Consider the following 239,839-nt stretch of genomic DNA (forward strand, 5'->3'; position numbering starts at 1 on the left):
TCCTGTGCTTTATCTCTAATCTGGAGTTACAGTCGCTGTGCTGACAGAGAAAGGCATTTTTTCTTCTGTGGGGAAAAATATGACTGAAAACAAAACAACTTCATTGTGATTTGGTGAAAGCCCTATCTCATCAGCTGCAAGAGAAGCTAAACTTATAAAGAACTTTTACATAAAAGGAACTTTCCTCCAGCTGTATGAAGTATTATTGTAGATAACATCTCTTGTGTTCAGCAGCTTCTAGTAAAGGCCTGACAATATTTTCTCTCTCTGCCCATTTTCACAAATTGAAACACAAAGGTAATCTATTTTACATGTTCACAGTTCTTCAGGAAAAATGAAAAGCTGAAAGCAGTGGCAAAACTCTTGACCGTTCAGGGGGCACCACATTTCAGCCATCACTCCTGTGTGAAGACAAACATACCCCACGCATGGGTCCATTGAAGACTTTAAGATAGTACATTTTGTCATGAGAGACTGTAATGCTCAGGAGGACATTTTTCTCTATTTCTTCTTTTTAAAAGTGAATTGTAACCCCCACCCCCCCCAACTAGGTTTGTAAACACGTTTGTGAAATAGTATGGAACAGATTAAAATAATTCAGTGTGTCCTATTTGGTTTCTGGGAGAGCAGTTTCCCTGCTTTTAACGCTGTAGTCACTGCCTGTGGGATCCCTGGCATGGCTGCACCTTCCTGACCACCATTTTGTGACACAGCTGCGGAGACTGGTGCTTGGCACCACCCACCAAAATGGCTGGGCCTATGCAGAATTCACCTCAGTTGTAAACCAGGAATAAACTCCTCTACGTTTCCTTTTCCTAACTAGACTATCTGTGCACAGTGTGCTGGGCTTTCATTTTTTCCCATATCTAATAGTGACATTTCCCTAAAAAAAAAAATGAATTAAAAAAAAAAACAACTTTTGACAAGAAAAGTCAATTAATCTGCAAAATAATTCAGAGTAGATTCCCCCTGAATACCCAGTGGGTTTCAAGCAGTTAATCTGTGTAATCTACAATGGGAAATCTCTTTCTGTCATCCTAGTGGCTTTTCTGTGGTGGCACTACCACAGTTTTCTTTGTTACTCTCGAGTTGCTGTAATGTGGGGCAGGAACGTACAGGAGGCTCACATCTGTCCATAATGGACACATTTTCACAGTGCGATAGCCTCACATAAAATACTCTTCTCAGAGGAGGAATCTCAGTTTCTGCTGTCTTCCAAGTATAAACTGAAAACTGTTTCTGAGGTTTTTATATCTCTCAGAAAAGGGAGGTTGATAAAAGAGACAAAAACAAGAAAAACTCAGGTTTGTTTGTAAAACCTCTCTCTGTTTTGGATTTTTGTTTTTTTGAGGATTTCCTTATCTAAAATTTTTACATTATCATCCAAACCAAAGTAGATCCTTAAATTGGTTTTGAGTGCTCCTAACACCAATATAAACAGTCTTTTGTTTTAGTTTGTTTTACATTTGGGACCTGTCCTGAGGAAAGAAAAGTATGGCTGCTATGCTTCCTGCTTTTCTTTTTCCACCAATGCCAGTAAGCTGTTCCTTCTGCCTATTCTTTAATTGTTAAATGTCATATTACTGCTGATCATTTCATTAAAGGCTTAACTAGAGAAATTAGAAAAATAACCCAAACACTTTTTCTGTTATTTAATCCTTTCTTTGCCACGTACTTTGCTCATTGTATATAGGCCAAGAAGAATGACTTTGCATAAAAATCTGCTGAAATACTAGCCCAGAACTACCCAGATGCACAATCTGGCTAAATCACGGACACATGATGCTTCCTAAAAATCTTAAAGAACATCCTTTCTGTCAATTTTTTAAGTTTTCTGGAAAGAATGTCATTAAGTCATGAACCACTTAGGAGTGAAGGTGAGAAGGAATGCCCAACAAAGCTGAATAGATGTTCTTTCTTTGTTAGTAGGCCTGGATAAAATTATACATTTAGGCTTGGAAATCTTCTGTTTTGTTTTGTTTTGAAGTTTTTAGTCTACAAGTAAAAATAATGTAATATGGTGTTCCCATCATATAGTGCTGAATTGTAGAATAGCAGGAGTAGGAAAGAAATATCTGGATCAACCTTGCTGTTGTTTCTGAATCCTGACTACTATTAGCTTCCGTATTATTAATAAAAATAAAGGAGGTGGCAAAGACTGTGGTGAAAAATATGCTAATACTATTTTAGCATCAGTTTCCCAGAATAATTATATTTATTTATTGATTCTAAGGTATCACATGGGCAGGTTTTCTTGTGGTTGAGTATGTACCAAAGAACACAGACGAAGGAGATGGCTGAATTAGCAGCCAGTGCTTCAGAAGGTCTTTGGGAGTATGTACCATTGTGGTTTTTTGCATTGGTGTTTACAGTATAAGTATGTTGGACCATGATTATCTGCATTGCTGAAAAATCACTAGCATGGTAGGCCTGCTGTGGACTGACATATTCTTACACTTGACGTATGAGTGCTACCAGCACTGTAGGACATCTTTGTGTTCTCTTAGAACTGTGAAGAGAATGAGCAACTATAGATCTGAGGATTGGCTGAATATTTGTAAAAGGTATTAACACTCCATTTTTATGAGAGATCTTAAAGGAACATGATAGACTTATATGATTCAGGGAATCTAAGATTTAGGTTTTCAAAGAAGCCAGAATTTGTTAATGCCTAACTCTTTGGGGCTCCACTGAAAATTCCAGCTCAAGAAAAGGTACAGATTCCATTTCATGGTATGTCTGCTAAGACCACATGCAAAGTTAATTGCTTGATTTAGTGATCACTGAAACATGGACATACACACAGTCCAGCACACTGGAATATTCACCAATAAAATAGGTAAATACTATTCAAAAAAATATATCAGAAAGCTCTCAGAGACTATTGCAGTGTGGTGAACTAACCACTTGCTAATTAAATTTTCCATAGCTGGTCTTTTGAAAACTATCAACAAGCATCCTTCAGCATTTGCTAGAGTTTTTGTTTGTTTTCTGTGAAGTGTGATAAGGGCATCAAGTGGGATTTTAAGAAATTATTTTAGCAAGTGGAGATTGCTAAGAATAGAAATAGCAAAGCAGTTTTCTTATATTATTCAACTCTGTTACAGAATTGTTCCTGTTATATTTTATGTTTGTTTGGATTTTTCTGCATATTAACAATTAATGACAATATATCACTCAAGTTCACCATTGTAAGTAATTTGAAATCTGTGACATTTTAGCTAGAAGTAATATTATATTAGAGAAACTCCATCACCTGTGGATTCATTGTAGACCACTGCCTACGTGGACTTGGAGGACAGTGAGCCTCAAAACTAATAATAATTAGGACTCCTGGCCGAGGTGAAAAGCTATTGCCTCATGGAACTATTTTCCAATCATCCTCTTTCCAGCTGAGCTGGACTAGTGACACTATAAACTGGCAATTAAAAGACTCAGGTTTAAAAATACCTTCAGCTTCCCAGGTCCCACAATGGCAAAGGTTAAGTGGATTATATGGAGATAATTCACTCAGCTCCAGGGGGAGGGTGCTGATTGCCTTGGCTGTTGGTTACCTCCCTCCTCACTTGTTGAAGCAATGATTGCTATGGTGGTGTCAACTTTTCCAAGGTAAGACAAGGGGGAGAGGAAAGGCCTTGAAATTTTTCCCAAGGGATACAGCAATTACTATCAGACACTAAATGATACTTGCAAATTTTACTTTGATACAGCCTTGAAGACTGAACAAGGAAGTGGTCACTACTCCTCAACTAATACCTTAATGCTGCTAAATGTTGACATTCATGCAGATCTTCCAGGAAATACTCCCTGCTTATTCAAAGGAAAAGAAATATGAATAAGATTGCTGGCCTTAATGTGAATGGCTACTATCCCGCATGCTCCAGCTGAATTAAAACCACCAGTTACACCTCTAGTTGTGTGGCAACACCTACACAGTGTTTCCAATTAACTTTGTAAGTTTTTAATCAGTGACAAATGCATTTTTGTAAATTCAATTTGCCTTTTATTGCAGCACCTATAAAATGTCTTGCAGCATTCCGGAACTTTGTGAAGGTTTTACTTGCTACTGACATAACGCAGCTGTCGGACCTACAACAAAGGCTAAGGTTTATGAGCAACTTGAATTAGGCTGTAGGTTAAGCAATTAAAGTTCAAGGAGGGGGAGGGAGAGATAACTTTCCAAAATTTGCACTTGCCAATGTGGAAAAAGCACACCAAAACCACTGCATACCAGGACAAGCAAAGCTAAAGAGGCTGAGGAAGCTATACTCCACTTTAAACTCACTATTTTGGGAGAGTTCCTTATGTGAAAAGGTCACGCAGATTTCATTAATAAATCTGCTATTTGTTTCTTTTTTAATCAAACTCAAATGCATCCTGTTAAAGGGCTGAATGATTAGATCATAAATCTGAATGTCCTTGAAGATGATGAAGAAACTGCTTATCTGTAAAGCAATCATCATACTGCCAGTTCTATCAATTACACATTTTTACAGGTGTGAGGAAAATGGTTTAATTTTAAATCATTTTCTTGAACTGCTAGCTAAAAAAATAATACAGAATTTACGGTTAAAAAAGCAACTGGTTTACTTGTGACATATGGAAACAACCCATTACATCTAATTTTCTGTCGCTAAGTTCAGGGTATTAAAACAATCAACATTCAAAATAAGCATGAATTAATATTTCATCTCAGTGAAACAACACTCAGTACATTAACTTCTGCTTCCAGTTATATGATGCAATGCTCCTAAATTCAACAACTCTGAAATTAGTGGGTTTTAATGGGGCCAGAGTATAAATTTGCCTCAATAGGTTTTAAAAGTAAAGCCAGTACAAATAAGATTGGTAACTCTGTTTTTGATATATTAATGCATGGATATCCTTACTCTGTGGGGTCGAGACCAGTACATATTGTGCTAGATTTCTTCTTCTTTGTTACTTTTTTTTTCCTTATTTCTTGATTTTTCTTAATTTCTCAAGTATTTATTGAATACTTTTGGCAGTATATTTTCCTGTTGTAAGCATAATTAGGGTATTGCTGCAATTTCTCCTTTGTGCATTGTGGGTTATAGAGCTGATCTGTCACGATGTCTGAAATCAGACTGGCTATGGATAACACCAGCAGTATGTATTGCTGTTGTAGTGCCAGAAGGAGGTTGGGAAAGTAATGTCTCTTTGGAACTTTATTAAAACAATGAATGTGGAAAATAAGTTTTTGGATTTATATACATTCTTACAAAAGGAATGAGATATGGAGCAATATTTTGAGGTGGGTAAAACACATTTTGCAATTTCTTGGCTGAATGCATGACCTTTTTTCATTTTAACCTAAATCCCATCCAGTTTGATTAAATAGAGAACTTTTGATTTCTGGAGACTTTTGATCCGTAGAAGTTAAGAGCTGCAAGAGCATCATCTATGGCACTGATGCTAGTGCCAAAATCTAGCTCAGTGGAAGTTATTTCACTGACTTAGATCAATGCACATTATCTGATGACAGTGGAAGTGTTGCATAATTTACTGCATAGAATGTCTACCTTTCAAAGATTTATGTGTTTGTTTAACTTTGTTCTGTCTGGTTAATTAATTGAAGTCACTGAGATATTCATATGCATAGACTGTTTTATTCTCAACGTATTTTTAAATTATTTGCTAGATTTTTCACTAGTTGAAAAGGCATTCTGATCAAAGTTTATCGCACTTCGCAAAGGTCTAAGGTTCCTAAATTGTTTTCCCCACTGATCCTAGTGAGCAGAGGGAGTAACAGTGTCATTAAATCAGATGCATCAAACTTTACTTCACACAGTTTTCTTTAACTGACATATTTGTTTTGTTGTAGATCCTGCAATCTCTTGCTCATAAACACAAACACTAACTTAAAATTGAGTTCAGTGAGCCAGTTTTGTACTGCATGCAGAGAAGATTAAAAGAAATAGTACCAAATCCTCTCCTGGGAAAGATCAAATGGTTACTAAAATGAAAGCATCCTAAAACTAGAGTTTAGCCTGGGGTGGGGGGAGGGGAATTGAACATTTAGCTATAATTAACACCTTCTACTTATAATCTCCAGTCTTTCAAACAGATTGTTTCTCACTATGTGTAGTTTCTCGGGAGACTGAAAACATTGTGATTTTAAAAATAAATAAAATCTGAAAAGTTACTGTCAACTTGGATAGCTGTATAGAAGGGTTCGCTCTTCAGGCTGTAATTCTGTAATCTTCAGACTTCTATAGACAGTCATAAATCCATCAAACATTAAATACATATACAAATATTTCTGTGCGATTATGTGATGGCAGCGAAAATATAACTTTACCCTACTTTCTAAAGAACATGTACAGAAGTTTTGCTTAGGCAGGGACTGTATTAGTTTATCTGAAGCTTGAGATTAGCAACTTTATCCAGGAAAAATGTCTGTAAGATTCTTGGTGCTATTTCTTCATTCCTCCATTATTTCAGCCCATGTTGCTTAAAAAATATCCCCAAGCTATTACCTGGTAGCTCTTCTTTCTTTCTGTTTGTCTTAAATAAAGCGCCAAAAGAAAGAACAATAAAAGAAGCTGAAAAGGTTTCTTATTTGGCTTTCAGAGACTACTCAGTGTTTTTGGTGTATCGCTTGCTGGAATCTGAAATACGTCTTATTTCCTCTCCCTCTCTTCCATCAGAAATGTATCCCTGCCAGGACAGTGACTGCAGATCATTCAGTCCCTCAGTCTGTTTCCACAAAATTATTCGCTGTTTCCCCTAAACAGTAAATACATTGCTACTCCGTATAAGCTGATCTAAAGAAAGATATTTCCTGGCTTTATGAACTCTGACTTGTATGTTGCTGCTACTATGCTCCTTTGGCATTTATAAATTCATATCCTGTGTAGGTTCATATCCTGCCCTTCTAATGCACTGCAGTTTTTTAACATACTGTTTAAACTTGTGGAGATAAACACAGGTAGTAGTACGTCAGTAAAAATAAATTCTGGTTTATATGTGTATTAAAGAAAATAGAATCTGTGTATTCCAAGATAACAAGCCAGTGGAATTGGCTCTGAAACCCTTTTCTAGCTGCAGACATGCCTCAAAGTAACCACTTTTCATTTTTCTTTCTCACACTGGGGTGTACAAGGAACCTGAAAACCAGAGAGCAAATGTACGCTTTTGCATTCACTACTCACAGCTGATCTACCCCTCTGCAACCTACCTGGTAATTCTGACAAAGTTTTATGCACAAACTCATGCACATAGCCACATCAGATTATGAATATTTTCTCTGTGTTAGGCTGAGAAGACCCTGAATACCAGAAGTTCTGGGGGGATATAGTGGGTATGAAGGATTAGCAGATAGCAGTTTACTCACTGATTTCAGTGGACTATGGTAGTGCATCATCAAGGATTTCAGTGTGTAAGGTGTTTAATTTAAGGTGCTGAATTTAAGATTGTAAGATTGGGTCCCTTCTTCTCTGAGATATATGAGATAATTGTTTCCAGTTTTTTGTTTTGTTTCCAAATAAAGTTGTTGTTTTTGTTTTTGTTTTTTTTTTATGATAAACTCATTTGATACAATTCCTTTTTCTGCAGATAAGGTTTGTGCTTTCTGTCTAACTTGCTCTTTCATGCCTAAGGGGTATGACATATGGGGTTTCACATATGGTAAGTAACAATAAAATAAGGATCTGACTGTACAACTTTATGTAGGGCATGTGTGACTAAAACTTGAGCAATAAAATTTCCTTTCCTGCTCAGACAGAATTGTATATGCCTGTCATATTTTATTGGTTGTTAAATGGCACATACATTTATGGATCACAACAAAAAACAGGCAATCTACAGTATCATTCTCTATTTGTTATTTTCAATGAAATCATTGGGGAAAATTTCTCTATATTTGGGCAAATTAAACTATAGGAAGTAAACAACCATGTTACTTATGCATATGTATGCATGTAAAGCATGAATAAACCATGCTTTAACTATTCAGTATTAGTGGCAAAAAATGTTTCTTTGTTTCTGATTTAGCTAAGGAGAGCGACACACCCCATGATCGGAAAGCAATGTTATAGAGCAGTACATTTTTAAGAGAAATAGTCACCATTTCTTTCTGGAAAGCAGACAAAAATAGTTTATATATTGAACAATTCAGACTGCTGTAAAGGGAATCCCATTTTAGCTACATTAGTAAATATCATGCAATTAACATCCAGTGACATGAGCTATCTGAAAGAGAAATACTCAATATTAAAGTTACTCCATTACAATAATGAGCCACTCACTTGATTAGCCATGAGAATTCTGAAATTGTTGCTTCTTTCTGCTTTGCTTTCTTTTTGCATGGTAAACAATCTTGGTAAATGATAAATAATTTTCAGAAGGAATCAGATATAGCAAAATGGAAAATGTATGTGTCAAATACACAGTGAAAATATGCCCCAAATCACCTTTCAAAGAATCCGGTGACAAAGTGCTTTTGAGTATGAATGCGTATGAATTAATGATATTGCATGCTACAAACCAAACTGCACTGCTGTTTTCAGGAATATCTTTTTGGAAAAGTGTGAACATTTAATTAATTAGACTAAGAATGATGAAGTATTGTAAAGGTGGTAAACAGAAAACACGCTCCAGTTACATTGCTAATCCGTTCTCTGCCCTTTCTTCAAAGCTAGCTAAAATGATATTTGTCTAACAAAACAAAGCCTCGTGCTTTTGCTTAGTCCATGCAGCAGTATGGCACACTGAGTAAGCCCTGTGGACACAGTAACATTGACCTTTCTCGGAGAAACTTTTGTTGGGGGGAAGATATGAATGTTTGAATTCGTTCTTTGCAGGTACAATGTACAGCCTTCAACCAGATAAATAACTGGTAAGACTATGCAGCCTGGATACTGAAGAGTGGTTCGTCATTCTAATGCCACCTGAGATAAGAAGATTTAATTTTGTCATAATTCTTGACATCAATCAGTAAGTGAAGAGTACAGGAGTCACCACAGGATGTAGACAAAAAGGGAGTGGATGTGTGGACTGGATTTTGGTGACTAAGTATAATTTATACAATACTGGATGCTTCAGACAGCTTGTGTCCACCTCCCACATGCCAGGCATTTTAACTGGATCCTTAGTGGATTATATAGGCTGAGAGTAACATGCAGTAATGTTTTGGGGCACTTTCTATAAAGCTAGATGTATGATAATATGGTGATGGGGGAACTCACAAAGACTCTGGGATCCCTCACTTCTTTTCAAGCAAGACCGCCAGCAAAACTCTGGATCTTGTCTCTGCCTGTAACATAAAGTCTTCATAGCTGCCATTTTTCTCAGTTTAACTGCTCTGCAGCCATTAGGAATCATGTAGTAAGTCAGGCTAATGATCGCAGTTAGGTTTTCGGTTTTCGGCATCTGTCTTTGAGATGAACTGCTAGGATTATAAGCAGGTAAGGTTTTGTAAAGAGAGAGAGTATCTTCAATTAGAGTGGCTGATAGGGCTGAAGGAAAAAGGTTTCATGTGTACAGCCTCCTCAGCCAGCCTGAAATGTCTTTGTTGGGGTGGATATCTTGGCTGAGCATATACATTGGCCTAGCTCTCAAATTCTTCGCTATTAGGTACTTCTGCTGTTGTGAAAAAATATGGGAGAATAAGCTTAAATCCCAGCCGATGTAAGATTTTTTTTCTGTGTTTGTAGCTACGTGTATTACTTTATATGATGTGGCAACAGTATAGGTGTTCAGATTTGGTAAAAATGGCTGCTGAAATGAGTAAAACCTACCATGTTCTCTGACATATTAAGACTCAGTGCTCAGGGTTCTTTAACAGAGATCCTCTATGCTGCTTTACTCCAGAAAAAAAATAAAAGATAAAAATTGAGCTCTGGAGGTGAGTTAGGCTGCTTTATATCCAATCATCTTTTACATATTTTTTCAACAGCTGTGAAGTCCTTTTTTTTCCTTTTTTTTTTTTTTTTTGTAGATTTGATGACTGAATGAAAATGCTAAAACATCTGTTAAGGACTGATATAATAATTCTGACACTTTTACATACTGTCTGAAATTCGGTATGCTATATTAGACAATTGCAAAGCATGGTAACTTTGAAATGAATTCCAATGTCTTTCAAAATCATAGCTTGCGTAACCATAGTTTTATATTTGAAATGTGCTTTCCCACAAAACTATTGTTTACGTTGCAAAATAAGAAACAGAGCTTGCTAAACATCTTTGAAGCATGCCTTCAGCTTCCAAAATTTGATGTCCATGGTTTGCATAGCCAGGTCTCAAATATTCCAAATACCACTCCTGTGTGGCATTTATTTTTCTGGGTGGACGAGGGTTTATTTTGAAGAATATATAAATATTTAGTCGCATGGAAGGATCACTCGTAGCCTCAGATATCTTTCCTCAGTTCCTGCTGACAGCACCCGAAGTTCTACCTGGGTGTCTGCAGGCAGAATTTGGCCGTGGGAGGATGTGGAGTGCATCAGTGTGCAGACTGCCAGGTTTGCGCAGCTTTGTCACTGGTGCTCCCTCTGCTGGTTGTGAAGGAGAAAAGTAAAGTTGCAATCAATGTCATGGATTTATGACTGTTTCATAATATTAAAACAAAATATTCACAGTTCCTATATGCAATTTAGCTAATACCCACAACGTTATTATTTTTTTCATCAGAATGAGATCTGTTTCATCTGACTTGTTCAGTGTGGCAATGTCATCATCTATTTTCTAAAACGATTATTTTTCTAAAGTACTATACTACCTCACGTGAAAAAATCCATAGTTTGAAGCAAACACTAGATCAAGTTCAGGATGTAAACTAGCTTCCATGAGGGATTCTGCCCAAAACTTTGTGAATGTATGACCACTATCCTTTTCCTAGCAGAAATTGTTCAGGGTACAGTAAGTGAAACAACGAATATCTTATTCAGGAGATGTATGTGTTGAAACCTACGTTGTGTTCATATGTGTTCCCATCCAAGGTGATTCCATACCTCCTGCTAAATCTGCCTTTACACCACATGAGTGAAAGGTCTTCTTTTCATCGTAATATGAATATGGTAAAAAGTTAAATCACTGAATTAGTTTGTTGAGAATTCTCTGAACTAAATCTATCTGCCAAGGTAAATGGATGCAATACCATATTACTTTAGCATGTAGTCTGTGTATGCAACTTACACTGACTACTGTAGGAGTTCCATGTATGTATATGAAAGCAGAATCTGATCCTGAGCTTAGTGTTTGTCACGCAGCTGGTATTTACACGTTCATATTACAGTGTAAGTTTTGATAATTCAAACATAAGGCAGGTATAACTATGTTGCCTTGTCATTATTCTCTAACCAGGAGAAGATACCTAACTACAGCCAAATGCCTTTAGATCACAAGAAAATATGTTTCCCCTCATTTTATTTTTTACAGATAAGTGACATTTCAGGAAAAGGTAACAGCAAAGATAAAACTGAAGATCTGGGTCCACTTAATGCATCTAAGTCAAATAGGTTTCTTGGTCTCACATCAGTGCATATTACAGAAACATTTCAACTCATTTAATAGTCTCTATTGAGGATGAGCATTTTGGACTGAAACAATACACAGACATACATGACTAAATTACTTTCATCCTAAGAGATATTTATGGCTCTGATCTGTCAAGGGTACAGTTGAATACAGTGGCATGATAATAGGAGTGCTGACTATACAATTGCATGTGGGTACCTAAGGAGCCAGTATTAGATTAGTGATCTGAGCTACTAACATTAAAATACAGTTTTCTGACAAATACAAAAAGACTTTCCAATGACTCATAAATCATACTAGTACTCCAGCAAAAAACACCAGCAGCAGCAGTGACAGCATTTTTGAAAAGGAATACAATGAAAGTGATAGCATAGTTCCAGCTTCTTGACTTTTCCTCTTATAAGAAAGAACAACATGAACTTAATTCAAATGCAATTTCCATGTGGGCAGTGGTCCCCAAAGGGAGCATTTTCACAATCAGAGAAGAATGCCAGACACTAAAGAAACAATAAATAAGATTAACTGATGTTAAACCTTTAGTATAATAAAAGTTACTTCACATGTTTTTTTTCATGGTAAAATATTTATCAACAACAATTCAAAACCGCCTACTCCTTCACCAGAATAAACCAAAATTATAAAAGCTTGAAGACAGTTTTCTGCTCGCTATTTAGGAGTGGAACTTAGACCAATCCTGCTGAATCTGATCATTCTTGTGTAATAGAAAAAAAAAAAAAAGAGAGAGAGAGAGAGATGACACTATGAAAGTGATCTTTCCTCTGTTGTACTCTGGACTAAGACACAGCTTTTCCGTAATGCCTGTTAGGTAGAGTTTGTATTTTTGTCAATCCATTAGTTTGTCTCACTGGGGAAGAAATTTCCACAGTTTGGCTAAGACACTGAGGGGAAAAAACTTCCCATAAATCTTCATGTCATGCAGCTTTGCACACCTGAACTCTAATTAGATGTCAATCTCTGTGTACTTTTTGTAAATGAATAAATAAAACCAACTTCACTTCCTCACCAGACTGAACAGTCCAGTTCATAGCAGGAGACCACCTTATCTCAATTCTGGATGTATCTTATCTCCTTTTACAGGGAAAGGCCACGAGAAACTGGATGAAGTTTTCTCCTTTGGACAAAATGTTCAGTGTTTTCATATTGGAGACAGGATTTTCAGGAGTGCGTAGGGAAATCACTCATTTCAATGAAAGCTGAATTCCTTGGATTCTTAACCCTTAATGATGTAAAATTGAATTTTTATACAGTTCTTGAACAGCAAGATGACTCACGAGCAGACGGATGTTTGTGATATACAGAAATGTGAGTTATGAATGGAACCCCATGCTAGCAATGGGAGGGGCAGGATATTTTGCACTCCAAGAATGATGCTTCTGAAGATGAATCCTTAAGGTTGAAAATGTTCCAGTTATGATCCCACTGAGTAATGCTTCCTGAGTGAAGTCATGGTATTACCTCAGGGAACATTTCAGCCCTGGAACTTGGTCATTTTACTGTTTTAAATTAGATGAGCCTATTTCTTTTTTTATTTCTTTTACTGTGACTGTTGTTTATGTGTTTCCAGAATGTCAGTGATCAATTATTTCTGGCATTTACTAAATGCCTGTTTGTAGTTAAACACATTTTATATTTATTCTGTGTCGAGTTATCATGGAAACATGTAGCAAAAATGAGAGAAAATGTCAGGGATATGGACTCCTCTGTAAAGAAGCCAATAGTTACATGCAATGGGAAGGGGAAGGCTGGCTCTGTTGTAACTCCTGCAGAAAGGCTAGTCTGTCTTCTTTACCTTCTGGGTCATGACGGGTCTTCCTACAAGCACAGCTCCTGCCTCGCTCAGCCATCCTGCGCAGCATCCTGTATGCTCCTGGCCACCTGTGCCAGGCAGTGCTCTTGCTGCAAGCTCCCCATCCAGGGAGAAAACAAGGGAGGCTAATTTCTCAAAATGGAAGAAAAACCTGGCTTCCCTCTAGGCAGGCACCTGGGCCAAATTTAGTAATTGCTTTTGCAATCTAGTAATTAAATGCAAGATGATTCTTTTGTATGACATACAGTTTAATGACTTCAGCTTTTTTTCCACACTGCATGGATACATTTGGTGAAGATTTTAAAACACTAACAGCTTCTGCTCAACATTAAAAATGCAAAGCGTAATATAAGGATAACAGGTGCAAAAACAGTTCTTTAATGTTCTTATGTGTTCTTCATGAGTTAGGTGGGTGCAGTATAATCAGTGCCTGTGAGCTTCCAGTGCAATATAGCAGTGTAACTTTCACTCATGGACTCTGGCAGAAGCAGTGGTATGTCAGCTAGACATTTTTCTCTAACGTTGCTTGTTCTGAGAAGGATGGATTTGCTTTGCTCTGTACTTCTCTCAGCTGGTACTGTAGTTTGGGTTTCTGTTCCTCAGAAAAGCTTTCTGCACGGAAACTAAATGCAAATGTCATGCTGATAAAAACTGTTTCTTACTGCTACCACAAAGTAGAAAGACACCATATAGCATGGAAACTTCTTCCATATTGGGCCTGTTAGTCTACTTCTACTCATAAAGTATAAATTAGCATTAGATTTTATTTATTTATTTACTTTCTTTAAACTCCATTGGTGTGCTTGTTTGTTGTATGCTTCAATGAATGTTTTCCTGATAAGCAGAGACATTAATTATGTCATGTCCTTAAGTAGTTATGGATTGCCAAAGGAGGTCCTTTCTATAATTTGTCTAGCGGATATATCCATTGGCCTGTAACAGAAATAGTGCATTTAATGTTACCTATTAAATATGTGTCTTCCCAGACCAATGTTAGCTGGAACAAATACAGACAACACTTTGTCTCATCCTCGCAGGTGTGCAGTAAAGTGTAATGCATTGCCTTGTCTAGTTTCCAATGAATGAATCACATGGTTTTCCATTGTTTCCAGTTTGTAGTAGAGTCCATTGCTTTGAATTTCCATTTCCTATTCAAATTAAATTAACAATTTCTCACTTTTATTATAGCACATCACTGAACTCTCAGAAAAAAAAATACACCTATATATATAATTTTTGTTTGGTTTTGTTTTGGGGTGATTTTTTCTTTTCTTTTCTTTTTTCTTTTTTTTAATTTTAGTTAACTGTATACCTACATGTTCTCTAAAGCTTTGTTTTTTCCTTATTTTTCTGATTTGTCAATTATACACTCAGTGCTTCCCAGGATGGCTACCTCTTTAAAGTTATCTGAAAATGTGGGGAATGTCCTAAGCGGACATTTCTGAAGGATGATTCTGAACTCACATGCCCCGTACTAAACCATAAAATTAATAGATTAAAAATAGATTTGAATATTTAGGCAGCACATAATTGTCCCAGGTCCCCTGCCTAAAGTAAAAGCAAGTGTTGGTCCTAAACAGTTTGTAAATGAAGTGAAAACATAGAAAGGAAGACAGAATTTGGAAGGTAAGCAAAGTGATTACTATGTACTGTTTAATGAGATTGCCAAGTTCATTGGTGTTTGATTTCTCAGTCTGATTATCTGAAGTATAGATTATCCTTTAGAAAAGATTTCAAAGCTGGAAACTGACATAGAAGTTTTCAGCATCAGAGAGTAGCCACCAACTCCTTGAAATTCAATGTTGTAGATGAGAAGAAGCTCACTAAGATAACAAAGCTGATGTCCATTATTCAGGAATAAAATTATAATGTCTTATAACCACTCATTGTCTGTGAATACATTAGAAGCTGGTTAAAGAAAAATAGAAAAATAAATAGCATACTGTTAAAATTGCTGGAGATTGCAGGCTGATGGAGAGTGCTTCTGTATGGCTAATACTTGCCTTAATTATTTCTTAAAATCTACAGAAATATTTTTAAATATAAATACTAATAAACGCAATAGAAACAGATTAATGTACATTTCATGATAGACAGGTTCTAAAAACAAATATGTAAACGTACATATGGTTTTCTATTCATCTTACAGCACACGTAAAAATCACTTTCTAAATTAAAATCAAAACCTCACTTAGGAATTTCACTTTCTATGAAAACTATTAAGAATACCCATGAGTCACATCCATAGCTTTCTTCTAGCGCAGAGCTATAATGTAAAGAAAGTTTCCTCCACTCTTCAGGGACTGGTTCTCTCCTGAAGCCTGGAGAAAATCACTCCGATAGCACCTGAAGGATCAGTAGAGGATAGCACTTCAATTACAGGCAAGAAGCTGGTCCAAGAAGGAGCTCTCATAATTCTCAGAGTGCTCATTACCTTTGGCTTTCTGCCTTAACAACTGGTGTATGCTATATCAGGTGTATAAATGTTCTGTGCAGTTGTTACATATTCTCCACGCTTTGACTTGGCAGTCCTCTGCTGCTCCCCCCCCTCTACCCCTCACACTCCCTTTCACCTTCTGAAATCATTAAGGCATTTACATTTAGGTAAAGCCGATCCAAACCACTTCCGAGCTACAATTCCCCTCTATGTCACCCTCCTTGCAAAGGTGTCAGTGACCACACGTGGGGCAAGGAAACAGAACCAGGATTTCTGAGCCATAATTGTCTTGGTTTTTGTAGTGCCAGTGTTTTAACAAAAGTTGTGCAGCTGGAACAAAGGCTGGTGAGGGCTCTCCACTGCACTCTTTGCATAAGCTTATAGAAATGGCCTTTGTGTCAGCTCACCACTGAAACATATTTCTATCTATAAATGGCACAAATTGGAGAATTCCAAAGGATAAATTCAGACAGCATTCTGCTTTTGCATCTGGCTTATACTAGTCAATAGTATATAATGTGACAGTATAATAGAAGTAAAGAGCGTATGGAGGGATTCTAGCACTCAGTTACCACATCTGTCTCTCTACATTATCATCATTAGAGTGTTTAGATGCAATTTATCTCCCTTTCCATGTGAAAGATTCATGTTCCTTCCTATGAGCTGGGCACCAGCCCAACCGTGATGGGTTGTGTCCGTGGGGGAACGCCTTCACTTCGACACCTGCTATTAGCCATCATCAGCCCAGCAAGCTCTATTTTGATCATTTATATGTTTGCAGTCCTTAGCCAAGCAGGGAAAGAAATGGTGAATGTTTCTCTGATGTGGAAACAGGAGAGGGAACCAGGGGAGAAAAAAATATAGGTATGTCCACTTTTCCACAGCTGACAGATTTTACAGCTGAGACATATGGAAATTCAGCAAAGCTGGGCTCTGCTGCCATTTTAATTAAATATAAATAGAGAAGAAGGATGCTGCTGGGGCTAAGGCCATTGGCTAAGGCACAAGAGATCAGGAGTGAGTCACCAGCAACTGCCACAGCCTGACACTGGGCAAATCAACCTCTTGTGTCCCAGATTTACAAAATAGCTTGAGTATTTAGACTTCACGTTCCTTTGGGCAGAGACTGGCTTTTATGACATTTTTCCCAGCATCTAGTACCCTGAGGCCCTGATCTCGATGAGGTCATCCAGTTATTATCATAACACAAACAGGCCCATCTATGCCTCTGCTCTCTGGCTTAGATCTTACCCAAAGAAGCTGCATGTAAAAAGAAACTGAGGAAAAATACTTAGCTGAGGAACAGAAAATTTTCCTTTCCAGTCAAAATTTTAAGCAAAATGTCATGGCTGTTTCTTTTATGTTATAACCACATTGCTCATCGCTAACAAAGGTGTAACAGGAAGAAGCGGAGCTAAAGCAGCTCCCTTTGTTGTCCAGCTTCTAGGCATCCATGGCCAAGGGAAAGAGCACTAAAGTGATCACAATGCCCTTATAATTGAGTTCCCTCTCATTTAAAACAACAAAAAATTGGGTGGGGTATACTACTGTAGTACATACTTTGTCATATCTGGTACCCTCTTTTGGAGGTGGTTCTTGGTACGTCCTTTGGAAGAAGGTGCAAGGATCCCTGTTTTCTCAGTCCTCCACCAGCGAGGGAACTGCAGGATGCTCTGCACTTCTGCTGGGCTCATCTTTCTGGGGTGCGTAGGTGGTGCGATGCCTGCAGCAGGCTCAGGCGTTCTCACACGAACCCTAATCCGGAATCTCCCCTACACAGGCTGCAGTGACACATCCAGTTGCAGCACACACAGATGTTGGATACAAAAGAAGCTTAATTTGATTCAGGAGATCTGGGTTCTGTTAGTGGCTCTGCTACATATTTCCTGTATTGCTCTAGGCAAGGCATTCAGGGCCTGATCCAGCCTCTACTTAATTCAGCAGCAATCTTTCCTCTGGCAGCACTGTGAGCTAGATTCAGCCTCTAGCCCATCACTATCCCAGGCTCTCCATATTCCTCAGCGGTGCAATAATACCTATGCACTCCATAGGTATCTGATACGGTTTAAACCATTTGCTTGTAAAGCGATTTGCTACTTAGGCATAGCATGAATGTGCAATTGAATTAAATTCTTGATTCAGCAAAATGTCCAAACCCCTAATAGGCTTAAATCAAATAAATACATACTGGAGAATTTCAGGCTCCATGGCATTAGGTGTTGATACGTAGTCTTAAACGCACAAGGAGGTAAATAACTTCAGGGGAACTCCTTGGGGGCCTAACATTAAGCACATGCCAAGTACCTCACTGCACACAGTGTTATTGTTAGCCCTACCCATCTGCTTAAAGTTAAGTGTCTGCTGAAGTGCATTGCTCAAGCCATCCCTAAAAACGTAACACTCATACGCTTTCTAGCACGGCATATACAAACATGGCAGCCTAGAAATTGGTAAAGATTATTTGCGTTCAATTATAGGAAATGTCACAAATTATTACTTTTTTCTTTCTAATACATCTAAAGGAACACAGCAAATCAGGGCTGTGGAGCCCATGCTAATTTCCAGGAATCTCGCTTACCCTGTAACCCTTTGCTTTTACATAGCACTGAAATCACAACACGGATGTGTATTTTGAACTAATTGTGTTGGTGGTCCCTTCATGCTTTCTGAACATCTAACAGTTAGCTAAGCAAACACACGTGACTGATTAAAAGAAGAAAGGGAACTATTTTTACAGGGACCATTAAATTTTAACTACCATCTGGCAGGGAATGATTAGAGAAGATCAAAATTAAGGCAGTCAACACAAATACTGTGTGGATACCTCAGGGAATTAATGTGGATAGAAGACGGTGGACTTGTGGCTATGTTAAGAGACAGACAGAGAAGGAAGTGGTGAACACATCCTTTATGACTGCTGCCCTAATGGCCACATACACAGCAACAGGAGCAGAGAAAGAAGAAACCAGGAGCACCTGGGAATAATCAGACGCTTGCTGTCATAAAAGAGAAAGTTACAGCATTATACAAGAGCCACACCATTTTTGTTCCCCAACAAGTCAGGAAGGAAATTTTTATTGTGGAGGTGTGTTGAAGTTGGCAGGTAGTTAATATTCAAATTAGCCTACTATCTTTACACAGGCATTTTAAACAGGGTCTGTAATAAATCTTTTAATTGAATGACCTTATGGAGCACGGACCTGTGGTTGATCTGACTGAACACTGGATGTCACTATTTATACACACTATTGGTCATTTTGGAGGCATCAAAAGCACAACCCAGCCATGAATCTGAACAAGCCAGCCATGCCTTTTTCAAGTTAGCAAGCATATGTATCTCCAATTATTGGTGTTCCTGAGACAGCAGTTTCAATGAGGCAATGCTCAGGGGCTGTACAAATACAGGTCACTTCTTCTGGCGGGTCCCCTGCCCACCCAGCCTGCGCTGCCATTAGGTGCTCCCTAGCAGGAATGCTGCGGCCCACCTCATATCTGGTGGGAAAGAGCCGAGGTTTGGGTGGAGGGATAACGGGCTAGATGCTCACTGCAGCCTCTCACAACTGATACCTTACTGGGCAGCTGTGGTACCATTTATTTGCTGTTGTGGCAGGTGCTGAGCAAGCAAAACTCGGCTCACCCCGAAGGACGGCAGATCCCTCCACAGGACAGGTGACCTCCAAGGAACATGGTAAACAAGAGCACTGGATGGGACACTGCTGGGAAGAGCACCTCCTAATTGTGGTATCAATATAGAAGGATACAAAATAAGTAACTGCAGGCTAATTAATAATTGAACGTAGCATTGACCAGCATGTGTGGCAGGTCTCATTAACAGGGAATGTCAACAACTGTGGGGAGGCCAGGCCGTTACAGTACTAAGAAGGAGTGCTTTTAGGAGCTAGGGGAAGGAAGAAAAGGTATCTCTGAGTTCAAGGGGTATAGAAAGCAAATCAGTGCTTCTAAACCAGAAGGCTAGGTTAACTGCCAAAAAGACTAGGACAGAAGACAGGTAAGAGGAGATAAAGATCAGGGTACAGCAATTTGCTCTGAAATGAGACTGGCTATTTTTGTTTCCTGAGCTTAACATAGTATTTTGGTCTTTGACTTTTTGATATCGTAGGAAAAGCACATTATGTATGCTTAAAAGCCTTTGAAATCTTGTTAACTCTACCTGATATCATAAATTTACATTAAAGAAAATATGATCAGAAATACACACTACTACTCTGAAATGTACTCATACAAAAGTTTAGTAATTTTAGACCTTGATTCTCAACAGGATTTTCCAGTGTATTCAGGTGTCTACTTGTCACTTTGCATCCTTGAAAAGGCTAGGACCTTTAAAATTTTGACTCTTCTGCACGTTCTTAAATTCAGTGTTCTTTCAGAGAGATGTAAAATTTATTTTTAAGTAGCCTTCAGTGCTTTGCTAGTTTAAAAAACAAAAACAAAAAAAAAAACCCTATTGGTTTTTTCGGTTATTTGTTTTGTTTTTTCCCCCCAGGATCCTGCCTGGACAGCAAAATGTCTAAAACTCAGTAGCTATGACTGGAAATGTCCAGTTGGAAATTATCTGTTCCAAATCTTATTTTATTGCCAGTATTTCAAATATTTTTGAGAATTCTGGGCAAAACATTCTTAGCTACAAAATTATATTTTAAATTTGAGAACAGTGATATGTTGAGGTGAAGCTCGGGAACAGATTTTGCTCTTTCCTAAGTCAATTCTGGCTTTATATACGGAGTAATTCTGCTAATACATGTAATCTGTTCAGTGGGGCAAACAGGAGTCAAGTGCAGCTATAATATATTAATATGGTATTAATGTTGTTTTTATAATATTATAGTATTTATAGATCATATACAGACCCCTCGTATATAATGTTTACTAAGCAGCATAAATTTTGCCTTACTTATATGCCACTTTGGAATTAGGTAGGGGCCAAATATGCCTTTTGCACAAACCTATTCAGAATCTGGAAAGGCAAAAGCTGCAGTGCAAAAAGGCAATGCTCTGTCATCTTCTCCTCAGACACAAAGCAGTCAAGGGCCACCTGTAAAAGCAGTGCTAAAATCCTGTAGTCTGCTGCCTCGGCTTTCATGCAGAGACCCGTTAAGACTGCTCGCGGTATGGAACAGCCAATGGCTCTCTCCTGCTAACAAGGTGCAGAGCATTCATTCTCTACATGCAAAATTCCAACCACCAAGCCAAACTGAAAGAGAATTACAGTACACATTTGTTGATTTTTTTTTTAATTATTTTATTTTTTATAATGCCCACAAGCATCTACAGATGTGATCCCATGTAATGAAGCACGTGGCCTTAAGCTGGAATTATTTGCAAACAGCAGGATTTGCTGGCAAAAGGGATGGCACTTGCTGTGTTATGAAAGCTGTCCCTCTAAAACCGTGTTTGGTTAGCACCTATGCCCTGCTGAAATCGGCATAGCTAATTCTGAGTGGGAACAGCGCCAGCACAGCAGATGGGAACGAGCGCAGGCGTGCCAGAGAGCCAGCGTGTTCATCGGGTCTGGCTGCTGGGGACAGAGCTGCAACATGGCAGGCTGTCCAGAGTTTCTGGGCTTTAGGTGCAGAGCATAAGAATATACAACCTCCTTTGTAACCATGAGCAAAATTAATTATAGTAATTTAAAAATAGCTTGCCTGAGACACGCAAAGCATGGCATTCGCCATCTGAATTGGAACAGCTATTTCCCTGGGTTCAGACTGTCACCGGGTCTGGGAGGGCAGGACCAGGCACGGGCTCAGCGCCATCCCACAGGCTTTCTGCTGAGCATGGCAGATCAATGTGCTTCAGGATGATAATTGGCGTTCTGCGTTTATACAGCACCTTTTGGGCAGTGATCCCAAAGTAATTTGCAAGTGTGTGAGAATTTAGACTCATACTTGGAAGGTACATCACTTACAATTAAGCAGATGAATCTTGCATGTATTAATGGCTATGGTTCCATCTCTCCTCCCCCTAGAGACTACAAACTGGATCTATAGTCTCTCCAGAGAGGGTGGAGGAAGACAAAATCATTCTGCCACAATCCTGGCATACATATGTGTACCCTGCATTTGCTCTTTACAAGGCACAAATAGACATAACAAGTCAGTTACACAAAAAAAAGTGATTTAATCCCCAAACAAAAATCATTAATTCCTGTTTTTCTGAGCACCAGACAGCTACCTTTTCTATTTCTCTTTGCAGCTTGTCAGTAGCCAAAATATAGTTCCCACAAAGACTTGCCCAGAACCACTTACATTATTTTGAGAAACAAAAAGTCCAAAAATTTCATAAACGTAGCTTAGGTACTAGTGTTTAAACACCATGAACCTTGCTGTTGCCATACCCCTTGCACAAAAAGACTGTGCTTTCAAAAGAGGCCACTAAAGAAGCATCCCTCCATTTGGGGGTGTCTTTGACTTCAGCAACCAAAGCTTATGGGTATTTCTTGAAACGATGGCTCTACTGTGGCCAAAGTCTTGGTTGTCTGTGCAGTTCTCTGGATGTCTGTTTTAGCAGAAAATGTGTATCGTGTGAACGGTGTTGTAATTGCATTGCCAGCTGTGTGCTCTAAACAGTGCAGCCAATGTGGTCAACCTCCGGCTGAACACTGTTTTCTGTTCGAAAAGATATTTAATGCTGTTAATAAGAATAAAGATCATTGCTGAATTTATTCTAATTTAATCCCAGTGATATTCTGTAAACTAGCAATGTCTGTGTGTGCTATCTGATTGCCTGACTGATCATTTCGGGTATTGGCTGTTCTTTGCAACACAGCACAGAGACCACCTGAACCAGCCATGGGAAACGTGAATCATCTGAGAAAAACATGTCATTCACGGGAGTTCATGTTCTGAAGTAACAAATGAAGAGGTACTCTAATTCCCCAGGTTCTGTATTTTCTGTGTGTTTATAATAAATAATTTGATTAAGCATCAATAGATTGTTTCATTACTGCTTTTTCTCAAAAATCTATTTTCAAAAAGTATTGGGGTAGGTACATAGCAATGCTTAAATACATGGAAAGTCGTCCTGAAGGTGGCGATCGTAGCACATGCGGCTATAGATGGGAACCATAAAGCGAAACTATTTGCGAATCTGTCAAGCATTTCATTTTAGAGTTATATTGCAAATGCAAATAAATTATAAATTAAATATAGCAACGGAGATTTTTTTTAGAAGATTGATAATTTTTCCTGAAATAGAAAATGGATTTCAAAAACAGAAGATTGTCTTTGACCTCATGTCATGCTGGGCTTCACAAAAGAGTGGCTATATTACTACATATTTACACTGTTGTGTAACATCCTGAAACCAACCAGCAGAACCTGAACACTGGACAACGGGGCTTTGTTATCCAGAGTGAGAGTGATTCTACTTGTCTTTCCTGGCAGGGCTGCTTTGGAGCCTTGGTCTCACTTTCCTCCAGAATCCAGTAGCTAGGATGAAGATGAGAACACCTCCTTCCCTTACTTAATTTCTACCATAGCAGAGTAGTTTCCCTCTTGACAATACTCCCATTTTGATGTATAATGGCTATTGTAGTAGTAGAACATATGCATATAATCATTCTGTTATTTAAAGCAGATCTTAGAGACCCAAAAATGATACGGCAGGGATTACCACGATTTTTGCTTCAAATCACATCAAAAGTCTCAATAGTATCTGCATACCTTCAGAGTTTTGCTAAGTACAGACATGGTCTGCTGTTTGTCTCTGTGGTTAATGCCATCAGTTTCTAGCACTTGGGTGTTAAAATAATCAATGGATAGTTGAGCAGAATGCTCTATAGCCTAAATTAGTCCTATGTGGTTAATTGCGTTCAGCTCTTTACTGAATGGAGACTAAAAGAAAATGAATCTGAGCAAAAAATAGCTTGGGTAAGTACTCTGGGGGACAAAGATCACTCAAGAAACAGATTCTCCCTTTCCCCTGTAAAAGACAACTTTACAATGATGAGAAAAAGGCTTCCATCATCTGCTTTCCTGTAAAGCATTGCATGCAATCCAGCCAAGTCAGCAATTAAAACTTCCGATTTTACTTATAGCAAGATTTGCCAACTACCAATAATCAATAAGACAAACAGGCATGAAGAGTGTACTACCAAGAGAACTTCTCCTTAAAGCAGAGACATATAACTATGGCTTCATTCCTTCTTTCCAAAGCTAAATCAGTACAAATATTGTAAAGCTTATTAATTCTGCTCTATATAGCTTCTTCCCAAAAGCAATTGCTCCAGTTATCTGGTGGTCATGATTGGGAAGTCAGCCATGAAGCAGTGAATGGGAGAGTTGCACGATATTCTGTGCTGAAACGTGTCCCAGGCAGTGGAAAACACTGACAAACCCTGACTTTGTAAATCAATAACAATCAATGCAAAGTACAGCATAAATCTGGAAATTCTGGAGAGCTAACCCTGAGGTAATAACACCACTCTACATTTTAAAGCATTTCAAAACCATTAGGACATTCTCAGGAGGCTTTTGATCCAATTTCACCCCCTTTGGGGCTCTTCCAAGAACTAAGGGTTATTGGAATATATTGGTTTTCCAGACGTATCTCCCCTTCAAAACAGAACTTTTAGAAACACTAGTATGAGTGGGTGATATGCTTGGAGGTACTAATCCTCTGCTGGGAAGTAAAATTTAGCCTGAAAGAATAGGTTTTGATCTAGGAGAACTATCTATTTAGACTTTGAACAATGGGATTTCTCCTGATTAGCTAAGATTTCTCTGTCAGCAAATACAGAACATATAGTCATCTTTTACAAGTTATTCATAATGAATGTAGAATACTGACAGAGCCTTTGGTGCAAAGCACTCTGGACAGAGCCATTTATTCAACATTGTACAGTGTTTTACTTGTTGAATTTCTAGATACATATTACTCTGCAATTGCCCAAATTCATCTGTGTCTGAAGGAAGACCAACCTGTACATAGCAGACAGAAATGCCAGTTTACAAGTACCATGGCCAGCTTCCTTACTATGTGATTCCTGCATGGCAAACTGAGCAGGCAGAAAGGCTTGCCAGACCTCTTCAGGAAGTCACCAGAAAAATTCTGTCTGTACACTACATGTGTTCTGCCAACACTCACATTGTGTGACAGTCACGGTCTGAAATGCACAGATACCAAACCACTGAGGGCTTCAAAGTGAGACTGGGCCTTCCCGTGATGTTCCTAAAAACACAGACACGGTGACCAGGAGAAGTCTTTGTGGTTTGAGTTGAAGGGGCCTAACTGGCCCTCTCTGCGAGAGACCCCTGGAAAGCCAGGAATCTCTTTCAGGAGATTTTGTGATTGCGAGACGACATTCTCAGTTGAACTTAAGAGTTTCAGGTACATGGTGAGCAATTCACGTCAGTGCCTGGTAACATTATGGAGAAGATTATTCTTGAAGTTGCTGAAGCGCATCTGAGGGACGATGCAGTCATTGGTCCCAGCCAACATGGGTTCATGTGGAGTAGGTCCTGTTGACTAACTTGATTTCCTTTTATGATAATATCACCCATCTAGTTGATCAAGGGAAATCAGCTGATGTGATCTTTTTGGATTTCAGTCAAGCTTTTGACACAGTTTCTCATAGGATCCTACTGGACAAAAGGTCCAGTATACAGCTAAACAAAAACATCATATGATGGGTGAGCAGTTGGCTGACAGGCAGGGCTCAAAGGGTTGTGGTAAATGGGGCCGCATCAGGCTGGTGGACGGTCACCAATGGGGACCCCCAAGGCTCCATTTTAGGGCCAGTCCTCTTCAATGTTTTCATAAATGATTTGGATGTAGGACTAGAAGGTGTTTTGAGCAAATTTGCTGATGACACTAAACTTGGAGGAGTTGTTGACACTGTTGAGGGTGGAAAGGCCTTGCAGAGAGACCTTGACAAATTGGAGACCTGGGTGATCACCAACCACATGAAGTTTAACAAGAGCAAGTGCTGGGTCCTGCACCTGGGATGGAGCAACCCTGGCTATATGTGCAGACTGGGCGACGAGATGCTGGAGAGCAGCCCTGCAGAGAGAGATCTGGGGATTGTGGTTGACAGCAAGTTGAATATGAGCCAGCAGTGTGCCCTGGCAGCCAGGAGGGCCAACCGTACCTTGGGGTACCTCAGGCACAGCACTGCTAGTCGGTCGAGGGAAGTGATTGTCCCGCTCTACTCTGCACTGGTGCGGCCTCACAAGTACTGTGTGCAGTTCTGGGCACCACAGTACAAAAAGGACGTGAAACTGTTGGAGAGTGTCCAGAGGAGGGCTACAAAGATGGTGAAGGGCCTAGAGGGGAAGACATATGAGGAGCGGCTGAGGTCACTGGGCCTGTTCAGCCTGGAAAAGAGGAGGCTGAGGGGAGACCTCATTGCGGCCTACAGCTTCCTCACGAGGGGGAGTGGAGGGGCAGGTGCCGATCTGTTCTCTTTAGTGACCAGTGATAGGACCCGAGGGAATGGTGTCAGGCTGCAGCAGGGGAGGTTCAGGCTGGATATCAGGAAGAGGTTCTTCACTGAGAAGGTTGTTGTGCACTGGAACAGGCTCCCCAGGGACGTAGTCACGGCACCAAGCCTGTCGGAGTTCAAGAAGCGTTTGGACTGTGCTTTTAGTCATATGGTCTGAATTTTTGGTTAGATCTGTGTGGTGCCAGGAGTTGGACTCGATGATCCTTATGGGTCCCTTCCAACTCGGGATATTCTATGAATTGGAAATTACACCATTCCTTAGGGCACTAATGAACTTCTCTGGGGACCTAGCAGCAGGTCAAACCGATAGGAAACAGAGTGAGATTAACAGAAGTCTTTCTTTATGAAGAACTGCTTGAATTAAGCTGAACATGGTCCCCAGAGATCAATAACCGTGCTTCTGACTCCTCCTAAAAGCAACAACTGAGTTGCATGTAAAATATAATATCAGCTGTTATGCCTTAAAAGCAACAATAAACAAGTGTTTAATGGTGGTTTTGATGTTGCTCAGACCAAACAGCTTGTGAATGCATTTTTGCAAAGCATTCCAGAGCAGGAATCATGACAGAAAATGCACAACACTCCTGAGACTCCAGGTTGATTTTAGGAACTGACAGGAAAATACGTGACTTGAGAACAAAAAGCACAATCTCAGTTAGGAGATGTGAGATCGCCCTGGCAAAGATGCAGAAGACAGATATAAAATGGACTTTTGGATGGGTAATAAATACAGTTATTTTGAGGTGAATAGAATTTAAATATTCACTGCTATGCCTTTGATAGTGTGGTGTTTATCAACAGTACAGCAACGTGTAATGAATTCCACCAGGGCAGCACCCACACTTGCTTTATGGTTTTTTATTTGTGGTGCTGGGAAGGTTCGTTACCACAGCGGCATGTGGGTGGATTTTTATTTTTTTCAACAAGGAAAGTTCTGACTAACTGTTAAAGGTTTTGCCATTGTCACGTATGTCTTCCTTGGTGTTTGCCCATGTACTTCTGTTCCCAAACCATGGGTACAGGTTGTGAAATAGAAAAAAAAAAAAAAAAAAGAGGCAGGCAACCTATATCTGCTTCTCCTAGCCTGAAGGCAGTGCAAGGCCACAACCTCCCACCCGCCTTGCGGCCCTATTGAGGCGCCGCGTAGAGGAGACACGGCGCAGGCGGGGCCGAGCGCTGGGGGCGGGGCCGAGCGCTGGGGGCGGGGCCACGCGGGGGAGGAGGCCGCCGCGCGCCCCCCGGCGCTGCCAATGGCGTCGGTACAAAGTGACCTTGGCGGCTCCCCCCCGCCCCTTCCGCCGCGCTGCATCCGGGCGCCCGCCGCCGGCCCCGCCGCGCCTGCGCACAGCCCGCCCCTCCCGCAGCGCCAGCCCCAGCCCGTCGGCCCTGAGGAGCGGCAGCCGCAGCCGGAGCCGGGTGAGTGGCGGCGCCGCCATCCGCCTCCATCCGTCCCCATCCGCCGCCATCCGCCCGGCCGCCGCCGCCCACCCGCCCGGCCGCCCCCTCACCCTCTCGCTCTCCCCGCAGAGACGCCGGATTGTGGCCCCCGGGGACGCCGCCCGCCGAGATGTTCGCCTGCGCCAAGCTCGCCGCCTCGCCCGCCCTGGTGAGTGCGGCGCCCCCGGCCCCGCGGGGAGGCCCTGGCCGCTCCTCACCGTGCACCGCGGGGCTGCGCCGGGGCTGGGCGGCGGCTGCGGGGCAACGGGGGACGGGAGGGGCCCTGGGGGCTGCCCTAGGACGAGCCCCGGGGGGGCGCGGGGCGCGGGGGGGAGGTCGGAGGGCGGCGGGGCCGGGGCCTGCTTCGGTTGGGGCCGGGGTCCTCGTCAAGGTGAAGGGCCCCGGTGGGCGGGCAGGGCCGCGCAGCGCCCGGCGGCTGGGCCTGGTGCGCAGCGCCCCGCTGTAGGTCAAACTCCGGGCAGTGCCAGGCCTGCGCGGGGCGGGGGTTTCTTGCCCTTGTGGAGACAAGGGGCTGACCTCCTTCCAAACGTCCTCTGTGGCCTGCGGAACATCCCCTCTCGCAAGCAGCGGGCACGGCATGGCCTGCAGGAAGAGCTTTGTGCGGGAGCAGGGATGACCTTAGGCGGATGGAAGCCCAAGGACATACGCAGGCCTCTCGTGAAGGAGGATTCATTCATTTGTGCCTTGCTAGGCTTTAATGTCTACGCTACATCCTTCCATTTAGCAACCTGGGAATTCGTTTTGAAGTCTTTTATTTTTTCATTTTAAAACACGTATCGCTGCCAGCTGATCTATTTCCCCTTTACTTGGTCGCTGTTTTGTTACGTTTCCTGTCAGTAGGAATAGGTTCATTGAATAATCTAGCTATTCACAAAATGTCATCTGAAAACGGTGCTATCAAATTGCGTGCAGCGTTTGTTTCTGTATGATCTACTGTATATCCAGCAGCGCAAAGATTTTTGTCTTTCTATTAAGACAAATGGCTTAGCAGGTGATAGTCTTAAAATCTTAAATAAGACTTTACAGGAACAACTGTAATCAAGTGTTTCTTCTTTATAACTTTTTCCCTCCTTTTCCAGATCCGTGCTGGATCAAGAATCTTGTACAGACCAATTTCGGCATCTGTGTTTTCTAGGCCAGAGGTCAGGACTGGAGAGGTACCTTATATACAAAATTCTGTATCTTCCTAAATTACCTGGTGAGCCTGAATGTTCTCAGCCTAGAGTTCACTTGTACTAACTCAAAAATCTCTGCTTTGAAACTTGCTTTAAATCAAACATCTAATAACATCTGTTGCTGTCTTGCTGTTTCCCTGTGAGAAAAGTCCTTTGCCTTTGACACTGATTGCTTTCAGGTGAATGGGTAACATTCTGAAGTCTTTAACTCTTAGTTATAGTCTCATCCCTTGCAAGAGTAACTGGGCTCTGGTTCTAATGCAACTTTTGTAACTGCAGAATAACACTGTATCAAGCTGGTCATGGAAAATGATCTGTGTCTGAAAATAATGTTTTCTCATGTTTTGTTTTCTTAGGGCAACTCAACACTTAATGGGGCCCAAAACACTGTCTCCCAACTAGCACTTAGAGAATTCCAGACTAGTGCTATCAGCAGGGACATTGACACTGCTGCCAAATTTATTGGTGCTGGTGCTGCCACAGTAGGTGTGGCTGGTTCTGGTGCTGGTATTGGAACAGTCTTCGGTAGTCTAATCATTGGCTATGCCAGGTAATCAATCTCTCTCATATAAAAGTCTTGATTTATGTGCAGATGTATCTTGATGCAGCATTTGCAGATAAGCTAATTTGTAGTAAGGATCATGGAACTGTAATAAATTCTGTTAATAATTACTAGTGTTAAACATGGCTAAATAGCGTGACACTGCAGTATATTCAACAGGATGGCTCTGATAAATTCAGAACTTGGTACAGCTTACCTGGAAAAGAGACACGGAAGAAATGAAATCATTAGACTGGGTCAGTGTTATGGTCACTGAAGTTCAGTGTTCCAGCATTCCATTCCAGAATGGAATTCAAAATGTAGCCTGGATGTCTTTCCATAAGAGTGGAGAAGTCCTAAAGAGAAACTGAATGAAACAGGCATAAAATAAGCTTTACTTCATTACTCTTTCAACCAGTTAAGGCTTGATTATATCTTATTTCTTAATGAAGAAAAGGAGGCTTATGTGCTTGAAGAAACACAAGTGTTTTCCATACAAAGCTAAAGGGTTTTTGTTTTTTTGGTTTTGGCATGAACATGTCAATAGAGGTTGTGGAATATTATTTAATGATATTATGATAAAGGGTTTTCCTGCCTCCCCAACATCACTGCCACCACTTCATGTAGGGATAACTCATTGCCTTTTTGTAACAAACTGCTACATACTTGTTTCTTTGCTCTAGATGGTTTCAGTTCTTTGATTTGTTTGTGAGCTACTTAATGTTGTACACACAAACTATTCTTTGGAATAGAGTTCTAATGTTACAGATATGAAATAAATTTATAAACCATAATGGTTCCTGCATGGAAGGAAAAGCAAATTCAAAGGCTGAGTATAGTCATAAAAGCTATGTTCTTTTGGAATATACGGTCTGCATAACCTGAATTTGGTCTTAATTGCCAGGACACTTGTCTTCAATGAAATCCTTGCTAAAAAATATAACAATTTGTGCATGGATTTACGGGATTTCCTTTATAGAATCTGTGGAAGGGAAGTATGAGCTTTTGGATCTGTCAGGTACATTAAACTGTGTATGAAAAACATCTTAAACATAAAGATAAAAAGGTTTTACACCTTCGCTTTCTTCTAGAAATCCTTCTCTGAAGCAGCAGCTGTTCTCATATGCTATCCTGGGATTCGCCCTGTCTGAAGCTATGGGTCTCTTCTGTCTGATGGTTGCTTTCTTGATCCTATTTGCCATGTGAAAGGAGATCTGCCTGTAATACTGGCATTGGAATGTAACTCTGCATATTTTATGGGACTCCCAAAATGTTGGTGTCATGGAAATTGATGCTATTTCCAAAGTCATTTCATTAAAGATAACAACTTTAACAACTGTCAACCTGTCGCTTGCATTTATTATCTTTCTCATTAGGATATCTGGAAGACAGCATCTTGTTTTTCAGACCCTGGGGATTTGTCCTGATAATGATGTATCACATAGGACCCTTAAAACAATGACTTCAAGTCAAACATTTTTAATATATGTGGGAGCAGTATGTGTTTGTAAAAATCAATGTGACCAATCTTAGGGAAATCAGAGGATACACTGACAGAGAACGAAAAGCTATATTGCTGGCCTTGTTCCTTCACCTGTTTCAAGCTTACCCAGAGCTGTTTCTGTGCACAATGTTTTTTTTTTTCCTTCAGACTAGCTAGCACACAGCATGTTTTTGCACTGCTTGATAGAAGGAGCCAAGCAATCCACAAACAGTCATAGGAAAGTTCTATTTACCTTTGTTCCCAGTTACACGATGAATTTTGATCACCCTAGAACAAATTTTCTGCTTGGTTCTGATCACTGTCCAGGTTGAACTAAACTACTGGTCAAAGGCATTTAATTGTGGCTAATAAACGTTATTCTCTTACTTAATTAGAGCATGCTTAGCATCACCTAATTAAAAGGGAGAACTTCCAGCTTCCTAATTTTGTAAAGGCAGTCTTGTGTTTTCTTCCAAACTTTTTTAATAGCAGTAGGATCAAAGCACTTTAACAAAATGTCTGCAGTATCAGCCTTTGCTTCTCACAGCATCTGTCTTCTAATAACCTAAATGCATTTAAGTTATCTACATATACAGCAACATACTATGTGCTCTTACGTACTAACTTGGTGGGGGGCTTTGAACATTAAATAATAGATCTGATCTTTCAAATATAGAGTGAACTTTGGAAGAAGGTAAGTAGGTTTACGAGCTGCCTTGTCCTGCTGTTACTTGAATCGAGGGAACTATCTAGTGTGACCTGTAAGTATACTGTCCTTCAGGAACTGGAGAAACTCGCTCATGGCTCTTAGATTGGTGTGAGATGGAGGTAAGGCCTTTGTTTTAGTCTGAGCTTAAATACCAAATGGTGTTCACGTAGCCTAACTTGAACCTAGCATAAGAGGCTACTTCTCCCGTATCTTCTTTGGAGAGAACAGTCATCTCTGCGAAAGGATTAAATGTTACTCTGAAAATACGGAAAGCAACCTTTTATTTAACTGCAGGTTTGAGTGTAAAATGTGTAGTGTCTTTCAGGATTCAGATCTAGCGTGGTATTAGTGCCCTGTGTGACGAGGTCTAGAAGTGCTTCTCTTTGGGGATTTTTGCCCTAGATGTAGGGCAAATAATGATTATGAGAATTATAGCTTAAAGCTCATCTGTGTACTGCTGTCCTTCTGGCAGTAGTTACATCTGCTTACCTGTATTTCTTTCTTCTCCCTGAATCTTAATCTTCTGTTCTTTCAGTGCTGTAGAAATCTCTGCAGGCCTCCAAGGTGGTAGTCTGCATTTGCCAGTATCTTGGACTGGTCTAGGCTGATATGAAGGCTGAATTACACTCCCAGCTCTACCTAATGCCAGATAAAAATGAAATTAGTGGATTTAAATATATATATATATATATATATATATATGCTATTTGGAGCTAACTGGAAATTCCTCTCTAGTTTCTGCTCTCCAATGAAGAATATAATGAACTAACAATTCGGTGAGTTTTTTCTCATCACTTCAGACTTGGGTAATTGTTTTAACTGTACATATAACTCTGCTAGTCTGTTCTACAGTCATTAATGAGAGTTGTGTTGAAGTTGCATTTAATTGATAGCACTCTAATTTCAATGAGAGTGCTTAATTCAGGTTTCAGATTTCTGTATCATTGGGATTTGGCCAAACAAGTAACTTCAAACTTGGTTAAACCTAGCTCTGGATCAGTTAATAATACGTACAAGTTGGTTTGCATATGAAACGGCTCTGTTGAGTTATAATTGTTTGCTTGGTGTAGGGAGTTCTGGCTAGCAGTTGTTCTGGAACCTCAGTAAGAAAGCTGAGTGACCACAATTACTGGACTTATATCCAGTCCTTTCCCTTGTGGTTCACTTTTGTCAACATGTACTGTTTTCTGTATGGTCAGCCTTGTTTGAAAGGCAGCATGTATGTCAGGTGTGAAACCTGTCCATCTTAGTAGTAGCATCTCCCCAAGCTTGACACGTTTTAAATCACTCTTCACTCACTGGTTAACATGGTCCAAAACCAAGCAAAATTGCTGTTAAGTTGTGCTAACTTTGGAAGAATTGGATGTCAGTGTTACAGATAAAGACTAATCCAGCTCTTTCAAAACATGGAGACAAACCTTCAGGCAGGGAGGGTTATCCTCCTTATAGACCATAAGAGGCTTAGCCAATGAAGAATGGGTGGGTTTTTCCACATCCTAGGGCACATGGACTCCCTTTATTCCTCCAGTTCCCTGTTCTTGAAAAACAGCTTGGTTTCACTGGTTACTGGATCACTGCAACAGCTCAGTTAGTTTGGGTGGTCTTCCAAAAAGTTGGTGTGTTCCTAAAATCTTCACAAAAGAGACAACTATAAAAAACATGTCTATGCATTAAAAAAAAAAACCAAAACTCTGCAGTGATTGGGCAGCAGTGAGCTATCTAAAAGGACTTGACCTTCTCCAGAAAAGCTTACATCAAGAAACATCTCTCATAGGTCAGAGAAACCAGATATAAAGTCCCTTGAGGCAACAGGAGGCTTCACTTTTCCTGAAACCTTTGTTGTGCTTTCAATTTGGAAAGATTCATATTCTCCAAACTAAGGATTCTTCATGGATGGAGCTAGCTGCAGCAGAGGTCTCCACTGTCTCTTAACTTCTGCTTGCTGTTCCAGTAGATCCAATATCATTCCACCTTTGAAAGTGATGTCCACAAGTATTATCCTGATGTGTGGTGAAAGAAATGTTTATATTAACCAGTTATGTTGTTATGTTTTTGCTGCAGGCAAGTGATTCATGCTTCCAGACCTGCTTCTTTCTTTGTTTTTTCCCCGCTTGTACTCTGTATATGTTTTCTGCAGCAGTTTCAGACTAAAGGCAAAGAACTTGCAGTTGAGCCTTCTGCTCAGACTCAGGATGGATACCACGTAAAGGTAGATCTGCAACCGAATACCTGTTTCAGATACAGCTCTTAGTTGCTCTGTGCAAGAAGTTTAGAACTGTGCATAGAAATAAGATTTCTGTTCCTCTCTGCAGTATCTCTCGTTTGAGCCCTTCACAGCATACTTAGTTAAGAAGAATTCTAATTAAACTGTTTTATCCCACTTTATCTTGAAGGCACTGTACAGCACTTCTGTGAAGTTCTACCAAAGCAATTGACAAGAAATGAAACATACCATGTTGTCTTTTTGCAAGTTCAGGGAAACAGGCAATGGCATTTACATGCTGTAGAATTTGCTTATGCTACTGGAACTAATACTTTATTTTTGAAGATTTTTTTTGTTGTTCATAGTATCAGGTCAAGACTTTGATCAGTCTCAGAAGAAATGATTGATAATTTAAAACTTAATCTGTGCTTCAGAGCACATACCAGCTAAACTGTGCTGATGTCTATGATTAGGATATTTTTGAATTCATCCAAAATGTTTCCGATTCCTTCTGCGTAAAAATTAGGTGAAGCTGCTTACGTTTTACGTTCTTTGTGCTTTGATGCAGTGTTTTCGGTGGAGAGGTAAGTTGGAGGTGTTCAGCAGAGCTGTGGCCTCAGGCACGAGGTAGCTCCTGCCCACGGGGCACCAGAGGGGGGATCCCAAGGACCGTAGCCATGGCGAGGTCTGAGCAGTCCCAAACAGGGATGTGACATGATTCAAGCACTGTGGCTTAGCAGAGCCCCCAGCGCTTTGCAGCCACCCTGCAGCAGCAGGGCCGGAGCTGCACCACAGCTCCTCAGCCAGCGCTTCCACACGAGCCCTCCCTGAGTGGTTTTACCCCGTGTGCAGGAGGGGGCACGGATCTCGTATGGCTTGGCTCCCAGGCCTGTGTTGTGCAAGATGTGGCCGGTGAGGCCTTAAGGCAGCCATTTAAGATCCTCGGCGAGGCAGAGGTGGGTTTTACTGCTCTCAGTACTGGGCAGCAGCGCGATGACCGCCCGGCAGGCAGCGCCTCGCCGCCGGCCCCTCCGGTCACCCATCCACGCGCGGCTCGCGCGGCGCCTGCTTAGCTACGGCGGCGCCGCGGCCACACCCAGCCGCGCGGCGCTTCCGGCCACACAGGCACCCCCCCGGCCCCGACCGCCCCGCCGGCGGCGCCCAATCGGCGGCGCGCGCCGCCCCTCGGCGCCACGTGACCCGCGCTCCTCCGCCGCCCGCGGAGATGTCGGCGGCGCTCTCGCGAGAGGCGACGGAAGCCTGTGGGGGACCCGGCCGTTAACGCGCGCTGCGGGCCCGGTGAGTTTGTAAACAGCGGCCCCGGCGCCGGCCCCGGCACCCCCCTCCCGCCCCGCAGCGGAGCGCCGGGCCCGGCCCGGGGGCAGCGCCGCCGCCGGGCGCCGTGCGGGGGCTGCCTGGGAGGCGGTAACATGGCGGCGCCGCTCCGCTCGGCGGCGGCCCCCTCCCCCACCGCGGCCTGCGGCTCCCGCCGCCCCTAGAGCCGGGCGGGGCCGGCACCGGGGCCGCGGGACCGCAGGTAGGGGCGGGGGCGGCCGCAGCGGGGCCCGGGCCGGCCTTCAGCCCCTGCCCCGGGGCTCCGCGGGAGGGAGGGCCCGGGCCGTGCCGTGCCCGGCGGCGGGGCTGCGGGCGGCCGGGGCGCCCCGCTGCGGGCGAGAGGCGTGGGCCCGCCCGGGGCTGGACGGAGCCGGATCGTGCGGCTCCCGGGGCGCCGCAATAACGGGTCCCGCGGCTGTCATGCGGCTAAGGAAGCGGCGCATCGCGGGCCTCCGAGCGGGGCTGCGGGCACCGGGATGTGGGGTGGCTGCGCGGCGTCTCGGCACGAGGGTTTTATCCCCCCGGTGTGGGGCTGGGGGTGTGTTGTCGTGCTGCTCCTGCGGTTTTGTCCACCTGCAGCCCCGTTCTTGAAGCGGGATCCGTGAGCGTGCTTCCATGTCCCAGCCGCAGGCTCTGTGACGCTTGCTTTTCGTTATGTTACCTTCTCTCGGAAATGATCTTTCTCCTCAAATAAAGGTAGCCGCCCGTTTCTTCATGCTAGAGTGAAAAATTCTAATAGAGCTAGAAATTCTGATTCATTCACTACTTTGCAAATAACTAAGACTGAATTTCCTATTTCACCTTTCAAAGTAGTATCTTTATCCTCATCTTGTTGTATTCTATTCTATTCACAGCTGTGAACGGCCTTTCCCAAGTTCTTGCTGAATGTAAAGCTACATATAGTTGCGATTTTTTTTTATTAAAAAAAAAGGCAAACGTTGCTGAACTTAAGTTTAAGTTACTGCTGTGTCTACATGAGATGGCATTAGATGCTAAATTCAACATTCATTTCAAGGATGAGGAAAACTTTTCGTTGTGGTCCAGGGCTTCTAGTAAGTGTTTTGGATGCATCTTCAACTTCCCATTGAAACATACCTCGCTGCCCATTGATGGAACTCTAGCTGTAGGCGTAATTGACGAGCTATAGTCATGTTAGGCATTCACTTAGATTCTCCAAAGTTGGAAGAATCAAAGTTGGAAACTTGTTATATTAAAAGAACCAACAATTTTGTCATGTTGTCATGAACTGCTTGTTAAAAATGTGCATCAAAAGAAATGTGAAGTAAAAATAATTTCATGTGCATGTGGGGTGAAGCTGCTTTTAAAAAAATCCATTATGAGTTTGTTTTACTACTGATGTGCCATGCTAATATTTAATCAACTAGTTGAGTCTGTGATCTTTTTCACTGTACAGTCATATTCTGTCCTGATTTGAATTCTAGAAATGTGAACATCTTTGGTATATCTTTTTCCAGAATCTTCTTGACTGTGCAACATGTAACATAAGGTGCTTTCTGGTCCTAAATTTAATCACGCATACTTCTGTGAATAATTTTTGTTATCATGCTGCTACTGTGTTTTTGTGACAGCATTGAGTGGCCTGAAATATGCTACTCTTTTGAATTCTATTAATTAAATTTTGGGTGCATCTATTGCCTAACATTCTTCTCTCATCAGCTATTCTTTTTCTCCCCAAACCATTAACTAAACTTACAAATGCGTGTTTACAGCTTCGGAAAGCTTTACTAACATTTGAAGAGTATCTGTTATTTCTAATATGAACATCTTTATGATGTCTTAAAATGATCTTGAAGTAATGTATTACCTATTTTCAGAGGAATAAACGTGATTCAGTAGTACTAACTTTTCTTTGTAATAATGAATAGCCTTCAAATTATCATGTCCTCCTGCATAACTTAACCACGTTTGTTTCAAATCAATAAGGTGCACTCTAAGAAGACATTGAATAGTTAGTGACAGAAATATGAGCCGGTATTTAATAGCTATACAATAGCTCGTATTTCTGCAAGTTGGTGCCATGCTGTTTCCAATTGTATTCTCTGTCAGTTGCAATTTAGCAGGAACTCAACCTGAGAATTTTTCTGTTAGCTTCAGTTCAGATTGGTGTTTGTCTTCAGTTAAGTTATTCCAAGCAATGCAGTGTGTTTCCATTTCTGGGTAAATGCCAATGGTCACTTACTTTGTTGCTTATAGGGGGGAAGATCAGTAAATCTCAATGAGCAACGGGAGTCCTGTAGGGGGATGATCCTAATATTTTAAGGATTTTTTTTCTTTATTGAATTCTAAATTATTGTACTCAATGTTTGTTAGGTTGATGGACACTATTAAAGCATTCACACGTAGGTAATTGAGCTGATGAAAGTAAGTCCTAATATCTCACTAAGCAAATTGCGAAAAGATCAGGGGAATATTAACTCTTTATATTTCTTCTCTGAGGCTCACTGGCTTTTGACTTGTTTATAAGAGCTGCGTTCACATAGCATGAACTTCCACTAATCAAGGCAGTTGATTAATGAAAAATATCCAAGCCAGGAAGTTGACGTTAGTTAGGCCTAGGGACCTTTCTTTCACAGCACAGTCAATGCGCCCTGTCTACCAGAATTGTACCTGCTTATGCAGAAAGCCTGATCCTTTAGCAAAACCAAAGTAACTTCATTGTTTTGTTTCTGTACACGTGACTCTCTGGCCAGTGGACATCTTGTTCTCATTTGAACTTGTTGAGTCAATCGGTCCTCACTTCTCACACGTTTTTCCTCTTACACAGTTGCTGCCTTCTTGTTTATTCTAAGTTAATTTCATACCTTCCTCAGTTTGTCTTAGATGTCAGTTACAAACACATAACTTAGCACATCAGGAAAAAGTGTTCAGCATTAGGCTTTTTTAAAGAAGAATCAGAGCTTCGTGCTGCAGGTTTTGCATTCTTACTTATTGTTCCCTAGAACTCTGAAACTGACCATGTGTTTTCTAGGAAATGGAACAACCACTCTAGTAAGCAGTGAAGTGGCTGTAGTAAAGAAGTTGTTCCTGTTTTCCTCTTTGCCAGTTTTTGGGGCTTACAGCCTCCAAATATTCTGGACTACGACCTATAGTTCTCTTGCAGAATCTACCGAGTCACTTTCTGGTGATTCTGCTTCCTTTATGAGGAGGAAAGTGTTATTCTTCACGTTTTTTTTTTCTCCTTCAGTCTCTTCATTATTCAGTTTTATTTTTTTATGAATGTTAAATTCTGTGGTGGCATTACCAAAATACAGTTGGTAAGAACACTTTTTGAAAGTGGTCTCTAATGGTGAAATATTAATTACTTTTGCTTCATCTTTCTTCTTTTGCATTACAGGAAAGTGAAAAGATAACAAAAAGCTGTTCCAGTCTCTCTGGGTAAGTGGAGTGATGACTTTTTCTTCTAAAATGGAGTTGTTGATTTTATTTACGTTATTTCTTGTAAAAGTATTACTTTCACTTATTCACTTTACATCTTGTAAGTGATGTATTCTACACATAAGCATCTGATTTCTACCGAAAGCAAAACTTGCAAGGTTGACTGCCTCCATAGGAGACTAGAAATGAAGATCAGATATGGAAGGTGATTAAAATTTGTGCTGTACAATGCTGTATTCAAGTATTGCAAGTATAAAAGGTACTGTTTGTTTTGATTTGCATTGACTAGTTTGGCTGCATGAGAAAGCCAGTGCTTTTAATTTTGGAGTGGTTAAATTTGGAAAACAAAAATAGCTATTTCTTTTTCTCATCTAAAGAGGCATCTCTGTCAAAATTCCTGCGTAGAGCCAAACAAGTCACTAAATTTAGTTCTTCAGGTAACCGTTAATGTTGCTCTTGACTGTGACAAATATATTCAGTCCGCTTGACTTTAGTTAAAAGCGAATGTGGAGATGAAAGACTTACGCACTTCAAGTAGAAATCGTAGATTGATAAAGACTTTGAAAATCTTTGACCTTGCCCTTTTATGTTACAATTTTGTTTTATAAGATGAAACTTTTAGAGTACGATCTAAAAAATCTTATGCTATTAACTTAAAGCAATTGCATGCTATGATGAGGTCTACATTAAAGCTTACAGAGGGTTAATAACTCTATACACTAAAAGTTTATGGTGCAGTAAAAAGGGGCACAATCCCAGATCAAATGTAAAGAATAAAAATAAATGTTGAATGTACATGGTTAGTCTTGAGAAAATGCAAGCATCTGTAGAAAAATACATCACTGATGGTCTAACTTAAGCCCTCTGTGATGTACAGACATAGGAGGGACTTAATGCTGACAGAGACTTAATGCTAACAGACTACCATCGTTCTGATTTGTGTCCAAAATCTAATACATTTTTTTAAGTCCCACTTGCTCATTGTGTTTTCTAACCAGAATGTATAGATGTCTGTTAGTGGTCAGCCTAGCTGCAAAACTTGGGTTTGCAACACATGTAAGCTGGCAGACTCAGGTTGTCCTCTATGGACTGTCCAGTTCAGGTGTGCGTGTGGCGGGGTGACACTCGTGAGAATGTCCGCTCTTTCTTGCTTGTGGGCCAGCAGAGGAATGCTGAAATAGAAAAATTCTAAGGGTTTTTGGTGCTTTTGTTTGTTTGTTTGTTTTGTTTTTCCTTCCAGATTTTGTTTGTTTATAGTTGTCTGTCTTCTCAGCAGATCCCATCCTTTTATATTCAGTTCAGGTTGTTTTCTTCTGTGCTGTTTGTGTCAACTCTGAAATTGCAGGAGGGCAGTTTATTGCTACAGGGTTTAGAATAAGAAATTACGGGGTAAGGCTGCATAGTCCAGGAACAAGTTAAGGCATAAAGGTCTTTTGGCGTATAGCATGCTTGATGCTGATAAAGTGTTCAGAGGCTTTAGGAGCAAGTCTGACAAGTATTTATAGGTATGTGTGAATTATTTTTCTCAGCAAATTTGGAGATGTTTTTACAGGAATTATTAATATACATGTATACATTTTAAACAGCTATTTAAATGTTTAATAGAAAAAATTTGAAATGAGGTGTCAGTTGGGTTTTCCATGCTTCTGACATGTAGGGAATTAAGAGAAAACAGAACGTTTAGCAGTAAAATATGCCAACAAGACACTGGTTAAGTGTACTATTCTCTTCTTTTACAAGTTGTCTACAGGAACATATTTTACAAGCAAGCCTCAGAGGATGCAGTAATAGTTTCCAGAAGGTGTACTTTAGATGTTTAATTGAAGTCTTATAAAAATATACAAATGATCGTTGAAGCTATTTTTGTGGCACACATAGATGAACTATGGTGTGGTGTGTCATAGAAACACCTTTACTTTTTAAATAAGCATGCTGTCTTAAATATTAGTAAAATGTTTGCAAACCTTACTGTTATTATTTCTCTCTGTATTATATGCATTTTAAACATGCATACATACTTACAAGTATATAGTTTACTGTGCTGTTTGCCTTCCAGATAATGAGTGGCAAGGCATATGATATTTTAAAGTACTTTGACTTCAATCTGGTTTTTCTTTGTACTGTAAATATGGAACAAATGAACTCCAAAAATGTTAGATTGCATTCTGATTTTAGTATCAAAATTGATTATACTGCCGAGCTTATTTGATGCTTTTCCTGTTCAGCTCTGATTCTGTTTCTCACTGAGAATTGCACTGAGAACTTACAGGTTTCTTTATGCTACTGAAAGAGTTTAGGATTGGAAGGCTTGTAGAAGAAAGCTGTACTTCAGTGGATTGTAATAATAATTATTTCACTGAAGTATTTGGTTTATCTGAAGAGATAAAGTTAAGGCTGGAGTTTCATTTTTAGATGGAATTGCTTCAAGAGCTATCTTTTTCTTCTGGGTGACAAGGTGTTTGCTTGTTACTTGGTTAACAAATGAAGATCTGTATAGTTTATCTGTGGCGTTTGGATTAGAAGTTCGTGTGGGTTGGGAGGGTAATGCTTTTTTCAAGATGCCATTTATCTGTCCTCTGTATAATAACACATTAGGTAGTGTATGAGAGAAAGAAACTAGATCCTTCCTTAGCCTTCTTTCTCCATGCTGAGCAAACTTAGCTCCCTGCTACTCCTCTTGTATGCAATAGTCCAGCCCTCTAACTATTTTGGTGGGGCCCCAGCTGGTTTCTCTACAATTTGTCATCTGCCGTGTTTTTAAGGGCTCGAAGCTGGACACAGTACTCCAGCTGTAGTATCGTGAGTGCCAAATAAAGGAGAATAATCACTTTCCCTGATCTGCTTGCAATGCTCTTGCTAATTCAGCCCAAGATGCTGTTAGCTTTCAGTGCTGCAAGTGACATGCTGCTGAATCGAGTTCAGTTTGTTGTCCTCCAGGAGTTACAGGTTCTGCCCCAAAGCTGCTTGACAGTCATTTGGCCCTCAGCCTGTAGTGTTGCATGGAATTATTTTGTTCTAGGTGCGAGCTTTGCGTTTGTCTTTGTAATAGGTAAATACAATCCTTACTGATGTGGCTAGACTAATGAATGTGAGCCCTTTGTTTTCCCATCCTGTCAGATCCGGTTTCTATTTAGATTTATAATGTCCAAGGTCTTGTTGGAATGCATGAGTGAACTTCTTTTCTCTTTTATGTGCAAAAAATTTAGTGCTTCAAGAGACTTTTTTTTCCTCAGATGTTAGCTGGAATCCCTTTACAAGGCAGTATCTCACCAAGTTCCTTGTGGTCTGCAGTCAAGTAATATTAGAAAGTTCAGGACGTTAATTTTTCTCCAACTTTTTTACACTAAGTTATCCAGGAGGACAACACTTTGTTTTCTTTTCTTTATAAACAGGATATTCAAAATTCACAAGCTTCACAAACTAAAACATGAAGCCAGGTAACTACTTCATATGCAAATGCATGCTTTGGTAATATTTGTTTAAAAGAGAAAATGGACAGACAGGAAAAATTCATCTTTATAGATTGTGACCTAAGAAAAATGCTAACAGTGTGGGTGTAGTAGATTTTTATGGCTGATACTATGCACTTGTCAAAGACGCACAACGAGCTATATTAACAGATATAATGCTCTGTAAGCATTTCTGTTAATCAAAATCTTCATCCTTTGGAATAAAAAAAATCATCTTCAACCATTTCTGATAAGGATGTAACTCTTCTGTTCATCATGTATATCTATATGTGTGTATTGCAGCCATATTTCACTATATGGTGCCCCAGGATCAAGATTTAATAAAGCTAATTCCTTTCAAGACCTAAAGGAGACTGACCCTGCTATTTTTGAACCTGCATTAAAAAAAAATAATCTGCTTTGCATAGCTGAACAATGCAAGTGCTTATGGAATGGCTTATAAGTGCCTGTGGAGTTTGAAATAATGTATGGTAATTAGGGTGGAATCCTAAAGCTTCATTGAGAAGAACCTTAGTTTTTATTCTAAAGTCTTAGTCATGAGTATTAATTTTGCATATGACATTGTTAATATTCTTTAATAGTGATAGTACCAAGTTGATAGTTTTAGCAGTTCACGAAATATTTCACCTCTTTAGAAACTTGAGACAGGTTATGGACTCTCTGCAAAGAACAGCAGAGCAATCTCCATCCCTGATTTGCTTTGGCATCCTGTCTGCAGGACATAAATGTTTCCCTGAGTTGTCAGTGCCAAAGACTCTAAAGTTACTGGCAGCCATTCATCTCTTCTTGGCTTGTGATCTCAGTCTCAGTATCCTCGTTCTGTTGAATGTATATATTTAGAAGTGATGCTGGAATCTCCCCCCCCCCCCCCACCATGTTTTGCTTCTTTGCTGTTTGGTGCCCATGGCCAAGGACACTGGGCTCTCCTTCTCCTTGAAGTAATATCCTTTGCAGTAGTTTTTACCGTACAGTCTTAGAGAAAAGGATCAGGTAATATATGCCCTGCAGATATGAATCTCTGAGGTATTACATCTTAAATGGTTTGCTTAGGCTTATTTGAGCTGTTTTGTGCCTAGTGCTAAATGGTGTATATTCTTAGTATAGTTAGGCAGCTTTCAAAAGCCTTACAACTTTTCATGACTACTCTGTTGGGGAGAGATGGATTTATTCTGCTTATGATCGTTAATCACAAAGACGTCTTTATACATCAAGCCAAGCTGAGGTCAGAACTAACACTGTTAGATCTCCATACAAATACCCATGCTTAGAGATGAACGTGTTTCCTCCAGAGTAAACCTTCAGATGGGTTAAGAGTGCTTGTCATCTCCTGGCTAATTAGATAAATTGGTGCTTTTTTTTCCCCTCCTGTTACTGTTATTTTAAGGTCAACTTAAAATGAGATAACTTTAGTGAATAATTACTCATCACTGTTGGGTTTACTGATGTGACAGTATCATAATTTTATGTGTTTGCTGTACCAGTACTTCATTATTTTTAGTCGTTGATGTCACACTATCTACATATTACTATTATGCTTGTCTAGCACAGCTTGTCCTAATCCCATGCATGTCCCTCTTTCTCCTCCCAAAGTGGACTGATGCTTGCTTGTAGAATGAGAGTGTAACTGAGAAATGCACTCTCCTTTCTCTTCTCCCGCCCTCTCTCCTTCTCCCTAACCCAGAAAACAGAGCCAGTGGATTCATTTTGCTTTGCTGGAACCCAGAAAAGGAAGGGGCTGAGGGAAAGGCTCATGCTACAGTAAGGTCCAGTAACCAGGAAAGTATTAAAAAGCAGTAGAGCCCAGTATGAACTTGAGAGATCTTGCAGCCAAATGATTCAGGAGCAGAGAGCTCAAAATTATGAGATGAGGGACAGTTATACCTCCTGGCCACAGCTTAAAACCACCTTGACCACTTATTCAAAAAAAATTAGTACAATATCATTGATACTTCATAGAATTACAAGGCTTTTTTGTACTGGTATCGTGAAAAATTCAAATAAGTCACCACGTTTGTACCAAGGCATATGGTACAGATGTGTCCTGGTCTTACCAAGGTGGAAGGGGAGAGTGGGACAGCAGATCTGCGTGACTTTTTTTCCTTGCTCTGATATGAGAACAAACAACGTATTTCTTTTCATTCTCTACCTAAAGCTTCCTTGCATAATTTAGAATATTTTACCTAAGTTAGAGCATCTGAACTGAAAAGACTTTCTTTGCTTGTAAAAACTTCTGTGATGCAACAATTTGTTGCAGGCATCCAGCTATGAAATAAATTAATTGGAAAAAATCTGTAGTTCTTAAGTATTTTAATTCTTCTTGGTGGTATCCTTGAAACTTTATTAGTTTAGTTGTTGCCCTCACTGAACTTTACGGCTAATATGAGGGCTGATTTTTTTTTTTTTTTTACTTTTGTATGGGAGTTCACACTTCAAAAATGAGGGGTACTGGAATTTTTTATTAGAAGAATATGAATGAAGTAGTTTGTCCAAAAGAATTAATAGTAGAAGCACCTTTTTCTTTCTGAAAGAGGCAATACTTAATTGGTGGATCTGTTGAGGTAAACAGTTTCTTCAAAAAACTGTTGTATTTCGTTATAACATGTCATTTATCATTACAAAATCATGGATTGTTGCATATTTAACAGGCATAGTAATTAATATCTTCTTTCAATTACAGTTCATTGCCATGAAAAGGAGGATATGATAGCTTGCCCTATGAAACAGGTTTATATGTGAAATCTGGCAGGTATGTGTATCAGTATGTGTGGTAAGTATGCAAATCAGCACAAAATATAAGAGTGTTAGTATTTATTACTTCATTCTTAAATGTTTTTAGTCTGTTAGTAATTCAGTTGTATAGCTGTGATGTTACTAAAGTACACATTTTTGTAGTTGTATTTGTAAAAGATGACATAAAGGGCATCTGCTAACTTTGCGTTACAGATTATGAAAAAAACGACAGAATCAATCACTTTCATCTGTTGGCAGTGTATGCTTGAGTACTCAGTATTATCCGCTGCTTTGTTCTTTTTGGGGGAAGGGAATTGGGTAGTGATCACAGTGTATTTTCATTTCAGTAGCAAGCTGTCTTACTGTGTTTTCAGATATGTTCTGCAATTGATCATTTTGCATACAAATACTTGCCTTTCTGACTGAGATGCACATTTTAGACTTACTATGTTTCTATTTGGTTTTGTGTACCTTGCAGAGTTTGGAGTCCAGATGCTACTTATGTCCTGGTTATTTAGATTCTTAGTGCAGCTAGAAGGCAGAAGTTCTAGAATATTAAAATCTTCTGTGGATGTGGCTGTATTGAAAACTTGTTGCGATATTTGTAAAATGTTTTCCACTCTTTTTAATACAGGTAGCACAACGACCTGTGGAATATGAGTGATGACAAACCCTTCTTATGCACTGCCCCTGGATGTGGCCAGGTAATGGTCTGACTTGAACTTATTAACATTGATCAAGTAAAAGTAAAACAGTGAAACGTATTTCAAGGGACTGAAGAAAAGGGGGTTTATGATGATCCGTAGAAAGTATCGTGTTTTCCAGTTTTGCTGAAAAGCAGGTGACAGCAAGAAGTTCTAGCATTTTAATTGTGTTTATTCAGAAAAACGTTATCCATACAAGGAAAAGATAATTAAATTACCCTTTCAGAGCTGAACACAATTTCATTTGTTAACCCTGCCTTATTTGTTTTCATGAATATATATATATATATATATATATACACACACATTTTCATATTCACTAAATGTAATTTGTATTAGGTAAGCTGCATTTTTCAGAATATTTCAATGTTAGTGGGAAGCTCATTGTGAAGTTTGCAGGCATTCTCTGCTGAAGTCTATTAAAAATGTCGATTTTCTTTCACTTCAGAGTAGTTTAATACTTTGATTAATCTTCACATCTATGGTGACTGCAAATATAAAATAACTGTAATTTATGTATGTTTTTGTTTATGGGAGATGCTAGAAGTATACATGCCACAAAATGTGTTTTGAATCCTACAGTGCTTGTAACATATTCTGTTAAATAGCATTAGTAGATATAGCACTGAGTGAGCAGAAAATAAAAAATACTATTAATGAATGCTTTAACAGATGGTTGCTTAAAAGGAAGCGGTCTTAACACTTTCAATTTAGTAACCTGAAAATGAATGAATTTACGTTTATCTGCTGCATGAGATTGACATCCCTGCTGCCTTTATAGAGAACTAATTTCTTAAGCTGGATTTTTTCCATTATATTAGTGCACTTGGATTTATTTGGATTTTGAGTTCAAAATATTTCTATTCTTATTCTGAAAACATAGTTTTTATGATGACTGACAGTGTTAATGTTATATTAATAGAACATTTTGTATTTAAAGCTGGAAAGAACTAAGATTTCTTATGTCTAATATGTTCAGAGACATGTAACAGAAGAGGACTGCCTTCTCCTAAGCAACGTTTGTCCTCATTCTATTTGAATCTCATTTTGATGTAAGCTCTGTCAGAAGTGTTTTGCCAAGTAAATCTCATATAAGAAGCATCATGGGGCTACAGCAAGCCTTGATTGAAGTGAAGGAGGAAGTTTATGTACCGGAGAATGGGCAAAGCTTCTCCAGATGCCAGATCATGCTATAGAATAGAGAGGGAGTCTGGATATGGAGAACCTGTTCCCTCCAGAGGAGTCTATCTATCTCATAGTGCGGACAGATGTATTTGAGGCCTACTATGATAAACAGCAATATTTGTGGCTTATGCCACAAATGTATCTAGACATAAAACATAGGAGCTATGGATAATTGGACATTTAGTCCTCGGCAAGGGGAGTTCTAATAAAAAAAAAAAAAGTGTCTGGCCTGTATTATACTGCCTTTCAGTAATCTTGCGTTTTTAAATCCCCTTTCAGCTCCACATGACATGTCCTTTTTCACAGAAATATTCTGGATAACTGTGCTGTGAGGTCAACTAAGCTTCCCATTTTGTTTTCTGAAAAATTATGTTTGATGGGTATCACACGGGACATATGTGGAGTGACTTGAATGATTGGGGAAAAATCAGAAACATAATTTGGGTCCCAAATGTTCATAAAGGAAAGTAAGAGAATATTTTGTAGATGTGTTCTTGTTAGGAAGCCTGTATCTGGGGAAACCTTTTTTTTTTAGATTATCTCAATTGAAACACTAACTTTACCTACAACTACAGAGACATAGTGAATTTCAGGTTAATAGAAGTAAGAATCTTCAGTACATAGTTTGTCTACCTACTGCTTCTTTCACAGAGTATACCCCAAATTTTGGAGGAAGTATGCAAAACACTGCTGGGATGCGTCTGAAAACTTGAGAGTTCTTAAATTGCTTTTTAAATTGCTAATAAGTTTAGTTCATTCACAGCCTTTCAGTTGTCTGATGTTCTAGTGTTTCCTATTCTGTCTGCCTCTTATGTTATATAGTAAGCTGTTAGGGGCAGGAGCTATACTTTATTTTGGTTTTATGCTATTAAATACAGTAAGTCTGTGTTTGTGATTACAGATAATTCTTTTTATTGTGATAATACAAACAATACAGAATTGAAATAGTGATAATCAATTACTAAACATAGTCAAGATTTGTTAGTATAGCAAATGGCTGTTTGCTAGTGGCTGATGTAGTCTGCAGCACTCTGCAACTTTATCATGGACTTTTGATGAATGCAGGTACTTATACTACCATTTCACTGATTCTGATACTGTTTGGTTACTGTGAACATTATTTGAGTTTTATAATATTTTTTGCCAGGTAATGTTGACCAAGTAACAAGCTATAACTTCCTAAGAGTTGTCTGTTAACAGAGTAAAAACTGTTTTACATGTTGTAAAAATGCCTTTCTGTAGAGTTGTGTTTACTGTGTTCACATTCAAAATTACAACTATTTCTTAAAACTTTCTGCCACAGCGTTTTACCAATGAGGATCATTTGGCTGTCCATAAACATAAACATGAGATGACACTGAAATTTGGTCCGGCTCGTAATGATAGTGTCATTGTGGCTGGTTAGTATATACTTTTATAACTAGTTTATTCACTTTTCTGGTGGAATGTGCATACATTTTATGTATTTTCTGTATTTAATGCATAGACTTGCATTAAGACACTATGCAGTATTTTCTTCAATGTAGTTGTCTGCATCATGTTTAGTAAATGTTTTCTCACATAATTTTGTTAAAATCTGAAGCCAGTTATTCTACTTAAGTAACTTTATTTAGATCTGATACATGATTAAATATTTTTCAATAATCAGTTCTTTAAGAATTAATTAAATTGTGTAGTAAGCGTTCAGTAAGAACACCCTCTAATAAAGGCTACGCCTAACAGGGTCTGTAACTAGGTTATGCCGTATTTAAGGTTTACTTTCTCATTGAGTTTACATGTCTCTTAAATTTTAAAATACCTGGAGTTTTTACATACTGTGATGACATTCATAGGATCATAGAATCATAGAATATCCCGAATTGGAAGGGACCCACAAGGATCATCGAGTCCAACTCCTGGCACCACACAGATCTACCCAAAAATTCAGACCATATGACTAAGAGCACGGTCCAAACACTTCTTAAACTCCGACAGGCTTGGTGCCGTGACTACGTCCCTGGGGAGCCTGTTCCAGTGCGCAACAACCCTCTCAGTGAAGAACCTCTTCCTGATATCCAGCCTGAACCTCCCCTGTCGCAGCCTGACACCATTCCCTCGGGTCCTATCACTGGTCACTAAAGAGAACAGATTGGCGCCTGCCCCTCCACTCATCAGTTAGGACATTAGGAGAATGAACCAGTAATTATTATGTTTGAATGAAATAGTAGGAGAAAAATAACAATTTTGGTTTTAATTATTTGAAGTATTTTTCAGTTTAAATTTCAACTACTTTTATTGTATTTCCATCTCTGAATTCATAGCGTATTCTTGGTTGTTTGTAAGTACCTTTTTTTTTTTGTCAAGGATCAGAAGTAATTGCTAATGGATCATTGCAATCTATACTTTAAAGCTCTTAAATGAAGATAGCACGTGCTAGTCATGCTATAGTCGGAGTGGCTTGTTTGTTTGTTTGTTTTCAGTGGTGGAAGAGCCTAAATGAACTTGCAGAGGTTTTCAGACATCTTCAGAACATTTTTCTTTTACATGGTTAACTTGCTAGGATGAGCAGACAAAAATGAAGTTACTCTTAAGCCAGCAGTTACATGTTTTAAAGTTCTAAATGTGATCCTCAACAATTAAACCATAAGGAAGGGACCTTGTCAGTAATTGTGAGAGAATGAAACCATGGCATAATTCCAACTTTTTGCAACCACATTCTAGTGTATAATCTGTAGTCATAAATACTACATTATGTTAGTGAAGATGCGTATAGTACCACTTAGGATATTTCAAATGCAGTTACTTTGCAGCAAATACGGTTATCTTTGACCAGATAATAATAGTGAAATAAGGGGAATTGACATAGTACCAAAAATTTCATAGAAAGACCTTTTTGAAAATGTCTTGGCAGTAATCAGCAAAATACCAGAATTCTTTTGATTCCAGCTCAGTGGTATGGCCATCATAGGAGCCAGTACAGGCTTGTGTGCAATATCACACTTCTTTTTAGTGTGTTCCACACACTTGAGAGTAATCACTGCTGTTTTCACAATATGAGAAGAAAAAAGCAAACTGTGAGCTTTAAATACACTTTTGTTTTTATTAAAGCCGTCATGTAAGCGTTATCTTTGTAACTAGAGCTTGCTAGCTCACCAAAGTGCTCTGCTATGGTAGACTAGGCACTTGAGAATAGCTCCCTCTGGTCGCTGGACATGGATGGAAGAAAAGCTTTATTAACCATCCAGCACTGTAAGGGGCTTAGTGGTTTGCAGACTTGAATTGCTTGTCTCCAGCAGGTGGAGTATGGCTTGTGGTCGGTTTTCCTGCAAGACAGAAAAGTGTGTTTTCAAGACATAACAGAATTCTGAACCACGTCATTTTTCTTTCCCCCATATCTGTATTCTTCAAAATGAGACAGTTTTCTCTGTATCTAATTGAGAGTCTAGTTGTCTATCAACATGACAAATAAATGTCAGCTTACAAAAATTAAGAATATTAATGTAAATGCCATATATTACTATGTTTTATAATGCATGTGATCTTTCACTTCTCTCTGTTGGCTGCTTTTTATTAATATCTAGATGGTTCTTGCTGGCTAAGAGACCAGATAATTCTGTCTGAAATGAGCAAATTTTGTGAAAGGCTGATGGGGGGGGAAAAAAAGAACTGCCATTCTATCACAACTGTAGGATTTGGGGTTTATGACTTTCATTACAGGTTTATGACTTTAATTCCAGGCAGGTGCACTGAAGTACTTCGATAGAGAATTTCTGTTGGTATTCTTTTCGTTGTGTAGTTCATCTTTTGAGAATGTTACTGTAACGTACATCATGAGAAAATCAAAACAAATCTGTTAAGTATTAACTTTAAGGTTTTGTTCTTTTAACCAGTCTTCAAAATATGTAGCTGATTAACATTTTACAGGAAAATGGAATGTAGGAGCACCCCAGACATTCAAAAATACTTACTTAGTTTTCTACACTTAGTTTTCTGAAGAAAGTGAAGTAATTTTGAAGTCAATTGCTGAAGATCTTCAAGTGTTAATACTCACACTGATCCACTATAAAGTCATTTAGAGTAGGTAACTAACTCTGTTGATACCATCTTTGTGTAGGCTAAATACAGGTTTCTTAAATTTATAGGTTACCTTGCTATGATTATATTATTTTTAAATGAAGTTAAAGGAAATCCTTTGTAACATAAAATTCACTTTATTCAGATTTTTTTTGACTGTTCCTTAGTTAGCTTGGGTTAGTTTTAATGAGAGTTACTGATGTGTAATTATATGAATATGTATCTTGATAGTACACTGGTGCTCTCTGCTTTTACTCTGAAAAATATTTAAAATACATACGTTCACCATAGTATTTTAAAAATGAAATTGTGGGTTTTTTGTAAACTTCATTTCAGATCAGACACCAACACCAACTCGATTCTTGAAGAACTGTGAAGAAGTTGGCTTATTCAATGAATTAGCAAGTCCTTTTGAAAATGAGTTTAAAAAGGCTTCTGAAGATGACATTAAGAAAGTATGTTCAAATACTTTTTCTTTTCAGGGCTTCTGCTGCTTTTATATCACAAGTTCCATTTAAGAAAGAGAGCAAACTTGACTTTATATGTATCCTTTTAAACTATACCAGTAATCATTGTCCAGCTGCTTAGATGTTCTATGGAGAGAATACAAATTTAAGGTTACCCTTCTGAAGATTGGCTTACCTGAACTTTAGTAGATCGAATAGACAGTGGGGCATAATGACTTTGTCTTACTTCTTTAAGTATCTAGTCTATATCTGTTTAAGTTAATTATTAGCTTGATTGAAATTTCATTAGTCCCTAAATAAGCAAAAAATATCTGAAAAGCAATGAGTTTTTGGAGAAAGAAAAATATTTGCAAAGAAAAAAGTGAGAAGAATAGTATGTGAACACTGACTATTTTGAATGTGCTTAGATTTAAAATAGCAATGTTATTCTCAGAATCAGTAATAACAATAATGAGATTGAACACTGACAAAGTTCAGCAAAAACACTAAACTTAGAGGTGTCACTAATTTGGTTATGATTATATTCACTTTGTCAGTTAAGTAAACATTTTTACCTAGAAATTACTTATAACAATCTAAACATCTACAATTTTTTTTTTTACTTCAGATTAAAATGTAAGCAAAATTTGACCTGTATCTGTTCAACAATTTCATGTTTTTGTGAGGAACTTCCCATATGTTTAAATGTGTTTTATTCTGTTTATTTTAGCACTTCCTAATTGTAGCTGGTTTAGGGCCCAAACATTTTAACAGTTCTGCAAATGAAAATTTTTATTTGATATCCCCTATAATTAATTCTACCTTTGGTTGATTACCTGGTGGATTCCCATAGACAGTGATATAAAAACAAAACAAAACCCATTTTTTTAATATTCATACGTACACATTTTGTAGAATCCGTCTCTGTTTTTTCTGTTTTGGTAAAGATTTTAGTATGCACTTACAAATAAGATGTATTGTTATCCATTCCTGACCAAAAAAAACAAAACATCTCACCTGTGCTTTGTTCCTACAGCTATGCCAAATAATGATTTTTTTTTTTACTGCGGCATTATAGCTTTTCTTAAAACTATACATATGGTAATACCAGTTCAAGTACCAATACTGTATTTTCTGTGTACTTCACCACTGTCTTAGAGGAGGTTGTAGGTATCACAGAGTATTTAAAACATTTCAACAACTTTTTGAATTAATACTCATTATCCAAGCTGACAAGAAGAAACACAGTCACACCATATATCTCTGGTTGATTAACATAAATAAGCAAACATTGCTAGGGGGTGGAGAAGTTGCCATAATAACACGCTTCCTAGGGGTTGTTTTTTTTGAGGGGGAAGAAGGGGGTGACTTCAGCTTTTTCTGTAGTGTTTCATATTCAGCTGTAGTGTGAAAAGAGGTTCCACCTTTAACAATCTTCCCTCTTTAACAGCATATTCAGTAGGAAAACTAGGGATTAAGTAGAAAAAGCATCTGGAAGAATATAAATGGAAGATGAGCTTTGGGGGAACTTTCTTCCAAAGGTATTTGGACAGTAAATTAGGCAGCAGTACAGGCCTTCAAATCTGTAGTGTTGCTTAAGTATTTTTATAACTCAATTTCTCTGTGGCGTTTCAGATGTCCTGGTGGATTTTAACAGTGTAGCAATACAAAACTTGCTTTTTTAGTAATTATTTTGCTGCTCTAAGCTTGAAATGACTAGTCCACGGTAGCTTTTCTATTTTGAAAGTGAAGTTAAATTTTTGTGCTTTGTAGCATGTGATACAATTTGTATAAGGATAACATCTTAAGTGTATCTTTTAAGCATAGCATAGTTCTTCCTCAGTTATTATTTTCCTTTGAAACTTGGAAAATATAAACTCTAAAAGGGATTTTAATTCTCAAAAAGAAGTGCTTTATCTAGCAATGGGTATTGAAAGGCAAAGTCTTACTGAAGACTGGTATTCATGCAGGTGCTGGAAAAAATAGACTTGACTGGTAATGCACCTGTATCAAGATCTTCCAAATGCACCTCTTTGTTATTATAAGACTGATTTTCTCCTTAGTTACTTATGTTTTCTTACGTATTTGAATTTCTCAGTGATTGACTAATTTTGTTTTATACTATTGATCTTAGATGCCTCTAGATCTGTCTCCTCTTGCAACACCAATTATAAGAAATAAAATTGAAGAACCTTCTGTTGTAGAAACAACTCATCAAGATAGTCCTTTACCTCATCCAGAGTCTACTACCAGTGATGAAAAGGTCAGAGAATGCTTTTTTTTTCTTCTATGAGTTCATTATCTGAATCTGATGGTCTGTAGGTTTCTTGTACGTGTTTATACCCACACTACTTTACTGGTTGTAAGTAAAAGACTTCCTGTTAACCAGATTTGTTGGATACATACTTACTTTGTTCAATTCTTTAGTTAGCTTTGGCCAGCACGATTATTTCTTTACGCCACACTGGTCGTCCAGTAAACCTAGAAAGAAAATAAAAATTAATATTCACACTATGTTAAAAAAGGCTAACAGGGCTCTTTGTTCTGTTTTATGCATCATCAGGTAGTATTCATGAAAAAACAAAGTGTAGTTTCTCTATTTTTTAACAATTTCAACAGTTTGAGACTCTTCATGTGTACTCTTGTGTTTATTCTATGTTTTCTCATAAATTGTTTTGTACAACATAAGGGGATGTCCTACAAAAAATGCACATGGATGAATGGGCTGTCTTTCACAATTAAGCATGAAATAATTTTGTTTCAAGATTGATAACCTACAAAACTGATAGGCTTCAGCAGTATGTCCAAAAGTGGTGATCATGAGCAGTTTCTTGTATAATGTTTACTTAAGTATCACAGAGGGCTGGATTCCTGGGGTATTGTCTGTCACTAGAGAACATTGTGATAAAACTAGTTTTAGAATTACTGCTCTGGTAGTACTAGAAATAAATGTTTTAATAAGTTCAATATGTGACTTGCAGTGTTTTCGTCAAATGGAGTTCTCTTAGAAAATACAAAACCAAGCAAAAACAGTGAAACATTAATTATTTCTGTTTCTACTTCAATAAAAAATATTAGGAGCAGAGAGTAGTAAGCAATATGGTTGCTCTAGTCCGTTTTTCTATGTGCATCATTAATGGGCAATCTGCATTTGAGGAACTCAGATACCTTATTCCCAAAATTAGCAGGACTTTTCAGGATCACAGGATAATTCATGTTTGAGGGGACCACAGGATGTTTCTCTTCCGACTTCCTGCTCAAAGCAGAGTTTAGCTCTGAGATCAGACCAAGAAACTCAAGGATTTGTGCATTCACTGTCTTTGGAGGTTTCAAAGTTAGACTATACAATGTCTCTGCAACGTGTTCTAATGCCAGGCTGTCCTTGTGGAGGAAATGTTTTTCTTGGTATCCAGTGTGAACCTCTTCTGTTTGAACTTGCTTCTCTTGTCCTCTCAACAGGCACCAGTTGGGAAGAGCCTTAAGTGTGTGACAAAAATTGAGGGAGTTTCAGTTTAGATTTGTCTTCAGAAAGCTGTACTGAGTTTTGTAAGTTAGCGAAGATGAGGAATCATAGCTAATCAAGGCAATCACATAGTCAAAAATAGTAAAAATGGTTTAAAAATACATGTAAAGAGCTACTTTGGTCAAGCAAATCACAGTCCAAATCTTAAATCTATATTTCATAGTTTGGAGAGGTTAGTTTGTTTTTCTCTGCAAATACATATTCTAAGCACTCAGATTTTGGCAAGAGAAAATATTTTTCAGTAGTGGTTCAGTATCTCATTAGCATCATTACAAGTTTAAATTGTATCTAAATGCTTGGCAGTGCTTATAAACTTATTCATGGTGTAATTTCAGTGTTGTCACTGTAACAGTGCTGAATTGAAAAGCTGCTGCTGCTTAATGCTGTTCTGATGTCTGATTGTAGAGACAAGCTGAGGGTGATGCTGATGAGGGTGCTGCTTGGAGTATGCTGCTGCTGAATGTGGCCTGCAGAAGTTGAGAAATGTGAGCAGAGTGTTGCTGTTTTCTCAGTTAGATTTTTATATTCTCCTTCTATAGGTGTATTGAAGGAGGGAAGGTTTGATTTATATTTTTTTTCAGGGCATAGCTGGTTTTAAAATATATGTGCCACTGTAACTATTTTATTGGCTGAATATGTTTTAGTAGCCTTAAATGATTACAGCCTGTTCATGTATGTGTAAGAAGGTTCTCATTTTCTTTGTAGTTGTCAAAGGAATTTCTTAGAGACTTTAAAATTATGCTTAATTCTTTTCTTAGTTTTCTGCTAGAGTTCTCTTAGTTCCATTGGGCTTCATGATGTTCTGCTTGGAATAGACCAAGATATCATTAGAATTTTATAAAGCCTTGTAGCTGTAAAATAATAAGCAATCGAATCCTAATTTTTTTGTTGAGTTTTCAAGCTCATCCTAGTTTCTTATTAACAATATTTTAAAAGAGAACCCTCAGAGTTTCACAAGTTGTTGTTTAGTTGTTGCCAGATAGCCAATTCCCTAAGTTAATTATTTTAAAACCAATTGTTTTCTTACGGTAGTAGTCAATTGCAGTAACAGTCCTGTCTACCTTCACTTCTGTGTAAAGAATTCCATGTGTTCATTGATTGCGTTTGGAAGTTATTACATGATATTTGCTTTTAGATGCAAAATACTTGCAAATATACATCTCTGAAAACAAATCTAAAAATGCAACTATCATCTTCTGTAAAATATTTTCTGAACTTCAGTGGTTATTAGTTTCAAGAATAAAAGGATTGGAGAGGTCCTTTCAGTAAGTCTTTAATATCTTTGAATGGGCTTAAACTTCTTTCTTGTAAAGGTAAGATCAGTTAGGGTCATGATTCTGCCAATTTATCTCTTTTTTTTTTTGTCCTTGTTCCTTAGCAGAATATAATTACAAACTACCTTATTTTAGACAAAATGTACACTTTCATAAGAACAGTTTTTTGACCAATCTTTATTGGACTGGTGTACCTGTTGGTTTTTACATGTTAATAAAATGATACTTTACAGTGGAGTACTTTAGATCCAGTACTACTTAAATCTGCAGCTTATGTTAATGCCACATTGTCGAAATAATTAGCACATGCATACATTTTCCAGAGTGTAGCATACAGCAAGTTAGTATAAGAAGAGGAAGCTGAAAATGATTTGTTTTCAACAGAGTAAACACTCGTCAGTAAATGTGTTATTCCTTTGATGTTTGGAGATCATTTCTATTCTAAACAAAATGCAAATGCTGTATTTAATAAAAACAGAAAAAAGTGTATTCATGTGAGGATTCTGTTTTCAAAATACTACAAAATGAAGTTATGTTACTATGCTAATCTTCTGACAGTCACAGAAATATGCTTACCATGGAGTACTTCATGTACAAGTTGCAAACTACTTTTCTCCAAGTGGGGGGTCAAGCCAGGGAGAGACTCAGTTCAAAGGCAAGATTTGTTAGAACACTCACTAATGAAGCTCTTGTTATTCATAGCCGATAAGTATTCACACAGCGCTGTAACTTACACATAGTTACCTGGTTGAAGCAGAAGTTGAGAGGCCAATCCCAGCTGTTTGCTCAGAAGTGGGAGGTTGTGCTGACATGCCAGTTAGTTCTAGGTAGGTTTTTGGAAAGTCCTTAAGGGAGTCTGTTCTTTCAGCAAGTCTGTAGGTAATCTTGTAGTCTTGGCTTGCACATAGCAGCCACTGTGTTCTTGGATGCTATTGGAATGATACAGCATGTTGATTGCGTGTGTGTGCACGCTGGTGACTATGTACAGATTCAGCTGGTGTTCAGAGTTTATGCATTGTTGCAAATGCAACAGGGCCCTTTTTCACTGGAACTTACCAGTTCTTGGGAGACTTTCACATGCTGCCTCTCAGCACATGCTTCTCTCTTTGGCCTTTTCTATTCTAGTAGCTATTGTCCTTTCTGCTCACACAGGCGCTTACAAAAGCTGCTCACACAAACCCATAAAGAAGGGGCTGTATTGGCATTACTGTTGTTGAGAATGTATGAATGTCTGGTTAGTTTACATTTTCGTCTTAAAGCTATTACACACGTGGCTTTGTGGCTGCTGTTAGCTAACTGGGTTTTCCACCTTTTTATGTAAAGTGGCGTTACTGTGTCATGGATATTCAATTTGTGGTATTCACATATCTACATCTATTTTTATACATATTTATGTGGTTGCCACATGTATGTAAATATTTCACGTGAAAGGAAGAACAAAAAAAAAAAGCTCTTATAACTATGTTGGCCCTGGTAGGGGCAAACATGGGTGTTCCTGTGTCAGATCCCTACAACGGGAATGGACTTTCTGGTGGCTATGCTAACCTACTCGGTTGCAGTAACAATAACAGGTAATAGTGGCAAACAGCAGAAAGGAAAAGGTGAAGCTGGAACTAATGAAGAATGGCACAATACTCATTTCTCAATTAGCTATTGCTAAAGTAGATTCAGGGCAAATATTCTCCCCGTATGCCTTTCTCTAATTTCTCAGTCATGAAGTTCAGTCTCCTTTATGTTTTTCTTGTGACTCTTCTCACAGAGTAAGACCTGTATAGCTGTTACACCAGATTTCTTATTTGCAAAGGAGTGTTTAATCCTGTCCTAAGAATATGCCTTAGTCACCTCTCTAATTTTTTTGTTTCTGCAATTCCGTGCTGTATTTCTTCTGTTGACTGTATGCTCACCCATAATCCTAGGTACTGTGTTCAAATGTTATAACGTATAATTTTGCTAGATTGATACTGAAGAAATAATTCTTTGCTTTCTCAGTGTAGTTCTCTGTTACTCTCCAAAAGCTCTATTCACTGTAAATAGAATCTTTTAGATCCTTGGGGAAAAACCTGAACAAACTAATAAACCTTAATGATAAATCTAGCCTCTGAACTTCTGAGGGGAACAAGTTTTATCAGCTGAAGTCCTGTATTTTTTAAAGCCCAGAATTTGCCAGCCTATTTACAGTTCTGTGGAGTGCTCAGAGGAGCTTGTTCATTTTCCAGTGGATATCTGCAAGATAGCTAAGATCCTACAACCTAAAGCTTTGTTGATGAATATTCAAAAATACTCAAAACTTGAGTTTAATTCAGTATAAATGGTAGTCGAGGTAGACTTGTGTTACAAGTATGATATGTTCCATTTGAAATCAAAGAATCGTCTAGGTTGGAAGAGACCTCCAAGATCACCGAGTCCAACCTCTGACCTAACACTAACAAGTCCTCCACTAAACCATATCACTAAGCTCTACATCTAAACATCTTTTAAAGACCTCCAGGGATGGTGATTCAACCACTTCCCTGAGCAGCCCATTCCAATGCCTAACAACCCTTTCGGTACAGAAGTTTTTCCTAATATCCAACCTAAACCTCCTGCCAGGATATTAGGATGACTAGGAAAATTAGGAAAATGCTGATTGGAAATAATTAGGAAAATGATTAGGAATGATTGGAAAATGATTGGAAAATGCTGTTTAACAATAGAGCAACTAAAAATGCTAGTCTCAAGATCGTAGCTCTGTACCTTTGATTGCAGTAGTTAGCGTCAAAGGACTAAATAACTTGGAAAAATCCTGTCTGAAGGTAAATCTGAAGTCTGTCAATATGAAGGGTTTCCTGAGAAGGAAAGCACTGTTTTTAGTAAGGCATTAATAGGCTTTCAGAAACAGCAAATACAGGTACTAGATTCTAATTCATATTGTACTTTACCTGATTGCTAAGCTAAGAATTATAGTCTGTTATGTCTACTGTTTAGTTGCAACTAAGGAAATTCAGTTTCTGTTCTCACATCATTTCTGCTGTATCAGGATAACCAGATATTTTGCAAAGCTATCACTCTTGGCATTAGTTACTTAATAGCACTCTAGTTAAGTATATACAAGTTAAAGGCTTAAAGAAGAGAGATATTTTTTTTCCTTTTTACTGAAAAATAAACCTATTTTAAATGTGCAACAATGGACTGAAACTGAAATGTACATAAAGACACCATAAAATGTTTTCTTTGTTCAGTTTGGGTAGCCATGATGGTGCAAATAGTGCCACGGGTTTCTTGGCATTAAAAAATCTTAATATTTTATCAAAATTGAATTGTTAGTAACAGTAGCCTTATTATAAATTAAGTCAGGGTTGGTCATAAAACTAAAATAACACAAACACTTTCATTTTGGTGGCTTAAATGATTCTTCCAAAGGGTTTTTTGATTTTTTTTTTTAATTGTATAACTGATTTTGCATGATGTTATGCATTTGTTCTATGGTTTTCCTTTCACAGTCTGAATTAACAATAATTGTATTTTACAAACTCATTGATCTTTGTTTTTTCCTCAGGAAGTGTCACTACAGCAGACTGCACAGCCTACATCAACAATAGTTCGTCCAGCATCGCTACAGGTTCCTAATGTACTGCTTACAAGTTCTGACTCAAGTGTTATTATTCAGCAGGCAATACCATCACCAACATCTAGTACTGTTATTACCCAGGCTCCATCCTCTAACAGACCAATAGTGTAAGTTACATAAATCTCAGTCAAGTTTCTTACAGCTTCTGAAACTATTTTGTCTTGTTTACTGTCTGTTACTGTTTCTAGAGTTAATGTACAACTTTGAGGTGCTTTAGTGTAATGTGGTGCTTCACGACATACAAAATATACAACTTTCACTACATGTGAAATATAATTCCATGTTCTCCACATCACTAAGTTCATATTTTTAATTGCTAAATAAATATTACATTAGAACTGTTTTAAAATAGATATATATTTATATAATATAAAAGCTTGTTTTCTTCTCAGGATAAGTTTTCTTTTATATACATCATTCCTTTTTCAGTCCAGTTCCAGGTCCTTTTCCTCTGCTGTTACATCTTCCTAATGGACAAACCATGCCTGTTGCTATTCCTGCATCTATCACAAATTCTAATGTGCATGTCCCTGCTGCAGTTCCAGTAAGTAAGCATGATGCTATATTAATTTGAAAGTTTAGCAGGTTTGCATAAGTGCGGCATAGAACTTTAAACAGCTGTTTTGGCTTCAGAGGGTAGTGCTGTCATATGCTCTGTATTATGATAACATACTCAGGTTTTCTTCATTTTTATACTTTATCTGGTCAGCTTGTTAGACCTGTCACCATGGTGCCTAGTATCCCAGGAATCCCAGGGCCTTCCTCCCCACAGCCAGTGCAGTCTGAGGCTAAATTGGTAAGTGAAAAACTCCATTATTCCTCAAGAAGACTAACTTGAGAAATTAATTAAATTCTTTTGCTTTTTAAGAATGGCTTTAGTTTTCTTTTGTTAGTCTAAAGTCTGCAAGTACAAATTTAATAAAAACAGAAAAATAGCTGCATTTATTTTATAGTCATTTCAGATTCCAGCATATGTTAGTTCTGTTGCTAACAGTCATTTTGGTCTTATTTTTTTTATTATTCTTTTAAGTGAACTAGATTTTCAACTGAACTCCTTCTTGCTTTTTGTATAAAAGGGTAGGAAACAGTTAAAGTAAAGACAAGATTAGTAGCTTTTCAGTGGTGAACGTCACCTTCAAAGAAGCAGAATATAGTTGCTCCTAAATGATGTGATGTTAAAAAAAAAAAAAAAAAAGGAAAAAGTTGTGTGTTTTTTTGTCTGTATTTTTATCTCAAATATAGATCATTTGGCAAGTTTTTTTTCTGTAATTAGCATTACTGGCATACTGAAGAAATTGTATTGTGTGGAAGTTGTTTCTGTGGGGTACTGGGTAATTTGGGAAAATCATGACTAAAACAGGCAGAGGTTTCTTAAAAAAAGTTAGTGATCACATAAGGTGGCAGTTTGAATTAACTTGAAAAAAAATCTGCTACATTAAGTAGTTGCTTTGCTGTTTATTGCTGTCTTTTTTGTTTGTTTGTTCCAACTTTTCTGAAGCAATAGGAAACTATTATTAAACAATAATTACATATTGACAAAATGCTTGCATCTATTCTCTGGAGTAATGGGATTCCAGTATAGTGGTAACACTAGTCCACATTCACCACATAGTAAAAGTATTATGAAGAGCTAGTCATCAGTGCACTGACTCTTCCTAGTTCTGTCAGGTTATCCTTCATTTTCCTCCTCGGTTGAATGTGGTAATGTTTTTATGTTTTGCTTTGTGAAGTCAAGGAGAAAGTAACGTTTTCTAAGTTGGGAAGGAAATTGGGTTCATAAGCATATTACTGAGTGGTCTGTTCTTACGGAGTTTTAAAGAGGAGAAGTAGACACTAGTATGTGGTGAATACTTTGATCTCACGTTGGAAGAATCAATCACTCAAATGCAAAGAAAAACAAAGATCATTAGACTTAAAATTTAACAGTCTCATTAGTCTTCTCGTTAGAATTTAGCTAATATATGCACTTCAGTGATTGCCTATCTTTTTTTAAACGAGACTGTAAAAAGTGTATTTGCAGTATTTCTTATTTCCCTCTTCTCCTAATAGAAAGCATGAACAGAATTCAAGAATATCAGAATTATGTATATTTCTTATGCTCATTTACTTTTATATAGTGCATATTCACAAAAATAAAAAACTTAATTTCTTATCACTACTAAAATAAAAGCAGTTTAATGAGAAACTTAATGATTATGCAGAAAAGCTTCCAAAAGAAAGACTAACTCACTATGCCATGTAATACATTGTTGGTATATATGTCATGGTTTATTAACTGTAAAGTTCCATTTAATCTTAAAAATTAAACTTCTGGTAATGCCAAATCCTTTTTATCTCCTGAAAAATATTTTTCCTTGCTACATACTAAATTCTGCAAAGGTGTGGTAATCAGTTTTATTTTCATTTGTGCTCTTGGCTATGCCAAAAGAAGACATCTTTTTTTTGCAGCTACTTGTTTACTTTTTATTTCATTAGTAGTTCACTTCTGAAGGTGAAATACAAGCTATTTTATTGAATTTAATTTAATAACCAAACAAATGATGTATTTGATGGAATAGATGTTTCATCTATTTACAGGAGACTGCAATTTTGGACTTATTGGCATGTTTTAAACAAACACGAGGCAGGAACACTTCTTACATCCTTTGGTGTACCATATCCTCTCTTCTGCTTCATTTTGGGATGAAGTTTGTCAGCCTAGTATTCTTACTGTCTTTTGAGCAGAAAACTGAATGGAGGGAGCTGTGATGTTCCCTTCTCAGTGATCAAGGCCCAGGAGTCAGGACTTTATAGATCTTTGGAATTCACTTGGATGTTGCATTTTTATTTATTAGTTATTAGTTGGAGATTTTCTGCTGTTCTTTATAGATATATATTTTTAGTCTCTCAAATTTTTTTCATATTGCATTATCAAATATTGAAATAGAGTATGTAACAAATATATATATAAAAAAACCAATGTGCTCAGATAGTTTCTTAACATCCTCAGATATTAAGGTAAGCTTTATAATATAGGGGATACAACATTTGTAAAGCTTATGTGTTGTGGTTTTTTGTTTGTTTGTTTTTTTAACTCCAGAGGGTTTTGTGATACACGCTTTTGGTCATCATTGTTTAAAACCTTCTTTTCTTTAAAGACCATTCTTTCCTAATACAGTATTCTGCATTTCCTGCTGTCACATGTATGACAATACTATTTCAAGGTATTCTTAAGACAGATCTACCTGCTTCAGAGATTGAGTAAAATTCTTGAACTGTTTAAAACAACTTTTTTTTTTTTTTTTCACTTGAAGATGCAATAACCCCATATTACTGAATTGTTACCAGATACAGAGCTGTCATAAGTAGGAGTCACAAGTCTGTATGTTTTGGATGAAATACCTGGTACAAACCAAGAAGGGAACAGATACTTCCCTTCGTTTGTACCTTGTGCCTTTCTTTATAGAAGCCATCTCTGCAGTTGATTTCTAACATATTTTAGAGTTTTATCATCAGAAAAGTAACCTGTACTTTGATTTCATTCCTCATCTCAATTATGTTTTTCTCTTACCTGTTTACAAAAGGCTACTGTTATATAGACATAAGTTTTTTTCTTTAAAGTGAAGACAAGAACTTTGACCTTTACAAAAATAAAATTAGAGATTGTAGTGCTATTATTTCCTAATAGTTATGGTGATTCATTATTTAAATGTGGGTTTGGGCAACATAGTCTCTACATTTTTATTAATGTAAAAAAATCACAATTTTCTTCCATTTTGATGAATTACTTGTGATTTGCATATACCAAATTGTATATATAACACCCTGAGGTTTTATATTTAAAACTATGAGTGAACTTCAGTAAGAACAAATTGACATCATGATTTCTGAAAGCTAAAGTGTAAAATAACTGGCAGACTAGTTTGGCAATGGGCATAGGACACCTTCCTAGAGAACGTTTTCAGGCACTGTTAACTACAGTTTTGAAAGTGTTTGGATCCTTTTCCTCCTGTTGCTTGCAGAATTCAAGTGAGATATGACTAGAGATTTCATTCAGGCACAACTGTCTTTTACTGGTATTCTTTTGTTTATATCTTTTTATCTTTTACTGACAATGATGCAGAATAGGAGTGAAAATGAGTTCCAAACTTCTTCAGAACACTTAAAATAAATTATCTGTTTCTATCACTATTCTGTATTTCTTGTGTCGAAGATACTAAGTTCTACATACTGTATTAAAATCAAACACATAGATCAGTTTTGTGGTATTTTAGAGAGTCTTAAAAGTAAATGCAATAGTTCTGTTTAACAAAAAAATGTTTTCAGATAAGGAGGGGGTGGTCAGAAATTGGACCAGATGATTTTTAAAGGTCCCTTCCAACCCAAACCATTCTATGATAAGGATGCATAATTCTAAGTATTACAGAGTTGCTTCTAATCTGTTTGTGAGAAGACCTGCTTTCCATGTATGAGCCGTGAACTATTCCTAGTTGTAACACATCCCTGTTTTTTGAATGTATGGATTGTGGATGCAAGCTTAATGTTCAGACCCTTCTGCATGGATTGCAGAAGTTTCTTAAGAAATTAAAAAATGTTTTAACTTACACTGAATGTTCCCCCTGCCTTCTCCTCTTCCCCATATAAAACCTTTTGTCACAAACTGAGAAATACCTTGCACACAGGGGGCAACCCGGAGGCTTTCTGCAGGAGGTTTCTACTGAGAACTGACAGAGGGCAGCTTGGCAAATGTTCAGAAACCTACATTAACTTGCTTGAGCCTGGCATGGGACCTTGTGTTCAGCAGAATTCTTCTGACCTGTCTCTCTGCATGCCGAGCTAATCAGCAAACACCTAATGAGCCTACTCTAAAGAAACAGACCCTCTCACAACCTACTTCATTTTCATATGTTCTCTGGGGGTGGAGAGACAAGACTTCATAAGGACTGATGATGCTGCAAAGACCACAATAATGATAATTAACTTGCTGAATTTAGAAGATTATGCTGTTAATTAGTTGCAAAATAAAGATAAGTAATAGAGCAGCAGATGGTAGGATAACACCCAGGAGAAGGAGGGTTATTACTCTGATGAGCTTTTGTGGCAGATATGAAATATGGATCTGAGTTTTTCATAAATTGTTTCTGGAGAATATTGTCTTGTTTCTGTGAGCTCTTGATGGAATGATCTAGTCCTACCAAATTTGACAGATGCGGTGAGGATTTGTTTTCAAGGATATACATGAACAATAAAATTTTGCTAATAAAGACTTTAAAAGCTATTAAGTTATCTGAAAATACCACTTTCAGTTTGCCTCTAATAGGCAAATAATGTCAAGCCTTGGTTGTCATAATTTCTCTGCATATTAATCCTTACATCCATTTATTCTAATATTTGTTTCAATATACTTGATTTTTAAAACTGAGATTCCCGTAGTGTTTGGTGTGATTATCTCACTACTCACAGGAAGCACAACATCCATGTAGCATTTTACTAGAGCATTGCCTTCTGAGATAGGAATCTTTTAAAATACATTCATTGAATATCTCCTTGTGTGAATCTGTAAAAATATTTGATTTTCACGGTATTTCTGTATTTGTGGTTAGTTCTAATCGTAACTATTGAAACTTTACGTTTGAAACTGTGATATAAAACTAAAGCCAATTATTTTGCATTAGTTTCCAGAGAACCTACACTTAGATTTAACAATCTAATTTTCAAAAGGAGTTTATTTACTTTGAAATGTACAAAACTGTAGTTTTTAAATGTCATCATTACAGTGTGGAAAGTCCTATTTCAGCTGTTTGCACATCCATTATGCCTGATACATGTTTTATAATGTTAATAGTATTGTGGTATTGCCTTCACTTCTGCTACTTTCAAATTAAACGTACAATAGATAAATTTAATAGCATTAAATTCCTCTTTTTTTTAACTTTGCAAATATTTCTGTAATGCAGAAATGAAGAGGTAGAAAGAATGGACCTAGACAATAAGTTACGTGCCATTTGTGGGGAAAACAAAAAAGCAAAACCAAAAACCACCCAAGTGCTAATTTTATTTCATCTCCCAAATTTTCTGAATTTGCACACTCTTTCACTGAGGAAATGGATATGCAGAATGAAACTTTATAAAATAGCTGGCTTTAAGTAAATACTGTAAAGTAGTTCTAACAGTTCATGGACTTTGTTTTGTTGTGGAGGATGCTTATATCAAGGCTTGCTCACAGAGCCACAAGCAGAGTTGAACAGGCACACTGGCTGTACTGATACTGTGTAAACGTTTGTGCTCCAGTGCCATGAAGTTAGAGGTTAGCCTGTTGTTACTGAATTTACGTATCCAGCCGGTTAAATTGGATGAAATCTACTCTTTTTACTTGTCATGGCAGTGGAAGAGGAGAATGCCTATATATAATAAGTTGCTATGTCATGGCTGAGTAATTTTTGGTAGATGTAGCTTTTCAGGACCTGCTGATGTGGTGGCTTGAAATAGAGATCATGCCCTTAAAAGCCTCAGTAGAAGTTGAAATACAGACAACATAACTAATTGGTTATAACTACCTAGTCTTGATTTTGACTGTATGCTTTTTGTGTCCTGCTAAAGAGCAAGTTATGATGCAAGAAATACTGCTGAAGTAATTCAGATAGTAAATGAAAATATATTGTGAAAAAAACAGGTGCTAACTTATGGAAAGGATATTTGACAAAACATTAAATACATTCTATTTCCCTTTAAAAAAAAAAAATGATTGCAAGTGATGTGTCTCTGTGGTAGTCCTGGTAGTAATAATGGAAATTATGCCATTTAATGACCAGAATTAGTTTGAATTTTAAAAGGCGAGGAATCATCAAATCAACCTTTCCATTTTTGTACTTAGATCATAGAGCTTGGGTTTAGTAATTTTGCTTAAAAAGAAAGCACTTGGGCCTTTCTGCTCTTGTTTAACTGAAGACAGGGACTGAGTTTTTTAGTTAGTTGTTTTTCTGAGGTGAGTTAGGAAGGTACAAGGAAGGTATAAGTTGAATGCTGTGAGTTTGCTTTACTGCAGTAAAGAAAAAGTTCAGAGGTATCTGGCATTAGGAATTCCAGTGTACTGTTTGCATGTTAATAATTTCAGGTATATTTTTTTTTAAATGCATTTTTATTATCCATCTTTTTAAAATTTTTAACTGTCTTTTAAATGGTGTTATCTTGCCCTAAAATCTGCAACTATTCTAAATTCCTTTAGTTAGAGTTGAGCACTGGGGGAATTGCTGTAAATTTCTTGTGTTTTCTAAATGTTCATTTCCTGTTCTTAGAAACTTACGAAGGCAATACAAAGTGAAATGTGGAACAAAACTTAATTAACACCGAATTTTTATGTACATGTTTGTATTCAGAATTATTTCAGTGCTGCTGCCAGGTCAATTATTACAAACCTTTCAGTGTTTAGAAACTGCCATCGTTATGAGTTACACACATAGTGTACACCTGTTCTCTTTTCCTTTGTATGTTAAGTCCCAACCAGCATTATTTAAGAAAATTTTGGCAAGTCCGTAGACAAACTAATGTCTTATCCCAGTACTTTAACCACCAAAAAAACAAACAAAAAAAACTCCCACAACCTTACTGTCTCTATACTTCTATATTGTTGGCTTTGTTGTTTGAAAATCTAAGTTGTTTGAAATCTAAAATTCTCACAATGCATGGGGAAAAAAAAGTTACTTGAGTTTGTGGACACTTGATTATTTTGCAAATCAAGCTTTTGAATTATATTTTGCTAGTATATAACATCCTGTATTCTTAAAGGGGAAAAAAAGCCCTGAAAAAGTTCCACTTATTGATTTCACTTCAAGGGTTATCAGCCAGAGCCAACCATCTCTTTGATGGAAATGTGTATGAAGATATATACGGATGCGTATGGACACACAGTGTCCGTACAGCGCTATAGGGATCCCTTACATTGCTGCTTTTGACAAGAGCACTTGGAACTTGAACAGCTCCTAGCTGGGGTAATGTGTGCTGTCCCATTCAATATAGAGCAATCACTATGGAAGAGACTTAGTACAGTGACGTATAGAAGTCACTGTCTGAAGCTTCCCTACCAGCAAACCAGCAGAGGAATTTTAGGATTTTAATGGTTGTCTGTGTAGTCTTCAAATGGGACGTCTGCTGGTGGGTGATTAGATCCTACATTCAAATATAGAGAGAGTCAATTTGCCATATCGCAGACACAGGTTTTTTGCAGTTCTGGCAGAGGTGGATTTGCAATCTGTTGTTTTAATTGTAAAACAGGAGCCAGGGAACCTGTCAAGGTAGGAGAGAGCTGTCACTATATTCCAGTGGCTTAATTGCTGAGAGCTGTTGGAATGCTGTAGTTGATAGGGTGTATCTACATAAATGGATGCAAAGTTCTCTGCTTATTTTGAGCTGGCCAAATGCAGCCTAGCTCTAGCATTATCAAGACACTCTATTAATAGTTAGTACTTTGTCAATATTTTGTGCATACTCTAAAATATGATGATACAAGAGTTCATCAAAAAAAACAGTTAATGTTGCTGTTAATTAAACTACACACAAATGTATTGGCATAAAGGATGTGGTAGAAAATGGTTATTTTTATTAAATTCTCAAAAATTAAAGTAAGGAATTGAAATTTGTTAGCTTCAAACCAAAGTATCATGGCTTACTGAGTACTATGCTGGTATTCCTGGTACCCTCGGGGTTCATATAATTTTTATGTATGTCATTGCAAGCGTAATACCAGTTTCAACAATTATTTGTTCATGGCTTTCAAGTCACCCCTTTGTGGGCAAGATTCATCACAAAGGCAGTTTTCTGTTTACTTCCCCATGCAGCATACAGTCCTCTTCTTTCTGAGATGCTTTTATGATGCTTGCAAGTTGTCATCTGCTGGTAGGTGTATGTCGAGATCACAGGTTGAAAGCCTGTAAAAAGGCATACAGCTATTTTAGAGATGGAGCTTGATGTTGGCAAAGTGAAAATAACTAATAACATACATCGTAACTCCTCAAGTGATGCTATAATTGTTACAGTATTTCCATGATGTGGGGGAAAAAAATGCGTTCGTTTTTTTTTTTTCTTTCAGAGATTGAAAGCAGCCTTGACCCAGCAGCACCCTCAGGTAACAAATGGAGACACTGCCAAGGGACATCCAAGTGGGCTGGTTAGGACTCAGTCAGAGGAACCACGACCACAATCACTACAACAGCCTGCAACTTCAACAACTGAACACCGGTATGACAACACAGTGGATGTGTACTTCCTGCCTCCTTCATTGTTATGAAAAAATAGATCTTTTCTGTTTTTACTGTTGATTTGTAAAGTAAAGTTTAATAAGTGCTACAGACTACTAGCTCAAAGGACCTAGAAGTTTGAGGGAGCAATGGACTGCCCTGCTAAAATGCTGGCAGAATCTCAGTGTGTAGTTATGCAGCAGACTGTTTTTTCTTGGTGTATTTTATCTGCTTATGACTATACATAATTTTGAGAGGTTGCTAAGTCTATACTGTTTGTGTTTTGCTGGCGTATTACCTCAATATTTCTGTAGCAATAGAATGTTTGTTGTGATGTCCTTAAATATTCTAGAACGTGTCATTCAAGATGATAATTTCAAAATAGTTATTATCTGTTTGTTTAGATTTAGAACTAACTCATGATTTCTGGAGTGCATTAACAGGAAATCTTGTGGTAACTGAAAACTGTACAGCTGGTTGATACATAATTGAAGAAACTTACTTTATTTTGCATTTATATTGTATCTGTCTAATATTTTATATCATAAACGTTCTTCTTAGTGTTTTTTTAACTGCCTCAGGGATCATGGTTGTGTTACTTTGCTTGAGGGATCTTTTCTGCTCTGCTACAAGAATAGTTTCAGTACGTCCTTCCAGGTGCTGAAAGGAGGGTTGTGAGGCTAGGGTTGGTAGTCTTCTCCTTTGGGGTGATAGATGAGAACAGGAGAATAAAGGACAAGAGGCCTGACTCAGAGTAGAAGTGGGAACCCTGCTGGAGAAAAGAGCTGTTTCCAGGAGTGAATCCTGGAGGACTGCAGCTGTTCTGCTTCTAAGAAACTTGTTGGAAAAGTGTTTTCTTAAGAAAGTAATTATGGGTGACAGTGGAAGTAGTCACTATTTCTAAGTAAAAGACCAATAAGATAAATGTGAAGGGTGTCAGTCTCTTTTCTCAGGTGACAAGTGATAGGATGCTAGGAAACAGCCTCAAGTTGTAACAGGAGAGGTGTAGGTTGGACATTTGGAAGAATTTATTCACAGGAAGGATGGATAGGCATTGGAAGGGGCTGCCCAGGGAAGTGGTGAGTTGCCATCCCGGGAGGTATTTAAGAGACGTGTGGATGTGGTGCCTAGGAACATGGTTTAGTGGTGGACTTGTAGTCTTAGGTTGATGTTCGGACTTGATGATCTTAAGAACCTTTTCCAACCTAAATGATTCTATGATTCTGTAATACCAATTTATAAAACCTATATATACTTGGCCCAGAAACTGAAGGACTGAACCTTTTTATGCCTGTAGCCATGGGTGTAAATTGCAGCTGCAGGGAAAGCACTTAGATTAATAGATTGGTCAGTGTAATCAAATAATATATCAAAACAATGTTTGGAGCAAAAGAGGGAAAAATATTAGCCATTGGAAGATGATTCCCTTCTTCATGCTATTGTTTTCCCCTACTACCTGAAGTTTTTTAAAGAATATTGTCATAATACTTTGAAGCAGCATTTTCAAATGAAAAGCTTGTTATTCACTTATTTTTGTTACTTAATATCTAGTGTTAAAAAAAATAAATATGCAAGTGTTCTATTCCTAAAAATCTAATAGGAGTTCCCAGATTTTTTGTTACCTGTCTAGAATTTATGGCAAATTGGTATGCCAGATGCTGTGTTTGTGGGTTCGTTGTTTTAAGTTAAAACTAAAACTTTCTTACTGTGCTGTACTGAATGTACAGGTGCACAGGTACAGCTGTGAAGATACCATATAAACAATTATGTTCTGTCTGTCCTATCTGTTGAAAGAATTTTAAGATCCATTATGTTGTTACCATAATTCATTAAATCCTTGTCTAGGGTCTCTCTACGCCTATGAAGGGAGTATAATGTATAGTCTAGGTAATGAAATACTTTGATCCTGTCACTGTATGTGGGTGGATATAAGGGAATTTGGTGTGCAGTGGTTGGGAACACTACATTAACAAATAGGAAATGCTGTTTGGAGATCTAGGGATCGGTAACTGTCAGCACTGAGAGCATTTGTCAGGCAGTTTCTGTGTACTGGAAATAAATAATTCTGCGGTATTTCAATTGTGATTAAGTTTTAGTGAAGGGTATTTGGGAAGAGTAAAGAGTAGAGAATATATTTCCTGCCAAATCTAACTTTCAAATTATTATGGGTGAAAGGCTTCTAAGAAGTTGACTGTTTGTAAACACTTTGTCATCATGTGTCAACAAAATCGGTAAGGAGAGAGTCCATCTAAAGTGGTATTGCTTCTGTGCTTTATTCATATGCCCAATGTAAATGTCACATAAAGTTAACTCATGAAGTGATTGACATTTTAGTGCAATTTTTAAACCAAAATAAAGCCACGATTAAAATGTTAAATGTTAATGTTACATGGTAAGTAAGGAGTGTAAATACAGTAAAAGTTCTTAAACCATGGTTGTGCCAGTAAATTACATAGCTTTCCACAAAAGAAATATGTATAACTTGAATATATTTAGAAGTGTCATGAATGCTTTTCTCAAGATGTGCTGTGTATTTTATACTGGTGCTGCAGTTTGAGTTGTGAGTAGTATTACACTGACAACTTCTTGAATGCTTTTTACTGTTTTCAGGCATCACCAGCTCAGCCTACACCACAAACGCCAAATACAGGTGGTCGGCGAAGAAGAGCTGCTAATGAAGACCCTGATGAAAAAAGAAGGAATTTCTGGAGCGAAACCGGGCTGCTGCTTCCAGATGCCGACAGAAGCGGAAAGTCTGGGTACAGTCATTGGAGAAAAAAGCGAGGACTTGAGCTCGCTAAATGGCCAGTTACAGGTATGCTTTTTATTACAAGTAAAAATGATTAAACTTTACCATTCTTGGACAGTGATTGTGGATCAATGGAACTTAAACTTTGCACGAAATCTGAAATATAAATGGCTTTATGGGTCACATAAGAATTGAAAATTCACTATTAAATTGAATATACCAGCAAAATAAGAATATAAAGAATATTCAGATTTTTAAGATGTGTAAACTTTAGGATCATGCCCATTTATCCTTTATTCAATTTAAATAACTTTCAGACGGTGATATTAAATGAGGATGACAAGATATGTTGGAGAAAAGGCTTAATAGCCCACTTACTAGTTTACCTTAAAAATGCCTTGCTCTTAACAATTTCTATCACAGTCTGAGTTATTTAAATAACATCATTTGGTTTGATTTCCTTTGGTTCTTTTTAACTTCACTGTTTTTCCTTTAAAGTGAATGTAGTGCTCGTGAAAGGTGCCAGATTGACATCACTGGAAACTGAAGGCCTCTTTTGTGCACAGAACAGGTACAGCACAGGCAGTGGCAGTGCAAATCTCACCACACTGCCCTCTGAGTGTGCATAAATCCTATAGGGAGGGATGTATACTGTAAGATAGTAGTCTAGTGTATGTTGCCAGTCATTTTTCTACCTCTCTGAGGTTATCAGTCATTGGAAGCTGTCATGTGGACACATTTTTCTCTGTTTCAAACAATCCATGACCCTTTTGTTTAAATAAGAAAATATGTTTTAACATTTAGTAGTAGTGTTTTCCAGCTGCACACAAGAATTGGCACAAAGTATTTTTTCAAAATAAAAATTTAAAAGCTTTATTTTGAGAATTAAAGAAAGGGAAACTGATGTCATTTCCTAAATGAAACATTCATTTGGAAAATGTAGTGGAAAGTATTTTTGATATTTTAAAGTTTACCTTGCTGTTTTATCAGAGTTGTTCAGTGAGTCGAATTCATAGATCTTCTGTATTCTTTCATGCTGTTTGATGAAGACGTGCCAGGTCAACCAACAGGGAGAGTAGGGGCATGCAAGATTACTTTTCATTGTGTAACCACAATTACTACGTATCAATCATCTTTAGCTCTCTGAATAGACTAGAATAATCCAGTGGGAAGGGACCTACAAAGAGCAAGTTCAACTGCCTGACCGCTTCAGGGCTAACCGAAAGTTAAAACATGTTATCGAGGGCATTATCCAAATGCTTCTTGAACATTGACAGGCCTGGTGCACCAACCACCTCACTAGGAAGCCTGTTCCAGTATTTGCCCAGCCTTACAGTAAAGAAATTTTTCGTAATATCTAGTCTATCTTTAAAACTACTCAGCATCCCAATCTGTAAAACGCAAGAAATTCGTACCTAAGTACACAAGGTGAAATCATTTCCTGTGTTCTAAGAATTATGACCTTTGACATGACATCATAGCATTACTTAAATTACTTGCAAATACATAGTCTTCTCATACCTGTTCACAGTCTGTGGACTTTTCCTTTAATGTAGTCACAGCCCTCACTGTAAATCCATTAATTACAAAATGATATGTAGCACTGTAACTTAAATCTAAGAAACAAGTGAAGGTAGACTTACAGGAAGAAAAGCAAAGAACAAAAAAATTGGCTATATTTCGGTTTTCTTAGTGAAAGTAGTTTCTGGTAAGATAGGAGCTGCCTTTAACTTATGAATATCTATTTTTTTAACTGAAAATGATTTAAGTACTATATTGTAATGGATAACAAATTGTCACACACCTTATTTACTATAGCTGTTGCTGTAATACCAATATTAATATTGTTTAGTTACAAAATCCCATAGTAGTCTTTTGCTTCTAATTAGCGGGGAAAAGAATCCTGCTTTTTAATACTCTGTGCGTTCAAATATAGAATTAGAGTGTTTGTAGATATTTTAATATAATGCAGTCATCTAGAGGTATGCAAATTTACTACCTGATAATACCAAGGAAGAAGGCTAATGTCTTTACTTCAGAAATGCAGTAGCAGCACTAATAGCACAGGAAAAAAAAAAAAAAAAAAAGCTTTGTCCCATAAAGAAGGCGGTAGATTTTCTCCTCTATAACAGTTGCGGTTTTTCTAAATTACTGTTGCTGTTTGTAGCAGGTACTGTTTTTGTGTTGTTTTTTGTTTGTTTTGTTATGCTGACAGTCAGGGTCAGTCCTCCTGGCCACATCCCCTCCCGACTTCTTGTGCACCCCCAGCCTCCTCTCTGACAGGGCAGCAAAAGAAGCAGAAAAGTCCTTGACTCGTTCGTCAAAAGTCCAAAACACCATCATAGAAGCATCATACAAGCCCCTGTGAAGAAGATTAACTGTATTACAACCAAAGCCATGACAATCTTGCTGGAAATAAGAAACAGCATTTTTCTGAAATAAGATGAGATTAGAATCTAAAGTCAGAATGGAAATCAAGTTTACACTTCGTTTCACAGCAGACACTAAAACATGATTTCATCATGGAACACTGACAGTGATCTTAAATGTCTCCTAAACTATTAGTATAACTGGCTGTCCATGTCACGTATTGTTCTATTTAACAGTGTGCATTGCTTAAACCTATAGTTGCATCTAAATTTTGATTGTGGTTTTAATTATTTGTTTACGTATCTGGAATCCAAAAGATTTCCAGATTTCCAAGCATTAATTAAGTAATAGTTAACTGAAAAAAAAAAGAATTTTCTCACAGTCTGCCAAAAGCAAGGCTGGTAACTGTGAAGACAGAATGACTTGTAAAGAATATTGAATGTCAGAGAAATAATTAAATTGTATTTTATGTGAAAACAGTAATCAATCCTCTATTTCCATAATAATTCTTCACTTGACAGGCTAACACAGCTGATCAGCATAGTGGGCAGTAATGACCCATGCTTGCTTACTTATGTTATATTTAATAGTAAATTTAATAAGTTTGGAGTTTTGCCTTAGTACAGTTTTATGGACTGAGTGTTAGGGTTTAGCAGTTCATATTTTGTCTAATATCTAAACGACCTGCTCAGCTGAATTTGCTGAGATGTTGTATTTCCAAAAGTAGGTTAATACAAAAATGACTAGAAATTGCATTGCAGTGCTTCACAGTACACTTCTGACTTTTTTCAACACAGTAGTTTTCTTGTAATGTCTGTGTCAAAGGTTCTAAGGTAAACGTCAAGATTTTTTAAGGCTGAAAGCTCCCTAATAGTACATGGCAATTTTGAAGAGCCTTACTTGGTTTATGTATATTCTTCTGTTCCATAGTTTTCAGCTTTCTGTAGATGAAATTCTGTATGAGAAAAGTGTAGCTCCTTACTTTAAATTTTTTGAATGTAATTTTCTCTTTAAGCATTTTTTTTTGCTTAAAGGATAATTTTAATCAATTACGTCCTGTCAATAGTGTATGTAGGTTAGATTGGCCTTTACTAGTCTTTACTATACGCTATGTAAGTTACTTCATGCTTCCAACTTTTTCAAGTTTATTACTGTTTGCGTTTTGTGGACTGTTTTCTACTCATGTGTTGATTTGTTTATTGATCTTAAATTTTATATACCCTGTTGTTTGCCTTTGTGCAAGATATGGTATGCTATGTAACACGTTCTTAAGGAATTGTTGGCAATGTGTCCCCAGTGGTCACCCAATTGTATTGCAGTGTCACATACTGAAGTGTGCAACATGGTCTCTATTTGGTCACTGTTGCTTTAGTAACTTTAGAGGGCAAAGTTTAGTTATTGTTACTTTAGCGTCCTAGAAGAATGCCCTGTCTTCCTTAGGAGGTCTTTTCAGGTTTTAGAAGACCTCTGTTATCAGCAGTCAGTGGTGGTTTGTACCAATGCTGCAGAAGCTGCTTTAGGAAAGCTAGGTTAAGAAAGAAATGCACTTAAGTAAAGGTCCTTTCCCACAAAGGGGTATCTTGTTGAAGTTATCCAAAAGAAACAGGAAGACTGGTGTTTAACTCAGCTGCAGATGATCCACTATCCCCATATCTGCCTGTCTCTGCTAATAGTCTTGGTAAATATACCTCAAAATGTTGCCCAACACCTTGCTTAGTGTAAGGGTTAATCTGATTCCAAGTGCATTTTGAATCCAGGAAAAACTCGGCAGATACAAAGAACATATTGTACACAGCGTGGTATACCTTAGTTAGATTGCAGAAGGGAAATATTTTATGAAAAATGGAGTACAGGTAAAAATAGATATGCTTTCCTCCAGAACCTGCCTTCTAATGTTAACGTGCTGTTGAAACGTGAGAACATAAAAATTCTTTAGTACATGGGGTAATGTTCATGCTTGTTTAAAGAAACATTAATGACTACTCTTGACTTGATTTCTGAAAAATGAAGGGGACTATTTGTCCTGCGCAAAAACTCTACATCTTTCTTCGTGCCAACTGTTGAATTGTTTATTCATATGCTGCTTCTTGTTAGCCTGTTTTCTGTAAGAAGATCACGTTAATGTATTTTGAATTAGTTGGAGAGACTTAATATTGTCACATACATAATGAGAAAACTACAAAGTATATGGAAGTTGGTTCTGTCAGCCTCCTTTTATGACCCGTGAAAAGCGGCCCGTGCTGGTGACATGTAAATGGCGACCATGACTTGCCTTTCTGTGACATTGCATATACCTTGTGTGTTTGCTTCTACTTTCGGGAGTCATTTGTGAATTGAATATGGCACTATTGGCACACAGTGTCATGTTGCTAACAGGCCTAGCTATGTATTTAATGAGTATACCTCAACACTTTAACTTAGTATAGCAATGCTGTTCCATTTTTTTTTTTCAAATTTGCTTTAATGTAAGATAATATACTTGCTTTTATGTTCTTGTTAGCAAAATTCTTAGTATTTGTAATACAACTGAGATTAATCTATAAGCTGCCTTTTCAACCATTTTTCATAATTACTAGATTATTTGCAGTGGTAAACAGCTACTTCATTTTTATATATCCTGTTGTGTATAAAATTCTCCCTTAAATGGGAGAGATGAAGGTAGAACCTTTCTGAAATTTTTTTCCTGATTTGGTCATTTATTTTGCCAATGTTCCTATAAACTAACAGAAGTATATTTCATATTCTTGGACTTTGCTGCTCCTGTACGTTATTAAGAAGCATCTCAAAACTACATCAGCATTTTTTTTTCCATGTCAGTTCTGTGCAGCTGCCTGCTTGGCACCCAGACTTGTGGCTCCTCAGTAAACAACATGGTGAACTAAGATGAGACTGAGAGCTGGAGGTACAAGTAGAGTGCTTCCTTAACAGGTTTCAGGATATGTAATTACAGCTGGTAGAGATTTTGGGGGTGGGGTTTTTTCCTTTTTTTTTTTCATTGTGACCTTTTTTGTTTGTAATCACAGTTCTCTTTTATTAGAACATCAGTGAAGTCAGATTTTTGGCTCTCTTTCAGCTCTTGTTTTTGTTTTAAATATAAAGTTTCGACAAGGGATATTTGGCACAATAAAATGACTGAACAGAAAATTAGCCCTTAATAGTTTTTTAAGAGGATTTTGCAAGTATAAAGGCTTGACATTTTTATCCTCTAAATGGAGGGAGAGGACATGAAGAGAAGCTTTGTCTTGAAAATCTGATAGTTCAGTTACAGTATTTATAAATCATATTACTTAGTGTAATTAAACCAAATAAATTCTGTTCTTAAAAATATTTTCATTATTTTAGAATCTTTTTAGTTATCTTTTTTCCTACGTAATTGTATTTGCAATCCAATTATTGTATGTTTATTTTTCTTTAACTTGCTCCCAAATGCATAAACATATGTATTTACCAATTATGTGTGGTATGTATTACACTCATGTAGGTTTTCTTACAGTTTAAGTAACTTTAAGTATTTAATACCAATGGAAAAGACTTGGATTTAAAAGAAATTAACCCGTGAAAAGCATATATCATGACAAGATATGGGGATCAAAAAGCATTTCAGATAAGCTGATTCTGTAGATATCTAAAGCTTTTCTACTGTTCTAAATGAAAATCAATCTATCACAATGCCGTACTGTTCTCAGTTTGGATTGTCAGTGCGGTTATGTACTGTTTCCCATCCGTAGATATCAAACAGCTTTACAGGGAAGGTAAGTATCGTCCTCCATTTTACAAATGGGAAAACTGAAGTGCCAAGAAGAAAAATGACCTTGCGCAAGGTCACCTGGTAGTGGAAAGGCACAGCCTGGGAATGAGCCCTGTCACTAGATTCTGCAAGTGCTGTCTCCTAGATTACACTCCATTTAGTGGTATTGACTGACACTTCAGGGTTTTGTCATCATTATTAATTTTTCCTTCATACAACACTTGGTTTATGCATGGTTGCCAAAGAGAAATGTAAAAATCAACAGACATTTTCCAAATTCTTCTCCACTACTTGAGATTTTTTTCCAAAGTCCAAGTACAAATATAGTTCCCAAAAAACAATTCTGCATTGGCTGATTTTTTTTTTAACTTTTTATCATTGGCTGTGGCATCTGTTAAAATGTGGCTAGCTAAATCTAGGTTTACTCTGATTAGAATTCATAAAACCCTATAGAAGAGTCTTACAGTAGCTGGATCATGTGAATGAGACTATTTGTAGACTCTGCATCTGCAAACTGTAAATGTATTTTCCATAAAAGCATTTCCTAATTTTAAAAAAATCATAAAGTTAGTCAAGTTTTAGATAAGATTTAATATTGTAAGATAAAGAAATGTATACATTTTTGCTATATATAGACGAAATGGAAACTTCTTGAATTTTATTTACCCCTAAACGAACAACTGAAAATCTTATAAAACTTAATACTTACCTTCAAAATGTATGTAGTTTGAGCCTGGTAAAGTATATAACTTTCTTCTCCTCTAGAATGAAGTCACCCTGCTGAGAAATGAAGTGGCACAGCTGAAACAGCTTCTTCTGGCTCATAAAGATTGCCCTGTAACCGCCATGCAGAAGAAATCTGGCTATCATAGTGAGTAATGTTCCATTACCTATAGCCTTAGGCTGCATCAATGAAATACTGCCAAAGTGAACCGAATGAGCATTAAAAATGAGAAGTGCAGTTCTAATATTACATTAAAGATTTAAAAAAAAATCTCGAAGGTTACTGCGAGGCAGGAATGAATATGGGATATTTAGAAATATATTTTTAAATCATTTCATTTGATGTGTTATATATCATTGAAGATTTTATGTTGGCTTAATAAATGCATATGGTAATTAGCATTTACAGACTATAGGTTACTACACCTGTTTTGGAAAATATGATTAAAGTATTAAGAGCACATGATAAAGCTTTTTTTTTTATACTTAGCCTAGTACAGTGAAAGGTCCTTGTGGGTTTTTTCTTTATCGTAATGAGATTTCAGTAGAGGTAATATAACAGCTGTCCTCATTTACCATAACATCCAGGATCAGTCAAGCTATTAAAATAATCAGATGCAGGTTCATGGCTCCTACTGTACAATGTCTTCTAGGTTGTTTTTATTTCCACATTAAGCATCTACTTTTCTATATACAGGGTATTTTAAAAAGCAGTTGCAATACTGAAGGGGATACTGAGAATTTCAGTAACGCTTCTTTTCTCAAACATATTTTTACTGAAAGTTGGTCATTTGATTTTTATCCTTCCAGCATTTTAAAGGTTAATTATGCTTTCCTGACTTGTAACTTCATTTTTGGATATGATACACAGTGCCAGAACCAGCTGCTGCTGCTGTAGAATAAATGGCCAATTTTGTCCATTGTACACAAATTTGTTACAAATAACTGAGCCGGGAATGCATTAGGCAACATTCATAATATATAACCCACAGCTTTCGTTTTTATGATTTAGTGATATTTCAGAATATTTGTAAATGTGAAGATTGTTTCTGCCATATGTAGCCACTTCATTTTAATTTGCTAGTGTCAGTAATTCAGGAGAATAAAGGAACATTTTGTATTGCATGCAAACAGATCCTCAGGTGCTTGCGATAAACTTAATGGCCACCATCTTTACTTGTAGTCATTGTAAGCAGTTTCATCAGAATGGGCAATATTTTTTAATTTAAAAGATTCAGGAGATTTAGCAACTCTCTATTGCCATATATATTTAGAATACTGATTTTGTCAGTTTTGAGCTTATAAATCTTGGTCCTTTGATCTCCAGTCATTTTGACAAGACAGAAAATAGCATCTTGGAGTAAATTGGAACAGTATAGAAATATGTTTGGGATTTATATTAACAATGATTGCTGCAGGGATGAGGCCATTATGGCTCCCATCTGACAGAACAACATAATTTCATACAGAAGCTACTAGGGAATAACATTATACATGCAAGGGTTTCTTTTTTTAAAATAAAAAAAATGCAGGTTTCTTGAACGTTGATGTTTGGAGGATACATGTTCCTGAATTTGCATAAAAAATATTTAAACATAAGTCTGGCAAGCTAATTATACGCTAAGGATTTCTTTGTTGAAGTACTAATGCCAGACAGTTTAGTAATAGTGTTTATTTTCTGCCCTCAGAAAGGATTATGACATTCCTAATTTACTAAGGAAAGCAAAATGAATAAGTCCTAAAATACATATCACTGGGAAAAGCCTATATTTTAGAAAACAATAATAGTAAGCAACAAAATTGGAGGCATAGCTCACCTAGTTTTTTTAAGCCTTTTGAAAGTCAAAGTTCAGCACAAATGATAGTTGCAATGACATCCCTCTGGAAGAATCTTGTCACATTGTCTTCAGGTGAATACTGTTAGGAAAACATGTTGGCTAACTGATTTACCCACAGTACAATTTATGAGAGGAAATAATAGTTTCAGATAATACGTTCATGAAAATACTGTTAAAAGAAAGTATTTTTAAATAAAGATACTATGTTCATCATGTCATGTAAGTTCAGTTGCTTTGGAAAAGTACCAAGTGGTTTAACAGTCTCTGTGGAAGAAACTGAAGACACCAGATTACAGAGCTCCTGCAGTGCTGAATATTGTGCACTGCTGAGACGGTGCTAGTTTATACCATGCAGACTGTCTTTTAGCTGCTAAGTCCACAATTTAATGGGGTTTCACTTATGATGCAGTTAAATAGGCAGAAATAATCTATTGCTTTGCAGGGTATTTTTGGCACCTACTTACATAACTTTCAAGTTCTTTGGATTTTCCAAGCATGTTTTTGCCTCAGGGCAAGTAAAAAGCACAACAATGAAGATATCCTTTCTTTGAAAATTGTTCTTGGAGTCATATTTTCATTATTTCAAAAGCCTGCTTCAAAAATATGCATCATCAGGACAGGAAAAAAAAAATAGAGAAATGGTTATTGCGCTTTGAAGCAGTATGAATGAAACCCTATAGCAGTTTTTGAGTTTTCGGATAGTTTAATTTTTTTTTATTTCCCAAAGAAGAATGGTACTGGTTCTGAATTTAGCTTTTAACACTTCTTTTTTTGGGGGGGAGAGCGGGGGAGAGTGTCCTGTAATATGTAGGAGGAATCTAAATGCTGTTCAATTATTTTTTCATTTGAGTTCTTCAATACCAGATTATTTCTAAAATTCATCTGCCATTCTCAGTTTTTTCTCATTTTTTTCTGTACTTAGAGCAGGAAGAAGGTGAAAACTTGTGAGAAGAAAATGTGTTGTGAAAATTCCAGTTGCAAAAAAAAAATGGTTTAGATATTTTTCAAAAGGACATCATAATCTTCAAGAGCAGGTGTACAAAACTTAATGTAAAGGAAGATAAATAGAGGCTGTAGTGCAGGTGGTATTATATAAGTGTTTTTGTGTTTTTTCCCTAGTTAGTTTTAAAGAAACAGTAGAAGTTGACTAACCAGTTTCAGACCTCAGGTAACTCAAACCACTGTGTTCCTACAGCCTGTTCTGGATAGGCAACAGTCCTTCAACAACTGCAAGGAGTATTCACAAAAGCCAACTCAAGCCTAGAAATGTCAATTTTCCAGTGAGTCCCTCTGTTGTCCCTCTGTAGTTGACAATTACCATGGGGCTTCCTTTCTAGAGGTATCAGGGGACCGAAAGGAGTTGTGGATCCCATTATGTCAGTGCTTGGTGTTCTGTATTCAAATGGAGTTTTGTATTCAGTTTTTGGCTGCTGTTCCTGTAAACTTAGGACTATGAAGGAAATCACACTAGCTATTCTTTAGGGTAGCACCTTGTTTCTAAATATTACTTTGCATTTATTGCAAGTATTTACGCTTTCAGTCAAACCTATTATTATAAACTAGTGTTAAGTCTGTATCTCATATAGTCATCTGCCTACTGTAGGCTCACCACCACAACCCCAGCATTTGAAAATACCTGAATGACGTGCTTTTATCTCTTCAGCACAGTATGTTCATGTGCTTAATGATAAAAAATCTTCTGTTGTATGTTGGTGATCATGAGTATTCTCATAACTGTTTCTTCTGTTGTCTGTATGGTCTTCTGGAGCCGAGCACAATCAGGAAGTCAAGCCCTTTTCACGTTTTTTGTCATTGTGATGTTATCACAAAAATTTCTTTTGTGGTAATAATGTATATGTTGAAGGATATAGAATAATGGAAGATCTTCCTTCTCTGGCTGAAAGGTGATCTACTACTTCCTCTCTGTCTCTGGCTTACAGCGTTTAAATCTCATCTTTTTCTTGAGGATAAGGATGATATGGCCAACAAGAATTGGGAAAAAAAAAAAAAAAAACAGCAAAAAACAGCTAGGTTGAGATTCATAGGAGAACAGCTTTGAAGAGGAGGAAAAGATGTGATAGTGGGGAGACTGTTTGATACACAATTTCCCACTCAGTGCTTTTTCTTTCTGTCTTAGGGGAAGAATATGCTGCTCTCATAGTGATTCAGTATTTTTCAGGAAGTGGCACTAGAGTTCTTCTGTTCTTAAGAAAGTTTGCTTGTGTTCCTTTTTATTTATTTTCACATCAGATCCTGCAGGTCTCAGTAGAAGTGTAGCAAATGTGAAATCCTGTTGAATAATGTGAGCTGAATTGGCACTCATTTATATTCTTCCTGTTCTTGAATGGACAAATCCTACTAAGGATTACAAACATATTTCAGAAGTACTTTAGTTTTCTTCTTGCTGTATTCAGTTGCTATGTAATCTTAAGGTTTGGTAATTGTCAGCAGACCTAGCTCAATATCATCTATCTAATGCATATGAAGTTTGAAAGATCTCTTTTTTGGGAGAAAAAAAAATAAATCTGGAAAATAGCTAGCCTTGTGGATAAGAATAGTATGATGCTTTCAAATGATTATGTACTTGCCCTTGTAGTAGGGCTATAAGAGAAATTGTTACCTTGTCCATCTAGGCAGTAGTCCTTCGAAAGAAATATGCAGTTTCACTGACTAACACATCCTCTTTGACCTTATCGTTCTTTTCCAGACACAGTCAATAACAGAACTGTTACTTTCAGGCTGTGATGAGGAGTGGGTTCTTAGTATGCGTGGGGTTGCTTCAAAGATCTTTATGTTGTGGACTTGAGTGAATTTTATAGTATGACATACAAACCTCAGTACATCATAAACTTCATTTCATCATATTTTCTTGCTTTGTATGCAGTTCAGTTACTGCTATTAGCCTGGTTTTGTATGGAAATGAGGCTATGATAGCTTTAGTGTTAGTGTCATCCTTTCCCTTCTCTTCTCTGGATAATTTGAACTTGTAGGCCAATCTCAAGCAAACCTGAAAGGGTTTGCAAAGACTAGTATAGTCTTCCATTGCCACATAGTGACAAGTGTAGTGTTCCAATCTGTGTTCTATTGCTATGTCACCAGAAATGGTTTGTACTTCTCCTGGCTATGTCTGTGTGTCTCTTTCTACGTTGTTGTATTATACAGTGGACAGCGGTGTTTTAAAAAGGACTTCATCTTCCATCTATATATTTGGTTTAAGTATTTTTCACAAAAGTTTTATACACTGCCTTGAAAAACACTAAGTAGCATAAAGCGATACAGAGGTGTTCAGACTTAATTTTGATTGAAAAATGGTGTATTTCTTTCTGCTTTTTAGTCTTTAATTCAGAGTTCTGCTTGTCAGTGTTTGCATAATTCCTTGGCTAGCTTTTGCAATTCTCAGGGTGGGCAAAAAAGATGAATGTGCTAGCATGGCTAGGATGTTTGTGTGACAGACATTTTAAATTATGCTAATTTTGTATATTCTAATTTTGTAGAGTAAGATTTTTTTATCTTTTTTAACTCTTGTCATGAGAAAACATGATGCAACTGAAGGGCTAATTCACCTCAGTTTTATGGAGAACACCTTCTTAAAGATATTACAACTTTGATCTTAAAAATAATTTTGAATTTTATTAAAAGACATTTGTATACTAAAGAAGTTATTGAACTTTTACTGTGTTACAAGAATGTGGGTTGAAAACTTGTGGAAGTATTGTCCAACTAATACAATGGTATAAATGACATTTTTTTCCAGAGATGGTATTCGCAATCTCAAGTATTATTGAACATAGAATTAGCCTCTTGTTTGATTACTAAGCAAATGCAGTAAATAGCACTTGTTAAAAATCTAAAGCCAAATCATATAGCACTAGGAGATCTGGTAGTATTTTTAATCTATAAATATTGCTTATTGGCATGAGCGTTCATCACTAGAATTAGGCGTCGCACCCATCAGCTGATTTACTGATGTACTAGGCGGGACATCGGACAATATTAGTCGTGATTTTGACAATGTGAAAATGTTCTTGTTTCCTGAATACCCCATAATGCAATCCATATTTTTGCTTATGGAGTTAGTGTTTTCTCAAAAAAAAGGAAGTAAGATTGTTTTGTAATTTGCTGCACTACGTCATACTGTGAATTTGAATTATTTGGGAGGTGATTGCTGTTACGTTGGAAGTAGTATGCATCGTGAGGGGGCAAAAATAAATAACTCTTTCTTCTTAAGCTGCAGATAAAGATGACAGTTCAGAAGACATATCGGTGCCAAGCAGTCCACACACGGAAGCTATTCAGCACAGTTCTGTCAGCACCTCCAACGGCGTAAGCTCCACTTCCAAGGCCGAAGCGGTGGCCACCTCCGTTCTCACCCAGATGGCGGACCAGAGCACAGAGCCAGTGCTTTCCCAGATCGTCATGGCGCCTCCCTCCCAGTCACAGCCATCAGGAAGTTGATTAAAAACTTGCATTGCATCAGTTTCTTAGATATACGTTTGTGACTTTAAAGGGAAATCAACAAAAGACCAGTCTCCTTCTAGGAGAAATTGTAGCTTAAAATTAGTCATTTTTAAAATCAAACCCAAATTTGGCTTTAACGATTGGCAGGTGAAGGTGAGACAGAACACCAGTTACTAGTCTCTTTGCAAAGACTTTTTTTTTCTTAAGTATTAGGTTTACTAGTTATTTTTTGTGCTTAATGTGTAAAGTGTGTGTACAGTACAATGTGGTTTATTTCATTTTTAATTTGGTATTATTTCAACAAACATTGGGGTGAAATACTAAAGGTCATCCCCCAGACTGTGATAGTAATATTATGTGACATTTTATACCAAAGTTCTGCATAGTCCCTATTGACTTTGCAATGCTAGCAAGGTCATAAAGCACTAGGCAAGAGAAAGACAGTAACAGTAAATTTGCTTTTATTCTTTTTGCCTTTTTGTTGTTTTGCACATTATGAGAGGAAGAACATTGGGAGAAAAATGTTTGGGTTGTTTTATGTATAGCATTTTGGTTGACTTTTTAACCGTTGGGGTTTTTAATTTGTTTAATAGGGCCAGTACAGTATATGAGATACAGTACTCTTATGCACATACCTATCCTAGGTGAGGATCATTACTAAATAGATTTTTTTTCCTTTTTTTTTTTAAATTGATGTCAGGTTATTTTTCCTCCTCCAACACTTTCATTATGGGAGGAGGAGAGCTTTATTTCTCCAGTTAGCTAGATATCTGTAACTACCCTTTGTTGCTAGGCTGAAACCAGTAAGCAAGCATATTGTAAAATACAGGGTTATCAAATACGGAATACTTAGTATTCCAAGGTAGGTTGATATTTTGTGGATTTTTGAGTTGCAGACTGAGTTTACTCATGGTTTTGGATGCCAGAAAAGCCTAAAATCCTTCTTCAGACAACTCAAGACTTTTTTTTGTCATTGTCTTGTATTTGCAAGCTAACTTGTACTTAATTCTTGTGTAAGCACTGTCATCTTTTAGTAGCAAAAATTTTGATACCTTTCTTGTGGAAAAAAAAATCAGTATCTACCGTATCTTGGAAACAATGTAATTATAATGTGGTGTGTGTGGTGTGTGCGTGAGAATGGTTCAGTAGTTAATGCCAGCAGTCTTTTGCTTGAATGTTTAAAGATGCCTTCAATGTGATGCTGGCTGATAGGTGATTGCAGTTTTAAAATGTTATTTACTGTGCGAACTTGGATAACTAACATTCCATGATGTAGTTTGTTTCTGATGAAATGATTGTAGGTACACTTTTTCTCATTATCCAATCATCTGTAGGATATTGAGTTTTTTAAATGTGCCATTATCTATTTTGATTCTGTACTCATGTTCAAAATACAGTACAATATTTTACAATAGATTAAGTTGTTTAAAAAAAATTAGATGTGTGCTTTCGGGTCGGAAATCTTTGTATAATAGCAAAAACAGATGCATAGTAGCAACTGGCAGTAAAGCAGGATTCCATTATGTATATAACAAAGATTTAATGCATTTATAATGGGTTGTGTAGTTCATTTGCTCTTCCTTCTCCACACTATACTATGTGTTTTTAAGTGTCAGTGCCATCAAATTTCTATTTGATTCAATTTTAAATCTAAAAAATGTAATTGATCCACAGGAAAAATCGTAATTTCCACGATATATATACAACCATGCTATAATGAAAACTGGACAAAGAAATATCTAGGTCATATGTGTATCATTGCAGGGCTTTAAGCATGCAAATAATAAGGATTCTAAATATTTTGTATTTTAAAACAAAGTTGAGTTGATAACCTTGTGTGTTTTAAAGTCTTATGTTCCCAATTTCAAGGAAAAAAAAAATAACACTTCTTGAGTGTTTTGGGGATGGTAAAATACAATGGACATCTTGTGAGAAGGAAATTAATTGCAAAGGCACAAAATGTGAATTCTGCAAGAAAGCTATACAGTCACTTTTCATTGTAGTTTTGGTGGACTAGATAAGGCCTCATTGATTATGCTATAATTTGCTCTCCTAAACACAAAGGCTTTTTAAACCATATTTATATAAGTGGAGTTTTTTTTATAACAAAGCTGTCGCGCTTGTATAATAAGTACATAAGTGTATAGGAGACATGTAAACAGTTAATGACTTTAACAGTGGGGCTGGAAAAAGAACCATTAAAACCTGTGTTCAGCAAATAGAGAAAAGTTATTAGTCGTACTACCATGGATTCCGTTTTGAGACGTATGTCACACTACTTCTGTACTTAGCATTTTGGGTCTTTACATTGGACATGTTTCACAAACTGTACTGTTTTCTTTTATGTGCAGTTTGCATGAGTAAATCATCGAAGAGAATAAAATCTATCTTTAAGTTATGTTCCTATTTTAATGAAATTATAATTGTTCTAAAAGGCAGCACTGTCTTCGGACTTCTTTCTTCATCATTGCCATTATCAGCATTTTTCTGGAAGTCATTACTATAATATAAAAAATAACATTATGTGTGTAAAAACACGTACGATTCTTTAGAAATTAAGCCTAATCCCATTGCTCTGCAGTTGAGATCCAGCACCTTCTGGGGAGTTAGCCATGTATCTTCAGGTCCGGGAGCCTAAGGTAATCCACAGAAGGAGTTCACAAACAGCTTGGTGATCACAGTCTTTGCTCAGCCTTTTCTGATTGCAGTGAGTGCCACAGCAAAAGTGTTGTGTGTAATCAACATTTCCAGCTAACTTTCAAAGTATCTTAACCTCGAATTAATATAGATGAAGCTAGGAAATTACAGATGCAGTCAGATGAACTGCTCGTAGTTTTGTTGTGAAAGGTTGAGAAGAAACCATGCCCTCATGTTTGTTAGAATATTAAAAGTAGTTTGGCCTTATGAATGTAGAAAGCATGATCTATGAGGCGCTATATCCTGTTATCGTTTGAAAAGCTCTTGGCTAGACTGATGTGGAGGATTTGGGGGGAAAAAGGAGGTAAAGTTGCTGTGTACATGCAATTATTGCATGTATTGACCAAAGGAAATTAAATTTAAACTGCATGCAACTGTAAGCTCAGTATAAGAATAGTGCCCAAGCCTCTGTTCCTTCATTATTTTCTTTTCCTAACTATATGAGTTATGCTTGTCGTTTTGAGGAAAAAACCTTGAAGGCTATATAACAGGGCAGCAGGGGAAGAAAACAACCAACCGTCCCCACTGTAAAAAAAAAAAAAAAAAAAAAAAATCATTTTTTATGTAAATATCCAATCCAAGTAAGCTTTTTCTCTTTAAAATGCTAATATAGGCTGGGCAAATAAAGATATGAAGATATTACACTGATGGAACTAGATGACAAGTGTTGGATGAGTGGTGATTTCAGCTACTGGAATTACAGAAGTAATTTGCTTAGAGACAGACACAAACATTTTAATTGGTCATCATAAATGATAATGAGGGGAAAACATAGTGAAATTAAGTGCATCCTAATAAAGTAAGGTATGTTAAATTATGCTGAAGGAAACTCCAGCAATGCTTCTTGACATGATTAATATACTCATGACAATGTGTCTAATGAAGGTTGTTTGCATTTATGTGCTGCCTGTTGCCTCCCTCAGTGGAGAAATAATTTGAACTGCACTCATTTACATTGCAGAGCAGTAAGTGTAAGATACCTTAGAGTAGTATTTTCTTTACATTTATTTTTAACCACTGCCAACAGTGGTACAGGTATGATTTATTGAACCTGTCTTATGTAACACTGTGTAGGGGTAGGTCTAGATGACACCATCATGAAAAAAGTTTTTTTATTAAAAAAAAAAAAAAAAGTTTCTCGTCCTTTTAACTCCAGCTTTTAATGTGACTTTTTTTTTCTCCCAAAATTTAAGATCATGACCTCTCTTGTTCTTCAATTGCTTCCTCTCCAAAATATTTTTCTGTTTGGTGAGCCCAGGAGAATGTATATATGTGTTTAGTGTGGAATTTCATGGTTTCGTATGTCACTTTCTCCCTGGTTATATTTGCTTTTTATGGCAACCTTTATTTCAAGAAGTTAGAGATGTTCTGCAGAAGTCAGGAGCACTACTAGGGAGCACAGGTTGTACGCTGATGGCTTCATAATTGTGCAAAGTGCAACTACCTTCAGAGCTTCCCATTTCCTAGGCGGGGGGTTAGTTGCAATCTGATTGCATGGCTGTCAGTAGAATAACAAGACAGGTAAACTTGATCCAGTTTAAATCTTACTCAAAGTCTCTGTCCGTCTACTGTTAATCATTTTTATAATGGTGCATGTTTTTCCAAGCACTTTTTTTTCCTATTCATTTTGGGGGAAAAGGAGAGAGAAGGTTCTTAAGTTTTAAAATAAACTACATATAGCAGAATTTAATCTGAGATTTAATATTTAATCATAAAAGTCTTGTGATTATGCAAGTATATTTATTACAACTTTTTTTTCCTGATGTGTTCACCTATCAGATAAGGGTACACACACCCACAGAACAGAAATGGCTGTTAAAATATGCCAGGCACCAAGAGCTTAAGATACCGTGGATCTTGTCTACCTAAGAAAGCGTCACTACTTTGACATAGTTAAACTGGCATAAACACACAGCTTCGGAGAACGTAAACTTTTGTTTTGATGTCTGCTGATTTATTTCAGTCCAGCTCATGTTTCTTGAGAATAATAGTATTAAGCTAAATTTAAAAACAACAACAACAACAAAAATATATACTTACTAAACCAAAAAGACACTTAAAATTTTGTAGTACATCATTATCTTAAAATATTTAACTTAAACTAAAGCACCTTCTGTAATCAGGCTTTCCCAAATAGGAGAGCAGAATCTGATTTAGCTGGCTGCTAATCACCATCTATGCTTCTGTCTTGCTGGTAAACAATAATTTAGTCAAAGGAAATGTGAGTGTAAATGACTATTTCTGTGTATTGTGACCTACTGATCATGTGTCTTTTTTTTTTTTCTTGTAACCCAACATTGCATCTTTCCAAGGCTGAAATTGTTCCTCTGAAGTCATTGTCATACCTAGCACCTTGCAGTAGCTTAGCCTAACAGGGAAGCTTTTTCCTGAATATGTTCTCAATTCAGATCTTCAGCTGCTCAAAAATCTTTGATACTAGTGTTCGTGGGTTCTCTGAATGCTGCCATAAGGCTCCACCCTGAAAGGTATGGAGAACTCGCCTGATCTAGCCACAGCCATCCAGACCCTTGTCCGTGGCAAGCAGCAATTACTGTGGCTGTTGCCACCGGAGCTGAAGAGCTGTTAACAGCAGGAGACATTGGTGTGAGACGTATACTTTAGATACATTAAGTATATATCAAAAAACACCTGAGAGTTAAGTGTTTCTGAAGCATGTTGGTATGCAGCTTTACATTACACAGGAACCTCACTCGTTTTTCACAGAGCATATGTGGAGTATCTTTTGGGTTTTGTCTGGGGATTTTTTGGGCTGGCTTTTCTTTCAGAATGCCCGTGGAAAATGAAGTTAACTGCAGAAATGGGACTAGGAACTGTGCTGACCAGAACGCAATTCTATGGGGCAGATGCACAGCCTTGGGGAGGGACAATGGGCGTAAGCAGAAGGATGTAAGACATGCCTAAGCAGGTCTTTACAGTGTGGAGAACCTAGGCTTTGGTCTTTACAATGCTTTATGTAGTCAATAAAGAGTTTGGTTTGGGGATTGCTTTTTGCTTGAAATGCTTTGTATCCAGAAAATTATTTTTTTTTCTCCTAATTTTGCCTGGTAACTCATTGCAGCCTAGCTAGTTCTGGGCTTCCAGCAGCAGCCCTCCTGTTCCTGTCATGTGCTGCATTTCTTTCCTTTGCGGGTTCTGCGTCGGGTTCTGCGTCGTCGTCGAATGGCTCTCCTCCAGCAGCGCTTGTGCTGCACTGCAATGGTAGGGGTGAAGACTTCCTGAGAATCTTTTCCAAAGTTTTTCTGACCTTCCTAAAGCTCTGTCAGTGTGCTGGCCTTCATACTGAATCCTCTTGTTTGGTTTCACAATGATCAGAATCAAGGTGCTAGGGATAACAATAACTTGAAAATAACTTCTTAAAAAAAAAAAAAGGAAAAAAAACTACAATTTCAGTTGTCCATCTCACAACGTGTACCAAGAAAAAGCTTTTAGTTCAAGCTAAGTACTGTGCCACTGATCTGCAGCACTGCGCAAGTATTTCACAAAAGTGTACAAAGCTGGCACAGGGCAGTAAACCATAAACAAAGAAGCTTAAATAGGATGCAAATACATTTTCTAGTCTTGTCATCTCTGTAATGGTGCAAGAGCCATCTCAAAACAGCTTCTCTAGACATGCAAGTCTCCAGTCTTCAGCATTTAGCTGCAAGTAGCACAGGTTGTGCCTCTTGTATGCAAATATGCTAATGCAGATCACCCTGTCAGTGTGCAATCCCATTTTTGACCCTGCAGTACTCCTTAGAAAATGGAAATAATGGTATTTTTAATCATTCTTACATGGATGGTTTTCACACGTTTTCTCATAAAAGTGCTGGGTGTTACATTGATACTCAGATTGTGAATTTTGCTCTGATGAACTGTTGACCAGGTTCCTATATACTTGGAGCAGTGGTACTTACGATCATCTAATGAGAAAAAAATATCCACGTATGTAGATTTGTATAAATACAAAATTAAGTAAGTATGTTTATTGGAGCTGTTTTGACTTTCCATAAGTAAAAATTAACTGTGCTCTAGTCTCTTACTCCGTAGAAGTTAACAGTTCACCTCCCAGTCTTCCATTTTGCTGCACAGTAAGGGAAATCCTCTTGCTTGTTTTGTTCTCATCCAGTACTGAGCAGCTTGCAGACGCTAAACAAGACGCCTCCATACAACTCCAGGGTGTGCAAAGTAGAACTTGATTGCACCTCGGAGTATGGTGTGTTGTACCATGCGGAGACAAAGAATGGAAATGTCATCGTGTACATCACAGCTTGCTTGTACATGTTGAAATTAAAATGTCCTGGCACAAAGTATAATATCCATAACTGGGGCTCGTAACAGCTCTAGTCCTGAATGCGAATTACTTTTTCTACTGCAGTCGTATTGAGGATTTATCCAAAAATAGCACAGGAAATACAGTGCACAGTTACTGGAGCAAAGCATTTCTGGCAGTTGTCCATGGCACACTCCAAGTCTGTGAACTGGCTTACATTTGTCTTTCATTTAAAAATGTGAAGAAGACTGGTAAGTGCTGACTGCAGCTCAGCTCCCTGCCTACCGAGCAGGGGGCTGGAGAGAGGAGTTGCAATCTATAGTTAAACAAAGGGGATTTATAAGTTGGCAAGTAAAATTATCTTGTGTTAGTGATGTCTTGCTTATACAAGACAATGGATAATAAATTATTAACGGAGTGAGGTAATTCCATTTTATACTATTTCCTGCTGTCTGTAACAAGTAATTCAAAATCTGTGGGTTTCCAGTTTCTCAGGAACGAAATGCCATCTAGTGGTAACTGCTAAATGTTTTGAGCAAGTACATTCTTTACATTATCATAAAATGTGTAGGTATTTTTGCTGATATCCTGCATTTTACAGCACATTGAGCTGTAAAAGCGCTTGAGAGAGGAAGATGGAGAGGCTGGGGAAAGGCGCAGCTCCCACGAGTCTGCGCCTGCATCCCCCGTTGGGCAGCGCTGCTGAAAACTCCCTTCCTTCCTCTGCTCCTGGTGCAGGCAGCCGGGCTTTCCCCTGCTAGGGGCCGGACAAACTTTCAGACGTAGCTGGCAGGCTACATCTCGCTGTTAACTAGTAGCAGACAAAAACGTTAATTTGGCTGATGCTGTATGAAGAGAAGCTGAAAGCTGCCTTCGCTGACTCCACGCTCACCTGTCCCTCTCCTGGTAGGGGGCTTTTCCCTCTGGTTCTTCATTCCCAAAGGAGGTAAGGGGAAACTGTTCCCTCTTAGTTAGTTGTACAAGCCCCTTCATTGCACAATTTGCCTACTTGACTGCTTAGAGAATATAAGCTTTAAAACACATCGAAATTGAAATTTAGCCTCTCAAATACACTCCTGGAAGTGTTGCTGCTGTGAACTAGCTGCTGGAGTTGAATAGCAGGCTTTGCTTGCACAGCATGAAAAAATAATACTTTTTTTTTTCCCTGAAATTATATGTAAATGCATTTGTGAATGTGAGCTGGGGGTTGGACCCAGCAGTCATACCCTGCCTGTGATTTGAGCCCACTGACGGGGGTACTCCCGCGTTAGAAGCAGAGCTGACTGAAGACAGAGCTGCAGTCTTTCATCTGCCAGTGGTTTTGTGCTTCGTTGTGACTGGGGCGGGTTCTGCTTTTGTTAATGTATCTGTTTTTTTCCACAGTTTGAATTTCTCCATCTACTGGTTCATGCTACCCTGTCTCAACGCAAGACGCTCGCAGCATCTGCCCCACCAACCCTACTTTGCCCAAAATTCCTGTTAGCAGCACGTCCTGGATGTAGCCACAGGCCTGAGGTTCGTGTAGTGATATGCAGATCACAAGACCAGTTGTGCAAGCTGACCTCTGATTTTGCTTAAATTAAAACTGCCACATGCACAGCTGTAAAGAGGAGCCAGCCAGCTGCATCTCATCCTCTCCACCCCCTGTGTGAGGAATTCTGTCCTGCCTGGGGTTAGCTCAGCTGCAGTTTAGGAATTTCCTAACAAAGAGCAAAACTAAGTGACTGTGGTGGCAGGATTGCCTTTGCAAGGAGCCTGTAAACACACGGTGACCTCTTGCTGCCTGTGGTCAGCATCCCAGCCCAGCAGTACACCGAACGGCTGCTGAATTCAGGGAAAACCTCAGGATTCACCTCGTGAGCCACGTGAATGCCAAAGTGGGTTCAGAAGAGAAAACAGCCCCAACAGCGTGAAAGGCACAAACTAAGGTGGGAGATGAGCTTCTTTAGGCCTGCCAACAGAAGTGCTAGTGCCTGCTGTGTGTTTTAGTTCTCCTCACCAATCAACACGACCATCACCCAGGTATGGGGTCAGAACTCCTGGCATGCCAGAGGAGAGGCGCCTGGGGATGACAGAGCTGGAGAGAACTGAGGGCTCAGGATCTCCGTGTGGGAAATGGAAGGTCATTTATAGGCGATGGGGTGGAGGAAGAACCAGGATTTCAGCATTAGGAAAGGGGGGGGGGGGGTCCTACCTTTCCCTCCCTATTCCCTGCCTGTATGGGCACACTTCTCATCTCTGTTTCTCTCCTTCTTTGGTGAAGATTTTTCAGGTACAAAGCAAACTGTGTTAGAAAAAGCAGGCACATGGCATTTTCTTGGCTCCTGGCAGTAACAGCTGATGAGAGTCAAAGTCCTCAGCTCCGAGGGGTCTGTCCCAGCCCCATACCACACCTTCCACCCACATGAGCTTTGCAATTGCAGTGCAAAGGTCCGGTGAGCTTCAGCTGCAGAGCTGAACTTGATTCAGCTGCCACCTGCAGTGCCGGGGTGGGCATTACTTGGTTGCAGTGGTCCCCACGGGGCGTACCTTGGATGTAAGGATCAGACTTCTAGCACAACTCCACCTCCTTTGAAAGAGCAAGGTGGATCTGTTTACAGGGACGGATGCTAGTTACGGGGCTTGCTTGTAGCATAGTGCGTTGCTTTGACACCTTGGAACAGAAATCCTCACGTTCTTTTGCAATTCTGGTAACACACAGATTGTCATGGCAATAGCCAGCTGTTCTTGCATCTTACAACAACCTCGCTTTCCTCATGTTGTATGGAGTTGTCCAAGTAACTGATACATTTTATAGTCCTGTAAAGAGAATCAGTAACACACCAAGTCTTAGTAATTGTCTCTGGCACTGCCAATTTAGGACCTGGATATCTGTTAATTTAGTTCTGCTTTGTGAGGGGCTTTTCACATGTCTTAGTTGACAATGAGCAAAATGTTCGCAGTCAAGGGATGCAACTGTTTTATTGTTAAAGGAAGGGGAAATAACACTCTTTTCTCCCCTTTCTCTGCCCTCCTCTCCCCAGCAAAACGGTGGCATCAGTTACAGCAAAGTTTCTCTCTGTGGAAAGCACATAATAAATCATGCCTTTTGGCACAGATAAAAGGGCTTAGAAGGGATCAGGTAATTCTGTCCTTTCATAAGGAATCATTGCTGTAAACTCGCCTTCACTAGAACTATTTTGAGACTGCCAGATCAATTAATGAATAGTGAAAATCTCAAATCCTAATTAAATCCCACTATTACTTCCAGGGGTGGTTTGTCTCCTCTCCAGGAATACTTGATTTAAACAGCTTGTTTGTTTAACAGGAAAACCTATTGATCCCTTCAATAACACTTTAAAATCATTAAGAGAAAAACTTTAATCTATTTCAGCTCTTTGAAGTTGCTTTGGTTAATGTCATCTCCCTGTGATCCTGAAGAGCTAATGCTGGTCTTGAAAGCTATTTCCAGTGTTACTCCGTGCTTCTCTTTGTGCTCTGCTGCTGTTACCTGAGTGCTTGCAGAGCTGGCTGTGATAAGTGCAGTAAAGCTGAATGGTACCAGCAGTGCATATGCTTGCTCGCTCAGTTTGAAAGATTTTATATTCTCCTTCGAAAGTCTTCCTGGCAGAAGGTATGGGAAACACGGCTGAACTGCAAATTAGTTATCTAAGGCTTTTGCTATCTAAACACTCTGAGACTTGAACTTAGGAGCATCTTCAGCCCATTAAAGTTCATTCTACAAAGGATGTTGCATGTTTCCACTTGACAACTAGATTGCATATGTCAATAGAGTAGGAAATTCTCAGAACATTTCTAAAGTTCAATTCTCACTCATATAGACCATTTTCTAAAACACCACAAAAACTGCATCAGATTAGGAGCTGAATTTTGCCTTGCCAGGGCCTACCCACCCTTATTCATACAAAGCAGGTTACTGAGCTTTAAAATACCCTTACACGTTTCCTGTGCTCTTCAGCTTGAACATTCTTTCAAAGACCCCTAAGTAGCCTAGACGATGCAGCTCTGAGAAGCAAGATGCATGAGAACTGCCAGATAACTAATTCCCTGATTAAAAACATTCTATTTTTATTTTTGAATGGCTTTGGTAATATTAGATTATCTAAGAACGTAGAAATAATTTAGAGGGCTCTGGTATTAGAAAATCAGATAATTGCACTAAGAAGTATTTTAAAGAATGTGGTCTTAAAGTAGTTAAAGAGTAATCAGAATTTTTCATTATTTATTGGGAATAAAAGCTGCAAGTTGAAGATCTGGTACAAAATAATTCTCCCTTTTGGATGTTCTATGCAGCAGCACTTTAGAACTGCAGGTCTGGGTTGCTTATGAGAAAGTTTAATATCTTTAGCAATTCTTCAGAGCCATGCAGTGGATCTAGAAGTCTTGATTTACTGCACTGAGACCACTGCTGATTCTGTGGCATAGTTTATGGCGTCAAGTAGGAGCTCATCTGCTCGGGGTTAAAGATGTTTTGAAAGTCAAGACTAGAAATATCTTGAAGATTTTTTGATGGCTTGCTTGTTCTTGATTTTCAGTGTTTATGGATAAAATTATATTCATAACAGTTTATTCCCAAGACTACTTTGCAAATGACTTGCCTTATGCTTTTTAAATTGTGATTACCAGACTTTTTCAAATACATACAAGCTCTGTTTCAACTAATGCTTTAATATGTATTTTTAAACATGGTGTAAAAAGGAAATATTATGAAAGTTAAATAGAAGCTACAAGCTGCATTTTAGAGGCAATATAAACACACTTGGGTGTTTTACAGCCATCAGTATTATCTCCTTTGACACTTGAGGCTTGTCCCTAGGAGACAGAAAGCAGAAACTTCCTGGAATTTCTTTAATTACCCTGTTCATTTCACTTAATAAAGCAAGCAATCAAAAACATATTGTGGGTTTTGTATGCAGAACTCTTAAAAACGTAACTTAGAGTGCATGCCAATGTACATACATCTGAGCAAAAGTGCAAGCAATTTTGAAATTTCCTAATATTTTATTAACTTCATGAATAATTGATCTTGCATTAGAGGTACCTGCTGATAGGATACGATAGTTAGTGTACACACAAGCAATAAGAAAGCTTGCTGCAAGTCTAGCATTAAAGTACATTCAGACCACAAATAAAAATACTATTTAGCAGTTCTAAGCAGTTTGGTCACTTGCCCGTTCTCATACCGCTTGCTCTCAGTGTCACCTGGAAACTGGTGTGGGAGTGAAGCTCCGAGTGCCACCGTCGGTCCTTCTGGGCTCCAAGCACCAACACGCTGCGCAACCGCCTTCCCAGTGAGAGCTCCAGCACCTCGTTCGTGTGCTCACACCCGCAGGAAGATCATATCTTAATGGGAGGTAAGTCTCACCTAGTTTTGGTCACATCTAGCAATCTATGCAATAGCAATTACAAAAGAAATTTGGGTAGCTCAGGGTTTTTTCTTTCCATATAGCACACTTTGTTTTCCAATGCTTTTCCAGCTCCTGCTCTTAGAAAGAGCCATCTTTCCTCTGCAGGGCTGTAGTATTGGAAGTACTTTTACATTCACGTTTGAAAGTATTCGAGGAGTTTGGGTGATGCTTATTGAATAGAGAGACCCAAAACATTTAGATCATTTTAGGATTCTGCCTCATTAATTCCTATGCATGACAATCACCTTTAATTTCACCCTTACAGCACTCTTAAAATCAAATGGACTGAAGGTGAAAGCATGGGGGAAAAAATGGGAATGAGGTTGTTCTTGATATGAAAACAACCTTTGAACTGGACGACAGGGAAGAATTACCTATCTGAGAAGCTGCAGGTAGCCACCTAATGCAGAGCAAAAGAAGGCATACTTCAGATCCAGCCAGCCCAGCATCCTTGGTGCTCCAGCGTCAGCAGTGTTAGAGCAAAGAGGGGGCAAAGGTGGGTATTCTTGTAAGGTGTTGCTGTTTTCATCCGTTGCATGGGAAAAGCTGGCTATGAAGAGGAATTCGGATGCAGGCTTTCTTTTTAAAGGAAATTACATCAAAGATTAAGATCATAGGATTTTCTCAAGATCCATAGATAGTTCTACTATCCATATTATCTCTTCTTGATATATTTCTCATCACATTTGTGTAGATGCCTTGGAAATCCCATTAAGTGGGAGCCGTAATGTGGAAGTCTTTAAGAATTATTTTGAAAAGGGGTTTGCTCAGGCAGCATAGAGAAGAGTGAGCTTTTTTCCTTTGATGCTGTCAAAGTCAGTCAGTCAAAAATGGCATGATGTCTCATAGCAGCAATCTAAACACAGCAAATAGTTTAGATGTTAAGTTTAAGATGTTTAGTTCAGTCTTGAAATTAGGATCATGTTCCTGTGCTGCTTCCCTTTAGATCTTGGGGTATTCACTTCTGGGGTAACCAAAAAAAAATCTACTCCTAAAGGTTGCTGATGTCACTTAGTCTGTTAAACATTTCTCATGACCCAGAGAGCCAGAAGCAGTCCTGTTAAGCCCATTTTTCCCTTCACAGATGTACGTCACCCACTGTAAAGTTGTTAGGAGATAGAGTGCAATGCCTACTGATCAGGACAGGATGCCAGAAGTGATTTTATAATGTTGTGGTTGTGATTTAAAACAGAAAGAATGGTGGATATGGTGCACATATCTTGCTTTCCTTGGCAATGATCATCAAATTCAACGAGCAGGTTTCTCCCTGTAACTGTTACTTTGCTCGTCTGCACCCTGCAGATAAAAGAAAAAATATCTTGACAGCTTAAAAGGGAAAAAAGATTTTATTGCCGCAGAAATCTACAGACTGGCGCAAATCCGAGCAGGGCGCCGAACACGTCTGGTTTGCAAAGGTTGCTCGTGGCTGCTGTACTTGGCGCAGGGATTCTGCCTCCCTCTGTGCCTGTACAGTGCTGGATAATGTTAGGTTTAAACGACTTTGCCATTAGTAATGAACAACAGTGGCATCAAAATGCTGGTAACGTGCAATGCCAGTTCTGTACTTGGTGATAGGCTTGATGTTACGTCGAAGTAGCTGTCACTTACACAAACATTAATTTTAACTAGAAAGCTTAAGAAAGCTTGGTAGTCAGTCTTCCAACTTTTTATTGATGACTTTTAAATTAGATAGAACAATTGAATTTATCTTACTGAGCAAGTGGTAGAAATCTGCCTCACCGTCTTCCAAGGAGTAAATGTTGCGTTGCAAATAAGAGGAACTGGGAAGGCGCTCAGTAACGCAGCCGCTGGCTGCTCCCCGCCTGCTCCAGGCACTCCCAGCAATTACACATTAGAAGCTAAATTAAATTCTGCACATGACAAGGCTTCTACGGAGCTGTTTTCCTGCTGTCAAGGGGGTCTGTTGCACGAAGACAGTAACTGTGATGAGATGCTACCCCTATTCAGGTAACATTTCACCGCGTCTTCATTTTTACTATTTCCCATTAATACTGGACAGCTTTAATTTATGTTTTTTTTCCTTCACACAATATTGTATTTACAAACTGGAAACCTTTCTTTACAGTTGTGTATAAATCTTTATAAATGTCAGTAATTAATTTTAAAATCTCATTTATCAACATATGATTAGTGAATTAGTTAAGGTTTGAAGAATAAATGTCTGGTAATTAGAAGCAATTTTGTACCAGACCCTCAGACAAGGTGATGGATCAAAGGAAGACCACAGTGGGTAGCGGGCCACTGCGCTCTGCGCTTGGTATCAAAAGTGAGGGGGCACAAGGACAGGGGCCAAGATGAAGATCTAAACACTGGAAACCAGCCCTAAATCCCAGGAAGGAAACTTAACACGGAGAGTGAAGCAGTAGAAACTGCCTGTGGGATTTAAAGAGCCATGAGGCTTAGGGGACAAGGCAAGAAACCAACTGAAAGACAACGAGCAGACCAGAGGATAGCATCTTACATCTCTATTACTCCTCTGCAGACTTTGTTCTTAGGTACAATCTCGGTAAATACACCCCAGAACATTCCTACCAGGTGGCAAGTGTAACAATGCTTTTCCCACGGGATGTGATGCTAACAAACCAATTTTTAAAAGGAGGGCTCTTCAGGGGCTACAGATCGAGGGGAACAGAATACCCAGGTCGTCACTGCTTCCATTTAAATCAGTGGCGAACTACTCGGTAGTGCCAAACTGGGTCCTCTTCTGTGTGAGGGAGCAGCTGCAGCCTTGGGGCTGGGCGGCAGCAGGAGGGGGCCTTGTGCAGGTCGCTTCAGCGTTTCCTCCCCTCCTCACCCCAGCGGCAGACAGTGAGTGAGTCCGGTGAGTGAGAGCTCCAGCTCTCTAACAAAATCCCCAGAGTTGTTAAAACTTTATTATGGGTGCGCCAAGATGTGCTGGCCTGGTGAGGCGTGCTGTAGTTTTAGGACAGTGTTGTGTGCACGCCGCCTGTGCCACCTACCAGGGCAGGTGGAGAGCTCTGGGTACGAGGCTGACCGCAAAGTCCCTTCCAAAGCCACTGCTGTTCTTCGCATGCCAAAGCACACTCCTGAGCCATGCAAATAATTTAATAAGAAATAACGATCCAGCTCAATTTGTTTTGAAAACTCAGATCAGCTGCAGAACTCTTCCTGGCACAGTAAAATATGATGATAGCAACTAAGCGTGGAATGACCAACACACTTCCTTAAATCTTAGCCATAACTGCATTAATACCAAAGACTTGATTAGACAATTGAAAAGACTGATCTAATTACTCAGGCTGACCTTAACAACTGCAGTATTGATAACGCTTATTATGAAAAACAGTATTACTTTCTCTGGACAAGAAAACATTTCTAATGTAAACAAGTAGTTCACTAGATAGCGATACAGATTTTGGAGTAGTAGAAGAATAAAAGCTGGTTATCTAATTCAGGGAAATTAACATGACAGCTTGCTATTTAATTCCAGGAAATGTAGAAAGAAAAAAAAAAAAGTATGAAGGTTTAACTCCTTTCAAAAATAAGGAAAGCAAAACACTCTGTGCATACAAAGATTGAATTGTGGAGGCAGAATGGCAAAGATTATTCGTGTTGCTTCTTCCAAACCATTTTCCATCTATTTTAATCTCATTATTTCTCAGTAGCCCAGCTGCTCAACAAACTTTCACATGTTATACTTGCAAAATTAAAAAGTTTTATGAAATCAGGTCCGTCGTGCTACTATTCATTTGGGAAGAAATAAAAGGGAGGAAATGACTGCGTTGAGATGAAATGTTTATTTAAAAAAAAAAAAAAAAAAAAAAAAGCTTTGCACAATAAGCAAAGCATATCACCAAAAAAACCACGTTTTCAAATATTTTGACTGCCCTCAAACGACCTTTAAAGCAAGATTCAAAGCTCTTGACATCTTTCCTACAAAATCTCTCCCTTTTGCTCTCTACAAAAGGGCTAGGTACAATTTAGAGTGACAAAACCACGTGTACCTCACTGCACAAAGCATTCGTATTTCAGACAGACCTTTATGTCGCCTCCTTGAAAGAAAACGTATTGCAGGTACTGGCACAGGTCCCGCAGGCTGCCTGCTGCTCCTCAGTGCCCTCACCACTGCCTCCACACGTCCCCTGAAGGCTGTGGGATCTGCACAGCTGTAATTAACTGACTTTGAGTAAACTTTTTGCGTTGCTCGTGCCCGGGCTGGATTTGAATTCTCAGCACACGCCGGCTGTGTCTGCATGGTGAAGCGATGCTGACAGGTTGGGAGCTATCACGTCGTGCAGCTCTGATCGTACGGATGCTGGGGAAGGTCTGCCGAGTGCTAACTAACTGCTGCTTTAAGCATTTGTTTTCGGGCTAAAAATGCAAACTGTGGCAGAGCGTCACACCGGGCGTGACGCTCTCTTTTCACTCAAATGATTTTACTCCTAGGATTTACAGTCGTGGGCAGCGAAAGTCGATGGCAGCCGGGCTGGTTGAAACTTCTCGTGCCTGAACAGCTCTGGGGGGGGCGGGGGGGGGGGTTCCACAACGCCCTTCTCCGCACAGGACCGCGCACCCGCTGTCACGCTATTGGAAATACTCGCTGGCCTTCCACCCTGCTCTAAAAAGTTGTTTTTTTCACAAGCAAGCGGTGGTTGTTGACAAGACCGCTCTTTCTTTTGTACCAGGTGCGTGCAGCTCCAAGGCGGTGCCTCAGGAGGGGTTTGAGGGGACGCAGGCCGACTGCCGCCCGCGGCGTGCCCGGCGGCCCCGCCAGCAGCTCCCCTCACGGAGCAGCGGCGACAACGGGGGGCAGCGCCCGGCCTGGCCTCGCCTCGCCTCGGGGGCACGGGGGCCGCTCCCCCGCCCCGCGACCGCCCGGGGGGGCCCGAGGGCTCCGCTCCCGGCTCCTTCCCTTTGTGCCCCGGCGGCGGCCGCGTTGCCACGGCAACCGTCCCGCGGGCGGCGGCGGCGGCGCAGGCCGGGCGGGCGGCAGGAGGCGGGCCGAGTGGCGGCGCAAGATGGCTCCCCGAGGCGGCGGGCCGCACTGAGAGCGCGGGCAGGCAGCGAGCAGCGGCAGCGGGGCCGCGCCCGGCCCCGCCGCGGCCCCCTCGGCTCCGCGCGTCCCCCCCCGGGGCGGCCCCAGCGGCGTCAGCCCCGCGGCCTCGCCTCGCCTCGCCCCGCGGGCGCGTCCCGCCGCCGTGCCGTGAGCGCCGCCGCGCCAATGCCAGCCCCGCGCCGCCCGGCCAGCCCTCGCCGGTGCCATGGCTCTGACCTTGTTCGGTGAGTAGCGGCCGCGGCGCCCATTGTCTGCCGCGGGGCGGGGTCCGCGGGCCGGGCGGCTGCGGGCGCGGGCAGCGGCCGGGCGGAGGCCGGCGGGAGCTGCCCCGGAGCGGCCGGGCAGCGGCGGAGGGCTCGGGGCGGTCCCCGCCGGCAGCAGGTCCCGGCCGGGCACCGGGAGCGACTCGTGGGGGCTGGCCGTGTGCTGGCTGCGTGGGACCCGCGGCCGGCGGGGCTCCCCTCCGTAAGCAACCGCCCGGCTTTCACCCATCTCGGGGTTCCTGGGCTGGTGCAATTCCTTCGAAGAATTCGCGCAGCTTCATCTCTTTTCCCTTAGAAGTTGCCACCTGTTATGCCGCTTGTGCACGTCCAGCAAGCAAGCCCGGCACGTGCTGCGGAGCGGTCCCCTCCCGGCAGGTAGCGTCGCCGTGCTGCTGGGCTCAGCCGCGGCGCTGCTGCTTGCGTGCGCGTTTCCTGCGCGAGGTTTCGGGATGCCGGGGCGATAACCGGGGGCTGGCAGCGGGGCCGGGCACCGCCGTCCTTGCGGGCTCGGTGTTGCTCCCGGGCTCGGTGACCCGCGTGCTTCTGGGGGAGCCGCGGCGGGCTCGGGGGTGCTGCTGCCACCGGGTGCCGCGCGGGGTCACGCTCGGCGGCTGAGGAGCACGAGTGGATGGAGAGAGCACTCAAACCGCAGGTGCTGGTTATCCTACAGCCTGCCGTGCGTGTTGCGTCGTGTCACTGGGGCTCGAGCGTGTTAGGAAGAGCGTAGCTTGTTACACAGCCGCTCGGGGCAAGCGTTGTAGTTCTTCCTAACAAAAAACCCAAACGCTAGACTGTTGAACATACACGCTTTTTCTGTTGTGCGTAGCTAATGTGTCACTGCGATCTTTGGCTGCAAAACTGAGGCTATTTTAACGTCAGCGTCTAAATAACGTGACGTTTATAAGTCAGGCACCTGTTTTCTAAGCTTACCTGATTAGCTTTTAATTCATGTGCATTTTATCTACTTAATGACGTTTTTCTATTAATATAAATTTGCATTACAAAGTAAATTGAATCAGATGCTTGTGTGCTATCACATCTGCTGTTAGAGTAAATGACATTGATGCATGTAAAAGCTAATGAGCAAACAGAAGATGGAGTGGGGTGCCCTGCTGTGCCTGGTTTTTGAATAAAGTCTTGCCAAGGTTAAAAAAAAAAAAGACTCAGGACTTCATCCTTTAAAAAAAAAAAAAGTTACAATAAAATGATGCAGCAAATAAGACTAACCTGTGCTGATAAATTAATGTGAAACCCTTCATAAATGTAAAACCTTTGGAGTACACCTTAAACCATGAATGCAAGAGCCTGAGTGGGATTTGCATGAAGGCAGAAAGCACGCAGTGTATTTGCAGATGAAGTTGTGATTAACTTACCATTGAGTTATCGTGGCTTCCTGTGTTGCTCTGTGTCCACTGAGCTGATTTAGCTTGCCACACTTTGTCTCTTAGTGTACAACAAAGACAGACCAAACACGTTTGCTTTAGACTTAAAGAACAGCCTTCAGCTTTTATCTTGAATTTTGGCTGGCTATGGGTGGGCACATTTCCAGTTACCACGCCACAGCTGACCCGTAGTAACTCATGGCACACGTAAGCCATGAAAGAATATTTTTGTTTAGTTTCAACGTGAGCTTCTTTATTCCAAAGCAACATCAGCAAATGTGGGAAAAGGCGGGGAAAAAATGTACCTGAATGAATATATCTGTTTGAGAGATTAAACAGCTGTAATTGTACTCTTTTAAGTTCACACCACTCTGATACCAGTAAAACTGTCCTGAGCAAACACCTCCCTCAGGACCTGTTCGCTTTGGTTCTGTGCATTCACATAAACTCTAGGCTCAATATAGCACCTTTTTTCCTCTAACCCATAATGGTATATTTGAAACTTCAGACGTTCTACGTCTGCTTGTAATAGGATGTGCTATAAAGTATATAAAACTTGAGATAAATTACCTTGTCAGCTTGGGGAGGAAAATCTGCCAAGCTTGCAGGGTTCCTCTCAATGTGTGAGCACAGCAAGAGGGAGAGGAGAAGGACGGGAAATGTCATAACGTGCTTTCTCCATGCTCCCGATGCTTTATGGCTGTTTCAGTGCATAGTCAAAAGCCTGTGCTGAGAGGGGACAGGGCAAGAGCAGGGTGACATGGTCAGGGCTCCAGATTAAGACAGACGCCTGGTTATCAGGCAGCTGGGAGGTCGGGCATGCCACGTCCTTTATCCTTGGCAGAGGTTGAGAGCTGTCTGTTTCTGCAGGAGATCGCCCTTTGCCACCGGGCTACTGGCTGCGGTTGGCACCTTCAAGGCAGCACCCTGTGGCTCTCGGAAAGCTGGTTGGTGAGAGGAACTCCTGGTGTATCAGCAGCGCTTTTCCTCCCCAGGAAGAGGCTGTTTCCCTTGTCCTGACTACTTCTGCCTTTGCAGTTACATCAAATTGTCCAGATTATTATGCAACATGGGAAGAAAACATGACGACCCGTCACTTTCTCAGCCTTAGTTACTTTGAAGTTCTCCTCATCCTGTCCTGTCCACCCAGTTGTGACCTTCCAGGGTGTCCTGCACTCGCTGCTGCTTGTGTGGGTGGCGGCGGGGGGCTACCTGCAGTCCCTTGGTGTGGGGTACAGCAGCTTCAGCCCTCAGCACCTTATGAGGGAGAGGAGAAAGAGCAGCCCCTGCTGGAAGCAGTCGGAGAGGGGAAGGCACGGAAGTTTCTGGCGGAGAACATGCCGCTACTACGTGTCAGCCAGCTTAGCTACTGGAGTTGGTGTGCAAATGTAGTGTTGTTTTTCGTCCTACAGCAGGTTCACCACATGTTCAGGTTGTGGTCACTGAACATGTAGCCCCTTTTCTCTCTGTAACCATTTCTTCCTGCCTGCTGCAGCAGCTGGAGCGGAGTTCAAGCTGTGTCCATCCCTGTCAGTGGCTTTGTGTCCAGCCTGCTGTCATTCCACTGGGATAACTCAAGTGCGGGAAAGATAACAATGTCGAGGAAAAAGGGGGAAGTCATCCCATTGCTACAGCTGTTTGCTAAGAGTGGTTTTGTTTCTGAGTGTCCTGAGAAGTGTTTAAAGCAAGTCAACATCGTACTTTGAAAGAAAAGTGTTTTTTTCGTCGTGCTTTCGGTGCTTATCAGTTCACTTTCTGTTTGTTTGTTTGCTCATCAGCTGTCTTGCGTGAACAAAGGAAGACATTTCAAAATGGCCAGGAGAGCTCTTCGTGACCATACGTATCATTAGTTATTCATGCTACTGCCTCCTTGCTCGGAGCACACCCGTGGCTGAAAACTTCCCTCCTGCATACTGGTGGGAAGAAATGAGAAGTGAAATGATTCCCGTTGAATATGCGAAGTGCTTGTTCTCCGATGAGTGGCTGCAGATGAATGGGTTTAGAGACAGAGCTGTAGTCAGAATGACAGGTACGGTTAGTTAAGGAGATGGTGAACAAGGACAGTTTAAAGAGAAGTTTATAGGAAAAATACTAGAAGAAAAGAAAAAAAGCAATGCAGTCAGGAAGGGTAGGGACAATGCAGCTGATTATGCTTTCATTTCGGGTGTGCATAGGTTGTTGAAAAGGCACCGAAGTATTAATTTGCCCGCTTAACAGAATTCTTTTGCACAGCTATGAGCTCTGGTGTATTGCTGCACAAAAGTAATTTTCTATTAATCTATCTATTGCCATGGGTGTGAGGCAATCCTCTGAAATAGGTTCTGCCATACTTGAAATGCTAATTAACAACTGGCTGTGTTCAGCTCTGTGCATTTGTGGTTACTGTTCTCCACCAAACAGGACTGTCTCACTGCTGCTTCGAAAAGCTGGCTGTGCTTACGCTGCCACAAGCGCATATTTCCTAATGGGACAGCCTTGAAGTAAAGGTATCGTATAGAAGTGAAATCAGCCATTGTTCTCTAAACACTTGTTTTGCCTGCGTGGGGAAGACTTGTAAATCTGACTGTGCTTGGTTGGCTTAGTCAAAGGAACGTGGCCAGTCAAAGTTCCTCTAAAAAGCAGCTCACCAACATGTAATCCAACATGTGGAGTCGCTGCAGGCAGGAAGTACACAAAAGTGGATCTGCTTACTTCTTGCTGTCTGTACAGAACAGGAGGTAAACAGTTCACGTGCAATTCAAGTTGTTCCCCTCTCTGTTTTCAGATGTAGCCCTGAACTTCTCTTAAAACTTGTGGCTAGGTGTGATGGTAAAAGTTTACCAACAGAGCGACTTAACCAAAGGGACAGTTTGTACCAGAAGAATATTTTTTGAACCTATTCCTTCATGGGAATAGGAGATGTAAGTTTTTTACAGCATTGGTGCATTTATGATAGGGCTTTTGGCACTATAGGAAATATAAGTGTGGTGTGCTATAGGAATAGCAGACAGACTAATTTTAAGGGAGATTTAAGCAGGTTAACATCTAGTCATGATGAGAACTTGAAATACTTTAATTAAAACAATAGGGAAGGGCAATGTTTCTTGTCTTTTTTCTCTGTTTTGTTTTTTAAGCAAGATTTAAAAGTGAAGGTGATTTGTTAAGCGCGGATGGAAACCATGTTAGAGGTGAACCTGATCTTCCAACTCCCATTCATGTATCTGGGATGGAAAGTGGCCAAGTGCTGAGAATCATAAGATTATTTTCTCCTAGTTGCTGTCCTAACCTTACCTAATTTACAGAACCTAATGAAGCAAATAAGGAGAGCAACCTTGAAAAGCTTTTGCTGGCAATGCAGTCTCAAGAAAAAATCGAAAGGGAAACCTGCTTAGGAACTAGGAAAAGAAGATGGATCTATTAACTGGCAAATTGGTATCAATTGATCAAAATATCAGAGAAGTGACACTAACACTTACAGATGAGGTTGAAAAACGTCAGTCATGGCTTCTCAGCTTATTGCTTGAGGCAATGGCTAGTATAAAATTGTATTTTCTATAAATTGTGAATATTGTAGAATAATCTTGAGAAAGCAGAGGTGTGGGGATTGTTTCTGAAGCTGGAAGGCTTGTGGGCACGTGTAATTAATAGGGGGGTTGGGAATTTTCTCCAAAGAGAGAGAAATTTTACTAACCAGTAGAAGATGTGATTGGTTTGCCTTGTGCTCTCCAGGAATATATCTGTTCTTACTGGAATGTATCAAAACACCTGCCCAGGAACCGTAGGCTAGAATTAAGTCAAGAATTGTGTGTAATAAACAATTTGCCTTCTCTTAACTAAAGGGAAGTAAATAAGGAAGAGAGGAGGATGTACACGGGTAACTAAAATGGAACATGGAAAGATTTAAAATCCTGTCAGCATCAGCACGAGCCCTCTGAATTTGTCCCCTCCTAACAATTGCCTGCAGCCAGCCTTTTATCTGGTAGAAACCCTCTCGCGATGCAGCCAGCTCAGGCACAGCACAGGACAAACGCACCCCTTTCCTCCTTGCTGCTGGATGACCTGCTTGGACCTGGAGACATCTGCGTAGCACGGGATCTCACCAAGCGGTGTCAGAGTAAAATGTCCTTGGGATTAGAGGATTAAGGAGGAGTTCCCAGGCCTCACTGACACAGACTCCAGCGCAGCTGAGGACTGATGTATCTATAGGTTTTCCTGGTTTGTTTTGGACTCCTCTGATCTTTCTGCCTTGTTGGGTTTGGGGACTTTATTTTCTCACTGCCTCTCTCCAAGAGTTCTTAGCTGCTTTTTTTGAGATGTATTAAAAGATTTCAATATGATAGAAAGCGTGTCTCAGTGTCATGAATGTGTTTACATAATAATAGCAGTACCATAGTTAAATACTGTATTAATCAGTAAACTCAAGGCATAAATGCAGTACAAACCTTTTGGAAGACCATATTATTTGTGCAAAATACAAGCGCGTTAATCAGAATCCTTCCAGAGTACAGGCACAGGTAATTAAAAAAAAAAAGCGCCATTCCTTGTCAGATGATTTTCTTTTCTTTTTGTGAATTTGGGGCGTAGCGTGTGCATGTCGAGCTATTTAGCTGCTCCACCTTGTGGGCAGATCGTGCAGTTCTGCAGAAGCGTCTTTGCAGATGAAGCAGAACAAGGCAAACCCAAGAGCTGGCCAAAGGGCTGTTTTGTAATTATTTAACGAATATAATCATAAACTAGCTTGATGTCACATGAAAAATCGAAGGTCCCTGTGTGAGAATTTTGCAGATATTCAGCATCTGTCATTTCAGTCTGATAGATTCTGCCTTGCACATCTTCGTAAATGATGGCAGAAAAATAGCCCGCTAGTTTTTGCCTTTTCAATTCTGTCTTGAAACTAAGAAAAGCATAATATAAAGTCACAGAAATATTTGGTCTTCTAAAGCGTTTAACAATCCTAGTAGGACCTTGTAGTTGCCTGACATCTGGGACCGCAGCATCCCCTCTGGCCAGATGCAGGAAGGTGCTGGGAGGAGTTCCCGTAGTTCTCCGTGCTGGTCCCAAGGGTTTAGATGGGTGGTGGAGCCCTGGTCACTGTCCCAGTGCGAGGATGGGCTGGGCACACCCAGCTGGACAGCCTGCAGTGTTCACTGGATGTGTGACAGCCTCTGCGAATGTGAAAGAGCTGATTGACATTTGACATTTCCAGCACTCGGAATATTTGCCCATCCTATATCTGAATGAAAAAAAAAAAAAGCAGAATTTCTGAAGTGATTGCAGAATTTCTGGAAAACATGCTCACAAAATCCTATTTATTCCTGTGGGAGTCTGTTTTCCACGATATGTTTTGATACCTTGGTCCCCCAATCTATTTTTGTGTCTTGGCTAGCAGTTCTGTGATAAGCGCTGCGGGGAGATCTGAGGCTGCCGTGACAGGCAGGGCTGGTGAGAGCTTTTGGTTGCAACTGTGTTTAATGCTGATAGGATGTGGTACTGTGGTCTGGCTTTTTGCATGCCCAAGTGTCGGTCCCCTGGGAGAATGCGTAGGGAAAACTGCAGCCTCTGCTCGTGCCCCCCTGGCTGGGCTGCAGGCAAGACCTCGCTGCTGACGGCGAGCAGGCAGCCGCAGTCGGGGTCCCAGGCGTCGCTGTGGGGAGGTCACGGTCACCTTTGGTGCAGGTGGCAGGAGCGGGCTCTGCCCAAGGCATCGCGTGGCTGGGGCTGGCTGCAAAAGTAAAGGTAAAAGACTACTTCCTAAATACAGGAGGTGGTTTGTTGCACGCCGCTTGGTGTGTGCTGCAGTGGCCAGCAGAGCTGCAATTGCAGCAATCTAAGTTGAATAGCAAACGCAATAAGGCATCACGTAGCAAAGTCTTAGAGAACTGCTGCAGCCATGGAAAAAGTTACCAAATTATTCTGAGCGCAGAGCAGTTGGTGGACTGTGAAAAATGGAGTAATGTTAGAGGTCTGAAAAGGAAACCCAGTTTTAGCACAGTACCTGACAGCTCCTGGCTCTCAAATTGGCAGGGTCCAACTCAGTCTCCTCAATGGTGAGTTAGTACCTGGTAAGTATACAGTCCAGAGCAGACTATAAAAGTTGCTGATAATTATTTGGTAGGGGCAATCTTCCATACGTTTTCATCTGTACTTTATGGCTTCCATATGAATCTGGACACAATACTTCAGTGCAATGTTGGATCATTTTTCACTGGGGGAAGAAAAACACAACAGGATGTAGCTCTTCCTTGCCTCTGCCTTACGGACTGAACACGCACACAGTAAAGGAAGCATGATTTTGACACAGCAATTAATTTTACCGATTTCCTTTTCAGGTTTTCCAAAGAGTATGTTTCGAAACGTGACTTGAAGGTGTTGAAACAACCTTCAGCGTTTTAACAGAAGCGGGGATGTATTTCAAAATAAAGCAGAGATTTTTCTTTCTGTTGAGAAAATACTTGGAAATTCTGTGCTAAATATTATTTCAATGCCAAAATCTACATGGTAGAGGAATTACATCAGGTACTTGTTATCTGAGAAATAACATTTGTAGCATAAGAATGGCTGCAAGTACATAAAGAAGAATTACCGACCTGAAAAACAGAGGAAGGAGAGAGAACTAATGAGGGCTTTTCCCGTTGTGAGATCCTGTGCTGGCGGCACCACCTATCTGCCCACTGCTGTTGGTGTCGGTGCTGGCTGTGGTCACAGCCCCCTCCCTCCCTGGTGGCAGAGCAGCAAGTTCGTCCATAACTCAGTGCAGCATCTCTTATCCCCTGGCTTTTGCTGAAACTACCCCGTACAAGAGGACATCCCTGCCACAGGCCTGCTCTGACCCAGCATCAGCCCAGGACGGTCGCCTTGCCCTAACGCGCTTCTCTGCAGGTTCGGACATGGGTCCCTGTTCGGGTGTCCCTGGATTGTTTTGGGTGTCCCTGCCACGCTGCAGCACAGCAGGCGCTGGGACAGGGACAGGGGACATGGCGATGCTGGGACGTGGCACGGGTGGATCTGCCAGAGCAGCCTTTGGGATGGCGGGTTGCAGGCTGCTTGAATGGAGAGCCCACGTGTGAGGAACTGCTGAGCTTGGTGGCACCTCTTCCACCTCCTGCAAAGGCCCATGAGGAGCAGGAAGGGCTTTTCTCTGTTTTTTTTTTTTTTTTTTTTTTTTTTTTTTTTTTTTTAAGGTTTTGTTGCTGGGTTAGTCCTGCTATTAGTTGTCATTCTGAAATGTAAAAAAGCTTTTTTTGGAAGGTTTCTTCCTTCTGCTGTGCAAAAGCAGGCATAGAAGATCCAGGCAGGACTTGCCATGTCTCAGAGCTGTGTTACATCTGCCCTTGTCTCTGTACGGAAATCCTGTAGATCACAATCTCTGACAATTGCACGAACATTCTGCCTCGCAGCTGTCCCCATCTAGTCACGTAGGTAGGCCAGAACCATTTTTTAAACTATAAACTGGAGTCTTGATCAGTCACATCCTACGGCTTTCCAAGTGTCTGTTTTTCGAGTTTTCCCAGGCTACGATAGAGCTTTCTTTATGAAGTCAAAGTAGAGCTAAATACGCCCAAAGAGCTGTTACCCGGAGAGGCAGTGCTGCCTAGGGGATTGTTGGGTTGGCAAGACTGGGGAACAGAGATACCAATCTTTGATCTACAGGGTGACTTCATCTATGCGGGCCTCTGCTGCTGTTGCCAGCAGCTGTTTGTATTTTCGGTTTAGACATCATGTTCTGTAGGACACAGTCTGCTTTTTGCTTGTGGATGTTGCCATGGGCTCTCAGCTCCACTGAGGATGGGCCAATATCCCAGAAATGCATCTAATAATTGCTGAAGACTTTCTTAACACGGTGCTGGGGTAAAGTGAGAGGTAATAAACCCAAGCTCCCATTATTTGGTGACCAATTTCTTGTTCTTGTAGTTAGTGGAAAAAGGGAGAAAGAAGGTCAAAACAAAGGTAAGAAAGCCATGGGAATTAAGTACGTGGAGAGGAAAAAAAATAAGGAGTTACCCAGGAAAGGACTTGAGGGTCATCTTTGAGCACTGATCATACGGAGCTCTCCTGACAGCTCTCCTGTTCCCACCAGGCAGTGGCAGAGCTCTGTGCCGAGCTCCTCTGCCCGCAGCCTGCTCCCTGCTCACAGAGCTCAGCCTTCATCCTCGGGAGCGCAGCTGGAGCCAAGGACAAATGCAGAGTCCATGCGGGCTCGTGCTTCGCAGGCTTGCAGAGCAGCAGGTGTATCTACAGAGGAAGGAAAGATTTATGAAAAGAAGTATTTAATGCTATAAACAGGGAGAGGCTGATGGGTAAATATTTTTTGCCTTATTTCTTTGACTATAGTTACATTGGCAAGCCATGGAATTGCCCAAAAGGAATGTGAGATTTTTATCTGTTCTACCCGGAACATCCTATTTGGCGTCACTGGAGGCCTCTTGAAGTTTTTATATGAGAACAGAGGTAAGGAACGATACCTCCAGCTTTGGGATTGGGGAATAGCTCGCAGCAACCAGAGAATTAAATTTGGAGTAAAAACCTAATTCCAGTTCAAGACAAGGCATCCCACCACATTGTGTCCATTTCCCTTCCTCTGACCCTGCCAATAATGTGTTTTAGGAGTTTCCTTCATAATACTATAAAACAATGCTGGTTCCAGGCAAGGGTACTTTACTTGGTAGTCTGTCCTCCTCCTTCCAGCCGTGAGTGTTGATGTATTGCATCTGTTCTGGAAATAAGGACGTAAATGCAAGCCATATTTTTGCATAAGCAATGGCTTGTGTTATTGACGACTGTTTTAGAAAATGAAAAATCTGTTTGTAATAAGAATCATAATTGGTTTGTTATAAATCTGATGGTCTAAGAATGTAAATGGGTCAAGTTTGGGAAAGGAGAGGCAACGGCGTCTATTAGACCATGACAAAGAGAGAGAGAGAGATGCTTTGGAGCACTGAGTCTGTCTTGAGATTGCTTGTAATGGCAGTCAGAAATCAGATCTGCTCTTAATTTTCTCTGGGGTGATTCTGGTTTTGCCTGGGCTGCTAATGGGTGGTTTTGTTTTGTTTGTTTTTTCCCACAGGAGGCTAATGAATTCACAGCAGCTATCTTGGTCTGAAATGCAAGGGAGGACAAGTTCTCAGCAGATTTTTACCAATGCATGGGGAGGCAGGGTCAGCATTGTGCTCTTTTGTTGTGGTTCAGCTTTTAGTAAAACCACAACGCTGTATTTAAAAATGCTTTTTAGAACAGGAAAGTGAATGTATGTTCATTATCTCAGTGCTGGATGTGAAAAACATTCAAAGCATCCAAGCAAAAAGTGATAAAACATGCCTCCCCATTCAGTAAATTAGGGCATTATGCAATGGATGGAGGGGTTGTATTTCAAAAGTGCCTGAAAGCTCTTCCTTTATTTAGGGTCTCCTCTGCTCAACCTTGACTGGACAGTTTTCTTATTCAGGGAAAGGGATTAATTTACGGCTAGAAGACACTTTTATAACATATCATATTGTTCTTTTTCATTATTAGGGTGACCAGTCAGGATATTTGTGTAATCGAGCTCCACTCGAAGTTCCCTCTTGGAGGATATGTTAGAGAAATGGAGTCAAAAAAGGTATTTTTGTGAATGCCTCTAGGCTGTGATTATAGAAGTTGTCACTGGCTGGAAGTTAGGGTAAAACTGATGTGCCATTGCTGGTGCTATTAATGTTTGGAAGAACTAAAACAAGTGATGGGAAATGAGCTTGGTCTCTGTGCAGGAACATTTTTAAAATGGGACAAAGGAGGATTTGTGGAAACAAAGAATATGAAAGGAAAAGTAGAAAGGCAAATATTTTCTCCTACATTATGACTCGCTCTGGTAGGAATGAAAACTGAGTAAGAGTGATAGCTTTGACAGGTATTGGTGCTCACTTCCAAGCAAACTTACCTGACGGTGATCAAAACAGTGTCTATAATGAAAACCAGCCTGGATTTACAGTAGGGAAGCTTGACTACAGTGTTTGAGTTTGTGTTACCAGGCATTAATCCAAACTGCTCTGAGACTCTACTGTCCTAATGTAGAAGTTATTTGAACAAAGCATCTATCAAATCTAAAAGATGTGATTCATCCAATAGAGGCTATTTCTTTCAATTTCGAACTTGCAAAATTTGTTTGCAGAAGACCTTTCACGTACCCCTAGGGAATTACAGGGAACTGCCCGACTCATTTTTCCAGTGCCTTGGGGCTGCAGACAGTGCATTCAGCTTTACTTCGGTGGGTTAAATAAATAATCGACAGGCGCTTTTTCTCTGAAATGGAGAAATTAAAGAGACAAATTTGATTTTGATAGCATTACCAATTAGGAGATGTCTGCCATGTAAGCCAGACATTTCAGGATACCTATGTGTCTGTAGAGCTATCATCAACCTTTTGGTGATACAGATCGGAGGGTCAGGGACAACTGGTGGTCAGGCTCCCCTGTCAGCACCCACAGCCATGTTAGGTAGTCATTCCCATTGTATGGCTTTTTTTAAAAGATTACTATTATTGAGAAGAGAAGATGGTGTTTCCAGAAATGCTGTAAATTCCCTGTAGCCTGTTGTCTGAAGGCAGAAGAGAGACTGCTGTAAACTGAAATCAAAATTAAATTCTGTGTTTGTTAAATGTCCACAAGGTGGCACTTGGCATCTTTTTACCTCTCTGAAGGCTATTTTTTTATGCTTACAGCAACGCTAAGAAATAATTTTAGAGATTTTGGAACTTTTCTTAAACAGTCAACTAACCGTGCTTTCATGGGAAGTGTATTTTTTCCCCCATTAAACTGCAGTCAAGAAAAGGAAAGCAGCAACTGCATACCTTGCTTGTTATTGCAGACATGAGAATTCCAGCTGTTAAAAACATCTAAGTAATTTTTATTTTTTTTTTGGTTGTTGTATGTCATTCTTGTAGTCAGATGTGACTGTGTTTGTCTGGCAAAAAGGAGGAAAAACAAGTACTTGCTTCCCTTGCTTCAGTTTAGTGAAGATCTAGAAACAGATCAGCTGCAGCCTGTTCTAATCACACAGCAGATGAGTTCATTTAACAGCAGCAGTGCCCATGATAGGCAAAATATTACTCATTAAAGTTTTCCCATTATTCATAAAGAGGCAGTAATAGGAGACCTGATAATAAAATGCACTGAACTCTAGCTGTGTTCAGTGGATGTCTCGTTCAACCCCATTAGAAGCATTTCCACTGAATTTATCATCTTCAGAAAAGACACCAGGATGGTAGTGTGATTCCCCACCCACCCACCATCAAGGCTGATGCAATTTTCAGAGCATAGCCTTCTTTTAGCCCCTTTATTTTTGTTGAGAGTGCTTAATTAGTAAAGCAATCACTTGGTCGCATTAGAGAAATGGAAGTAGCCCTTGTGGCTTCCTTGGGTATTGTTCACAGTCACTTTGTCATAATCATTTTTGCTCTAGTAAAAATTAGAAACCTACTTACACTTGTTTGGAGTGGTATGAGCAAAAACACGTGAGGACAAAAGGGCAGAGGAAAATAACTATGTTTTGTTGCATTAAAACATTACCAGGGCACAGCCTGTGTGACTTGGTGCCATGCTGCAGCCAAAGGGATGCTTTATTTTGAGTTCCAGTTTTCACTTGTTTGTAACTTTCCCTCAAATTGTTTTGTACTGTTACGCTCCTCCCAGACGGGAATGCCTTTGGGAAATACGAAGAAAATGCATTCAGCTGTTTCCGTTTTCTTGCTTATGTAACTCAAGCACAGTTTAACAGTCCAGACCTGCCCACGTGTGTGGGGTTTGATGGGCTGGGGATCAAGGCAAAGGCTTTACAGATGGCAAGTTGTTGCCGGTGCCCCTGCTTGCTGCCCTGCGGCCTGGGGCGCGTGCCGGCAAGCGGGGGCCTGGAACCGCTTTGCTGTGGCCAACTCGGCTGCCCAGGCCTTCGTCCCGCGGGAGGAGAGCTGTGTGAGACAGGAGCAGCTCCTACTCGGACCGGGCATGCAGGCTGAAGCCCACCTCCCCGCCATGGGGTGTTGTGCTGCCTGGCCTCCTAGGCATGTTGGAAGGGAGAAAAACGATGGTGGTTTATGTAGGAGCTTTTGCGCTGCAGCACCTTTCAGTATGTCACAGTGCCTTGCCTGGGAAAGAGCAAGAGGTGTCTCCAAGTTTTCTAAGCTTTTCTTTTTTTCTTAATTCAAAAGAATTAGTTTGTCAAGAATAACATTAAAATAGCTTCAAAGACTCAGTAACAGTCTAGAAGTGTCAGTCAAACAGTGTATTGGATATTCTGGAGAGATGAGAAGATGCCAGGAATAGCCTCAGCCCTGCAGGGATCTTCCTGTCCCCTTGGCAAATCCTGTGATGCCCTGCTGCAGTAGTCATGAAACCCATTGTGTTTGCCAGATGGGTACAGGTCATCTGTACCCCAAGGTCCTTGTTCTTGTGTCTGCTTTTAGGAACTAATAGAGCAGCATTTCTTTTAGATTAACTTTTTTTTTTTATTGAGTCACTTTTAAGGCCCAAATAAAATGAGAGCATTTCTTGTAACATGATAACATAGTAGTTTTGAAGAGAAAGGGAACATACCAAAAAGTTACTTGAGGTCTCTTAAAAAACATGAGGAGCCACATGCTGAAGAAGTCTCTGTCCGTAGGAGAACACTTGGCATGAGGCCTGACCACGGGCTGCAGCAACTGCCCCCGAAGCCTTTTGGCTGCGGCTGGCTCCTCGCACCACAGCTCTGCCCTTGGTTACACCAGTTGGCTGCAGGTAGCAGGGGGGTAGTGGAGGGATGGGGTCCTTGGGGAAAAAGCTGCGGGTCCCTAGGTCTCACCTGGCAGTGACGAAGGACCCATGGTGTGTTCCCTCCGTACCACAGTGTGCACGCGAGGACTTGTGCAAAATGCTCTCTGTGCTGCCGGGTGCTGGCGCAGCCAGAGACCTGCGTCTCCTATCTACCCTGAAACCGTGGTGTTGTAGTCCATCTGTTTTACTACTGCTGCCTCGGGCGGTAGCTGCATTCATCCTTTAATTACCTTGATGCTATTTGAGTTGTATTTTGGTTGGAGCGCATAAAAGCCCTAAATGCTGGGGCCTATTTGGCTGCCGCTTGAAACATTTCGCGATGGCTTGAGTTTAGTTTCTGAAATGCTGTTGGCACTTGCTCTCTGAAAACAGAGATGAAATGACATTTTCTGTTCAACTTCGATGTTTTTGTGGCTCGAGAATCTCACCAGCAATATAAATTATAGCTTTGTTTCTGTAAGTCAAGTGCTCTTATGTGAGCCCTTTGGGCATATAGAAGGTGCTAATAAGCAACATTTTGAGCCTGAGGAGGGATTTTCTAGAAGTTGTTTTTTGGGCACAAGAAGGAGTCTGTTGTATGGGTCAGCAAATGGCCATGGCTGCTTGTCATCCATCTCTCCGGGATTTCAAATTTGATGCATGCTGCTGCCAAATAAAGCAAGATACAGCATCTAAAAACACACGCTAATACTTACTAGGCCATAGCATACAGAAGAAGGTTTTATACTTTCTTGCATCTTTTCCTGTTTATGACTTACACCATTCTTTGGTCCTGTAGCTGTTCAGAAGACTTGAAATTAGATTTACTTCTCCTGATCGTGCTGAGGTTTGGTCCCCATAGCTAAGGATTGGCCTCTTCCACAAGGTTTTTGAGGGAGGCCTCACCAGTGTTTGACAGGGATATTGCTGAATACAGCCCAGGTTTGGGTCAAGAGCTGCTGTGCCAGCAGAGAGCTGGTTATTTCCTTCCAGACAGCATTAAACTAATTTCCAGCATGATGTTACAGATCACCATGCTGCAGGGAATGACATACGGTAAAAGAAGAACAAAATCAAGTTCCCTGTAGCAAACCTCACAGTAAGCCCTCAGCTGCTTTATGGGGTTACCATGCATGGTTACGCTGCTGCTGCTCTGCCCTAGAGCTGGCTGGTCTGCAGTGGGGAGACAGCAAGAACCATTTCAAGCAGAGGTAAACACTTTTATTCTTTCTATAAAAGGAATACACAGAGACAAGCAGTCTAAACAGTTTGAGGCAATAGTAACAGTTTTCATTTCTACAGTTAAAACGTGCACTCGGAAAGTACTAAAGTTGTCCAGATTTATATAATGGATAAAATGGCAGTGGGTAAGAAAGAGGAAAATAATGAAGGGAAATGCTACGTTGTAATGCCACAATTAGTCAAATCTATGTTTATGGAAAAATCAGAGATGCTTTCATGGCACTGGTGTCTGTATATGAACTTCTCCTAAGTTGCTGCATGTTTTTCTATTGGCAGAAGCACTTTTCTGGTGCAAGCAGGGGGTTCTGAGAGTCATCCTGTGCTTTTCACTTCTGAATTGCAGGTGTTTCATGCACGAGTTTGGGTAGTTTCCTTTTTCTTTCATTAGTGAGTGTGCTTCAAGGATGGCAGGCCGGGCCCAGACAGCAATACTCCTGTTCCACCGAGACATTTCTGCCTGTGAAGGGTCTGCTGCCTGGGCTGCTCTGGCTTCTTCTGCCTTTCTTCTCTCTGCCTGAGTTCAGGCAAATTTCAGGAAAGCCTTGAGTAGAGGGGAGACGAGTCGCTGAGCAGGTAGAGCGGGCTGGCTAGGTGAGTCGTAGCAGGGCAGCAGAAATAGTCAGCGATCTCTGCTGTCTTTCTCCACTGGAGAGAGAGTGGGGGGCCGGCAACCCATGCACTGAGAAGCGGAGACAGCGTGACACTAGGGTGCACAGGGGATGCAGGTCCTTGCCTGAACCAGGCACCACAGTGAGCTCTCAGGACTCACCAGCTGTTACAGGTCTGCGGTGAGGTGCTCGCTTTGCAGAGTAGTATGATTTTGCTGTTGGCTCAAGAGTAAAAATCAATCTACAAGGTAAAGGACTGTGCATTTATTTTCACATACCCTGCAGCATTATTTCCCTGTACCCTTTTACCTTGCCTCTTGCTTTAGGATTTAAAGTGCTTTATCAATTTAACATATTCTTACTCTTTTCTTTACATATACTTATATATTTATTCTCTGATGGTCTTCTGATGAACTTAAAAGTACAGGTTTGGGGCAGGCAGCTGTTTCTTTTCTGATCTATTCTAGGCTGGAAAATGATTAAAGATCAGTATGGATTCAGGGTAGAGAATTTGAACAAGTCCTATGATATAAAACTAAAATCTTACACCCTTCAAATCAAAGCAAAGTTCTGAAGAATTCAAGAGCTGTCATTGCTTGGGATAGTGGGAAATTATCAAACATTTTCATTTTTAAAGCTTGGGAAGACTGTTCAGCTCCAGCACCTGCCAGCTTAAGTTTGAAACTGCCATTTCTGTACACAGCCAGTGTGCCTGATCTGAAAATGTCCTCGCTGGTGAGAGTGGCCCTCGTGCTGGCAGAAGTCTCACCGATGCTGGTAGCATCACATCTGGGCAGAGCTGGTAGCATCGGTTTATGCATTTATGTCTTCCGCAGTGCTTCAGACTGTGGGAGAAGAGCAGCTTTAAGTTGAAATGCATCTCACTTAAGGCAGAAAACACAGTTAAGATAAAACACTATGCACGTCTGAAAGAAAATTATTCAATTTTATCATGGAAGCATTTAGCAGAGCTGAGCTACCGTGCTGATGGGAGCTGTATAAAAATCTGAGAAGCGTCAGTGTGGAGTTTATTGTGTTAATTAGGAGGTGGTGCAGCGTTAGTGAGAAAATGTATTTTGGGTTCAGCATCTTTGTGTTTTTTAATCATGCCTTAAAGTGCTTTTCGGGTACTTTGGACACCTCATTGGAGATGCTGTACACAGAAGCCTGTACTGTCTGAAAATCGTAATAATGCATTTCCAAATGCCGATGACTTGGTAGACGGGACCATATCAATTAGTACTTAAAAACAGGTAGTTAACAGACCAATCCAATGCCTCTACTCATTTTATTTTATCGTTGTGTAGCAGAGTGATTCGGGTACTAGAAACATTCTTGCTCAGAAAGCGCTGCAGACCCTTCCTTCACGGTTGTTGCTGCACTCTGTACTTGCTGCTACAGTGTTTGTATCAGATAACGTTTTTTTTAAATCACAATAGAAATGACCTTTTGTATTTTCATTAGCTCATGTGGGATGGCCTGGGGGTATTCTAACACTGGTAAGGCAGTAAAGCTTACAGACAGATTTTCTAACAAAATACTTGTGCACAGCTGCATAACATAAATCATTCCTTCCAATTTCTGAATGTTACATGTTAGTTATATGAAAGTTACTGCTGTTCTTGTCTGACTTTAACAAGGTTTGGTTTTTGGTTTTTGTTTTTGTTTGGCACAAATATTGTTGTTTTTCAGTTTTATAATCGTGCTGCTTTTAGCCGTAACAATTATATGGCTTGAGTGCAAGCAAATATGGGTTAGACTGCCAAGATATTTGTATTTTCATAGCAGTCAGCTCATACTTTACAAATACGGTGCATGTTGTCCTTCACTTAAGTTATTTATTTGTAAATCCAACTGGTGCCTACGTTGCCAAAAATAAGCCATAGCAAAAGGGAATTCAGCTCAGCTGGTGGGGTAAGAATCCTCTTCTGGGACTAAACCCATTACTTCTACTTTCAAGTTTTGCCATTTTTCCTTGTGACACTACAGTGCCAAGGGATTACATTGCAATGCTTCTGAAATGAATCTACTTGCAGCGCTTTAATTAAAAATATGCAAGTAGGAGTGAGTAACCACTGCTGCATCTGTTGCTGCTGATTTTCTGCCACTGACCTAGCGTAGTGTGGGCAGCTGAAGATCTGTGTGTGTGCCAGGTCCCCAGGACACGGTGGCACATCTGCAGGGCCTTCCAAAGGTCAAAAAATAATGTTCTGGGCAGTGGCAGTTTGACCGAGTGCCTCCTTAATGCTAAAGTAATAGTGAATTGTATTTATAAACCCCGCTAACGCCGAGACAGTCCACAAGGACTGCACCTTCTCCATTCACCACTGAAATAATAGGGTAAAAAGTCAAGCAAAATGCTAGCTCAGACAGGTTAGCGAGCATGCTGGGGTGGGCCTGGGGAGGGTCTGCGCCAATTAAACTGGAAAATATCTCCTTCCGCTGAGCTCTGGTTTAGAGAGATTTGGACATGACTGTAGGTGGGAGAAACGGGCTAAGAGAAGAACTTGAGGAGGGCAGATTGCTTTACCCTGAGGGGTGGCAGAGCAAAAGCCTTTCCCAGCTTCAGGCTCGGTTTTGGAGGCGTTAGGGACTCTGGAATGGAGATGTCACACAGGCTGAAATTAAGGAACAGGTCCCCAGATTGCTGGATATTTATATAACCTCACAGCAAAAAGTACAAATCGGGGTTGTTTGGAGGCAGCAGATAGTTGCAGAGAAAGCTCAGAACTGAAGACCTCGGTGAGATTTCCTACAGCCAGGCTGGCTGCCTGACTGCCCAGCCGCTGCAGCTCTGGGCTTTTTCATACAGCGAGAGCTGAGTAACTCCATTCAATTCAGGGCAGGTAACAGAAAAGCTCAGCACCCTGCCGGAAGCCTCACTGCCCTGCAGAATCAGACCTGAAGCTGGTCGAAGTAAAATAGTGGATCAGAGATGGAGTTGGTGACACAGCCCTGAGCAAATATGTCAGATCATTTTGTCAGCAACTCATAAGGGAGACAGAAAACACTGTTGGTTCTTTATTATTTATTTTTTGAGTATTAAAATTATGGATTAGAAATATACTGTTACTTTTAATACCCACTGACCACTTCCAAGCAGAGTGTGTATTCAGCGTGAAAAACTCCCTCCTTTTTTGCAAAACATTGCATAGTATTTCCATGCTTGTTTTTTTTTTAGGGGTTGTTAATTGCTATCCAGAATAGGAAAAAGCTAACGGGAGGAGTGAGTTGGATGAAGACTGATTTATTAGAGTATAAATTGGGATTAAAAAATCTTTCTAGTGTAACTTAAAAAGGAACTGAAAATATGTACATAATAAAATAACATGCATTACTTGCCTCCTCCAATCATTTGGCTTCACATTTTGCAAATGGTTTTCTAAGAAAATACATTTTCATGTATTCTGTTTAAGTAAGGAGGGGGAACTTTTAGTAGGTTGCTTTGTACTTCATTATTAAAAATGGTTATAGAATTTAGGTGCAGTATTTATCTTAATAAATCTGCAGGGGCTTCTGGAGGGTTGTTTCTGTCTTAAAACATTTCTAACACAACACTGAAAATTGACATTTTTTCTTTCAGATACTGATGAATACAGACCACCGGTTTGGAAATCTTACTGTAAGTATCTCAAGGTTTTTTTTTTTTTTCTTTTTCCTTCTTTAAGTCAGAGCTGAAAAAGTTTCAGTGGGGTGCTTTAAAAAAAAAGTCTCATATTTCTTTTCACTAGACTGTGATTTTACCAGCATCAGAAGTGAAAGCGTTCATTACCATTAGAGAGAGATGCAGCTGTTTATCCTCAAGGCTAACAAATGCAGATTATTCGATGGGGCAGGTTCCCTGCACCTCACTGACACAAGGGATGGTGCTCCTGCGTGGGGCTGGCTGGCACTGGTGGGGCTGCCTAGGCTGGGGCTTGCACAAACTCCGTTCTTGCCTTAAGGTTACACTGGTAAACTTTTAGGGCTCTTCTGTGTTAGTAACTTGCATCACTAGAGTTGAGACTGGAACTGGTTAGGAAAACTCAAAAGAAATAATTTTTCCTCAGAACTTGCTGATGCAGTAAAATGAGAGCATTTGTGTGGCCCAGAGTGACCATGAAACCAAAATTATGTTTTCTGAAGGCCTGACGAGAAGGACCTGGTTTCCTACCAACTGTCATATAATGGAGATGGCTGGGGCCTCAGTCTCTGAATCTAGTGGCAGAGCCTGTTTGTGCCTTTTGAATCACCGTGTGTAGCACCAGTAGCTTGTCATATGCCACGTCAGCCGCTTAATAGTAAAGAATTTGACTTGAGCAAGCTTTTTTCTTGCAGTGGATGGCTAAAAGATAAAATTGAGACACTTTGCTGCCGGGCATTAAACGTCATTAGTCACAACTTCAATACGTTTTTGTGCTTGTTACCAAAGTTCTGTGTGTTTTGCTTTTGGGTATGAATCACAGTTCTGTACCTTGTGTGAACTCAGGGAATGCTGCCTGTTTGGGCAGTTCATTCCATGCCATGATCAGGAATAGGGGCGTCCAGTCTTTGTTAATACCAGAACTTCATTGGTAGCTTGCCAGGAGCTGAAGGCTCGGGTGCATGCAGTGTGTGTGCACCCACTCTCCTGCACCACCGTGGTTCACCACGGCGAGCCTTTCCTCTAGTTCAGAATTAAGCGTGCGGTCATGGGGTTTGCTTATATTTCTGTCTCCTGACTGCTCAAGAGGAATGGCTTGCTTGACTTCCCTGGTGATAAGTGCAGTAAAGGAACTGGTGTTGAACAAATTGAAGTGCACACATCAATTAGAGGAGGAGGAATAGGCATCCTGTTTTGTCACTTAACTGTTCTACCTGCTGTGCTTCTGACTGGAAGAGGACAAAAGGTACTGTCTTCTGAGAAGAGGAATTTCCTTCCAGAAAATCTTTTCAACCTTGCTTGAAGTAAGGTGGGAAACAATTCTCAACTTCTAGCCAATTTCTGCAGAACATGCTGATTGTGATTCTCCAGTGCTCTTCTGTGAAACTCAGAGAGATCCATTTTCGCTTTGTGATTTTTTTTCATTTGAACTTGACTCTACAGTTCTCAGAATTGGATATGGACAAGGGCCAGCACCATCAAATAGGGCTTTTACAATGGAAGCTAAAGGATCTGTGCGCTAGGCAAATAAATGGTCATGCTATGCTTGAAATGAAGATTGCTATTTTATATGTGTATGCTGTTTTTCATCACTTGCAAAAATCATTTTTGTAATACCAATAGAGAATGGTCAGGATTGATTTTAGTAACATCAGGAAAAAGCATTGGCTTTTTTATTTGGAACAAAGGGAGTAAATTTTTCCAGTCGATCTTATGATTGCCATATCATTGGGCATTTTGCCATTTTTTCCATTCTCATGTAATTTAGCACATAAATAATGTATTTCTCAGTGGGGAAGACTCATCATCAAATGAGAAGTGTAATGAAGTCAGATCTTATTGAGTAAGTTAATGTGTGGTTTTATTACCTGAAGAAGGTGACAGCACACATTGTTAGACCTTGGTGTTAGTACTAATGTTCGAAAGATAATTTAATTTTAAAAGATTACAGTTCCAAATGTCCATTTTATTTGTTCTAGAGTACTGTTCAATTACTAATTTGGTGGTGTTGTTAGCCTTGTTTTAAAGGTGACTTGCCAAACCAAACTCTTTTTGTTTTAGGAGTTGGAAGTCACTCCATCTGCTTACTAAACAAGAAAGTCCATACAATAATACCATTAAATTTACAGCTAGCTCCTATGAATTATAGTGGTTTAATAAGGCATATATTTAAAAAAAAAAAAAAAAAAAAGGTTGGAAGATAGTCGTAAGTTTAGGTCGTAATTTGGAACTTAACTGCTACTAGACTCCTGATGTTGTTAGATCTGTAAATGCAAAGGTCTGTTTGTTGTTGTTGTTGTTCAGAAAGGTCATCACTGAGTAGTGAGAAAAGCAGAGGGTTTGATTGTGCAAAGTTCTGAATGACTCCTGTAAGCTCTCATATTTCAGGTCACCAAAAGTGTGCCCAGCATAGTAGGATGGGACTCTGTCTGCTTACTGAAAAAAAAAAACTGCTAGCTGTCTGATTTGACATATAAATTTTAATTTGCATTTATCCTAATTCCTTTTCCGATCTGCTTGATGGAAGCTTGGCCAGAGACTCCCTAGTACTTGAGCAATTAATTGTAAAAATAATCAGTGATCCTGATTTGGCTAGGAACATTCTCTTTTCTGGCATCTTGTAAGTAATTTTTGATATATGTACATTCGCATTTAAATCTCACAGCAAGTCATCTTTTTCTTAAACAGAAAAATTTAATGTTAAAATGCCTAATTGATGTAGTGATTCTGTATTAATCAAAATTTAACTTCTGTCTTCTCTCAGTGTATCAGTTGCAACAGGAAGCTCCCCATCCTAGAAGAATTACCTGCACTTGCGAGGTAGGTATTATAAAACATTTTGTTTTATAGGGTCCAGTAATTCCAAGTCTCTTCTCAATGTTGTGCAACCCAAACAGTGCTTCCATGGGAGGTATGGTGCTGTGATCAGAGTAAGTAGCCTTGGGGGTCAGTGGTGCCTGGAAAGCCACTTGATCTAAAAATAGAATTAAAACACATTTTGAGTTTGTTGTATATACCTGAGAATCATTTGCTGGTTTTTCACTTATTCCTACATAAATGGAAACATACCTCTTCTCTCCTTTTGGGGACAGAAATTCCCAGAAGCAAGAGCAGAGCTGTAGCAGGGGAACATGCACCTGTTGTTACACACATTGCTGCTAGATGCCTGCAATAAATCAGCAGGCAGAAGACTGAAACCTCTTCTCATTCTGTTATTTGGGTCTCAGTACTTACAACTCGTTAATTCTAGTAGCTAAGCTATGCCGAGCCACAGCTTTTAAGGACCCGCACAGAAACAATGGGACCCTGTTGAGATGCAGTGATACAAATCACTGAGTTTTGTAAAAACGAGATAGATGCTCACGGGGCCAGGTGCTGAGGCAGACCCTGAATGGCCAGGTGCCTTGCGCGTTGTTGCAGCAGACCCACACCTCTTTGGGGCTGTGATGCTAGCAGGTGCCATCAGTACCGAACACCCCTGCCAGCAAGTGTCTGTTTAGAACTATATCTCTCATGCAGCTTCAGTTAGGAACCTGGGAAACATTAATTTCAGTTACAAAAATGCCAAAGCGTTAGGCTCAACATGTCAAACAGTATTACGAAACACAACTGCATAACCACTGGAAGTTATTACATCGCTGCAATAAAACCTGAGCATTTTTATCATGTGCCAAGAGAAAGGGAATTAATCCTTGAAATATGTTAGTCATTTTGACGTAGTATTAAATATAGAGGGACATAGCACTGTTGGGAACACTAATAGCTTACAGTTTAGATCAGAAAGAGGATTACTATACACAATTAAACAGGCGTTTCGCTGTCGTCTTTTTAAATGCCCAATTGTGATTCTACAAAGTAATCTGTCAATTTTTAAGATAAGAGGTAGAGATTTAACAGAAATGAAATTTTTCATTTGGAGGAAGCACTCTTGTCTTCTGTTAATTTGATGGATTTGTATTTTTATAAAAGTTGTAATAACAGCTGATTGCACTTAAGCAAGACATAGCTGTAGGAAAGAACAATACATTAATTTTACAAGAAGCGTTGTAGCAGAAAGTTTCCCTTTAACTAATGTTTCCATTGCTAATGAGGGTCCAAGCAGGGAGACTCTTGTTAAGGTTGTTGAGCAGATATCTTTTGTACATCAAATAAGGTGGTATGGAGATTTGAGGAAGAGATCTGTAGAAGCTCTGAGCTGTGAAAAAAGTTTTTTACTCACATTGCAATGTTATTAGGAAGGTTATTTTCTATTTTGTGTGTTCTTTCTGTTAGGGTTTTCCATTACATTACTATACAAAATATTTGAAGTCTTGTAATAAGGGCTTGTAATTCTAGGGAGGCTGAATGTCCACTTTTAGCAGCAGGACTATTTCCAGTTCAAGAGTAATAACTTGGCACGAATGGAGATTTTCCCATTGACTTCAGTGGGACTATTCATGGCCAATCTGTTCGCAAGCTTTGTTGTATCTTATCGTGTCCAGGCCAACTGCTGGGCAAAATGGACGTGGACCCCATGCCAGCTGGAACTTTGCACACTGTTGAGGGGGGCATAATTTTCTGTTTTCTCTCTTCTTTTTTTTTTTCTATGTTATGGCCCATATTGTCATTCTTCTCCCACTTTTCCCTCTTGCACTTTTTCTTGAGAAAGCAGAAGGATGTTTCAGAGGACAGTTATTACAAAAACGCTGACAGAAAGTAGAGTGCTGAGAGCTGTGCCAGCCTGTTGTGGCTCGATCAGATGGCAACCTACCTTTGTACTCCATCGTGCCTGTGCTCACCTGGCTAGGATGAAGTTCTTAACTCCCTGCCTCCTATGTGTTTAGTGTTGTTAAGTGTGGTTGAATAGCTGCTTTTTCTTTCCTCTGTCCAAAAGTATTTCACTGGTGGAAGAAGTGCTAGTATGTGTGTATGTGTATGTATATATGCACGCTCTAAAATGTGTGAAGGATTTTTGATAGTCTTCTGACACTGTTCCTTGCGAGGTGCTGACACTATGCCTTTGCAATCACTGCAGTCTTTTATTTGCTGAGTCTTATCTCAAAGCTCTGCTGTTATTTACTCATAACAAACAGCCTTTCTCATAATGTATGCTCATAAAGTTGCCTGGGCCCTCTGCTGGGCCCTCTGCCCAGCAGCTATTCTTCAGTTTCTTCAGTTAGATGCTTTGAGAGCTGCAGGTGTGATGGTTTTAATGCTTACAGAATTAGAACCTTCATTTTTCTATATACTTCCTGGCTTCTTTGAAAAAAAAAATAATAAAAAGAAATGTAAGGAGTGGGAAAATATCAGTACTTTTGTACTAAGGAAATCTCACAGCAGATAACATCATGATTGTAATTATTGTCTAGCACAATGCATATGTCCCTGACATTCAGGGAGAAACTGTAAAATCATAAAGGCGTCCAGCATATCTAATAAGATCTCTTGCCATTTTATCCCAGACTAGTTTAACTGCAGAGAGTTGTTCTGGGGTCTTTTTGCCCTGGGTGATATGAAATCACAAGCAGATTTTATACTGAGTTCTCCGTCATAGTATTCTTAGGATACTGTTAGCCTATCCAGGCAAATAAGCAGAGGTATAAATGTGTATATATATGGGATCTGCATATTGAAAATGTTTCCTTCCTCTGGACTGATGGAGATCCTTCAGCCATTCATCAGATCCAGGTTGTCCTCTTTATAGAATCAAACAAGAGGAGAGACCTATTCATGTCAGGCAAATACAAAAGCATCCGTATAAAGCTGCTTCAAATACAAGTTACACTGGTCACTGTAATTCTCTCATCTTAATTTTAATACTGATAATTATAAAAATAAAATTTGTTAGGTATGATAGAGGTGGTTTACAGGGTTTAGAAATTGGTAGGAACTGGACTAAGTAAAAGATCCGTGGAAAAAATCAGTCAGTTGCAGATAGCTGCAGAACATTTTGCTGCAGAACAGAACATATTAAGTACACATTTTCTCATTAAAGTATCCTTTTATATAAAAAGTCTTTGAAGCTTATTTTTACCTAATAAAGGTAAAATTGAAATAATACATTACAATGCAGATAAGTGTTTTTCATTATAAATATTGAACAATTTATGCAGCTGCTTCAGATTTGATGTGAAAATATATTCAGTGAGCAGTAACATGTTTAACCTTTCTCTGTGGTCTCAGCCTCTCCTGCTAGTGCTGAGCTTTGTGATCTGCTCTTTCTCAGCTGGGTTTCTATTAGCAGCCATGCATGAGTCAGTGGGGAGCAGAGTCTTTTCCTAAGTGGTTGAATTATCCAGCTGTATAAACAAATTCATAAATATTAGGATGAGAATTTTGGTCCAGAGAACATCAAAGAGGTCAGTGGGAGGGAACAACATGTAATTTGGTAAGATATTAGCACCTAAATTGCTCCCCTTGCATTATTGTATTCCACTTATTGAAATAAGCAAGAGTGAGAGTGATGATCAGAGGAAAAAGCACTTGTTAAAGAATAGTTGGAAGTTACAATGTAAAAATAACAGCAAAAAAGAAAAACCACACAGTCGTTTATTTTAGGTGCAAAGGCACGTGGTGTACAAGTGCTGATACTGTATTCAACAGAATGACCTACTTAACATGAAATGCTTCTCAAATACAGGATTTGAGTTTCTGCTCTGCTACACCAGTTTTGTATCAGAGCAACACGCAGTTCAATGGAGTTACGTGGAGCTAGAAAGAACAGTGCATCCACTGGGAATTTTTTATTGTGAACATGCAGTAGAGCCAAAGCTTTTAACACTACATAATGCTCATTTGTAAACTTAGAATGTTATGGAATCATCAACTTTGAAGAACGTTGGATTTCTGTGTGAGACTTAGATCAATATTGTGATGTCATTTGTCCAGTTAATCTTGTATTGCCTCCCTGGGATTTCTGTCTGTTGTGCATATAATCTTTTATTTACACACGTGTGTGTGTGTGTGTGCACGCAGGCATATTGAGGGTATCCTTGACTGCCATCTGAAGGCATTCCGTGATAAATTTTAAATAATTATGTGTAGAAAAAAATATCAAACAGTGAGATGATGGGGGCAATTAAAATCACTGCCCTTTCTTGCCCTGTAACAAGGCTTCATCATGATCCAGTGCAAGCAGTTAACAAGCTGTTAAACAGCATCTCTGCGTAGCCTCGTGAAAATGGCCTCTGTGAGCGGTCAAGAAGCACAGCAGAGGTTGGGCATATATAATGCACATCGTTGTTAGAGGTCTTTGCAGAGATGGCTTAATCTATGTCACATTCATCCAGAACAACATCCCAGCTTTCATGGTAAGGAGACTCTTTTCCAAAGGAATGGTTACTGTAAGGTGCTTGCCAAGTCTGACCCACTTATCTGTTTATTCACTTGGTTTTATTGGCTTCACCTCAGTTTGTGGGGAAAAAAATCAGAAACAAAGCAGTGGTGGATAACTTCATTCACCTTTGTGTTTCTTGCAGGTATCACAGAGAGGTCTGACACTTTCCTGTGGCCTCAGTGCATGTACAATACAAATAAGCAAATTGAAAGCCAATATCTCACAACTAGTGCAGCTACTTCCCATCCGACTTGTGGATGAAACTTCCAATAACTCTGTGAGGCCCTATGAATAAGGGCTTTTTTTTCTTCTAAGTAAGAAGCAATATTAAAACTGTGCCAAACATAGGCTAAACAAACAGCAATAGGATTTTTTTTCCCATAAATAAAGATTTCTGAGAAGTCCAAGGACATAGCATTCAGCTGGTCTTTGCTGCATACAGAGTAAATGAAGTAGCTAAGGCTGCTTTTACTCGTGCTCGACAACACTCTGGTCCAAAAGCACTGCCAAATCAGACAAACTGCAGAGGACATTGGGCTATGTTTTCAGCTAACAGCTTTAATTAAAATGACCGCTTTCTTGCTACTTCGATTTTTATTTCAGAACATATTTCCTTCCTTAGGTGGGTTTTAGTTCCAGTCTAGCTGGATGTTTTGGTTTTGTGTCCTGAGCTTGAGGCTGACCCAGTGTGGGTCAGGGGCTAACAAAGCTTCGGCGCTGGCTTCTTTTGGCTTTCGGTGCTCACATGTAACTGGAAGATATGCGAGTACCTGCAGCTGTAATTTACATATACGGTGTGGCAGGAAGTCCAAACAGACATGAAAAACCAGGAACATTGCATATTGTTAACTAAGAGCAAATGGCGCGCTTTCTTTTATGCCTAAGTTGCTATGAGTAAAGCTGTTGTAACGATACTCCTAGGGAGTGTTGTAGAAAGCTGAAGCACAATGTTTACTGTCTTACATGATAAATTTGGCCTACAGGATCTCTGTTTTTGTAAGGTCACATGGACTGCACTAAATGTGTAGCCCAGCTAGTGCTGAGTGAATGAGAAGGCCCCTGCTGAGTTCAGATGGAGTTGCCTTCGAATCTAAATGCATACATTCAATCTAGGTGACAAAAAGCTAATATTATGAAAAGTAAAAAAGTTATGGAAAAATAAAATACAGAAAACCAGGCTATAAAACTAAGTGAATTCTGTTTAGCCACAGTCTGAAATGGGTTCCTGTTGCACTGGGGTTTATACAAACTAACCATGTTGCACATCAACATTTATATAGACATTTTTGAACAGTTTGTAAAACTGATCAGGAGAGACTCGACGTTAACAGAAGCGGTTATTTTGCTCTTTAACTCATCATCCACCAAGATGAGCTGCAAACCAAGCTAAAATCGCCTCGGAGCCCATTGGAGCTTTGCTCTGCTGCTTTGCCCCAGTCTTCTGCCAATTCACATTTTCAAGTTGTTTGCACGGAGGGCAGTATTACTATTTGTCGTGTGATTTGCAGGTGTTCTGAGTGGGACCTGTCACATTACTGGTCCACTGCTGAAATGTAATGCTTTTGCCTATGTATATTTTCTAGTTCTATCATATAAATTCACTGTATTGCTGAGATAAATATAAAATCACAACAGACAGACATCAAAATCTTATTCATAACACTAGTCTCAGGCAGTTTTTAAAAAAGAATGTTGCCTTTTCTTGAGAGTTGTAAAGTTAGCTGTGCAAAGATAGGAACTGTTGCAAGTTTATATCATAATAATAATAAAATACTTTCACTTTTTCTGTTTTCATATTGTTTTCTTGCTATTAATTAACTAGTCTGATTTTAACGGAAATATGTAAGAGTTTTTTTTTCTTTTTTTGAAATGATCCAGTCTCCTCAGGACCTTTGAAAATAGTTCACACTGGTTAACTCGTTTGTTTTCATGTGGGAAAAGGAAATATTTTAGAACATGATTAATCTTTCCAGTGATTGAATGTTTTTTCAAAAATGATGAACCATCAAAACAACTTTTGTTTGCTGGGAGTGTGGAAGAGTTGTCATTAGACTGTAGATCGGGTTATATTTTTTGACATTTTGGACATCTGAAATCTTTATACTCCACTGAGATAACTGGAGGGAAGTGCTGATTTTAATAGGCATCTTTTGAAAAGATGGAAAAAGGGAACTGAAGTGGCAGTTTACTGTAAGTATTTTGTATTTTATTATAGCTGGGTCATTTTAGACTCTTGTAGTTCAGGTTGTATAATTGTCAAATTTTATTCCCCCCAATTTTTCAGCCTATAAATTTAGCAAAGAAGGATAATATGGTGGTTTAGATTATTGTGCTGATTTGTGGGAGTTCTGTAGTTCCGCAATTGTCAGAAATCTTCCTGGACATTTGCAAATGAATTACTTCATCTGAAATACATAGCAGGCAAATTGTCTTCTGACACCTGACACTGTAAGATCTCTGGAGCATGGACCGTCTTCTGTTACATAGCATGACATACGCATATGTGATGTTGAGGTCTTTTGGGTGGTACTGCAGATCACACATTTCAGTGGAGTCAAGTAGTGCATAATTAGGCACTTGCTAATGATCCTTTAGTCTGCCTCTTGCCCTCACTCTGATGGGATATGGTAGTGGTTGAATTTCTCACAGCAGAGACAGCAACAGCTTTATGATGGATGATACCCTGTACATTTAAGAGTTTTGTAGATGTTTCACTGTGTAAATGCACTTAATACAGTACATTTATGTGAAATGAATCTTTTATTTCATTTCTTGACAGCTTGCACAAGCAATGCTCACTACCCAAGTAACCCAAGCTGTTCATTCTTTCTCACCTCATTTTAACCCATTCAGAAGTGCAGTGTTCTCCCGAAGCTCCGCCTTAGCTCTCCTTCTGTTCCACTCACATGGAAAATGCTAGGGTGGAAAATGATTTTGATCTGTACTTCGCTTCCTAGTTCTAATTCTGTGTTACAGTGTGCTTTCTATGTCAATGTGAAACATTACAATTTCCATTTGTTTTTTTTTCCAGGTAGAGAACAGACCCAAATATTATGGAAGAGAGTAAGTAACATACATCTCAGCGTGGTTTATCTCCACATGTTGGTTGATAATATTTACAGAAAAGGTTGAAAGTGTTTGCTGTGGGCATGTTGTTTCTTCAGCCTGTTTTGCAGAGAGGGACATGGGCCTGACATGTCAGCTCTCCCTTTCACAGGCAGCTTTCCCTCGCAGCAGGTGGCTTTGCAGTACTTTGCTCCGGTAGCTGCTCAGCTGTCTCTGTGTGGGACCTTGGCAAGGTCAGGAGTTGCTTTTTGGTGGGCAAACCATGAAAAGTCAGTCCTGCGATGCAGAACTGCATTTGCACCTCAGCCTGGTTGTTTCTGCCAGGCTGCTCCTTACGCATTAGCAACAAGGGACTTTGCTCCATTTCCTTGCACTGTGTCTTGTGTGAGCATCAGATTATTATTGTAGCATTTTTGTCTACCTAAAATTGCAGCTGCATTTTCTGATGGCTATAAATATTATCGAGTGATTCCTTAAGTGAGAAAACGATGTTTTTCTGTTCTTTTAGAGGGTTGTCTCTTTCTACGCCACCCTCCAATTGACTTTTGCAAAAGATGTGTGTGTGCAGAAAAAAAAAAAGATTTGAAACACAAATGTAATATATATGTAACATTTATATGTGTATTTGTCTTCAGAATGCTGCAGCAAATATGGTTAGATTTAGTGTGGGGAAAAAAAACGGATCTGATGTGTATATTTTGGTAAAAAATGTGTAGCATTGCTAGGTTCTTACACCAGTAATTGCTAAGATTATATGCAATCCCTAACATTTTAGCGAGTTGCCATAATATCCCTGAATGCTGAGAAGTGTTGGATTGCATGCCTCTGGCACAAAGCATGTGAAGCCAAGAGGAGAAAATGGACTTCTTTCTACATATGAAATAGATGGTTGCAGATTGTAAAAGCAATATACTTGTCTCATAGATGAAGAGAAGCCTTCCTAAACCATTTAAAGTGACTTCAAATATGGGGAGAAGGGAGGTTGATTTAAGGTGTAGGCTCCTGCAAAACAATCATTTTATGTTAGTTTCTTTTTTAAATACCATAGTTGGTCTTTTTTTTACAAGAAGAGGAAAAGGTGTTTTAAAAGTGAAAAGGCATGTGTTTCAAAATGCCTTTGTTCCTCAGATTCCATGGCATGATCTCAAGGGAGGAAGCTGACCAGTTGTTAAGTGTTGCAGAGGGAAGCTATCTCATTCGTGAAAGCCAACGGCAACCTGGAACCTACACTTTGGCATTAAGGTTGGTAATTAATATTTCATTTTAAAATTTATAAAATATTTAAAAGATTATACTGTTGTGTTGACCTTAATGCTTAAACTTCCTTATGTTTTTTTAAATATCTTTTTTTTTTTAAATCATGGTAAGCATTTAATGAACTTGAACCTTTTTTTTACCCTTATTACAGATTTGGTATCTTTAGCTTTCTGAAGTGCTTTAGCCATTTCTGAAGTGCTAACATTCCTTATTGTTTGCACTGCCAAGATAATAGCAGTTGTGTTTTTGCTGGTTGTCCTTCATTTTGCTTTTTTCCATGTACCTTCCTGATGAGACCCCATGTGTAGACACTGAGGGAGCATGCAGTTGAGAAATAGAAGGAATCTTATGAGATCCCATGACTGGTCAGCTCTGTGGGTTACTTACTAGCTAGCTAGCTGTTGCTGAAGAGCAATTAGTTCTTTCTAGTCCCTCTACAGAGTGGCCAATAAATCAGTTGATTTTTTGTCTGAACCCCTCTTAACTAGCAGTATTTGCAGATCTGTTTCCTCGTTCTGCAAAACTCTAGCAAGTAGATCAGATAGTATCAGATAATAAATATTTACATATTTAAAATATGTAAATTTTAAATAGTTTAATTACTTTTAAAGTAATTGAGATTATTTTGGTCTGAGCTGTCAAATGGGAAATGTTTTTTTTTCACACTTTTAAATTGAAGTAGTACAGGAAAACATTGAAAGAGAAAATACAGTTACTGAAAGCTTTACGTAGGTAAAATAAGATTATGATTAAAATAAAAATATCCTGGAATACTAAGTTAACATAAGTTAGTTTTCTTTCTCAGAAAAAAGAAAATGTATGTTGTACCAAGATACTTGTTTCTGTAGTCTTAAGATTCCAAATAGAAACATTATTAACATTCATACTGATTTGCATTTGCAATGTGAATGAATTGGTATTGCTTATTAGGGTCTAATACTACCTGTGCTTCTGCTCTTACAATATTCATTCACAACTAAAAAGAAAACAGTTGTCTTAACACTGATCTTGGAGACAAAGAACTCCTGCTGTTTGCTGCTGATGATACAGAAGGCACAGGGCCTGTGCCTGTGACTGGTGAAGCTGCTGAGCATCTTGCAGTATGCACTAGCATAGTTTGTTTTACAAATGCTCCTCCAGTCCAGCAAGACAAAAGACGGGTCTTTTCTAGGCTTGATGGTATCTTTTTCAAACTGGAAAACCCTTCTGAAAGCCATAAAACCTGTTTCTATAGCCAATATAATAGAGAACGTATAGCTGTTGGTGATCAGTTTGGGAAATAGTTTGAAATGATAGCAAAGGTGTTGTTATTTCCTTTTATTCTGAAGAAGTTCAGCATTTGGCAACACACCTCAACCTGAACCTGCAACACGCTGTAGCCATTTCATTACATTTGAGCACAGGCATGATTAGTTGAGCTTGATTACACATATATTAGGGGTTGTGTTCTAGAATGCTGCTTTCCATTTCACAGCAAGTAATGCTCTGTTGTCTTGCTGTTGGCCTTTAACATCTATGAGTGAGGGTCTTTGTTTGCTTTCATACTTTAGGTGGAAGATCTCCGTGAACTGCAGTAGAGAGATTTCTTTTTTCTCTCTACTGGGAAGTATGGCATGAGTCTGCATTCCCTCTGGCTGAAGGCAGAGTTTTGCTGAGGTTCCATTTTTCCTCTCCCTGGAATCAGATACTCAGAATGTAACAATATTCCCAATGAGTGTGGTTTTGACTCTGTCAAAAATATTTTGGTGTTTGTTGTTTGATTGATTTACTTATTTTATAACACATCATACCATTTTATAACACATCATACCTAATCTAATTCAACATCAGGTATCTGCTATATGGGTAAAGTTACTGAAGTAGTTTAACTGGAAGTTAGAAAAAACACCAAATAAAATCTTGGATACAAAGCAAGCTACACCAAGAGATAGAGGTAGGACTCGTTATTATGACTATCTGAACATATTTTTGTGTGCATCATTCTCTGTGCTGCAAATTGATAGAGATTAATGTATCTTAGCTCATCTTTGTGAAGTGGTTGTTTATCTTCTGAAATTACTATACAAGATCATCTAATAGAGGGCTATATTTTAGGGGAAAAACACCCACTTTCTCTCTTGTTTTGTCTCTATCCTCATTGCTTGCTCCCTTCTAGACTGTACTTAACGTGGGCATCTTCCAGAAGTACTTGGATTGTCTTAGCTCTGCACTGAAGACTTCCACTTGTTAAACAGCTTTAATCTTTCTAGAAGATAACGAATAAACTGTTAACACCACAAATCATAACTCCTTTGTAGGCAGACAGAATTCACAGACATAAAAACATGTTTTTGTGAAATCTGGAACAGATTGAACAATCACATGAAGCTGCAGCGCTCAGCTACAGCCAAAGAGCTCAGAATCCAAATGCAGTTGGTGCATGAAGCTCTCTGAGGTGCCATTCCGTTCCTATCGCAGCTCTTCTGCATTTCACTTTTTTAGCTTCTCCTAAGGGATACCTTAAGTCATCATAAACGGAGCAGATTTGAGAAGAGATCTGGTTAATTCTTTGCAAAGAGTTTATCCCCAGTTACACACCTTTGTAACTGTATCAGCAAGTTCTCTGACTATGAATACACGGGGCTGGATACAGTACATAGTCCAGTCCAGTATCCACTCTCTAATACCTTTTAACAGCAGATGTTGAAAGAAAAGTATGCAAACAAGATGAATATATAGTAGTAGTTCTCTGGTGTGCTGTGCCCTCTCAGTCTCTGAAGATTGCTGTTCAGGGACTTCTGAGCAGAACTGTGATATTTGCTATTCTTTCAGGATCTCGATGGAGATTTTTTATTTTTATTTTTTTGGTATAGCAGCATTCTGAATGCATTAACTCTCATAGATTTTGCTGTCCGCAACTGTAGCATAAGTCCTATGCCTTAACTATGTTTGATGGGGAAAAGCATCCTTTTTTTGTGGATTCCATCTCATAACTTCATTTGATGCTCGCTAGTTTTTGTATTATGAGAAACAGTGAACAATTGATCCCCATTTACTTTTTCCATGCCAGTCATGTCCCTCTTATTCTTCTCTTGACAGGTCAATGAGCCCTAGGCTATATGTTCAAGTTTTGTAGTGAGGCTGTTCCATACCTCTCATCATCTCTCTCATCTTTCTGTGTGCCTTTCCCTTACTCTGTGATGATCTTTTGGAGGTGAGGGAACCAGAACTGCACATCCTGTTCAGGATGAAGTGGACTGTGAAGTTTTCTTTCTTTGTTCTCTAAGCCTTTCCAAATGATTTTTTGGACCACTACGGAGCATTAGGCTCTGATGCTTTTATAGAACTAACTTTAGTAAATCTAAAGGACTTGTTCCTGAGCTGCAATAGCTACAGACACAGCCTAGCACAGATTAAATGATCTCAGGTAGGACAGGACAAATAATAGCTTTCACAGGTTTAACAAAGTCAGTCGGATGTTCTTAGTGCAATGCTGTGGAATGGTTTACTGAGTTCAAAATTCAGATTTTTAATATTTATTTTTCTTTAATAAGGTAGAACAAGTGATTCTCACCCCCAAAAAACTTCTCAGTTATGTTGCCTGTGAGTTACTATAAAATATGCTTGCCTTTTACATAAGAAGCTGCAGTTTGATCATCTGATGAGCTATTTTTGTCCGCTTTTGACCATTATTGTGCAATTAGTTTGCTTCATGATTTTAAGGTAGAGTACCTTTTAAATCGAAATTTGAAACAAAAGAGGTTTTCAGAAAACAAAAGAAGTTTTCAGAAAACAAATTTTTCAAAATTTGTAATGGAGGTAGAAGTATGTTGTTATGGAAAAAGAAAATGATAGTTTAATTTTTTTTTTTTTTTAATGTGTGAGTTTGGTTAAATATTCAAAGCTGTCCTTCAGATAAAATTGATGTGCAGAGCCTAAGAAGGCCAGTGAGATTGTATCAGTTAAGACACCGGATGAAATAGAATGAAACATAAACACAAATGAGAGCATCAGATTGGCACCCTATTTTTAATGCATGTACTTAATCATGAATGCATTTTTTTTGCAGTTTATTAAAAAAAAAAAGGCACAACAGAAATCACCAATGTTTACTATTTAATTAATCAGAGAATGCTAATGAAAATTTTTTGCATCCCTGAGGTTTAAAAAAAAAAAGGACTGTCATAAGATTATTTTAGATATACACGTGTCCATATATATCAGGACATCTCTGTGACTATAAAACATATAAAATACATTTTATTGTTAATTAGATGTTCCAAATGGATGAAAACTGAAAATTCCTAATTAACTCCTGGAGGTATTAGATCTTCTTTTAAATGTGGCAAAACAGTAGTACAGTGCTTGATGCTAAGACGTATAGCAAATGACAGTAACAATAAGACATGGTTTGCAATGTAGCCTTTTGTGGTTGAGAGCTTGTTTAATAATTAGGATGAGGATAAAGAGGAAATGGGTAGAGATTGTACTAGCGGTAGGCGTTGAAGTGTGATGGTACTGCGTGTTCTTTTGAGCAGATATCTGCTGTAGCACGTTTAGTTGGTTACCATGGTTTCCCTTCCTGCAAATTCTATTGTTGTGATACTGAGAATGAATTGAAATAAGGTTCTGCAGCAGGATTAAAAAAAGGTAATAATGTTAGCCGTGATTATGAGTCATGGGTTTTTTTGGTTATTTTTTTAATGTTTGGGGGCTAGGGCACATTAAAGATTATGTGGCACCAAGAGAGAATTCTTAAGGCAAAATAAATGTCAAAAATTAGTAATCCTTATTTTAGTCAACCAACTGCATGTATTGTGCAAGAAATTGATACATATATCCTCTCTTCCTAAATTATGAAATTGCATTAAGAAACTAGCCACTAATATTTTAAAAGGAGTCATAATTGGCAGGCTATTAGAGTATAATGCTGCAAATGAACCTTTTTAATTTCAGAGGACAATCGCTTTGATAGCTGAATGCTGTCCATTTTCAGTGGGCTCTTTTGTGACACGTGTGTAGTTCTCTTCCAGAATATGCACTGATTGCCCTGGGATTACTTACCCATCTAAAATTCAACATCTGCAAAAGGCTTCTTGACTTCAGAGGTCAAAACTGCATGCCTGCATTCTGCTAGGAAGCCTAGTTATACAGGCTGGGACACAGGAGAGAAATTGGGGAAAGAGAAATGTTTGAAACAACTTCCGTTGCTAATAGCTGAATTACTTTTTTTTTTTAATTATCAACGTAGCAAAATTTGGTCATACCTTATCCTGAATCCAGAGATGATCTCTAAGTAGTCTGAGAGAGGGAACCCAGCAAAACAGTAGCTGACTGCATCCCTTCACTTTACCTTAGTAACAGTATTCTGACATCATGTCACTTGGTAGGAAAAAAAAAATACAAAGACCTTTTTCAATGCTAAACTTTGCAGATCCTTCTATCTCTGTATGTTTTTTACCCAATTTGCAGCTCTGCACCAGGCATTGATTGGCAGTAGCAAGGGCTGAATTCAGTTTCTAGGAACCTTTCTAGAATATTTACACAAAATTTCTTGGTCCCCAGCTGAGAAACATGGGAAACTATGTCCACATAAGTGTCTGCGTGTATATACACACACGTGCACACAGACAACCTTAAAGCTTAGCTGGGCTAAGTAGAGTTGCTCCAAAACCTGACCAAACATATCTGTGGGGTATGTTTGTTTCAGCCTGGCCCATTTTAATCAGATCATTTTTCTTTATTCTGTGTGAAATGATGAAAGAGTGCTTCCTCTGTGGTGGGCTGAAGCTCTCGGGGAAGAACTCTTCTTTCTCCCGAAGGCTTAGGCCGTTACACTTGCATAGGCACAGAATTCAGGTGAGTGTTTCAAAAATTGGCCACTAAGGTATCTAAAGCTTCTTTTAGATGGAGGAAATGGTTTATGCTTAAAGCTATTTTAATAGGCTAACATAGCAGGTATGCCAGCTGATATGCTGGGCTTTTTTTTTCTTCCTTGTGAAGAGCCAAATATTTCTTTTATGAAGGCTTAAATTCTACTGAAACTAAAGCTGTCATCCTTTTGGCTGGAAACATCGTATGAGCTAGAGCTTGCCCCAGGGAAAGGAGCATGCTGATAAATTTTGGAGCTCGCTTTTATGCTCTGAAGTAAAACAATTGGACCTCTATTTAAATGATATTCCATGTAAAAGAAGTTTATTTTTCTATATAAAATTTTGTACTGAATAATATACTCTATTACTTTGTCAGTAAAGTGGAATGTTCAGCTACCAGTATATAACAAAGCTGTCCTGTGTGCTGTCTGTCTTATGTAAGTGCAGCTGGGCACTACCGAGATGTCTTCGCTTAAGTATTTAGAATAATAATAAATAGCTACTAACCTTAATGAGTAATTAACTGGCTACCTAGGCCTTCCCACAGACTAGAATGCTTTTTTCCTTATGGTTCACGTCTTCTTGCTGTGTTCCTGTTCTCCTTCCCTCCTCTTCCCATCTGTTGTTGTTGTCAGCTCTGTTTTCTTTTGGCTAGAGTGTCTAATTTATCTTTGGCAATTCAGCTTGCTGCAGACTTTCTCCTGCTCGTATAAGTTCAGTACTTCTCAGAGGAATATTCTCTGCTTTGGTAGCGGTGTGAACTTTTTGGTAGCTTGTCCAGGAGCTGTCTGCATTCATTGCATGTAACTCATGTTCATTTTATGCCATGTCCTTCACCTCTGACTGTAGCTTCTGCTGAGCCACGAAGATCTATTGTAACCTGGTGTACAGCGAAGGTATTTGGGTTTGTGGTGAGGCACCGTCATGGAGCTCAGATCTGGGTTCACTTCTTGGCTTCACATATGACGTAGCTCAAAGCTTTTTTGTTCTCCATGCTTTACTTCCTTCTCCATTGGGAAGAGTATTTTCTTTCCTGTGTTGTCTCACATGTTTGTTCAGTACATCAGCCTAGGATCTCTTAAAAATAGCCTAGACAAAGAACTGGAAAGTTGTGCCCCATCTCTGAGACCACCCTCAGTCAAAGCTCCTGAGCAAGAACCTGTATTGTACTGTGCTATTCTTAGGGTCTGCCCAGGCTGAAGCTTCTAGGTGCTATCAGACTTGAAGCAAAAATGTCAAATTATAATGCGGTCAGTTGAAAATCAAATCGTGTATATATGTCCATAGCATACGCTGTTCGATCCTCCTTTCCCCCATTCCTTCCCTTTCAAAAGGATGCATTTCTTTTCTGTCATCCACAGGTTCTACTGGAGTGCCTTTCTGCTCTACTGCTCTTAGAAAGTGATAGAAGCCTATCTTCAAGTTAGTCCTTTGGTTGGCTTCTTCTTTTGTATGCTTTTGATATACATATTTATAAACCTTTGTGCTTTGAGAAACAACTTTTTTCCTGTGCCTCATCAGTAAACATAAAAAGTCCTCCAGCTGTAGATACTATGGATGCTTTAGAAATAGGTTTTCAAAATAATACACAATAGCCTCATATTGTTGTTTAATCTCATAATTGTTTTCATCAAAACATTTATGAATTATTCAAACACCAAAAGAACTGACAGCAATAAACATTATCTGTCCCACTTTTCCTCTTCCTTTTCCCTCTTTTATACTTTGATGTAACTTTGCTGAGTTTAGTGTAGTTCGTCCTGTTTTCATAGGTGCTAGGAAGAGCATCAAGCTTTTTTTTTTTTCATTTATAACTTGAGTAAATGGAGTCTAACAGTTTCAGTAATAAATTGAGTTTTGCCCCACTTACGGCTGCACTTGTGCCAAGGATGAAATTATATTCTAGAAAACCAGAATATAAAAATAGAAAAGTTGTTCGTCTGATCTATTAGTGGCCCAGAAATTTCTGTTATTTCGGGCAATACCTAAACACACAAACTAGGTGTGTGTGTGCACATGTATTTTTTTGTATGTATTATGTACATTTTCAAAAAGGTAGGGTAGCAGCTGGATGGAATCTTTAAAGTTATTCTGTTTCACTGAGTCCTATTAAAATGAAAAATCCATGGTATGATACATAATTTTAGTGGGAATATTATTTTACAATGAGTTTTTATCATCTGTTCTCTCCCACTGTTAATTCACAAAGCATTTTAATGGCAGATCAGGCATCACCCTAAGAGAACTAAATCCTTATAGATGGGGAAATGCTGCAATATAGTAATTAAACTATTCTTCTATCATTTATTTATGTAGTCATGGTCAAGAGACATTAAGGGGAGTTGCCCATGTAGAACAGTTAATTTTTATTCATTAGCAACACAACGCTGTTTTGAAAATAACACAACATTGAACGCATTCCCATAAAAAGTTTACAGATTTTAGTCTGGTATATTAAAATGAAACTTTATTTGAAAAGATTTCCCAGTATAAAGCATTTTATTTTTTAACAGCTACTATACAGGACAATTTATACTCCTTTGAACAACTGTCAAGCATGTAATGTCCTAAATTCTTTGTAGTATATGCAGCGTACTGCATGCAGATGCCACGTTACACGTCATTATATGCAGTCAGTGCCCCATATGCTGACTCTCTCTGTGCACTGTCGTGCCCTAACAAATCAGAGAACTGGTTCCTGGCTCTGACCAAAGTCTCTTTGCTGCCTGGATGTACTAGTGGTTGTACCAGTGGTTGTACGTGTGCACCGCGGGTTGGGCACGTCTAACAGCACTTTACTGCACGTGTGGGAACCAGGGAGGCTGCGCTGTGATGTTGGTGACCCACCTGTCACTGTGGTCAATTCATTTAACCACTCCATTTCTTTGTGGGAGAATGGAGGCAGCAGGCACTGAAATCTGTAGATGAAAAAATTCTATTTTAGGACTTAAACACCTTTTATTTTCTGTACAATCCAGTCTTCACAAGTCTTCTCCACAAAGGATTTTTGCCTTGTGAGCCATCAGATGTTGCCGTAGGTGTCAAAAGAGCTTCAGGGGAGATTTTGAGCCTAGGAGTAATTGTACTTGTTGCTGCCAGTGAGTCACCTACAGCTTTTTTAGTTGTGTTTCAGTGACTGTACGGTTAATAGTTTGATAGGTTGGTGAATCTTTTGTATTGTCATACACACAAACATTGTTTTATAGGTTGCATTGTTACACGTGACAATAAGAAAGCTTCACCTTTTTTGCCTTTTAGAAATGTTGGTGAATTTTTCATTTTGTATATTTATGCCTGTTCATCGTTAAGGAATGTAGCTTTGAGGAAAAATCAGTTTAGAAAGCAGTTGGTGAATCTCACTGTAGTTAAAAAAAGGTGAGTGATTACCAGAAGATCAGAGGTAGAACACGCTGAGAAAACAGGTTTTAAGTAAGTAGCAAATAGTGTAATAGCTTTAAGTAGGTTGAGTAAGCCTGCTTTGAAGGTTGGGATCAACAGTGGTTTAAGACAAATCAGGTTTGACAAAATCTCTCTGGAAAAGAAATCTTCCTGTAGTTATTTTTAATCTAAAGGAAACTTAAAAATAATCCCCCCCTCCCCTTTTTTTAAATATAAACTTTGAGTTCTTGAATAATATCCTATAAAGTTTATATTTAGAGACAAAAACAATGTAGGAACAATAACAAAGCGATGTTTCTCCACTCCCCTCTCCAGAAAAGTGTAGTCTTTTTTTCATCCTAGCAGATAATGGAGGGTAACAGAATGGCATAAGTATTGGTAAGTTAATTGCACTTGAAAAGCTATTTAATGATAACGACATTTCTTTGGGTTTTCACTTGATGTCTTGTACTCAAGTTTTCTTAATATATTGAATAAAAATATTAATACTGTCTTATCAAGATCAATTAAAAGCAAGTTACTTTTAGTATGAGAGCGTCTGTACAAGCAAAAAGAATTAAGGGGCTCATAAGTAACTTAAGCCTCATTGGAAAAAGTGTTGTAAATGAAACCAAAATGATCGTGTTTGAGCATTATGTTGTGGCAGTTCTCTCTTGGTTGTAATGATTATAGTGAAATTTCCATTCCAGACCCGACGTTGTTCTACTTCTAAATTTACCAGAAAAAAAAAAAAATTGGGTATAACCTACAGTAAGAATGTTATACTTGGGATATGTAAAATTTGCATGCACAGTTAGAATTTACTGAGCAGACGCTGGTGAGAGTTGATAGCTTAGCTTAGAAAAATTAAAACCCAGTTCTGCTTTAAAGGAATACAAAAGATCTCAGTAGCATGGAGTCATGCTGTAGAATTAACTCATAGATAACATTTTTCAAAATTTTTGTTAAAGGAACAAAACTATCTGCTTAATGTGAAGCTGTGAAAGTTACTAACATTCCCACTAGTAACGTTTCCAGAAGGTGTTTATTTCACGCATGTCAACAGGTTTCTAAAGTAATACTTTCTTTTAAAGAGAAAATATTAGGCTCTTACTGCTTTCCCATGTATGTATATATAGAGAGGCTTAAACGTGTCTTAATCATTAACCACAATGATTCTTTTCCCAGGAAGCTCCAAGGTTTTATCAGGTAGAGAAAGCAGTAAACATTACCCAGAATATTGGTATTGATTCTGATCCAATCATCACAGCAATCCCAGGGACTTCTTAACGAGTTTAAATGGAATAGGGCATGCAAGCACAGTACTAAGAATGTATCGTACAGGAGCTTCATTTCAAAACCGGATGTTATTTTCAAGTGATCTATCACTCATCAGAAACATTGTGTGATCCAAAGTGTTAAGTGGTCTTACTGCATATTTATTGATCAGCTGACTTTTGTTCACAATTTGAGATGGTTAAAATCAGCTGTTAAAGATAAGACATTGAGACAATTTTTTTTTCTCTCTTAATTTTCTTAGATTTATTTACAAAGCACACCACTACAGTACCAAGGGCTGATAATCTTTCCAGCCTTCATTGTTCTCAGCAGCTGATGCCCTACAGCAGTTGTCTCTCACTTGTGGTGTCCCTGACACTGCGCATCATCTACACAAAGGTGCCATTGCTCTGGTCCTCCCTGCCTGCTATTTGCAGCATCCTCCTTGCACAATATTGTTTCCCTTTTGGATGAGGAAGTCTGGGAAATGATGAAGTGAAACAGCCTTCAGTCTCAGTTGAGAGAGGCTGCTGAGAGGCTATTGTCAATGATGCAGCACCAGCTCAGATTTATTTTTTTTACCTGATCAAGTGAGTTGGAGGTTTTGTCTACCTTGGCATGGGGTTGCCACGTTTCAGTTCCAAATCTGAGATTTATTTTTTTTTTTCTGAAGGATGCCACATTTTTTTTCCAGGTTAAACTTAATTATCATACGTTCACCCAGCCCATGGGTCTGATGAGGTTTTAGGGATAACTTTACACCTAATTAATATTCATCAAGCCATACTTAAGTCAGTCAGTAAATACTGCACTTCCAAATGGCACAGGAAAATTCTCTCTGGCCACAGTACTCTGCCACTTTTCCCAGTTTTATCAGACAATGGGGATTTTTTTTGTGTCCACTTTTTATAAAATGCGCCTTTACTTTTAAGAATTAACGTATTTGGTTTCATTTACACATCTCGTGTTCTTGCAAGCTACTGCTGACTTTCAGGTTTCAGAGCAAGTGCCGTTCCTCAGGCAGGTACCCTGGGAAGATGGCAAGTCCCACCGTCCTCTGGCCATCCTCAGAAATATTGCCAAGTAATAAGAAATCATTAATAAATAAAACCAAAAGTAAGCTTCTCTCAGGAGTCAGAGACCTTCTGGGTTAAATGTGTAGGTTTTGGCAGCGTGCAATACTTATACTTCTTTGACACGGAAAATGGCCAAAAGAGGAGAGAATCTGTGGGATCGTTTGTTTCCTTTTGCGTGAACACAGCAAGATCAGGAGACATTCCTGGTTGCAACATTGCTTACATTTCTGTAGCTTTTTATGGAGTGTCAAGACTCTAGTCTTAAGTATTTGGTGAGAGTTTTCAGAAGTTATAGCTGAAATTCTGACACCTAATTTTAAGCAAGATTTCTACCTTCTGGCCTCAAAGTGTGTTAAGACACTTTTTCTCCAAGGGAAGATGAAGTCCAAGTGACCTTCAGGCACATATACAGAACTTAAGATTTCCCAGCTCAAAGTATGAAGATGCTCACAGCTTATGAGGATATCAGTAGCCCTGTGGGGTGTTAACTTTGTGGTCTCACAGCAGCTTTGCATTTTAAATAATGCCTTTGTCTTTAGGTTGTGGCTAGATACTTTTCTGATCATAAAATAGCCTGTGAAGGAAGGAAGAGGTGAATAGCTACTGTATGAGTCTTTATTTGGACTGTAAAATCCATCTTCTTAAATGGTAAGAAAGTGCGGATGGGCTCTCAGTCCTTCACTTCTTCCTTTTGTTTGATCAATGAATGCTGCATACAGAGTAGGTGGCAGAGTCTGAAGCCCGTCTTTCTCATGCTATGATACCTAATTCAGCTCCTCAGTCCTTTATTACTACCCACATTTGCTCTACCATTTAATCCGTTTTCCCACGTTGTTATCCACTCTGCCCCACTGGCAACCAAGGGGACTAGACAGAGTGATTGCTTTTCAGACAACTTGGAATAAGAAAAGTCTTTTATCTGTAGCCCTGCTGCTTGCAAACAAATGGACAATAGACACAATGAGACTGTTCGATGTGTCAGAGGTCTATCTCTTTTTCTTGGAAAAACATCTAATGTTCCCCTTTTTAAACCAAAAGAGAACATACATTATCTGTGCCCCGTTTTCTATTTCTTAAACAAAAAACAGCTGGTACTAATGTTTGCCTTTAGGAAGAGACTATCAGGAAGTTGAAATATCAAATCTTGGCTCTACTTAGTTTCCACGGTGATGTATAATTAGCTAGGCTGCAGTAACGTTATAGAAGGTAAACATAAGGAAGTATTCTTGCTAATGGAAAAAATTAAACCATAATATTAAATAAGACTGAAGGGACTGAAGATTAAATTTGAATCGATTATTTGCAAATGGATGTGTATGTTTGCATTTATATTGTAATTTGATCAAAATATTATCATTGTGCGGCCAGAAATTTAAATGAGTTTGAAAGAAATAAAATGGAGGATTATTGGACATGGTATTGATGGTACAATCTTTGTAAGAGATTGTTGGTGCATTGATTTGTGTGAGTTTTTTTTCTTGCTTGTTGCTAATACCACTCAATTTGAAGAACAATACATTTCCCCGGAACATATCCAACAAGGAATGAATAGAGAGAAAACGGTTCGATCTGGAACAAATGGAAAAACAGATAAAGGCAAACCATTCAATTTTCACCCCTTGCAGCACCTTTTCCAAGTGATTATGGCACTGATCTAGAGTAATTTGTTTGTTTAAATACTTTTCTTTAAGCACTAATTGTTAAATTATCTTAATGTATTTTAAACTGAGAACATGGAATGTGGCCTTCAGAAGGCTATGTGTACAGAAGGAAATTGATGTTCAGCTCCCTAGATCCGTGTAGGAAGAAGATTCAGTCTGAGGTTTACAAGATGAGTTTAGGCATGGAGTGCTGTTAAAGAATTAAAACTGTGGGATGTTTTCTATGAGATATTTGTTGAAATGTGGGGTTGGGAGTGTGGGATAAAGATGATGTTCTTTTGGGAATCCTATTCCTTGTAATATCTGTCCTGCTTTACGGGCAGCAGTCTGAATAGATGTACAACGTAAAACCTGCTGGGGTAGGACCACCTACTGACCCTGATGAGAAGAGGATAAATCCTTTAAAACTTTTGGTGGTTCTCTGCATTTGGCCATCTTGTTGTTCAGAACTTTGTTTTAGACTCTGGAAGGATGTTATTGAAATCAAGACAACGTGTGTAGTGATAGGCCCTGAGGAGCTGTTCTGTGCCTTATCTTCCCTTGATAAGATTAGTGTAATACTTTCTCTTAGAGAAAGCTAAGAATAATAAGTGACCTTTTGCTTCTATAAAACTGCTGTAAGTACTGTCAGAGCATATGTTACTGATTAGAACAGCAATTCACCTGATGCATCTCCTAATAAAAATCACTCTATTGCATATTATCATTTAGATATATTATTTTTCACCTTCAGAGCCACTCTGTTTTTCTTGTGGAATTTTAACATTGTATGTTCTCCGTGTGCATTGTTCCCACTGACTTTAGCAGGATGCAGTGAAGGTTGCTCACTTTGGCACTGTGAGGTACTGAGCACTCTTAGCTCATATTGACTTTACTGACAGTGGAGGACATGCAAGAAATATGGCTCATGGTGAAAACTCGTTTGCCGCATACTAAGTTGACTAGTTTTTGCCACTTTGTACAGTAAAGTATTTATGTTGCTGTATCTATTATGTTGCCATACCACTCTAGTATATCTACTATAGCCTAGTCCCTCACTTACTTGTCCTAACTTACAGCAGGAGGGGTAGGTAGGAGTTCCTACCACTTAGGCTGCAGGTTAGCACACTACCTTTCTACTTCCTCAATGACTTGTGTTCACTCTGGATTGCAACTTGTGATCAAATTAGCATCGGGTAAAAATGCTTCTTTTTCCTGTTGTTTTGTAATTTCTTGCTTTTCAGTTTGATTCAGTGAACTTCTAATTTGTGTGGTGTAAAAATGTGAATACAAGTACCAATTCGTTTCCAAAAAAATGCCCCTGCAGTTTCTACACATTGTGTCCTCTTTTGTTAGTGAGCCGGATGTGGATTCCTGAGAGCCCCCCAGGAGTGTGTTGCTTCACATTTAAGTTTTCTTTAAAAATAGCAGCTCCCAAAATTACAGTCGCTGTCAGGTTATTGGTAGGGGGGATGGTTTGGTTTGGCATTTCGAAAAACATAGAGGAAAAATATACATCCCAAGACAAATGATTTTGCACATATTTGCAGGGAGAATGCATGTATTTCACCTGAGGCAAGGTCTAATAATATGCCTTCTGCTATTGGGCAGTGCCCCATTGAAAAGAAATCACTTCAGCAAAGCACCAGTGCTGATTTTATTCCTTAACATCTCCTATGAAGCTTTTGATTGTGAAATAAAAATAATTCATCCTTTCAAATTCAGCTTTTAATATGCATTTGGCTGATCTGACCTCACAAAGTGGCCCGATGCCTTGAGCAGCCACCCTTGCTGCTGTCTGACCAAGGAGTGACCCAGAAGCGAGCTGTGAAGGCAGCTCTTTGCCTCCATCTTCTCTGCAGGAAAGGTGTTGGTTATTGCCGAGCGCAAGCACTGGTGTGTTCTCACAAGTTGAGATTGCTTTCAGGCAGCAAAACGTTACAGGTTCAAAGTAGGTTTTGAAAAGGTGCTAATGGTCAGGTAGCATTGGTGTTCTTGCTTATGGTTGCCTGAAGACTATCAAAATCTTGTTCCACCCAGGCTGCAGAGTTGCTAGCATCAGATAGCTTATGCGTTACATGTCCCGTATGTTACAAAGATTTGCTTGAAGCTCAAGACTTAACAACCATAACACAGAAGGACTTTTGTACAAAGCTTGAAGAGTTAGTCCTTGGCCTTCAGCCAGGAATAAAGAATGCTTGCCCTTGTGCCATTTTGTCCTGTGCTGCTCCACTGCTGGCAGCAGTTCTGCTTCAGTGTAATTGTTGGCACCGAAGCTGAGCTGAGCGCTGAATGGCCTCTTCCTGCAAGAAAGCAGGAGTGCAGAGGTCTGAGACTGCATCAAAACTCTGTATTGATCAGCTGTAATAGAGGACTCTGTTATGAGAACTCTTCATATCAGAGCCAGGCAAATTGACTACAGCGATGCAGTAGTAAAGTACTAAAAAAAGCCATAAAGAGTGTGAAGTAATTTTCAGTTTTTCCACAGGATAATGGAGAGGCCAAAAGAATGCAAGAACAAACAGCTCCTTCTGGGACAGTCACTGATTTGGCTATGTCTGTAGCTGTTAATCTCTCCTTCCTATCTGTGCTAAGTAGTAGTTGAGGTTTTTCAGTCGCGTCTGGACTGAACACAGGGCATAGTCGCAGCTTTAAGTGATAAAGTTGTTGTTTTTTTTTTAATTGTTTGCAAAGGCTTGATTACTCTTTCTTATTCTTGCTTACTGTTCTTTAAAAAAATACTTTCCCATTTCATTGAGGCAGATTTGGAAGTCAAACCAGAAACTTCAGACTCTACTACGATGGAAAGCACTTTGTTGGGGAGAAACGTTTTGAGTCCATCCATGACCTGGTGACAGATGGATTGATTACTCTTTATATTGAAACCAAGGCAGCAGAATACATTGCCAAGATGACAATAAATCCAATTTATGAACACATAGGATATACAACTTTAAACAGAGAGCCAGCACACAAAAAACATATGCCAACCCTGAGAGATGCACATGATGGCAAAGAGTCTACAGGAGAGGATGAGGTAGCAGAAAAGAGGGTAAGCAATTGTTAACCCACGCTCTTTTTTTTTCTGATAGATTTTTTATTTTGTAATTTTATCCCCTCCCCCCACATCCTAAAAGTATCTGCAGATACTTAGTCTACATAATTATTTCCAGTATTGCATTAATAGTAATATTTTAAATTGTTGTAGTTTTTTTTTTTAATGGTACTTGTGCATATTGCAAATTTCTCATTCAGAGATTTGTTATTTATCATTGTAAGGTTCCTTTCTTCATTTTTTTTCACAATTACAGATGTTGCCATTAAGTCTCTCCTTTATGTCAAATAGGCTATTTTGTCTTAAAATTGTTTACAGTGTCTAAAACAAGTGCCTGTTGGTCAAAAAAATAATACTAATATATTCTCTATTCCCCAAACAAAATGCATTCCATAATCTCTTCAGAAGTCTGCATACAATGACAGTAAAGTTGTCCACATTATAAATAAGCCTGTTCATTAAGATGATAAAATGTTAAAACATTTCACTTGGCTAAGTTCAGCCTGTCAGAAGCTGACAGAGCTATTTTTGGCCTCAGCCAGACTTATGAAGAAGGATTGCTCTCTTCAGAGAGTTGCGTTATCAGCTGAGAACTGACTGCATCCTGGATTAAAAGAGAAAAACGAACAACAAAGAAATCTTAGAACCAGTGACAACAGGAATATTGAAGGAGGTTGGGAAAGTATCAGGCAGACAAAACAGCTGCCTGAACATTTATTCATGCGATAGAGACTAAGCTTAAAGAAAACAATGTAAATTCTGTCATGTTAAACTAATTACTTTGTTTATTGAAAAGCTAGCATGTGAAAGTCTTTTTAAAGTGCACTCTTACATAGGCTTACATGTGAATGCATGTATAATACTCTGATATGCTCCCCTACCTCACTAACGTCACAGTGATGATAGGAGTATCTAATATGCTTATATCGCTTACAAGAAATACTAACCTCAGTTTGGATCATTTGTTTGTTTTTCCAGTCAGAAATATGTCTGTGATCTCTGTTTGTCTTGAGGGGAAGGCAGGGTCTCACTAACGATTCCCAACATATGTGACCATCATAAAGAAACTAAGCTGCCTACGGAGCCCACAGAGAGGGGAAGGTCATAGCTTTGGTCCTTCAAATCCTTCTCCAGCAGATTCTGGAGCACCAGACCTGACTGAATTTGCTGAGAGATGAAGCACCCAACTAGCTTAAAGTACGAATCTTCACTGTTTGTCCTCCTGCGATCAGACCATGCAACAAAAGAAATATTGGCAGGCACATTGGTGCTAGCTGACCACATGAAATATTCAATTTGTTGCCTGTTAAGTACTAGTGGTAGAGGTGTGACAGATCCTGGCAGCCGCTGACTTGCAGCATGCTGTTTCAAAAGGATTTCTTTGCTTGTTATCAGGGAGGGTTCATTGCAATGCAAAACCTGGGTAAAACTCTTCTGTCAGAGTTCTGTAAGTCACCACTTCGGGTTTGTTTGGTAGAATTAACTCTTGCTGCATTTGGTAGCTTTCAAGTGACGACACGACTGTTCTGTCACATTTTTTAGACTAATGAATAAGTTTTCGTAGTAAAGGGATTTTGATTATTATTACTGAAGGATATTGTGTTTTTTTTTCTGTAGAATACATGGTGTTATGTCAAAGTATGATATGTCAACAAAGTATACAAATAGTTTTGAAGCATGTTTCATTAAATAGCTCAAGAACTATTAAGTATATCTAACAGGCTGAAATTGTAGATGAAAACTCTTTACAGAGATTAGCTGTGTAATTGCAACATCCCACACTGTTTGGAAGTTATAAGCAATTCAAGTTGCCTCATCTGCAACATAGTTAAACTGCAGTGGTGTTTACTGGCCTGAAGCCCAGCTTTTGAATCTTTTCACTGTATTTATCTTGGAACCGTATTGATGTGGACACAGTGGGGCACACAGACATCACAGTGCAGTTAAATGTGGAGATTTCAATTTAATTTAAAGTCATCACCAGCTGAGATTGCTACCCTTGGCTACACAGGGAAGGCACGGTGTGGCCATTTTGCTGTGGGGTGGTGCAGAGGTCACATCTTTGCAGCCTTTACACCTCTCAGCACCTTTTCTGGATGATGACACAGAGAGTCCTGAGTGTCACCTCACATAGCAAATCCCGTGACCAGAACCTGGTCTTGGCAGCAACCTCAGCACTTCAAATGAGCCCCAGGGTCCAGCTAAGGCTTGCCAAATCCTTCCTCCCTCCTCTGTAAGGCGTAGGAAGTGGGGAGGGGGGAAAATGTGGTGATGGCTTTGCCGGATGGCTCATGGAGGACGCACCATAGGAGTGGTGGGGAGAGAAGACCTCGGAGGGCTCTCCCAAGTGCTCCTGTCACTCTGCAGGGGGCTTGGCTACTTGCACACCCACCAAAGCTGCCCCCTCGACAAGCTGGGAGAGCTGCTTCGGGTTTGGAGGGGCGAAATGTGACTGTGGCAAGTTAGTGGGCTGCAAGCCCTGTGACTGAATCACAGCTAGTGGGACTTTTCCAGTCTCAGTTAATTTGATAAAAAACACTAAAATCATGAGGTGGATATTTGTATGACATAATTTGCATTTAAAGCAAGAGTCTGATACTGTATGGCAGGAAATAGTTGTCTTGACTTTTTTAAAAGCCTCCCTACTATAAAAAGGTAACAGGCTAGCAGCAAGGATGCAGTTAAACAGAATACCAGATCTCTTTGCAAGATTATAAACTTTTTGTTGATAAAATTATAGATAACATAAGAAAAAGGCATATATCCTCTACTAAGTTGCTTGGAAGGTCATTATACCCTTCTTGTGTAGGCTGCTGCTTCGTATTGATATTTACATGAAAACTTCAATTTATAATCACACACTACTTACCTTATTATGAACAGTCATTTGAATAATGTAACCAAGGTGTAAGAAAGCTTTCTTGTAGGACATTGATAAATAGATCAAGTATTTTTTCTTTGTCTATGGTTAGAGGGATGGAAGAATAATTCCTGTTGTCCCATATGAAGTGAATATCACTGAATCAATGTTGACAAGTCTAACAAAGAATACAAAGAAAATTGTCCAAAATCCAACAAGGAAAAAAAAACACCCTTGTCCTATCATCCAAATAGAAAAACCTGTGTGCTACAACGTTAGCTCAGGGATGATGAGACATTTCTGCAAGGTACAGTATTTGTCAATTAATGCGTCTTTATCAGTTTTATACAGTAGTCAGGGAGATTTTCCCTAATTTTTCACTGTACGTTCCTCCTCTGTAAACAGAGAAAAAAGTCTGGGTCTTGGGCATTGGTCACCCGGTGCCAAAATACATTCCCAGATTTGCAGGAATGGATGTTCAGATTCAAATCCAAGCTTTGTGATTGTTCCCAGTCCTGTGTGAGTGGTGTATAAAAGATAAATCCTTCAGAAGAAGGAAAGGAGAGACACACAGGCGCTGACTGGGGAACAGCTTGTGGGAATGTAATTTCACTTCCTGACATAAAATCAAGTAGAGGAAATTGGGCAGCCAGAGAACACACCTCCAGCTTGAGGATGAAATATTAAAGAGCACTTCTCCTAGCCTTGAATTTGGTATGGGGCAGGGAATGCCACTAAAGTATGTTGGATGCCTCCTGGCATGCACTAATACTACATTTCAGCTATTAATCCATAGTAGAAGAATTTATTGTATGTTGGGTGACTTGTCATATGCAATACATTAAAAAAGAGCCTTAGTAAAGGGGAAGGATTATAGACCGCGAAAGATGAAAAGACGAAAATTACACAATTTTTAGATGAGGGCTGTAGGACACAAGTCACAATACTCCTAAGTACTTAGTCCTGCAAAAGACCATATTGTGGTGTGATTTAAGATGCAGTTTTTAATAGGAAAAACATGAGAATATAATCCACTACCCAGCATGAGCTTCACTGGTTATGAGAAGGATTTTGACTGCTTACCTTGTATGAGTATATATTAAAAATAAAATAAAAATTACTGCTTAATGATTTATGATTTCTCTAAGCTATGAAAGAATTAAATAGTCAGAGATAACTGGAGGAGTAAAGATTGAAAACAGGAGAGAACTTGTCATGCTCCAATGCCCTGAATAGATATTTTAGCTGCTGTGCTAAAAAGGTAATGCTGGTTCCCAAAACAGTCTGCAGATTGTTCAGAACTCAATTGTGCAGCCATCGTGGTCTGTGTGTTAAGAGAGAGGCCTGAGATTCGTTTGAAAGGGAGCTTCCCATGTGGATTCAGTCTGTATGGCCTAATGTGGAGGTGGAAATAATACCCACTATCAAAGATTTACTATTCCTCCTGTGCCTTGAATACTGATGGATCTCTGAACGTTTTCCTCTCTCAAAGGTAATTATGGCCTTGGAGGAGATGACTTGATTCAATTAAATACCTTATAAAAACGGTAGCTCTCGAAAATTAATAAATATCTAGATATATATGTCAAAGCCCTTCATGAAAGCCCTGCAAAACATGAAATTATTTTTTTTTTGATTTTGACATGCTTTTGAGATATTAATGTAAGAAGGTGTATGAGTGATTTATCCAAGATTTAACATCTGTTATAAGAAAACAAAATGATCAGTTATGATCTGTCCTGTCTTTCAGAATGAAATGCTGAGGTTAATGTTAGGATAGCAACTGAATCACATTTATTCTTGTTTACACTGGTGACAAGTGCTATTTCTTCAAGAAACTGTAGTAACAGCAAATCAATTAAAACTCCCTTCTAGACTGTACTACATTCAGTTCAATTCCCAAAGATGGAAAGAACTGAGAAGAGGTTCGTGCAGCAGTCATCCAACAAAAGCACCCTTTTGTTCTATTTTTAATGGTCTGAGTGGTGATACCATTTTTCCTCCGTGGTAATGAAGGCTGATTGTCTGCAACTCTGTTCAAGGAGATTTGGAAATGTAAATCTGTGTCATTTTAGTAGGAAACATGCTTTTAAGCCTGCCTCCAAAGATAATCCAGAGCACAAAGTTAATTGCAATTTCTGTGTACATTTCTAATGGATTCATACCAGCTTCCACACAGAAAATCGAGGGTCACAGTTATCGTTGTTCCCAGAGGGAGGACCGGTCTCACTTCCCAACCTTGAGGTGATACTGATACTTTCATTAAGGACACTAATACTTTTCTATTCTTGTTCTCAGTGAAATATGTTAGTGAGATCTGCTCAAAATCTTCCTTCGCCAAGACTTGTTTTATCTTCAGGGAAAGGATATCAGAAAATGTAGCCAAGAAAGTTAGAGTAGTCTGTTGTCGTAATCCCCCTTAGCAAGGTCTGTGATGGAGGAATACAGCTTCGAACGTGATTTGGCACCCAGTAATGCCAACATGCGGAGCAGTAAGGACTGGAAAGAAGACAGGGTCTTAATGGTCAGAGAGGAAAGTGTGCTTTGGGAGTGAATAAATCTTGATTCTGGAGGCTGTTTGAAATATTTCCACTTAATCAAATGAACTTATTTTTTTCAGAAAAGATGGGTGTGTAAGGTGTAAAACTCTAGACAAGCCGTATCTAGAACAAGGATAGTGACAAAGCAATAATGCTGTTAAACGTACTGCTTATAAATGTTTACCTTGAAGTACATTTAAAGACACATGAGGCTGAGCACTGAAGACTCCCAGGGGTTAACTTGAGGAGATTGTCAACTCTTTTCTCACAAATGTTCCTTCCCAGTCCCTGCGCGGGTGTCCATGACAATCACTCTGTAAGTTTAATGTAATTTATAAATAAAACATAACTCTGTGGAAGGCAAAAACTTCTATTTATTTCTTCTGGGCTTAGACCATCTTTCAGCAGGCACTTCAAAGCACAGACAATTTTGTCAATACCAAGGAAGTTAACAGAATGAAGGACGAGTCTGCTTTTTAGGTGGCTGCTGCAGCATGTCGGCAACATTGTACTCCGCAGAGGTTGCCTCAGTCTTCCTCGTCTTCTCTTCTGTGCATTGGCATTTCTGGCAGTACGGACCTACTGCTGTATTACATACACCGTTATACATGGCACATGCAGCTCAAAATTAGACTGCAAGTGCTTATGGTATCTTTTCGTAAGCACATTTGTTTTTAGCTTAACTATATGTTTATTAAGACCTGAGAAAGGCAAGCTAATTGCATGCGCTGTCCAGTGTGCAAACATCAGCACAAAGAGGATTATTTTCTACAAACTGCAGAGTGCTTTTTACTCTCACTGTTGCTGAAAGTAACCTAGGGCCTTATTTATGTTCAGTGTGGCAGTAAAATTGATATACTAAAAAGATTATATAAACTGATCTTGTTTTAAGATTCAGAGCTTCCAAATGAAGCATAAACTTTGCTAATTGAATCCCCAGGTCACAGAATATCTAGGTTTTCTCTTTTCAGTGCCTCGTGATTGCAGAGGGTAAACCTTGGGATTGCAAGGGTTTTTAGCTGGACCTGTGGCTCAGCTCCAGTGCTGAACATGGCTCCCTGGCTCTCCTGGTTTTCCAGGGCAAACCCTTTCTTTTTCTCTCCTTTCCACTACAGTCAGTGTTCAGCTGTGCCCTATTAGTCCCTGTGCATTACAAAAGGCATCCCAGCTGATTCCAGTTAACCTCACAGGACCTCACCTGCCTGGCTGGCTCTGTGTGGGCCTGTGCCTCCAAAGAACATTAATTTAATGCCCACACAATAATGCGGGGGATTACTGTGGAGTGAAAGTCATATGCCTGTGTTGGTAGCCGACTGCATACTGCTGGTCTAGTATTATGAAGTTAAAAATAAATACGGCTGCACAAATTTCAGAAAGTGAAGAGTGGTTTGGGTCAGGTTGTGTTTCAAATACACACAGCACATCTCCTGTCATGTTACTGTGCTGCAGAGATGTTTGCTACCATTTTGTGGGTTCACACAGCTGAGGATCAGCATCCCACTTCAGCCTTGTTTCGTAGGTGGAAATCACTTGACTGCCTGCTGAGAAGACTTTCCACATTACCTTTCGCTTTGTCACTTAAGTGTGGCTTTTCATGGTCTGGCACGTGAGATTTATACACAGAGGTGGAGTCTTTGTCAAGTCCAGTGCTTACTTACAGCGAGGTGGCCGTCTGCCATGTGAAATCGGGGGGCCGGTCCCCCAGGCTCACAGACCAGACCCTCAGCAAAGGCGTGGGGAGTAATGGCACTCAGTGCGTGTCCTATGCCTGTTCAAGCCTTTGTAAAATTAATACTGAACAAAATTGTTAAAAAGGCTGTAAAGCAGTATGATTCTGTGCAATTAAGCCTGAAGAATACTGGCTGTGTTGTTACTGATAAAGTGAAGCCATTAGCGAAGAATAAGGTGCTGTTCTTTTTCTGCGCTTCTCAGTGTTGTGAGAGGTAAGTCTGTGTGAAGCCCTCACCAGTAAAATGTGGTTCTTTCCAGGGTCACTGATGTTTGATGGTTTGGATCTGGTTATATTTTTAATGCTTTCTAAAAACTAGCATCTAGCCTTAGCTTCTCTTTTGTTTACTGACAGAAATTTCCTTCCTTTTTCATTGCCATAGCCAAGCAGAGGGAGGAACCTCCCTCAGCTCGTGAAGAGCCGGAGAGAATGGCTTTGTCTGGGCTTTCTTTAAGCGGGGAGAGGTTTTCTGGTGGACCTTAGGGTATGGGGCATGGAAATAGGGAGGTCCAGCTCAACTCTTGATGAGTGAAGTAGAGCTCATGGCTTCAGCCCTAACAGGAGTAGGGCTGCGTCCCATCACTGTGGGCCTTATACTTGTGATTTCCAAAAAGACTGCCTAGATGTATAGCAGGGAAACCCCTCATAAATTAAGGCCTTTTTTTAAATAAAAAATAAAAAATGTTTCCCTTGACTTTTTATGTGTCCTCACAACTTTTTTTTCTAGTGGTCACAGAAAGGAGCTGGTGGATCTTTCTCAGAGCAGGCACATGATTGCTATTTATTACTTATGCCACAAGCCTCCCGGGCAGTGAGGGACTGCAGTGGGTTGGTTGTTAGCTGGCAGCTCTGCCGTTTGTTGTTCTGTTTCCATAGCTGTGTGAGTTTTGGGTCTTTTTTTTAAACTCCTCCTCCCATCTGGCATCTCCTAATTATTTTCTATTACTAATCACTTCTACAGGAAACAGACTGGACTGTTGAATTAAGAGACCTATAAAAGGATAATTTTGTTATTTACAAGTTTCTTACCTTACTGAGACTTTATAATGTGACACTGTATAGCTGGTGATAATCACCTTGGGCTACGATTGTGTCTAATCTTATAAACTAGGCAGGGTCAGGTCTGGTCACTCATTGAATATGAGACTCCCAAGGCGGCACTGGGGCTGCAGGAAGTGGTGTTAGTAGCACCTTTTGCTGTGAATTAATATCCAAGATGTCTTGTGTTTTATACCCTCTGCAGTTCTGTGTACCCTGCATGACTCCGTGCTGAGGGTCTGATTACCAGGAATTTTCTCCACTTACCTCCATCCCTATTCAATTAGGGTTGCTGTTTGGGGATGTGGTTTATTTGTTATTTTTTTATTATTATTATTTAGATGACAGGGGGGAAAATATTTTGCATTGGTCAGTGTTCATGTGTTCACAAGCACATATGCATATCAGATGACTTCTGTACAAAGATTGAAAGGACGAGGAGCCGTGGAGGTCTGGTGTCATTCCCCGCTCAGTTGGATAGTCAGTTCCATGATAGGCAGGCACATCTGCTCCACTAATAATTGCCCATTCATAAGCGGTTACCAAATCCATAAGACTGCTGAAGACTGAAGTGCGTGTTTTAGAGGTGGTACTAAAAAGAGAAGTAGTTAGAAGTATTTGGAAGCATTGGACTATGAAAGAAAAAAAGAGCAGTCCTTTGTCTTGTGGTTAATGCTGCAGAAGTTGATCTGTTCCAACCCTTCTTTCTTTACTTCCAGTCTTTCACAAGAAAAAAGATGCTTTCAGATAAAATTCCTCATGCTTAGTTTTAGCCTCTAGCTGAATGTTTTTCTTTTCTGCTCTTCTTACTTTGTTCAAATTCAGTTTTGTTGCTAAGCTCAAAAAACTGCTCTTATTGCTTCAAACCTGTCGCACTAGTCATCAGTGAAGACATCAACTCTTGACAGTCTTGCAAAGTCTTCCTTAGATCATTAACTTTTAGAACATTAAACTTTTCCATATTTAACATTTTTTTGTGCATGGCATCAGCAGTTAGAAACAGTGTTGCTTCTGGCATTCGCCATTACTACAGTCCTAATGTTTATGCAACAGGAGAACCATCAAGTTGAAAAATCTGACTCTTGTTGCTCTGTACTTTGTCATCTTAGCACTAGTATTCCTCCAACATCCTTACAACTTCAAAGATAACTACAGGATGGTGTGTTTCTAACAGACCATATTATAATGCACTTAGACTATCTTGTTTTACGTGGGGATTTTTATTGCATTTGTATAGAGCTAAAGCAGTTGAAATAGTTTGCCTAAGGAATATTACAGCTAGTATTGCAAAGTATAATGTCTTGTATTAAACCTTATTAAACTATCTGAATAAGTACATTTTCTTATGGCTTCCAATTTATGAATTAGATTAGTAGTGCTGCTTAAAGGCAAGCAGTTTTTCCCCCTTCCTAAATGAGAGAAGAGGAGATGAATACTGTGAAAATATGGAAGGCTATTCCCAATTTCTATTCTGCATGTAATGGTAAAACATTTGAAAAGCTCTAGGCCTTATTTCATGTACCAAATAGCTTATTGCTTGAAGATTTCTGGTGATTTTGCATTGCTGGAAAAGTCTCGAAGCATTTACCAAAGTTAATATGATAGTGAATTACATTTGCATTCAGGCATTTCTGTGAATTGGCTGATGATTAGACTAACAATGTGCTTAATACAAATGCACAAAAATTGCGAAAAGTATCATGTGTTTTTATCTTTCGCAGAGTTTGAAGCGTTCAGTCTCTTAAGTGACAGCTTCTCATTCACTCTAGCCTCCGAATCATTGCTAGCATTTGTCGCAGAGCTGCAGCCTGGTGCTTGGAAACCGCCAGTCACTTTTATCATATGCTGGTGTGCAAGGCAGGCTCTCTGTGCAGCAGGCTGGCAGTACTGGGAGCTTACGGGCTAACTTTTTGTGGGCCTTCTCTTGGGCTGTTCTTATCATTGAAAATACAAACAACATTAGAAATCTTCTGAGCAGTGCCACTTAAAGTGGTAGTTTGAGGGTGGCAGTATAAAGAAAAAATTGCCCCTTAAGGTGAGATGAAAAATGTGACTAAGAAGTAAGCAGTTATACTGGATAAATATTTCATTGCCATTGTAAATAATTTGATTTCCTCATCTATTGTCAATAACTGAGTTTAAGAAATTGAAATATACCCCGAACTTAGTTGTTTTTTAAAGTTTAACATGCCCTATACTCAGAAGAGCTTCTGTCCAAAGATCATATGCCTCTGAAATCCCAACTGTCAGATCTTTGACTTACTGAGTGGGACCTGGGAGCAGTATATTTCAACTGAAAATAGAGATCAGCTGAAAAATATGTTGCAAAAAACTGCTGGACTTGCTGAATAAAAAATAAAATAAAGCAAAGTCTGTCCTCTGTAACAGAAGTTGTATAACCTGTCTCATGCTGATTCCTGCTTCTTCCCTAAAAGGTAACTAATCTGTGTAGCCCAAATTTATGATGGGGAGTTGCATTGCCAGCCCCACTGTAAAACATTCAAAATGATTTTGACCATTTGAGACAATGTTTTTTTGAATGTATCTCTCAAGTAAGAAATTTTAACAGCTATAACTTCCTATAGAAAATAGGATGCTTCCTGCCCTTGCATGAAAATTTTCACGACAGAGGCATTTAAAAATGTTAATTAGGAAACTTAGAGGGAATAAATAGGAAAGATGAACCATATGTGGAAAAGGAGAAATGGGAAAATTGGAACACTGGTCAACAGGATGTAAACCAATTATTTTCTGAGAATCTAACCAGGGATTCGAAGATTTTATGAGTGGCAATAAACCGACCATTTGACTTTGAGACTTTTCAGAGTGTAATTCCACTACCAATTTCTCTCTGGTTTCATTCATTGCAGGTTTCAAATCAGTCCTGATTTAAATAGTTATTTATGCAAAGAAACTGGGAGCCAACATGAGAGACTCATGTGAAGGATGATCAGCCTTCCTCGTTTTCTCCTTCTGCCTAATTACATCGCATAAAATGAAAGTAGACCCTGACCCACTGCAATGGTGCAGCTCTGCCCATGGACATACATGCACCTAGAAAATTGTTGATAGGGGTCTGCCAGAAGTGCTAATTGGCACTTAAGATTACCACGTTTTGTAATTTTTCTGCAGTGAGGCTGTCCATAAGTAGGTTTTTAGCATTGTAAATTTTGCATGAATGTTTCCTTTCAATGTCACAACTCTGCTATTCTTTCAGAGTAAAAGATGTTTTCACCTTTCATTCGTGGAGCTGTATAAAGTGTTAATTAAAGAAAGATTAGGATGCTTTGCACTTTCAGTCTTATTTTTGCTAAATAAGTATGATTATGGTCTGGTGGAAGTATGTTGAAGAAAGAAAGTGTGATAGCACATGTATCATAGCAACATAGCTTATTCAGGAAGAAGTGGATGAATTGAAAATAGAGGATGTGCCAGAGGAACAGGTGTGGTCTGAAATACAAAGAGGGTTTAGAAATTAATGAGCTGCAGTTTTTAATTACAACATATATTGAATTATTCCAAATTGCATTACTGTGTAGAATTAAAAAAAAATAATAAAATACTAGCTAGTATTAGAGGCATTAGACTGCCAGAGAAGACTAATGTGAAATGAATATTACACATCAGGTAAGAAAATATTACAGACAAAAAGAAATTTCCATCCTGCTTGCCTATGTCATACCAGTATCCAAGGCTCCTATTCCATGAGAAATAAATTTTAAAACCCTATAAATATGATAATAGAAGGACCTTGTGGATTTCATGATTATCCCTAAAGCTATCAATTTTCAGATACAAAAAGATACAAAGATTTATTTTGAAATCTACTTTTAACAATATGATTCTTAAATGGGTATGATAAGGGAAGTGTAGTAAATTATTTATTTCATAAAGTTTAGCCACCATCAACATTCCCTTGCTAGGAGACAGGTAAGGTCCCACATCAAAGGGTTTGATTAAGCCTCTTATGTGCCTTCTCTCTCTCTCAGTTTGAGGAAAACCTTATAACGGGCTATGTCAGATAAGAAATAAACTAACTGTAGCTTCAGAAGATTAGTCTAACAGCCTGTTTTTCCTTATGATACTTAAATGTAGTATATTAGTAACAAAAAGCATTTGCCATAAGAGTAACATTTATGCAGCTGCCAATTTGCATTACATTTTGACTATGATCACTCCTATAGAGCACATTGTCTTGGAGCATTTGTAAATGACTTTGAAGTTCTTTTTGCAATAAAAAGTGCCACAAGTCAAGAGATTTTTGCTGGAGTGAAGCCTCGCTGCAGTAAACATCTTGGTCACAGAGGCACAGCTCCCTGTAGGCCAGCAAGGAGCCACAGGCCGACCTCTTTGCTCCATCAAGTCCTCTTCCTACAGGTCTCATAGCTGCAAGATGTACTGCGCTCTAGCCCTGATCTAGCAATGCCTGTTCGTGTAAAGGTAGGCTGAAACCCCACGAGTAGTCCTTGCAGTCGCTCTGCTTCTGCCTTTCCCCTGGAGAGGGGCACACGATGCTGGCGGCTGCATTAATTCTTCATCCACTTCACCACCTCCCTGGCCCAGGCTTCTGACAGGATAGGATGGACCACAACCAGATGAAGGACAGGAGGGTAGATGGAAAGGGTTGAAAGCAAAGCTGGAAAGGAGAGGTTTCATCTGTAGGATTTCCTGGAGACAAATTCTTCTGTTTCTTGATGCTTCCTCTCTTCGCTCTTGCAGCTGTCTTACGTGCTCTCCCTGATGCTGCCAGCCTCCTGGGACAGGGAGGTGGTACCTTCTGGGCTCTACCCACCCTTGCTCCCCTTCTGTGCTTACCAAGTTTGCCTGGGGTCAGTCCCCTTTTAATTCATCTTGTTTTCCTGAGGAAAAAAAAAAAAGAGGTGGTGGCAAAGAGCTGTGGCAGAGCAAGGAGAGAGAGGGTTGCTGAGGGGTTCTCAGCAGGAGCTTACTGTCATGAGGAGCCTGCTTCCTCACCTCGGTAAGAGTCAGGAATGAAAAGATCTTGTTTCTTGGCTTTCTGGAGGGCTTTTGTCACGGTGTTTGATTGACGTGCCCTGCCTCAGTGTCCCATAGAATGGTAGCTGCTGTGCTTTTGTCATGCAGGTCTATCTTGGCCCTCCAAGCAGGCTGGTGGTCTCTGGCTTTACAGGAAGAGTTGCAGCAGTTGATGACTTTAGCAGATGCAGTCAGGGCAGCGGGGACAGTGTTTTCAGGGAAGAGCTTTGGGGCTTCAGCTAGTTCAAGGCAAAGCAGGAGCCCCGGAAAGAGGGGAGGACTGGTCAGTCCATCTCACCCACAACACAACCCGTCAGGAATCATATTACTATTTCTACAACATACCTAAAGTTGTGGCTAGTGCTTGCAAAACCCAGCTTAGCATTGTTATTCATTGCAGCACCCATGTCCCTGACTGTGCACATTTGCACGCGTCCACATGTGCCCTGGTAGTGCTGAGTGACATTAATTTTGAACATATTCAACATAGTGCCCTGGGGATATTTATACCTACTGAGTATGAAGAAAATCCCAGGTCTTAACCCTCCTCCTTCAGTGGACACTGGGTCTGGTTACTGACCTTGCTAAATGTGAAGTTTTAGGATGTTAACAATGTCCTCCAGAACCAGAGCTGAGCTTGTCCCTGGAGGTACGCTGAGTTGTTGTTTTATTATTTTTACCATTGATAGATCCATGATTATACACCAAAGTAGGGACATAATTTTCCCTTTAAAAGAAATGTGTTGTGTTTGCCACTGAAAAGTTCCTTGCTTGTGTCACTATCCAGAACAACAATGTTAGTTGTTTTTGTCTTGTGACCATTTATCTCTCAGTAACTGACAGCAGCACTTCTCGCTGGTGCGCAGTGTCGACTTATCGTTGCCAGAAGGCCCACATCAGTAACTGTGGGAAGCAGATCCACAGCCTGCTGGGACACCAGTGAGGAGTAACCAGGCCGACGCAGGTCCGAATCGGGTGCGGTGGCTGGTCAGGGGTAGGACTGAGGCTACGGCAAAGAAGTGGCTCTGCTGGCTTCCTCAGAGGTCTCTCCGCTTGTTTAGGAGTTTGCTCGCTTGTTATGAAGACAAGGTCTTCAGGGTGTGTCTGGAAAGACATCAGTACAAACATAAAATCTTCGCAAATAATGCTGACGCACTCTGCGCTGCACAATACGGGACCAAGCTAACTCACTTTTTATGCGATAATTTATATCAGCTTATCCATTGGGAAACTTGTTCCCCTAATTTAAACTTTAGATATTTTTTTAAACTGTCCTACTTTAAACCAAGCCAAAGATTTGTATGAATTTATTTATTTAAGGTCTTAATTAAAATGTTGTGGTTTTTTTCAACTTCTCAAATAATTCTAGATATAAAAATGCTTCTTAATATTACCTGCTGTGGAAATAGTGTTTGCTTTTATCGTCCAACATAATTTTTAAAATCATTAAAATCTAAAAAAATAGCCATTTCCTTAGCTTTGCAGTAAGCATATTGGGGGAAAAAAAAGTCTGATTTAATTAGAAGCCCATCCATTTGGAGAATTTTGTTATGAAAAATAGATTTTTTTCAGCAGTAGTTTTCCATCATTCAACTTTGTCGTAAACACAAACTCACCTGTGGGTAACTGAAAAGGGGGATGCACGTTGAACGAGGGTCTCCATCGGGCTGAGTGCTGTGTTGCAATTTTAAATGTCTCCAATTTTAAATAAAAAGGGAAATTTTGGGGCTTCCCTCCTCCCCCCAGGAATAATTCTGTCAAAGATATGACGGGGAACAATCTATGCAGCGTGGAACAGGCCTCCCCCAACGAGGACTGTATTGAGGAAATCGGGCTCAGTTTCACAATCTGACTGATTAGGTTTTGTAGACTGTATATTGAGCCCATAAAATATTCTCATAAAGGGCTCAGGCAAGGAAGGATTTTCTGAGCGTATACATTTGGCTAGGTTAACTGTACACTGAAACAGCATGACAAAATACACAGTGGCTAACTGCATAGAAAACCAGGTTCGGTTTTCAAATATGTTGCTCCTTGAGATGTATACAATAGGCCATCATCTTTGATTTTCAAAAAATGCATGCAATATGACTGCTGGTTAATTCGGTTATTAAGATGCATTCCTTAGAGGGAAGAGATTGTATTACATATAAAGCCTGAAACAATGAAGGCATGTTTAGTCATTGCAGCATGACAATGCCATATGAGAACAAAAAACCTGCAGTGTACTGCACGTGCATTTCCGAGACTGAAGGAAACATGAAGCTGTGTTTGAGGGAGGAGCCAGGTGCTCATGAAACAAAACGCTATATTAAGCTAGAAATGCACATGGGGTTCAGGATGTCTGAGCAAGCCTAACATGAGCATTTTAGGACTTGTGAGATTAACCTGATGCTTTAATCTTCAGTGGGTTTTGTTGTTTGTTTTTGTTTTGTTTTGTTTTTTCCCTGTAGTAATTTTAGTTTATTACTCAACAAATGGGAAAGGCATTGATTTGCCTTTTTAGAAAGATAATTTGTCTGATGTTGACTGAATTATATGACTGGATTAAACTTGCATAATGTGACTTTCAGAGAGTGACTAATTGGAATTTACTGCAAGCCATGGATGACTTTAAAATCAATTCTGTGGAGTCTTCATAATAAGACTTACTGATTGTGAGGTTAGTACCATAAAATATGCATATATTATCCAAATAACACCGAGAACAAATAGTGCTCAAGAAAATAGCTGCTTCTACTGCATGTGAAGGAGTGCTCCATGGGGAAGAAAGGAAAGCAGTGTCACAGTAGGACCCCAGACTGAACCACTGTTATGGCTGAGGTTTTAGGACAAATGAGAACATTTGAAACAGCAGGTTATAGTCTTTGGGGTTTTTGTTTTGTTTTGTTTTTGTTTTTTCTTCCCTCCCTTTAGTCCCTATGTACAATGTACAACCTCTAAACAGATGTCTTGGTTTAAAGGTTGACATTTTGCTGGGCTTGGGTTTGTTTGTTTGTTTGATTTTTAAATCACTAAAATGTACAGGACTGAGAGGCTGTTCCAGTTGTGTGCTCTGCTGAGAGTTTGCTTGGCTATTAATTTCAGTCATCCTGGTTTTGGTTTACCTCAACCCTGTGAAATCATGTCCTTAAATTAAATTTTAAAAAGTCCTGCAGTCCCCTTCCTCCTGTGGTCTGCCCAGTATACTGATTCCTAAACATGCAATGATTGCATGTCTGTTACAAACCAATTAAAAAGTAACATAAAATCAGGACTTTACCTTGAAAAGTGGAAGGGAGAAGACTTTCCTCCTTACATTTCTACCTCTTTTTCATCCCATGTGTAATGGACAGTCTCTAATAATTGTCCCCATTAAGGCAGACTTCCGACAGAGCAAACTCTGAAGATAACTACTGGAGAATGGAAGTGCTTGAGGAGGCTGGTGGGTGGGCGTACAGGAGCCACCGACAGAGCAGGCATTGAATCAGGAGCCAGCCAAGGATGTAAGAAGAGCAGGGCTTGCAGGCTGGGAATGAGAACAGCATAGGGTGACCAGAGCCAATGAGAGCCTCAGAAGAGAATTGCATCCTGCAGGATTTGAGCTGAACCCACAGCTCCTTTATTTCTTGTGTGCTTTCAATGGTTTTGACCCACCTGTAGTGGCTAGAGCACCTGGAGGACGGGGACTTGCTCCCTGCTACTTTAGTAACTCATGAACAGATAATCTAAAGATCTGGACCTGCCTGGGGACTCAAATAGTGGCCAGCTAGGTGTATACAACAAATTTTGTTTTCCAATTCTGCTTTCAAACCAAAGGAAGAGGGCTGTGTTAAGAGCACTGGCTTGCAACAGCAAACGTCCAAAGTTAGGAAATGGCAGAAGAATGATGTATGCGTTCCATGACTTTGTCATCTGAAAGCAGTTTTAGGATGATGAATTTTAACTACAACACTAGTTTATGTTGGGGAAATATATGTAAGAAATAGATAACATTCTATTTTTCATTAATTTTCATTAAAAAAATATATTTAAAAAAAAACTTTATGGTTTTAACTCTCTTTCAGTCCAGGTTTTTGGTGTGCACAAATACAGTGCATATAACACATGAAAAGGGCTGTAAGTGTAGGTATATGCAGTAGTCCTTTAGTTGTGTACAGCAGAAAATGCTTTCTACTGAACAGTGGTAAACTGATTTACGTAAAACCAATAAGCAGTCCTTGTTAGATCACTCTAACACGAAGCGATGTTAGAATTAAAATTCATAATCTTATAAGTACTTTTCAGATTATAACATGTTTTCATAATTACAGCCATGAGATATGACCTTTCCCTGTTGGGTAGTTTTGCTTTCCCTTTTATTGTCAATCTTAAGATTTAATTTTCCAGGATCCAGAGATCGGTTTCTACTAATGTGACTCTAAAGTGCAATTGAAAATAAATCAGTTCTTCAGAATTAGGAAAAAGAAAGCTGACAATTTATGAATAAGCATGTTAAAAGAAGAAAAAAATACTGAAAGGAAAACTCAGAATGCTTTATCTTGCTTCTTAAGTGAAATTATATAGAAACTAATATGAGTTGATTCTGATAGTAAATGTATTCTTGGAAATGGCTGGGTTATTTATTTCCAACAAATTAAATTTTCAAAGGGTTTATTTCCTAGTACCAAGTCTTGGTGATTTATTCTTTTTCCCTTTAAAAGAAGAGGAATTTGGGGTTCCAAGGAAGCATGTAACAAAAGCGTGTTTCCAAAACTCCACAATTTGCTTCCTGAGCCTGTTGTCAACCTGAAGCAGTTTGGAGAGGGCAGCTCCTCTGGGTCAGGTTTAGGTCCACCTTGTTCCACAAGGACTTCTGCCTGCTGTAGTCTTTGGGAATGAAACCATGAAATGACTTCAGCTAGGAAGAAAGGATTGAATGAGCTTGAAGGGCTGCTTCCTCCTCCCGTGTCCCTGCTATTCTCACACATCTACATAGACAAGATGGTCAGTTTGGGGGATCTCTTCCTGCTCAGCTCTTTTTTCTACATTTCCTATTGCCACTTACCAGAGGGACGTGCAGGAAAACATGAGGGACGTGTAGGTACTCACCTGCTGCAGACATGAGTGGTTAAAAGCGGGACGGGCAGATTGAGGTAGCTGATGGAAAATGGTTTCTCAACAAAGTGCATTGAGCAGCCTCCTGTTTGTGATGGGGCTGTGAAGTGAGTTGGGTACTCCTAAGGCCTGTGTAAGCCACTAATGCTTGACAGCTTCACCCTGTATCGTATCTAGCCAGGGTTTCAGTTATTACCTATTGACTTGCAATGCAAATTAATGGTTGGTGAAGCACGTATGTTGGACCTTAATCTCTGCGATTTGCTCCTGTGTGGAAAGGCAGCAGATTACTAAAACCTGGAGGGAGGGTAGCGGTGGCTGTGCAAGGGAACAGGGGAGGCTCATGGTGAGCATTTCTCTCGCTGTATTTTCATGACTGAGCTAAATGGTGATGCCGCAATCCAGCTGCAAAACACACCAATTCCACCCAGAAGCCTGCGACAAGCTGTGCTCGTCTTTGCTTGTCACTGAGTCATGAGAGATAAAAATACCTTTGCTGCAGAAGGGAGAGCGGTTGCGGTGCTGCAGCCTGTGCAAAGGGAAGGGAGGGCTGGGCCCTTCCGCAGGCAGGTTGTGCCCATGGAGTGGTCCTCAGGGGACTAAATGCCTAGGGGTGACAGTGGCCAGCCCCATGGTGTGGGTCACAGCTGTAGGTAGACCAAAAGTCTGGGTTTGCTGTTTCTGAATTGTTCATAGATGTTTGGAGAGTGCTAGGAGGAGGAGGGCAGGAGTGGGGTGGCTGTGGTACCCCATGGGGGTCCCGTTATGCTGGGGCTGCACTGCACTTGTGCGGTGGTGCTCGTGTGGGATGGTGTGTCCTCGTTTTGGGCGAGGGGCAGCCAGGACCAGGTCATCCTGTGCCGTGCTCGCTTCATCCTCAGACCCGGCTGTGGTACCCAGCCTGAGGTGACCCCCCCCATTCGCCTCCTGTCCGGGCTCGCGAAGGCCTAAAGGAGGGCACCGCAGCTTCTGGGCATTGTGGTCTTTGGCAGGAGGGGGCATGCGGTGGGCTTTTGGTGGCCTGTGCTGCAAGCAGAGGAGGCCGTTGCCCGGCGTGAGCCTGACGGGCATCCTCGGCGTGAAAGTCGGGGGAAGGTGTAACTAACGGAACAGGGACGAGCTGATCCCAGATCCTAAATAACGTGAGGGGGGGGGCGAAGCGTCGCAGCGAGGCCCTGCTCCCCCTTCCCCCGGCAGCCCCCCGGGGGGCGCCTCAGCCGCCGCCGGGGCTCCATTGGCTGCGGCCGCGGGGCCGCCCCCGCCCGGCGCAGCGCCCGCCCCGCGCGGGCCGGCGGGAGGCGCGCGGACCCGCACCCGTCGCGGCCGGGCGCCGATGGAGGGCGAGGCTGCGGGCCCGGCCTCCCCGCCCGCCTCCCCGCCCGCCGCTCGCCCCATGCCGGCGCCCAGCCGCCTCTCGGCCGCGCCGGCGGAAAGTTGCGCGGCCGCCCCCGCGCCGGCCCGCGGAGCGCTCTCGGTGCCCGCCATGCCGCTGCCCGCGGCCGCGGGGCGAGTGTGACACGGCAGCCCGGAGCCTCCCGTCCCAAAATGCCGTCCAGAGAATCCTGGCCGGGGCCGAAAGCTCCCCGGGCCGCCGTCCCCGGCGCGAAGCAGGAGAGGCGGCAGCAAGACTTGCTGCTCGCGGCCCTGGGGATGAAGCTGGGGGCTCAGAAGTCGTCCGTGACGATCTGGCAACCTCTTAAACTCTTTGCTTATTCGCAGCTGACGTCGCTTGTCAGAAGAGCAACGCTGAAAGAAAACGAGCATGTTCCGAAATACGAGAAGATTCATAACTTCAAGGTAAGGGATTGCGCTGCTCGCCGCTTTTCACGGCGCCGAGGCTGATGTATTTATTTTAAAATGGGTCCGGCACTGCAAGGGAACCGTACCTGTGCAGGCTGTGACTTCATGGGAACTTAAACATTTCAATTAAATCCCATGGCCAGCTAAACCAACTAGGCATCCTTGGATCATATCAGCAGTGGAATGAGGACCTTGCGGGTTGCTTACACGTAGGTATTTGTTTCGCTAATATTTGTCACACCTAGGTTATCCGTTCTATTGAAACTTGTTCCGTACCAGGGCATGCTAATGGTGAGAAAAGCTGTCAAAGTTTTCTTTCTAGTTCAGGTGATCGTAATTCAGTTTTACTTGTGACGATGTGATGGTGAAGAATCGTTTAGATCTGTGATTAGAGGATTAAAGCAATCTTATCTCGGTTTGTGGCTGGTAAATAGCTTTGGAGGTAAGAAGCATGTTCTGCTGCATCTGGATCGAGCAGATGGTCTGCATTTCCCTTCGTTTCTGGCTTTTCTCCTGTGTTAATGAATTGAGTGTGACGAAAGGAGCATGGCTTACCGTGGGGCTGCTGGAGCTGCTGACATTAGCCACCTTGTGCTGTAATAAAAATTTACTTGGTCTTCTATGTAGCTTCCAATTATTGTTTTAATTTTTTAAAATGAATTATGTCCTTTATTAGGACACGTCAGTACAGCATATGCATGTTTCGTGTCTACATCTGTAATAAGTGTCCAGTAAAGATTCAGTAATTCAACCTTTTGGCAGTCAAATGCATTGCATAATACACAGGCTGTATCTCTTAGATACTAAGCAAATTGATGTCATGCTGAATTCCTGTAGATGACGGCACAAACTTCATACCTGAAGCCTAGATTTTCTTTTTAATGTGTTTTTTTTTTTTCCCTTATATCTTTTGCTTTTATTTATTTTAGCAGAAGGGGAAATCATTAATATCATATAGGTATCTGATGATAGAAGCATCTATTAATTATCTTTAGCTTTCATTTCCATCACACGTGCATGTGTGAATGTACACATGCATGCACGTATGTATATTTACCTACAGGCTGTTTGGTTAAACTACCTTCTGTCTTTTCAGTGCAGATCACAAAAAATGGAAACTTTATATGATCAGGATGTTTTGTTTGACTTGAGTTCTCTAATAAAGCACAAATTTGAAAACCATGTATAAAATGTTACATGAAAGTAGCATTTAATATGAGCTCTTGGCATGATCTAATCCTGCTGTCTGTCAGTTAAATGCAGAGGTTGTTTTTTTCCCCACAGGATCGTGAGGTGTTGTAGAGATCTGAAATATCTTGCAACTTTCATTTGTTCCTTAGAATGTAAAGATAATTCTTGTAGATGCCAGTAGATAGTGGATTTTCCACATGCTACAGCCTGTGCAGGATAGTATGTATTTAATTTTACGTACATCTGTACTCGTTAGTTGCTTTCCTTTAGCTGTCTGAAACAAATCTGTTTTGAAAATAATCCAGTAACTCGATTTTCATTCATTTGGTTTTGTTTTTGTGTTTTATTTAATTTTCCCCCGAAACTGTCTCTGGAAAGTTTTGAAGCTGTGAGTTTTCCATCTCTTTTTTCAAAATCAAACATGTCTGATCCAAGGTCATAGATACAGCACAAACTTTGCATACTGATTATTTTCTTTATAATGGTTGTACTGTAGTCCCTTTTTATGTACAGCTGGTAGAAGAACATACCTTTAAAAGTAACTGTTTTCTCAAGTCAGTGCCATGGAGTCAGCTTGCACAGATAATTTTTGCTATAAAAGAGAAGAATGGGACCTTGCACCTCAAGGGGTGTGCAGCAGCCAGCCTGCCTGCCCAAGGAATGCTGCTGCCTTAACAAGCTCTACCCGTGGACCCGTCCCTTTTTAAAGAAATAACCATAAGCCCTTCAGGGTTATCCCTTCTGGGTTACGGACCTGAAATGAGCGCGGCTCGTTGATTCTCAGCTTTATTGCTCCTTGTATCTGTCAAATTTTTCTTCTCAAATGTATAGACGTCGTCATTTTAAATGTCTAAATAAGTATCCTGGGTCGCCTGCCAAGCAGCAGATGTGCCACCCATGTGGGAAAGGAGGAAATGTCAGTCCCAGAATCCTTTCCAGGCCTTCCCTTGGAGCTAAGCTTCGGGGGGGGAAGTGAAATGAGTTTGTAGGGTTCCGCTAACCAACAGTGACTGCTGTCCCCAGGGGCTCCACCAGCAAAAAGGAGGACGTGCACTGCTTCGTACTTATGCAGCTGATGTCCTCTTCATTGCATGGGCACAAGGCAGCAGAGAGGGACCTCAAACCTCTTCCCGACTGCTTCTATGGTCAGTCACATCACTATTCATGCAAATAAAGGGCTTTTAGAAATCCTTTTGTACTGGAAATGCTGTAGCATCCTGGTAGAGGGAGGAGAAATGGAAAATCGTTAACGTACAGCAACTAGCACTGGGTCTTGAGGAAGAGAAGACAGGAGCAGCTGCTCTGCAGAAGGTCTGGGTTAGCAAGTGCCAGAGGGGCTTGGGCACAGATGAGGAGACCCAAATTCATCCTCTGCTTCTGCACCCTGTGTCCCACGGGCAGTGGCGGCCAGGGAAAGAGCAGGCACAGGGACATGGGGGGGGGTTTTAAACCCTCCGGCTGTTGCGTCCAGCAAACCTTACATGGTGCAGAGGAACACCTAGGGAAGAGGTAAGCATGAAGGCTGGTTTTAAATCTGAAGCCATCGAGCTGTCCTGAACAAGTCTGCTCAGCTACGTTTTGCTCAGAGGGCTGTTTGAAAGAAGAACATAAGGACAGTCCTGTGAGGAGTGCTGACAGGGTTGGTAGTTTTTGAGAGGTTTTGATCTTATTTAAATCTGCTGGCACGTGAGGTGCCTTTTGCCTGGCGTGGGCAGCCTGCCTGGCCGGGGTGGGCAGGCACGTGCAGCAGGGCTGGCTGGCAGCAAGCTCCTCAGCCCCGTAATGCTCTCCTGGCGGGGAGTGCTCAGCCACCAGAAGCACATCTCGAGCACGGACACGCAGCGGCTGGGTTCTCTTAAATTCATCTCCATAAGTAAGGAAAGGGACGATGGTTTGCAGATGGCAGGTCTGACCACTTTTTTAATGCATACGCCTCAGGATGAGAGCTAGACATTAAGAACATTTGACTTTTTTTGTATTTGTTTTTTTCTAATTTATAAAAAGCTTCTATTAGTGTTTAAGTGCTAACAAAGCCTCCTCTATAAATGTAATATAAAAATTTAATTTTCTGTTAATACAAACATACCAGCTAAGAGAAATTGTAGTCTTCATTGTTTGACACAACATTTTATTTAGCTCTAACTGAATAACGGGATCTGAAGGTGAGCTAGGTCTGGGAGTGGGACTCGATTGGGTCTGTCTGTCTGCATATTTCATTTCTTTTGCTCTCCCTCTTTATACTCTGCTTTTCTGCAATCCAGCACGCCGAATGAGAAAAGGGAAGAAAATTGAGATTAACAGCAGGAAATCTTCCTGGCAGTGAAATTGTTAGTCAGTGCAGTAACCTCTCCATCACTTGGCCAATGTAAAATACGCCTGGACAAAGCACCCTGAAGGTCTTTACCCCGCTCCAGCCCATGTGGCTCGTGGCTCACGGCCCCGGGGACTGTTTCGCTGTGGTGGCTGGCTGCTGGTGTGCCTTCAGCCGCCGCCAGCCCTGGGGGCTTGAGCCAGCAGAGCTCTGCAGGTGTTCCTAACCACCGACAGTCCCAGGCACGAAGCCCCTCTCCTGCCTGGATTAGCACCGCGGCGCTTCGCTGAAGCAGGGAGGTGTCTGCGCCTGTCAGAGCTGGGCTGAGGTCCGTGTTTCCTCGCATCGCGTTTCCTAGGATGTTGTCTTGCTTCTCTTTTGCACCTCATATAATTTGTATGTCCCCAGAAGTCTGGTTTCTGCTGCCTTTCTGTGCAGCATTCGGCACTGCCGCACTGTTTCTTAGTCGCTATCTCACTAATGCCCGAAGTGGCACAGTTGATTAATTGTAGTAAATAACAGTTGTAAGGCTGCTTGGTAAACCAGTGAACATTCAGAACGTATCTCCCTTTTGAACCAACACTTCTTACAGAGATCAGAGATGTTTTTCCACTGTTGCTTAAGCGAAGTCAGCGGATTAGCCTTGTTTGTTATGGCTCCCCATCTCCGCTGGGCTGAAGCAGTCTCCTGCTGCCTCTTGGAGGGTGACCCCCTTGTGAGGGCAGGCGCTGCGCTGTGGAGCAGAGACAGCGAGCTTTGCCAGAGGGAGCAAGGGGCAGAGCTGCCTTACGTCTGTGCAAAAAGCAAAGACTCGTTGAGGAGCAGTCTCTGCTAGATGGGCTTTGCTGGTACGGAAGGACTCGAGCGTCACTTTTGGGGAGACACTGCTGATACTGAGGGTTATTTCTTGGAAACAAGTAAGCTAACCTGGCCCTGGCCCAGATTTTGCTGATGTAATTGCATCTGTACTAGGTGTTTTGCCAGTGTAAAAAGTCGTAACAAATTAACTCCATGCCAAATGGTGTTATTTTAACAAGAGTTGCTCATGAGAGCTGTGCCTAAACCCCAAGAGCCGGAAGATGGACACTGCAGAAGAAATGCTGCAAACAGACCCAAAGCTGTAACAAACTCTTAATGTTGAGCAGAGCCGTTTTTCTGGGACTTGTGAGATGAACTAATTTCTATTTCTGATCTCCTGAAAAGTGGGGCAAGTGCCGATTTGGGGCAAATCGGTCTAGCTCCACTGAAAAGAGTGTGCCGCTTTTCATCAAGTCCGGCCCTGGCAATGAACGTATTTTCAAAACATCTTTAAATGAGTCACTGCACTCAAATGAATATGCAGGAGAACTGGGTGCCTCTAGCACATTCCCCCGAGAGAGCCTCTGCATGTACTCAGAGATAAGAAAACCTCAGGAAATTTTAGGTTTCTTTTAGACTCCTAATACTTGGGGAAAAATGTTCAAAGGCATGGAAGATATCTAGAGAACAAAAGTGGAGGAAAAGCCTCCACAAAACTTCTCAGAAGATCTCAGCAGTTCTGCACAGCTGCTCCTGAAACTCGTAGTGTAGTACAAGGCAGTTCAAGCCAGAAAAGCTTTTAGGGATTGATGGATTTTTTTTTTTTTCCTCCTAAGGTATTTAATGTTACTTTTACTTTTAAAATTTTTGTGGAAAAGCCTTGGCTTTTCCAAAGCAGCTTCCAAATAGTCCATTATTATTTAACCCTCTCTGGTTTCTGAGTGCTAGTCCCTGAATTCAAAATTTCCTTGGTTTAAAAAAAAAAAGTTTTTTTTCTAATTTTTTATTTAAGCCGTAATTCCTTCCCACCTTACCAGTAGTTTTATAAGTCCTTAGATGTGGATCTCATGAGTCTTCCATGTGCACAGCCCCAAGGGCGAAGCAGCTCATGACTCTGGTGGAAACGCACTGCTGGGGCAGGCTGGGCGTTTGCCTTTGTGAGCCCGCAGTGCTTCTCATGCTCTCCCATCATCAACACTTTTTCTTCCAAATTAGCTTGTAGCATCATTAGAAAAGCATTTCTCTTAGGAGTCTATTAGGGTCTTGTATTACATTTTTATCATTAAGTGTAGTATATATGGCATGTATATGGAATGAAATGGGCAATGTTCCAGTTTCTAGATATCAATTTAAAGAAAATCTGCTGTTCCATCTTGAAAGAAAGGTGACTACTTTCATTTAAGTTACAAGGAAGAAAAGCCTACAACCTGCTGCTTCCTCTTCTGTTTTTTGCCTTGGCTCTCGTAGAGCACAACCTAACCCCAATTTCCAGTTGTTCTCATTTCTGCTGACATGCTCAGCTCAAACCAGAAAGTCTACAAGACGTGACAGTGCTTCTGGCTCCAAGCAAGCAAGGACCTGGAGGAAGGGTCACCTGCTCAACGTTTGTGTCAGTGTATTCGCTGCCGGTAATAATGTTATTTGTACGTGATGCTCTGAATCAGTGTCCTCCCCTTTTGAGCTGCTGGACAAAGTCATTACCACTGGCCCCCCACAGGTAACACGACATCTAGTTTAGGCAAAATCATCTGTGGTTTTGGAGAAGATCTGTTCCAATGTTCTCAGTTACTCTCTTTTCTGTTACATCCTCACATGAAAGCAGATTATCTTACAGCTGCGGCGCTGCCGTGTGTGTTGTCATGGCAGTCGTCTTGCTTCTGAGATTACTCATCAGCAGCAGTATTTGTCTCACAGTAGGAAAGTCGTGTTCTGTAATATTTGGAGCGCTCGAGACTCTTGTTTTAGAGGACCTGTCTAATCATCATAATATGTGCAAAGATTGAAATGAAGCATTGGCTGAACTGATAGTTGAGTCCATTGATTTTCCTCACCAATCTTTCTGCTGTACCCTTCGCATCCAGGCAATGTGTCTGGACCAGGGATGGATAAAGAGGACATGCCTACTGGGTGCCAGCATGAGCACGCTCACTGCCTGATAAAATCATCAGTGACAGTGGAGACAGACATTAATAATACAGGCTGAGTTCATCGTTTTAATTGAGACTTACAACATCTCCCATATCCAATTAAAACCTTGGTAGAATCCCAGCAGGCAGAATTCGGTTGATGGAATTGCAGATCAGTGAGGACCACTGAGCTGACAGGCTCCATCAGCAGTGCCCCATGATCCTTAGGCATGAGTTTGAAAGGCGGCATAGCCAGCAGAACTGCACCCCTGGAGCACCACGCGGTGTAAGTGCTGGGTGCGTGTCATTTGTTCAGTCCCCAGCCGGCCTGGGCTCCTCCCCGAGCACCAACAAAGCTCCTACTCAGATCGTAGGACTCTGGAAGAAGGTAAAGCTGCAACATTTTTCCCATCCTTTTTCTAGTCAATATGTTTCATCCCAACACAGGTGATAGTGCACAGGTTTTCCAAAACCCGTTGTTCTCACCAGCAGCTCAGCGTGGAGGGCCATGCAAGAGGCTACGCTGCTCTGTATGGATCGTGGGTCCTGTTAGAGCTGCCATTCGGGGAGACCATAGCAGCAGCCTCTAAATAGGGAAATTTTTTTTTTGTGTGCTGTCAGAAGGCCTGTTTTTTGTGTTCAGTGTTTATTTTGCATATACATAATTTGTCAGATCCAGCCTTGCTTTCTTCCCAGCAGTGGCTGTGTGGAAGCTCTGCAGATCCATCATGTTCTTTCACATCACGTTTCCAAAGCACTTTGCTGATATTCCTTCATTCTTCTCCTCCCTGCCTTGACAAGTTACATAATTTAGGTCTCCCAGTTACGAATGCTAATTATGTGCTGGCTCATTCTTGGCTTTCAGATAGCAGTCAAGGCTAGCTGAAGACTGCCTAGTAAAAACAAAAAGCATTAAAAATAAGTGGATTTACGAGATACACAGGTAACTTCAGCAGTGACCTTTACAGAGTCTGAGAAATATCTGAGAGAGATCTGCTTGAGGAGTTCACAGCTTGTGGTATAATCTATTGCCAGTCGTCATTTTAATTTGGTTCTCTTAAAAGTTTGTCTCTTTTTGTAAGCAATATTTTATTAAATTCAGAACAAAATTAAATGCAGTTCTGTAACACATAGTTACTAATCACAAGAGGTAACACATTTTCCTGGTGCATAAGAAAATGTCTTTTAAACCTAAAAAAAACACTTCTACATAAGATCACAGTCTTTATTTTTATACCTTGCTGATGTTGTGGGAGATTTCAAAATAGAAATGCCAAGGTGTAAATCCAATGTGAGGCTGTCCTTTTATTTCAGACTTGCGGGCTTGCAGGGTAGCTTAGTAGTTGTATTTTATCTAGATTTTGAAGTAGGTATTTTCCTTTAAAATTATCTAGAATTAGATTTTTCTTTTAAATTTCATATTTCCCCTGGAATCTTACAAATTAAGAGTAAGTTTATCTTGCTCTCCTGCTCTCCCATTTTCCATGTTCTTAAAAAAATCACGTACACTTGAAGCCTTATGGAAAGAGAGAAAAATGGTTTTGGGGCGGGAGTGAGAATGGAAGGGGTGGGAGATATAAAGCCCCAGTTGGCAATTCTGTGCTCTCACATTTTATAAGACAGTAAAATCTGCATGTGGCAGATGCTCTTTTTATAAGGAGAAAGACACCCCTTGTAATTTCAGTCAGGATCTCTGAAATTCTGCTGGGTGTGTTTTCAGAAATTTTTCTGGGAAAGCATCTTTTAGTTTTGAAAATAAGCAAGCCACTTGGCAGGTTTTTAGAATGGGGAATTGAATATAAAAATCGTAGTGCTGTATGAAAGGGTCATGTAATAAATGCAATATTGTTTGCAGGTGCTGGCCCTCTAACTAGCAAAGGGATGCAAACGTGTTCCTTTTTAGCATGCTGCCAGGCCTTGCTCTGCAGGATGAAATGGGATTAGAGGGCTGTTCTGACCTCTGAAGACCACTTTTTTGCAGTTTTCTGGCATGGCTCACTTACTCTGATTTCATTTCCAGAGGTGCTGTAGATTCAGAGCTGTCCAGTTCTGCTCCGTGGCAGTGGGGAGATTAACGCTCTGGCACCACCACGCTCTGTGAAAAGACAGCACCGCTTACAAACCCTAGAAGCAGCTTCAGAGCTGATCCCGCGGGGTTGCAGATACTAGGGATGGAAGGACATCATAGGCCTTTGGGCATCCTAATTAATATTGCCAGAGAACATCCCCAGAGTGCATCAGATAAAAGTCAAGGCAAGATAAAGCATTACAAAAAATAGAAGAAACTACCTGTAGCTTTTAATTTGTTTAAATGTTGCAATCAGAGTAGTGGATAAGAAAGTAATTTGGATGGAGCAGTGTAAAGCTAAGCCATCTCAGGACAAATGTTCCACATGAGAAGTTAATTTCTTAAGAAATTGATGTGGCAAGGCATTTCTGTGTGTAGATGGAGCCTGGGATGTAGGGGATGAGAGAATGGGGATCGTGAGACAATGACCCTGAAAGCAAAGTCGGTCTTGGTCTCGTGAAGAGTGACCAATACATGCAGTACTGGTAGGGAAGAGGGGAGTCTGTTTTGTCCCTGCCCTTTTAAGTTGCTGGTGGGGCTTAGGGCATGCCAGTGCTGCAGAGAGCCCTGGGGAGCCAGAGCAGGGCCCCAGCACCAGGGAGGTGTTAGGAACACTTTTGCATGTGGCATGCTCCATGAATTTGATGGAGAGCGGTGAGTGGAGAAGTACAGGCTAGTATCATTTTGGGAAAAGATTCTTTTATTCTTTTTATTTAGCAAAGAAAGTAGTTAAAGGTGTCAGAACATTCCAAGGAACAAGACAAAAGTCCGAATCCTTTACAGTCAGAATAATAAAAAACATACAAAAATTATTTTATAACACTGAAAATAATTCTGAAAAAAGGTTGGTTTTGCGCAAACTTTTGAATCATCATTTTCGTTTCAGTTTTCGTCAACAGAAGTTTTGAGAAGTATTTTAAAGAAGTGTTTTTGGAGGAATGTTCTTTTGACCAAAAAAAAAAAAAAAAGGTGACTGAAAGGAACCTTTTTTTTTTTTTTTCTTTTTTTCCAGCAGAAGTTGTGTTAGTCCTGCAGGCATTAAAGCACAGCATTTTGCTGGAGGATATTAGAATGTGCTTATTCTGGGAAGGGAAAGCTGCCAAAGACCTGGAGGAAAAAAAAAAAAAAGGCACAGGGCTGAGGAAGAAAGCCAAGAGGATGTGGGTAGTGCAGGTGGGTAATGGAGAAGAAGGTGTGAAAAATCTCTTTGTGCTAGGAAGAAACAAGAAAATGGAGGTTGCAGCTGCTGACAGTCTTATCATCTGCTTCGAAGAAGTCAGCTGGAGCTGGGAGGAGAAGGGAGCACATTGCACCTTCAGAGGAGTGGGAGGCAGTGAGGGTGGCAGCTGGCACTGCTCGAGGATGGTGCCAGGCTGTGAGAAAGCAGCACCTTGCACCCCTCCGCTTCCTCCAGAGATGGCACAGCGTAGGGCGAGAGGCAACTGTAAGCCTGGCTTAGCACGGGCACCACCTGAACGAGTAGGTGCATTTGAGAGCGGCTCTGCAGGCTAATGTAGCAATCTGCCTGCTGCTGCTGCTTCACGGGCAGCAAATGCTGCAGAGCTTCAGGGGAGGCTGCAGACCTTCCTGTAGCCAAAACTGGAACTCTGCCTGCATTGCTAGGTGCTGCTCCGGGCTGTTGCTTGTTGGAGGTGTCACCTGGGATCCAGCTGCTGCGTACAGCTGGCAGAGGGGACGCTAACCTCCTCAGCTAGGTGCGGCACGTTCTGCTAGTTATAATCAGAGCACTGTGGTTAAAACCAGAAACACAGACACGTTTCAGGCAGCCCTTTTCCTCTTCTGTTCTGCACTGGTGTGACCAGACGCTGCATGCATGTGAGGGTACTGCCTGTGCTGGTACCACTGAGCGACTGGAGAACTGGCTGAGTTAAGCCTAAAGCATTTTTATTACATTTCGCTGCAAATTTCATTACTTTATGATCACCAGTTACCAATTTTTTTGCCAGTCTATTCTAAACAGACACTCGAAGTCTTGTACACTGGCTTAAGCAAATGATGATTTTCTCTGCAAAGCACCCTGTGGTTTCCTACAGCACGCGCTTTATCAGAGTAAAATCCCGAGCAGCTGATGGTGTCTGAAGGATTTGTAGCTCATGTGCAAGCCAGGACTGAAAGCAGCACTGGCTTTTTCTTCCCTAGCTTTGAATTTCTTCCTGGGTCAGTGGATTCTTGTTCCCATTTACTAGATTCATTTATATTTTCAATATGTGGCATTAGTCTGGAGAGAATTAATTTCCTTTCAGAGTCATTCTGAACTGGAAAGCCCCCAGCTGCATTTCCAGGACTTCTGTGCAGCACTGGTGCTTTTGCTGGCACGACCATCTCTGCCTGAGGCAGTCACACAGTGCCCAGCAGAGAGACGTACTTCACCTCATACGTACCTCATAGAGGTGAACTCCTGAACCATCGCTGTCTTGGCGCTGGAATCCCATCCAGGCAGAGGGGTGCCAGGAGCAGGGAGAGGGGCTGCGACCACAATTGCTCCCATGTCCCACAGCAGCACAGAGCGGGAGCAGACCCCAGTCCCAGTCCTGCTGCTCTGGATGACACAGAACGGACAACTCGCCTTTCCACGGCAATTAAATCTTTCTGTGTTTTTTTTTTCTTCCTCTCCTGCAGTGGTAAAATTCCAGCAAATGTGCATGCAGTGCCTTCTAAGAAGAGGAACTCTGGCTGTTTAGACACATTGCTGTTGATGTCTGTGAAACAGTTGGATCATTTTAAATAATTTTCCTTTCTGCTACTGTCTTCCAGGTGCATACGTTCAGGGGCCCGCACTGGTGTGAATACTGCGCCAACTTTATGTGGGGCCTCATTGCTCAGGGAGTAAAATGTGCAGGTAACACTCGTTCTGTCTTCTTTTCCTAAGTCACTCCCAATGTTGTAACGATGGAATTTGCTGTCTGCTCCACTGTAAACCCATGCAGCAAGGGTCTGATCTGTCCCTTGTTGAAATCAAGGAAGATGTGTTCCCTCTGCTGCTGGTGTCCCTATGTTCATAACATCGCTGCGGTGATGCACAGCACTTCTCGAGTGCTCTTGGGGGGAAATGACAGCAATCATTGATTGTTTTTGTTTGTTTGTTTTCAGAATGGAGGGGAAAATAGGTAGATGTGTTATTACCTTTATTTCCTGTATAGCACTATGTATTGGTAGGTGTGAGAGACTCGCCAAGGGTCTCAATGTGCAAGGTGGGCAATCTGCAAATTTCACATTGTGGCTGGGAAACAAGACGCTTGGGTTCATTTTCTTTCTGAGCCAGCAAACTCCCGTTGTGCCATAGACCCTAAATCATGTTCCAAACTTGCAAACTTAAAATAATACTAAGAAAAAGGATGATGAATAAGGGATGTGTACAGAAATGTTGCATAAATATGCAGGTGCTGATATAAATGTATGACACGCATGGGTGTCACTGCAGGCATTTCTAGGATTAAGCCTCTCCAAAGTAAAACACTTCGGCATTTTTATTGATGTGATTCTTCTGAAAAGAAAGGACAGTCTTCTCTTTTAAAAGGCAAAAAAGGATCAAAGTGATCAAAATAGTTTACTGTATTTAAAATGTATTTTATGACATTCTAGCAGCCACATTTATATAAATGGTGCAAAGAAATGTTGATGTATAAAGACCTGCATATGTTGCCCTGGAAACTGAATTTTCAAGCTAATTTAAGAAAATCTGCTCTGTCTAAAGCTTTTTGAAATCTTGTCTCAAGCAAATAAGAGAGCTCTTTACGTTATTTTGCAGTTCTGGGATAAAATTTAAACTGATATATAGCCAATTGTGATTGAAATATTTTAAAATGCTTCCACCAGAATTATTTGAAATTCAGTATTCTGTTATCAATAGGCTCTGCACTGTCCAGACTGTGTTTTAAATAGTGCTCTGTTTTAAGAGAAGATTATGTAAAAATGGCGTTTACTTCCTCTGTATTTTCCCTGTTCTGAGTATTTAGGGTTGCAGCCATATCCTTCACTGATGAGTTAAGACTCAATAGTTACTGCATTTGATGTTGCACGGGGTATATGTACAGTGCTAGAATAGAAAGAGGAAGCCTGATTTTGTTCTTGAATCATTTTCTGAATAAAGCATTTATTTTTTGTTGACACATGAGGCAATAAATGTGCCGTCTTCCTTTCTCACCTGATGTAGAGTCCCCAGTTTTGGTGTTTAGAAGAAGTACTAAATATTTTCAGATTTTTGATAAATAACATTGATCCAGAAGATCAATAAAACCAAACAGTATGAAGGCTCACAATGCTACATGGCAATGTGGAATGAACAAATAATACTGCTTTTGTAATTAAATCTGAAGTGCTTATGATTCTGTGCTGCTTTTTTTTTTTTAAATATAACTGTAATGTAGCTGATTCTCTGGTTTTATGCAGATTTTTCTAAAAACTTCCAGAGACTGGTTTTCTTTCCTGCTTATGGGAATGGTAATAAGTACCGCATGCCTTCTTTTTTTCCTCCTTGACAGTCTAGAGGAACATATGTGTATTAGATGACTTCATAGTTTCAGAAACTATAATTAGGGCTTTCTATCTTGTGTAAGGTTTCATATCGGTGTTGGTAGCTTCCAGCATCTTCGATGATCTTATTCATATTTTAAAATCCCACATCATACGACCACGCTTGCTTGCTGAAGCATCTGTGGGGGTTGAGGCGCCGGGTGACTGAGGTGGGAGGGGTGGCCCAGGTACTGCTCAGCCAGCCCTCCAGCCACTGAAGGGCCCGTGTCCTTTGAGCAGAGGCCAAATCCTGTCCTCCTCAGTGTGATGAGTGGTGACCAGGGAAGGCACACTCTGAGATGGGAGAGCTTTATGTGGAGGAAACACAACAGGGCGTTCAGCACACGTGTTGAGTGTCATTGTGGGCGTGGAGATGCCTTCAAATTCCATAAAAAAAAATACTAATTAAGCATGGTATTCTGAAGAGCAGATTTATGAAGGCTGCACTTCCCAGCCTAGCAGATTTGGTTCCTGTGTGTGGCCTGCATGGCTTTTTTGGGATTGAGGGACCAGCTCTCCCGAGGACGTGATCTGCAGCCTGTCCACCCAGCGGGCTGCCCTCTCACTTGTCCTCCCCTCACTGCAGGGCTAGCTTCTAGCTGCCAGCCAACTTCAGCAATACCTGACAGAGAATTAGGGGCTTCCCTGATAATTTTATTCTCATACATTTCATAAAGCTCAGCAGCTGGGCAGAGGAGATTTTGGTTTGGAGGTTCCATGTTTTTGTTTTGCAAATCAGCAGAGGAGGGCTGATTAATCAGCATGGCTCAGCCTAGATCGTAGGTTTTTAGCATTTCGTTTGATGGGATTTTGGCTGGATTTTTGAGTTTGTTTTAGTGCTGTTTTGTGTCACCCAGATGGTTGAGTTGCCGTGTTTCTTTCTGTGCCTGACCCACAGCATTGCACAGGCCCACCAGCCCAGGCAGCACAGCCCACCAGAGCGGCACTGAGATGGCGGAACGAGGGCAGAGACACACAGTGCGGTGGGGCCTAGGTTGCCACCGGACCCAGACCAGTGTGCAAGAGCCCGGGCCTGGGGGCCGTGGCTTTGGCTGTGAGATTGCATGCTTTGGGGGGAGGGGGGGGTGAAGGTAGTAATCATTTTGCTGCTGAACTGAGCCATTTTGATGTGGAAACAGTGAGGCACTGTGCACAGGGAGCCACACGAGGCCATTGCTTTCCGGAGAAGATACGTACTTCAAAAAACGTACAGCTTTTAGCAGGAGGCAGCTCACTTGTGTTCACATGGGGTTTGACATCACTCCAGGGAAATCCACAAGATCTGTTTTGTGGTCTGTGTAATCACATTATTGGGAATACCTATGAGCAAAACTGCACTGATCATATGCAATTTCAGACTTTCCAAAGTATTTGCTCTTATACCAGACAGTTGCACATCTCAAGAGGAATCTGTTAGCTGTACAGAAGTGAGAAGTTTAACAAATATAATGGGTTACTGTTTGGGCTACACTCAGCTCTTCCTCAGTCAGCAGAAGCACAAAATCATCTCAGCAGAAGCACAAAAACATGTAAGAATAAGCATGTGGGACAGTCCAAGATTGGTCAACAGAGATAAATGTTATCCATTTCAGAGCAGAGGAGAGGAAGCTGGAGGAAAAATAGGAGCTTATTCGTAATGGCTGGTAGATTGGCTTTTGTTATACAAACAAGCCAGTCCTTTGCAAAATAATAAACCAGAAGCAAACGCTCAGAACCATACCCACACCATAGCAACCAGCAAGGATGCCTTAGCAACTTGAACTGCCCTGACTCGGGCTTTGTCACAGGCCAGCATGATTGAATGTGTCCCCTCAGCCAAAATACAGCCTTGAGTGTGTTCAGTGCCGTGTTGGGCATCGTCCCATATAACTAGCCTCCGGAAGATGGGCTGTCCGCAGCGCATACTTGGTCAGGCTTTATGGCAGACAAAGAAGGAAGAGTATGTCTCTTTGCTTGCAAGGTTTGCTTGTATTAGAGTGAATCCTTATCACAGGCATCATCAGCCCTCCTGCCTTAGAGGGTCATGCTTCCAATTTTTACATCCTAGCCACAGGCCCTTAAAGTTTCTTTGAGCTGAAAGCTCATCTATATGCAAGGAATCTGCCTTTTCCGATGTTGTGCTCCATCTCCAGCATGCTTTCCTTTGGGCTTTTGCCATAAGTAGAAATCACTGAAGAAGTGTTTGAAATTATAATGCCAGCAGCTTGTGTAAACATTGAAGCTCAGCAGAAGCTAATGAAGCTCAGTTCCAAATCCAATGCATAAACTTAAAAAATAAAAAAATAAAGTATTCTTAATTACATTTTTAAGAATGTAAGCCCCCTATGCAAGGCTCCCTGTGCTTACAGTGCTCATCCCATTCCCCAGAATGTGTTCAGGAAAGAGACTAGAATAATATCCAAAGAAAAGCTGTAGAAGGCACCAGGGAGTTCATTTTATGAATGATATAAACATGTAAGATTCAGAAACATTAATGGAGACTGGTGTGTTATCAGAGCCTAGAGCAGGGCATTCATGTTGTGTTGGTGCATGGCCCAAGTAGACTCATAGACCAGCAGGGTGGTCAACTTGTCAAGGGCTGCAGGCTTCATGCCCCTCCTCAGCCCATCAGAACTGTTCAATGCTCTCTATAATTACCTCCTACCTCTATACCCTTTTGCTTATTGTTCTTAAGAAGTGATTTAGTCAGGATGTTTTTTAGAACAGACCCACACCTGTTCATTAAAAACACATCCAAACTTCTGAGGCGTGTACCCAGGTTCTGCTGGTTTCCTTGACTGTGTAAAGCATGGACAGAGCCCCAAACCAGAACAAGAGCAAAGCAAAGCCACAGAGGCAGGGTTCATGGTCAGGGGCTGTGGGAAGGGGACTGTTAGGAGAACAGCCCCTGCCCACCTCAGGCAGGTGGAGATGCTGTTGGAGGAGATGCACACCACCTGACAGGCTGTTCCACCAGCTCGGGATCTGGTGGTGTTCCTGTGAGGAATGAGCTCCAAAATTTTGAAATGCTAATCAGGCAGTGGAGCCTTGCCTCAGAGCCGTTCCCATGGGGAAGCTGAAACTGTAAGTCCTAAAAATGTCTTTATCTCCAAGCCCACACAGACCTGGAAGCCTCGAGCAAGCCAGTGGCCCACTAAGGGAGCTGTTGAGGAGGTAGGCAGGTGTCGTGCCTGGGAGCCAGGGAAGTTTCTGACCAAACTTATATCTGTGATTGTTCAAAACTACCATACAATCAAACCACCTCCACCAGATGTATTCTGCTGAAAGAACATTTTGCTTGGAGGCACAGAAATACGTGTTCTTTTCATTGGGAATAAGGGGGAATTGGCTTGTTCTAGGAGGCTTCTTTTCTTATTGTATTTCATAAGCCCAGGTTTTTCTGTAGTGTTAGGAATTTTGTTGCCAAGTAACTAGCTGCCCTCTAGAAATTCTTTCCTAAAGAATAACGTACCCAATCGTGCATGATGTAGTGGTATGGCTGTTAGCAGGTTTAGGGGAGCCTATGTATGTGCTTGGAAGCAGTTTTGCCATGACATTGCGTAATGAAGTGCTCAGGACTGTGGTGGGGCTTGGGCTGCTCCCAGATGTGAGTTGCAGGTTAACGAATGGCATGCATGAGGCAGGCTAGCAGCCCAGCGTGGCTGCCTGTCACCTGCTTGGCACGGCCCTCCCGGAGAGGGCAGACCTTCACAGCACAGCCCTGCCACATGCTTGGAAGTACACAGCGCAGCTCGTGGTGCCGCTGAGGTGACTGCATTAGTGTGCCTGTTGACACGCACTGGGTCCAAGAGAATAGGAAACATTACTTTCTCCACTCCAGAGAAGAGCATTAAATTATTAAAGGGAAGTTACTAGCTCATGACTGATTTATGAGAGCAAACTCCTTTCTAACCTTTTCACCCTTGCAAAAGTAACGACACCAATAATTTGTGCTCGAGTAGAAGCCATCATCTTCGCATCTTGGGTAGCTTACCAAAGGCAGCAGCATTGTCCCGTCTGTCAGGTGTCGTGGTGGTCCTGCCCAGGGCATCGCGCTGCTCCAGTGCTAGCAGCTCTGCGCTTCCCACCACTCCCACGCTTGCCGTAAATCTCTAAAGAATGCTTCATGCTTTTTGCAGATAACGTATGTCTACCTTTTAGCTCTTAAAGCTGCTCATCGGAGTGACCAAATGCATGAATTTTTCTTTGGGATAATTCAAAAACACAATTAGAGTGATGTATATAGCATATGGTATTGTTCCAGTGGAGCACAATCAGCAGCCATGTTAACCAGTAAATTGTAAACCAGAAGAAATCTAAAACTGCCTAAAATCAAATCAGCAGGATAACAAAAAGTGACAGCTAAGTGTATTTTAGACTCTGCAAATATTTATAATGTGTGCTCATGGGGCAATATTAAAGTACATACATCTTTTGGTTCTGCTCATACGTTTGTATGAATGCCTTACTTGTCTTTCAGCTCAGTGGACGAACATCAGTATTAGCTGTTTCTAAAACATTGCAAAACCTTTTTCTGGGCATCGTAAGAAAGTATTGTCAGGCTGGTTTTAAATTTAATACCTCTCATAGGAGCAATGTCACAGCCCACCTGAGCTTCTAGATCAATATGCTATTAAAGTAAAGGTAGCTTATCACAGACTTTTAAAGCTGTCATCTAAAATGACTTTTTGCTAAATTTCCAAACTTCCTATATGCTTTTGAATTTATGGCTGTATTTTTTTAGCCATACTTGGTGTATTTGAAAGGTGGCCACAGTTTGATAGTGCTATAAAAAGGAATGGTATGCATGACTTACAATTCTAGTCCTGAGAAATCATCGCTGTAAAGGTGGAATTCTGATTAACTGAAGTCAGCAGAAGTTTTTCTATTGACCTGCCAGAGGTCATGAGAGATCTTTTAAATCTGCCCTGTATTATTATGGGATTTATCGGCAGATATGGTGCTTTAGGGGGACTTTTTTTTTAGCCAGTCAGGGGATAGGCTCTGATGAACTTCTGTAAGAAATGGGTAAGGCTCTTTGTTACATTAGAGTAGATCAGGAGTAAAGTTGCTAATGCCAACTTAGCTATTCTGGATTTATTTTGATATAACGGAAAGTAAATAGATCTTAGATTTGAAGTCAATCTCTTGGTCTTACTCAGTGAACCCAGCCAAATCATGAAGATCACGTGTGAAGGAAGCAAACAGTCCTAAGGCTTCACTATGTGGAAGCACGAAGATTTGGGACTAGGCTTTCCTGTTCTGTGTTAGCCAATTCTCAGACAGTGGGTTTCAAAGCTTTCATGAAGATCCTCCAATGAGAACAGAGGGCAGTTTTATTTGCAGTGTAGTTCCTGTCTTTTAGTACTAACAAGTAAACTGGATATCGTTAGAGTAGAAGGTTCCACGCAGCAATGTGGAGCAGAGGGTTGACCTCCTGGCTGCATGCTTTTTACCTTTGCATTAGCAAGACAGGTGATCATCCTTCATCTGCATGTGACTCTGGTTGTTAGCTTAGTCAGGGACTAGTAACTGAGACATGTCTGTTGTTAGTGCAGGAGAGGGACCCACCTCATAGAAATCATAGCATTGGGGAATTTCAGCTTATTTATTGAAGCAAATACAATTTTCCTATTGCAAGTTCACCAAAATCTCCTAGAACTGTATACTGATGTTGAATTGCTAAGGTAAGGTGATCTCCTACGTAAGAGGTAAAGAGCCTTGTTTGTTAGAAAGGTATCGCGCAGCCCAATAATACCGAACATAGTGTTCATGCATTTTATAAGCATTAACTATCTGAAATATTTCTAGGTTTTAAATGTTTCTCAGGAGTGTTTGTAAGCCCTTAAGCAGTGGAATGGTGCATAAAATCCAATCGAGTGTAAAGGAAGAACAAAAGACAGCAGAGGAAAGTTGACTTTTTCTTTTGTAATTATTATTCTGGCATTAATGAGGTCAGATCCAAAGCCAATCTGAATCTGTAGGATTAGCAATAACACAATTATTTTCTGAAGCAAGGTTTTCACATTGGAAACATCTCTGTAAGTTAGCTATTTTCATGAAATAAAACTTTCTTGTATATAAATATAATTAGGATGATCTCAGCGAATGTGGTAATTGCTTTAAGTCAAGTATAAGATACTTGGAAGCATGTTTTTTCTATTTTTATATATTTTAGTCTTAATTAGCCTTGGATTCCCAGAGATGTAACTCTGAGCTACATTGCTATCTATGTGCAGTGGCTAATTTGTACTCACAAAATTACTAGTGAGTCCTTGTAAGATGCAGCCATTTCAGTCCTGTAGACAATAGTTTTGATAGACATGTTAGAGCATTTCTGATAAATATTTTAATATTTCAAACTTTTAATCTGTGCTGGAATAGGTGCTTCTTGCAGCGGTTTTAGGAATCAACGTGCAATAATTAATTTGCATTCATAAATACTATTACTACTCAAACTTAGGGTTTCAAATTAAAGGAAATCAAGAATTAGGATTTTCTCTGGGGTATCAGTTTGCTTCCCTTCTGTGTGTGCATTGAGATATTGACCCTAATTATTTGGCTACATGCTATTTTTACTCCGCCACTTCATCCTTGTTCTGAAAGCAGAACGGATGGTACTTGCTTACCAGCACCTACTTAGTATTTTTTATTTCTCCTTGATGTTAAAAGTGTAGCCATTGGGCTTGCTGAGGGCACAGTATTGAAACCGTACTCCAAAGATGAATAATTTCTCCTCTGTGTTCCCATAAGCCTCTAAGGGATTTCTACAGCACCAGAGAAAGCTGGAACGTCATCTCCTTCCCATTTTACAGCTGAAGCACTGAGATGCTGGAGGATTCAAGTCACACGTTTCCAAAGAATTTTGGGACCTGGTTTTCCAGAGTTCAGACAAGGAGTGCTGGTGGTATTTAAACATGGGTAGAGGCGCCCTTGCCACCGCTGACTGGTGCCCTCAGAGTTTCTTCAGTAATGCCGCTTGCTTGCAGGGAGCAGGTTTCACCTTGATGGCTTTGCCCGAGGTGTGTTCACCACACAAACTGACAAACAGGCGTGAAATGCAGAGCTGGCAGCTCCCCGGCCTTGGCACTAATCACCCTCACAGGGCAGGGGGCGTTCCTGCACAAAAAGCTGAGGGGAGCTTTAATCAGGCTGGAGCTGGAGCCCAGGGCTGGTTGAGGTGATTGAGGTGACGTGCCAAACTTGAACTGCAAGCAGAGAGGGGATGCTTTACAGAGGAGCCCGAGTGACAGTGCTGGTGGCTTTACAGGCCTGTTGAGTTAACACAGTGCTGTTAGCAGCAGGCTGCAGCTGACGTGGTGGAAATTAAACTTCTGGGCTTTACTGTTTTGTAAAGATCAAAGTCAAATAATCTATGGAGCATTAATGAAAATACGGGTATTGGCAAAAATCCAAAGGGAATCTCTACACGCAGCTAGCTATTCAGTACTGCAGTGGGAAGTTACGGATTTCCATCAAGGAAATCATTGATCCTCCATTGATCCTTCAAGCACCTACGTCCTTTAATTCTGCTGCTGTGGAAATGCAGGGGGCTGTGTTTGGCACCGGAGACATGCAGGGCTGGAGTCTCAGTGAATACTAAGTGCAGGTTAGACCATGGGAAACATCCTGACCACACCATGCCATGCTTCTTGCCAGCTGCTGTTTTCTCACAGAAGTGTGTGAGTCTTCGTTACAGGAGAAACTGTAGTGAAAATGGGGGCACTGCCCTTGGCTGTGGGTAGTGCAGGAGCTGGCCGGGCACACCAGGGCTGCTGCTGGTGGCAGTGTGTGCTTAGCTTAAAAGGGACTGCGCTGCTCTGCACATCTTCACTGGGTAATTAGTGCTGTTTTCCTACACTTTTTTTTTCCAAACCCTGATTAGTATGTTTTGTGTGGTTTTGGAGAGAGCAAACGTTTTTCCATAATCTGATTATCTGATTTCAGTTAAGTTTCACTTAAACTAAATCTCATTCTCAGCGTGTTTGCAATAAAGGTGTGGAGTTGTTTGTTTATGCTTAAAAAAACAAAACCCACAAATATTCCCAAAGCCACTTTTAAAATACATAGAACTGTTTTGGTGACTGCCAGCACTGCTTCACAAACAGCCTATGAGCCTGTATCAGAGGGGCAGCCCTAGAGCAGTCCTCGTGAAGTGCCCCTGGCAGCGTGGGGACTCTGCGGCTGCATGTCTGCTCCCCATGCTGGGGAAGGGGCCCTGTCACCAGCAATGCTGTGCTTGGGCTGTCGCACCTGGAAATCCGCAACAACCTGGAAGGAAAGTTTAGGTCATGGTAGCAACACAAATACTGGTGGGGAACACAACTGGCTCGTACACCTTGATTCAGTAAGCCCCGGGGAAAGTTTATCAGTTCGTGTTGGATCTTTGAGGCATGGAAGGAATGTCTTGGGTAGAAAATACGTTGCTTTAAGTCTGTCCCAGCCTCGTGCGTTTGGTCGTTAAGAGGTCTCTGCAGAAGTAGTAGTTGCAGGATGAGGTCAGGATCTGCGTGCACTCAGCAGTGGTGACCTCGGGATACATCTTCACCAAATACCAGCCTAATCGTCCTTTCATTTTTCTCTCAGATTGTGGTTTAAATGTGCACAAGCAGTGTTCCAAGATGGTCCCAAATGACTGCAAGCCAGACCTGAAGCATGTCAAGAAAGTGTACAGCTGTGACCTTACCACGCTAGTAAAAGCACACTTCACAAAGAGACCGATGGTAGTAGACATGTGCATTAGGGAAATTGAATCCCGAGGTAAGGCGTAGTTAATGGGCTCTCATTTCTTTACTGATAATCCGTTTAGATTGATCTGGGTCATCTGGGTTTCTGCTGAGTGTATGATTGCTCAAAACAGGTTTGCACAAGACATTTTATGACTGCCAATTACCCTGCACTGTTAATATTATACTTCGTATTATTTCATGGTTCGTACCCATTTATAATTTTTATAGATTCTGCTAGAAATTGCTTAATGAACAATTACTGCTTTATAGTCACATCTTGGCACCTATCTTTCCAGTAATATTTTTATTAAAAAATCAAGTGAATGTGCTAAAGCAAAGCCAGTTAGTATTGACGTTTCCTCTTGCTAGATCCCCTAGCACACAGAATATCCTTTTCTAGAATTAGAATATTTGTTTTCATTCTGAAATGATGACTGAACATCTCACATGCTAATCTCAGTTATTTTTAAATCCGTTGTAATTGGCTTAATATGTTTCTTCAGCTCTGAAATCGTTTGCATAAACATAATTTAGTGCTGATTAAACAAGGCAGCTAATGCAAGGGTCAGGGTTAAAAGGCCAGGGTGAGATTTCATTCTGAAAGGAAAGCCTGATAAGGCTTTTAAAACCGGTCTGCTTTTTCTCCCTTAAATGAAGAACCTAGAAAAAAAAAAAGAACTGGGTAGAAGGAAACTAAAATTAACACTGATTTTAATCTTGTTAAAATGTTCATTGCAGGTCTTAATTCTGAGGGACTGTACAGAGTCTCAGGATTTAGTGATCTTATTGAAGATGTCAAAATGGCATTTGACAGAGGTACGTTCTTTCCTGCATGCTGTACCCTCGTGCTGCTGTGTTAAATAGACACGGTTTTTCTGCACAGCCCCTGCCTGTCTCATGCTCCACCGCGCAGGCGGTCTGAAGGAGTCTGGGGGCTGTTCTGGCAGAAGAGTGGGGGAGTCTCCCCCGTCAGAAAAGCACATCAGCTTTTCTTTGGCCTTTATTACCAAAATCTGCTCTTCTCCTTCCAGCAGTGTCTGTGCTTCAGTGATGATGTACATAGGAAAGGGTAAAGCTTTCTGAACTACTGCCCTGGTTTGCAAGTAAAACTGCACTCGGGGGGGTGGGGGAAGGATAGGGCAAGCAGTGAAGTGCCTTAAGAGGACTGTGCAATTTAAATTCATCTTTCTGGATGAAAGCTCCAAAATAATAAGATAAATACAATCACGCAAAGTTTGAATTATTACAGTCTAAAGGAAGTCAGTGAGAACAGACTCTTCTCTCTGGCAAAAAGGCAGTAGGAAAATTAAAGGCTTTCCAGCTGCAGTCCCCCTGTCCCAGTAGAAATCAAGGCCAAAATCCATTCTGGAAACTCTCTCTCCTGTTTCAGCAGAGAACTGGACCTATTCACACAACATCTGCCTCCTCTACAGCCTTAGCAGGGTGGAGATGTGCTGGAGAAGCCAAGTTTTGAATCCATGTCCACTGCGGTCAGGAGTAGGTAGTACGCTGTAGCTAAATGGTGAACACATGTTTTTCTTATAAAACAGAGAGACTGTGGACAAAGTTGGTTTCCTTTACCTTTTTTTTTTTTCTCAGACTTTCCCTAATTTGTCATGCAGTGCTGACAAATGTCTTGTTTGGCAATGCAGTGTGTACAGAAATAGCTAAGCTTCCACACGTTTCTACAACATAGATACTGCTAGAGGAGGCAAGCAGTTTTTTTCCTAGAAAAACCGAACGCTTCATTTTCTATAGTCATTTGAAATGAAGAAAGGATAAGTTTCTGTGTAAAAGGCTTGAGGTTTTAACTGTGAAATGATGAACTTCACAGCCCAGTAATGCACTGTTTTGCTTATAAATCCAAAATGTATAGTCGTGTCTAGTTTAATAATGTTTGCTTAAGCAGGGTATTATTTTTGTTTTGAATACTATTTTACATCTGTTTACATTTCCAAGGCTTTAATGTCAATGCCTTCTCCACACAGATGGGGAGAAAGCTGATATTTCTGTGAATATGTATGAAGATATCAATATTATCACTGGTGCACTTAAACTGTACTTCAGGGATTTGCCAATTCCACTCATCACGTATGATGCCTACCCAAAGTTTATAGAGTCTGCAAGTATGTATAACGCATTTTCCTCCTGTTCTTCATTCTCATCCTTTTCTTCTTTTCGTGCATGACTTGCCTATTGACATATTCTGTCCCAGCAACTCTTCTGCTGCATGTTCTATTTAGTAAGGATCAAGGAATAAACATGTGCTGCACGTTACAACAAAATCACATGGTACCACACAATTGTGGGTACATTTTTCTTCCCCTTTGTCGCCAGGAACACTTCCTTTTCCTCACATTTATGGATTGGATTGTTTCGCCTGTATTGTGTGAATCCCTAATACTGGATAGTGACATTTAAAGTCTTTGCTTTTGTCTTGCTAGAAAGGTGATTTATGAAAATGTTTAGAAATAAGATAAGCCACTTGTTTCTAGAGATGTCTGTTTTGAGTGTTTTTACAAGCTGATAAGTGCCCATCCTAAGGCCACTGTCAGGGCTGGCCTCTGCAGGCATGGCAGTAAGCCCAGCTGGAACATTTCTGCCAGGCATCCTGGCTGCCTGGAGCAGCTCTGCGACTTGACAGGCACACCATGCACGCCTGGAGAGGTCTGGGGTGGCCATGGGTAGAGAAAAGAAGGGCCAGATGCTGGGCTTGGCACTGCTCTGGAGAAGGCTCTTTTCAAGCAGTGTGGACACCACCAAGGAAACTGATGGCAAAGTTCCCAGTACCTTTTGCTGTTCCAGGGCTGCACCTGTAGATTGTTTGTGCAAAACTAGTCCAGTCAGCAGGGGCTGCTAGGGGAATTTTTTTTAGTAGGTTGCTGGGAATCCTTTGGAGTGTAATTTTTAGGCAGTTTTCTTTGTCTAAAACCAATCACGTCCTGACCGTGCTCTAAGCACCTTTGGATAGGCAAATCCTCCACAAAGAGGTTTGGATAGGTTCTTTAAATACGTAATCCAACAGCTGTGAGGTCCTGCTTTCCACTGCAGGCCACCATTCTTGTCCTTCCATGCGTGACTGTGGGCTGTCCATGTGGTGACCGTGAACATCTGTGTTTCAGAAACCACCGATCCGGATGAACAGCTGGAAATTCTCCATGAGGCGCTGAAACTGCTGCCGCCTGCACACTGTGAAACATTAAGGTATCTCATGGCACATTTGAAGAGGTAGGTGGACTGTCTGGAAAGAACTAAGCCAAACTTGTTTTTAGGAAAGTTCATGTTAGGACCTTCAGAAGAGTCTGGGCAAGGCCCACCAAATCCTGCAAAGCAAATTAAGAGTTGCTCCTGGAGTCTGGCTGTGGTGGGGAATGATAGACCGCACAGTGGTAAATACCCAAACATTGTTTTTTACCCAACTTTAAGCATTCACAAAGTATCTGAAGGACATAAGTCAAAAAAGCCCACAGTTTCGAAGCACAAAAGTCACCTGCCTAACAAATTTGCACTATGTTTAAAGTTACAGTGAATGTTTATGGTAAAAGAAAAAAATAGTCTTGCTGGGAGTAATAAGTTACTCCCCGGGCAGGGAAATAATACAGTTTAATGCCTATGGATTGGTGGCTTTTTCTGCTGTCTCATCTAACCTGATCATCCCTGATACCCTAAAAAAGATGGTGGATATTGGGCACAGAGGGCCATCTAGCCCCAGGTGCAGTGGGGCTTGCCAGCATGGATACCCCCATGCCAGATGCCACTCTCAAAACTAGGAACTTCAGTTCTGTGTGTGGTTTCTCCACCACCCTCAGATGTGATTGAAACTGGTCAGTAGGTTTAAAAATTGCTAGATGGAGATTGACGGATGAATATCCAGTGCAACAGCAAAGGTCCTATTTATTTCAGGAAAGTAGGGGGAAAAAATCAATATGACATGTTAGGGTATCAATTTCATCTTCTGAAATAACTCAAACTTATTGGCAATATATAAGAATTACTCCCTTTCTTTAGAAAAAGACTTGATTTTAAGCTCTTTTTTTTTCCTTTTATAGATCTTGTACAAGTAGGAATACGTTGACTCTGCTGAATACCTCAGGCAAAATTCAGCTACAGGGTTTCTGCCTAATTTGTCCATTTATTTCAGTGACATTTCAAATGTATCTTTTAGAACAGACAGAGGGATGAAAGACTTAGGGAGAAATAAAAAAAAAAAACGCTGCTTACTGCTTGTCAAGTATGAAGTTAATTTTTCCTTACCCTGTTCAAGAGTTGCAATTGCTGTTCCAGTTAGCAAGTTGCTTTGGCACATCATATTTGTGGTATAGGTGAACAATAAGGTAGAAGGGTGACAAAATTCACTCATTTTTAAACTTCCCCTTAGTGTGTTTGTTAAAACAGGCTGTGGTGCTGGAAAAGCTGTTGTCTTGCTACTGAATTCAGGTAATCAGACACAGCTCCGTTACCTGAGATAACTACTAGTTGAAGACACAGAAGTTTAGAAACATCAATCCCACTTGTTTTAAAATAAAAATTAAAGCAGAAGATAAAAAGGGGAGAAAAAGCTTGTCTTCATATATATATATATATATATATATATATATACACACATACCAAAGGATTTGTTCATGCTACAAAAGAGATGCCAGAGCAGTGAAAAGAGAAATAATATAACCAAGCTTTCAATTACTGCCCCTGGATGCATAGTTGTTTCTGGGAATCCTTACGGAGATTCATTTTGTATAAAACAATAGTGTATATTTAAACTTTTGCATAATACAAATTTGTTTCCTCAATTGAGGCAATTCTCACCAGGATGGATCAAGGCAGGAGCTTCGGCTCTGGGACAGGCTTTTCTCTCCCGCACCCACTGCAGCGGACAGCAGTAATGGGCCACTCGGGGTCAGGCCGTTCTCCTCCCGCGCCCCTCGTGGTGCTGATGCTGCCCATGCTGAGGCAGAGCAGCACAGAGGAGCACAAGGTGCTGTACTAAGAAATACCATCCTTTGACCCCAGAGACCATCCTAGCTGTCCAGCAGTGACACTGCTGGCACTGGCTGAGCAGACGTGTTTCTGCAGTAGCCCCGGCAGAGAATGCCTCTCCTGTGGGTATGGTTCTTGGCCAGGAGTTAGTTTCTGGAGGCAGCCTCCACATGTGCCCAGAAGCAGGGCCTCAGCCCACGGCTTTGATGAGGTCAGGTTCCTGTGGAGCAGCAAAACGTGGCCTCCCTCCATCCCTCCTCTTCTGCAGATGGAGAGCGGGCAGCAGGAGCCCGCCATGGGCTGGGGCTCAGCTGCTTGGCAGATGTTAGGGCCCACAGAAGAAGAGGTGGGGGGGTGGGAGTAGGCCTGTCAGAGCACAGACTTCATAGCATGCTGCAGATGCTGTGAAAATGAGCTTCTAGTGAGATCCTCATGGTTTCAAAGCCACCCCAAAGTGATGATTTCATTTTTTAGTACAAGCCACAGGACGTAATTTGTACTGGAGGGGAATGAGGTGCATTCAGGCCAACTTAGCACAGTTAGCGTGTAATGCGTAAAGGCAGTCACTTCACGCATGCCTCGCCTGCATTGCAGTTGCACGCATGAGGGAGCAGCAGTGTGACCACGTGGCGTGGAGTCACATCATGCATCTCTGGTGAGCTCAGCTGCTCACGTAGCAGCTTTGACAGGCTCTCCAGGAGCACAGCCTGCTTCCCAGGGGAGCAGCCTCCAAGTGCTGCAGATTAAAGAGCAAAAGCAAAATGGTCCCAGTTCAACTGAAAGCAGTCATCAGCCCCCTCACTCAGTACACTGTAACCCTTGTGGAGGTAAACGTGGTCTGTGTGCCTGGTAGGACAGAGACATCTGACTCAACATATATCTGCAAGTCTGGGAGAAAAGCAGAAAGATGTTTGCAGCTTCTCCTCCCCATTTTTTTTTTCAAGCCTATGCAGGTACTATTTGGCACGGAAGGCGTCTTTCAGTCAGTGAAAAACACTTTTCTGTCCTTTCTTACAGAGTAACACTTCATGAAAAGGAAAATCTCATGAGTGCAGAGAACCTGGGCATAGTTTTTGGACCAACTCTTATGAGAGCGCCAGAACTGGATGCGATGGCTGCATTGAATGACATCCGTTATCAGAGACTTGTGGTGGAGATGCTTATAAAAAATGAAGACATTTTATTTTGAATATTTTGGGGGTTTTGTAATAAAAAAGGAAGCAACAGTGTTCTATGGATGAAGGAATATTTTAAAGTAATTTAATGGCTCTTGTCGCTGAATTGCATATTTGCTAGAGCTTTCGATGTATTCAGGATAAAAATGAAGGAACTCTTTGTCATTTCTGTAGTGCCATTCAGCTGATGTTGAAAAAGGTTAACACATACTTTCCAGTACTAGTAATCCTGGGTGTTTATCATGTGAAAATAAAAAACAAGAAGCCTACAGCTATTGCATGATTTGCTCCCTGTTCTCCCTGCTCTGGTGAGAATCATTCCATGAAGAAAACAACTGATCTGGTGCAGCATCTTTGTTCTGGATAGTTTGTGGTTGTAATTCAGCATGTTTCTCAGTGTAAACCTGTTGTGAATTTGCTTTTATGTTCTATGTAATTGGTTTCTGATACTAAAAAGAAGGCCGACTTATGTGAAATTGAGCCTCTGGCAGTTTATTGACACTTCATATCATTCTCTGCCACTTTTTTGGCTGATTTGTTCTTGGGTTTCTTTCAGTTTTTTCATCATATAGTAATTTGTTTTTAACAGAAACAAAACATGTACTTTAAATGTTACTTTAAGTAATTCTCCATGATGTTTATGGTGGTTGCAGTGAAATCTGCAATGCTGAGCAGTGTTCCTTTATTATGATTGCTATTTCAATTGTAATTTTGTATTTTTATCTGGCATGCATATATTAATTTATTAAATTTTGCTTTTAGAACTCTAACACCAAGCTATTTATTTTTACTTAATGAACATGTTTCAAAAATACTGTTTGTTTCACTGTTCACATTGATAACTTTCACACTGAACAGCCTCTGAATTAAAAGAAACAAGTTAGGTCTTTACAATTTCTGTCAAGACCGCTCTGGTCTAAATACTTCAGAGCCTGATGCTTTGTTAAGGTTCCCAGGAATTTCTCTTTATATTTCGTTTGAAATTTTCTTTCTTCTTTGTCCAGGGTGCTTCTACAGAACACTTCAGAACTCTTAAATAAACCAAAAAAAGGTACCATCAAGCCATCTACTCCTTCATAAATGATGTATACTGCTATAATTAACTATATACAAACTGGCATTGCAGTTTACCGTTACGTAGATGCCCTGAGTAGATGGATACAGCACCGAATTCCAAATGTAATACCTCACAGAGTACTTGCTTCACACTGAAGTTGGGGTGAGGATGAAACAGCAGCTTCCAGGAACGTGGAAGCCAAAGCCCGAGGTTGAAGGGTTGGTAATAATGGAAGAGAAAAAGGAGAAAGGAGTGAGTCAGTTTGGGGCACGTAAGCAGGGACCTGTGTGGAAGAAGGACACAATGAGATACTAGGGTTAGGGAGATGCTTTGGTTGGGCACCTTCCCTAACACCTGCTCCAGAGGAGAGCAGCCAGGTGAGGCTGTTTGGAGGTTTCACCTATTCCCTCCCCTCAGACACCAGGAGGAGGAGGAATCAGTTTGTAATTGCAACCAGCTGGTCTCCCTTCCTGTGAGCAATAAGTAGTCTCTCTGCACCACACCATCCTTGTACACACCTAGCCAGGAAGGGGGAGAAGCAGCCCTCCTGGAAGTGGGTAGTGAAGGCTTCTAGAAGGAAGAGGGTGAAGCTGGGGATGCCCAAGGATAAGTGCATGGTGAGCGTTGCTCTGGGTTGAGGTGGCTGCTGTGGGGCTGATAGAAGGGACAGAGCAGGGACAGAGCAGGGAGAGGCTTTCAGAGGATGGAAAGTATCATCCCGTCGCTTTTTTTTTTTTTTTTTTTGGTGTTACTGAAAGTGACTTACTGTTGTAATTCATGTATAAATCATTACCTTATCTACCGCACAGCATGTGGCACGTTATTACCTTATCTACCCCAATGAACTGGCACAGCTGGATACCAGCCAGGTTTGACCACAGCCTTGCTCCCCCTGTCACTGTGTGCTCCCCAGGCACATCTGCCTGGGACCTTCTAGCAGCCTCATCTCTTCCCTGCTGCCTTGTTTCTAAGCCACCCCCACGTTCCCTCCCGCTGTCCCCACAACGTGGGATGTTTCCTCACCCCTGTGTTGTCTGATGGCCCTGAGTGTCCCCATCCACTGCTGCTTCAACTAAAAAGAAAGTAATTGTGTTTATTTAATTGTCACTTCATGTTAAGCGTGTAGTTAGAGCCCCCATTTCAATCTTGTTATCATTTTAGTTACTATCCTAAGGAAATTTTGTTTTTTTCCTGGGTGATAACCATTCAAGCAGGTAGTGCCCAAATAAATGTTGCAGTAGGCTTAGTACTTCTTTTGGCCAACCAGGGAGGTATTTCGCATGTGCATATAGTCAATTACGTTAAAGTTAAGTTAAACTTATTCAACTTTTTAAGGAAGTACAGAAAGCTAATACTTGTGGTATTCACAGTATTTAAATGAAGATAAAATAACCTAGGTCCACAAGAAGCAAAGGTCATCGCTGACTCAATTTGTTGTTTAGATGAATTGACTTCCATGATGAATAAGCGTTATCTGTAGTTTGTAGTTGACTTCAGGGTATCCAGTGCTGCAGGACCTGTACCTGATGGCATGGTGTGTGCCTACAGCACAGGATGCATCTCTGCGGGGGTGCTGGAGCCACCACACGTGCACCAAAAAGGGCACGGGGGAAGCAGGGGGGGACCTGAGGAAAAACTCCTTCCTTGGACTTCTAATAAAGAAATGAGGAGCATTGGAAGCAAGTACAAGAGGGTGGTAGTGGTCAAGGGATTTGAATGGGGTCTGAGGGAAAACAGACCTTTCACCGAGGACAAAGGAAGGAAGATAAAATTAATTATTAAAAATGATTGAGGCAGGGAATGACTTTGTCTTATAAAAAATAAATATTGGAACTACTGGGGAAAAATACTTAGGGCTATGCATGGGGCATAACTGGGAGCTTCAGCGTGAGAAAGGAAACATCTTTCGGTGATGACTGGTCAGCGCTCCTAGCAGAGGAGAAAACTTGGAGGTCCCCATGCACCTGGTGCCCAAGGACGCTGAGTGGTGTGGGGCTGCTGCTTGCCTGGATGCATGCACACTGCTGGGACTGGCTGTGCCCTGCACCAGGGGGATGGGGAAGCAAGCTGCCTCTGGCATCCGTATGGGCACTACTGCTTGTCCCAGATTAGCTGGCAGGGTGGAAAACCTATCATAAACAATTTTGTGCTATACCAAACGTTTCCTTCCCCAACGACTAAGTAGGAAGTAAAGGCTCCTAGAAGGCAGCTATGATGTGCTCACCCTGTTCTCAACCTTGTTTTTGCCTGCTGATGAAAGTTCTGCAATGTTTGTATTACAGCTATAATTATATTGCAACAAGGGAAAAAAAGAGGAAAAAAAAAACATTTAGTAAACCTAGCAATCATGGATTTCTTTTTTAGTCATGCAAAATTACTGCTTAGCAACTGGACACCAGACCTAGAAAGCTTATGTAATGCAAGAGAACAGGGGTTAGGAAGCATGTTGTGGATTAAAATGATTGCTGAGCAAGCCATGTAAGGAAGGAGCTTGCTGTGCCTTGGGTGCACGCTAACAGCAGCACAAGCGAAAGGCTGAGGAGATGTGCCAGAGAGCACGCTGTGGAAAGCTGGGCCAGGGCTCTCTGCGGTTCCTGGGTCAGCGCATGGGGCTGGCCATGCCAGTGTGCACCCCAGTCAGCCTCAAGCTTGGGTGTTGGGCTCCCTGCTGCTGCCAACCAGGCCGCAGTATGCCTCTGATTGCCTCTACAGAGCCCCTGCGCGGGCTGAGGGCTTCTCCATGCTGGCCTGATCCACTCCCTGCACGGGCTGCTTCTTGGTGCCACCTTCTGTACATCGGTTTGGACAGCACGAGTCATGAGCTGCTCTAATTTCTATTCCTGGCTTCGTGGCCGGAGTGCTATTTGTTCTTATTTGATCTCTCTGAAGAGCGATGTCAATGAGCTGCTCAAGGAATTTGTTTAAGACCTCTTAGTTGGGCATCCTTTCCTACCCCTCACGTGTTTTGTCTCAAGGACATGCGTAGCTCCTCACATTGCTCAGGTCTTTATCACTACTCTGCCTCAGTGGATTGCAGCAAATGATTCTCGGGCCTCTGGGACACTTTGATTAATGTATTTCCTGAGGCAATTAGGCATTGTTTTGAAAAATATGTTTGGCAGCCAACCAGGATTCATTTTCAAGAGCTACGTTGCCTGCAATTTGTTGTTCTTGCTATGAATTTTAGAATTTGCAATTTGAGCTTTTTCTCTTTGCTTCTTTTTCCATGCTGCATCAGTAATGCAAATAGGACAGTCCAAATTATTAAAATTACCTTTTTCTTTTTTTTTTTTTCATTGATATTCATACGGTGGTGTATTGTAGCTCTCACTGGGAAAATCACTCACTAAGCCCAGAAGAATTTAGCACGAAACTGTTCTGCTGTGACATCTACCCCCAAGTCTTCTGTTATTGAGCAACTTCAACAGCGAGCCTTGGCCTAGCTAAACTGCTGCTGCTTGCTGGGCTCTAGTCAGAGAAGCCACCTTTGTTTCTTTGTCTGCTTCTATTTATGTGAAGAGATACAATAAGAACCAGGAGCACAGATGCTGTCTTTTCTTGGACTCTGCAGTGTGGCACCAGTGGCCTGAGTAACAAGCAGTGACTTTTTTTTCCTTTTTCCCCCTCATTACACTGTAAGTGTGCTGAAAGCAGCCAGAGGAATGAGGCCCTCGGTGCTGTCATGGCCTACTGGAGCGACAGCAGCCAGTGCCGCGTCCTTCCCGGTGTCCGTCACTGAGCGTCGCTGACCTGCACATGGAGAGGGTGTGGGAGGAGGAGAAAGGAGAGAGACCACCAAGTCTTTAGCAGAAAGTGCCTTGGATGCAGCCATTGTCTGCTAGGGAGACAAACTTCCCAGTTAGGCTAATCTGAAAATAGACATTATTCAGACTGGTAAACCTCTTTGTTTCAATGCCAGTTTCTCTTGTGCTGTTTTTGCTCCTGCATTGCTTATGTTACACTGCTATTGCTCCCCGCGCTGTATTGGGTGTTTACTAAGATATTTCCCCAACTGTCTTGAATGTGGTGTTTCGAGCTTCAGTCAAATCCCAAATACTAGCAAGCAGGGAAATCAGGAATTTAGCTTCAGGTGCATTCTTGAACACAGAGTCAGCATGGACATAACGGAGTGAAAATGACCTCCTGGCCCCTGCCTCACACATGGCTCTGCCCGTGGGGCTGCCGGGCCTTGCAGCCACTGCTCGCTGCAGCCTGTATTCCAGCATGGTGTAGTTATTTTTTTAATACTTTGGCTATCTGTTTGAAAGCATTTCTTCAGTAGAGTTTTTTTGTTTTTGTTTTTTTCCCCCTTCATCAGTTATAAACACAACCTGTAAGCTCACTATTGGCCAATGCAGAGGACAAACGTGGCAAAGAGCTTGCAGCCTGCAAGGGGGCAAAATAAACCCGGAGCGTGGCAGGTGAGAGCTGCACAACAGGAACCACAGAAGCCAGTATTTTCCATTCATTACCAACAAAAAGCTGTGCGAGTACTGGCAAAGATCGCAAGGTAAGCAATAAAAGTGCGTATTTTGGCATGGAGTCAGTGGCTGTTGAAGTACACCCCACAGAGGCAGGCCTGCCATGGGAAGGAGCAGGGCTCGGCCCCCGGGAGCCACAGGGCAGCGGGGCTGGGGAGCCGAGTCTCCTGCCCCAATTGCTGCCATGAGGGGGGTGCTGCCTTCACCCGCAGCCGTAGGTGAGATGGATGCTTTGCAGATATCCCTGCTACGTGCTTTCTGGGACCAGAGAGGGTGTGGGGAGGGGGAGCCCTTTGCAAGAAGGGAGAGTGCTCTGCCAGGTAGTTTCAGAACTAAAAATAAAATAGACGTGCTTTGCTCAGTGTTTACTCAGCTAACACTGGCCATGAAAGACTTGCTAGCACAAAATGAGGTGCCCTGGGGCTCCTGCAGGCTCACAGAGGTGTTTTGCAAGGTTGTAAATTTTATCCTGCTGTGCTTTCCCCGGGAGCGATGGGGATGGCTCTGGCTGTGGCGTGCGAGCACCCTGTGGTGTGGAGCCCTCCAGGGCACCGCTGTGCTCCCAGCCAGAGCTGGCCATGTGGGACATGTGCTGTGGAGTGCTCCGGTAGCCAACTGCTTCAGTGCTTGGTAGGGATGGCCCTGGTAGGGATGGTTGTGGCCAGTGATGTCCTTGTGGGCCTGCGCTCGGAAGAGCTCATGTCAGTGATGAGCTGGGATGATGTGACTTTTCTGGTGGACTGGGTAAGAGAAGGAGCTAAGCAGTGAAACATGCTTCCCACACTGCCAGTTCTCCTTTCCACTGGCTTCTCGGTGGAGCTCCCCCAAAATGTCTCTAGGAAAATTCTGAAATACAGCATACGGGCCGAAACGTGTCAGGTCTCACAGGAGCTGAACAAGCAGCTTGCTTTTGTGTAGCGCTGGAAGTGAACAGTCTGCACTGCAGTTACTCCAACAAAGAATCAATCCTTATTTTAAAACAGATGTGTATTTAAACATGTAAATGTGAGCATCCAGAGAGCTCCTTCAGGTCAAATGCTGCCTTTCTTGTGAAAGCTTTTATATGCAGTGACATGCAGGTAAGATGATAGATGCGATTCCAGAAGTCAGGCAGTGCCAAGCTCTGCTTTCGACACTTGTAGTAACTCAGCTTTGTACTTATAAAAGCAAATTTGCATCAGATATGTACCCAAAACATAATATAATGATACAAGGCCATATCCTGAGGCAGATGGATCTCAGAGAGCCCTCAGGTGCCCAGCGCTTGATTAACCCTTACCTAGGTGACTGCCTGGTCAGCACATGGCAGGGCTGGCAGTGCCCACGGGGCCCCCGGGTCACCCCTGGGCCACTCTCTGTCCAGTTTTACTTTTGTCTGTCACTTCTGTGCCTTGCAGGGTTTTCTATGTCTGCAGAGAGAGAACTTCTGCTTGGTGGCTATAGGTGAATCTCAGAACAAACCTCGGGGATGGCTTTGGGGGTGCTGAGCTTGGCTTGGCACCGGTTTGTCACAGTGATCTGAATATGGCTAAATTGAGTGAAGCCTGGGTGTGTTTTCTGCCTTGCTGGCCTGGCCTGTACAGCTGTGTGATGTTTGTCTGGGCACTGGAGGAACAGAGCTTCTGGGCAGAGGGGTGAGGGGCTTCCTGCTTCAGTCGTAGAGTAACAGTTCAGATCCAATTGCTGGTTTGCTCTGTATTTATCCCTCTAGAACAAGTCTCTTGCATGGGACCTTTCTGCAGCAACAGGCAGTAGCAGAGGTTTGTGTCAGGCCGAGTACATTTTGCAGAGGTGTAGGAGGCTTCCAGAGGGAGACTTGCCCTGCCGGGAAGGGGCAGGGACTTTAATAACTTTCGTACAGGTGTCTCCCAACCCCATCCAAGCATAACTGAGATTTCCCTGAGCACACCAGCAGTGTCTGAGAAGCCCTGCAGTGCGTGAAGGTCTTTGTGAGGGGATGTGTCAGCCCTTTGCTGTCCTCACAGCACTCTTCCAGAAGCATGCTTCTTTCTGATGAGGTAAATGTGCACTGTGTCTGTGCTACAACATGTCAGCTCTGTAACCACAGAGACTACGACCACGCTTTTGACATGAGTTCTTGGTATTTTAATTCTTTTGGCTTGTGCAGTAGAAAACAAAGAAAAGAAACACTGAAAACAATTTGCTACAAACATCAGTGGGAATGAAATACATTTGTGGAATGGCTCAGTATGGAAAGCTGCAACTCTGAATTTCTTAAAATTGTAGATTTAAATCCTACATGCCATACGTGTTGGTATCTACAAATGCTTAGCATGTTCTTATGTGCACTGGGCTAAGCAGAAGTACAGTCCATTAGGATCTCAGGATTTGTTAATTCCTTGAATGCACTGAAAATATTTCCTCCCTCTGTCATGCTCTGCCAAGAGATGGCTTGCAACAGCAGCCTCTGAAACGCGGTGCTGTGCCCACTGCCCCTTGTTGCTCACCTGTCATGACCTGGTGGTGATCGTGACGAGCAACTGGCTGTGGGAGATGGCTCCCAGCAGGATGGGTGTCCTGCTGCCTGCAGCTGGAGGGGTAACCAGCACGTGGCCAGTCCACGCGATGTCCAGCCAGCTGCCTTCTCTTATCCAGCGTGGCCATGAGCTGCTGTCACCAGCAATGCCGCTCTTCTGACACCAAACTGCATTATAATCTGCAACTACTGTATTTGCAAGTTTAAAATTATATATAAAACACGCTGCTAATATTGCTAATATTTTCAGCTGTTATGCCCTTACTCTCCCTGATATAACATCCACCAAGTGGAATTCGACACGCAAGTCTATCGTGATGAGCAGCTGAGCTCCCCACACGGCAACGCACGTACCCCCAAGAGGATGGCTGAGGCGCAGGTGGCTTTACCCTCTGCAAAGGGTAAATGAACAAAGGCACCACAAAATGGGGTGGGCAGTGTGGGGAACAGGGGTGTAAGCATCCCATTACTGGCAGCATTGTTCAAGGTGATCTCTGTTCTCTTTGTTAGCTTCACTCTCGCTTCCCCTGCGCGGCCCCTGCAGACATCAGAGCCTCCTGCACCTGCTCTTTCCCCCACTCTACTCAGGAATTGCATTTGTGCTTGTAACTCAGGACAAATATTTCAGTCAAAATCTTGTGTTCCTCGCTGTCAGAAGCACTTGGCGTTCTGCTCACTTGTAATGGGGCTGTGTGGTGTCACCCTGCCAAAAAGACTTATCTGCAGTGGTGTTTGTTCATGGCTGGCTTCCTTCAGGCTAGAGTGGGCAGCATCCCTTTGCAGAGCTTGTTCCTGATGTGCAAATTATAGAAACAATATCCTGAATTTGGATAGTAGGGAGTTGTGGGTTTTTTGCTTTGTTTTTAATCTATGTGAGTGCAACCTGTTCTGCCCTAGCACTGTGAGAAATAGGCTTGCCTGGAATCTGAGGAGGGCTTCACAAACCATGCCAGAAACCTTGGAGCTAAATGTATGTGAAAAGGCTATTCTATGTGGGAATTACATATAAATAATCTGAAGATTTTAAATAAAGTATTGCAGGTTCTCCACCCTGCTTGTTGCAGACAGCCAGACCTTTCCGAGGGACACGAGCCTGTGTCACCCAGCAGCTACCATTTGCTGAAGGCAGTGGTTTTGCTCTCCTGCATCTGCTCAGGAGCCGACCGGCCAGTGCTGCGTTGCATGCAGGGACTGCGTTATGGAGCCCGTGGGACCCAAGGGCATTGTTGGCGTCGCCGCAATGCCTGCGGCCGGCCGTGCAGCAGCTGCTGGCCCTGGGCAAGGCTGGGGAGCAGCCAGCCGCCCCTTTGAAATGAGATCGCGGGGACAATGGGAGCTGCCGGCTGGAACACGAGCCCTGCCGAGCTATGTGGATGGAGGGTAAATGTAAACCTGGAGGCTGAGTGCCGGGTTAGTGGAGGAGAGCGGCCGAGGGGGAGTGATTTAAAAAGAAATACAAATGCAAATAAAACAAAATAAAATTAAGGCATCCATCATGAAGCACTGACGCAGCTGACAGGCAGCACAAAGGATGTCTGTAAGACATACAAAGAGCAGCTGGTGTCACCCAGAGGCGAAGCGAAGGAAGCTCTTTGTGGGGAATGTTTTCCAGAAAAGGATGTTCAGAGCGCTGCGTACAGGTGGCTGTGTTGGCCATCCAGACCAGCAGCCTGTCTCCGAACAGCAGGTGCCTAGGCAGAAGTGCTTTTTTGCATCCAGCAGCGCTCCCCGGGATGCAGTGCCAGCCCCCTGTGCCTTGTGACGATGGGGTTTCTGTGACAGGAATCACTCCTGTATTTAGTAGCGTGAAGCTAATTGATCTAGCTGTGGTTTTTTGTCTTCTCCAGACCGTTTTACAGACCCTGCCCAAAGCCCTTTCTCCCTCTGGCTTCTCTTCTAGCTGGAAGGCCGTACTCTTATCTATTTGTTCCTGGTACGGAAGCCATTCTCTACCTTGGATGTCTTTGCAATTTTCTCCCCTTGAAATCAGAGGACCAGAACTGCCAGCAGCACTCAGGACACCATGATTATAGCAACATTGTCTTTCCTTGTTGCTTCCTCTCCTTTCCTAGGAACCAAGAGGCTGTCTTTCCTCACTATGCTGAGCACCGAGCTGAGCCTTTCACAGAACTGTCTGTCTCGTAGTTTTGATCCTGCGTGACATCAGTGAGCTCGGAGGAAGTCACTGTTTATTTTATATATTTGTTTATATAATTCTTCAGAGATGGTCTTTGTCTTTACTTGCCCATATCTCCCACTGTAATTACCAAACACCTAGCTCTTCACCCCTTTTCCGGGTGATTTATGGTGCTAATAAGCAGGCATCAGCATGCCCTGGAGGAATCCACTGGATCTACCCTGCTATGGAAACTAATCCTATGGAGACTGGAGATATGGAAACATATCCCTACCATTTGCCCTTCCACAGTTCAGTAAGCTTATCTATGGGAAGGTTTTCTCTCTTACTCCAGGTTATTTAGGTTAGCTTGTAGCTGTCAGGGTAGGGACACTACCCAGTACCTTCTGAACATCGCAGTAGGTTCCAGGTGATGGATCTCTCTTGAATGTATTTTTTCATGTCTTCACAGATCCACCTGCAAAGCAATAGGAACAGCAGCCCAGTTCCCAGAATTCAGCCTGTATGCCAATGAGGGTACATCAGAAATAAGTGACCGAGCTGTTTTCCCTGAGAGAAATAAAATCCCAGATCTGATGAGTCACTCCAGTCAGAGGGTGATGCACACATGGCCTGGTCTCTAGTTTGGGAAGGTTCTGCAGTCTCGCTGTGATGCCCTGCTACGTTACAGACAGTCCTTTCTTATTTATTAAACACAAATCACAGTGCCACTTAGAAAATACGGCCTTCTGTAAACAGTAGGAGATACTTTACCGGTGAAACACATTGTGCTCCCATTCCCCAGCCGGTGCGGTGGCCCTCAGCTGTCATTCCCAAAAACAGGTGGTGTAAGGCAACACCTCGGCGGCTGTATCAATCCGGCCCCTTGGCAGGAGGCCGTCCAGCCCCCCGCCCCCCCCCCCGGGAGATGTTAAAGGCACTGAGTGCGCTCTGGGCTCCGTGGAGCTGCAGCAGGAGGGAGCCCAGGTGATGGAGATCTGTCGTGTGCTCCTCCTCGTCTTCTCCACAGGTAAACAAGCGTGGTTCAGCGATTGTCTTGGGCTGGGTCCTTGGGAGGGTGCGGGAGCACAGCTTTGTGTATGCATTTGTATAAATGCATGTGTTCTGGGAGCAGCCTGTCCAGAAGGAGGTTTTATGACATGCCGTATCACTCAAATAAGAGCTTTGGCGTGCTCTGATAGCAGGTAAAACATTCCTAATTTCAGCCCTCAGACAGTTTGAAGTGAGAAGTTTGTGTTTAGTTGTTTTCCTCTCTGTGTGTTTGCCATCTTTTTGCCATGCTCTCATTTACTCTAGTGCTAAATTTATTTCCCAGTGTATGAGAGGGTCTAGCAAACATGGTTTGAAGTGTAAAATTTCACCAGTTTCAGGACTACCGACAAAGATGCAGAATAGTTTTGCAGCTGTGTATGTTGTACCAGGATAATTCTCTGTAAATTGTCCTTTGGAAGAATAAGGATTTTGTGATCCTAAACCTTTTTCACCAAAATCAAGAAGTATACCAAATTCCTACCAAGCCCCTCCAGAAGGTAACTGTGTGAAGGATTTTAATTGGATTAATAAAGCATAGCAAAATGTTTAACCTAGCTGTGACACTATGATCACAGCGTAGGAAGCGAAAGCAGCCATCGGGAAGCGAGCAGTGCCCGGCTGCTCAGGGCCCGCACGGGGTTTTTGCAATGACACCCAGGTATTTTAATAGCGTCTGGTGACAGGACAAGGCTAAGACAAAATCCTTGGCATCTCAGCTTAGCTGTATGAGAGGACCTGGTGAAAAGGCAGTTAGGAAATAAGGGGAAATCCTGGCTTAGTCTGGAGTCAGCAGCAAAATTCTTGTTGAATTCAACAGCCCAGGACCTGTACTGAGAGACAAAAAGGCAAGGGAGAGATCTTCCAAACATGCTTGTGGTGAGGCTCAGCTGTTCTCCACCGCCTCTCGCTGCCATTAAGAGGGGTAGGTGGCTCAGCAGACAAGGGAGCACAGGACATAGAAATATGAGCACAAGTTGTGAACTGCTTCTTTCTCTGCCCTCCTGGGTGCTGCCGGAGTGGCTCCCGGCATCAGAAGGATCTTGTTCTGCGTAGGCCTCAGGTGGAAGAGCCTGGATAATGCTTTCACCCAAATGGCTGAGGTTGGCCCCATTTAACATCACTATTACTGGCAGGACCATAGGATCAAAGGCGGACAGGGCAGCGACATAAGAAATTCCTGATGATGGGTATCCTCTGTGCTGAACTGTCTGTAAATGCTGAGCCCAACCACAGCCGTGGGTTGGGAGAGCCTGCAGGGGATTGATTCCTAACGCACAGTCTGACTTCCACAGTCACGGCCATTTGTTTTTGCCATCTACATGTTGGCAGCTCTTGCTGCCTTCATCCTGATCTGACCTGCAGATCAGATAAGCAATTGCCCCTGCTGGTGGCATTTGCAGCACACAGGTGAACTGAGAGAGGAGCCACAAGGTGGGCTTGGCGCTGGCCAGCCACGGGGCCTAGCTTCTGGTGGCACTTGCCCTGTGCCTGGCCCCACAGCATGTCCCCTGCCCCATCCCACTGACACCTTCCTGCCCTTCGCAGCCGGGCTGGCCCTGTGCTACGAGCACGAGACACGCCTCGTCGAGGACCTGTTCAGGGACTACAACAAGGTCGTGCGGCCTGTCGAGGACCATCGGGATGCCGTTGTCGTCACGGTTGGGCTGCAGCTCATTCAGCTTATTAACGTGGTACGGTATGGGCGTGTGGCACGGTGCACATGGCACTGTTGGTTGACGGGGTATCGCCAAATGCCGTCACTTTCCTTCTCCTCTAATCCTGGTGTCTGCTGCTGGTGTCTCCTTTTCTTTCTTTCTATTTTTTTAAGGATGAAGTAAATCAGATTGTAACAACCAACGTACGTCTGAAGCAGGTAACTAAATATTGCTAACTATTCTGTCCTGTTCAAATAAATGTGCTAGACACAGCCAGGAATGAACTACTTTTGGGGGCAACTTGGACCAATGGGTCAGCTGGTGGAGTATTTCTTCGTTCTAGGGCCTCAAGAACAAAAAGCTTTGGACACTAGTGGCCTTAAGAAAATCATTTTGCACCTGAATATTCCTTCTCTGATAGCAATTCAAACAGTAGGCTTTGGGTATATTTATTTTGGATTAAGTGTCTTAAACCAATATTGAAGTTAATGTTAAAAACAACAAAAAATCTGTGGGACCCAGTAACACATATTGATGCTTACCTGCACGACCCAAAGCTAGGGAGGTGGGTGTCTCTAGGAAGTATCAAGCAGTGCTGGGAGAGGTTCTCCCTGGCTGAACTCCTCCCTCTGCAGCAATGGACAGACGTCAACCTGAAGTGGAATCCAGAAGACTATGGCGGCGTGAAACAGATCCGCATCCCATCAGATGACATCTGGCGCCCGGACCTTGTCCTTTACAACAAGTAAGCAGTGTAGGAAGGAAAGGACATCTCTGCCCAGTAGCACCTTTATGAAAACTGAGACAGGAGGGTGTTTTTGCACTGCCTGCTCTCTAATCCTGTCCCACAGCAATCCCATCCCACCGCAAGGACCAGAGGCTGAGCACCAACTGCTTTCCACAGACAGCTAGGCTGCTCCTAGGCCGCTGGGTAGCTGCTAACATCCTTCCTTTCACAGTGCAGACGGTGATTTTGCCATTGTTAAATACACCAAAGTCCTTCTGGAACACACAGGAAAGATCACTTGGACGCCACCTGCCATTTTTAAAAGTTACTGTGAAATTATTGTCACGCACTTCCCATTTGACCAGCAGAACTGCAGCATGAAGCTGGGAACTTGGACGTATGATGGTACGGTGGTGGTTATTAACCCGGTAAGCAACAGTTTGGTAACTGGGAAAAGCAGTAAAGACCTGGGTACCTTCTTAGAGAAATCTCAGATTTAGAATGGAAAATAACTGTGTTTTGACTGAAAAACAAGCAGACACTACCTGTATAATACAGAAGCCCCGTTTATAGACCGATCACAAAAATTGCCCAGTTTGACTTCTCAAATTCTGAGTATACTTATTTCCCATGTCTTCCCCAAATTTCCTGCCTGCCTATCCTCTTACAGATTCATGCCACTCCTTATGGTGCTGCACATTCTGCTTTTGTTTTCCTTATTTTGGGGGGGATAACTTTTTATCTGCTTATGACTTTCTGTTTACAAGGACTCTTTCCCTGTCTCTTCAGGTATGTCGCCAACCTGTAGATACTTAATTAATCTTTCCCTTCAGTGGACTATCCCTGATTCCTTCTTTAAAACATTCAGTTGAGCTCTGTGCAAAGGATGATGTTCTAAAGCAAAATCACATAAATAAGAGTGGTTGCTTTGCTTACAAAGATGCGTAAAGTGCCTGACTTATTGGAAATTCTGTTCCTGAGTGACTGCCAAGTTAGGTTTTGTTCAGAACATCTAATACTCTATTTCTATTATTTATTTTCTGTCAGGAGAGTGATCGTCCTGACCTGAGCAACTTCATGGAGAGCGGCGAGTGGGTGATGAAGGACTACCGGGGCTGGAAGCACTGGGTTTACTACGCTTGCTGCCCCGACACGCCCTACCTGGACATCACGTACCACTTCCTCATGCAGCGCCTGCCTCTCTACTTCATCGTCAATGTCATCATTCCCTGCCTGCTTTTCTCATTTTTAACTGGGTTGGTTTTTTATCTGCCCACGGATTCAGGTATGTGAATTTATTCATTCTACTGCCATAAAGATGGCTCTTCTAACAAGTTTTGGGGAAATTCTGGGCACCTGAAGCCACCACCCAACCCAAGAGGTAGTGTTTGCTAAACAGATGTTTCAGCTCAAAATAACAGGTCTAAATATTCTGCAAATAAAAGGTAAGCTCTGAAAGCTGAAACTATTAATATGGACAAATTGGGCTGATTTCCTATGGAAAACACTGATTAACTGTCCAGTTAACTAACTTCTGCAAAACAATGATTTGGCTAGCCGATTTTCTTATTCTGTCACTCAGGCTTTTAGTACAGTTGTACGTCGCACAGTACATGAGCAAGCGGGGGGCCTGAGGCCCCTCTGCACCGTGCTGGAGCAGCCACCTTGTCATTTGCGTGCGCACGTTGGCTTGTTTGACATGGAGTAATTCTGGCCTCTTCTGGCCTGCTTTGTCCCTGCTGAGCACCTCTGCTGAAGAAAGCTCTTTCTCCCTGCTACCATGTCTCATGCTTTGTTCATTCTGCCTTGCCCAGCTTCTCATACTGCTAAATTTCACTGAGCCCCTTCTGTGAAGACTTCCAACGCAAGTTCTTTGGGTGGAGAACTTTACAGAAAGTTGAAGTGGATAGAAAAAAGCTGTGTGAATCATGATTTGTGGTTCAGTTCTGACATCCTAAGTACCGAAATGTCCCCCATAGCAGCTGACCTCTGGTGCCAGACGTGATTTTTTTTTTTTTGTCCGCTCACTTGCGCTCTGGCAGGCTCATGCTGTGCTGAGGCAGGTGGACCCCAGAAGGCTCTGGAGCAGGCATTAATCAGGTGCATGCACTTCATCATTCAAATCCCACAGCTCATAAAGTGCTCCTGGCAAGTAAGCTTTCCATACCCACCACCTGTACCTCAGCCTAGTCCTGTCTGGTGACTTCCATTGTACTGCTGGACCTGGGGCTGTGTGAGGCAGTCGGGTTTGGCCAGCAGCATTACCACTTTGGGTGCTGAGAGTGCTGATAGCGCTCCAGGTGCATGAAAATGCATGTGTGTGGATAACCATCATCCACATCTGAACTTCTCAAATTGATGGTCTCAGTTCTGAATTATATGAACAGCAGAGTTATTGTTTTTCTTTATTATAATTAGTTTGTTTTTGTGTTTTGGCATGGCAGGTGAGAAAATGACTCTCAGCATCTCTGTCTTGCTGTCTCTGACTGTGTTCCTTCTGGTCATTGTGGAGCTGATTCCCTCCACCTCCAGCGCAGTGCCTCTGATAGGCAAATACATGCTGTTTACCATGGTGTTTGTCATCGCTTCAATCATCATTACGGTCATCGTCATCAACACCCACCACCGCTCCCCCAGCACTCACACCATGCCGCACTGGGTCAGGAAGGTGAGCTCGATGCTTTTGCATGTTCTGTGGTTTCCACAGAGCATTGTGTGTGTTGTTTGTGGGGTTTTTTTTGGAGGATTTTCTCCTAGAAGTCAGCATGAATCAGGGAAGTAGATGCATCATGTTAGATCTCTCCAGGCACAAGAGCCAGCGTTTCCTACCTAGTTGTGTGTAAAGGCAACGAGACTGCCAAGTTGCTCCGTTACGTAACAGAATTGCCCACTGGGTAAAGTCCTGAAGGGAACGGGCAAGGCAAAGCATGGGCAGCTAGGGTACAGGGAGGAGAAAGCTGGCCAGCTGGGCCCGAGGGATGTTGCTAGTCTAATTATCCACTTCTGCCTGCCCAGGGCCAAGCCCATCAGATCGTGTGAACTGGGAGCGCAAAGGTTGCCAGGGATAGCTGTGCTCAGCTTCCCGTTCTGCAAAAGACAGTTTAGCAAGAGCCAAGGTCTTCTCTGTACTTTTCCAATAGTTCTGCAGTCCTTGGGAAGCAAGGAGATGTTTGCACACCAGCCTAAGTGGTGACCGTGAGGTGTAGAAATAATTGGGTGTCCGTTACTGCGAGCTCTTTTCCAGGCAGACAGTACCAAAGGGGACCCAGCCAGTTATTCTTATCTTCTATAAGCCTGCCTAGGTTCATATTAAGCCATGACATGAACAGGAGGTTGCTCTGCGGATTTCCTTTTAAGGCTACAGCTTACATCAGATTTGTTCTGCAGCACAAAGAACACTGCAGAAGAGAGATTTGAAATGACAAACACTGCATGTGCTTAAAACTGATCTGGAAGTAAGGCTCCCTTATGCCAAAGGAAATTACATGTGCCTATAAGGCTTGTAATAATAAACTATTGGAATAGCAAAGTCAGGCATAAGTAGCCAGGAGACCCTCTGCCGGCTACACGGCTGAGCAAAATCACTTCCAGAAAGTGTGTGACGGGCCTGCGGATGACACAGACACAGTGTGAATGCAGCATGTGGTGTGACATACTCCAAAGCGGAATTTCTAGTGAGCCCAGGACAGGAAGTTATCTGGGACCTGAGCAGCTTGCCCTTGTTTATTGCAGAGCTGCATCTGCAAAGCAGCCCCTCCAAACAGAAACGTTCCTCTTCTGCCTCTTTGTTTTCAGATCTTTATTGACACAATCCCAAACATCATGTTTTTCTCTACAATGAAACGACCATCCAGGAATAAACCAGACAAAAGGATTTTTGCAGAAGATATTGATATTTCTGAAATATCTGGGAAGCCAGGTCCTATGCCTGTCAACTTCTACTCCCCACTTACCAAAAATCCAGATGTGAAAAATGCTATAGAGGGAATCAAATACATTGCGGAAACGATGAAATCGGACCAAGAATCCAGTAATGTAAGGCATTCTTTGTGCATGATTCATTTCTTGCTTTCAAACTCCTACATCTCATTTTTTGGCAAAATATCCATGACTCAAAAAAAAAAAAAAAAAAAAAGGCAACACTCCAAACCCTGTTTTGGCTTTAGCAGGGGACAGTCTTCTGCCCTTGATTCACTCTTTGAGGAGTTACAGGTAGTAGTCACAGATAGCAATTGAATCTCAGTTAAAAAAAAAAAAAAAAAAAAAAAGAGAGAGAGAAAATAATAAAGTAGCAGTGCTATGGTTTTCTTAATGTGGTATGTGAAGCCACAGAGCTGGAGTGTGAGTAGCAGCGCAGATTCCAGAACTGTTAGCAATTCCAAGAACCATTCCTCCTGTCCCCAGCTTGGGCGTCTTCCCCCTGTGGTAAGCAATCTTAACAAGCCAGGAAGCAAGCCCAACTGCAGAATTCAGATGTAGTTTTGAGAAGCCACTGTGACTTCCAAATGATAATTCCTGTTTTGATAAGGTTTTCTGTTGATCCATGAATGCTACAAGTAGTCCCTGCAAGTGAAACACATCAGGAGCTACTCCGATTACTGTCTTTTTCCACATTGCAAGCCAAAGGAAGGATAACTGCGTGTAGAGTCACATATGGCCGTGTTCCCCAGGAAAACCTAGCTCTGCCTCCTCCTAGTGTGTTCGATGCAATTAACCCCCTCTTTCATTTCAATTTTTGCAGCTCACACAGCTTTTGAACAGGTAACTCAGTACCAATCCCTCACCTTTCTAAATGATCAGCTGCTTCCTGCTGAGAAGTGGATGTCTAGCGGTGACAGCTAGCCTGCAGATGGGGAGGGGCTTCTCGGGGACGATAATTTGGCCTCTCCTCCACTCGGGCAGAATTTACACCCCAGTGTTTGTTCCTGTGACCACATTCCAGAAGCGTGTGAGATGGCTCCGGTCATAGTCTCGTGTTCCCAATGGCTCCTCGGCAGATAAAGTGCTACCTTCAGCAGGGCTGGCGTGGTTTCAGTGCCTCTGGGCTCTGCTTCCTCCTGTACTTACAAGGAGGGTCTCCAGTTACTGGCAAGTGCTCCCTTCGGAAGTGGAGCCCAGCTGTTTGTGTCATCTAGGCACCACTTCCAGAGGGTTTCAAAAATCAAATTCCAAAAATAAACCTCAGGCTGTGGCTCCTGAAGGCTTGTCACATCATTGCATTTGCTTATGAACAACCTCGAAGCAGTATTGGTAACAGTGTCCTCCTCTAGATGACTCACAGCAGCCCCTTCTACTTGTGGTGCACCTGAGGCAAAAGAAGAGGGTGCCTCAGGCCAGGGCGCCTGGGTTGTAGGGCAGAGTTGCAGGGTGGGAATGCCGAGCCCTCGGCCCTGCTGCGCTCCATGCCCCACCCTCTGCTCTTTGCTGGTTTGTGCCATGATCTGTGAGAGGGAAAAAGACTAAGGGAGCTGCAGAGAAGGCTGTCCCAGACCTTAGAGTGCATGGTAGGCATGGAAAGCAGAGACTGGAGCTAAATTAATGAGTAATTGCTTAGGCATCCCATTAGAACGAAAAGGCAATAGGAAAACAAAAGCCAGTTGGGTCAAACTAATTGTTTGGCTTCCTACTTTTTTTAAGCTGTCTTTCAAAAGCAACCATTTGACTAAAAATTAGGCTTTCCAGCATTATTTAAAATGAAATTGTTCACCAAATTATCAGGTGTTTTAACAATTTAGTCTTGAAACTTGTATTTCTAGGTAGCTTAGGATTTCTGAATCACTGACCTGATTTTGCAAAGAAAATGAGTATTTTTTGCATACCAGTGGATCTTACTGAAGAGCCCTTCCATTGTTCAAGACAGTAAATTACAAGAATGTTCACAGCAGACACAGTTTTGCAGAGATTTTACTATCTCCTTTCTTTCTTCCTCAGGCTGCAGAAGAGTGGAAGTTTGTTGCGATGGTGATCGATCATCTTCTCCTTGGTATATTTATGCTAGTTTGTATTATTGGAACACTAGCTGTATTTGCTGGTCGCCTGATTGAATTAAATCAGCAAGGATGAACATCAGATGGAAACTATTTGCTGCCCTGGTAAGCATCTGAAAGCATCTTAACCATCAAAACCTGGCCAGCCCCTGGAAGTTTCACAGGCAGGACTCAGTTCCCCTGGGAATGAGCAGGAATAATAAAATGTAAGGCTCCATACTTAGCACTTCTGAGCTGCTGCTTGGTGCCATTTCATTGCCAAAAGACATACTTGTGCTACTGCTAGACCGAATGGCTGTCAGCCAGGTTTTGGTCCATTTTACCATTTATTAGAAATGTTAATGTATTAATAAGACTGTCTGACTTTGTAACCCACAGACACAATTCAAGTGACATCAATAGCAGTAATAAGCTTTAGCTGAGCAGTAAATCTGTATCCAGCTTTAGCTTCCAAGCTGGTTTCAATATCTGCTCTGTGGTTTTTGTATTGGCAGTGTCACAAATGACTCTCCTTGTAACATGGGCTGTAACCAGCAGAAATGTCTCGAACTCCTTGGTTAAGCACTTGATTTTCACGTACAAACCTGAAACGAGTGTCATGTGTGACTCTACCTACAGAAACTCCTGGTCCAGCAAAGAGGAGGGAATGTTCCTTGTTGTGGGAAGGATCCACAGCCAGTTGACTCTCGCACGTATTTATTGCTATCCAGGCCCACGATAAAGGACTTGCAGAGGAGGATTTTTCACCCTCTTCTATCGCTGAGCCCTGCTCTGTGGCCACCCAAATAAGCTGCAGACAGAGAGCAATCACACCTTGGTATCCACTCTCCATTTTGAGTGATGAGTAATTGTGGGGGCAGCTTCAAATTATGAGTGTTTAGTATGACATCTTAAACACAATTGTCTGTCCCCTGCTCTGCTGAAATATATCATGAGCATCAAAGTCAGATACACCATCACAAAGAATATTCTTATGGAAAGCGTGAATACTGGTTCTACTCCATGTGACAAAACGATAGAACCTCCACCCCTCAAATCTCCTGAATTAACCAAGCTTTCTTCAAATGTTGAGCAGCAGCTCACTCTAGTGACAAAACCGAGTAGTGCTGTTTTTGTCCAAAGACATTTGATATTGTAGGGTTGTTTTTTTCAGTAAATGTTCAACCCAGGCAACAAGCTTATGTTTGTCTCAATAACACAGTGTGGAAGTTCCAGCAGTGCTGTCTATTCTTCTCAAAAATAAATAAGCAGAGGTGGGGCAAAGAATACAAGTTACTCATCTTTCCGAGCTGGTTGCCCAAGCCAGTAAGACTAGTTTGCTAACATCTGTAAATAATTTGCTGTGAGGTTAATAAAATAACTTGCATTATGTTAATGTTCTACAGGAATGTGTCGTGTTTGCGGAGGACGGGCATTTGAAACACGCTATGGGGAAAATTAGGCTCTTGTGTAATAGTTCATTTACTGCAGCGGGGCTGTTTGGGCAATGTTTTGGTGAGGTGCAGTACTCGCCTAAAGCAAAGGGTTTGTGCGGGTCAGTCAATCACTTGTAATGCTCTGCTCGGCTCTTACGGTTTTGATGTTGGTAATCTTTGCCTCCGTGGATGATCATCAACCTCGTAATCGATGGCTGAAGATGTATGCTGGGCTAAACCTGCTGGCAGACGGAGGGCCTGCTGCCACTCTGCTTATCTTCAGTAAGTTCTCAGCTCTTGGATGGAGCCAAGCAATTCCCCAGCTTGCGAGGAGCTAAGTTGCCATGTAATGGTGCCTATGATGCTTAAATTGGGAGACTGTGACTGGCACTAACGTGGCAGGACAATCCTCTTAGGAGAACCTGTGGTTGAATCTTAGCATTAAAAATAAACATTAAGTAACAAGATTTGTGGTAAGCATCTGCAGTAGGCTTGTTCAGTTTCCTCGAAACACCTCCAGGGTACTGGTCCCCTAGTCCCATCTCTTTGTGTGCCTGTGTGCACGGGCTCACCTCTCCAGCTCTGGCTCTCTCCATACACAACTAGCTGCCCTGTCAGTCATTTCCTTCCAAAGAAAAAGTTTTGAAATTTATTTTATTTTTATTTGTGATAGTTTGATAATGTCTTAGACGCACAGTAAATCTTCTGTCTTCGTATCACTCTGAGCCTTGATAAACTAGGTACGTCTCAAAAGATGTGGCACTGGGGGTAGGGGGAGGAACAGCAAACAACTTCCCTCCTTGAGTTGCAGAATCTGGGCACTGTATTCTGACTTCCCATACAGACAGTCCTCCAAACATCAACAGGACACTTCAGGAGGAAGTTTACCTACGTCTCTCTTTTTTTGTTTTGAATACTCAGACTGTCTGGGCTGCCATTAATGTATGTTCCTAGATCACCTTTGTGGTAATATTTTTCTTAGGTACCACTAAGGTACCACTGACAGCCCCTGCTACTAATATCCATCCATTAAAACAGAATACCTACATCCAGGCTATGTCTTCTCATCTGCTACTGTCCTTTTAAAATTGTCAGCATGTCTGCATACCTGTTAAAATAGCAGCTTCAGAGCTTGTATATGTGCTGTCTTGGTCACTGTCAAAGCTAATTTACTGTCAATGTATAAGTACAAATTGTCTAACGATTTCTCATTCACAGACCTGGGTGACCTGCATGTGCATCTCTGCTGCCCCATTGTATTCAGTAGGCAAATTTTGGCTCTGAACCTTGACTAGCAGTTCTACTGATATGCAAAATGAGAAACAGGCCTCGCTTACTCACTGTGAACTTTCTCTAATAAGTGCAAAAAATAATGACATCCAAGTACTGTGGCTCTGCAGTACACAGACCTAATTTAACTCAAGGCAGCCTGCGGGCCTGCTGGGTGAGGTGTTGTCTTGACAGCAACAGCTCTCCGAGCAGTTACTTTGTCCTTCTTTTGACTGCCATCTTCTTGCTATTAGAGGTGGTTTCGTTCACTTTGATCTTGTGGATAACACCCTATTTATGTCTTTAAAAGAATGGCCCACTGGAACGTCTCCATCTTTTTAACTCTGATGCTCTTTCCAATTTTTAAACAATTTGGCAATTAACTTTCCCCTTCACGTTCCTTTAGCTGACCTTCAGCTACTTTCTGCTGTGCCACGGACATTTTACCCTCTGAAATGCAGTCATCCCAAATCTCTTTCCCCTTTTGCACTCGTACCACTCAGGAGCCCTTACCCTTCTGAGGGGATTATTTGAATTTTTAAAAGTCCATTACCTTGTACTGGTTCCAAGGGAGTAATTTCACCTCTGCGTGAGTCTGTAATCAGAACAGGCTGCTGTTCTCCATCAGCACCAGGCAGATGAACTAAATTTGATGGCCTTATTCTGTCTATTCAGCCAGCTGCATCTTAGCTTTTTAAAACATAATTGAATTGATCAACAGAACGAGCAGAAAAATGACATTCAGTAAACTCCAAACGCTTGATCATGAGTGTGCATATGCCAGCTTTGAACGTTCAGCTAAAACTTAGTGTTTGTGTTCTGAAACCTCTCTTCAGTTTGAGAGTTTTTAAGAAAAAGGATTATATTTTTCAGGCAACCCTAAGACAATTTAAGTGTGTGTTTTTTCTCCAGGATATAAGCTGCTGCCATCCCCGTCACTGCAGCCATCTCCCCAGAGATGTGTGAAAGCAGTGTGAGTTTCATCAGTGTGCTGACTCAGCAGTTCCTGTTTCCACAGCTGAAGCAAACCACAGTGGGCAGGGGGACAGCAGTGAAAAAGTATAATGCAGTCCTACAGAATGCATAGACGCTGTGCTGATGTTGGGTAAAGGAAGCATATTGCACCCCTGAAATGTTTGCGTTCTGGTGTGGTGGCATGTGAGATGTCACCTTTAAATCACCGATAGTTTAGTACATCAGAAATGTTTCTGACAGTGGCCGTTTTTAAAAGGTTGCTGTACGTGGATCTGATCTCAAATTTTTATATTCTAACAAAGTCTAGTGCAGTCTCCTGGCTTCTGGGGTGTAAATTCCCTCCCACCTTCCCTCTTTTTCCTCCTGAAAAATAGGAGCTCTGTGGTTTGTCATTGTTGTGAAGTTGGTACAAAGTCTCCCAGGCTTCTCTCAGATGAACGGGGCAGATACGGGCTTACAACAAAGCTGTGGTGTTTCTTCCCCCTTTCTGGAAATAAGTTCCCACTAGCGATAGGGCAATCACACCCCGCTTTACACAAGATTCTCTAAAACAATCACACTTCAGTCCCTGCTAAAGGACAAAGGACAACCAGGGCTATGGAAAATAACCAAACTGTGAGCAGCCATTTCCAGGCTCATTCAGGGAGCCCTGCCGAGTTCAGCTGGCTGCAGGGGGTTACCTGCAGCGTGTGTGAGGGAAAGGAACAAGGACAGGATGAGTCCGCTCGTTACCACACTGCATGCCAGACTGACCAGCAGCCAAGATTGCAAGGAGTTTGTAGGCTATGGCAGTGCTGTGATGATGGGCCACTCAGTGGATTCCCCATAAAGGGAGAACTCTTTCCTTGCAAACATTTTTACCACTTCCATCATCCCTGCACAGACCCCCCCCTGCCACAGCACGTCCTCCCAACCCCTTCAGCTGGCTTCTAACAACCAAGCAGGTCCGGATGAGTGTTTGTTACTTATCCCATATGGAGCCAGGAATAAACACATCATATGATATTTCTCCACTACCTAATCAAGAGGAAGCTGTTTGCCTGTATGTGACTTCAAAACTGTTTTCAGCTAACCAATGACCCAAATACAGTATGCAGAGTTTAGGAACCCCATGTGGATTTGTAAGCCTCTTTAGGAAGCTTTAGGTCTGTGAGTCCATAAAGGCAGTAAGCAGAGAATACCTGCAGCTTTTCCATTTGTGAGCTCCCTAATTTTTGCTTGCGAACTAATCTAGGTCATGCACGTAGGGCAGAAGAGGGTAGAGGGAGGGAAGAAAAAAAAAAAAAAGCATTGTACTTGTTTTTCTGTATTGCAGTGCCCCAAGCATGCAATGACACAAAAACGGAGAAATGACCTACATAAAAGGCTGGAAAGGTTTGAGACCTTATGTTGGAGGCAAATCAGTAATGCCATTGCTCTCAGGACGGCATGTCTCACCTTAATGCTGTCGTTGCAGTTGGTAATGTCATAGTATAAAACACAAAAGTAAATTGTAAGAGGTTAGCCCAGCACACAGATTACTCAGTCTTTGACCTTGCTGGGACATGTTGCTACAAGGGAATCCAGAATGCATTTAAGTTTTTCGGGACACCTGTCCCTAACATTCATCTGGTTTAGACAGCAGCGTTATGCAGCTGCTGAGCTGGACCACATTCTTGCAGGGACTAAACAAAAAGCATCCAAATACCTCCAAAACGTGAAATCCTGCGAAAAAGCACATAGGGTGAAATTTACTGGCCCGGTCAGACACCCAGCACACAGCTCTCCTGCCCTTCCATACTCCCTCCTATCTGCCCAAGCATACACTTTGGGCATGATTTTCCATTCCAGACCTTAGTACTGGTCCCAAAGACGTTAACAGAAGTTTTATTTCTAGAAATTTTAATCACGGTTAGAGGGAATAGGAAGCAGAGTATCGCTTGTCTGGCAAAGCCATCTCTGCGTGAGTTAATTGAGGCAAGAAGCACAAATCCCTTTAGGGCCATCATGCGGAGAGGGGTAATTGATCTTCCCACACCTCTGCGTACTGCAGACCTTAAAGGGAAAAAAAAAAACAACAACTCCGTCTTCCCCGCTGCTTAATTCCCTTTGCCCTCCTCTCCCTGACCGCCGCGGCGGGGCTGCCCCGCTTCTCCCCGGGCTGAGCCCCGCGGGAAGACCGGGCACGGGGCACCGGGAGGCACCGGGTGGCACCGGGAGGCACCGGGAGGCACCGGGAGGCACCGGGCAGCGCTGCGGGGCCCGGTGCCGGGCCCGGGGCCGGTGCAGCCCCTCTGGCGACGGGGAGCGGCGCCCCAGAGCCGCGTCGCGGCGCTTCCTGCCGCTATAAATAGCGCCCGGCCCAACATGCCCCGGCCGCCGCAGCGGCTGGAGCGCCGCCGGCTGCAGCCCGACGGAGCGCGGTAAGGAGGGGGTCGGGGGGGGCCTGGGCAGGGACCCCCCGGAGGCGGCAGGGCCCCCCTCGACGCCCCGCTGTAAGCAAGGGGCGGCGCGGTGCCCCTCGGGGAGCAGGGAGTTGAGCCTCGCTTCGTGCCTGTCCCTTCTCTCTCTCTCTCTGTTTTCTTCCAGACTTCTCTGTCTCGGGCTTGGACGCGCTCCTGCCTCCCGAAGCCGCTCCCGCTCCTCCTCTGTGCTGGCCGGGCTGGCATCCCTCCTTCCCTGCTTCCCCCTGGCTTTCCTGCTTTCCCCGGGGTAGGGGATGGCGTTGGGTGAGGCCTGGCCTCCGGGTGCACCCCGGGCTGTGCCTCTGCCCCGGCCTCCATGGAGGTGGCTGGTGGCACCGCATCCCTCCCGGTGGTGAGATGGGTGGGGAGAGCCACGCCGAGCACGTGTGGCACCCAACCCAGCAGGTGCTCCCGTCCCCAGCGGGCGTTGGGTGAGCCCTGTGGCTAGGTGCTGTGGTGCAGGCTCCACGAGCAGGTCTCTGCCCTCCGAGCTGGCTCTCAGGGGCTTTCTGAAGGAGCTGGGTTTGCAGACCTCAAGTAAACAGCCTTAAGGTCTTAGCCTTCCCTCTTTGTGTGCCGCTGTACTCCGATGGCTGCTCCTCATCTCTCAATAAAAACACCTCCTGCGGGGCAGGACTGTGTCCCTTCTCTGACAGTGTGTGTTCTTCAGCTCCTGCTGCGTGCCCTGCTCAGGCCTCCTAACTAAAACAAAAGTGATACAGAACTTGTTTCTGCCACTAAGTAGGATGTGCTTATTCAGGAATCCACTGTGAGGTAACTTTAAATTGCTTTTTTTTATTCTTGTGGCGCTTCCTCAAAGAAAGGGCCTTAGCGAGCAGCTCTCCTCAGTCTTCCTGGCCTCCAGAGGGTGGGCAGTGTGATCTGCTCCTCGCTCATGCCCTTCGTCCCTGCCTGCTTTGACTTTTCCCCTCCATTTCTCCATGCCTGCCAGCTCCTCCAGGCACAGGGGGTGTAGAAGGCCACATGGAGAAGTCCTGTCCCATTACTTAGTGCCTCCACACTGTACCCGCAGGGTGCCCAGCTGGGGAGCCGTGCCTTACAGAAGGGCACGAGGGATGGCTGTGCTGGCACAGAGGAGCCTGCTCTGGCAGCATGGCTCTCTGAGGGAAAGGTGTCCCCGGCCCTGCGGCCTAGGTGAAGCACTGGGTGACTCCGCTGGCCCTGGCAGTGCTCAGCATGAGGAGGACCCTGCTGGTGCGTGGTTTTCCCCTCTGCTGGAGCAGTGGCAGGGAAGGAGCACGTGAGGAGGAAATGCAGCTGCTGTGGAGTGCTTTTTGCCCTCCGCGCAGCAGGAGCACGTGAGGGGAGGGCAGGCACGGGGCGATCCAGGAAGAGAGGAGGAGAAGGCAACGAATGGAGAGGACACGCTTCTTATGTGCCTGTGGAGTCTGTTTAGCTGGGGCAAGAGCAAAGAGCCTAAAAATGAGATTGTATCTATTCTGAGTTACTGTTCCTCCAGAAAGCACTGTTTTTAATTCCTCTGGTACTGTGTGTGTCCTTCTCCCCTCCCTGCTCTTCTGGGTTCCTCAGTGTCCCCTGACCTCAAGCAGGATGTTGCCCTTAGCACATGCCTGTCAAACGTGTGGTTCTTCATGCTGTACACAAAACAGGCATTCCCTTGGCTGGCAGGAAGAGTAGTAAGGAGCAGTCAGAGGCACACCAGCCCCTGTGGTGTCCCTCTCTCTGGGACAGGGACTGTGCCCTGGAGGCGCAGTTGCGCTGCTCTTAGTAGAGCTGAGGGCCTTCTGCCTCCAGCCCCATTCCTCTTCATGTCTTACAGCTGCTCACCCATTCCTGCCCTGTGCTGCAGCCCAAGCAACCCTCTCTGGTTATCTGTGGGGTGTGCTGCTGACAGGTTCAGCCATCCAGGTTAAAATCCCTCAGAAAGGCGGGAGGGGAGGAGGAGCAGCTCTTCCAGCCTGTGCTGCCTCCCCCCTGCCTCGAGAGTGCTCAAAGCTCTCCAACTTCTGCTGCTGCCGTGGTATTTCTACTGCAGTTGCACTTCTAACTTGTTATAGTATGGCATTGTGCTCTGTGTGGCATCAGGTAGCAAGGGGCCATCTTTAGGCCTAGCATTGGTACATGGGTGCTGTAGCTGTTCATATTTTATTTTTTTTGAGAAACCCAGACTTACCACAAAGTTGCATCAGGATATTAATGTTTTTACTGATACAGTAGTCAGGATTGAAAGTGTGCCACTGGAATATTATTAGCTATAAAAGGAACAATTTCCTACCTGTAACAGTGCATATGACCTTTACCTCAGGTGCTCTCCAGACCTTTCTCAGTGGAAAGGCTGCTGGGGAGCAGGAGCAATAATGACCTCTTTGTGAAGAAAATGCCTTGCAATATTACTCTTTATTACCTACAGTGCATAAAGTTCTAACAGGTATTAATTTTCTGCCTTGCTTATATAAACATCAAGCTTTTCTTGGAGGAAGAAAAGAGGGCATGTTGGTGTTGTCTGATAAATGTGACATGAGGACAGGATTTCATAGGTTTCCTTTCAAGGCACATATGTTGTATGGGGGTGGGGTGTATAAATACGCATTGGCAAAATGTCTTTATGCAAAGACATTAGAAACATTCTATGCTCTTAACTGCATTGAATCTCCATCTGAATAGTGGACTTACGCTTAGAACTATGAGAAGTAGTGATGCCATGGCAAGGAGGGGATTTCTTTAAAGTTTATGCTCTTGCCAACATAAACATGTTTTAATTGTGGCTGCTTCACAACAATATGAAGTCTTGTAAAAGTTCAAATCTAATTAAATGCCTTTGTGTTGGCTTTCTATTTGCTTCTTATTCTTGGCTCTAATGCAGATGCTTTTTCTTTTTTCATGTGGTGCACTATAATACTCGGTCAACTGGATCCATTATAATAAAGGGCTGTCAAGTATCTTAGTTCAAAACCCACGGTTCTAGCTGTGTGTGAGTTGTGGAGGGAACATTCTTTATGTGGTGAGAAAGTAAATTTTATTCTGGTAGAACAGATCTGGGTAGTACCAAAGATGAGGATGCTGGAAGTGGCCACAAATTGTCAAGGCAGCTGTTTGTTTTGTGTGCCACTGAGTGTGCAATTAACAACTGCTCACTATTTAGCTACCTGCTTCAAAGATATACATGAAAATCTGTATGTTATTGAATAATGACTGCTGAACTGTTAGTTGGCAAATAGCCTAGAAAACGGATTATTAAAAACTGAATTTAATAAAGAATCATGTTTTAGTAGGTTTTGTTCTAAATATTTTGGATGCTTGCAGTGATTAGTATGACGGTGTTTTAGTGCTCTCATGTAGCATCAGCCCCAGATATAGATATATCTAGATATCTGAAGGGGAAGGGAATCAATGAACTGTTAGTACTCTATTGTGACTCTTTCCAAGCAGTATGCGACTGCTGCTGAGTTGAAAGTGAAGTCTGAATGGTGAAAAGATTACTTTTTTTCAGTGGAATTAACCCTGAACATCAGGGCTCTGACAGATGCTGTTGCTGTTGTTCAGCCCTGCAGGCCTGAAAGAGCAGCTATGCTTGGGTCTCATCCAGCTCGGTGCACAAAGATCAGTGCAGCATCTGTAAGGCTGGGGACACAAGCAGCGAGGGAGCAGTTTCATCTAAATCTGAGAGATCAAAGGTATTCAGAATAGAAAGTTTCCTTATTCCTGGAAGGAGCAAAGCAGGAAGCCCAAGGAGTGGTTTGAAAGTCTGTTTTGTAACACTAAACTCTGCTGTAACCTCTTCAGGAGTCTTCTGCATTTGGTTCTAATCACACATAAGTACACCGTGAAGTTAAAATGTTTCATGTTGTACCTCCTTTAAAGTCGCAGAAGCAAACTTTTATAATACTTAAGCTGCTCCCGTGGCACCCATCATCTTCAATTGCTTCACAGCACGTGTAGCTCTTGCCATTTCTCTCCTGGGGCTGAGTCCGTGTGAGGAGCCCTCCTGGCCTACAGCATGTATGTTCGTGAGCAGGCTCTCCTCACCTTCATTTGAGCTAAGCTAGCATCTTCCTCCTGCTAAAGAAACTACAGGACATTTTTCAGTGGGAAATAATATTGAGGTTTAAATAAATGCTCTTAGCAGCCTTAGCAAACCCCAGATAGTTTGCGCATGTATCTCTTGCAATAACTTCAGGTAATGGGGTGATTCCCTCTTCCTCCTTTTTAATGTTTTTGGTGAATGCTGTGCTTGAATGCTGAAATCCTTCTGCTGTGAGGAACAGGCAGAGTGGAGCAGACTTCCCTGAGCCTCAACCCACCAGAAGCAAGCCCTAGGAAGTAACTGCATTCCTCTGCTCATTCTTCTGCTTCCTACAAAAATTGCCAGCAAGGTCTCCCATAGTGGGGGTTGCTAGCCACTGGCACAGGTTGTCCAGAGGTTGCAGATTGTCCTTCCCTGGAAATGTTTTTTAAACTCACCTGGACAAGGTACAAGCAGCCCGCTTTAGCTCTGCTTAGCCCAGCTAGGAACTAGGTGAGGTCCAGCTGATGGCATGCTCTGTTTCTGTACTGCTGCTTAAGCATGGCTGCTTTGTCTGTCCCCAGAACATCTGAGAATAAGTGGTCTCAAAACATCCAAAAATGGCCTTGAAGTCTGAATAAAGACTTCAAAAAATAGAGTAAATAGAGAAGCATAGCGTGGGGAAATAGCTTTGCCTGAAGTCCCATAGCAGCAGGTCAGTAATAGTGCTGGGAAAGGATCGTAAATCTCCTGACTAGTGTTGTAGTAGCTAAGAGATGTCGTCTTTAAACCTAAAAGCATGTCCTTTCCCTACTCAACCGCTTTCAGATCAATCAGCAACAGGGACTGCTTTTACCCTCCGAAACATCATTTTTACTTTTTTCTTCATCAGTCATATTCATAAGGATTTCTAGTACTAAACAACAGTTTAATGCATTGACTCTCAGGAAACACTGGGAACATCAGATCTGGAAAAGAATTTGGTGAAATAAAGACGAGCTGCAGAGGAAATTTTTAGAAAGTGATGTTATTCCCAGTTTGCTGCATAACAATTAATCTCTTATTTTTTAGAGAGGAAAAGAGCAGAAGAAGTTGTACACTGAATCCAAGCCTGAATCTCTCTTTGTTTAAAAAAAAATAAAAATCACTTAAAACTTTTTTAAAAATATGGAAGCTGAGAAGACAGATCAGCGTTTTAGAGAGTAGCATGAGTTAAGCAGTGAGTTAACTGCATCTGTGTTTCAAATCCAAATGCTATGAACAAGGCACCATTCAGACCTTCGCTTATAAGTTATGCTGAATTCGTTATGCTGTGTTTGTTTGAATTCTGTTGAGAGGAGGAAAAAGAAAATAGCAGATTCAAAAAGCAAAATCATTACTCTTGTTTTGCTAGCTCACTTTTGAAGTGATGAAGCAGGGCTCTCCTTTTCCATCTCTCTCTATTTGTCTAGCACTTATGCAGGTCATCTGCTAATTATTAGCAGCTGTGAAACTATTGAGTTACATAAGCATAACTAAAAGTCAGTGGAGCCTTGCATCATTCAGCAGATCTGTCCATTGCTTATTCACTGCCGCAACAGATTGGTTTTGTAACATGCTTGACGCGGCTGTCTAAATACTGAGAGGGCATCAGCAGGCACGGGAAGTTGGGAAATCCTTTAAGTCGTAGACTTTAGATACGATAATGTGTTGTTTCATTGTCACAACAATCTGTTGTCCAGTTATCCATGTGTATTGCCTCTCTGGAGGAGAGCTGTGTCAGGCTGATACCCTCCAACAGCTGAGCCTGCCAGCCACACAGAGCTGAATTGTCCGGGCAGCTTTGCTCCGGAGATAGCTGTGGGTGCTGTGCCGCCTGCATGGGAGCAGGCAAGTGAGAGTGCTGTGAGATGTATCACAAATTAGCCATGCTCAGTGGTATGGCTGAGTACAACAAACTGTCTTAAACTTTAGAAAAAGCTCCTTTAAAATAGGAGTGTGGACAGCTGAGAACCTGAGGTGTCTCAGCCAGGGACCGATCTGTGAAGCAGAGTGTGCTGGCGCAGGAGGCCCGAGGCTGGCAGAGGCGGGTGCTGCCCCCGGGCACGTAACGCTGTGTCGGCGCACTGCGGGATTTGGTTAGCAGCATGAGTTTCTTCCCGCTGAACCTGGAGGGAATACAGCAAACTTAATCCCCTGTAGTGCTGGGTATTAAGTCATGGACTATGTAACGAGCTCTCTGATCCAGGCTCTGGTTTTGTTTTCAAGTGATTCTTGTCTTGTTCTCTCCTTCGCTGGTTGAAAGATCTCCCTAGGCAAGAGAGGCTGTAAAGGGGTGAGTGCAGTGTTATGAAATGTGCAAAATACATGATCTCTAACATACTTCTTCTTGGGAATTAAGAAGGTAAAATGAGTTCCAGGAAATATGGTGTCCCTCCAGACAGCAGCCTCTGCACCTGACAACTTGAAGCTGTGCCTCAGCACCTTTCAAGAAGGCCAAAGAGGAGTTTGTCTGAGCTTCCCTTCTCTTCTTTCTGCTATTTCCTCTTTTTAAAAGCAGCTATGTGAACAGTGATGTCTGAGAGCTGCTGCCCTAGATCAGCAACCTCCCTCCCACCTGTGCTGTGAGATCAGGGACGGGGCCTTGTCAGCTCACCTCGCCCCGGCAGTCTCTGCGGGATGGTGGGCCCGCAGAGCAGCCCCCAAATGGCCCTGCTCCCCCAGGAAGGGCAGGTGTCTGGGGCAGCACGGCAGGCCCTAAGAGGCTGGGGTCAGTCAGGGGCTGCCACAGAAAGGTGACTGGTTTGTAACTAGCATCAGCGGGGTAACTTTGTTATGATGATGACGTAAGATTTTCTTTTTCTTGGAGGCAGGGGGTAATTGGTTACTCTCTCCCTCCCCTACTACCTGAGGAAATGTTCCTCAGAAAACAGCTAGTAACTCAAGGGTACTGTTTTGACACCCTTTTGGATCAATTTAGGTCGCAGCTTGGCAAACATGGACAGCATCATGCAGTACTGAGCTCTGCAGTCCTCTTCTCAATTTCCACCAACTCATCAGTCCTCCCACGGCAGTCACTTCAGTCACTGCTCTCCTCAGGCCCTGATTTACTCAACACATGAGGAACCTTAATTGTAGCGTAGGAGAATGAAGCATAATTCCTACAAAGTCCCTGCAGAACTGAGCTTAAACATCCTTGGTGCTAGCTGAACTTCATCTGTCAGATCCTACCAAGCCTGTGCTCATCGTAAACTTTACAGATTGGAGCCCATCACTTACAAGTCCCTTTGCTGGTGTCTGAGAGCCTCCTGTGGACAACACAGGAGGCCTAACATACTACCAAAAGCTCCCTGCCTCCCTGGCATGAAAAGATGAAGTAGAGAATTTTCATCCTTACTTTCACATTTGAAGCTACTAAAACAGTTTTTAAAGGAAGTATTAAATCTAAACCATAGAGGGCATTCTGTGTGTGTTGTATATATTGTAAGTAAACAAACCACTTGTTCATGCACACAGTGGGTTTGTATGACTCCACATACTGACCTTTTTATGTGTATCTATTCAGTCAGATGCTCCTTGTTTTTTATATAGTCATTTGTCTTAGATTTTAGGACCTCTAAGACAAGGTACATTTGCTTAATGCCCAATAAAAAATAACTTTCTTTTCCAGTTGGACAAATTCAAATAATAGCAATACCCTGGGAAGGAAGATATTCAAGTATAAATACTTCACTTTGTTAGAGAGAATAAAATTCATCTGAGGCCACAGAGGCAGCACCTACCAGAATATCGCAAACTCTGTCTGCAGGTTGTACTTTCAAACCACCACAGACTAATACTACTTTGAAATTAGTAGAGTACAGTTTTCCTAAAATGTACAAGTTTTCCAGTCAAGTTATCGTGAAATTCCACAATGGCAACAGGCAGTCCCAGAACTCTGTTTAATACTAGGCAGAAGCAAACTACAAGGAAATAATTCTCCTGTGGACTTTCCTACTGTATTTTCAGATTCAACTTCTGCATTTGTTCTAACTAGGTGGTTTAGGGAGGGTAAGAAACCTTGTTATAGCACAGCTTATTTTAAATAGGTCATTCTTAATCAAATGGGCCTGTGTCCCTTGGATGTAAATGGTGGTTTTTGTCTTCCGAGTCTAGCAGCGGTATGCATGACCTTCTGAGATGAAGCAGTACTGGTGTGGCAGTGGCTGCAAGAAACTCAGAGGCATTCTGAAGTTCTAAGGGTGCTTTAGAAGTACTCCAAAAAGATACTTAGATTCAAACAGGTTATGTGTTTTTTTGGATTAGTTCTAATTTCAAATTCTATAATAAGATCGTGCTTTTCAAAGTGAAGAATCTTATCCTGAGAGGTTGCTGCATGCTTCCACTTCCTCTGAAGTGGAATCAGAGCATTATTTAATTCCTCATTGCCTGCTTTTCCCCTTCATAGCAGGTCTTTACAGGATCAGTGTCTTCAAAACTCATTATAATTTTATTTTATTTGGGCGTCCTTAAAAATGTGTTTGTGTATGCTGACTGGAATAGGGAAGAAGACATTAACTTTAGCTGCTATAGGGAACTAGAAAAAGGAGTACTCCGTAACTGACAAACTGCATGAGGTGACTGGACAGGTTCCTCCTTTATTCGTCTACAGCGTGCCAGTTGTTCAGCAGAACATCCCTGATAATGCAAGTGAATGGCAGGGTAAAACCCAGTTGGATGTCATCACACACAGTACTTAAGTGAGAACACTGAGGGACTTTGTGCTTCCAAGGGAAAGAACTGTCAGTATTGTCTTCTGGTTTTTGTTACTTGAAAGTTCCCCAAGAAAGTTTCCTCTTAGGAGCAATAATGGAGTTTACAGTTGTTTACAGTAAGAGTAGTATAACACTGCTCTTCTTTGCTTAGACTGAAAGCTTTTATTCTTCTCACAAATATGTTTGCTCGCTGTCTGCTCACTCATCAGTGAGACTGATTAGGCATTAAAGAAACCGTGGTCGTGATGCTGTATACCACAGCCTTTAACAGCTCCCAAGGCCTTCCACTGTCAGTTATGGACAGAAGCAAATAAAAATAAAACGGAAAACCCTGCAGAAGGAAAAGTAAAAAGAACATAGTGCATTTTCACCTTCTTCCCTTTATCTAGAGATAAGGAAGTATCCCACTGCCACTTCCTAGTGCACATGGCTAAGAAGTGAGAACAGACACAAAAATAAAACCAGCAAATTCACAAAATGGCATGTAGGTGTGCTCCTCAGTCCCATCCTACCCTTGATGGGACCAAGGTCGCAGCGGGGCAGCAGCGCTGGGGCAAGACTGGTCAGGGCTCATGTTTCCTGGGCTCCTCTGGGCTGTCGTCCCTTGGGTGTGTGTGTGTAGGTCCTTCCTCTGTCCTTGGGCAGAGACAGCTGCTTATTTTTGGAAATCCCCATTCTGAAGGTGGGATAACTCCTTCCTCCTACCACCCTCGACATCGTTCTTCAAGGGGTTTGGGGGTGTTACTGTGATGTGACTGTTCTGGGGGGGCGGGAAAGCAAAAACAATGCATCTGCAGGAATGTTTGATGCAATGTCGGTTGTGTCCAGTAAAATTCTCACAAATTGTAGTCTCACTTCTCTGTATTTAATTCTGGCTTGTTCAGATCCCAGCTTCTTCATTTCTCAACAGAGCACATGATCCCAGTAGCGCTGTAATTTTCTATAACGCACACCAGTGTAGGATCTCAGACCCTGTCACTAGGGAATCCTGTCTGGTGTAAAATTAGGGATGTTTTTATTACTTTTTCAGAATATTAATTATGGAAGCAGTTAGTCTTGTGGACCATCAAAGGTCTTCAAAACCAGAATTCCCAAGAGCAGCGCAGTGTACTAGCTTTCTCATTAGAAGTTGAGAGAACAACAACTGTCCCACTTAGCAGCAAAAGACCCGAAGTTAAATATGTCACCAAGTTTACTTAAATCCGAACCGTTAACACTGTGAAACCTCAAGCAGGAATAAACAGCCTGTATAACAGCTGCTGTACCGAGCTCCTGCTGGCAGTGCGTCGCGGCGGGGAGGTGGATGTGGAGGCACCTTCAGACTCCCGCAGCGTGCGCTGGTGCTTGCAGCATCGCCTCCCCTGCGAGTCCTGCTCCGTAACGGCCTGGCTGTGCTGGGACGCAGCGCCCAGGCAAACAGCTCTACCGAAGGGCTCGACCAAAATGACTGAAATGTGGTTAAAAGTTCAGTTACATTCTTCTGTGGAATTTCTGCTGTTTCGAGCCAGAGCACTGAACTGCTGTCCCCGCTTTCAGACTCAGCCTGCAAACGTGAGGGCTTATCCTGCCTGCTGGTTCCCAAGTGTGCAATGGGGACCTTCATGGGCAAGGCTTCAGAAACCCACCCCCTCTTACTTGGTGAGCTGCTTTACCAACTTGTTGCAATTACACTACACTAATCTGAGGTTTGCAAAGGTCAAAACGCTGTTGAGCGACTTCCAGGCTGGAAGCTGCCATGGAGCAGCCAGAAGATGAACGAGGGCTGAAGCTACTCCCCGATGCCCAGGGATCACTGGGCACAGTGGCCTGAGCCTGGATGCAAACCCTGTGGCTGCCCATCGTGTGAGTGAGGTGTAGGCTCAACACTTGGCCTCCCCGAGTATGCAGGGAACTTCTGTCTCAGAGGCTGTAGTCTGGATGCCTCTCGATTCCCTGTTAGTTTGACTACTGTTCTCTGAATTCATAGCAATAAACTCTCCTAATTCTTAGGAATAACGCAGATAATTAAATGAAAATACAGCGGGCAATGGGTATGCATATTCATAAACCAAGCCCCTCTTTCTCTTGTTTATTCTTGGGAGAATATTCTTTTTCATAACTATTAATGAAAGAAAACAATATTTTCGCACCTGGTCTGATCTTAACTTACTCAGGCACAGCTCCAGTCAGCATGGAGGTGCTGGCACTTGATCCTACACAAGGAGTAAGAGATCTCATCCATTACACAGCAGAGGAGCTGGTACTATTTTATAATCACCTAGCAAGTATGTACAGACTCTGATCTGTGTCTATATTTAGCGTCCAGATATTCCTGATGTGGAATATACCACCCATGGGAAAAATGCAAAAAATGGACTAAAGTTCTCATTGATTGGGACTTTCCATTAAAAAAAAAAAAAGGAAAGGAAAGAAAGACATGAACTTTGGATAGGATGTTCCTACTGTAAAATGGTACACAGCTCTTCTTACTCCATGGAAATCATGCCAATGTGTACTCCTGTATTAGCGTGCTTCTAGTTAGCTCACTTTCTGTTTTCTAGTGAATCAATCACAAATTTTCAGTGCTTCCAGTATGAATGCTCAGGATGTAAAAGGGAAAATAGGTTAGACAAGAGTAGCAGACTTTTTTGAAAATGAATCTAGTAGCTCAAATTTCACAACTGCACGTGTTGAACAGATAATGGAGAAAAGAGGGGCTTGGTTTGCAATTAAAAAGATTAGACAATCCCCCAAAGAAAACAATTCCATAAATGGTAAAAGAATACTGAATTCAGAATAATAGCAATATATTACTGACTATTAGTTTAGTTGTCATGCCTTTTAGTAATCTGTAATTTATAGTTTAAGCTCCAATTCATTCAGGTTCCTTTAGCTACAGACACTAGATCAGATGCTTTTCATAAAAGGTTCTCCAGTTTAAAAGAAAATATAGACCTGATACAGAAGTAACAGCTGAAAACTGTGTGTCTGTATCAGGTGGAAAACTGGTCTTGTCAATAAATGCTGTTTCTGTGGCTTTAAAATGTGTGGCTGTTGTGGTAGGTCATGATTGCTAGGGTGCAGATTTATTTAGCTTTGTTCTCTTGTGTGTGTGTGTGTGCGCACAAATATTGATGGGAAGTTTGAATATAAAGTATTACTCAATTTAACTGTGGTTTTAAAAACAGTGTTTTCTACTGAAATAACTAAGTATATAAAAACTCTTCATCATATTGTCTGTACCTGAAGCTTCATAAACTTTGAGACTCGTGTTAATAGCGAAAGACAAATTGCACAATAATAAATATCTTTTAGTATCGCCATCATTGCAGTGTTCATATATTGAAAAAGATAATTAGAGACTAGGCATGCCATTGGCAAGGTATAACAGATACACTGTTCTGGAAAAATAGCGAGGCAATTTTTATGGAGCAAAAATTGTTGGAAATATTCTTTGAAAAGATAGCAAATGGTTTTTGTTTGTACGTCTGAGTAATCCCGTATCCTTTGAACAAGTTGAAGAGAAACCATGTCTCAAGCTTATTGTGTAAGAAGGCCACAAATTAAGAAACTAGGTATTATGTGAAATTAAGTATTATAAGCAACCACTGGTAACATTTGTCTTAACAGAAGTTCTTTTTTTTGTTCCTGTGAACAAATTAAGGTTATTTGAATTATCTATAGTGATATGAAGAGAATTCCACCAGGGTAGTTATCTTTTTAGAAACATATCTTACAATTCCTTTATCATAATTAAGGGAGCAGTGCAGGACTCTTCTTTTGGAGTCTGATATCTATACTACTGGGGGAAACAACCAGACAAATAACTTTCTCAGAGCAAGGTTTGTCAATTCAGCAGTTTTCACTCAAGAAATATGTAGACATTTCTAGGTATATTAAGTTTCCTTAGTAATGACTTATTTACGTGGCTGTCCTCTGAAAGGGCCGCCTGTGGCTTAAACCAATTGTGATTGCTAAAAATGTAATGTCTCATAGGCACGTAGCTGTTAGTTTTGTGTAGACTTAATTTTGTTTTCTGCTCTTTTCTTAATTATTTTGACCTTTCAGATTCCTCTTCATAATTACGAAAAGATATAAGGATGTAATTGCTCTTATGTTAGAATTGGTCATGTGGTAATGGTATTTTTAATGCCTAAAATGACACCAAACCAATCCAATTTTGGCTAAAATCAGAGAATATCTGTCCTAAGACTGTTCCTTACAGCAGTGAGCAAAGAAGAGAAAGAAAGACAGGAGAATCCACTTGAAGAGTAAATGTCTAAAGGACAGTTAAATCATTTCAGATAGCGTTACTAGTTTGCTTGCTTACTTTTGCATTTATCATCTAGGTATAATGGTCTTAAAAATCCTGTGCATGATCTGGTTGGAAGCCTCTAAAGATTTCATTGGAAGTTCTTTTCTTTTCTGCATTTAGATGAAAGAAAATACTCAGTGTTAAGGTTTTTGTCCCAGGGTTTGTTTTTCCTGGTTTCAGACAGGACAGGAGCTGTGCAAAAACCCTTCATCTTCCACGCAAAGGTGACCATAGAAGGGGAAGAGGAGGGACGTTTGCCAGAAACATTTTGAAGATGAGATTTTGTCCACATCCTGGCTGAAGGTTAAGACAGATTCTCTTTTTTATCTGATGTGATTCCCCCACCATTGTTACCTCCAAGAAGCATGTTAATATTTCATCGTTCTGAAAAGACATAGTGGGCAACATTAAATATTTACGTCTCTGCGAAGTCACGCTGATGCCACCAGGATAGTGAGCTCTATATCACACATGCTCTAATTCACCCTAAACACCCACTGTTTACTAATCTTCAGCCCCCGTCTGTGCTGATAATGAGCAAGAGGAAATGGAAACAGCAGGGATTACATGCTACTGAGAAGTCCCAGTTTCCATGCCTGGTTGTAATTCTTTCAACAAACTCTTGCTGACTGTGCTCCTGCTTTGAAGTTTGAACACCTCTGTATTAGTGCCGGGCTCTTGTGATTTGGCAAGCTGATTTGGGAGTTTTGTGGTCGTGTTTTAGCAGCTTCATACAATGATGTACTCTTGTGCTCGCATGTGTTGTGCCTGCTCGAGGTCAGGAGCAGTATGGATTGTTTTGCTGGATTGCTGAGATGTTAATTGCTCGTATTTACTGGTGACAGGTACCAGATAGAAAACATTCCTCACGGTATCCACTATTGTGTGGAGATGTGTGTCCACAACGTATGTTTTGTGTGTGCTCTAGACACAGCCATATCAGTGAGCGAAGTGGCTTTCCATAAAACGAATAAATGTTTTTCTAAGGCAAGTGACGTGCATGGGATTGAATGAATGATGGCATTTGGCATCACCTGGTCCAGAATCATCAAATGTGTTGAAGTAGAGCAGTGCATGTTTCTAATCTAAACCCAAAACCTCAGAGCCCGTGATTGCTTTCTAACCCCCACAGCCAGCACAAGACAGCAAATTATTTGTGTAAATGGCCCTACAGCCACAGCCATTAACATCCTGGTGTAGCTCATCTGTCAGGTCACTGTGCAACTTATTATTGCTGCTGGGGTGGTCCTTTATTCGTAAATCAAACACCGTTTGATCCAGTTGCAAGTGAGGGGGAATCAATTTACAGTCTTATAAACAGCTTGTGCCATCCGCAATGTTAGTGGCACATTTTCATTAGTTACCCAGGTGTGTGAGGGGAACAGCTTCGGGTGGGCTTTCCACTCGGAAAATAAAGAAATGATTTTGTCTTGCATATATACAAGGTGAGATCCAGCACCAGTTACAAGCATTGGCATATCACCCAAGGTTGCTACCAAAAACCCCAGAGAGACTACAGTCCTCCAGAAGGTGCCAGTCAGCAGATGCCTCATCTGTGACAAGGACAGAGAACTAAATGGCTGGTGTGCGGGGGACAATTCGTCAGGTTTCAGATGTCTCCTTTCATGTAGCAATGGTCTGTGGTCAGAACCGATAGATCCTTCAGTGTCTGTGGTGGCCCAAGGGGCCGAGAAGCTTAGCGGATCCAGCTGCATGAGGGCTGTGCGGGCACGGCAAATCCCCCAGGTACCACACAGCTGCTGTGGGTGTCCCCGCACTGCCATCCGTGTGGCCCCACTGAAGGACATCAGCCCCCAGTGAGGTGCCTCCAGCTGGAGTGATGCCCTCAGACGACATTTTGCTTGGGTGTAGCTTAAAAGGAGGTGGCTGTGACGTGCTCCCTCAGCAAATTAATTCCTTGCATCTTGAACAACCTGGAGAGGGGTATTTGGGGGAGTATAAAACTACAGTTGCCCCATCAGGAACTCCAAGCACAGCGTGGTCCAGTATGTGCCACTAGATCCTCACGCAGCAGTTAACACTTTCAAAGTGACTTTGTAAATATAGCCCCTTGAAAAGAAGAGAAATAAACCGGCTCTTGTCAGCAAGGACTGTTAGCCTAGGAGCGGCTGGGCGAGCAGCTGAAGACAAGCACAATGAAGCAGTGTGTTGTGCACAAACACAGTGACTTCCTGAACTCTTCAACTTCCCCTCAGCGCCTCTGAAGCCTACGGTTCGGCATATAATGTCTCTGCGTGCTCAGCGGCAGAAAGTGCTTAAGCTGCATGCATCTCGCAGTGCTCTCAAGTGTCTTCCAGTGTAAATAATACCCGGCCTCTCTCTGGCCACTTGGCACAAAATGGTAACTCGGGGCAGAGCAGGTGCATCTGTGGCCATGTGCTTGCACGTGCGCTCATCCTGTGGCCACGCAAGCTCAGGAGTGCGTGCACAAGTAGGCATGTGTGTGCCCAAAAAGTCTCATGTAGAAGCATCCATCTTGTAGACCAGTCCTAGACTGGTCTTACCTTGTCAGACTGAATAGATCCTCGCCTTTTTGGAGCTTGTCCCTCTGTTGGGCAGCGTTTTCTACCGTGTCTGCCAGCTTGCAGGGGAGGTGGGGTGTTCCTTGCGTGGGTGTAGCACAAGCACAAAGCTTTTGGCAGCCGGTGACCCCAGCAGCAGGCAGGTGCTGCCTGTGGACTCCCGCTGTTTGTTGCTGCCTCTTTGCCACAGCGCGCTTCTGCCACGTCTGTGTGGGGAGAAGGGGTCCTGCACGTCATTCCCACTCATTTTGCCTCAGGGTCAGTCAGATTAGCCCACCAATAAAAGTCACTGGAGCTCATTGGGCTGGTTGGTTGACTAGCAAGCAGTTGCAGGAAGCCCGGAGGCAGCGGACCAGAAGGTGACCCCTGGCTGGTGGTCACTGGGAGGCTGCTCACAGCACTCGTGTATCTGGCACAGTTTGATTTAAAAGATGGACATTTTTAGTGGAAAGCTCTTACTTTACATAGAAATTACGTAAAATGCACCAAACAGTGTGCACAGAAGCATCGTGCATTGGTTTGCTCTCGCTTCTCGATGTAAGCTGTGGTTTTGTGTACAGCCTGGCTGACGGCAAAGCCGGCTTCGTGCTAGTGCTTGTCCCCGGCTGGCTGAGAGTGGGGCTACCAGGGATTACAAAAGGGGGGGAAAGGAGTCTGTCTGACTCGTGAAGGCTAGATCCGTTCCTCGCCCTGGTTCATGGCGCAGCCCATGCACCAGCCGTGCCAGCGCACCTGAGGTGGCCGAGGCCTGCGGGAGGAGCGGTGCCGGCAGGACGGCTGTGGAGGGGCGAGTGCTGCTGCTGAAGGCCTGGCGTCCCAAACCGCAGCAGCACCACGGCCTGTGTGTGCTCCTCCTGCCTTCAGGGCCTTCATACCCATGCTTA

At 41.2% G+C, this 239,839-nt stretch overlaps 4 protein-coding genes and 4 long non-coding RNA genes across 9 annotated transcripts; 5 read left to right on the top strand and 3 right to left on the bottom strand.

Moving 5' to 3' along the window:
• Positions 1–9,988: 9,988 nt before the first annotated feature.
• LOC121072428 lies at positions 9,989–17,551 on the bottom strand. Its single transcript, XR_005821208.1, has 2 exons — positions 17,324–17,551; positions 9,989–10,516 (listed from the first exon to the last, which is right to left on the bottom strand). It is a non-coding gene; the product is annotated as an uncharacterized LOC121072428 (long non-coding RNA).
• A 9,888-nt stretch (positions 17,552–27,439) lies between these two features.
• On the top strand, positions 27,440–30,736 carry ATP5MC3 (ATP synthase membrane subunit c locus 3). Its single transcript, XM_040562020.1, has 5 exons — positions 27,440–27,641; positions 27,753–27,831; positions 28,763–28,840; positions 29,215–29,408; positions 30,491–30,736. Exons 2-5 carry the CDS (start codon positions 27,793–27,795, stop codon positions 30,603–30,605), a joined length of 426 nt encoding a protein of 141 aa, XP_040417954.1. The 5' UTR covers positions 27,440–27,641; positions 27,753–27,792; the 3' UTR covers positions 30,606–30,736.
• An 831-nt stretch (positions 30,737–31,567) lies between these two features.
• LOC121072430 lies at positions 31,568–33,240 on the top strand. The gene is made up of 2 exons (XR_005821209.1): positions 31,568–31,710; positions 32,127–33,240. It is a non-coding gene; the product is annotated as an uncharacterized LOC121072430 (long non-coding RNA).
• A 12,125-nt stretch (positions 33,241–45,365) lies between these two features.
• ATF2 (activating transcription factor 2) lies at positions 45,366–87,013 on the top strand. Its single transcript, XM_040562025.1, is given in 13 exon segments — positions 45,366–45,429; positions 47,918–48,014; positions 51,004–51,122; positions 53,248–53,376; positions 59,446–59,624; positions 59,947–60,061; positions 60,227–60,313; positions 68,582–68,743; positions 71,340–71,427; positions 71,430–71,507; positions 71,510–71,544; positions 78,362–78,467; positions 84,386–87,013. Coding segments are annotated over 13 exon segments (1,470 nt in total). The 5' UTR covers positions 45,366–45,381; the 3' UTR covers positions 84,613–87,013.
• On the bottom strand, positions 48,639–73,185 carry LOC121072434. The gene is made up of 4 exons (XR_005821210.1): positions 72,453–73,185; positions 68,275–68,420; positions 53,524–53,594; positions 48,639–49,916 (listed from the first exon to the last, which is right to left on the bottom strand). It is a non-coding gene; the product is annotated as an uncharacterized LOC121072434 (long non-coding RNA).
• On the bottom strand, positions 84,820–101,811 carry LOC121072435. Its single transcript, XR_005821211.1, has 3 exons — positions 101,011–101,811; positions 96,785–100,058; positions 84,820–94,381 (listed from the first exon to the last, which is right to left on the bottom strand). It is a non-coding gene; the product is annotated as an uncharacterized LOC121072435 (long non-coding RNA).
• Positions 101,812–101,987: 176 nt separating this feature from the next.
• CHN1 (chimerin 1) lies at positions 101,988–198,494 on the top strand. 2 transcript variants are annotated; one of them, XM_040562021.1, is made up of 13 exons: positions 101,988–102,252; positions 121,844–121,882; positions 124,647–124,702; positions 132,229–132,260; positions 133,392–133,505; positions 149,508–149,796; positions 169,757–169,834; positions 181,107–181,191; positions 191,430–191,603; positions 192,311–192,388; positions 193,561–193,698; positions 194,695–194,800; positions 197,567–198,494. In XM_040562021.1, exons 1-13 carry the CDS (start codon positions 102,234–102,236, stop codon positions 197,736–197,738), a joined length of 1,380 nt encoding a protein of 459 aa, XP_040417955.1. In that variant the 5' UTR covers positions 101,988–102,233; the 3' UTR covers positions 197,739–198,494. The 2 variants fall into 2 exon arrangements, with proteins under 2 accessions (XP_040417955.1, XP_040417957.1); XM_040562023.1 differs by lacking the exons at positions 101,988–102,252; positions 121,844–121,882; positions 124,647–124,702; ... (1 more) ...; positions 133,392–133,505; positions 149,508–149,796 and adding an exon at positions 167,816–167,926.
• Positions 198,495–198,673: 179 nt separating this feature from the next.
• Positions 198,674–218,677, top strand: CHRNA1 (cholinergic receptor nicotinic alpha 1 subunit). The gene is made up of 11 exons (XM_040562024.1): positions 198,674–199,398; positions 208,348–208,905; positions 210,474–210,619; positions 210,757–210,801; positions 211,219–211,328; positions 211,543–211,738; positions 212,358–212,595; positions 213,755–213,978; positions 215,106–215,345; positions 217,242–217,402; positions 217,916–218,677. The coding sequence occupies exons 2-10, from the start codon at positions 208,866–208,868 to the stop codon at positions 217,371–217,373; spliced, it is 1,371 nt and encodes a 456-aa protein (XP_040417958.1). The 5' UTR covers positions 198,674–199,398; positions 208,348–208,865; the 3' UTR covers positions 217,374–217,402; positions 217,916–218,677.
• Positions 218,678–239,839: the final 21,162 nt, after the last annotated feature.

The sequence above is a fragment of the Cygnus olor genome, chromosome 6 (assembly GCF_009769625.2).
Source record: "Cygnus olor isolate bCygOlo1 chromosome 6, bCygOlo1.pri.v2, whole genome shotgun sequence".
Classification (NCBI taxonomy): domain Eukaryota; kingdom Metazoa; phylum Chordata; class Aves; order Anseriformes; family Anatidae; genus Cygnus; species Cygnus olor.

Excerpts from the sequence above, each read along its gene's own strand:
- CHN1 (XM_040562021.1), top strand. Across the intron at positions 149,797-169,756 it reads ATGAGGTAGCAGAAAAGAGG|CTGACGTCGCTTGTCAGAAG; the intron begins GTAAGCAATTGT and ends GCTTATTCGCAG. Across the intron at positions 192,389-193,560 it reads CAAAATGGCATTTGACAGAG|ATGGGGAGAAAGCTGATATT; the intron begins GTACGTTCTTTC and ends TTCTCCACACAG.
- CHRNA1 (XM_040562024.1), top strand. The coding sequence starts at position 208,866 with ATGGAGATCTGTCGTGTGCTCCTCCTCGTCTTCTCCACAG. Across the intron at positions 210,620-210,756 it reads TCATTCAGCTTATTAACGTG|GATGAAGTAAATCAGATTGT; the intron begins GTACGGTATGGG and ends TATTTTTTTAAG. Across the intron at positions 210,802-211,218 it reads CCAACGTACGTCTGAAGCAG|CAATGGACAGACGTCAACCT; the intron begins GTAACTAAATAT and ends CTCCCTCTGCAG.
- ATP5MC3 (XM_040562020.1), top strand. The coding sequence starts at position 27,793 with ATGTTCGCCTGCGCCAAGCTCGCCGCCTCGCCCGCCCTG. Across the intron at positions 27,832-28,762 it reads TCGCCGCCTCGCCCGCCCTG|ATCCGTGCTGGATCAAGAAT; the intron begins GTGAGTGCGGCG and ends CTCCTTTTCCAG. Across the intron at positions 29,409-30,490 it reads CTAATCATTGGCTATGCCAG|AAATCCTTCTCTGAAGCAGC; the intron begins GTAATCAATCTC and ends GCTTTCTTCTAG.